This window comes from Amblyomma americanum, chromosome 2 (assembly GCF_052857255.1).
Source record: "Amblyomma americanum isolate KBUSLIRL-KWMA chromosome 2, ASM5285725v1, whole genome shotgun sequence".
NCBI classification, from domain to species: domain Eukaryota; kingdom Metazoa; phylum Arthropoda; class Arachnida; order Ixodida; family Ixodidae; genus Amblyomma; species Amblyomma americanum.
This window is the reverse complement of record NC_135498.1, coordinates 17,139,936-17,387,687: the sequence shown is the minus strand read 5'-3', so window position 1 is coordinate 17,387,687 and position 247,752 is coordinate 17,139,936. Positions and strand designations below refer to the sequence as shown.

The 247,752-nt window shown below is 47.2% G+C and overlaps 9 protein-coding genes across 14 annotated transcripts; 8 read left to right on the top strand and 1 right to left on the bottom strand.

Annotated features, from left to right (window-relative positions):
- Nucleotides 1–16,275: 16,275 nt before the first annotated feature.
- On the top strand, nucleotides 16,276–38,465 carry LOC144120696 (uncharacterized). Its single transcript, XM_077653344.1, has 3 exons — nucleotides 16,276–17,049; nucleotides 30,848–31,179; nucleotides 34,614–38,465. The coding sequence occupies exons 2-3, from the start codon at nucleotides 30,878–30,880 to the stop codon at nucleotides 36,238–36,240; spliced, it is 1,929 nt and encodes a 642-aa protein (XP_077509470.1). The 5' UTR covers nucleotides 16,276–17,049; nucleotides 30,848–30,877; the 3' UTR covers nucleotides 36,241–38,465.
- A 5,687-nt stretch (nucleotides 38,466–44,152) lies between these two features.
- On the top strand, nucleotides 44,153–45,019 carry LOC144119561 (uncharacterized). The gene is made up of 2 exons (XM_077652141.1): nucleotides 44,153–44,399; nucleotides 44,468–45,019. The coding sequence occupies exons 1-2, from the start codon at nucleotides 44,166–44,168 to the stop codon at nucleotides 45,002–45,004; spliced, it is 771 nt and encodes a 256-aa protein (XP_077508267.1). The 5' UTR covers nucleotides 44,153–44,165; the 3' UTR covers nucleotides 45,005–45,019.
- An 11,025-nt stretch (nucleotides 45,020–56,044) lies between these two features.
- On the top strand, nucleotides 56,045–62,686 carry LOC144118359 (uncharacterized). The gene is made up of 2 exons (XM_077651309.1): nucleotides 56,045–56,348; nucleotides 60,843–62,686. Exons 1-2 carry the CDS (start codon nucleotides 56,053–56,055, stop codon nucleotides 62,458–62,460), a joined length of 1,914 nt encoding a protein of 637 aa, XP_077507435.1. The 5' UTR covers nucleotides 56,045–56,052; the 3' UTR covers nucleotides 62,461–62,686.
- A 3,357-nt stretch (nucleotides 62,687–66,043) lies between these two features.
- On the top strand, nucleotides 66,044–72,745 carry LOC144118358 (uncharacterized). The gene is made up of 3 exons (XM_077651308.1): nucleotides 66,044–66,123; nucleotides 66,512–66,848; nucleotides 71,008–72,745. Exons 2-3 carry the CDS (start codon nucleotides 66,535–66,537, stop codon nucleotides 72,650–72,652), a joined length of 1,959 nt encoding a protein of 652 aa, XP_077507434.1. The 5' UTR covers nucleotides 66,044–66,123; nucleotides 66,512–66,534; the 3' UTR covers nucleotides 72,653–72,745.
- A 6,812-nt stretch (nucleotides 72,746–79,557) lies between these two features.
- On the top strand, nucleotides 79,558–88,418 carry LOC144118357 (uncharacterized). Its single transcript, XM_077651307.1, has 2 exons — nucleotides 79,558–79,883; nucleotides 86,608–88,418. Exons 1-2 carry the CDS (start codon nucleotides 79,591–79,593, stop codon nucleotides 88,241–88,243), a joined length of 1,929 nt encoding a protein of 642 aa, XP_077507433.1. The 5' UTR covers nucleotides 79,558–79,590; the 3' UTR covers nucleotides 88,244–88,418.
- A 3,852-nt stretch (nucleotides 88,419–92,270) lies between these two features.
- Nucleotides 92,271–98,137, top strand: LOC144120695 (uncharacterized). The gene is made up of 3 exons (XM_077653343.1): nucleotides 92,271–92,351; nucleotides 95,157–95,468; nucleotides 96,395–98,137. Coding segments are annotated over exons 1-3 (1,941 nt in total). The 5' UTR covers nucleotides 92,271–92,349; the 3' UTR covers nucleotides 98,022–98,137.
- A 1,444-nt stretch (nucleotides 98,138–99,581) lies between these two features.
- On the bottom strand, nucleotides 99,582–133,458 carry ksr (kinase suppressor of ras). The gene is made up of 19 exons (XM_077653342.1): nucleotides 133,129–133,458; nucleotides 131,550–131,690; nucleotides 128,839–128,983; nucleotides 127,024–127,381; nucleotides 124,126–124,274; nucleotides 122,725–122,779; nucleotides 122,265–122,345; nucleotides 121,359–121,456; nucleotides 118,358–118,609; nucleotides 117,237–117,367; nucleotides 113,648–113,749; nucleotides 112,468–112,553; nucleotides 112,243–112,330; nucleotides 112,064–112,152; nucleotides 111,576–111,672; nucleotides 108,786–108,919; nucleotides 107,874–108,011; nucleotides 106,401–106,530; nucleotides 99,582–105,258 (listed from the first exon to the last, which is right to left on the bottom strand). Exons 1-19 carry the CDS (start codon nucleotides 133,285–133,287, stop codon nucleotides 105,106–105,108), a joined length of 2,586 nt encoding a protein of 861 aa, XP_077509468.1. The 5' UTR covers nucleotides 133,288–133,458; the 3' UTR covers nucleotides 99,582–105,105.
- A 42,267-nt stretch (nucleotides 133,459–175,725) lies between these two features.
- Nucleotides 175,726–205,601, top strand: LOC144120692 (uncharacterized). 5 transcript variants are annotated; one of them, XM_077653334.1, is made up of 4 exons: nucleotides 175,726–176,012; nucleotides 197,130–197,272; nucleotides 198,698–198,841; nucleotides 200,167–205,601. In XM_077653334.1, exons 3-4 carry the CDS (start codon nucleotides 198,800–198,802, stop codon nucleotides 202,066–202,068), a joined length of 1,944 nt encoding a protein of 647 aa, XP_077509460.1. In that variant the 5' UTR covers nucleotides 175,726–176,012; nucleotides 197,130–197,272; nucleotides 198,698–198,799; the 3' UTR covers nucleotides 202,069–205,601. The 5 variants fall into 5 exon arrangements, with proteins under 5 accessions (XP_077509460.1, XP_077509462.1, XP_077509461.1 ...); XM_077653336.1 differs by lacking the exon at nucleotides 175,726–176,012 and adding an exon at nucleotides 193,383–193,454; XM_077653335.1 differs by lacking the exon at nucleotides 175,726–176,012 and adding an exon at nucleotides 196,804–196,948.
- Nucleotides 205,602–216,465: 10,864 nt separating this feature from the next.
- On the top strand, nucleotides 216,466–247,141 carry LOC144120693 (gastric triacylglycerol lipase-like). Of its 2 annotated transcripts, none has more exons than XM_077653341.1 (9): nucleotides 216,466–216,852; nucleotides 226,787–227,000; nucleotides 232,447–232,558; nucleotides 233,351–233,501; nucleotides 235,846–235,938; nucleotides 241,870–242,025; nucleotides 243,771–243,842; nucleotides 244,071–244,139; nucleotides 246,722–247,141. In XM_077653341.1, the coding sequence occupies exons 1-9, from the start codon at nucleotides 216,646–216,648 to the stop codon at nucleotides 247,028–247,030; spliced, it is 1,383 nt and encodes a 460-aa protein (XP_077509467.1). In that variant the 5' UTR covers nucleotides 216,466–216,645; the 3' UTR covers nucleotides 247,031–247,141. The 2 variants fall into 2 exon arrangements, with proteins under 2 accessions (XP_077509467.1, XP_077509466.1); XM_077653340.1 differs by having other exon boundaries at nucleotides 216,472–216,852; nucleotides 226,739–227,000.
- The last annotated feature ends 611 nt before the right edge of the window (nucleotides 247,142–247,752 follow it).

The following is a 247,752-nucleotide window of genomic DNA, read 5'->3' as shown; positions in this document are numbered from 1 at the left end:
TTTATCAGGTTCCACCTGAGCATTCGCAATGGTAGCGGCGCAGTCGGTGTTCGGTAAACTGGTATATGTCTAGGCTACTGCTTCTCCGGTAAGTTAAAAGTCTCTGATGAATTCTTACGTAACACCGGTTCGTGATTACCGAGAGGCAATGCACTGGCCAATGGCAAATGATAACGACGATAGAACAGGCAAGTTATCCACACTGGCAAGCAGAATGTGGTCTGACGTACTGGCCAATCAGAAGTCGATCGTACGAACTATTGTGTATGATCAGCATTGTGAATCTAGCCTAAGACATTTATTTCTCTGGTACGTCAGATTTTTGATTAGTAGGTTGCATAATATCACCTGTATGCGTGGTCTGTATTGTTAAACCAGATGACAAATTAAAATATTGAAAAATCTAGCCCCAGTCATATCTCTCGCTCATATAACCGATGCTGGATGTTCCCTTTTTATAATAAGGTGTCACTACAATCGGACAATGCGCGAAACGTTTTACAAAGAAGATCCATTTTTTTTCTACATGCGGTTCCCGTGCAGTTCTAAGCTAGGTTGGAAAACATGACGAGTTATGTCGTGTCTTTTGAACATAAACTAGCTAGTGATGAATGTTGATGTTGATGAAGATGTTGATGAAGGTATCACTGTAAAATTTTTTGCCGATGATTGTGTCATTTATTCCGTCATCAAAAATTTTTCCTGTCAGCAACTACTAAATACCAATTTATGTAAACTCGCGGACTGGTGTGAACAAAGAGCGATGAAAATCAATTTTTCTAAAACTGCGTCAATGACAATTACATCTAAGAAACATCCCCTACAATACGCTTACAAAATTAGAGATCAATGCATAAATTCAGTCACATCCATTAAATATCTAGGCCTGACAATTACTACCAATCTTAAATGGGATATGCATCTCAGTGATATATGCCCGAAATCATTCAGGAAATTGTGCTACCTACGCAAGAAATTAAAAGGGTCCGCATCGAGCGTAAAGCTTGTAGCATATCGCACTATGATTCGACCAGTCCTAGAGTACGCCTCTATTGTGTGGGATCCGTACCATGTAAAAAGCATCGAGCAGGTGGAGCGCATTCAACGTCATGCAGCCAGGTTCATCTCATCCGATTACCGGAAACGTTCTTCCGTTACTAATATGCTGAGGCAGCATAAGTTGGAGCCGCTCCAGATGCGCAGACAGATTGCCAGGTTAAAATTTTTGCACTTACTACATCATAACAAAACAGGATTTCCACGTGATTCGTATTCACTTTGTGCACCACAAAGATCATCCAGGCTGAACCACACAAAAGTGATAAGGCCATACAATGCCAGGACTAAGCAGTTCCAAAAATCTTTTTTCCCGTGCACAATCGAACAGTGGAATCGCCTGCCTGCTTCGGTTGTTGAATGTACCAACATTAATACCTTTGAGCGTTCTTTGCAAGCTTACTTTTTGTAACCCTCTCCTGCCTGGGCAGCACTGCTGCCTGCAGTATTTTGAAATAAATAAGTAAAATAAAAATGAAGCTGCGAAAATACGCCAATAGTCCCGTCGGAGACAAAATAAAAAATAGCTAAAAGTTGAAACGAAGCCCCAGAAATTGTTCGTCAGGCTTCAAGCAGACAAAATATAAAGTAAAAACCAATAAACAAAAAGGTTTTGAGAAAAAACTGGGAAACATTTATAGAAACAAATTTTGGGCCACCTCCAAGGTCAAGCCGGCCACTTTACGTTAGTTAAAGCAAAGATAAAGATTACCGAAGAATCCTGAAGTGGACTCTGCGCAGAAGGAAGGAAGGAAGGCCTCAGACGTTGCGCAGAAGGACAACTATGCCTGATGATCACTTCTTTTTTGTTCTCTCCCGGCTCCCGCATACGTGTCGCATGAGCTCAAGAGCAAATAACCCACCTGAGAAGACGAAGACAGCATGAGCAGTGACTGCCCGCATGCACACTGCACCACACTATCGCTGCATTCAACGGGGTCTTCTGCAGTGGACAAGCATAGATACCAAAAACGCACGCACTCACTCAGACAGTTGCCGTGCAGAGCAATATTAGACGCACGAAATGGGGGCGCAAGCAAGCGACGAAAGGCTTCAAAAACATACGATGTATTTATTTATTCATTCATTCGAAATACCTTGCAGGGCTCAAGAGGACATTTACTAAGTGGTACAGAAATGGATGTAAGTACAAGAGGAACAAAACACGCAATACAAAGTGAAATGCAAGGGAAAAAAAAAGGGAAAGGAAAAGCATTTCGAATAGTAAAGCTGCAGGCAGAAAATTATATACTGCAGGAGCAAGGTACAAAATGTTCTAAGAGAAAGTAAACAAAGGCTGTCGTCATGATGAATATGTGAATGGTTGTGAAGCGCACGAAAAACAAAACATAATGCAGTACGAAATAAAAAAAAAAGGACAGAATAGCAAAGATTTATCAAATAAGGATGTCATCTTTGAATGCTTGATGGTTGGGGGTGGATGCGATAATGTCGGGAATATCATTCCAAGGAACGATAGGTCGCTGAAGTACGTAAATATAGATGAATTGAAATCTTAGGTACTATATATATATATATATATATATATATATATATATATATATATATATATATATATATATATATATATATATATATATATATATATATATATATATATATATATATATATATATATATATATATATATATATACACACTTATGAAGGGAGCCAACAGTCACCGAAACCAAGGTGCATAGGGGAACGTTATCTTTTTTTATTATTTTTTTAATGTGTTGTGCTTATCAGTGGGATAATATTACTTATGGTGACTTCCAATCGCAGAGTTGGAGCACTTCAGAGCAACGTTTTCTGCTCCTTTCGGAGCAACTGTATTCCAAACGCAGATCTGAGGCACGGATCGCGTCTTCGAATCGTAGACAGGGAGCGGTTGCCGCGCCGAGATTGCTCCGTTTAGCAGTCGGGACTGCTCCGCCGAAATCGGTGGATCCGACCGGAAGTTTGCGTGACGTTCTTATTCAGCGGCGATAGCGGCGCCCTACATGCTCTGGCCTGCATGCTCTGGCCAGAGCAAGTGTACTCCAATCGCAATTTCATGTCGCGCGCTCTGCGCCTGATTCAGGCGCTCTGTCATAGAGCGTGCAGACCGCTCCGGGCCTGCGATTGGAATTCACCATTAGATTCATAAATCGCTTAAAGAAAGTTACTTATAAAACAGCAGAAAAAACAACCATGCCGCCGGTAGGATTCGAACCCACGACCTCCGAATATCGCGTCCGGTGCTCTTACCAACTGAGCTACGGTGACGGCTGTCCAATCTGCTGCTCTCGTGGGCATTTATGTTTATCGGGTGTACGCCGCGGTGGCTCAGTGGTTAGGGCGCTCGACTACTGATCCGTAGTTCCCGGGTTCGAACCCGACCGCGGCGGCTGCGTTTTTATGGAGGAAAAACGCTAAGGCGCCCGTGTGCTGTGCGATGTCAGTGCACGTTAAAGATCCCCAGGTGGTCGAAATTATTCCGGAGCCCTCCACTACGGCACCTCTTCTTCCTTTCTTCTTTCACTCCCTCCTTTATCCCTTCCCTTACGGCGCGGTTCAGGTGTCCAACGATATATGAGACAGATACTGCGCCATTTCCTTTCCCCAAAAAAACTAATTATTATTATGTACGCGAACCTTGAGAGTGTTCAGAAATGCATTTAGTAAGCGCGACAAAAAGCGATAAAGTAAAAGAGGAATAAAAAGAACGTATAACGCGAAAGGCAAGGAAGTTCAGTCTGATTTGCGACGCGGGCCACCATCGTTCGTAGTAGAAATCTTGGAGGCCATGCCTTCAGCCGCTCAGGGGCGCTTTTAGACACGTCGTAGCACAGGAGCGGTAACACGTGGCCTGACTGCTCCTTCTACAATTGAACTCACGCCAAGCATCGCTAGCACAGCCCACAGCGGAAACGAAGCCCACATGTCCTCGCACACACGATAGCGCGTACCCTCCGTATCCACTTACCTACTCTCAGAACGGCTCATCCGGCTGCCATGGCCGGTGCTGTGGGGCAAAGGCAGCGCACTCCTGCTCTGGTTTCACGAGGCTTAGAAAAATAGGCGCCAGTCATCGACAAAGAGCTCATTCCACCAGGGGCGCTATGAGGAAACCATGGACGACGAAATGCCAAAAAATGGAGGAGAAAAAAAAAAGCTTCGGATGGACTCTTCTGGGCAAGTCATTTTCTGACATCAAACATATCTGCCCCGTAAAAGAAGCGTTCACAAAACACTCTGAACAGAGACGAGTAAAAAAAAGGAGTAAGCTCTTTAATAAATCCTTCAATAAATCAGGTGCAAGTAGCGCCCGTGTCTGTCTTTCTTTTTTAAGCGATGTCTATTGCCTCAGCGAACTTTGTGTCTTTTCGTGGTTGCGCTAAAAAGATGAATAGTTTGTCAGAAAACCAATTAGGCCAGCATGACCCGTCGCGTTGGCTCAGTGGTTAGCGCGTTCCGCTACTGATCCGGAGTTCCCGGGTTCGAACCCGACCGCGGCGGCCGCGTTTCGATGGAGGCGAAAAGCAAAGGCACCTGTTTGCTGTGCGATGTCAGTGCACGTTAAAGATTCCCAGGCGGTCGAAATTATTCCGGAGCCCTCCACTACGACACCTCTTTCTTCCTTTCTTGTTTCACTCCCTCCTTTATTTCTTCCCTTGCGGCACGGTTCAGGTGGCCGCCGAGATGTGAGACAAATACTGCACGATTTCCTTTCCCCAACAACCAATTTTCAATTTCAATTTTTTCGGCATCTATCTCTTTTATAACTGAGAGGCAAATGAAAACTATATCGTGAAATCTGCCTGTGATAGGTGGATCCCAGCTCAAAATTTCAGACGAAAATAGCGTAAAACTATCTGTTGCGAAAACTTGCCTTCATGCTCATGAGCCACCCGCAGCGGTGGCTCAGTGGTTAGGGCACTCGACTACTGATCCGGAATTCCCGGTTTCGAACCCTGCCGCGGCGGCTGCGTTTTTATGGAAGCGAAACGCTAAGGCGCCCGTGTGCTGTGCGATGTCAGTGCACGTTAAAGATCGCCAGGTGGTCGAAATTATTCCCGAGCCCTCCACTACGGCACCTCTTTCTTCCTTTGTTCTTTCATTCCCTCCTTTATCCCTTTCCTTACGGCGCGGTTCAGGTGTCCAGCGATATATGAGACAGATACTGCGCCATTTTCTTCCCCAAAACCTGTTATTATTATCATTATCATTATTATCATTATCATTATCATTATTATTATTATTATTATTATTATTATTATTATTATTATTATTATTATTATTATTATTATTATTATTATTATTATTATTATTATTATTATTATTATTATGCTCATAATAATTATAATTGTTTTTTGGGGGAAAGGAAATGGCGCAGTATCTGTCTCATATATCGTTGGACACCTGAACCGCGCCGTAAGGGAAGGGATAAAGGAGGGAGTCAAAGAAGAAAGGAAGAGAGAGGTGCCGTAGTGGAGGGCTCCGGAATAATTTCGACCAACTGGGGATCTTTAACGTGCACTGACATCGCACAGCACACGGGCGCCTTAGCGTTTTGCCTCCATAAAAGCGCAGCCGCCGCGGTCGGGTTCGAACCCGGGAACCCCGGATCAGTAGTCGAGCGCCCTAACCACTGAGCCACCGCGGCGGGTCGTGCGCAGGTGCCTTTCTGTGCGCAAGCCGCCGTGCCAGACCAAACACCTGCCGCCAGCAGTTTAGCCGTGTAGCCTAAACAGTCGCTGAGCAGAACTCCATCCAGTTTTTGTTTTCAGTAAAAATGGATTCTCTGGTGCCTTCTGGGTATGTTGTATTTGTCCCGCAGCAAAATACGTCTTTGTTGCTGAGAAAGCCGCATTCACAAATTTTCCCACCGCCCGATTCAAACTCGTGACATCTACACAGAGAGGGACTCAGTGATCAGTGTATGGAGTGAATGATGTTGTAGCCTAGCCGCAGAGATCTAGGTGAAAAACGCTGTGTGCGCACGCAGCTTACATCAGAAATTGACTGGCGATGGCGACATCTAAAATTTCATTTTTTTGCTTGTTTTTTATTATTAAAGCCCCGTTCACATTGAAAGCAGTGCCTTTGTCAATAGAACTCAGTAGAGTATAGATACAGGCGAAGTTAAGTTTGTTTTCTGTTTCTCTTTAAGGCATTCTTTCGCGCAGGAAAAGCGGGCACAGTTGTTCTAAAGTGCAACGGCTTTTAAACCCAGGAGTCGAATTTCCAGTTTTTTGTTTAAGACTGCTTGTTTGGTTTCAGAATGGAACCAGCGTTGGCTACGCCTTCGTGGGTGCCACGATTGATAAGCTCCGGGAATTTCGAACTAAACTCAAGGACGGTCTAATCTTTATCCTTCCAACAAGAAAGGTGCCAAAACTTTTGTCAGGGCTAGCTCGTTAAACGCGGAAGTTCACAGAAAAAACAGTGTAAGTATGCGAGCACAAGTAAGGCACACAGAAAACAGGTTTGCGCCCTTCCTGTCTTGCGGGTGCCTTTGTTGTGATCATACAATTGCGCCGTACGTAATTTGCTCCAATTATGCGGAGTATACGTTTGAATTAAGCGGTGTGTTAATTAATAGACTTTATGGTGACGGAATCGATACGTAAGTTCGAATAAACCGGAAATTCGATATAAGCGAGTTCGAATTACCGATATTCCACAGTATTCAAGAGCTGGCTTGGAAGCTGAAGTCCCAAAGACGCATCCTTGGCATGGTTCCAGGAGGGCGATGCTCCATCCATCTGTTCAATCACCGCTCTGCTTCCGTCGTGGTCTAACCAAACACATACCCACGCAGAACCATGTGCGTCACAGGCAGGCGCCTGTGTATGCGCTGCCCCCTCTCCCGCCCCCCCCCCCCCCCCCAACTTTCCTCCCCCCCCTCCCCAGCTTCGCTTCCCTCTAGGCACCCAAAGTGCATGCCTTGAGCATCTAAAGTTCCTCTTCAAGGACGCGTGATGAGGGAAGAATTATGTCTGGGCGTCCCGAGAAATTTAAGCAAACTGAGAGTTTGACTGCTGCCTTTTAGAAAAAACATCCAAGAATAACTGCTGTGGTTTATTGCGCGAAGCACGCAGCCCTGCGCTCGAGCCACACAGCGGATCAGCGTCAGGCGGGCCTAAGTTGTCTGGCTTCGAGTGACGTCCAGGCTCCAGTGTCTACTTTATATAACTGAAACGTGGCAGCGTTGCTGAATCAGCACGCGGCCACAGCCGGTGGCAGCAAATTAGGGGCAGAGTTTCTGGAAGCTGTTTGTAAGTTAGAAGGGTCTGCGCTTGGCTGCTGCTTTTGCAATTGCGTCTGCCTAGCTCGCGCTTGCCAGCAGTGCGGCGCATAAGTGCGGCGCAGAAGAATGGCATAATAATAATAATAATAATAATAATAATAATAATAATAATAATAATAATAATAATAATAATAATAATAATAATAATAATAATAATAATAATAATAATAATAATTGGTTTTGGGGGAAGGAAATGGCACAGTATCTGTCTCACATATCTCGGTGGACGCCCAAACCGCGCCGTAAGGGAAGGGATAAGGGAGGGAGTGAAAGAATAAAGGAAGAATAGGTGCCGTAGTGGAGGGCTCCGGAATAATTTAGACCACCTGGGGATCTTTAACGTGCACTGACATCGCACAGCACACGGGCGCCTTAGCGTTTTTCCTCCATAAAAACGCAGCCGCCGCGGTCGGGTTCGAACCCGGGAACTCCGGATCAGTAGCCGAGCGCCCTAACCACTGAGCCACCGCGGCGGGGAGAATGGCAGCCAGTTGTGATTTTCGCAAGACCCAAGTTAGCGGAATTCACGCACAGAGCAGTGAATGCGTAGAGAAGGATACACCCAATACTTCCTCTTGAATGTGTTTAAGTCTCCTTAGCATCACTCAGAGGGAAACTTGTATCGATTAGTGATGTGCAAAATTAATACGCTCTATTTTATGTCACAGCTGCCCGTGCCTGGCGCTGCGCTCGCTGAAGGCGATAGCTGCTGCTGGTTGAGGCGGTTATGGTAAGGGCAAGTAACGAAGCATCAGAATGCAGATTGCTGCTACGGCGTCTATGGTGAGGCATGTCACCCGCTTAAAACCAGTGCCAAGACGCATATCCGTGCTCATGGGCGGCGAATGCATTGGAAGCTTATTTGAAGTAATTAAAAGCGTGGCCGCTGGTTGAGGCGGTTATGGTAAGGGCAAGTAACGAAGCATCAGAATGCAGATTGCTGCTACGGCGTCTATGGTGAGGCATGTCACCCGCTTCAAACCAGTGCCAAAATGCATATCCGTGCCCATTGCCGGCGAATGCATTGGAAGCTTATTTGAAGTAATTAAAAGCGTGGCAGAAAAGTATGCTGATTCGAGTGCACACTGACAAATAATCGCCACATGCGTGAAAGCGCAAGCGTTTCGTCCTATGGACAAAACAATTGCAGAGCTCCTTACTACCGCTTCTAATCCAACACATCCTTATATATAGAGGGGTGGTAAAAGCATGGTAAGAGCCTCAGCGCTGAAAAAAAAAAAATAAATTTTCAGTCTGTGGTTTTGTTCCCCCGTGTTTTAATTTTTGCTCACGTTTATCATTTTTTTTCTTTCCAAAGACTCTTTTAGCTGGGCTCTTAATATTTTAAGCACCCAGATTGAGGACACCTGCTGCAGGCTTTTAATGTCTGCCTTCCTTAAATGCCCCAAAATTTATGCCTTCACTCCTAAGGATGCAGGTGCAGTATTCAACGCGTGCAAGTAATAAAACACACCTAGACCTCTCATCCTCCTCGGGGACAAGAAAACGGGCAGTGATAGCTTTGTCCCAGCTGCTCCTACCTCTAGCAAGAGCGAGGACAAGTCACGAGGAGGCCAAAAACGTGGTCAGCTCCCTGCCTTGCTCCGTCGCCCAAGTCCAGCTTTCTCGGGCAAAAAATTTTGAAAATTGGAAAAACTGTGATACACTGTTACGAAAATATTGAGGGTAACGGCGTATTATTACGATATGTTACAAAATCTTTCTTTTAAAGTGTTTCCAGCGATCGCATATCGAACAGTTAAGACAGCCATAGAAAACCAATATATTGATTGTCATAGTGAAATCTTCCATTATATGAAAGAATTGCGCTCATAAACGGTTTGCCGCTCAAAAATGGTTTTGTCCAGAATTGCTAGGTATGATATACCAAGGACTGGGCAATATGGTAATTATATCCCGTTTCTGTTGAACTATTTCGTTTGTAGCCATTGCATGCCGCGAGGCCACGTCCTCCGCATCTGCGAGAGCTGACTAACCGGGTGCGACCAGACGATAAGTTTGAAATAGAATCGCCGCAGAAGAGTTCCGCTATACTACACCAGCGCAGCTATCGGAGAGTCAGCGGCGATTGCACGCCTTCGGCGCAACGCCGGACCCATCCCCGCAGGGGAGGCGCGTGGAGCTGAGCCGGGTGTCACTTTCCTCGGCAGCTGCCGCCGTCGCCCAGGCTTCTCGCATTGTTGCGCTGAGCCCAGCCCTTCGCACACGACGCCTCATCCCGGGAAGTGCACCCCCCCCCCCCCCCTCTCCTCGAGAGAGAGTGTCGTCTTCACACACGCCCGCTCCCTCGCTCCGGTACACGCATTCGCGTTAGCGGGAGTCCATGCGAGTGAGTCAACCGGTCGATTGACTAAACTGTCGTCGCACAGCAACGACGGCGACCGCACTGTGACGTGGCTTGGTCTAGCTAGATTAATCGCGCTGTCAGCAATGTAGTAAAAGTGATGATGAAGATGGATTTTTATGGCGCAAGGGCATCTCTGGCCAAAGAGCGCCATGGCAAAAGGTATTTTCTTCTATTCGAGGTGGGGTCAAAAAAAACCATTTCCAAGCATTTCACCCCAAATAAGCCCAGCACCAGACCAGGGGAAAGCTTGTACCGATTATATCACCGGTGGGCACAGGCGGGTATTACCGGTGGGTAATAGTGTAACGCAGTCGCATGAATTTTTTTTCTCGCAATTTTGTAAGTTTTTTAACCGCCGCTCCGCACCCATTTCAAGTGCAACTGACCGAAATGTTTTCAAAAATGCTTTAGATACTATTTTATAACGAGATAATCGAGCGTATGTGCAACAGATTGGTTGGAACTTTATGACAGTGTTTTATAACGTGTTTGCCTGGAGGGTTTCTAAAAGTTTCCTGCTGTTGTAAGCCAATAATTTCTCGCGGACATCTGTTTCTGGATGTTTTTGGAGGGTTTGAAATTCATAAATTTGTTGTTTGGACTTCCCCCTATGTTCTGTATGTTCCTTCATTTTTGCATTTCAATTTTTGCCCCTCGCCAATGAGGTATGATGTAATTCAGTTATATAAGGAAATATATGCAAATAAACCAAAGTTCTAGCTAAATCAAATTAAGGTTATGTAAGTCAATAATTGGGCAGCGCGTGCTCAGATAGGACATATGCCGGCATTGTGAAACGCTGGATGCTCCTAGAGCAGCGAAGTACACAAGAGAGCGAGCAGACTAGCTAACGCACGCACCGAACAGGTGGCCTCGGCGATGGCACAGACAATTGGCGTCTGCACCTCCTGGACTACATTCAGCTATACTTCGAAGTCGACAAACACGGTCCCAGCCCTCCGTTGTACGCAACAGGTGCCGGCATTCGGCGATTTTAGTTTCTTAGGAGCATAATTTAACATTGTGTGACTGAACGCCAAGCGATGCGGAGCTGTTTTTTTTTTTTTTTGAACATAACGAAACCAGTCTCCATATTGGAAACACAAGAAGAGGAACACAGACAGCGCTGGTACTGTGTAATTCTAAGATTCTTTTCATCAAGACAAACCTTGATGTCAGGGACTGCGATTTTATGTTTTAATCACACGACATTAAAATCATTGTCAACAATACAGATTACAACACAATACTAAAATCACTGTTTTGAAACTGTTTCTACGAAAAAATATCTCGAGTAGCAAAACTTTTAATTACCTCTGTTTCCAAAAAAAGAAGGGGGGGGGGAGGGGGGGGTAGAAAGGCGGGATGTACAATTCAAGGCCAAAACTCGCCTTGACAGTAGATGTGAAAATGCGAAATAAACAGAAGGGCGCAGCTTCACAAATGGCCCAGCAGGTGTTCACTCAGCTCGTCGTCTGCACGCGACGGCTTGTCTAACGGAACCCGCATCCGACATGCAAGGCTTATTCATTCAGCGACGCGACGCGACAGCTTTCGCGCAGCCATGAAGGCCGGGTATGCACTCTATTCACGCACAAATACTTCAGAATTTTCTCTCAGATCTCGCCGTCGTAAGTTATGCCTGAGTACATGTCGGACAGCGCCGCGAGAATTACGTTACTGCATCGATATTCGCTGCAGCAAAGAACCCAGCAGCCATCCGCCGAAACGCCGCGTGCAAAAGTATCGAACGGTATGCTTCCGTGAAGCGCGGCGAGGAAGCCGAACTCGGCAGCCAATGATCGCATCTGCCAGTCGCTTACTTAGTCAGGCGTCTTTTAAAGCTAGGGAAGCGCGACCGTGGAGATTTGGCCGCTTCAGAGCCTGTCTTGGCGACTGCGTCAGCCGGCGTCGAAATGCCAGCGAAGGTCATGCACTCTGGGCCTGGCTTGTGCAGCATGTTGCCATACACTTTCGAACGGTCCCGCGCGTCAAACGACGCAGTGTACTTCGAGCTCACTACCAAACAACAAGCGTAAGGACTTTCTTTGGAGCTTTCGCTGACGATGGCGTAACATAGCCGTCACTGTCCTTACAAAAATGGTCTATAGTCCGTCAATAGACTTCCTATAGAGTCTACCCTATCGAAAAACAACAAAACATTCTCTGATTTTCCTGTAGTATTTTACAACCAGACAACGGAAATTTTTGTAGTAACGACAGGATTTTGGGTAGTATTGGGCAGCGTCCTGTCGTAATGACAGAGCCAGTTCTGTCGCAACAGACTACTTCGCAGTAACTACAGAAAAATTGTCGTAACGAGAGGACGACAAAAATTATGTTGTATATTGGGACTGGCTCTGTCGTAATTTTCGACTGGGTATTGCCTTCCTATCGATATGTCTTTTTGTCTATTCATAGTCTGTAGACTTCCTATAGACAAAAGTCTACTAAAAGTGCATGGTCATAGATTTATAGATTGTCTATAGACTCTCTGTAGGATTTGTATTGCCTATAGACTGTTCTCTAAGGTTTGCCTATAGAGAGTCTACAGACTTTATAGACAGAAGCCTATGGACAATCTATAGACTGCCTAAAGAAATTTCTGTAAGGGTGAGCAGTGAATGTGAACCGAAACCATGGCCTGTCTAGGGAAGATGCTGTCTATATAGACACCGTACGATCTATGGTAATGTGATCCAGGAACCCTTGTGCCATGGGGACAATATAGGCTACGTGATTTGGCGGCAGAGTTATCGCTGTTCAGTCTCATAAGCCCAAGGGAAGGCAAGTTGTTTGACTTTTTTGCTTTCTCAATTACAGCGCTAGGTTTATTGAGCATATCTTGTTGTAGGCAGTTTCGTAGTGTCTTCGACACCGCGGCGCGTCGCCATAGGGGAAATGAGTGTTCGCAGCGGCCTGTCTTCTGCTCCAAAGCAATGTAATATTGACTGATTGATCGCGCCGCCCCTCGGAACACGGTGGTCGACTCGAAACGGCCAATAAATAGAGGCTTTTTGCCAGCCGGGTCGGCTTGCATTAACTTGCAGCTGTTGACGATCCGCTGCCCCGAGGGACCAGGTGTGGGCGCGCACGTGGCTCTGCGCATTAAGTGCGGCATGCGCAGGAGGTACCCGGCTGTCCCGGTGCACGTTCACGCTAGGACGACTCTGTAGTGGTTAATCCGCGTTAGGTTATGTTGAATTCCAATGGCGGATCGAGAGCGCTCCGCCGGATCACAAACGGAGCGCGTAGTTCAGGCGGAGGTCACTCCCTCCCATTTTGCCAATGGAATGCATGCGCTCCCGCGGAGGCACTTCAGCGCAAGAATAGCTCCAAGTTCAGGCAACATGGCGGCGCCCTTCAAAGCGCGGCCTCTCGCTTCACCAGCGATTCGTCCTTGCCGCCACACTGTCTCTCACGTTCACGGCAAACAAAAGGCGCACGAAGCTTTCGCTTTGTGTGATGATGCCCGCACCACGAAATTCCAGTGATGAAACGCGCCAAATTTTCAGATTGCTTCCTTATTTACAGACCTGCTAGGCTTAGAGAGTACGCGTCGTCTGACGTCAGAAAGCGCGGCAGGTTCAAACAAGTCAACGATTTTGGTCTAAAAAGCGGTCACAAAGAATTGACCGCGATGGAATTGACATCCGTTAAGAAAATTTTTTGTTTTAACTTGTGCGAACGCGAACAAAACGAAAAATAATTACATTTGAGAGAATTCAATTTAAAAAAAGTAAAAAATACTGCTTGTACGTTTCCCGGATCACCGCGTAGCGACGACAGGAAGTTCTCGTATGCGACAGGACGGATGCAGCCGGTCATCACCGGAAGCAGACGCAGGAAAGTAAAACGTCGCGCGAGGTTCCGGTCAAATCTGCCGATTTCGGCGGAGCAAATATCGCTGTTCCACGGAGCGATCCGGGATCGACGTCTGATCCCGATCTGCCATTGGAACAGACAACTCGCACTCCCATTTTGCCATTGGAATACGATTGCTCCCAACCGAGCAGAAAAACTTTATCCGGATCTGCCATTGGAATTCAACATTAGTCTCACTTCTACTTTTGAGGCTCGTTCGCTACGGGAGCGCTAATAGTGATGGTCAGTGTAGCTAAACAGGTGCTCTGCTCTCATTACCAATGCATGCTGGGTAAGGATCTGTAGCTCGCAATCAAGCTTGTCTGCGATGTCCTCAGCGTGGAATGAATAATTGGTTGGTTAACCCCCAATAAATATCTTACGTGGAAAAACTACTCTTTGGGCTATGAAACCTGCCGCAGTGAAGGGCTTAGGATCAACGTGAACCACCTCGGATAATATCATGTGGATCTCAATCACGTTAGGCTAACTTCTCGCGTTTCACCAGCATCGAAGTGCGGCCACAGTGGCCAGAATCCATGCTGCGAATTTGTGCGGCCAACCTTTGAAAATGTTCTATAGACAGTCTGTAGGCTTCAACTCTATAGCCTTTCTATATATATTTCTTTTTCTCTATTGATAGTCTATAGACAGTCTACAGACAAAAGTCAGCTAAAAGTCTATGGCCATGAATTTATAGGTTGTCTATAGACTGTCTGTGGGATTTGTATTGCCTATAAACTATAATCTAGGATTTGTCTATAGGCAGTCTAAAGAAATTTTTGTAAGGGAAACGTTGTAGCCGCTGCGTTCTCTCCGGTGGGGTCCTTTGCACAGCCAGGTTTTGTCTTTTTGTCTCTATATCAATGCCTGCGTACTCTCATTGTGGGCTGCCCAAAATATTTTTCCGGAAGCCTCCGACACGCCTCTCCGGATAGTACTCGTTAGTGATACCGCTGGGCGCCTTCGTTAGAATTTCCGTTGGAGGCATCCTGCTTGACTTATCTCTCTGAAACGCATTATCACAGTGATCCATGTTTCTCTGCCGCGCTTGCACAGCTCTTCTGAGCTTGCATTCTTGAGTAGTTTGGGTCAGCAGTAAGACAACGCCTGCGACTTCTGTGACTAAGTGTGCCGTGATCTGCGGTATTTATTGACTGCAAGGAAGTCGCAGAACCAGTAAAGACGCGTTAGATTCGCCTGTTGGGAAAAGGTGCTGAGGTGTGTACTTTCACGCAGTTAAGCCGACGCCCAAATTTCAGGAAATCGTGGGGGGGGGGGGGGGGGGGGAGGAGGTGAATTGGTAGTTTTGTCACGTCTGTCGTTGTGCTCTCGGCTGGCGTGTGACTCGGTTTTCTGTACTCCCTCAGAATATACTAGTCGCAGGAGCTATGAGGCCCGAATCGAAGAGATCGCTCAGACGGGCCCAAGTTAACAGCGCCCTGCTGTACTACCAGTCATATTTTGCGACGTTTCACACAGACGGGCTGGGTATAAAACTTGAAGAGGGATTTAGAAGAAAGAAAGTTTGCCAAACAGCGCTTCTGAAGTTATTCTGCTTTCATGACACAAAACAAATATTTTGTTTGTGTCCTGTCAAGGTCGTAGCAGAGACATCAGACGAATCTGGCCCGTGCTCCACTTTCAACCTGAAACAGAGACGATGCTTCACCGCAGACAACACTTAGCCAATTATTGACGAGGCTTCCCCTGTAATGTACAAAGCAACTTCAGTTGTCTTACCTGTGCCGAAACAGAAGGGGATATGAAAGAAATCGTATCTATTCCAGAAAGAGAGAGAAGACGTCTAATGAGTGGCCGCTACGTGGAGCTCCTGCGCAGAGTACTTCCGGCATACTAGTTTGGTTGTTAGTCAACTTAATTGGGTTGCAAATGACAGATGAGCAAAGTTATACACAAGCGTTTCAGTGCAGTGTGGCGAAATTAAAGAGCCGAAAGGCAAAATCTCGCTCTTTGGGGAGAAAGAAACATTGTTTTACAATATTGACTAGAACCTTCTGAAACATGGTCGACTTTTCGGCTATACGCTGTCCAAAAATTAATTTGTTGGAGTTAAGTGGAACTGCAGCTGCCGGAAGCCAATCAGGGGACAAACTCTCAAGGCTTCATGCTTTTAAGCGGTGCGTTCATCGCCAGCACTTTTTTTCCGACCAGTTCAATGCAATATGCCAATAATGTTTCCGAATCAGCTGAAGCGAGCTATAAGCGAACACATTTACGTCGGTTCAGGATTATCTGGCATTGCCAACGAAATGAGAGAGAGTATTTGACGTACTACCACCATACCGCATTGTTGTGTCATTAAGAGGCACTGGCGCTTTTCATCATTACTTGTCCTCAGCCTTCACAGTACAGCTAATGCAGCGTCAGAAGAGCGCAAGAAATAAAACAACCTACCACTGTAAGGCCGTTATGCAGCCGGCTCATAAAAGAGCGGAACACACGGCACTTGACATTTCCCGCCCCGTCTGCATTTCGCTTTCCACGCGACGCTGCTCCTGCTCCTCCTTGCCCGGGCATCCCTCGATCCGCGGTTCCCGCTCCCCTCTGCGGAGCCCGCAGCCCCGAAAAACACGCGGGATCCTGAGAGCTGCGCACGCGCAGTGGAGGCGGCGGTCTCTCACGCACGCACAGACAACGCCGCGGAAAGAGCGCGCACTGCCGCCGCCGCACCGTGCCGTCACCACCGCCAACGCAGATCCCGCCGCCGGCGCTCCGCCCGGCTCCCTCCGTGCCTTCGAGTCGTCGCGCGCGCGGGAAAATTCCCAGGGCGCAGCTACGCGCGCCCTTACAGACATAGCTAGTTCAGTGCCGAGTGTAAATCCAACTGGGACTCGTACGCTTTGCACAAAGCCGTCGGCGAGATCAGCGACGTCAAGTCTCGCGTACAGCGTTGACAAGTGGAGGAGGAGCAGCAGACGACGGGAGTGTCTCGTGGTAGAGGGAGCCCGGCTCACGGCGGCCGAGCTGCCAGGCCTAGTTCGGTGACTCGGGCCGGCGTCTAGGTCGACATCGGCGCGCGACCGTTCTTACCGTTCGCGCGAAGGAAACGAGCCGCCGCAGTTGTTCGTCAGTCACGCGCGTGCTGCCGCAGCCAGCAGCCACCCAGCCGGCGCTCGCAGCTGCCGCCGCTCTTTCTTGCGCTAACGAACCCCGGCGGCTGCGCAGTGCCAAGGCGAAGGCTCGCCGGGAGTGTTGCCGCAATCGAAGTTCGCTGCCCGCGGCAGCTCCGAGGCATCTGACAGCGCCTGCAAGCTTGGCTGGCCCAATCACCGGTTGGATCAACGCCCCTCCTGTGTCTAATCGGAATGTTTTGTGGTGGCGGCTGGAAGAGGCTGGGATTTTGAACCGGCCGGCCAAATGATGTGCTCGCGTCGCTGTCCAAGAGCCGTAGTGGTCGCCCCGCTTCGATGATTCCTGGTGCTGCAGTGGCGAGCTTCGCGGTAAGTGGCTCCCGAGTGTCCGTTACGTAATCGTGATGCTTTGACGGAAACCGCCTGTTCTTAGACCGATCGGACAGCTTGTATTAAACAAACGTTGTCCAAACAGGAGTATACCTTGGCGTTCATATATCCGCGTGTGTATTGGAGCTACGTGAACTGAGTGTAGCTTGTGTTGTGATGAGCTCGCGCTACATGCAGTGGAGTCCAGAGGGAGTTAACACTGTCGATGTGATCGCTGAGAACGACTTAAAAAATATGATTATGATTATCGGTTTTTTATGGCACAAGGGCATCTACGGCCAAAGAGCGCCATGGCACAAGGTATTCTACATTTCTCAAAAATAATAATCTTTGAAAGAAAGGTAGCTTCAAATACTGCTTACGATCGAACGATGTTCTCTTCTAATTCATACGTTGGATTCTTCGTTTCCAAGTGACCATAGGTGGCTCAATATGAGAGATATTGAAGTGGTTGAGCTACTTACTCTAAGATCGATTAAACAAGGCAACGCATGCTTTTCGTGGAAATCATAAGTTGTATCATTCCTAGGCAGGGTTAATATTTTTGCCGGTATATAACAGGGAGTAAAAAAAAATTGAATCATTGCGGTCGCTGCATGCCGCGTAATCCTTCTGAGTGTGTAATACATGCATAGGTAAGGATCTTTGGCATTTATTCTTCCTTAATTGTAACGGTAATTGACAGGCACCTTCATGCAGGGTTCTGTCCGTCAGTACCGCTAACCAGTTCTCAGCGCAGGGAGGGCATGGGCACAAAACCGGAAAGTCTAGGGGGGGGGGGGGGGGGGGGCGCACGGACTCGCTGCTGTATTGGGATCCTAAACTACGCTGGAACAACCGCAGTAAGCCCCTGACAACACGGGCCAGTGCTTCACAAGATGCGCGGCTGACGCAGATGTTGAAAAAGATTCCTGACTGCCACCTGTTTCGAGGAGACTGGGAAATTAAATAGCTATAGCACCGTGCTTTGCATAGACTCAGTTGCGTGTTTGGATCAAAGTGCTTCCAAGTCCAGGTTTCTTGGGCAAAAATTTTGAAAATTGAAAAATTGTAAGGCACTGTTATGGAAATGTTGAAGGTAATAACCCATAATTCTGATATGTGGCAAAATATTTCTTTTAAAGTGTTTCCATCGATCGCATCGAACAGTTAAGACTGCCATAGAAAACCAATGGGGAACGGTTTTGACGATAGGGAAAACGTTAATAGGAAAAAAAATACAACATTGCCGTCGGGTGATCTGCGGATATATTGACTGTTATAGTGAAATCTTACGCTATACGAAGAAGTTGCGTTCATAAACTGTTTCCCGCTCGAAAATACTTTTGTCCAGAATTTCTGGGTATGATGCGTTGTAAAATGGAACATTCAGTTATTGATTCGCGAGTAAGGCGTCACCTTACACTGACACTGACGATAAGGGGCTTTGTTCAAAAAGACAAAAATTGTAAGTACCTCTCGTTCTTTGTTTAGTTTTGTTCTTGACGCCTAATCATGACATTTCATTCATAAAGTCTGATGTGCGGCGGCGAAATGCACTAACGCCACTCTATAGAAGGTTTGCTCGTAGAAACGAAATGTTATTATGTGCAAAGTAAGGCAGTAGTGTGTGTAAGTCGAACTGCAAGTAGCGGACTTTGTTATTCGCTGAATAGCTTTGATGAATAATTGGTTGTTTAATTTCTAGTCAATTTAACACGGAGCATACGCACTGATCTGCTCGTTAGCAGCCCTAATGACACTTTATATTACCAGACGTAACTTCACAGTTCGTCTCCTGCTTTCTCTAAAAGCGCTTTTGTAAAAAAACAATAGTTAGTTCAGCACAAAAGTATGCAACATCTTTATAGGTTCCCGGTCAAGCGTCGTTAATTCATAAGCTAAAAAGTGGTTCAAAATTATGCAGCTTACTTCATTATGTCTAGTTGCGGAGTTGCGGTCCTGTTACCATTACAAAGTATGAACTAAAATGCGAACCTAGCCTCACGGGGAAGACTGACTTACTGCGCCATGTTCATAAAAATTTTCGCTGTCCTAACTTAACGCAAGAAGTGATCTCATGACCAGCTCACGTGTCATCTCACCAAGATCGCGACGATTAAATAGCCGTCCCGACATTCCAGACTACATTACTTTAATAGCGGTTTTGTTCCCGCAAAATTGCGCGGCCATAACCGCGTTGCCACACGTAATGGCGAGCACCGTTATTAATAAAACTCTAAATTTTCATTTTCTTACACATATTGAACCTGAGCACGTTATTATGGAGAAAGTGTTGGATTACTCGCCAGCAGTGCATGGATAATAGAGTTTAGATATCATAGCAACACTGTGGTACATATTATGCACGCCGTATTGGAAGCCACATCGGGTTCTTCAACGAGTACCGACATATCTTGGCGTGTTAGTGTTTATGCTTCACCGAGATGCGTCTCCGCGTCCAGGATTGAACTGGCGTCCTTAGACTCATCAGGAGAAACATGCTATCCTTGTATCTCTATACTGTTTTAACTTACTGCCTCTATGTCGCTTCGGCAACGAAGACGCATGTAAATGAATAAATATTTCAAAGTGCTGCCCCTCCTGTAATCATGACCGGGATGAAAGTCATCTTCTGGAGGTCGGCACAACTATTTCTCCCCTTTGGCTTTTAATGGAAAATTGGGAGCGATGGTTTCCTTAGGCAGCCGCGCTTTCAACATAGATGCCTTCTCCCCAGAAACTCCGACGTGGGAATAAAATGAGGCGCCTTCACATACCAGATAGAACTCCCTGTTACCCTTCTGCCATTAGAGCTGCCTGCCTTCTTCCCTGTAGCACACCGCTCATTTCACACTCATTCAGGAAGCCGCAGTATGTAAGTCGGAGATATTGCATCTAGTCACGCTGGGAAAGAATATGCAATACTTGGCGGTAGGGTGCCTCAGGACTGGAATTTCAGGCCAAAGCTCACAGATGCTTGAGTACCAGAAGCGTACAAATTGCAATTACCACCATTCGGGGACAACACCCGAGTATACTGGCGTAGGAAACAGCGTTACACCGCTATCTTGAGCGCCGGCTTGTCTTCGAACGAACATGGGTCACACGCCTGGTGTGAATTACGTGAGCGCTGGTACTGAAGCCAGAAGTTTCGAGGAATCCGAGCTGGAGCTCAACGAATTAATCTTATCTCTCTCTCTTTCTATCTCTCTCTCTCTCTCTTTCTCTCTCTCTCTGTAGATTACGTGAAGAAAGGCGAAGAAAGCTTACTCGCTGTTCTGTTCTGTTCTGTTGTTGTTGCCAGAAGAATGAAAAGGAAAGTGCACAGGCCTGCCCACTGGCTCAAGCTGAGCCACAATCGCTACCACGTGCTGAAAGTAGGAGAGTTTAAAGATAGGATAGAAAGATAGGATAGAAAAGACTCGCGCTGAGTTGTCACGCCATCATCCTTCATACTAGCGATCACGTGCGCCTGGCGCACTCCGGGAGTGTGCGCCTGGCACATTTACCGGTTTTAACTTCGATAATAACGGGACCTCGTATTGCTTACAGTCCTAGATGACTTACTCGTCCTGCACTAGCACGCGTATATTTGTAGATCGAAAAAAAATAACGTCAGTTAGCGCAAGAGTGGACGTTCTTTCATTACTTTAGCACGTTGATGTCTTTTCTTCCGAAGAGCGCTCACCCTTATACACCGTTCAGTTCAGTTCAGTGAAACTGTCCAATTCAGCTAGCACACTAGACGGTCTCGAGGGCTCGAAGTTGCAGCTAGCAACGAAAATTTATGTTGTACGAGGCAGCATCGAGGAGACGCTGTACAGGGAAGCACGACGAGAAGGGAGGTATATTGCCGCGAAGGCTCGTAATGGTTGTTCATTCGTGCGCAGGCCTTCGCTGCAGTAAATAAAAGGGAGGGGGGGGGGGGGGGGGGGCGTACCTCCCGAAGTGTCGTTTTTAAAATCTTCTCTTGCAAAATAGCGACTGCCGTCTGTGTACGTGCTGCAACTGGATGCGGTGCAATGCGAGCGCGTTAGTCAAGCTTCATCTACGTTTACAGCAGACACGGATTTCCGAACACTCTGGGTTGTTTTTTTTTTTTGAGGGAGGGGGGGGAGGGGCAGGAAACCTGAAGCCAAATGCAGTGTTCTACTTCACAGTAGTTTGGGAGCTAGAACAATTTACCTTTCACATCCTGTTTCCTGCGGTGTGGTTTGCTCACGGCTGGAACGCAACGTTCGCGTGAATACTATTCATTGGTTCGTAACGGCAGCCGTAACAGGAAGTGACTTATACCTTTTATTACATTTGCATAGACAACATATAAATGGGAATATGTTAGGCCCTCAGCCCCAAGGCTGGTGTTAGGTATAATGCAGAGCAGAGTATGCCACTCCAGCCGAAAACCAAACAGCAGGCAGAAGGCCTGTGGAACAAGCAACTCTCGTCCGCCTATATTACTCGAGTCTGCATAACAGAGGCCACTTAGGTCAGTTATAATAACATTTCATACTTTCTCGGCGTCACTAAAATAGCGCTCGGTTTTCGAGTGCTATTTTGCAAAATCGCATGGAAATATTGATTCAAAAATACACCTGTATGCATCCCATGGAAATTAATTGACTGTACGGCAAAGGTTGAAATGCGCCTTTCTTCTAAGTTTCCTTAAAAGATTTTAAAGTTATTCAATACTTTCTTGTCATTACAAATGTCGTTACAAACTTGGGCGCCATAAAATTCTGTCATTTTCAATCATAAGTGTTATGGCATAAAGGACGAATTAAGTCTGGTATGCTTCAGCGCACGTGCCTTAAGAAAGAAAAAAGTTTGAAAAGGTTTAATTTTCTTTACATTTCTAATCAGTTTGGGCCTATATAAACTGTATGTGCTTATCCAGCTATTTTGATATCTGAAGGAACTAAAAGGTAGCACGCCGACTAATTTGAATGAGGGCTAAGTTCACTAAATGCGTTTTCAGAAAGTAACTAATTTTTCGTTTTTGCATCCGAATGACCGGATCCAAACACGTTATACCCCCAGATTCAATACAGTAGCTAAGTTGACTGTGCACATTCAAACCCTCACGAATAAAAGGAGCACAGATGATAAGTAGATGAAGGCATTCCCGTGCCATCAGTAATACGTGACAGCCTTAGGAGAGATATGAACAGACACTTCGGGCTTGTGTTTCCCAGTGCGTATATAGCTGTCTGAATAAGCGTCTTAACTTGGTGCCGCACTGTGGCAGTATCGCGGAAGAGGAGCAATCGTTTCAGTCGAATATTAATTATTTAGGACTGCTTTTGAAGGTCATTGTCTTGTTGTCCTTTGACTTTCTTCCTGAAAAAAAAAATCGAACGAAACTATGGTTTACCTACAGAAAGTTTATCGCTCAGGGTGCCTCTCCATCCCATACCGGCTGTGTACGTTTTAGGCGCAAGCTGTAAAAACAGATGAAACTCTTAGTTTCGGGTTTAGATCAAGGCAGCTATATATAACCCCGTTTCTGCAGCTGCGGAAATCTCAGATGGGGGTATCTCATTCTGAGAACTGCGTCTGGCTACAGCACAACGAATGCGTGTGCGTATAGCCGTTTTTTAGCCTGTCTTGGCACGGCATCGCAAGAGACTGCGATGGCCGAATTTTCGTGGAGGCGGAATGGAAACAAAAAACAAACGTGCATTGTGATCTAGCAATTTTTTTTTGCTTTGCTATTTTGTGCTTCATTCCCTTTGGTAATAAATAGCGCAACATGAAGAATTTCACAAGTGAGAAAGATATGCTGCGGTAATTTTTACTCAGGAGAATCAACCACCAACTAGCCCAGCAAAAATTTTAACTCGAGTACCTTTCTCATACAGTAAGCCCTTTATTCGGCTCATCACTTAGATCACAGGCGTCTGTAGCGCGTTGCCCTGTCTTTCTTACTTGTGAACGTCTTTGTGTTGTGCTAATTTTCACCCAAGAAATTGTGATTTAGGCGCACATCGAACAACTCCAGCCGGTCTAAATGAATCCGTCTCCTTCACACTCAGCCGAGCAGCGCAAAATGCGTGCTGCTTCGGCGCATAAAAAATGTATTAAGTGCCACACGCGCACAAGAGGTCGTATGTGAGCCTGTACCTCACTCACAGGTGTCATCATGAGCTCTGTTTTCTTCTTCCCTTTATTTATTTGAGCTCTTAACCCTTGGCAACGGGCGTCTACAGGGCTGAGAGCCGGCAAGCACATTTTACTCGCCGGCTCTGTTATGAGTGACAAGGCTGACCAATGGCGAAAAGGCGAAATGGAGGAAAAGAAAAAGGGATGCCCAAAGTACGGCTCCTGGTTGCTTTACTTTAAGCGAATTCAGTGCTTACTCTCACTGGAGCTCCTCACTTGGGCTTTGAAGTAATGATGGCATTACACGCAGATTTCTCGTTGTCTACACATTCCCTTAGCGAAGTTTGCTTCTAGACAGGAACACCGCTCTGCGTCTGCTCGAGGTGTTCGGGAATGTCGGATGATCGACAGGTTGCGAATTGGAATTTTTAACTTTATCTGTGATAGGCATGTGTTGTGCGTGTGGAAGTGTATTCACTCATTTGCACATTCCAGTGGATCCCTTGCGGTTGGAAAACGGTATGAGCTTTCGTGCGCGAAGTTAATTGTTAAAAACTTTGGCGTGCTTTCGAATATGGAGCTCAACGAACAGTGGCGTGATCAGCCGACTTGCTGGAATAAGAGGTCGGTATCAGCGCCAGGAAACATAACCGCGTGTCACTGCAGATTAGCTGAGAGATAAGTAACTCCGAGGCGAGAGAAAAGGGGACGACGCGAGGTGGAGAGAACTCGTCAGAAACGTAGGCTGTGCGCACAAACGTGACATGCGTTAAGAAGCACCGATCATGGCGCTCACTCTGGCCATGGTGGCTCCGCGCAGCTCTGCTGGGGCTGAAAGTGTGAGGAAGAGCTTCCTTACCGCGCCACCAAAGCAGAATCCGAGGCGGTTGCTTTCCTCATCCGTGCTAAATCGGATCGGCATAACTGACCAACTACAGAGATAAACCTCTTTCAGACGGGAGGGGTCGTGGATTCTAAAAGACAAAAAATAAGAGCTGGAAAATAATAGTGGTGGTGGAATGGCACGGCGGCAAAAAGTGTTCTTTGTTCCGATTGGGCGAGCGGCCAGCTGTACATTGTTAGGGGGTAAATATAACCGCTCCACTTTTCCGACGAATCGAGGCGCAGTTTCAGGTATTCGGAAGGAGTAGGCTTGGCAAGTTTTTGTCGTCCACTTGTCATGCGCTTTGTGACACACTAACAGTAAGTCATACTTCTGTAAGTCTGTAAGTCTCTGCATCACGCGTTCGACAGCTCGATAATGATGTATCGTCGAGGACCCCTTCCCGAGTCATGCCTGCAACGCTCCTTTCAATCTATTAATGATTACATTTTTTTAATAATTTTACGCGAGTCTTTTTCGTTATCTTTTCTCCGGATCAATGTTGTTTTCGCATTCGTCAATGTTTCTGGTACAGCTGAAGTCATTAGACACTGTGTGTACCAGGGCGGCAAGCTTCCCTTGCGGAATAGCTTCACCGTCCTTCGTCAGGTCTGAAACTGTTTATCTTTATCTGGCGTATTTTCCTCTCTGCATTGCTTGTAAGAATTTCATTGCTTGCTCATCGGTATGATTTCACAGTTTGGTTGATATGCCTCCCTTATAGGTTGCTTTGTGGCAGGTTTTCGGCTATGCACATCTTTTCCCCCAGCTGCATTCTATGCATATAACCTCCTAAACAGTGGGGAGTTTCGTGTTTGAACCCATCAGTGCTGCAACACGATACTGTTTGTATTCTGGAAATGGATCGTATATTCATACTATGCTCGTGTAGCCGTGTACCGTCCCGCACAGCGTCGTAGCGGGATGTTGTTTCTAGATTCATGTTTATCAGAACAACGCTGGCTGAGACGACGTTATTCACCATCAGAGGTTATTAATTTTAAGGGGACGATGGGGACTAATCGATGTTGGCCTTTGTCGGTTGATCACCCCGTTCTAATGGAAAAGACACTGCTTTCAAGGGAGAACGAATCTTTTATCAGCTAGAAAAGATAACAAAACAGAATACAGGTATCGCCATCACCGGCCGTTTTCGGAAGCAAATTGCTGTCCGTCAAGGCAGGTTTTTGTGTGCCGATCCCTGAGGCCAAGCTACGTCACCATTGACTTCCAAACTGTGATCACGGATTCTTTTACGGTCTGTCGTCACGAGTTTTAATCTACCGGCGGGAGAATTTGTAAATGCAATTTTCTCAGCAATAAATACGTCTTTGGCCACCGGACAAATAGAATCTAGAACAAAAATTTTAAGGAATTTTTTTTCGGTGTGCCTTTTAGCGAGACGAATTTTTCGCGTATTGTCGCCTATTCACGAATATAGCGTGAATTGGCTCCAGAGGCAAGTTCGCCCGTTTCTCGTATGCGATCGTCGTTCATGCTCAACAGCTTCGCTTAGGCTGGCTGAAAGATATAAGAAGGACCTAAGACAAAATGTGAATTACTTGTGTGACGCGGCACACCTTTCGCTAAATGTGCAAGTTTACCCTAGCAGACACAGCGAACTATGGCATATTCCAACATGCCGCACAATATATGGTACATATAGCCTAGCAAACACGCTGCCCCGTCTTTTAAATAACTTTCATGCCGATAAAGTTGATATATCACGAGCATGCCGCAAAAATATACAGGATGTATGTGCTACTTTTTAGATTTCATCATGCTTTCACTACTTCCTTATCTCTTTCGTTGCATAAAGTGTTGACCTGATTTGAATAATCAATGACATGTTTTTCTGTGCAGTATATTTTTCTGTTGCTTTTTTGTTATCATTTTTTTGTGTACGCTTCATTTCCTCATTGTCTTTTCTGATGATTTTTGTGTATGTATGTTGCCTGCTGCCCTGCAATGTAGGGGCCGAGGGGCATGTCAAGCCACAAATTCTGGCTTTTTTCCCTCGACCCTCACCCCGTATACATGGGAAATAAATTGAAATTGAAAACGGCACAACGAACGAACTGTGCTGCGTAAACAACCAATCAGAAATGACCTTGTGCTCACGAGCGTAAGCCTCAATTCGCCTCGGAGTGACAAATTTCGAGTCGAGTCCCACCCGTGGCCCCTTCCTAGTGAACTGGCGGGTGGCGGGTCAGAGCACACCGTCCGGACAAGGGAAGGAGCACACAGGCGGCATTCCTTTCTCTACTGCGTGACGGCGTGACTTATCATCCCGAGATGGCCTGCTGCTTCGGCAGCGCTGGAAGCTGGCCAACGTGAGACAGCTCCCGGGGACACGCGTGATTGAAAGCCCCGGAGACCGAAGACCATATCGCGCCCGGTTCGCGCCCTACAGCTGAGCTTCCTCTTGCCGTAGTAGCGGAGACAGCGGTCAGCTCGTCTAGCGACACTTTCTCGGTGATCCAGCCGTTCGAGATGGCCTCGCGACCTCCAGCTGGTTAATCAGTGTACTGATGAAGCGAACGTCGGAGTTTTTTTGTTTTTTTTTCAGCTCGAGTTTCCTTTCCACGCTTGTTTCCACCCGTCCTTGGCACGTGTCTGTCGGCAACGCCCGCCGTATGTTTGCATAGGACACAGCGTCAGTGTAGGAAATCATCACATTTCTGTTTTCTTTGACCCTTAAGCTGCGATTTAAATAAAAAAAAGGCGACCTCCCTAAAAAATTGCTTTAGACAGTCTATAGACTGTCCATAGACTTCTGTCTATAAAGTCTACAGACTCTATATAGACAAACCTTACAGAACAGTCTATATATGCAATAAAAATCCTAGAGACAGTCTATAGACAACCTATAGATTTATGACCATACAGGTTTAGTAGACTCTTGTCTATAGACAGTCTATTGACAGTCTATAGACTATGAATAGACAAAAATAAATATCTATAGGAAGCCGATAGAGTCTATAAGAAGTCTATAGACTATCTATAGACCACTTTTGTAGGGGCTCGCTCGTCTTTTAGATTTACTTTGTGTGGTCGTCCACTTTGCGATGCGATGAGATGGCTAGCTATCAGAGCTACGATGGCTGAAGGAAGCTGGTAATCAGGAATAGAGTATTAAAACAAGGAAGCTCACTTGTCTGCCTGCGCAAAAAAAGAAAAAAAAACGTGCGATATTTTTTGAAGGCTAGAATTTAGTTTCGCATAATTTACTCCTGAGAACACGCCTCGTCGTAGCTTAAATTCGTTCTTTTAGGAAGTAAACGTGGTCTCAGTTCTAGCTGCAGAGCCTATTCGCGATGAACGCAAGACGACATTGGGCCATATCCCGCCGTACGAAGCCATTCAGCGTTGCATTCGCGCACTCTTTTTCGTGTGACTGCCTATCCGCGTCGTCAAGCGCAGCAATAAAACAAGACGCGCTCTTTGTTTTAACGTCGTCACATCTTTTAAAACTTGGCCTTGTTTTTTTTCCTTTGTGCAGGTGTTTGCGTACACCCCGTAGGAGGTATATTGCGTCTGCAACATCTTTAACAGTCGTCCTTGACTTCAAAGAGCGGCACGGTGCATTTCTTCTAGCTCCTTCTCTTGACGAAGCAAAATAAACGTAGAAATGTCAAACGTACATTAAGTTACACATGAGCCAGTAATTATAATTAACATGCACTGGAGCGCTGTCATACGACTACAGCAGCCTTTCTATGCAGCACTGTAGCGATGCTGGCGTGCATATTGTAGTGGTAATTCTTCCCTCGTTTGAACTGCACTTACTCGCGGGGATTTCCCACACACAGTTTGAATCGCTGCAGTAAAACACAGGAAACAGCCTGTGCATATAATTGATAAAGCTGAGTTCTCAAATATCGCCGGGAAATGGGCTCATAAATAAAATGATGTTTTGAGAGGTGTGCTTGCATAATGTTGTCTGGGAAGGGACATAATTGGGACGAAAAGCTCAGTACAAGGTCGCAAATTTGCTTTCTTGCGTGGAGTGTAATCAAGTAAATAAAATTTTCACAAAATTCCTCTGACCGAGACTACAAACTTTATTCAAAAACGTACTCTGGATAGCCCTAACAAAAACGTGGTTTCATCAGGCTCCCAAGTGCCGCTGCGATTTTAACGCATCCGCTCTGCGGAATATCACATGTTGATTATTTGTGGATTGTTTCTTTTTGTTTGCTTTCGTGCAAACTGTATTTAAGGTCTGTCCAACCGCAGCTGGCTCCGAGGTGAACTCCCGGCTCCAAAGGCGACAGGCTCACCTTTGAATGCGAGGGGGCTGCCAACAACGCGAATGAACTGTCTGCCACTCTCGCTTTTCCGTCTTAGGAAAACCGAAATTCCGCCATGTTTCACTAGAGTAAAACTTTCTAACCCCTCTCGCATTTGGAGAGACCACTTGGAGGAGTGGCTTCCCGCTGCGAAAAGAATTCCGCCAGTTAATGTCCCTATAAGTCGAAGTCTTTCGAGCGAGCATCGCAAGGTGCCGTTGCGCCTGTGTATTGTATTCTTCGTTGCGTGCAGACAGCACCTATTCGGCGGAAGAGGCATCGCGTCTCACAGGCGCCGGCCGCCATGGCTCTTTCTCCGCGTACTCCACATCACGCGGTGATATTGCGACAACAATAAGCGGCGCCCTAGTCTAGCGAAAAAGCCGCCAGAAAAGTGGCGCGAAACGGCAGGTTTGTGATGAACGGCGAGGTGCGGGGAGACATGTATCACCTCTTTACTTCGCGCACGAGAAATATATGAAGGAATGAACAGACGTTTATGTGACGCTCGTTTAAGAATCGCAAGCAATGCGTATACGCATTGCCTATAGGCCTAAAGGAATGGGCTTGGGCAGGGCATGCAATGCGAAGGCAAGATTACCGTTGGTCCTTAAGTTCAACGGATCGGATCCTAAGAGAAGGCAATCGTAGCAGGGGGCGGCAGAAAGTTAGGTGGATGGACGAGATTAGAAAATTTGCGGGGATACGGTGGCCGCAGCTGGCAAAGGACAGGGTTATTTGGAGAGACATGAAAGAGACCTTTGCCCTTCAGTGGGCGCAGCCAGGTTGATGATGATGATAGCACTTGCACGTCACGTGACGAAAAAATGTGTCCGCTATTTCGCCCCTGTCAACGCGCGGTGGTGGGGAAAAAAAGGCTAATAATGCTCTCCAGAGAGAGTAGCGCGCTCGCATGCCTTATAAAAATGGTCTATAGACTTCTTATAGACTCTGTTGCGTTCCTTTAGATATTTCCTTTTTTTCTGTTCATAGTCTATAGACTTTCCATACAAAAGTCAGGTAAAAGTGTATAGCCATACATTTTTAGCTTGTCTATACAAAGTCTAATGATTTGTACTGTCTGTAGACTGGTCTGCAGGATTTGTCAACAGAAACTCTATAGACTTAATTTACAAAGTTTATGGAAGGTCTACAGACTGTCTAAGGAAATTTTCGTGAGGGAGTAGACCAGCGCCGCGCGGCTTTGTCCGGATTACGATGCTCCTTATATGCGAAGCTCCCCAGATGCTAAGTGCAAAGGGAAGGCTGTTCATAATTTAACAAGTGGCAGAATCGTGACAGCGAAGTGCCTTTTCTGCCGCCTCGGCATTGAAGGCAGCGAGATGAATTTGCCGTTTCCTGTGACAATCACGGTCGATTTAGAATCTGTAGTAACGCCGGTACATGTTGCAAACAGGGGAGGATGACCTATCGCGCTGGCGGGTTGTCTCCGACACCGGCTCACACGCATACAATGTGCCAATGTAGTTGCAACATGTACAGTGATGGATAAAGTTTGATGGTTTGCACCCGCGTGAAAAACCAAAAAGTTGCTTCGTTGCCTGGCTGCCCAATTTCCTGATATTTGTTCCAGCGGAATGAACACTCGTATTCTTTCATGCTTCCAGACTTCTCAGTGGCCCAGTTTGCCTTACTGCGTTGAGGAAATTTATCTTCCTTTTTGCGTAAACCCGCGTCCTGTAAAATATTTTACCAGACTGCAAACTTCAAATTATCTGCGAGGCTGTCATACTTCGGAACGGAGGATGTGTGTGCGCGATATACTCGACAGACATGCGCTACTTCACAAGTGCACAACTGCGCAAAGCTGAACACCAAGTCGGTGCTTTCCTTGTCCCATCTCAGTCCTTTTCTTGTTCTCCTCTCCTTAGCACTGCAGACCCCGTCGAACACAATATTCTCAGAGTTAACAGGAGTCTGCTGCACTTGTTCTTCAAAAAGAAGTACCAGGAAATCCGGGTCGGGGCTGCCCTCACACCAGCCATCACTCGGAAGTGGCCTCAGTGCCGAGAATTGTTTCCTCGGCCAGGGTGTCCGGTATGTAAACACGAGGACATTGAGGCCGACATTCATCACTTACTGTGGGACTGCCCAGCTCTCAAGCCTACAAGGATCCGGCACCTGATGGTAGCGGGTCTTTCACCAAGCAACCCTTCTTCATACATTGCCTGGACGCAGGGACCGTACCATCGTTCTCTACCGGACTTCATCAAATCAGCTAACCTTTTTCCATTCATGTAGATCATTCATCACACCTTCACCAATCATTGATGCCCTGGGGCAATAAATTTCGCTTTCAAAAAAAAAGTACCAGGAAAAATCCGTTCAGGGGTCTTCTGAGGTGGACTGTTTATATCGGCAAGTAATGTGGTCCTGGGAAAGAGGATATTGCAAACTTTTATTGCAGTGTAATGTCCTTCATGTCTGCCACCTGAGAACGTCGCCGCCCGCATAACGAAACTTACTGAACAACCCTCGTACAAACGCTGTGACGCAGGATGAGATCACCTGAGCGGATGAGGTCACGATGAGCGTGCCATGGCTACCTCGGTTCCGACCCCTGTTCCTCCTGGTCACGGCGCTCAACGTGCTGCTGCTGTACAGCGCGGGCCACTACTTGTGGACTCCGAGATCCACGCCACCATGGTCGGAGAGCTCGGGGTCGGCCGGTGGCGCCTGGGACAGGGCCGCGCCCGTGGGCCACCGCATCCGGACGCCCGGGTGCACGCTACCCCAGTTCGACCCGTTCGACCCGTCCGTCAGGCCTTACTTCCGGCGCCGCTCCGACAGCAGCAGGTGCTATGGGAAGCCCAACTTCATCGCCATCAGGTGCGACTGTCCATGCGCTTTTTGTCTGACTCGAATTAAAGCTATCTGGCCCAGGTGTCAAAACTGATGCTTCCATTGGATCAAAAGCGGGAGGTTAGCAGACTGTCACGCCACCTACGTTCCCCGCAGATGCCTTTATTTTAATCTGTAACCTGGCTTCATATAAACATTAGGGACTGCGAAATTTTCCACTTATATAACCTATATCAATTCAACAGATGAGGTAGGGAGATGGGGCTATAGGACGGGCCGTGCTTATAGCTGTCAGCTCTGAACATAACGTCTGTGTCTCTAAACCTAATCCATCGCTGAATGATACTGGGCGCCTGCTAAGGTGTCCTAATGTGTCACCTACATTTTTTATTAAGATTCGCTCTAATAACTAGTTACCCAGTGGGCCCAATCTCTTGACTGTGTGATTTTATTAAAACATTGCGTTAATTTAGTGCTCTTCCTGCTGATCCTGTTGTACCAACCCCCTTCGTGAGCCAAGAGTTTATCCAGCTCTGTTCATTTTTTAACCTCACACAAATTGCCCCGCACCCTACTAGCATCACAGAAACAGCCGCTAATATATTTGATTTAGTACAGACATATCTAGAACTGTGTTAAGAAATAGCATACCTTCCAAAATTTAGTGACCACCTCGTATTAAACTTCTTATTTACGGTCCTTGCACAAAAAAACAATTAAGACTACTAAACCATTTATCACCGTGCGGATTTTCACTAAATTCACCGCGGACTAAAGTAAATTCTGACGGGATTTCTGGGTTAATCTGAGAATCGCTCAAATGAGTTAAATTGGACGCCATTTAGGAAGAACACTGCTGAGCTTAATAACCGTTTTATATTGTGCGTGCATTTTCTTGTAACCCACAAGCGCCCTGGAGCAGCGCGCACTCGAGATTGTTGTCAAATTGAAAACAAAAAACAAAAACAAAAGAGGGCTCGTACCAATCTGCGAAAATGTTACACAAACCGCACAGCTTATGTTATCGCTTAGCGGAAAGTGCGTATTATACGGCTCTTTTAACTGCTAAACAACCTTTTCCAACTCGAACACGTTAAATAACCCTACAAAAATTTCGGTAGTTAATCCAATGGGCATCTTACGAATTGTATAACACAAAGTCATGATACACCGAATGCAAATCGTGACAACGCGAGTGCCTTTAACAATTTTTTTCGAGTTGCTTTTCTAGTGTTTCACTTGATAACTGACCGTTATTTCGTAGCTCTAACTACTTACCGATCTTCCGTGTGACTACTAATCCTGAAAGAATCGCCAAAATTACTGACATTCTAAAGGCGTTTTCTGCTGCTGGCGTTCGCCATTTAGCACAAAGTTCCTATAACGCACTTAGCGGTATTCCTCAATAATTTTACCTATAACGTCTTTAGGAGACGGCGGCCTCCCGCCGGACGAAAAAAAAGGGAAAGTGGTCTGCCAGTGCATACATATGAAAATAAGCTTTCACCGCGTATTTACAGGTACGTATATTCGTCATCAGTATCCCGTAGAATATTTCAGAGCATCTTATTTTATCACACATCGTAAACTTTTTGGAATCCAATTCGTTTTCCCATCGAGCTCAACACGGTTTCCGTAGGTCATACTCATACGAGACAATTCTTTTTTTTTTTTCACCCACAAAGTACACATCATTCACAATCGTTATTTCATCGCAGATTGCAACATCTTAGATTTCCCCAAAGCGTCTGACAAAGTTTCACATTGACTTTTGTTACTAAACCTACGGAATATAGAACGTGATATCGAAATTCTAAGATGGACTGAATATTTTCAAGCACCCCGTCACAAATTTGGCACGTTACCTCCGCAATACGTCCCCTACTTTCGGGCGTTTCCCAAGGCACTGTCCACGGGTATCTGCTTGCTCCAATTTACATTAACGATTTACCTCATTCTGTTTCTTCTCAGACGCATCTTTCTTGCGGACGACTGATTTTTTTTTTCGGAGAATAATAACAATGAATGACACAAACACTGCAGTCCAACGTTAACATTTTTGCATCCTGGTGCGAAACCTGGAAAATGGAATTAAATTTTTAAAATGTGAATTATTTCGCATCTCCCACACGATGAACAGCTTAATGGCACACTATTGAGATGAAGAATTCACAGCCTCAGTTCTTTCATGTCAAGCACGTCGAGAAGCTGGAACCGCCTTCCCTCGCCTATATCGCCATGATTAATAGCTTTATGCTATTTCAAAGTACTGTATGCATTGCAATAGATTAGCACATGGTAATATCGTAATGCTTGCACCAAATTGCTTTTATTATTTCGTGCATACATAATTGTTTATAACCCTGCGTCTGCTGCACTCTGTTTATTACAATTTGTCTGCTGCAATACGCCGAATTCATTTTTGAAAACCCGCGGTTTAAACTGATAAAGGTCATTATCATTGATATGCACTGCGTATCTGGCTGGTTATCAGTGAAAGGAAAAAAATAAGTGTGAAAACCAGGGGGCCTGGTGATATAGTGCACCGTTAGATTAAGTAGCGAAGTTGTGCGTTTTTGGGGTGGTCCTCCGATACCTTACGCGCTTCTCCTGACTTAGAGGCTCTTCGCCTAACGTCGTATCCTAGCGTCACTGTCGTCACCCGCTTCGGACAGTTAATTGGGTAAGCAGGTTTCGCCACTGAATCGAAGGAAACTCGAAACCATGCATAAGTGTCATGAAAAAGTGCACTATTGTCGTTAGATAGACGCTTAAGCGGCAGTTGCATCGCTGTCATCGAAAGCAGACCACGTGATGGCCTACCCTCTCGCTGAACCTAATGCAGCAAACCAGCGGTAATATTGCAATCCATCTTTTTGAAATCGCCTTCCATTTGCGTTTTTGGCTAACATTTATTTCATTTACCTACCGTTAGGTTCTTTATTGGCTATAGTATTTTCCTCTGCAAATACTGCTGTAAGTGCTTTACCAGTAATGAATGATAATTTGTATTTTAAATGCTGGCAAATGAAATGCTTTAAAAAGCAAAGATAATATCCATGTGAATTTCCACCGCACAAGGATACCATTATATCTCCCCCTCCCCCCAAAAAAACGGTAATTTAGGAGATAATATTCGCCGAAAAAAAAAAGATAACTTCGCACATAAATTAGACACCGAAAAAAGTATTCCGAATTATTGAAAAATGAAAACCGAACAGTCCAACCCCCTACATAAGGCCCACGCTCCTTTACATGTGCCGTGCGCTTTCAGGGTACAAATAAACAAATAAAATAAAAACATTTAGCACAGATTGCTAGCATCATAACTCTTCGACAAGCCTAGTTCCGAATGTTCACACATCTACATGGCAGGTTTCATCAAAAAGTGTACACAATACAGAACCAATAAGACACCTGCGCTGCGCGTGACCTAACTTATGTATGATGTATTCTTGCAGGGATGGTCTCCCGGCCGTGATTCCTGAGAACCTGAAGGAACATGACGTGCTTCCTGAACACCTCGTCTGCTTCTACAAGGAAATCTACCAAAACGAATCTCTAGATAAGCCCGACGAAAAGTATTTCTATGGGCCCAGAGAGCCTCTGCTGTTTGACAAGCCGTTGACAAAGGAGTTCCTCTTCGTAGAATGCGCCACGAACCAGTACCCAGATCAACCCTTTCACGACCAATTTCTCCTGAACCCAATTATAAAGGACAAAGTTGAGGATCGCTGTAGGAAGACACCTGAGGGGACTCCCCACAACCTGAGCTTTCTGGTGCTCGGCCTGGACTCGGTCTCATATTTGAACTTGGACAGGCACCTGCCGAAAACGGCCAAGTTCGTGCGCGAGAATCTCGATGCATTCGAACTGCGTGGATACAACAAACTTGGTGACAACTCATACCCCAACCAAGTTCCACTCATAACTGGCGTCAAAGACTTCGAGGCTACCCGCACCGCACCGGATGGCTTCTTTGACAACCTGACTGACCAGTTCATCTGGCAGCAATATGGCAAGCGAGGCTACCGGACCATGTTCCTCGAAGAGTCTCCATTTTATGGCCTCTTCAATTACTTCAGCCAAGGTTTCCGACGCGCGCCGGCCGACTACTATCTAAGGCCTGTCATCATGGCCATGGACGACTCTCCCAAGAAGACGCAGGACTGGGAGCGGGTTCGATGCCTGGGACCCACAATGCCTTTCGAGGAGCTCCTCGATTACCTCACTCGGTTCACGGACGTGATGGCCGAGCGCCCTTTCTTCTCCTACACCTGGATTAGCGAGATCACTCACGACTCGCTCAACAGTGCGGGCTACGCGGATGAACCTTTCCGGAAAACCCTCGAGAAACTTCAGTACTCGGGGGTGCTTAACCACACGGTTCTCGTCTTCCTCAGTGACCACGGTTTGCGGTTCGGAGACGTGCGCGCCACGTACATCGGCAAGTTCGAGGACCGTCAGCCTTTCGCCTTCCTGGTTTTCCCGCCCTGGTTCCTGAAGCAGAATCCGGAAGCGGCGCACAACCTCCGCATTAACCAGCACCGCCTCACGACGCACTTTGACGTGCACGCCATGCTGGCCGAGCTTCTCGACTACCCTAACCTCGAGCGACCGAACACAACGTACGGACTAAGCTTGCTACACGAGGTCCCGGACACGAGGACTTGCGCCGACGCTTCCATCACGCATCACTGGTGCACGTGCAGCGCCCGGGCTGACGGCGACGTGTCGGCCGAGCTGGCCTGGTCGCTGGCGAACCACTTCGTATCGAAGATCAACGGCTGGGTTGCCCAGGCAGTACGAAAGTGTGCCGTGTACCAGCTTCTTCAAGTCATGGACGTGACGGCGCTTCAGGCGACGCCTGGTGAGCGCGCGGCCAACACGAGCCATTACTGGGTCACCGTCAAGCTGTCGCCCGGCGGGGCCGTGTTTGAAGGAACCGTGCGTGTGCGTGGGAGCAACTTCACGGTGCTGAAGGAGGTCAGTCGCTGCAACTGGTTCTCTGGCCAATCGTACTGCGTGCGTAACCATTGGTTGGAGAAGTTTTGCTATTGCCTCAGGACGGTGGGAGAACTGATTTGACGTCGAGGTTTCCCCACGTAGGCCGTTCGCTCAGTGGTGGTTGAAGACGTGACTGCCGGTGTGAACCGTCGAAAGCTGTAGCGCTTCCAGTAAGCGTAGCGAAATCTGATGCGTTTACGCTATCTCGCTGCTCACTAAGCGGCGAGCGTAGTCGAGAAGCGTTATTTCCGCGCGAGTTCATTACGCATGAAGACACTTTTGTAGAGTAGACACGGCACAAGGATTCAAGACGAGCTTAAACACAGCTGAAGTGAGCTAGCGCCTGTGTGTGCCGACTTGTTTTGGCGTCCTACGCTGTGTCTTCGCTACAAAAGTGTCATCGCCGAGAATTTGGAAGTGCTACGGCTTTTGCAAACCGGTCATCCTGCCGCCTGTGCCGTCGTTGTAAATATACGCGACTCTCTTCAAAATGTGATACTCCTCCTAGATGTAGTTGACAAGCTTCGGGAGGCCTCTCACTTCGCCTTCACAATCGAACCCACTTCGCCACTTGTATAATGACTGGAGTCCTCCAGTGCAAATGCACTCATTCCTGTGTGTTTCTGCCTTCTCCAGCAGCGAGATATGCAAGGCTATCACTTCGGAGCAAGAACGTGCAATATCTTCGGATTATTGCACGCCAGAAGGAAAGTCGACCTGCTTCAAGCGCACCCATACTGTTTTGCGAAACACGGTAAAGAGAAGTGTTTCGCAAGCTTTTTTTTGCCATTTTTCGTCTCATTCGTTAAGCCAGTGGGAACTAGTCATTTTCATTCTTGAGTTTACTATGACGCTTCTACTGAAATTATATTAGACGATTCTCCTGGCTACGGGATGATTCACCGCTGGATCGCGCATCTCTGCGCCCAGAAGACCCTGGAGCGTGTTTAGGCGCTGGCAGCCGACTCTACCCTTTACCGTGCGGTGTACGAATCTGGAAGCTTTTTGCTCTGTGGAGTACGGCGGCCTTTTCGCCGTCTTCTATTTGGTCTATTTGGTCTTGATTTTAGAACTTTATCATTGGCCATCAGAACACTTTTCCTTTGCATAGCGCGTAACCGAAGAAAACGTGCCAAAGCTGGTAGAGTGTTTCGTCGTACTGTTGCTTAGTTCTGTGTTTCGAAATATCTCCGTGGCCTCGTCATTCTACATACATTCGTCTTAAAACAAGCCTTTAAACGTTACAAGTGCGCGCGCATCTGCCGTGTCGCTGCCAAATGTACATTTCTTCGGCATGGTACGAATCTCTCGTTATTTACTACTAATCTCTCGTTCGTTAAGATTTCCCGCAATTTCAGGTTTTCAACCTCACTCGGCGTATGATGCGGTGATATCATCCTAATCTCGTGGGAGAAAAAAAAAACGACCTAAGGCCACAAGAACGGACAGCCGTTCATCTTCCTTGTCTTCCTGCCGTGGTCCTGACAGTCTTCCGCGGCGTGGACGCCCGCATAATTAAAGTGCATCCAGAATATATACCAGAATGCCGAGCTGATGCGTGTTCAGCTTCACCTAAAGTTTTCTTGTTGCCAACGACACTAACCAAGTGAGATCAGGGAGCCATGTTCTCCACTACGGCTTTAGATCTTCCTATTAAAGTACCATAATCTTTCAGCAAGGCTCACTTTACTCATTACAAATAGCTCGTAGTTCTAACAAATTTTCAGCCTTTGATCCATCCTTTGCGACCTATTCAGCCGCCAGAGAACAAAGGAAACAAAGTGTTCTTTTTCCTTCAATCTCACTGTATTCCATCCTGGAGATGGCTCTGGTTGTTTATTGGAAGGCCCCAAACGTGTGCCGCCTTCGGTCGTTGTTTCGGCTTAGAGAGCCCCTGTATTTCATTGTTCTTCCGGACAGAGGATTCACTGCGTTGCTCTTACCGGCGAGAAATGAGTACTCAGTACATCTATCTTGCACGAAATGAGTTTGATGTTACATGTCTGCTCCGCTGCGACAGTCAACGCCATAAACAGTGCCGAATTTATTGTCGTTGAACGAGGCAACTGCAAATCGACGGTGCAGTATAGTAAAAAAAAAAAGCAATTGAAGAGACGCCGCGTACACCTCGCGGATAACAGCGGTGATAGAGGCGCCACAAGGAAGTGTCTAGAATCTCTTCCGAGAGCAAGTTTCTTTGTGGGCTCTCTAACGTTAAGTCCAGGTTCGAAAGATTGAGTGCTCATTTCCTTCCATATCTTATCATCCACATTTTACACTTGTAAATAAATTTTCCTGATCCTTTACCACTGGCCTCGTCTCTTTTAATCGCCGTCAAGACATGATATTGACCCAGTTGTAAAATGCTGTCTGCGTCAAAATAGGACACAAATTTTCTGCCGTGCAGCTGTAACAGCAAAACTTTCTGTTGCACTGTGGAGTCGCCTGTAGTCGCGACAGGACTAGCTCTGGTGTGACAACGGTCTACTGCTGAATACTACAGAGGGCATTGCTATTACGACAAGAACTTCTCTTGTTGCTGCAAGGTCAGGTCCCAGAATACAAGAATATCTCTTGTGACGACAGAAACTTTTCTGTCGTGGTTTGCAATAGGGGATTGACTGAGACTGACGAAATTTAACGTGCAGCCACTCACTGCAATGGCTCTGCATAATCATGGATAGAGTATTGTAATGGTAGGTTGATGAACGAAGAAAGCTGGACGATTTGGCGCAGATTCATGTCGTAACAACAGCGTGGCGAACGAAAACAGACTTAGGAAAGGCGCAGGTGGCGCAAGCACAGTGGTGGTGTTCTGTGTTCGTCAACACGTGCAAGAGCGTGGAAGTCGAGCTTCTGGCTGACTGCCAAGCACGTTGGTGTCGGCAGGGACGCCCAGAAACAGTATGCGTGTGGCGCATTTAAAAGGTGTTTTATTTTTTAGTGCACTAGCACTAGAGTGTCCATTCAGTCGCTTAGCCGTTGTCTGCGCGGTTCCTCTGTATGGGCAGGTTGGGATGACGTCACAAGGTCACATGACCTATCTGGTTGTCATTCCACCTGTATTGCTTTATTGCTTCTCCGAGGATTTTAGTGCCCTAGCACTGATCCCCCTCTCCCCGAGTTCGCCGAAGGAAGACATAACGAGTACTGCACAACGGTAGGTACCACTTTTCAACCGCTGCCATGCTGCAAAAACTAAAATTGCTACTTTCTTTTGTCTATAGGTGCTAGTTATGCGAAACAAGGACCCAAGATATTTCTTTAGATATTAACGTATAAAACCTGACCTGATTGCCATCGCAGGGCAGTGGCGCATCGCTTAACCCCTGCACCACTGCGCCAGGAGTGGTATGAGCACTTCCAGCACTATATGAACGTAAAATAAAAAATGCCCAATGAGAGAATGAAAACCGAAGTGCTAGCATGCCTAATTCGCATCTGGCCCAACCGCGCTAAATCGTTCGACCTTTTTTTTTTTCAGAAATGAGCGCCCATATACGGAAACCAATTCCCAATAGAATACGCAAAACGCAGCTTCGATGAATGTGGTGAACCAACTCGCACGAAGAAGACCTGTGAGGAAGAAAAAAAAAAAGCCTCTTTCTGAGGCCTCTAACTCACAGCCATCAAAGCTGCGGCAAAACGAAACGGACTATCATTGGTACACTTCCTACGCTGACGTACACGTTATGCCACAAGTTCTTGGCTTTCGCTGTCTGAGGCCGTTATAGCCAGAAACACAAAAACATTATGACCTTTAACCCGCCGCGGTAACTTAGTGGCTTTAGCGTTAGGCTTTCTGAGCTTAAAGCTGCGGGATCGAATTTCGGCGGTGGGCGCCGTATTTCAATTAAGGCAGATGTAAAAGCGTCCATGTGCTGTGTGACGCTACATCACACGTTAAAGAACCCCAGGCGGTCGATGTTAATCTGGAACCCTCCACTGCGGCGCCTCTAGTAGCCCGCGTGCAGACCAGGGGCATTAAATAACGGCGAAGAAGGCGATCAAAAATTCGGGGGATACTTAGGCGATCTGAAGTGCGCGAGGCGAAAGCCTTTACCGCACCGTGGTGTTCGCCGAGTTGAATTAGACTGGACATCAATTTAGTGCAAATCGGCCAAGGTCAAATTTCGGGGGTGGGTGGGCCAATTTGGGGGTGACCCGGGCAAAATTTGGGGGGTCACCATGGTGTTCGTTGTAGTCGAATTAGGCTGGACATCGATTTTGGTGCAAATCGGCCAAGGTCAAATTTCGGGGGTGACCCGGGCCAAATTTTGGGGCCGCCATGGCTTTCGTCGTAGTCGAATTAGGCTGGACATCGATTTTGGTGCAAATCGGTCAAGGTAAAATTCGGGGGTGACCCGGGCTAAATTTTGGGGTCGCCATCGCGTTCGTCGTAGTCGAATTAGGCTGGACATCGATTTTGGTGCAAATCGGCCAAGGTCAAATTTCGGGGGTGACCCGGGCCAAATTTTGGGGTCGCCATGGCGTTCGTCGTAGTCGAATTAGGCTGGACATCGATTTTGGTGCAAATCGGCCAAGGTCAAATTTCGGGGGTTACCCGGGCCAAATTTTGGTGTCGCCATGGCGCTCGTCGTAGTCGAATTAGGCTGGACATCGATTTTGGTGCAAATCGGCCAAGGTCAAATTTCGGGTTGACCCGGGCCAAATTTCGGGGTCACCATGGTGTTCGTCGTAGTCGAATTAGGCTGGACATCGATTTTGGTGCAAATCGGCCAAGGTCAAATTTCGGGGGTGACCCGGGCCAAATTTTGGGGTCGCCATGGCGTTCGTCGTAGTCGAATTAGGCTGGACATCGATTTTGGTGCAAATCGGCTTAGGTAAAGGTGCGGGTATGACGTCACTTCCGTTGTCGTGACTTCCAGTTGGCGCTGTAAAGGCCGGACAGGATCTCGACCGGGAGTATGAGCCATTAAAGGCTTTCACCTTAAATACCTTGTCAATTCTAGTTTCCAGTGTGGGGTATACGCCCACTGCTGTGATAAAGGGCGCGCCTCAACAAGCAGAAGCGGATCGACTAATCACCTCGAGGGGAGCCGAAAAAGAAGGCATATACAACACGCCGGTCGCGTTCCAATTCAGCCGTCGCACCTGGCGCCACATTTGGCAGTGGAAGATCACACATGGCTCCATGCAAATCATAGACTGTTGATATATTGGCAGGCATAAAATGACAGCAGGGGCAATTGGAGACACCGCACTAGTTATTGATAGCCTAGCTAAAATCAAGATATACGTAATGTAAGGAACCGATAACGTTCTGTCCCTTAAGGAAACCGTGCATTGTAAAGGGCAGCAGGGGCTGGCGAAGGGTTAGTTGGGGAGATGAGAACGGAACATTGCAAGGATAGGGTGACCGCAGCTGAAGCATATAAGGCATTATTGGATATCCTCGGCCATTCTTCTTTATTGGAGGTAAGTGTGATGTTGCTGCTGATGATGATACTCGCGAAGCTCACATGCGGATGAATGCATCCAAGCCCTTTTGAAGTACAGGTAAGCGACGTACTTGAAGAATAGCGACTTGCGCCTAGCTAATGACACTGCAGACTGCCATAGCATTGAATCTTTAGAGTGAAAGCAAAATGGAAGTGTTGCTGCAGTCACAATGTTGGCGTGTCACCATGTACAGGTGGCTCAGAGACAGTCCGATATACACTGCTCAAGCCATAAACAATGGCAGTTCACTTCTTGGTTGGTATCTCGAGCACTAACTCTCTAAAATGTTGGGCGCTCACGTCTAGAGCTGCAATGCAGCTCGGAAATGCGGATCCGGGTGTGAAGGGCCGCTACTCATTACGCTATACCACCGGCACAAACTGTGATGCCTGTTGGGAAGCCACTCCAGTCCAATTCAATGTAACAGATGCACAGAGGACAAGAAAATACGACGAAGGGCGACAAAAAGTTTAGCAGTGGCTTAGCTCGGCCATGCCAGGATATACGTAGCGCGAGCAGCAACTTCGCTCTCCTTCTCCATGGCTATACCACACTGGCATACGCCCCGCTAAATGTACACCCCCACTGATACCTCTGCGCATGCGCACAAAATGACAGGCGCTATCAAGCGGCTCCGGCGCTGACACTTGGCTACTGCGCAACGGAAGCGCACAACTGGGCACGCGCCGGCGCCTGTGCGTCTGCCGCGGCTATGACGCACTCCTTGATGACCGGCGGCGAGGCCAGCGCGCGCGGAGGCGGCGGCTCCGGCGCGCCAGCTGTGTGCTGTGTGACGTCACTGCTCCACGCGCATGCGCAGCACGGCTTTCCAGGAGCCACGCGAAACTGCTCAACCTCGGCCAGTGTAGCTCACGCTACAAAAATGTAACACGTGGCTGTTTTCAGGTGAGAACAACTGCTTCCTAAGGACCGCGTCAGCGTCGCAAATCACATCCTGTGGCACATTGTTCTTGGAAACCAAGCCAGCTTTGATAGGCTCGACGTCATTTAAAGGAGTACATATGCTGTAATATATTTCATGGATGCACAATGTATTGTTTGTGACACTCGAAGTACTTCGAGACACGTATAAAATTTACACATCTATCTGCCCTCCTATATTTGTACGGAATGTATTATTACATACCAGGAATTTCAAAGAAGGCTTTCAATAATTCTCAAAAACAGTTTTTTAAAGCAAAAATACGGCCTTTTTAGCGTAGTTGATGGCAGACACCAGAAAATCGGTGAATCGTCTTAAGTAGCAAACTAGTTAAAAAGTTAATTATTCAAAAATTATTTAACTAGTAGGAGTTAGGAACCTAGTTGTAATTAGAAATTTGTAGCCGGTCGTTAGTAGTGGCCATATCAGTTTTTAGAATTTCGAAAACACGATTATCCTCAGCGCTGTGGCTCAACAAAGTTTGGTACATCGTGCCAAAATGCATGCGCTTTCGAAAAGCATGCAGGCAAAGCAACCTTTCCAGTGCACGTAACTAGCCAAAAAAAAATCCAAAAAGCCTACTCAACCTTCAAAACCGAGTCTCGAATTAAAACCGAACTGAAATCTGCAGTGCTGGCGCACCTAACCAGTTTTTCACCCAACCAAGCTAAACCTTTCGTCATATTTATTTTCCCTTCCTGCACGTTATGAGCGCTTTTTCCAGATTAGCATACATGGATGTGAAAAAAAATAGTCAACGGATACACCTGCAAAGTCGTTATTTGCCTGCACTGAGGCCCTCGTTCAGAATAAACCATGCATTGCGTCCTCTCTTCGCGCCACTGCAGGTCAAAGTGACTTGAGGTCGTCTAGGAGGACACCTATAGGCAGCGAAGTTGTTGCACCCATTCGTTTGGCGTCTAGCAATTTATAAATGTGACATTGAGCAACTGCTAGGCTCGCTGTGACTGGTATGCCATCGCAGCATTTTTTTTTTCAGGTGATATCTCCAACACTCCATCTCTAATCACTTGTGTGCTTGGAGACAAAAGGCAGCTCGAAGACTCAAAAGAAAGAAATGCAATATCCTCTAGTCATAACATGACACCACTCGAATAGAATGGGACTTTTTTTTGAAGGTTCAATATTCACGCAGCTGGCTTGTTAGCAAAACAAGAGATTAACTGAACGGCTAGAGAATCCTCTCCTAAGGAACTACGGCCATGTGTTACGAGATGTGTCACGCACATACTTTCGCGTAACAGGCTTTACTGATTAATTCACAGAGAAAGACAGAGACGCTGGCCTAAGCTGTTCTTCCCTGGTCTAACCATAAGCGGGGTAGTGCTCGGGGTACTTCTTGCGTTTACTCCTTAAAACCCGCTGCGATTGTTTAGTGACTGCAGCGCTTGGCTGCCGAGCCTAATTACGCGGTGTAGAATCCTGGTCGCGGGGGCCCCGTTTCGAAGGAGGCGAAATGCAAAAAAAAAAATGGCAGTGGCTTAGCTCGGCTATGCCAGGTTATACGTAGCGAGAGGTACATTTCCCTGGCTGAGCTTGTTGTGCTCACTGTGCGTTTAGCACTCGGTTCACGGACGTGATGGCCGAGCGCCCTTTCTTCTCCTACACCTGGATTAGCGAGATCACTCACGACTCGCTCAACAGTGCGGGCTACGCGGATGAACCTTTCCGGAAAACCCTCGAGAAACTTCAGTACTCGGGGGTGCTTAACCACACGGTTCTCGTCTTCCTCAGTGACCACGGTTTGCGGTTCGGAGACGTGCGCGCCACGTACATCGTCAAGTTCGAGGACCGGCACCAGTTCGCATTCCTGGCCTTCCCGCCCTGGTTCCTTAAGGAGAATCCATAAGCGGCACGCGCTCTTCGTATTAACCAGCACAGCCTCAGACGCACTTTGACATGCATGCCACGCTCGTCGAGCTACTCGACTACCCTGACCTCAAGCGACCGAGCACCACGTACGCGCTAAGCTTGCTACACGAAGTCCCGGACACGAGGACTTGCGCCGACGCGTCCATTAGTCACCAGTGGTGCACGTGCAACGTCCGAGACGACGCCACTGTGTCGAACACTCTAGCCGCTTCGCTGGCTGGCCACTTTGTCGCCGCGATGAACGACTGGGTGGCGAAGACAGCGCGAAAGTGCGCCGAGTACCAGCTGCTTCAAGTGATGGACGTAACTGCACTGCAGGCGACGCCTAGCGAGCGCGCGGCCAACACGAGTCATTATTGGATTACCGTCAAGCTGTCGCCCGGGGAAGCCGTGTTTGAAGGAACAGTGCGTGTGCGTGGAGACAACTCTACGGTGCTGGAAGAGTTCAGTCGCTGTAACTCGTACTCGCGGCTCGCGTACCGTGTGCGCAATGAGTGGCAACGCCTGTTCTGCTATTGCCGCCGCTCTGCCGTTGCATTAATCTGATTTTGCCAGGGCTTACGTAGGCTTAAAGTGAGAAGTTAGGCTAGATTTTACGTATTCATGGTTAACGAGCGCCAAAAAAGACGAAGGCGAAGAGAAGAAGACTGCAACATGACACAAACACTTGTGTCATGTTTTTTTTTCTGCGTCTTCGTATTTTTTGCGCTCGTTAACCATGAATACGTAGCCTGTTCGCTGAATGGTAACTCACAGGGTAATGTGCTACACAATGTGCTACAAGGACATGGCACGGAGCTGTTCGTGAGATTTCGGTACGTGATTTATGGGTTCCATTAACTTTAATGTTCCCAGTGAGCAGTTTTATGGCCTTGAGTAATTTCTGTATTCTACCTCATTACTGTAAACGTTCGCGGATGCCTTTAAATGTGATGCACCTGGCAGACATTATCGAGTGGACTTTACGTACGCCTTGGGTTGTCAGTTCGGAGTAGATGTCTGGCTATCTAGCTGGTAACGCACAAAAGTTTCTGTAACAGTGTGAAAGAGAACAATAACGGAGTAATTTATTTCACCCTCATTTGCCAGCGATTGAGGTGCAGATTGCAAGCAGCACGAAACTTAATCATGGCCATTTTTTTAAAAATCCACTGCAAGGAATAAACTATTACACTAGGTGGGATGCGCTTGCATTTATTCGGTCACTCTGCATCCAGCCGGCCGGGAAGGCGAGCTTCCGTGCCATCTACACGCAGGCTTTACTCGTGCGCGACAGGCTTCCACAGCCCATAGCGCAGAGTCGCAGCCACGGCAGGTTCGGACGAAATAGGCGATGACAGAGCACGCTAGGAAATAGTTTGTTGGCGTAACGGGAATTAGAGCACACTGCGGAAGAATGTTCTATCCGATAAAATAGAGGTTCGGTAGGCTCACCAATTCGTCGCTGCCGAGCGGCGTTGGGTCCGTGGGTGGGCGGGCTGCAAGGAGTCCCTCGGGGCAGGTCAGCAGAAGGCCAGCAGCAGGAGAGGTTTCCCGCCGCGAGCTCTTCTTTGAACCCCACGGGCATTGCTAACTATGAGCAACAGGTTACTCACGAGCATAGGAATACACTTGCCACGTAGACCTAAACAGACACGGACGCAGGGAGACAAACAGGACGGGCACTAACTTACAACTAAACTTTTATTGCGTGAAACCAGGCAATATAAGCGCTTTCTTATCAGTGAAGAAGAGAGATAAAACCATTCAAATATGGCAAGCACTCAAACAACGTTATCGTCAACAACATTTACGGATTAGCAGACATGAAATGTTTTACTTTGTCAGATAAAAACAATGAGGCAGCACTGACGCACCCATATTCTTTTTGCGACAGTATATTGAACGCCTTTATAATTTCCCTTGTAAGCTGCTCTTTGTGGCAATCAATGACAAGATGCCTTTTAATATCCGGACAACAACCAGGACACTTCTTTGTTTTTCCATCTTTTTCTTTTGCGTTGATGTGGCCTGCAAGATGCCATTTGACACCATTTCTGACATCATTGTTATGTTCCCGCAACCTGTCATTGGGGCATCTGCCTGTGTGCCATATGTACCGGTATTTCCGGCCGCATTTCAATGGAATAGAATAGATTACATTCTTTTCACGGGTGACATATCGGTCCTTATGCTTCCTTTTACATTTTGACTTTTTTTAGGACGAAGGTTCACGCGATTACTCAAGTTTGATAACTTGTGAGGAGCGGAGAACACCAACTGTACTTTCGCACGGCTCATCATCCTCTTTAGATCGTGAGAAAGTGTGTGGCAGTATAGAGTAAGTCACTTTTTCTTTGTTTTTCTGTTCATTCTTTGGAATAGGGTCACTAGGTTCGGCCTTTCCGAACTGGGATATTGTTTGGTTTATGGGGGTTTAACGTTCCAAAGCGACTCAGGCTGTGAGAGACGCCGTAGTGGAGGGCTCCGGGATTTTCGACCACCTGGTGATCTTTAACGTGCACTGACATCGCACAGTACACGGGCCTCTAGAATTTCGCCTCCATCGAAATTCGACCGCCGCGGCCGGAATCGAACCCGCGTCTTTCGGGCCAGCAGCCGAGCGCCATAACCACTCAGCCACCGCGGCGGTTGAACTGGGATATTGTATGCTTCAGCAATTTCTGAGCGACAGATACCGGAAGATAAGGCGGGTAACCTGCTCCCTTTAACCTGCTGCATGATTAAGAAAATTATACGCCGTACAATGTGTACAATAGTTTTTGGCCGCGTTGAAGAGGCAGAAGTTAGCGATGGCATGTTTCACTATTCTCGAATGAGCCGAGTGGTACGGAAGGGCCGGTTTTTGCACCGTGGTTCATAAGAACACCAAGTGTGACGTGCCTGGAGGTGCAGTTTTATGTCCAGAAATTGAATAGACAGTTCTTCTGGAATCGCAAAAGTTATGGTTAAGGGAGATAAGGCCGTGCTAAAGCATTTTAAGATTTGTTGTACAGTGGCGTGAAAGTTCTGTCTGCTTACACTCGTCAAAATAATAATAATAATAATAATAATAACGTCTAGGAGAGGTACGTACATCGTTAAGAGTTCAAGGAACCCTTGCACCGACACCCCTGAGGCGCTTTGGAAAGCTACGGAGCCATGACGGTCTATGCACTGTTCTACGTATAAAGGTAACTTGTCTTGGGTGATAGAATAATATAACTCTTTGGCGTCAATAGAAAACGCCAGTAACCCACCACTTCGAATTTTCAGAAGTTTAACTACGTCAAAGGAACTTTTTGTCTGATACGGGTCTTCTACTTCAAGCATCATCAATTGGTTCTTGAGAAAGTTTGATGGCGATTTTTGCCGTGAGTCCTTTCCGGGTATAATTACACGAAGGGGGCAGTCAACCTTACGAGTTTTTGCTGCAAAGAATATATTCAGAGTATCATTTTAACTTTTTCTACACTCTTTTGAAGACCACTAAGGTTCAACTTGGAGCATAATTGCATCGATTTCTTTTTCAGAGACGCTATAGAGACATTTGTTCTGTCAAAGACAGAGTTAATGGCCGAAGTGGCCTTGGAGTCAGTGGTGGCTTTAGGTAGGACGGCAAATCCTCCTTCTTTGTCAGACATCAAGCAAACAAATAGGAGACAGTGCTGCCAATAGGAATATCACATTTGGTCTGCTCATACCGCTCCGCAGCGTCCATTTCCCTCGGAAACGCATCTGTCTTTTTTCAAGTCAGCAGCAAAACGGGAGGCATGGTGAACCATTGCGACCAGTTCTCGGGCTGTTTTCTTCGGCGGAACGGTGAACTTTGGTCCTAGTTCAAGTACACAAGACACTTCACGAGGAAGGCAAATTCCGTCCGTGCAGTAGAGGTTGCTGACCGCTGTCTTCTTCGGGAGCAGAGACCTCAGAGCTGGCCGGACTTCTGCCAAATCAATTCCGTGGACCTTCCGGCGATGACGAGGTGTTCCCAGAAGGCCTGTTCACATTGAGAAGGGCCACATACTGCTTGCAGTCGGAGGTGTAGAGCGTTCTTGTGAAGGTGGGTTATATCCTGCCATTCTGACCTCATGATCTTGCATATCCTGACACCGAGTCATTGGGATGGCTCATAACCGTCGAACCACCAGCGCAGTTCAGGCGGTAGGATCTTGTGTCGAATGTAGAATCCGAGCACCCTCGATTTGCAGGCAGCCATGCAAATGACGGAGACTATAGTCCACGATTGCAAAGACACACATGGAAAAGGGCCTTTTGTGGAAGAGATAAAATTGGCCAGAATGGAAGCTTGGTCGAGTTGGTGACGGGTCACTTAACACATAGCGCTAAATAGACACGGACACAGGGAGACAAACAGGTCGACAAAATTGTTTGTCTCCATGTGTCCGTGTCTGTTTAGCGTTATGTGGCAAGTGAACCGTATCCAACTCGCCCAAGCTTCCATTCTGGCATAGGAATGCACCCTTTCCTAAGTGCCCAACGCGCTGTCATGACGTCACGTCATTGTTGGGAACGGGATGAGTAGCAGGGGTGCCTTCTCTCCACATTCTTGGTGGTGCGCGCGCGTGGGAGTCACGTTTGTCGCTGGCGCGGGGGACGAGGGAATACCAGTGTACCCCACACATTAGAATACGCGAATTTTATGATAGACCAAAAACGGCAAGGTTTTTCTTTGAAGAGACTTTTGTTTGCGGCAATGGAGGTGCAAAAAGGCGGAGGGGGGGAGATGTGGAAGTTGACACGTCACTAGATCTGAAGACTTTATTACTGTCTCGACATATCAGCCAGCGAACTTTATGAGAGACCGCGACGCCGGTATTTTGCCGTTTGGTGACTTCTGTATGAGGCGATGCAGGTACAATAAGAGGGGGGGGGGGGGTGCTGGAGAAGGCAGGTGGCACGTCTCGTGACCAGATAACGTCATAGTCTCGGCCAATCACCGATTTCAATCAAAAACCACATCGCCGTTTTTTTTTCTGATTTCCGTCATGAAGCTTCTGTTTGCGGCGATGTGGGTGTAAGAAGGGCAGCGGGAGTGCAGTGGTAGGTGTGGCAGGGGGCACGTCACATCGCCTGAAGATATAACTGTCTCAACCAGTCACCGCATTTTATAACGCGACAACGCTGCGTTTTTTTTTCCGAATTGTATGACAGACCACAGCGCCGGGTTTGTTTTTTTTGTGACGAGACTCTAATTCTGTTGCATTAATGTGAACTGACGGCTAGAGTCCTAGTTGCACACGCTTAGGGCAAGTTGATGCAAAGCTATGTGTAGACGAAGTGTGAATTGACAGCGCATATTGAAGACAAAAAGGCAGGAGAAGCATTTCATATTCATAATGAATAAGCGTGTCATTATAGGTATAGCCATGAGGGGCGGGCAACCGTAGAGGCACGCACGAGAACTCGATACGAAAGACAAGAGACACATGGGGATCAACGATTTTGTAGCGTAAGCTACACTGACCGAGGTTTAGCAGTTTCGCGTGGCTCCTGGAGAACCGTGCTGCGCATGCGCGATGATCAGTGACGTCACACGGCGCACAGCTGGCGCGCCGGAGCCGCCGCCGCCGCGCGCGCCTCGTCGGTCTGTGCATTCTCTGGAAACCGCACCGCACGACCAACCACGTGACTTGTCACGTGACCAACCGCATGACGAACCACGTGACCAGCCACGGCGCCGCGCCGCCGGCAGCTGCTCAACACCACGTGACCGACCACGTTGCCAATCTTTATATATTCGATGGTTCCAATCTTTAGCAAGCCAAACCAAACGTTCCTTTTTTTTTTCATCAATGTTACTGTCTATATGCCACGCACCAATCCTAACAAGTTTTGGAAAACCATTAACCCTACACGCCATAAACCTCTAACATTACACAATGATGACAACATTCTCATACCGGAACATGAAGTCTGTAGCACCCTTAACTCCTTTTTTTTTGCTCAGTTTTTGCTAAAGAACTCTAAGGCGAATTACCATACTTCCCTATCTTTGACCTGCTATGCTAGACATTCTGTTCGGTTATAGTGGAGTTATGAAACTAACCGAATCATTGAAAGCGTCATCTTTATCTGGTATTGATGGCTTAAACTCGAAAGTCCTAAAAAATACCGGGAACATTGTTAGTGTCATCTTATGCCATCTTTTCAACAGTCTTTACATCAGGTGTGCTCCCACAAGCCTGAAAAATAATCAAGATCCTCCCAGCCCCAAACAAAAGGTTCATCTTTTTCATGCAAAAACTACCGCCCTATTTCCCTCAAAAACATTTGTTCAGAACAAATAGAACACGTTATTTGTTCTCACGACATCGAACTTCTAGCCTCAGTCAACTTTTTTCACTCTAACCAACATGGTTTCTTATAAGAACTTTCCTGTGATTCCCAACTAGCCCTTTTATCAACGACCTTAGTTCGCATCATGACAAATATTCCTCTTGAGACGCTCTTCCTTGACTTTGAAAAAGCCTTCGATAAAGTACCGCACAAAGGATTACTACTAAAAGTGTCGCGTCTAAACCTTAGTTATTTAGTGATGAATTGGTTTCAAAATTTTTTGACTAACAAAGAGCTATTCGTCTGCGCTAACAAATCATCGTCCCCTCGTTCTGCGGTTACTTCAGGTGTCCCTCAAGGCACAGTGCTCGGACTCTTGCTTTTTCTCATTTGCATTAACGATCTTCCTTCCAACGTCACCTCTGACAACCAACTATTTGCCGATAATTGCGTAATTTACCGCCCGATTTCCACAAGCACTGACGTCGACACCCTTCAACAAGATCTAACCCGAGTTGAAACTTGGTGCAAGCATTGTTTAATGTCTCTTAATATTGCTAAACTAAAACATGCATGATTTTTTTTTCATCGCAGGCGATCCCACATTCCCTCTAAATATCTTCTTTTTGGTTCTGAAGTGTGTTTCATTCTTACCTGTAAGTATTTGGGCATTACTTTAACTCATACCCTAACATGGTCTTCACCCATAACGAACATCGCTAATGACGCTAACCGCACCCTTGGATTCCTACGTCGAAATCTTCGTTTTGCTACCCCTTCCATAAATTTATTAGCTTACCAAACTTTCTTCCGACCTAAATTGGAATTCGCTTCAGCAGTATGTGACCCTCGCCAGTCAAACCTGTCACTAACGTTTGAAAAAATACAAAACCGCGCTATCCGCTTTATTTACTGTGATTATTCATATTATACTAGTGTATCTTCCCTAAAATCTAGAGCCTCTTTGTCTAGTCTTGAAACAAGAAAAAAAATCTCGATTATGCTTGTTCCATAAGTTTTATCATTCATCTTTAGGAGCATCAATCATATCATATCAATCATATCAAACATCGTCTCTCCAGCCGCATTCACCACAGCAAGAAAGTGTACCCTCCCCATGCAAGAACTACATCTCATTTCCGATCTTTTTTTGCCAAATCATCTCGGGACTGGAACGATCTGCCGCCAGAAGCCATACGCCTTACCAACCCCATAAAATTCAAGAAAATGAGGCCATCATCTCGTAGTCAGTCACGCCCATCTCTCATGTAATGCCCCATATCCGGGGTCTTTGAGGTAATAAATAAATAAATAAATTTTCACATGCTATAGTCATAACAGCTGGAAACGTTTCAATAAGTTCAAAAGAAAACAGTAAATCCAGCGCGTAAAAACGCATAATTATGGCAAATGACATAAGCACGAACCATAAGTTCGAACGTCTTTCACACCGCTAGAAAAATAAAAATTAATTTAAAACCGCACAAGTTTGAGGACTGGATGGCAATTTGTTAAAGTAATACGGCACATAGTAACTGCGGCTACTTTGCCCGTATTGCGTGCAGCACCGTCGCATGAAGATACGAAAATCAGGGCTTAGGGTGAGATCTGGAATACACTAATTTTTGTAAGTTTCTGTCCATAAATGTCTAAAAATAGCCGTTTTCATTAGAAGGGAATCAAAATTCGACATTTGTAAGGTGATGAAGATATCGGTACCCTTAATGAGATGCAAGTCATATGCAATATTCTTAAGCAAGGAGCGTAAAATATAATTGAGTCTGTTTTTCCAACGAACTGCGCATAACGCATTAAAGGTAACTTTCTGACAGATAAAGGCATATAATAGCGAATATTACAAAGAAAACATGAAACGAAGTGTAATTTTTGCAAATATGAGTAAGGTGCGTGTTCAACACAAGACTGCTGTCAAAATGGAAGGCCAGATATTTCACGGAAGATGTATATTTGACCAGATTACATACGAAATTATAAAAAAACACAAAAATAATGTTCTTTTTTCCTGGTTCTCCATCTTTGAGTTCTTTGATCAAGTCTTCTGTGTTACCTGCATGTACACTATGCAATCCACCAACCCCCTTCCCTGATGTAAGGGCGAGCCGAACCCAGAATTAGACCAGAAATTCAGCACGGCGGAAGTACGGCAAGTCATGAGCCAACTAAAAACGACATCAGCCGCAGGACCCGACGGCGTCACCAACAAAATGTTGAGAAATCTAGACTTTACGTCAGTGACTGCCCTAACTTACCTAATAAACAAACTCTGGAAGGAGGGTGAAATCCCTCAACAATGGAAACACGCCAGAATCATCTTTATACCTAAACCAGGCAAGAAGCTAACAGCCGAAAACCTAAGACCCATATCCCTTACATCTTGTTTAGGGAAACTAATGGAACACGTGGTTCTAAACAGGCTCCAGAAATACGCGGAGGACAACGACTTCCTACCCCCCTCCATGCTAGTCTTTAGAGCCCAACTGTCCACGCAGGACGTCATGATTCAAGTTAGTGAAGACATAATCCCCAAAAGCAAGAACACGAGAGCTATCCTCGGATTAGACTTAAACAAGGCCTTTGACAACGTGTCACACGAGGCCATCCTCACTAAACTATCGAGGCTAAATCCAGGATTCAGAACCTTCAATTACATAAGATCGTTTCGGCACCAAAGGACGGCAGAGATATAGCTCGGTGGGGTGATCTCGGATCCTATACGCATGGGTTGTCGGGGAACCCCGCAGGGCTCGGTACTCTCTCCGTTCTTATTTAACCTGGCCCTCGTAGAACTACGTAAACACCTCGAGGCTATCCCTAATCTCAGATATACTTTCTATGCCAACGATATTACCCTCTGGATTACGAAATGATGGGTAGATAGCAGAGACCCTACAAAGGGCAGTCGATACCACAGAAGCCTACGTTAAAACGGTGGGACTAGAATGTTCTCTTCAGAAATCGGAGCTCCTAATTAAAAGAGACATTCCGAGAGGACAGAAATCCAGCCTCCCGCCAGCCAACATAAGCATACAAGTGCAAGGCAAAGTAATTAGACAAGTGAGTTCCATCCGAAGTTTTGGAATGATAACCCAAGAGAACCGCCAAAATACCGAAATAATCGAAAAATTAACCGCCATAGTTCACCAAACCATTAGACTGATCCGACGCGTAGCGAACGGGAGAACAGGAGTTAAGGAAAAAGATCTATGTCGGTTGGTGCAAGCCTTTGTCATCAGCAGGATGAATTACGCCCTCTCCTATCTACAGTCATACAACGCTGAGAAACTCAGAATTGAAGGACTCATCAGGCAGGCCTACAAGGCAGCCCTAGGTCTACCAGGCGACACCTCCACTGAGAAGTTACTGCAACTCGGCCTACACAACACGCTAGGCGAATTGACTGAGGCCCATCGTAGAATGCAAGAGCTCAGATTCACTAGAACCAATGCGGGTAGAGCAATCATAGAAAGGCTCGAAATAAACGCGGAACCGCTCAACGCGGATACTCGAAAATCCTGTCCAACCTCCGAAGGACAATCACGGTAAAACCATTACCGCAAAATATGCACCCCGTCCATCACGAACGAAGACGCAAGGCCAGAGCAAAAGCCCTAGTTAAGAAACTTGAGGGCCGACAGGACGTAGTCTACGCAGACGCGGCAGCTTACCCAACACCCGAGAAAGAATTCACGATAGCCGCGGTGACCGAGGAAGGCCAACTCATAACAAATGCGACAATACGCACCAACTCTTCAGAAATAGCCGAAGAAACGGCAATCGCCTTGGCGTTGACAAACCTGCGAGCAGAAATGATTGTCAGCGATTCAAAAGCAGCCATTGGCAATTTCGCCAGGGGCAGAATATCTCCTACCTCCTTGGGAATTCTCAGGAATTGCCCAAAAGACAGGACCGTCGTGGAACTGGTTTGGGTACCGGTCACTCGTCAAACCCTGGGAACGAGGCAGCCCACGATAAACCTCGAGGATCTATCGGCCGAGCTGTGGATGCTAACTCGGACGTCGAAATGACGAGAGCCGGACTTAGTACCTACCATTAGATTACTCAGCATTACAGGCTAGAAAGGCTAACCTTCCCTGCCCCGCACAAAAACATAACAGAGAACCGGAGGTACTGTGGAGACAACTTCAAACAAAAACTCTCCCTAATCAAGCTGTCCTAAGCCATGTGTACCCGGACAGATTTAAGCCGGAGTGCGGCAAATGCGGTGGAAAAGCCACCGCAGACCACCTCTTCTGGGACTGTCCGAGAGATCCCCCACCAATATTGCTCAAAAGGCTCGCGCTCCCGGGTTCGTTGGAGGCCTTGTTGCTCAGCTCCAACCTGGAAACCCAAGGACAGGTGGTGACGAGAGCCGAAGAGGTCGCCGTCAATCTCCACTGACGGCCACCTAACAAGATCAACAAACCCATTTATAACTCAAGCCGATAATAAACGTTTTCCAATCCAATCCAATCCGATCCTGGTTCATCAATCCGACCAATTGAAGCCAGTAGACTGGGAACAAAAACTGGACACGAAGAAGAATTCGATACCCCAGTGCGGGTATGTGCCATCTTTTGAAAGGCTAACAGCAACAGAAAAGAAGGCGCGCCTGTTTTTACCTATCCTTCCTTTATTTTCTTCTTTCTTTTAGGTATACAACTCTCCCCTGCCGTGAATGTGCATGCGACGTCTTTATGTCAAGACAAAAATGTTGTGGCCGCGTTCGCAGCACCGCCACTGTGAATTTCGACATTCAGCCTGACGACATCACCATCGTCATCATCATTACGTGCACAAACAGTTCCAGGGGCCTTCCTTCCTTCCTTCCAGTTCCAGGGTTGCTTCCTGCAAAGCCGGTACGTCGCCGTCGCGGACAACATCGGTACAGGGCTACGAAGCCGCGGTGAGCGAACATGTCCGCCTTCACTACTGTAAAGCGTCACAGTAGTGTGGCCTTTCAGGGACAGTACGCGCACATCGCCGCATGACAGCGTCCATATTACATGTACGCGCTTAATGTGTATTGACCACGAGTCACTTGTAATAGTACCCTCAGGAACCTCTGCGAGCGCCATCCTCAGAAACGAAACTGCGCATCTAAATCGTGGGCCATTGGCGATAGCACACGGATATTCACTGCATGTAAAAGCGCGCCGCACCATCTTCGGCAGCTTCTGTGGAATCCCCTGCGCTATACGGATTTAGGGAAGGGGTGTACGGACGCGTCGCTCACTTTCCATCATTCTGCTGCAGGGTGAGGCCACGCCAAAGAGATGAAGCTGAGAAATGCCGCAATGGCGGCGCGGTGGCTGTGTCGGACCTTCCGCCGATACCCTGGCATGCTTCTATTAGGGACGATACTCGGCATCGTCCTCGTCTGTGGCCATTACCGACGCACAACGCCGTTAGCGAAAAGGGCAGCGCCATCCGTCGGAAGGTGGCAGAGGGCCAAGCCGGTGGGTGATCGCATTCGGACCCCAGGCTGCACAGTGCACCAGTTCGACCCATTCGACCCGTCCGTCAGGCCCTACTTCCTACGCCGCTCGAACGGCAGCAGATGCCACGGCAAGCCCAACTTCCTCACATTCAGGTAAGCCAGCCACTCATCCCTTCGAAGCGACAGGTCTACGAGGCGCTTTCTTCCTCCAGCAGATGTATGCACTGAGCGCAGCTGGCGATGGCTAACCTCAGCAGCTTCACTGCATGCGTGACACAATGCTAGGGGGAACACCGTCAAAACGGCCGAAACGCCACAGGGTTTGCGATCCTATGAAGGCTCATCGCGGAGCTTCTCCCATCCGCAACGCATGCAGTTTCCAACGTAATTGTTTCCCGTCGAAACCTCGACACCTGCTTATTATTGCCAGAACGCCAGTGCGGTCCCGTTTCGATAAAGGCGCACGGTTCAAACTTCATGACATGCCATGCAATATATGTGGGAAGTGTAGGGTAGCTGACTTCGTGCTGAGAGTCGTGTGCTGTTCCCTATTTCGTGGAGAAGTTGATTATCTTTCGCCAAGGGCACGATGTGGATGGCGAGGAAGAGGGTTAGCGGCCGCCCTGTTTTGGTGTTCATCTTTGCAAAGAAGCTGATTATGAAGCCCAACTTAATTCAAATGAGTGCCTCTGAAGGCCAGATGCGTGCAGCGTGACCCAAGGTGGCGAGTTACGACGGACCTGTGTACATACCCTATCCCCTGAAGATTAGAACGTGGGTTACCACCTCCGTGCTCTAACGATCCAGCGTGTCCAAATGGTCTAGTTCATCCACTTTCGCCCACAGGTTCACTGGCGCCGTGGAATCTTGCGCAGTGCCAACCAGCTTCAGCCTTAGCCTTCCTTCCTCTCGTTTTTCAACCGCCTGGGTCACTATGCAGAGGTTCCCCTTAAGACATCGACCAGATATGTTATCGTACAGCAGTTCACGCACTGTTGTCCAAGACGATGATGATAATAATGATGTGGTTCTTTTTGTATCCTTATTGTATACTTGCGCGCCTAATGAGCTCACCATGCAGGCTACATGTGCCGCTCGTTGCAAAGCGCACACGTGTGGCCTCATTTGAAACCAGTCGAACCTAGAGACATTTTCACTTTTGCTCTACAGGCTTTGTCATTATGACAATAGTCAAGGCAGCTCGCAGAATCCTCCATTTCCGCTCGCCGGTATGACAGCATGGTAGGAATAACGTTCCTCCATGCATTCTCACCCGACCGTAGAACTCGACATGGAAACTGGGTTTTTGCTTCGCTCTTTCTCTATCCTGCCAAAAAACGCTTTCAGTTCGCGTTACTGGCTTGCGTTTGAAATTTCATCGGAGCTACTGGGACGCTTCAACTCGAGGGCGCGTTGCAGGTTCGAGTCGTGGAAGTAACTATGTGAACACCTTCGCGAAAATTCCGCATTGGGGGTGGAGATGTAGCACGTTTATTAAAACAGCCATGACGTTAGGCGTTTAGCAGCACCTGAACCTGCAACGCGCCCTCGTCACCTTCTCCCAGAACCTGTTAAATGCGTAACGTAAAGGCTCTTTTAATAAGCGTGCTACACCACCAATGCGGCCATTTTCCGAAGGTATTAACGCAATTACTTTGCGAGAACGGCCCATTAAGAAATGAGTGGGGTGGCGGATGACAATGCGGATGCCTGTCTACGCAGTAGGTCGTTATCATGTGCTACATTCAAGTGCAGTTCAGCGCGCGTGACAGTATACAGCGATAATTTAAATAGTGAAGTGCCTTTTCAGGTATTTGTACATTTCTTTAAGTTACAATGAATCCAGGAGACTCCAAATAGCATTCCGGTGCTTAAGAAAAAGTTAATGTGGATTTGCTCAGCTAATCCAGGATATACAAAGCGAAAGATGTCGGCGTTCACTGTGTTCATTGGCGTTGACAATGTACTAGAAGGTCATGGCTTCGAGGAAAGGAAGGGCGCATAACTGGCTCCTGGATATGGACGCCTCATTCGTGCTTTGATACAAGTGGCGGCGGTGAAAGAGAGATGTGGACTGTATGCATTAGCGCTGACAGCGTAGTGGCTGACATGCGGCACAGCAGCAATAGCGAGGCCGCAGCGTTAATTTGGTGGTGATCAATCTCTCGCGATCAACCATTAACTGCATGCCACCTCCCAGGTGGCAGGGAGGGCGCGCTGCCTATCCAGTGTGCGGAATGCAATCAAAGCAGAATTTTGCAGTTGGACAACAACGCCACTTACATGAAAGCGAGATTGAGGTCTCCACTGAGGTCTCCGCGCGCGCATTGGCTGCGTGTGGCCCGGGGAACGACGGGTGCGTCACGGAATCGCGACGAGTGATGTGTGTGACGGATGCGGTGCAGGGCAAACACTAGAACACCTGCTCCTTCACTGTGCCGCGTTCGCCGATGCTCGTCGCGATATGCTCGCGGCCTATAGGGCGCAGGGCATACTACCAGACTCCATCAAGAAGCTATTGTGGCCGCAGGGCAGTGCGCGCACTCGTGAGCGAACTTTGGTGAGCCTCTGTGCATTCCTAGAACACACGGGCTTGACATCCCGTCTGTTCTCCGTCAGGTAGTTACACGCAGTGACCGAACGCTCCGCGAGTTCTACCTTGAACGATTAATAACTGGACGCCCCACTCCAATTGTAGCGAACACAGTGCTGTGCGCGTGTGCGATTAAATTCCTCTAAAATGAACTAATCACGCGCACAACCTGAACACATTTCTTATTGTGTAAATAGTTTGTACATATTACTTCTCCCCCTATCCTCTCTTCCTGTCCCCTCACCTCTTTCAATTCGTTTCTTCATTCTGCCTGCTGTCCTTTATTTCCGCTGCCCCAGCTCAGGAGCTTCAGTATCGATGGCAGATGCCGGGGCTAGGAAAAATCTTATCCTTCCATTTTACTATTATTTTTTAATAAAACCACTACCACCACCGCCAGGTCTCCACTGACCCACGAAGCCGACTGTGCGCCTTTCCTTTCGTGAAAATCAACGGGCTTCGGAAAGTTGCCAACGCCAATTAACTCTATTAACGCCGTCGGCTCACTTGTTTTAAGTTGGTTTTTGAGGAAAGGAAATGGCACAGTAACCGTCTCGCATATCTCTGTGGGCACCCAAAACGAGCGGCAAAGAAATGGATAAAGTAGGGAGGGAATAATAATAATAATAATTGGTTTTGGGGGAAAGGAAATGGCGCAGTATCTGTCTCATATATCGTTGGACACCTGAACCGCGCCGAAGAATGAGAAAACTGAAAATTGAAAGCTGGGTTTTGAGCAAAGGCGCGGCGCTGCGTAGCGGCGGCACATCTCTGGCTCGGTGCTACTAGTGGCGCATGCGCACTAGTGACTAGAGAGAGAGAGAACGGAGTCGGCGGCGGCCATCTGCGCCGTGCGGGACGTCACTCGACTCCCACATACTCCGGCTCGCGCGAAGCGCGGTTTTTACTAGCGTAGTGATATCTTTTCGCTTCAAAAGATGACCGGGACCTCTTGATGGCGTTCTTTACTATATATAGGAACATTTCCTATACTTGGGCTTCTAGACGAGTATTGCGTTCGCGCAACAGGCTGTAACTGCCGTACTCACTCCCGCATTTTCAAACCAACTGTGCCACATTCGCCCTCTAAAACGAGCCTATGTGTGACTACTTCCGCGTCCTCTAACGACTATAAACTTCAGAATGGAGTGGTGGAAAATTATTTAAGTACATGCTTACTGGCCGAAAAAAAAAGGCGTGGAAGAATTCAGAAAAAAATGCTTAAGTGCACCAAGTATTCTCCTCCAGATTGAAAACCCGTTACCCCTTTTTTTACAGATATCGCGACAAATTCAATGTAAGAAGAAAGGCGCTCCGGATATCTAAATGTAGACGTGAAGCGCCGTGGTCCCTTACGCGATTCCCTTCTTGCCATCTGGCGCGGGTCTGCAACCAGCATTCAGAGTTCAATGACGCGTCCGCAATGAATGCTTCGTAAGGAGTTTAGTGTATTTGTCCAGTAGAGGGAGGAGAAAGAGGTTTTAAGTAAAGGAAAATCGCGGGAACTGCCTCTGAGTAACCATATGAACCCTACCGGGAGTGAAGAGAGCAAAATACCCAAGCAGTCTCGTGCATGTTTATACCACACGCGGCCTATAGGGCACGGATTGGTGAAATTAACTTAGTTGTGACATCCCGTCGTCCAGAGCAGTAATCCTCATTTCACTCAGGCATGAAATTAAGTCACAATTAATGCAAAAAAAGAATGCACTGCAGGGATGCCCACAGGTCCTTTCGTTAATACCGTCTCAAAGAGACACTTTATCGAAGTCGATGCTCTTTCGGCCTTGTTATGTGCTTGAATACCACAGTCAGATAATCGTCAACATAATAAATCAAGGTTGACCACTGTACGGTACATTGATGTCACAAATATGTTGCAGTAAAATAAACTGCACCGGGAAGAGAACATGCGGCGCGATGATCTCTCGCGAGTGAGGTGCACAGCTGCCTTTTCCCTAAGATAAATCAAAAGCTTTCCGCAAAATAACCCGAGCAAGTTTAACAGTACGGTATCAGAAATGTTACGCACTCATGAATCTGTATTCTCGCAGGCACGGTTGTCCCACCATACTACCTGAGAAGTTGAAGCACCATGGCGTGATGCCGAGGGACGTGGTGTGCTTCTACCAGGAAATCTATCGAAACGAATCTCTCAAAATTCCTGACGAGCATTACACCTACGGGCCAAGGGAGCCACTGCTCTTCGACAGGCCGTTGACTAAGGAGTTCCTCTTTGTCGAATGTGCCACGAGGCAGTCTCCGAAGCAACGATTTCACAACCAGTTTCTCCTGAACCCATTCATCAAGGAGAGCGTCGAAGAACGCTGCCGTAAGGCGCCTGGCAGCACTCCCCACAACCTCAGCGTCTTGTTTCTGCATCTAGACTCGGTCTCATACCTGAACTTTGAGAGGCACCTTCCCGACACCGCTCAGTTCTTGCGTGACAAGCTTGGTGCATTCCAACTCCGAGGATACAATAAAGTTGGCGACAACTCCTACCCAAACCAGATACCTTTCCTCACGGGCTTCAAGCACTCCGAGGCGACCAAGGCGGCGCCCGATGGATTCTTCGACAACATCACTGCGAACATCATCTGGAGCCAGTACGGTGAGCGAGGCTATAGGACACTGTTCATAGAAGATGCGCCGCCGTATGGCCTCTTCAATTTCAAACGCCACGGCTTTCGACACTCGCCGGCCGACTACTATCTGCGACACTTTGTAATGGCCACAGAAGGATCGCCATATAGGACGGAGGATTCGCTGCGGGTCCCTTGTCTGGGACCGACAATGCCTTGCGAAGAGCTGCTCGACTACCTGGCTCGGTTCACGGCCGTGATGGCCGAGCGGCCTTTCTTCTCTTGCGCTATCTTCATCGATATTACGCACAATAATCTGAACAGCGCGGGCTACGCGGACGAGCCCTTCCGACGCCTCCTGGAGACGCTTCATGTTTCCGGAGGGCTCAACCACACGGTTCTCGTCTTTCTCAGCGACCACGGCTTTCGGTATGGAGGCCTGCGTGCCACGTACATCGGGAGGTTCGAAGACCGACAGCCGTTCGCCTTCTTGGCCTTCCCGCCTTGGTTCCTGAAGCAGAATCCAGAAGCGGCGCGCAGTCTCCACATTAACCAGAACCGCCTTACAACACCCTTTGACGTTCACGCCACTCTCGTGGAGCTGCTGGACTACCCTGATCGCGAGCAACCAAACACGAAATACGGCCTCAGCTTATTGCACGAGGTCCCGGACACGAGAAATTGTGTTGATGCTTCGATCCCTCGCCAGTGGTGCTCTTGCAATATCCGTGGGGACATAGCTGTGCCAAGAGCCATAGCTTTATCCTTGGCGAATCACCTTGTGCGCGCCCTTAATGACATGCTGCGAAGGGCGACACGAAAGTGTGCCAAGTTCCACCTGCTCCAAGTCCTCGATGTTACGGCGCTCCAGGAAACGGAGAGTGATCGAGCAGCGAATGTGAGCCACTACTGGCTTAGCGTCGCACTTTCACCGGGCAGGGCATTGTTCGAAGGAACCGTGAGTGTTCACGGCGATACCAAAGCCACATCCTTGTCTAGAGAAATGAGCCGCCTCGACAGGCACGGGCCGGTTACGACATGTGCGCGCAATCTCTGGTTCGAGAAGTTTTGTCACTGTGCCGTACGCTGATCACAGAGCTGCTGGACAGTTACGTATGAGGAAGTTATTGAGCGAAAATATTATTTCGGGCTAGTACGGAGCAAAAAAAAATGTAGTGTTTTGATCCCTCCTTTGACTATCGGCACCACATCGAAGTAGAGCAAAAAAAACAAAACAGCACTGGGTGGGCTGGCGAAATAAATATACCGTTATTTCTTCTTTCGGTATGGTATTACTTTTAAATGGCGATGGCGGACCCAAGAGTCTCTTCTGCGTTCTCCGTTGCAGCTGAATCCTAGTTCCTGCTCCCTCCGTCTCTTGATCATTGTTGTGACGTGCTAGCTGTGGAAAGAGTCGGAATGCGTGCATTTGATGTCGCATGTGGGCGGTCTATAGACGCCACACTTGCCCCAGAAGAAGAGGGAAGGTACGAAAGAAAGGAAATAAATGCTCGCCGGTGAGCCGTGAAATCCGCTTCGTGAGCTGTGACTTTCTCCGCATGTGGGTATCCACGAACTCCCAATACGTTATGCTTGTCGGCTAAGAAGCTTAACGAGGATCTCGGTTCTGTCAGTCTTAGTGCCATAGGATGCATACGAGTTGTTTTTCGCACCTGACTCCCTCGCCGTTCGATCGCGTTCTACGCGACACTTGCGGTTTAACAAACCTTCCTACGTTCGCTGTTACGGTGAAAGTGGCGCTGGTGAACACTCTCAAGTTTAGGTTGCATGCGACGCAAATAGGCTGGCAGTAGAACCCGTCGTCGTAGCTCACTTGGTAATAATAAGATTATTAATTGGTTTTGGGGAAAGGAAATGACGCAGTATCTGTCTCATATATCGTCAGACACCTGAACCGCGCCGTAAAGGGAGGGACAAAGGAGGGAGGAAAGAAGAAAGGAAGAAAGAGGTGCCGTAGTTGAGGGCTCCGGAATAATTTCGACCACCTGGGGATCTTTAACGTCCACTGACATCGCACAGCACACGGGCACCTTAGCGTTTAGCCTCCATAAAAATGCAGCCGCCGTGGTCGGGTTCGAACTCGGAAACTCCGGATCAGTAGCTCCCGGGTTCGAACCCGACCATGGCGGCTGCGTTTTTATGGAGGCATAACGCTAAAGCGCCCGTGTGCTGTGCGATGTCAGCGCCAAATTGCAACTTTCAATTTTCAGTTTTCCCTTTCTTCTTTCGCTCCCTCCTTTATCCCTTCCTTTAAGGCGCGGTTCGGGTGTCCACCGAGATATGCGAGACGGTTACTATGCTTTGCGCGCTCGCCGCGCCATCTGGCATGACGTCACACCACGCGGCTCGCCGCCGCCGCCATTTGGTATGACGTCACACCGCGTCCCTTGTCATCGCGATCGTCTCCGCTCGCTTCGCCAACTGCGTCGCATGTCCGATAACGTGTCGGAGGATTGAAAGGGAGAGCTCGTGTGCGCCGCAAGCACAGTTGTGTCGTCTTTATTGGGACAACAACGCAGCTAGATAACCAGACTAACCTGAACTTGCAATCAAGATTAATCAAGGCTAACCATGCTATGCCTTACCTTTCGCTAAGTATATCCTGGAAAACCCGAGCTAAGCGACTAAGCCGCAGCGTTCAATGGGTGACCAACCTCTCGCGATCAACGATTAATTTAACCGCCACCTGCTAGGGTAGGCACGTTGCTTATGCAGTTTGCGAGCGCACTCAACGTTAGAGGCCAAGCCGCGTCTACGTACCCGATACACTGCAGCTTTTGCTCTCTAACTAGATTCAGCAGTAGTTGAACCGCAGGTAATTTCTCTTGCACCTGCTACAGTTGCATGCTCTTCACATGAGTGAAATTATGAATAGTGCAATTTTTTTTTGCAAATGTTGCAAACGTCTCAGAAATGAAAGATTCCCGGAGCTAAAATCTTTCCAACTAATAAATCACTGCTATTACTTTTTTTTTTGCTGCCGCGTACTGAGAGAAAGCTCATTTGTAGATAGCCAGCGTCACTCACTGTGCTATGCCCAACTATGTACGCACACTCCTCGCCGCGTTGAACGATATAAGAGAAGTTAAAAATAAAATGCCCTAAATCCAGAATCGTGGTGCATTACAGCGGCATTATAAATGGAACTTTGTAACACCCGACTAATGGCTCATTTGCACAAGTGCGTTCGCCTGCTAAAGTAGACAGCACAGCTGCCTTAGCTGTTTCAGCTATCAGAAGCACACGCCCTCAGATCTGTCAGGAGCTAGGCGTTCCGCATCAGCTCTGTTTCGTGTTACCGCTAACTACTAGACATTTGAAATCTCATTAGCAACGCTGGAGGAGGGCCTTCATTTGATCTATCGACAGGCAGCCGTGTGTTCCAAGATGTTCTTTGACTGTCTACCTTCGCTTCCAAAAAACGCATGTCTGCGCTACGAGCAACGCCATTGGAGAAGCGCATATTGGGTTTGGGCACTTCGGGTCTTCAAACAGGCACTAAGCAATAAACGCGTTTTTATTACTTTTTGTCTGCATAGAAACCCGGCCAGTGCAGCCAAACTTTAACCCTCGAAATCGCGCTTATATATATATATATATATATATATATATATATATATATATATATATATATATATATATTAGAAGGGAATCAAACTTCGACATTCGTGAGGTGATGAAGATATCAGTACCCTTAATGGAATGCAAGTCATACGCAATATTCTTAAGCAGGAAGCATAAAATAGAATTGAGTCTGTTTTTCCAACGAACTGCGTAATGGTCAATTACGGTTATTCCTTGCCGGAGTATACTGTAACAAAAAGCATTTACAAATAGCTTTCTGACAGATAAAAGCATATAATAACGAATATTACAAAGAAGACATGAAACCAAGCGTAATTTTTGCAAATATGAGTAAGGTACGTGTTCTACCCAAGACTGCTGCCAAATTGTAAGCTCAAATATTTCACGGGAAATGTATATTTGACCGGATTACATATGAAATTGTAAAAAAAAAAAGAACACTAAAATATTCTTTTTTTTTTTCCTAGCTTTCCAGCCCGACCAATTGAAGCCAGTAGACTGAGAATGAAAACTGAACACGAAGAAGAATTCGATCCCCCAGTGTGGGTATGTGCCATCTTTTGAAAGGCTAATAATAATAATAATAAGAATTATAAGTATCTGTCTCATATATCGTTGGACACCTGAACCGCGCCGTAAGGGAAGGGATGAGGGAGGGAGTGAAAGAAGAAAGAGAAATAGGTGCCGTAGTGGAGGGCTCCGCCATAATTTCGACCACCTGGGGTTCTTTAACGTGCACTGACATCGCACAGCACACGGGCGGCTTAGCGTTTTTCCTCCACAAAAACGCAGCCGCCGCGGTCGGGTTCGAACCCGGGAACTCCGGATCAGTAGTCGAGCGCCCTAACCACTGAGCCACCGCGGGCAGTCAACAACTGAAAAGGCGCGCCTGTTTTTACCTTTCCTTCCTTTATTTTCCAATTTATTTAAGGTTTAGAACTCTCTCCTGCCGTGTATGTGCATGCGACGTCTTTATGTCAAGACAAAAATGCTGTGGCCGAGTTCGCAGCGCCGCCACTGTGAATTTCGACATTCAGCCTGACGACATCATCATCATCATTACATGCAGAAACGGACCAGGGCTGCTGCCTGCACAGCCCGTACGTCGCCATCGAGGACAACATCGGCACAAGGCTACGAAGCCGCGGTGAGTGAACATGTCCGCGTTAGGTCCTCGTTTAGCGGAAGTTGCTGGGAAGTACCCTTCACTACTGTAAATCGTCAGAGTAGTGCGGCCTTTCAGGGACAGTACGCGCACATCGCCGCATGACAGCATCCATATTACATGTACGCGCTAAATGTGTATTAACCACGAGTCACTTATAATAGTACCCTCAGGAACCTCTGCGAGCGCCATCCTCAGAAACGAAACTGCGCATCTAAATCTTGGGCCATTGGCGATAGCACACGGATATTCACTGCATGTAAAAGCGCGTCGCACCATCTACGGCAGCTTCTGTGGAATCCCCTGCGCTATACGGATTTAGGGAAGGGGTGTACGGACGCGTCGCTCACTTTCCATCATTCTGCTGCAGGGTGAGGCCACGCCAAAGAGATAATGCTGAGAAATGCCGATATGGCGGCGCGGTGGCTGTGCCGGACCTTCCGCCGATACCCTGGCATGCTTCTATTAGGGACGATACTCGGCATCGTCCTCGCCTGTGGCCATTACCGACTCACAACGCCGTTAGCGAAAAGTGCAGCCCCATCCGTCGAAAGGTGGCAGAGGGCCAAGCCGGTGGGTGATCGCATTCGGACCCCAGGATGCACAATGCACCAGTTCGACCCATTCGACCCGTCCGTCAGGCCCTACTTCCTACGCCGCTCGAACGGCAGCAGATGCCACGGCAAGCCCAACTTCCTCACATTCAGGTAAGCCAGCCACTCATCCCTTCGAAGCGACAGGTCTACGAGGCGGTTTATTCCTCCAGCAGATGTATGCACTGAGCGGAGCTGGCGATGGCTAACCTCAGCAGCTTCACTGCATGCGTGACACAATGCTAGGGCGAACACCGTCAAAACGGCCGAAACGCCACAGGGTTTGCGATCCCATGAAGGCTCATCGCGGAGCTTCCCCATCCGCAACACATGCACAGTTTCCAACGTAATTGTTTCCCGTCGAAACCTCGACACCTGCTTATTATTGCCAGAACGCCAGTGCGGTCCCGTTTCGATAAAGGCGCACGGTTCAAACTTCATGACATGCCATGCAATACATGTTGGAAGTGTAGAGTAGCTGACTTCGTGCTGAGAGCCGTGTGCTGTTCCCTATTTCATGGAGAAGTTGATTATCTTTCGCCAAGGGCACGATGTGGTTGGCGAAGAAGAGGGTTAGCAGCCGCCCTGTTTTGGTGTTCATCTTTGCAAAGAAGCTGAGTATGAAGCCTAACCCAGATTCAAATGAGCGCCTCTGAAGGTCAGATACGTGCAGCGTGACCATAGGTGGCGAATTACGACGTTCCTGTCTACATACCCTATACCCTGAAGATCAGAACGTGGGTTACCACTTCCGTGCTCTAACGATCCAGCGTGTCCAAATGGTCTAGTTCATCAAGTTTCGCCCACAGATTCACTTGCGCCGTGGAATCTTGCGCAGTGCCAACCAGCTTCAGCCTTTGCCTTCCTCTAGTTTTTCAACCGCCTGGGTCACTATGCAGAGGTTCCCCTTAAGACATCGACCAGATATGTTATCGTACAGCAGTTCACGCACTGTTGTCGAAGACGATGATGATAATAATGATGTGGTTCTTTTTGTATCCTTATTGTATACTTGCGCGCCTAATGAGCTCACCATGCAGGCTACATGTGCCGCTCTTTGCAAAGCGCACACGTGTGGCCTCATTTGAAACCAGTCGAACCTAGAAACATTTCCAGCTTTGCTCTACAGGCTTTGCCATTATGACAATAGTCAAGGCAGCTCGCAGAATCCTCCATTTCCGCTCGCCGGTATGACAGCATGGTAGGAATAACGTTCCTCCATGCATTCTCACCCGACCGTAGAACTCGACATGGAAACTGCGTTTTGCTTCGCTCTTTCTCTATCCTGCCAAAAAACGCTTTCAGTTCGCGTTACTGGCTTGCGTTTCAAATTTCATCGGAGCTACTGGGACGCTTCAACTCGAGGGCGCGTTGCAGGTTCGAGTCGTGGAAGTAACTATGTGAACACCTTCGCGAAAATTCCGCATTGGGGGTGGAGATGTAGCACGTTTATTAAAACAGCCTTGACGTTAGGCGTTTAGCAGCACCTGAACCTGCAACGCGCTCTCGTCACCTTCTCCCAGAACCTGTTAAATGCGTAACGTAAAAGCTCTTTTAATAAGCGTGCTACACCACCAAAGCGGCCATTTTTCGAAGGTATTAACACAATTACTTTGCGAGAACGGCCCATTAAGAAATGAGTGGGGTGGCGGATGACAATGCGGATGCCTGTCTACGCAGTACGTCGTTATCATGTGCTACATTCAAGTGCAGTTCAGCGCGCGTGACAGTATACAGCGATAATTTAAATAGTGAAGTGCCTTTTCAGGTATTTGTACATTTCTTTAAGGTACAATGAATCCAGGAGACTCCAAATAGCATTCCGGTGCTTAAGAAAAAGTTAATGTGGATTTGCTCAGCTAATCCAGGATATACAAAGCGAAAGATGTCGGCGTTCACTGTGTTCATTGACGTTGACAATGTTCTAGAAGACCACGGCTTCGAGGAAGGGAAGGGCGCATAACTGGCTCCTGGATATGCGGACGCCTCATTCGTGCTTTGATACAAGTTGCGTCGGTGAGAGAGAGATGTGGACTGCATGCATTAGCGCTGACAGCGTAGTGGCTGACATGAGGCACTGCAGCAATAGCGAGGCCGCAGCGATAATTTGGTGATCAATTTCTCGCGATCAACCATTAACTCATGCAACCTCCCAGGTGGCAGGGAGGGCGCGCTGCCTATCCAGTGTGCGGAACGCAATCAAAGCAGAATTTTGCAGTTGGACAACAACGCCACGTACATGAAAGCGAGATTGAGGTCTCCACTGGCCCACGGAGCCGATTGTGCGCCTTTCCTTTCGTGAAAATGAACGGGCTTTTCAAAGTTGCCAACGCCATTTAACTCTGTGAACGCCGTCGGCTCACTTATTTTAAGTTGGCTTTTGAGGAAAGGAAATGGCACAGTAACCGTCTTACATATCTCGGTGGACACCAAAAACGAGCGGCAAAGAAAGGGATAAAGTAGGGAGGGAAAGAAGAATGAGAAAACTAAAAATTAATAATGGGTTTTTTTGGGGGAAAGGAAATGGCGCAGTATCTGTCTCATACATCGTTGGACACCTGAACCGTGCCGTAAGGGAAGGGATAAAGGAGGGAGTGAAAGAAGAAAGGAAGAACGAGGTGCCGTAGTGGAGGGCTCCGGAATAATTTCGACCACCTGGGAATCTTTAACGTGCACTGACATCGCACAGCACACGGGCGTCTTAGCGTTTTTCCTCCATAAAAACGCGGCCGCCGCGGTCGGGTTCGAACCCGGGAACTCCGGATCTGTAGTCGAGCGCCCTAACCACTGAGCCACCGCGACTGGTAAAAACTAAAAATTGAAAGCTGGATTTTGAGCAGAGGCGCGGCGCTGCGTAGCGGCGGCACATCTGTGCCTCGGTGCTACCAGTGGCGCATGCGCAGTAGTGACTAGAGAGAGAGAAAGAGAGAGAACGGAGTCGGCGGCGGCCACCTTCGCCGTGCGGGACGTCACTCGATCTCCCACATACGCCGGCTCGCGCGAAGCGCGGTTTTGACTAGCGTAGTGATGCTTTTCGCTTCAAAAGATGAGCGGGACCTCTTGATGGCGTTCTTTACTATATATAGGAACATTTCCTATACATGGGCTTCTAGACGAGTATTGCGTTCGCGCAACGGGCTGTAACTGCCGTTCTAGCTCCCGCATTTTCAAACAAAATGTGCCACATTCGCCCTCTAAAACGAGCCTATTTGTGACTACTTCCGCGTCCTCTAACGACTATAAACTTCAGAATGGAGTGGTGGAAAATGATTTAGTACATGTCACTCCCTCTCTTATCCCTTCCCTTAAGGCGCAGTTCAGGTGTCCAACGATATATGAGACAGATACTGCGCCATTTTCTTTCCCAAAAAAAAACCAATTATAAACCAATTATACATGCTTGCTGGCCAAAAAATAGGCTTGGAAGAATTCAGAAAAAAAGTCTTAAGTGCACCAAGTTCTCTCATCCAGATTGAAAACCCGTTACCTTTTTTTTACAGGTATCGCGACAAATTCAATGTAAGAAGAAAGGCGCTCCGGAGATCTAAATGTAGACGTGAAGCGCCGTGGTCCCTTACGCGATTCCCTTCTTACCATCTGGCGCGGGTCTGCAACCAGCATTCAGAGTTCAATGATGCGTCCGCAATGAATGCTTCGTAAGGAGTTTAGTGTAGTTGTCCAGTAGAAGGAGGAGATAGAGGTTTTGAGTAAAGGAAAATCGCGGGAACTGCCTCTGAGTAACCATATGAACCCTACCGGGAGTGGAGAGAAAAATACCCAAGCAGTCTCCTGCATGTTTATACCACACACGGCCTATAGGGCACGGATTGGTGAAATTAACGCAGTTGTGACATCCCGTCGTCCAGAGCAGTAATCCTCATTTCACTCAGGCATGAAATTAAGTCACAATTAATGCAAAAAAAGAATGCACTGCAGGGATGCCCACAGGTCCTTTCGTTAATACCGTCTCAAAGAGACACTTTATCGAAGTCGATGCTCTTTCGGCCTTGTTATGTGCTTCAATACCACTGTCACAAAATCGTCAACACAAAAAATCAAGGTTGCCATTGTACGGTACATAGATGTCACAAATATGTTGCAGGAAAATAAACTGCACCAGAAAGAGAACATGCGGCGCGATGATCTCTCGCGAGCGAGGTGCACAGCTGCCTTTTCCCTAAGATAAATCAAAAGCTTTCCGCAAAATAACCTGAGCAAGTTTAACTGTACGGTATCAGAAATATTACGCACTCATGGATCTGTATTCTTGCAGGCACGGTTGTCCCACCATACTACCTGAGAAGTTGAAGCACCATGGCGTGATGCCGAGGGACGTGGTGTGCTTCTACCAGGAAATCTATCGAAACGAATCTCTCAAAATTCCTGACGAGGATTACACCTACGGGCCAAGGGAGCCACTGCTCTTCGACAGGCCGTTGACTAAGGAGTTCCTCTTTGTCGAATGCGCCACGAGGCAGTCTCCGAAGCAACGATTTCACAACCAGTTTCTCCTGAACCCATTCATCAAGGAGAGCGTCGAAGAACGCTGCCGTAAGGCGCCTGGCAGCACTCCCCACAACCTCAGCGTCTTGTTTCTGCATCTAGACTCGGTCTCATACCTGAACTTTGAGAGGCACCTTCCCGACACCGCTCAGTTCTTGCGTGACAAGCTTGGTGGATTCCAACTCCAAGGATACAATAAAGTTGGCGACAACTCCTACCCAAACCAGATCCCTTTCCTCACGGGCTTCAAGCACTCCGAGGCGACCAAGGCGGCGCCCGATGGATTCTTCGACAACATCACTGCGAACATCATGTGGAGCCAGTACGGTGAGCGAGGCTATAGGACACTGTTCATGGAAGAGGCGCCGGCGTATGGCCTCTTCACCTACTTTGCCCACGGCTTTCGACACTCGCCGGCCGACTACTATCTGCGACACTTTGTAATGGCCACAGAAGGTTCGCCAAATTGGACGGAGGATTCGCTACGGGTCCCTTGTCTGGGACCGACAATGCCTTGCGAAGAGCTGCTCGACTACCTGGCTCGGTTCACGGTCGTGATGGCCGAGCGGCCTTTCTTCGCCTTCTCTAGCTTCATCGATATTACGCACAATAATCTGAACAGCGCGGGCTACGCGGACGAGCCCTTCCGACGCCTCCTGGAGACGCTTCATGTTTCTGGAGTGCTCAACCACACGGTTCTCGTCTTTCTCAGCGACCACGGCTTTCGGTATGGAGACCTGCGTGCCACGTACATCGGGAGGTTCGAAGACCGACAGCCGTTCGCCTTCTTGGCCTTCCCACCTTGGTTCCTGAAGCAGAATCCAGAAGCGGCGCGCAGTCTCCACATTAACCAGAACCGCCTTACAACACCCTTTGACGTTCACGCCACTCTCGTGGAGCTGCTGGACTACCCTTATCGCGAGAAACCAAACACGAAATACGGCCTCAGCTTATTGCACGAGGTCCCGGACACGAGAAATTGTGTTGATGCTTCGATCCCGCGCCAGTGGTGCTCTTGCAATATCCGTGGGGACATAGCTGTGCCAAGAGCCATAGCTTTATCCTTGGCGAATCACCTTGTGCGCGCCCTTAATGACATGCTGCGAAGGGCGACACGAAAGTGTGCCAAGTTCCACCTGCTCCAAGTCCTCGATGTTACGGCGCTCCAGGAAACGGCCAGTGATCGAGCAGCCAATGTGAGCCACTACTGGCTTAGTGTCGCACTTTCACCGGGCAGGGCATTGTTCGAAGTAATCATGAGTGTTCACGGTGATACCAATGCCACAACCTTGTCTAGAGAAATGAGCCGCCTCGACAGGTACGGGCCGGTTACGAAATGTGTGCGCGATACCTGGGTCGAGAAGTATTGTCACTGCCGTACGCTGATCACAGAGCTGCTGGCGAGTTACGTGTGAGGAAGTTATTGAGCGAAAACATTAGTTCGTGCTAGTACGGAGCAAAAAAAAAAAATGTAGTGTTTTGATCCCTCCTTTGACTATCAGCACCACATCGAAGTAGAGCAAAAAAAACAGCACTGGTTGGGCTGGCAAAATAAATATACCGTTACTTCTTTCGGTATGGTATTATCTTTAAATGGCGATGGCGGAAAGAGTCTCTTCTGTGTTCTCCGTTGCAGCTGAATCCTAGTTCCTGCTCCCTCCGGCTCTTGTTCATTGTCGTGACGTGCTAGGAGTGGAAAGAGACGGAATGCGTGCCTTTGATGTCGCACGTGGGTGGTCTATAGACGCCACACTTGCCCCCCCCCCCCCCCTCATCTCCTGTTCATTATTTTGGCGCGAGAAGGAAAGCGGTGAGGTAAATTTGATGCCACTTTTTACCGTCGCACGACCAAACGGGGACGCTCAGGACACAGCGCATTTGCTTCCAGTCCAGGTGCTATACCGAAGTGATTTACACATGATTTGATCGATGAACCTCACCGTACGTGCCCAGCTATTTGATCGATGAACCTCTCCGTACGTGCCCAGCCTGCCCATTAAACTCGCGCTCCATGCAAATTGTGCACCGGGAAAATCCTATACAGACGACTTCTGCAAACCCGTCAGAAGTTCGCCCTGCTGTCTTTTGAACGCCAAGCATGGTTTCCTTTACACCCTAATTATTGAACTCCCTGGTAGCCACACCTTGCTCGATTTTCGCACACACGTGCACTTCCTTGTAATGAATTGCATGACGCAGTCCAGCACAGCTTCTCAAACGACTCTTATGGTTCAGTGGCATAATCAAACGAGTCACCAAGACCACCATGAAATTCAGCAAGCTTGGTTGCGAGGTTTCGAGCTGGGCGCAAAGCTTACGACATAGCCTCAGCGGTGAAGGGTTATGACACGGTTACGGATGAAGTAGGCCGTAGTCTTCTTTTGGCGCGATTCGAAAGTTCGTGTATAGCAAACTCCAGTCGCGGTTCGCACAAAGTTAAAGCACGACTTTCTTATTATTCTTCCAGTCGCCAGAATTATGCAAATTATGCAGAATTAAGCAAATTATGCACCAGGAAAATCCGCTGTTATTATTATTATTATTATTTATTTATTTATTTATTATTTTAAATCGCAACTCTCATCCCTTTTCTGTTCATGAGGAACAATCCTCCGGTGTTGCGTTTCCGCGTGCTTTTCTTTTTTATTAACTGAGTACAGGTGAATAGCCACCCCGATTCTTGGCCGATCCCCCAGTGTGGGTATGTGCCATCTTTCGACAGGCTAACAACGTTCCTTGTCTTCTCCCCACTACAAAACGTGCTATAGAATCAACCTGACATTCGCCAGAGAAATTAGCACTTTGTCTTCGTTTTCGGAAGGCGGTTCGTCTGCTAGAGTTGACTGCAATACGCCTACCATCTCAGTGGTGGCTTCATTGCTGTGGTCTTTGGCCGCAAGAGCAACATTTCGTGCTTTATAGTTAACGGCTACGGGGACTATTTTTTATTGTCCCCGTGTACTGCGCTTTAAGTATAGGTTAAAAATCTGCATATCTCCGTGCGGCATGCCTCAAAGCACAGATAGATTATACGTGAAGTAAAAACAAATTACATTTTACTGCAATACGCTCCGAGTGTTACGCTTGAGTCACACCGTATCCTCCGTACGCAAATAGATCTTTCGGGAATCCTGGCCCTCAAGCCGGTACGGTATGTTGAGGTGGTATCGCGATAAAATATTACGGGACGCGTGTTCTCGGAAAACGTCTGTTGCTACCTGGTTACCCAGGCGCGCGGTATTGTTACCAACGAATATACCATGCACGTTCCCTCGTGCCCTACCGCATTTCAGGCGGCTCGGATTACGCGAATATGCGCGGATATAAATTTTTCTTCCGCATAATATCGTCCCGCAAACGTTTTAGCGCGGTAGTACGTGGGTTTAATGAAAGCGGCACTGTGCGGCTACGAGGGACGTCGTAAGAAAGCCCTTCAGATTAATTTCAGTCATCTCGACATCTTTACGTGCACTGACATCCCACAGCACACGGGCGCCTTTGTATTTGGCCTCCAACTAATTGCGATTGCGCGGCTGGGATTCGATACCGCGACCTTGTCCCAGCAGCCGAATGCTATAGCCTCTAAGATCATAGCGGTGGGTGGCAAATTTACGAGTCAAGCCGTATACCACCCCACGAGGAAACGGCGCAGCAGTGGGCCTAGCGTCGGAGTGCGCATTAAGTTCTTTTGGATGGACATACTTGGCTGGTCCGCTTTATTTATAAAGCTCAACTTTTTAATTTTTTATATGCTGCTCTTCTTTATGACCGAGAACAAGAGGGAAGGTGCGAAAGGAAAAGAAAGAAATGCTCGCCGGTGAGCCGTGAAATGCGCTTTGTGAGCCGTGACTTCCTTCACATGTGGGTACTCACGAGCCCCGCAATACTTTATGCTTGTCGGCTAATAGCTTAACAAGGATCTCGGTTTCTGTCAGTGCCATAGAAAGCATATGAGGGCTTTTTCACACCTGACTCCCTCGCTGTTCGATCGCGTTCTATCCGACCCCTTGCGGTTTAACAAACTCTTCCTACGTCCGCTGTTATGGTGGAGATGGCACTGGTGAACACTCTCAAGGTTAGGCTGCATGCAACGCAAATAGCCTGGAAGCAGGATATTGGACAGCCACCGTCGTAGCTCACTAGGTAATAATAATATTATTAATTGGTTTTGGGGGAAAGGAAATGTCGCAGAAACTGTTTCATATATCGTCAGACACCTGAACCGCGCCGTAAAGGAAGGGATAAAGGAGGAAGCGAAAGAAGAAAGGAAGAGGTGTCGTAGTGAAGGGCTCCGGAGGAATAATTTCGACCACCTGGGGACCTTTAACGTGCACTGACATCGCACAGCACACGGGCGCCTTAGCGTTTGCCTCCATAAAAAGGTAGCCGCCGCGATCGGGTTCGGACCCGGGAACTCCGGATCAGAAGCCGAGCGCCCCTAACCACTGAGCCACTTCGGCGGGTTACTTGGTAAAAAATATGAAATGTTTTTTCAGGAAAGTAAATGGCTCAGCAACTGTCTCACATATCTTGGTGGACACCCGAACGGCCGTAATGGAAAGGATAAAGGAGGGAATGAAAGAAGAAGAGAGAAAGAGGTGCCGTAGTAGAGGTCTCTGGTACGATTTCCACTACCTGACGTCGCGCAGCACACGGGTTTTTGATTTATTGAACAACTTGTGTTTCCATCAGGAACGCCGTTTCTCCCCGCCCCCGGCACGCAAGCCAGGGAGACGGGGAGTTGGGCGTCCGCGGTTAGAGGCTGGCTGGCAGTACGGATGCCTATTGCGCTTCGCCTCCATCTAAACGCGGCCACTGAGGTAGGGTTCGAACCCGGGTACTCTGGTTCAGTAGACGGAGTGCCCTAACCACGGAGCCACCGCGGCTGGCGAGAACCAGTGCACGTTCTCTCCCGCTTGCCATTCTTCTTCGTCAGGCCCCGCTGCGGTGGCTCAGTGGTTACAGCGTTCGGCTACTGATCCGCAGTTCCCGGGTTCGCACCCGACTGCGGCGGCCGCGTTTTTATGGAGGCAAAACGCTAAGGCACCCGTGTGCTGTGCGATTTCAGTGCACGTAAAGATCCCCGGGTGGTCGAAATTATTCCGGAGCCCTCCACTGCAGCACCTCTATCTTCAATCTTTCACTCCCTCCTTTATCCCTTCCCTTACGGCGCAGTTCAGGTGTCCAACGATATATAAAACAGATACTGCGCCATTTCCTTCACCCAAAAACCAATTATTATTGTTATATCCGCTTCTAGTGAGAGAGATTGTTCCGCAATGCTTGAACACTTTATGCGTTACAGGCAAACTATGGCGGTCTGCCTCGTTTTTCTGCTATATCGTTAGCAGAATCATTGCAGCAAGTGTAGGACATCTGCTTCGCGGCATACTGCCACTTCGGAGGGAAAAAAATGGACGTCGAGGAAAGGAAAGGGCGCAGTAACAGTCTCACATCTCGGTGGGGACCTCAACAGCACCGTAACGGAATGGATGAAGAGGTAGTAAAAGAAGAGAAAAAGGTGAGATGGAATTCACCCTTGCCTCCGGTTCCAGCGCCTCCACTAATTGAGCTATGAGCCTCTCCTTGCTCTAACGGATTTTCAAAACCTGGTATTTCCTTGGAGTGTGCGGATGTGCAGTTCAAGGAAATGTCAGGCGTCCATGTTCCTCCTGCGCTGCAGAATACCGCGACTAAATCTCTATTCATGTAGATCAGGGATATCTCTGACCATCCTCTGTGAGTCTTGTGGCAAAAGTGAGTCAATAGATCACTTTTTCCTCTTTTGTCGGTGGTTCGCTCATCTCCGTAGAACTTGGAGATCCCCTCACTCGACTGAGGCTACCTCTTTCTATTCCGATACTCCTCTCCTTCGGGGCTAGCGCCAAGGGATATGCCTTGAAATCAGAGTGCGATTTTATTCACGGGTATATAATTGCATCAAGCAGATTCCTATGCTAGGATGTGAATTCACAGCTTTTGGATTTCCGTTTTAATTCTCATCACCTTTTAATCCAAATTCGAATCTACGTCACAAAATTATCCAATTACTCCACTCCTTGCCCATGTGTGCGTTTGTATCAGCAGTGTACCCTGGCCACGGAGGAAGACTATAGGGAGTGGAAACTCCGCCGTCTGCGGCGACCAGAAAAGCTCACAAGCCCGCGGCGCCACCATCATGCTGGCGGCTCCTTGCGCCCTGGAAAGAAACTACTGCATTCCGGTTGCCAAGGCAGCCGGTTGATCGTGTTACTGTTGCTCCCGTTCGTACGCGCGCGCCTATGCTCACCTTCTCCCTGCAACACTTGTAACCGCTTTTGAAATTTCGAACAAAACACCTGCGTCCCATCTTAGTCAAGCAAATTGCGAAGGAAGCCGCACTGCGCGTAGCAGCGCTGTTAGTATTACGGCCCTCGAACAGACAACGACAAGATAGGTTGCTGTTTGACTTAAGGGCGCAGAAATACATCGTCTCGGCGTGCCCGCTGAAGGTAACACCCGTGTCGTCTGCTTGCCGTCTGCTTTGAGCACGCGCCGCCGGAGAGCGCGCCGAAGCCGCCTGCCCAGCCTGCCCGGCCGCTGCTTTTTTTTTTCGCTGCGGCTTCTACGAGGCGCCGCACTGCGCCGCCACTGCATACGGCCCCGACGGCGGATACAATTGTGACTTTATCTGGTCGCCTGCGCTCGCTCGCGCTCCTATATAGTCTTGCTCCGTGACCCTGGCCAATGCCCCGCCGTGGTTATGTGCCATTCAGCCTGAGGACATCATCATCATTCACCCTTGCCAATCCTGCGCCGTGGGTATGTGCCATTAAGCCTGGGGACATCATCATCATCATTATCGTACAGGCCACAGGTTCCTCAGACGCGTTTTTAACTTTTCACGACATCATAGCAGTGTGGCACTGATCTCAACTAGGGGGCTGTATGCCGCATCGGGCACCCGAAGGTGAAGCCACCGGAAGTTGGGCGGAATGTCCCGGAAGTCAGCCTTTGGCTGTGCACGAAATCGGACCTCAGCGCGATTTTTCAGTTTTAGTTTTCGTTTTCCACTTAGCATTTTGTCTTTTCGACGTTTTCGTCTTATTTCATGACAATGCCTACCTGTTGCGCCGTCAACTGCATGAGGATGGCAGCAAAGTCCTCGGGAAAGACGTTTCAAAAATAAGGGTCCATTGCATCGCTATGGGACGACACTAGAAGACGACAGAACGTCGCTGCGCGCAGTACGTACGGAGCCTCGTCTGCTCAACTGTGTTGTCCTGTTGCGCTAGCGTCGCCAACTCTGCCCTTTATTGTGAAGAATGTTGTCGCTCTCTAAGCCCAAGTTATACCACCAATGGGGGGGGGGGGGTAAATTTAAGGATGAATAGGCAGAAATCTTCACCAGGCAGCTGACTTTGCAGTGAACGTACATTTCACCGAATTATGTTTAGACCGAACTGGAGCGAGCTAGGGCGAGGCCACAATCTGGCGAGGTGCCGTCGGCGTTCTGCTGGATCACATTAGCGCGTCCAAAATGTATATGGTACTGCTTTTTCGACGGAGCGTATCAAGTACTGTTTCGTACTGTCGCAAATTATGCCTGAATGGGCTTTTATTTGTGATGCTTGGTGCAGTTGACTTCTAACAGCGCTTGTCACATGCGCTGCTGCATTCGTCTTTCTCGTCAGTCGTTCCTCTCGTGCTGTGTAGATGAAACGTGGCTGTGCTATAGAGTTAGATTAAAACCACGTCATGAAGGTTAATGGCACACTAAAGCGATAACCATCAACCGCAATCGATGAGAAGAAACATCGTCCGCCGCCAATTCGAAACTGAAACTACGGTAGCTGTATAACGAGTGGGTATTCGAATGCCAGGATTTCCGCGCCATCATTCGCGTGATCCTTGCTACACGAAAATTTGTTTTTAAGATGACGTCAACTTATTGCAATTCCACTACTTGTCCTAATTATGCTCGGAAGACAATAACCAGATAAGAACACGGTGTTTAATACAAATACCCCTTTGACGCGGAAGCGTGAGACCTGCATGCCTGTTTTCTTCGGTTTCTCTGAAATTACAGTGTTCCCGAAACAATGTACACATTTGTCGTTTTGAGCTTGCTTATATCTTTGATATTACAGTCGACTTTACACGAAAAGAATGCGAAAAAGTGAGGACCGAAGGGCGAAAGACGCGACTTTTTGCATTGAAATACACAGCAGACTCCAAACTTCCGGGACATGTCACTCAACTTCCGGTGGCTTCACTTGCGCCGACTTTGGAAAGCGGGAATGCAGCACCAGCCACCTAGTGGAGATCAGTGCAGTGTGAGGTCACGTCGCGGTTCTGCGGCCGACAAAAGACCATGGTGACACGGCGATGGCTGCGCCGCTTCCGTATCCGGTTTCTGCTGCTGACAGTGTTCGGCGTTCTCTCCTTCTGCGGAAGCTACTTTGCTTCCTCGCGGACTTCTGCGGTGGAAAATTGGGGCTTGTCTGTCGGAGGGTGGCAGAGGGTCAGCCCAGTGGGCGACCGGATAAGGACCCCTGGCTGCGTGATCCCCAAGTTCGACCCGTTCGACCCGTCTGTGAGGCCTTACTTCCTACGCCGCTCCAATGGCAGCAGGTGCCGTGGAAAGCCCAACTTCCTGACCGTCAAGTAAGCGAGCCATTCACGTGAAGCTTTACAGCAAGTGTTCTGGAAGGAACTTTGGCACTGATTGTTTTGTGCATGGGGCATCCCTTTGGGTAGCGGCGCCCTGCGCCGTATTATGTAGTAGCAGAAAGTTTTCTTCACTTGGTGGCCAGCAAGAAAATTCCGAAACGCTCATCCAAACAATGCTGGAAATGTCATCAGCGTTCTCTGTCTTGAACGCTCCCATTACCCTTGATTGGAAATTGAAAATTGGTTTTTGAGGAAAGGGAGTGACGCAGCAACTGTCCCACTTATCTCGGTGTACAACCGAACCGTGCCGTGAGGGAAGGGATAAATGAAGGAGTGAAAGAGGAAAGAGGTGCCGTAGTTGAGGTCTCGGGAATAATTTCGACCACCTGGGGATCTTTAACGTGCACTGACATCGCACAGCGCAGGGGCGTCTTTCGCGTTTCGCCTTCGCGGTCGAGTTCGAAGCCGGGTATTCCGGTTCAGCAGACGAGCACCGTAACCATTGAGCCACCGCGGCCGTTAATCCTGAGCTCGCGTGTCTCAATTACGCGAACGCGAGATGCTGCACGGCGCGTTTCTCTTCTGTGAGTGCGGAAGGTTTACCTATGCTGCTGACCTGACACATGGCTGGCACTGATGAAAAAAAAAATGGCAGTGGCTTAACTCCGCTATGCCAGGATATACGTAGCGGGGGTTACGTTTCCCTGGCTGAGCTTGTTGTTCAGGTAAGATTGGATTACTCACTGGTGTCAAATCCTTTTCGTGCCACAGTCTGTCGCCCACACTACACATGTGTCCAAACGGATTGTTCACAAAGTCTGCTTCAAATTTCCGGGTCGCAGATGCACTTTCGGAAACTCTAATGGTGTGATCAATCACATGACGGGCCTTCACATCCTCTTCGGTTGGTTCCCATTGACTGACGCCTTCCATAGGCTTAATCTCGACGGCATGCGGCGTCTATTACGCCCGGCAGTCTGGCGTCTCCGTTTGAAAAGGTGTTCCTCTCTCTGTTCGGGCATCTCCGCTGCTCTCTTCGCCTTCTGACGCTCATTTTCTCTTTGTTGAGTAGCCAACTGCCAGGCGACAAAGAGTTAATCTTCTCTTGTCTATACCACCGTTTAGCAGCGGCTAGACTCTCCTTCTGTGCATCCATTTCAAGCGTTGCGATACAGCCGCGGATTACATCTCCGCCTTTTATACGCAATGCTGCGCATGCGACGACGCGCGGTTCGGGTGATAGAGCGGCGTGCGGCGAGGTGGTGGTGACGAACGCGGCGCAGCTGTGGGTCTCTCTGGTTACGATAGTATCGGCGCATGCGCACAACTGCTCATCCGCGTGACGTCACATTCAGCTTCGACGGTGGAGCGGGCGCGCGGCCGCGGCGACGAAGCGCGGCGCACCCACTGCTCCTCTCCGGTTGCCATGGCAACGGCGCATGCGCACAACTTTCCTCTCCCATGTACCGCGAAATGCTCGACTGGTAGCCTATACTCCGTCTCACAAGATGTTTGCAGCACTACGAAAGGTACAGCTCTCTCGTCCAATCAGGATGGCGCGCACTACATTAGTGTGTTCCTACGCGCCTGTGGCTCGATCCACCTGATGTCCAGGTGGCTTCTTTCGACCTCTATTTATAGTAGCACCGAGCCACAGGTGTTCCACCGCGCAGCGCCGCGCCTTTCCTCAAAATCCAACTTTCAATTTTCAGTTTTCTCTCGCTTCTTCCCCTCCTTTATCTCTTCCTTTACGATGCGGTTCGGGTGTCCACCGAGATATTGTCTTTCTTCTTTCCCTCCCTCCTTTATCCCTTCCTTTACTGCGCGGTTCGGGTGTCCACCGATATATGTGAGACAACCAGGGTACTGTTCTCATCAGTTCCTCTGTTGTCGCGTCGCAGTAAATTTCAGTAATCGTGTCATGTGCATATAAATTTATTTACTCCAGCGTGCCGAGGCAGCCGAGTGTCGATGGTGGCGAAATGCAAAACAAGCCCATGTGCTGCGCGAGAGGCAACGCACGTTAAACGGGTTCGATCATCTCATCGTCCTCATAACAACTGAATTCAGCACTGCTGGTTGTGTCGTCCTCCAGGTTGACAACAATGGCCGGTCCCTGGTCAACAACATCGTCGATGATGTGGTCCAGTTTTCTCATCACATCTTCCTCACTGATAATATGCTGCACGTAATTCTTCCATTTCTCAACAGTCACTTGCGTGATGCCTTGCCAAATCAGAGGCTCGACGTCTTGGAGCTTAAACGTCTTGTTTTGGCTGGCCACGAAACCCTTGACGTCGCTCCAGACAAGCTCTATCGGGTTCAGTTGGCAGTGGTACGGTGGCAGGCGCACAACGAGATGGCCAGCAGCTTTAGCAATGCAGTCGACACGGTATTGCTCCCCACCTGTGTTCACATTGCTGACAAGCTGCATGAGCTCGGCCTTCACCATGCCGCTGCTCCACGCGACACCTTTTCCGGACAGCCAAGCGTCCTTTTTGAGGCTACTCATCCGCGGCACTTTATCCTGCTTCACAGAATAATATGGCGCGTTGTCCATCACTATAACGCTGCCGGGTGGTAGTAGTGGGAGAAGTCTCCTGGAGAACCAGTTTTCGTAGTGTTCCCCGTTCATTTCCTCGTGGTAATCGCCCGAGTTTTTCTTCGCTCGGAAAACTTCCGCTGCGCTTTCGACAAAACCTTGCTCACTACCGCAATGCGTCACAATAAGCCTGCCACCTTTGCCACTGGGGTTTTTTAGACCAGTCGACAGTCCGGATCGATGCGCTTGGTGTGCAGATTGGATGGTGCAGTCAGTCCACACTCGACTTCGCGTGTGGCCGGCGTTAACCCACGTTTCGTCGGTGAAGAAAATAGGCCTACCCTGGCGTCGCAGCTCCGCTATCTGGCGCAGGTACCGGCGGCGACACTGCACAATGTGCGTCGCTTCGATTAACATCGCATTCCGAGAGCGCTTCTTATATCGGAAGCCAAGTTTCTTCAACATCCTCTGCATTGTCGCTGCGGACACGGTCGGTAGCGTTTCGTCCTCTTCGAAATGCGCAACCACCTTCGCGATAGTTGGAATTTCCCCTCTCTGGAAAAAGGTGTGTACCACCCTTCACAACACGCTCAGGTCAAAATCGTCCAGCTTCTTCGTCCGCTCGCGGCCTCTTCCGCCAGCACGCTTCTTCGGTGACAACACTCGGCCCGCGTTCAACGTCTCCGTTGTCCACTTGTAAAGCGTTCGCTCGCTCACCTGCGTGAGTTTTGCCGTCCTCTTGATGAGCGCATTTGTACTCCAACTGCCCCCGCACTCGACGCGAAGCGCTTCAAGAACATTTAAAGCCACCTGCTTCGCCTGCTTGGGGAAACAGCGCACTGCCGGTGTAGAGCACACAGGAGACACAACAGACTCGTCCGACGCCATGTTGGAAAGTGGCGACGCATCACTACCTCGCAGCAGGCCTCCGCAGAGCTGTGTCCGTACGGGCTTTGTCTGGTAATTTCACCAGTGATTAAAACACTCCCTACCATTTAAATATACCTGTCCAAATCATGTTTTTAGTTGCAATGCTTATTGTTTTGATTAATAGTCATACACTCCTCAAATATTCGAGGGACTATTTTCTACGTTTCTGCAGCCCTGATTGGACGAGAGAGCTCTACCTTCCGTAGTGCTGCAAACATCTTGTGAGACGAAGTATAGTGTAGTTCCCGCTACAAAAAAAAAGCGAAATGGTGCAGTAACTGTCTCACTTCTAAGTGGACATCTCAACCACGCCGTGACGGAAGGGGAGGACTTTATAGACTCTACTGCCGTACGGTCGTAGTTAACGTAGATAGCGTATTTACCTAACGGCCATCTAAAATATATGTTAACTCGGAGCCCTCAACTACGGCGTTGCCCGCCCTCTACGTAAAGTCTTCCGACGTTAACCTCACAAACCTCTACCACGCGTTTTGACGCGCTTCGATGTATAGCACGTACCGTTTTTGTACGGCCGGAACGTGTTCTACAAAGCCCATGCTATATATGTAGTCTGAAGAACACTGCTTCTGCATGCGCACGGCACAAGGCCAGTTTATATGTGGAATGACGTCTGCCACCGCCGCCTTCGCAGTTGTACGCGTTGCCAATTTACACGGCGTCGGCGCACTCTCCTGCTAATGCCTGTGACGGATCATTCCTATTATTTTCTAATCATTGCAGCAGCGTAATGCGTTACTTCACTGATAGTTTAGCTGCATTAAAAGATTTCTGCCGCCTACGTACATACATCTGTAAGCGAATGCGTCATTCGAGGGAAGCCCACCAGATAAGCAAGACACTTCCCCGCCTTTAGGCAGCTGCGGTGCCCCTTCAGTCATCGCTAGAATTGAAGGGGGCCCTTAAGCTACGCCTAAAGGGTATAACGCGACAGTGTAATGGGTTAATTGCCATATATGCAGAAGGTCATTCTCTTCTTTACATTCATAGATCCTTGGGAGGCCTCATATACCCCTCCTGGCGCAGTGTAGTAGTTGAACGACGCGTCATTGCCCTGTGATAGCAGGTGCTCACAGCGGTAGCCCTGTGCGACTGACAGGTTCATCTGCCCGAGAGACCAATCACTAATTTAACTGCTACCTGTCACGTTGGGCAGGTTGTGACGACGCTTAAGGTCCCGTGACCTAGACGGTCCATCTGCCTCCTAGGTTACTATTTGGGCACCACCAGTAATATGCTCGTAATTTTTCACAACGCCGACGATGCCGACGCCGGATTTTCTGGTCAACTGTGGCTTTAACGCTTAAGAATTAAAACTGCCCACCGACGAACATAAGCGCTCGCTGCAGCCGTCAGTCGTTGCACCCGCCGCGACCGCGAGGTGGCGGGCGCAACGGGCGCGAGCATCTGCAGAAACAATAGAACACCTCATCATAAAATGTGATGGTATCCATCCCGATGTCGATGCAGGCACAGTCACTCTTTCTGAAGCCTTAGGGTTTAGGGATAACAATACTCATGCAAATAAATCTCCGGTGGAAATTAGCAAAAACCGATTGGAAGATTGGTGGCACAAAAGCAGAGAGGAGACATAAGTTTAAAGTGTAGGAAGACGTACTTGAAAGAAAATAGCGAATGTTATTAAAAACTTACAACAGAGTTAAACAAAAATAAAGGAAAAAAAACTGAGTATAGTGGCAACTACCACTGCCCCGTTTCAAAGGGGACGCTCCTACCTTCCTACCTTCCTTCCTTCCTTCCTTCCATCCATCCATCCATCCATCCATCCATCCATCCATCCATCCATCCGTCCGTCCGTCCGTCCGTCCGTCCGTCCGTCCGTCCGTCCATCCATCCATCCATCCATCCATCCATCCATCCATCCATCCATCATCACGCGGAGAGCGACCAGTGTCAGTCAGAACGCCGCGGCTCCATACCTCAATGTCGCTTCAGTGTAGGTGGGGAGTGCCCGATCAATGCCTCAGAATTGCTCCGCTAGGGCATTAGCGCAGCGTTGCCATCGCGCAGCCAAACTTCAGCCCGAGTTCCCTATTCGTCGCGCTTCCACGCCTTCCGTATAATCGCCGCCACGGAAAACGGGGATCAAGCGCGCATTCTAAAGAATTGAATTCTCAGCTCTGAACATGATACTCCTCGGCCGGACCTGAAAATACAGGCACAGCTCTAGAATCATCTTTGCGAGGGAATTAGGCATAACTCTATAGAAATACAAGCGTGATAACGTGAGTTACGAGGGTCTCTCAGGACCGTACTCTTCTCATTAAAGTTTGTTTTAAATCATGTCTTCTCTTTGTATTTTCAATAAGCGGTGATCGCTTAATTCTTTGGTGACATTTCATATGGTAGAAGACACTTAACGGACTGTCAAACATCTTTTTTTAGCAACGTCGTTCGAGAAGAGCCGCGTTGTTTAACCGTCATCTTCCTGCGTTGCTGTGTTTTGCAAAAGCATAGCCAGAAATTCGTGGTCCAGAAAACCATAGAAATTTTTCTTTAATGCGTCATATATAACGCACGACAATATGAACAATAAGGTACACTGTAAGCTAACAAGGTATCCTTGGGAATTTCTAGCTGAGTAGAATTTAAGTCAATGCTAGAGAGCTTACATCTCTGTGCGTGAATGCCTTTATTGTTTTGTTATTTGATTTTACCGTTTGCTGCAAACAAACTTATTTTTGTTTTTGTTTTGTTTTTGTGAGTGAGTGCTTTAATAGCGCTGTTATTTACTTTTGCTGTATGTACAGCAAACAAGCTTATTTCTTGTTCTTCTGTCCTTGTTTATTCATATCTGTTATGGATATTGTATTGTGTACTGTTCTCTTGAGATTCAAGGCGTTTTTGTTCGCCCATTAATGTTACTTTTCCTGACGTTTGTACTTTATTTTATGTTTTGTACTTTTCGTGTTTGTGTTACGTTATATTGAACTGTACATCGTCGGTTCAAGTGGTTGCTATGAAACAGTGAAAAGGAGAAGCCGGAGCTGCCATGCAGCATCAATCTCTCCTTTACTGTTCTTGTAAATAAAGAAAGGCATGTACCGCGGTAATCTATCGCATATGCAACAATGTTCATGAGCGTATTTTCTGTTTGTGAGATAGACCTGAAAGTCTCAGCAAAGCACGCTGAGAACATGCAATATTGCGATCATAAAGGGTATACGGACTAACTGCACCGTGCTCTCGCGTTCTACATTCTTGCAGGAATGGTTTTCCGGTCGTCCTTGAAGAGAAGCTCAAGGAGCATGACCTGCATCCTCAAGACCTAGTCTGCTTCTATAAGGAAATTCGACGAAATGAGTCTCTCTCGATTCCCGACGAAGGTTATGCATTTGGGCCAGAGCAACCACTGTTTTTCAACCGGTCGCTTTCCCAGGAGTTCATCTACGTCGAATGTGGCACGAGGCAGTATCCAGGACGGCGCTTTCACGACCAATTTCTCCTCAACCCAATCATCAAGGAGAAAGTCGAAGATCGCTGCCGTCGAGCGCCTAGCAGAACTGCCCACAACCTCAGCGTCTTGTTCCTCGTTCTGGACTCTGTCTCATACCTGAACTTTGAGAGACACCTGCCCGACACCGCTCAGTTCTTGCTTGATAAGCTTGGTGCATTCCAACTCCGGGGATACAATAAAGTTGGCGACAACTCCTACCCAAACCAGATGGCTTTCATCGCAGGCCTCCAATACTCCGAGGCGACCAGGGGGGCGCCCGATGGATTCTTCGACAACGTCACTTCCAACATCATCTGGAGCCAGTACGGTGAGCGAGGCTATAGAACAATGTTCCTGGAAGAGGCGCCGGCGTATGGCCTCTTCACCTACTTTTCCCACGGCTTTCGACACTCGCCAGCCGATTACTATCTGCGACACTTTGTAATGGCCACAGAAGGTTCGCCATATAGGACGGAGGATTCGCTGCGGGTCCCTTGTCTGGGACCGACAATGCCTTGCGAAGAGCTGCTCGACTACCTGGCTCGGTTCACGGCCGTGATGGCCGAGCGGCCTTTCTTCTCTTGCGCTATCTTCATCGATATTACGCACAATAATCTGAACAGCGCGGGCTACGCGGACGAGCCCTTCCGACGCCTCCTGGAGACTCTTCATGTTTCTGGAGTGCTTAACCACACGGTTCTCATCTTTCTCAGCGACCACGGCTTGCGGTTTGGAGATCTGCGTGCCACGCACATCGGGAAGTTCGAAGACCGACAGCCGTTCGCCTTCTTGGCCTTCCCGCCTTGGTTCCTGAAGCAGAATCCAGAAGCTGCGCTCAGTCTCCACATTAACCAGAACCGCCTTACAACACCCTTTGACGTTCACGCCGCTCTCGTGGAGCTGCTGGACTACCCTGACCTCGAGCAACCAAACACCAAATACGGTCTCAGCTTATTGCACGAGGTCCCGGACACGAGGACTTGCGCTGATGCGTCCATTAACCAGCAGTGGTGCACGTGCAACATCCAGGCCGATGCCCAAGTGTCGAGCGCGCTGGCCTCGTCTCTCGCTAATCATCTCGTGTCCACAATAAATGTCGCGGCAGTGCGGTTGTCACGAAAGTGCGTCGCATTCCAGCTGCTCCGAATCCTGGACGTAACGGTGCTCCAACAGTCTGCCGAAGAGCGCGCAGCGAACATCAGCCACTACTGGGTCAATGTGCTAGTGTCTCCAGGTGGAGGTCTGTTTGAAGGAACCGTGCGCGTTCACGGAGGCGCCATGACTGTGTTGAACGAGACAAGTCGAATGGACGTGTACTGGCCGGTGTCGCATTGCGCTAGAAATCATTGGATTGAGAGGTATTGTTACTGCCGCAGAATGACTGAAGAGCTGCTCACCTCTTTGTAGCCAGTTCGCTCATCGCTACCTGAAGACGGTGTTCGATTTATGCAGCATTTTTATAGATGAACTATAAAAACTGCGCTGATGAGTGAAAACAGGAACACCGGACGCGGAGCTGTAGACAGGTTTTTGCAGTGCTCGAATTTCATCCTGACAGTTTCAGCATGAAAGCATTTGCTGTACACCAACTACGTCAATAAGCTGGCATAATAATAAATGTGCCCATGTTATTATGAAATTGCCTATATTTTTTTGAGCCAGCAAATGCAGCTCCCGAATGCCTTCTACATGCCTTTACTTTCGAATTATTCTTGCTCGTACTTTCGCGCTCACGTTTGTGCCGCGCTATCCGAGTAAAAGAATGTGTTCAGTTAATATGCACATTCAAATTCGTGTATTTTTAATGCCATAGCGTTAAAGCTCCTCTAGTGCAGAAAATCCAGAGTCGTCGCCGGCGTTAATTGTGAGTGATGAATAGGGCGGCATAGAAAGCTGTATAGCTTTCCTTTGTAACCGTATGGCTGCGCTTGGGTGGATGCCAATGAGTAATTACTCGCTTCTTAATTACAAATCTACTCCACCTTGGAAGATTCCCCTAAATTTAACCAACATATTCGTACACCGTGGTCTGCAGCACCCCCCCCCCCCTGCACCCCATTCCACAAGTACGAGAGGAATCGATAAAAAAGCCACTTTTCGACTGCCTAGATAACTTCGATTAGCGACCAAGACAAGCAACGGTCACTCGGTCCGTGGCTATCACGGAGCAAGATAATATTAATAATAATTGGCTTTTGGGGAAAGGAAATGGCGCAATATTTGTCTCATATATCGTTGGACACCTGAACCGCGCCGTAAGGGAAGGGAAAAAAGGAGGGAGTGAAAGAAGAAAGGAAGAAAGAGGTGCCGTAGTTGAGGGCTCCGGAATAATTTCGACCACCTGGGGATCTTTAACGTGCACTGACATCGCACAAGATAGGAGCAAGATAGATAAAAGCAGGCGTTCGGAGGATTCCCGTTAGGCCACGACACCTAAAAAAATGAGGCCGTAACGAGTCTTGCAGGTTAGTTACCTTGATAATTGTGTTTGCCTAGCAAGCAGCCGACGCTGCCAGTGCTGCCAACGGTGTGGTTTGTGAGTAGAGCACTGCACTGACTCGAGCCTGCCCGAAAGCCCCGGCCGGGAAATGTGCTGTTTCGCGGGGCCTAGGCCGGGCTTGAAGTCGCTGGCCTGGTGGTGGTGGAAAACATTTATTGCCAAGCAATACAGAGGGGGGCAAACCCCCTAACATGGCACGAGGCAACCATTAGGGGGCTGCCCTTACAGGGCAAAGGACAGCCCTTGGAGGGCTATCCGCTTCAGGGCGTCGGTAATTATCCGGCACTGATCAGAAGCAGCGGAGCTGGCCAGGAGAGTATCCCAGTATGACTACGCCGTGGTTGGGGATGGAGGGTGGGGGGAGGTAGGGCATGTGAGGAGGACATGAAGAAAGTCTCCCGGTTTCCCGCAGAGCTTACAGGAAGAGAGGAATTGATCGGGGTAGCGGGCATGAAGGAGATAGGGTAGGGAGCAGTTCGGGTCTGGGGTCGGCGCCAATGGGAGTCCTCGGTTAAGGCTAGGGAGGGAGCCGGTGGTGCGTAAACGCGCCGGGTATCTCGGCAGTAGGTAAGAATATCTCTGAATGTATAAGCAGACGCTTGGGATGGCGGAGGAGGTCCAACTCCGGCCCGGAGAGAGACCTCGGGCGAGGGAGTGGACCTCCTGGTTACCCGGGAGGCCTGCGTGTGCGGAGGTCCAGATAAGGCTCACGGGGTGGGTTTGGGCCGGGCTGGAGCCTGTACATAAAAAGCTGTGTACGGCTTTTCATTCATAACTGGAAATGAAAACTGGTTTTTCAGGAACGGAAATGACGCAGTATCTGTCTCATATATCATCAGACACCTGAACCGCGTCGTAAAGGAAGGGACAAAGGAGGGAGTGAAAGAAGAAAGGAAGAAAGAGGTGCCGTAGTTGAGGGCTCCGGAATAATTTCGGCCACCCGGGGTTCTTCAGCGTGCACACACATCGCACAGCACACGGACGCCTTTTGCGTTTCGCCTTCATCGAAACGCGGCCGCCGCGGTCGCGTTCGATTCGAACCCATTTCGGGTGTTCTAGCAGCGACACGGGTGGTGTTTGTTGAGAAAAAAATATTCAGGGCTTACTTATTTTTGGCACCTGCTATAGTTGCATGTTCCTCACATGAGAAAAATTACTAATAGTGCTAATTTTTTCCCGACTGTTGCAAACCCCTCGGAAATGAAAGAGTCCCGGAGCTAAAATCTTTCCAACTAATAAATCACTGCTGTTACTTTTTTGCTGCCGCGAAATGAAAGTATTTCCAGTGTTATTGCGATTTGACCGCCTTTGCTGGCCACTTCTTGCGTAACAGGATATACTACTTGCACTCAGTGAACAATTTACCTCTTGACCTGCTGCGGGCCTCGCTTCACCTCGATATTGGCGAGCCGGCACCGGGATCAGTAAAATGATCGATTAGGGATCCCGGGCCAAGCCCGGGTTTGAAGCCTCGGGTCCGGGCCGCGCTAGGGCCTCACAGTGCAGCGCTCTACTTGCGAGACCTAAGTTGCTCTTCCCAAACAACATCTCGGGAACAATCAATAATTTAATTGCGACCTGCCACGGTGCGCAAGTCCTTCTCTGGGGATTTTTGATGGATTTTTCGTCTTTTGCTGCCCAACAAATGTCAGCATAGCCAGAAAGAGTCACAGAATCAATATTTACTGAGAACGATAATTAGATGAAGTTGGCTTCAGTGTTTCTTTACAGATGGCCTAGCTAGGACATCATACCCACAGAAATAGTTTGTTACTTTGCTTCAGGCTGGGATACACCCGAAGAAAGCTGAGTTGGTAGGGGATAAAACGCGGGTTAATGATGTCCTAGTTGGAATCAAAAATGCGGATATGTGCTCTAGCAAGACGTTAATTGTCGGTAGCTACGACCTACTAGGTGGTACCAGGCTACCACCTAATTACCACCCCAACTTCTTCCGTCTCGCCGCAGCAGTGGCTCAGTGGCTACGACGCTCGGCTGCTGACCCGAAGGACGCGGTTTTGATCCCGGCCGCTTCGGTCAAATTCCGATGGTGGCGAAATTCTAGAGGCCCGTGTACTGTGCGATGTCAGTGCATGTTAAAGAACGCCGGGTGGCCGAAATTTTCGGAGCCCTTCACTACGGCGTCCCTGAGTCGCTTTGAGGCGTTAAGCCCCCGAAACCAAACCAAACCCTCTTCCGTATCAATTTTTATTTATGAGCCGCTTGAGATAAGCCTGGATGAATTTTTCTCCTGTTTGAATCTGCATCGAACCCTGGCCAATCTCCCACCGTGGGCATGTGCCATCGCTTCTGAGGCAACAACATCTTTCGAGTCACGTTGTCCTCCTAGCCGCTGATGCTCATTCCGCCTAGCTCGGTTCGCTTACGGGCGTTGCCGCCTAATCAGAGCCCCAGGTTCTCGCTTGGTTAGCACCGGCTACACCTTAGCAAATTAGCCACCCGGTGGGCACGTGAGCCATGGCACAAGGAAGGTGCTATGGCAGGTGCTGCCATCGGTGGGACTTAGGTTGCTTGCGTTGGGTTGCTCTTCCCGGGCAGCATCTCACGATTAAATGGATATGGACATGGGCAGGCCATGTAATGCGACGGGAGGGTAGTGTAACGGATTGGTTTCCAACAGAAAAACGTAACAGGGGGCGGCAGAGATACAGCTGGGCGGGTGAGATCAAGAAGCTTGCGGCGATAAGGTGGCCGCAGCTGACGCTCTAGAGGGTTACCTGGAGGTCAGTGGGACAAGCATTTGTCCTGTAGTTGATGTAGCTCGGGTGATTATGATGATGATGACAAGCGAAGAAAAATTATTGCAGGCTGGACACATCGCAGTAGAATACAAATCCGCAGACGTAGAAGAAGAAAGGAAGCACACGGGTGGGGAAGAAAGCGCCACTGCAACAACAACAAGCGCCACTGGGCGTCCCTGGAACCACCAACATCGCTGACTTCTGGTGCTCGGGACCGAAGCAGACAACGCGATTTTCGGACGACGGACAAGATGTATGTATTCCCCTTCCTCACCTTCAACAGAAGCCTTGTCACGCACTGCGCTCCACGAAGCTGTAAAACTAAGCAGCCCTGCTTTGATAACGCGCCCGCTAGTCTCCACTTTGGTGCAAGGAACTAAGCACCGTGTGAACCGACAGAGCGCTCCTTATACCGACTAGAATATTTAATGACTCTGCGGCCTAGGCCTCGTCGTACCATCGACGCCTTCCGTAACAAGGAAGTAACTATCTATTGGCGTCAACCAAAGCGCAGGCTTGCAGCTACGAGGAAAAGCTCTACAGCTTTCTCGGAAGCTTCGTAGTTGAGGAAAAATTCCTCCTGATAAGGAGTCCGAGTCCGGGACCACCGTCAGTCCTGGGCAGTCGCTCTGCTAAGCTAACCAGGACGACTAGCAGACGGTAAAGTGAGAGCGAAATGATCAACTCGAAGTGGGGATGGTTTTGGTGCAATTTTTAGAGAAATTCCGCAAGACGGAGTAGATTTGTAGAAAGTAATTACTAATTAGCACCAACCCAAGCGTACCCATCTCCTATTAAGCTACTCAGCTTTCACAAAAGGTTCCTAGTCAGAGAAATTCGCCCTTGTCGGAGTTGGAACCCAGGACCACCGTCTGTTGGGCCAGTCTCTCTACTAACTGAGCCAACAGAACGTACGGCTAGCAGATGGTAGGGTGAAAGCAAATTGGTCAATAATTCGAAGTGGGAACTGTGTTGGTCCACACTTATAATAATGCTGAGTTAATCAGGTGATAGAGAAATGCGCAGAATATAACCAACCTCTATATATAGCTTTCATTGATTACGAGAAAGCATTCGACTCAGTGGAAACCTCAGCAGTCATACAGGCATTGCGTAATCAGGGGGTAGAAGAGCCTTATGTCAAAATACTGGAAGATATATATAGCAACTGCACAGCTACTATAGTCCTCCATAAAGTCAGCAATAAAATTCCAATAAGGAAGGGCGTCAGGCAAGGAGACACGATATCGCCAATGCTGTTCACCGCATGTTTGCAGGAGGTATTTCGAGGCCTGAATTGGGAACAGTTGGGAATAAGAATAAATGGAGAATACCTAAATAATCTGAGATTTGCTGATGACATTGCCTTGCTGAGTCACTCAGGAGGTGAACTGCAAATCATGATCAACGAGTTAGACAGGCAGAGCAGATCGATGGGTCTAAAAATTAACACGCAGAAAACCAAGGTAATGTTCAACAGTCTAGCACGGGAACAACAGTTCACAATTGGCAGCGAGAGCCTGGAAATTGTGCCGGAATACGTCTACTTAGGGCAGGTAGTGACAGCTGATCCGGATCATGAGAGGGAGATAACTAGAAGGATAAGAATGGGGTGGAGCGCATATGGCAAATTCTCGCAGATCATGAGTGGCAGTTTACCAATTTCCCTCAAGAGGAAAGTGTACAACAGCATAATCTTACCGGTACTCACCTACGGGGCAGAAACGTGGAGGCTAACGAAAAGAGTTCAGCTTAAGTTAAGGACAACGCAGCGAGCCATGGAAAGAAAAATGATAGGTGTAACGTTAAGAGATCGGAAGCGGGCAGAGTGGGTGAGGGAACAAACACGGGTTAATGACATCCTAGTCGAAATCAAGAGAAAGAAATGGGCTTGGGCAGGGCATGTGATGCGAAGGCAAGATAACCGCTGGTCTTTAAGGGTAACGGAGTGGGTTCCGAGAGAAAGTAAGCGTAGCAGGGGGCGGCAGAAGGTTAGATGGGCGGATGAGAATAAGAAGTTTGCAGGCAAAGGGTGGATGCTGCTGGCAAAGGATAGGGTTAATTGGAGAGACATGGGAGAGGCCTTTGCCCTGCAGTGGGTGTAGTAAGGCTGATGATGATGATGACTGCTGACCAGTAATTGCTTTATCTTGGACGATCTCCTTAAACCTCGCGCCATACTCCTTATATGATGCAGTTGTGTCGTTCGACATCTCCGTGTATTGTTCACTTTGGAGCATTGAACAGATCAGCAATGGCATTATGGAAAATAACAATAAAACCCTTTGTCTATTCATGACAATAGACTGCCAATTAGCCTATCGCGGCCTGCCGCACTCCTTCTATGTGGGAACGCGGCAGGTGGCATCTGGACTTTACTACGAACTTTGTCGCAGGACGTTACCGGGTAAAAGAAATGTTGAGTAACTGCTCGGTACTTCTACGTGCGTTGTAACGTGTTATTGCTGCGTGCCTGTGGACGCCTATATTGACCGAGACAACCATTCAAGACGGTACTCATTTCTCTCAGTAAGATTAATGCGACTGTGCGCTTTGCGGCGGGATGTTTCAACGCATTAAGCTGCCGTATAGTAGAAAACACGTAAATTGGCGGCTTTTTGCTACCAGCCGCGATTGCTCAGTGGACTCTGCTCGGCTGCTCAGCATGAGGCCACGGGATCGAATTTCGGCCGCATTTTGATAGACGCAAATGTATCGACACCCGAACGCTGTGTGATGGCTGAGCACGCTAAAAAAACCCAAGTGGTCGAAATTATTCCCGAGTCCTTCACTGCGGCGACTCTCTGGACAGTTCAGGCACAACGCGGTCTGCGTTTCGCTACCGTAATCCGCGTCCGCTGGGATCCAACTGCGCATGCGCAGATCGCTTAGATGGGCGCACACTTGCCATTGAGCAAGCGATCCCCGCGTAAGCAGATCACGGTAGCGAAACGCCATTTTTCTTTCCCTGCCTCCTGGTGTCCACCATGAGTGAGAGTTAATGCGCATTTCCCTTCCTCGTAACTGCCACACCCTCCACCCTAAGATGCTAACGCAGGGTCTCACCAAGACAGCTGCCATCAATGTGGAGGGCCTCTTTGCGGCTTCGTTCACCCTTCTCGGCGACCACGCTAGGCAGTTTTTTCGTGTGCCTCTACTACCTTTGGAAACCGTGGACCAAAGAGCGGCTGTTCACCCAGGATCGCTCAGCTATCGGCGACTGGCAGAGAGTCAGGCCGGTTGGCCACCGCATTCTGACCCCCGGCTGCACAATCCCAGAGTTCGACCCTTTCGACCCGACAGCCAGATCCTACTTCCGAAAAAAAAGTGGTCCCAGATGCCACGGCAAGCCTAACTTCATTACCGTCAGGTGAGCCTTTATGTAAAGCCACGTAGAACACTTTGTACACATTGTCCGTCAGAAACGTAATTAAAGGTAACTGAGTGCATAAAAAAGATGCACCGCAGGCCTACCAGCATAGCGCAACTACGTTTCACGAAATAGTCTGCGCTGTGACATCGTAGAATGGTGGTAGATTTTGTTCAGTGCTTGAAAATTTACCCGACTATTACTGTGATCGCGCCTGGAGTATTCTAGGTTGCGTGCACTTCCGTTAAAGATTCATACAACAGTCCAACAGTGCAAACCAGGATAAGTTGTGCATGGGGGATGGTCGTTCGTGAACAGCGAGCTCTAGGTTACGTGCTCATCTGCAATGTTGCCTATTACTCACTTCAGTTAAGTTTCCTGCACCTCACCGTGTTCTTCTCATATTTTCAAAGGCAACACAAAGACCGCCTCACTAGAAGCGAGATAGTTCGTCTTAAGGAGCTAATTAACGGTCTACATCATGGTGAGAGCGACAGGAAGCAGAGACGCATTGATTTGTAAGAAGGCTAGAATGCACCATCTGTGGTCAGGTGAGCCGGATGCGCTTCTGTGTTTGTCACAGGAGTTCTGATCGGCTGTCAGAGGACAGCGTATCATTGCTGTCACTAAGTCTGAAAATTAACTGCTGTCACTGCTAGAACAAAAAGCTCTCAGCGATCCTCAGTGGATCGTTTGAATGCTTTAGCATATCCAAGGATGACAACTCACTACAGTATATCCAAGGTAACATGAAAGTTCGTTATATCCAAAATGGCATACTTAGGTTCGTTGTATACTTGGATGGCATACAAAGGTTCGTTATGTCATGCGTCCCGCGTAATGGCTCTCGCCATTTCCACTTGCATGCCAACTCATTAACAGCGAAAACTGCCCTAGATCGAACTATTGACGTCGTACTTTTGCAGGAATGGCTTTCCAGCGATACTTCCCGAGAGACTCAAGGAGCACGATGTTGTTCCTGAGGATCTCGTGTGCTTTTACAAGGAGATCTACCGAAATGAATCCTTGGATTTTCCAGATGAAAAATATATGTTTGGCCCAAGAGCGCCATTGCTCTTCGGCAAGTTGCTGACCAAGGAGTTCCTCTTTGTCGAATGTGCCACAAGACAGTATCCGGAGCATCCCTTTCACGACCAGTTTGTCCTCAATCCAATTGTCAAGGAAAGCGTTGAGGAGCGCCGTCACGGTGCCCCCATCGGCACTCCTCACAATCTGAATGTCCTGCTTCTCGGCCTGGACTCCGTCTCGTACCTGAATTTTGAAAGGCAGCTTCCGAAGACAGCTCACTTCGTACGAGAGAAGCTCGGTGCGTTCGAGCTCTATGGGTACAACAAAGTAGGCGACAACTCCTACCCAAACCAGGTTCCTCTTATTGCGGGCATCAAGGCCACTGAGGCAGATCGGGCGGCACCCGATGGAATTTTTGACAACATGACTGCCCGACTCATCTGGAACATGTACAGCGAACGAGGCTACCGGAGCATGTTCCTCGAGGAGTGTACATTCTATGGCATTTTCAATTACCTCGCCCACGGCTTTCGACGAGCGCCTGCTGACTATTACCCTCGGCCCGTCATTATGGCCATGGACGATTCGCCAAAGAAAACGCAGCACTGGAGATATTTCCGCTGTTTGGGTCCTACGATGGGTTTCGAGGAACTGCTTGACTATTTTGCCCGTTTCACAGAAGTGATGGCCGAGACGCCTTTTTTCGCCTACGTGTTTCTCATCGAGATTACTCACGACGAGCTGAACAGTGCGGGCTACGCGGACGAGCCCTTCAGACGCCTCCTGGACACGCTGTATGCTTCTGGGGTGCTCAACCAAACGGTTCTCGTCTTCCTCAGCGACCACGGCTTGCGGTTCGGAGACATGCGTGCAACGTATATCGGTACGTTTGAGGACCGAGAGCCGTTCGCCTTCTTGGCATTTCCACCTTGGTTCTTGAAGAAGAACCCGGAAGCGGCACGCAGCCTACGCATCAATCAGCGCCGCCTCACGACACCTTTTGACGTACATGCTACGCTTGTCGAGCTGCTCGGCTACCCTGACCTCAAGCAACTGAACACTACGTATGGCCTTAGCTTGCTGCATGAAGTACCCAACACAAGGACCTGCGCTGATGCGTCCATCAGCCGCCACTGGTGCACGTGCAACGCACATGTAAACGCCCATGTATCGAGTGCACTGGCCTGGTCACTGTGCAGTCACTTTGTGTCCGCGATCAACAGCTGGGTGGTGCTGGCAGCACGAAAGTGTGCCACGTACCGTCTTGTACGAATCATACACGTAATACCATTGCAGGCGTCACCAACCGAGCGAGCATCCAATATCAGTCACTACTTGCTTGCGGTCGAGTTATCGCCGGGCGGGGCAAAGTTCGAAGCCACATTGCGAGTTAACAGCAACACTGTTACTGTGCTCAACGAGATCAGCCGCTTGGACGCTTACTCACGAATGTCTGACTGCGTGAAAAAGCAGTGGCTTGAAAAGTTCTGCTACTGCATTCGGACGATCGACCAGAGTTTTTGACTCTCAGGACCCTCACAGTGCCCATTATGTAAAGCAAATGAAGGGGAGCGATAACAAACATACGAATAGCTGGCACATTGCAGAAGCAAATGAGTGAATTAAGAACTTTGACGAGATTTCTCTGTCTGCGGCTTTGCTTTCTACGAGCTATGTGAATGGCACTAATGTTGTTCAAAGGAAGACTGTTAATCGCTCATGGGTAAATGCTGCTCTTCGCCTTTTTTTTGGCACTGTGCGACGATGCTGCGAAATCATTTCACTCTGGACATACGTATTGTTGACTGCGAGGCCAGTGTGGCATACATGCTGGCACGGAAGCCTGTAATAATAGCATTTTACTAACATGCCAGTACAATGCTCCTTTTAAGTAGGAAATCTATTCAGCGGTGTCTTGTGTTTCAAGACTTTTTATTTTTTATTTGTGGGCCTAACTGGTCCGTGCAGGTCTATATTCTGCAATAGGACAAGTAGGACAACAACAACAACATTGTTTTAGGACATGACAAGTGCCTTGGGGGGGGGGAAAAAGCATTTGCTCTTCTGGGGCTCCTTTGAGGTCCGCCAAGTCCGACTAATAGTAGCCAATGATTTGAGGAGGAAGCTTGTATGCAGAATAAGGAGAGATCATGGCTGCGTCACATGGACACACAAGGTGTTCTCTTCTGGTCAGTTGTGGCAGTGTAGAAGTTTGGCACCATCCTAAGTTTCAGAAATTCTGGGAGGGGAGAATGCGTATCTATACATAGCACAGAATGTCTGCTTGCTTTGAGTCGAGTGGTGGATGTGGTTGAGGAGGAGGGACTCTATTCCGCTATCAGTGACACATTAGTTTGTACTACATTTCGGAGCAGGAAATAAAATCAAGCTGCGTCCAAACATATCTTCTGTTTCAGGTAAGCATCAAAGACGGGTACAGTATACCTTAGGCTGCGCTGACAGGCCCCAATCCCAGGGCACACTAGCTAGCGTTCCTCAGGGCACAACTCATCCCACAACGTATACACGTCACATTTATGGGCAGCCAGAGCTTTTTCAAAGTCTGGAGCAGGAGCTGTCTGTTCCTGGCTCGCTGCCTTTCAGGACGAGGGGTAGCGACGACAGCCCTACTGAGGAAGCGGCTGTGCACGAGTTTTCTTCTCCGCACAGCAGCTGTTTTTGAAATGTTTAGCTTGATCCTAAGACACTTTCCTTCAACTCTTATCTGCTAGTTCCATATCGCCTGCTCCCCACCCCCCATTTCCATGACAAACCTCATCACAAGTTCTGCCTAAATTTATTCCGAACAAAAAAGCAAAGCTAGGTTGTCATCGTTCCTAAAAGCGCAATGCTTCACGTTGAAGACTAGTTAAACTTATGCTCCTCCAGAGCACAACTGCATGCAGAGTAAAGAATTAGTGTCGCTTACGAAGGCACAGTTTCTGTCTCTGACTTGTAAGACGAATTCTAGACAACAGGAAAGTCAAGGACAGGTAAGATGTTTGCTTTGGTTTGGTTTATGGGGGTTTAACATCCCAAAGCGACTCAGGCTATGACGGACATCGCAGCGAAGGGCTCCGGAAATTTCGGCTACCTGGGGTTCTTTATTGTGCCCGGACGCCGCACAGTACACGGGCCCCTAGAATTTCACCTCCATCGAAATTCGACCATCGCGGCCGGAACTGAACCCGTGCGGCTCAACTCAGCAGCCGAGCGCCATAACCACTGAGCCACCGCGGCGACTGTTTGCTTTGGAAATACCTAAGCTTTCAAGCAGTCATTCCGCGACCCATGGCAAAAACCATCCGTGTATGGTTCTAACAGCACTAAGTCACAAAGTATCCCTCGCCAGGGTATTCGTTACACAGTGTGAACACTTTTGTCGGCCCCCTGACCACCCACTGCCAACAAAAGAAGAAACATTCTGACACCATGCATATTAGTGAATGTAGCACATATTTTGAGCATCTTTTTACATCCAACTTTTAGGAGCTTAACATTCAGGCACCACAGTATGATCATGATTGGTGGGCCTGCAATTGACACAGCCGACAAACATACCCAACGTCATCGGAGCTACCATCAGCTGTGCTGGTGCTCCTGCGCTGTCTATGCACACCTTTTCCTCATGCTCCTTCCAATCGTGTTCATCAGAAGAAAAGCCAAGTACATCACAGTGAAGCATTCCTTACAGCCATAAATGATGCAACATCCACGTTTCAGTAAACAGCTCTAAGTCACTGTCTCTACCACAGAGGATTCTATGAAGAAACTATGTTTCGAAGGTGACAGCAGCGTAACTCTCTAGCAAATAAACCATGACAAAGGTGGACACAATCGCATCTTGTCAACCTAACTCACCTAACAGCAGTACAAGCCACATGCTTTTCTGAAAAACAAATCTCTGGCAAGTGAGGTAACACGCAAGACCGAATAACACAAAGAGCACCATCAAAAATATTACAAACAAGATTACAAAATGTGTCTCTATAGAAAAAAGTGGGCAAAGTTGTTTACACAGGCAAGAAGTTGAGCACGAAAAAAGTTTTCTGTCAACAACTAGAAACACATACGTTTTCCATGTGACACATTGTAGTCTATCAATATTTACAATAAAGTGCTTTCTTATCTCACATTTGGTACAACATAGTAGAGCTCTAGTACTTATGTACAGCAATCCAGTTCAGTACTGTATTAACAACACGTGACCTCCAAGATGCTGGAGCATCAAAAGGGCCTATCTTCAAAGCACAAAGTTGTGCCAACAGTCACTTGTTTCAATAGGCCCTGGCTCTTCTGCCTCTTATGGAAGTTTAATTCATTAGGAGAGAAATTCTAGACAACAGGAACACTACCAGAGAGAAGGAAGGGTTTTCACGGAGTGCTTCTAGCATGAGTCTAACCACTGGACTGAGCACCAAGCATGTAACGCACCAGCAAAGACAAGACACCCCCCTATTTAGGGTGCTTACGTTCTGAAACATATTAATGCTAGCTATAAGCTCCTGAAAAAGGACATACGATAAATTAGAGCCATAAAAAAAGGTTACACTAAAACAATCATTAAGCTTCAGTGATGCTGACAAACATGCTGATGGAATGCACATGTTCCCATCACACTATACTGATGAGATTCCACTAAACAAAATGCTTGTTAGTTACTAATCAAATTAAACTGCCTACAGCATGCATGCAATATTCTTGTAACCATCAGTACAAGAGTGGTTGCACATTATATTACAGCCATTCACTGTTCTTTTCATGGTTTGCATATTAAAAAAAACATTGTGGTTTCCAGCCAGGAGATGTAGAACACACCAGAACAACTGTAGCCACACAGCATCTGGCTAAAAAGCTTGTTACACTATTACTCATACCATTCTGTGACACTAAAATGATCAGCCATGCAACAATAACTACAGCAAACATAATTAGTTGAATGCATCATACACTGACACAGTTTTGCTACCATATACTTTACAGCTCTGCTCAGCAGCTTCACGTCACATGGGCAAAACTACCAGGCCATCAAGGTGCACATAATGAGTCAAATTATTGCACACTTAGCCAATTCTTTCTTCTCCATTGTGGCAGACTTCAGCAGTAATTGTTCAAACCTAACCGAAGGTCGTTCCGTACTTTGGCGCAGGTATGAGCGGCAACAAAAGTGCAACAGAAAGGTGTAAAGTTAAAAACACCTACACTATCATTCTGCTCGTACACAATACCACCATGGCAGCAAGGGAAAAAACAGCAAAGGAAGCACGGTTATAACCTAAATCACTACACCAGAGAAGAGACTAAAACTCAGTGTGAAGAAGGCTTGACAAAATACAGCCAACATGGCTTGCATGGAGACCCTGTGCTCATGTCACATCTTGCATGTATCTTAGATGATGAATTTCAATTTTTTTTTTTGTCAGGTAGTGAGCTGAAGCAACTAAGACTAGCACAGTGGTTTTGACACTGACATGCAAAACAGCGATTAAACAAAGTAAGTAACAGCAATAAACAACACAGACAGGAATCAGAAATGCACAACACAAGAGCAGGTATTTTTTGAAGTTTTTTCCAGTCTCATCATGCTGCTGGACACTGACATGCAAAACAGTGATTGAACAAAAGAGCTAATAGCATGACACAAATGAGGTTGCAACTGGCAACATACTACAAGTAAACAGCTGGTATTTCTCCAGTTTTTTTTTTTTTTCAGCTTTCCTTGTGCTACCCCTTCTCTAGGCAGGTTGGTTCTTGTTGGAAAAAATGGCATTCCCATGCAGCCAAGCGTATCCACCAGAAAACAACTTAATTACAACTCTTGATATCAGCAGATGCCACTTCTTGATTGGACAAGTACTAGTGGATGAAATGGCATTGAATTCAAGTTATGATAATAACGAGTCTGCTGTCCTATTTACGCTCACAAAACACCTGCATAACTGTTTCACATGTGTGATACACTGAGTGAAACTTGATATCGGATTTACAACAAGCTTTTTCAAAAAGCCCTGCAAATTATAAATGACCAGTGGCCACTTTCAACTTCTTACGCCCAAATTTTACTTCCTCTGAGCAATAATTAGAATTTAACAGCTGCACACTATTAACTAAGAGACAGATTTACAGCAGGCATGCAACACAACAACAGGTTCAAGAAACAGCAGCGGCAAGCTCTCTGCCTACAAAAGGTGGGCTCCTAGTCATGAAACTTGATCTAGGAATTATAAATTCACGTCAGTGGACATCCCGGCTACATTAGCAAGCTAACAACAAAAAATCGAGGAGGAGGCAAGGGGATGGAGACAAGCATGAACTCTTTAGGAATGGCTGTACTGTGCCCCAATCTGGGGCCTCCGTTTCACCAAGAGTCACCAAGCCAAGAATTTTCCTTGGCATGGCTCACACGAGGTCTGCACTCTGAGAGAAGCAAACACTCCAGAGTTCCTCTCTACTCAATGTGGAGTTTGTGTAAACCACGTAATGGTCAACTGCCACTTCCTTAGTGAAGTTCAGTCCCCCTTTTGAAACACTACTGCCAGTTAGTGACAGGGACTTGCATGAGGCCAATCTGAGGAACTATGAGGTTACTACCGTTACCCCAAAGAGATCAAGACATCCTACTTGGAGGAATGAGGCAGTTTGTTCTCATGCAAACACAAAGTTGGCACTCTCAAACCCTCATTTCTACTAGGGTAGAAACGACACCAGAAAATGCAATGTTACAGTGAGCCCATAATTTGAGGTTGTCGTGCCTTTTGCAGTCACAGCAGGCCGTAATGTGGTCCTGGAGCTTGGCAAATTACTGAGCTGACAAGGGTACTCGGAATCAAATTAGCCTTATGCCAAGGGGGCCAAACAGCTTTATAAAGCTCTGAACACGGAAGCTCAGCGTATACTTTGACGCAAAGGTGTGTTGATCCCAAAACCTGACACACAACGCACTGCAGCAGTAGAACATGTTCTATGGAGATCAAGGGAAACAGAGTCAGAAATAGTGCGTTTTTCCACCACCAGAGGGCTCATTTTCACGGCTCAGCTTTGACAGGTCCAGGGATTTCAAGCTCGTTCAACCTCGAGAGTAGTGTACATGTGAAGTTGCAGTGCTTGCCCATTTGAAAAAAAAAATCAAAATTGCTGAATTAGCGATGCACAGGCTGCCTTATCAGCTTTTTTTAGAGTGTGGGCTTCGAGTTTAAAGAATAAACGCTGAGTAGGATCATCGTGCTCTCTATCAGCTGCATATACCAAAGCTCATACAGGAGAGAGAATAACAGGCAAGGTGACAGCAGTATCTAACACTCGATTACATGAAAGGCTGTAATCTCATGCATGTCTCGCTGGTACGATAATTTCCCATGACCTCCACTCATTTCTACCACTGGCCTGTGCTTTGGTACATAATTAGTTTTTAGTAGCAGGAAAACAACAAAAAAGCAGCTTGATGGAAAAACGCAATGTAAAGTTCCATGGAAACTGAGAAGACTGCATTAAGGCCGTGATTTGATCGAGCTAGTAATGATTTGTGGCTGCACAAAACACAGAGACACACAGAACAAGCCGAAGGAAGACGGGACAAGTGTCGAGTCCCAACTGCCTCTTTGCTGAGCACGTGTGCTATCTGTCCTTTTTGTCTGTGGTGTGTGTGTCTGTATTCTATTAAACTATGAAGTGATAAGAGCAAGATTTGGGTCTGGGGACATCATTATGGTGAAACAGCCATAACTCCGTGCAGCACCAAATAGCGATATTGAACTGAGAGCCATGCTAGACACTCAGGCAGAAGAATGTAGAAACATGAAACAGCACGTGCTGCCGCTTATGTTAAGTGTCTGTATTTCGCTCTAGTCCTACAGTAACAAGCCTCATTCGAACTAAAATCCCATGGCCAACGAAGCCCACACTGTCTGAGCACCAGAATACAACTATGGTCCTCAGAAGCAAAGGACAGAAGTTGCATTTTTCTACTCTCGCAGCAATGCTGCTCCGCAACGAGGAGGTTATTAATGCCAACAGTTCTGCCCAAGTTAAAACCTGAAGGCCTGAAATAACACACACACAAAAGGGGGCAAACCCCTCCGACCCCGAGTTAAGAAATACGCTGCTGCATGGAGCTTATTACCGCTTCAATTTGCAGGGGAGACAAAAACTAAAAGACAAATTATACTTCTCTAGCAAGTAATATTCCCTCAAATCTGCGTCTCTGCTTCCTCAAACTAGCAAGCAAGCAGCAATAGGCTCATCTTGCCACAGCAGCCTATGGAACATGATGTGGCCTGGGAGTGCAGCCACGAATGGACGCGCTCCAAAACAGCCATGCACACAAACGCAGGTGCACCTTTACATTACTGGATGTTCACATTCTCTCCAAGGCAATACACCTTTTACACTACACTCACGCTGTGAAAACTTTCGTGGTCACCTGCTGCAGAGTGAATTTCTCCCCCACTTTTAAGCAGCAAAAAGAACCGCACGAAAGCCTGGAAAGCCAAAACGAAAGCAAAGAACAAGAAGCATGGAGAAGCCATGAAACAGGCTGCAACAGACAAGATGGTAAAGTTGCCGACAATCGGGAAGATAAGAGGTGAAGAGCAGCCCGAGGAAGGAGCGCCTAGAATGCTGACTCGGCCGAGCGGGAAAGGTGGGTTGGGTGTGATGGGCTGCGAGCGAGCCGTTTCTTGGGCAGCCTCTGCAGCTGCAGCTGGAGCTTGGCAAACGCTGGCCGGTTCTGTGGCTTGTACGACCAGCACACCATCAGCAAGTCCTAGGCCACAAAGAGAGAAAGAACAAAGAATGCGGCATACAAGGCAGATGCAACACGCTGGTGCAAAATCATCAGTACAGTAGAACCCCACTGCTATACCCCCGTGTGTTGCGCTTTCCTGGCTGCTACATTTTCATGAGCCAGTCCTGTACAAGCTCTCATAGGAACCCGTGCAATACGAACTCAGCTGTTACGTCACAAATTTGGCAGCTTCTTGCATGCTACATCGTGAATGTGACTTCACAATATAGTGGTTTAACATGTGCTGGCATTGTGATTGCCTACATTTCACGCGCACAGAACTGCGATGGCACTCTGGCCAAAGCAGAACTCTAGACTCCGTTGGCATTTGGCCACCACCATGCTTAGAGACTTTCAGTGAGTTGCACTCACGCTGACGTTGAGCACACTTACAGCTGGCATGACTCAAGTAGCAGCTGTTCGTGCAGTTCCATCGCTACCCCGGTGCAAACGCAAATAACTGAAGGCGCCAAAATGAAACTACCGTATTTACTCTCGTAATTTGTGTACTTTTCTTCCTAAAATAAAGGCTTAAAAATGGGGGGTGCACAAATTACGCGGAGATTTCACAGGGTCATATATACGTCAAACCCGCAACTTGCGCCCCTCGCTGGCCAAATGGCCAAAAGAAGGACAACTCCAAATATAAAAAACTGCGGTTAACACATGGATCCCTCCATGTAGTGTTCTTGGGTCCTTCCCAAAACTGGCAAGACATCAGTTTTGCTTGGACTAAGGGACCATCCTCATAACGTTGCTCTTAGGATGCTCAATGTACAGACTTCGTCAAAAATTCACAACTCAATGAGTTCACTTCTGGGCCATGCTATGTGGCTCATTATGCATTGCTAGCATTTCTAAATCCCTTGGAAAACTTTTGTCCCTTGGAAAAGTTAGGATTTCCACATATGCTACAAGAGCCCTACTTTAGAAGCAAACCCCTTGGACTCTGTACTTCTGACAAAGGTTGTACCACAAAAACACACAGAAATCAGCTATACTAAAATTCCACTGTAATTCCAGTGGTGTCCTTAGGAATAAACAAAAATGAATGCCATATTTTTTTTACGCTAGTATTACATACAAGACAACTCGTGGTCTGCATTCGGCAAGTGACTCACCTTGATGTCCTGCGAGGCTTGAATGTTGGCCAGTGACTGCTTGATGCCCTTAGCCACCTGCCAGATGATGGACTCCGAGGGCTGACCTCGAAAGGGCCACTCCCCACAGAGAAGCTCGTACCACACAGTCCTGCGGTCAGAGGAGACAAAACATCAGGCAGGTCCAGGAGGGGTGATAGCAGAGCAGCGAGCTCTTCAATGATAGCGCCTGCCTATGGCCACACTACGTTATTTCAACTATGAGTGAGATGCTTTCAGCACAAATGCCTATGCCCACTTTAAAAAAACTCTACCATAAAACCCCTGAATATGCCTTTGTGATCACTGACCATCTTCACAAAGAGGAATCATAAAACAAAACCCTAACGCTAAGTTGTGTAACAAATCTTTCAGCTCCAAATCTCAACTTATTCCTATTCATTTATCAACCGAAAAATTTGATATTTGCACACCTTACTTTTCTACTGCATATTTAATACCTTACGTGGATGCATACTGATGTCTACCTGCTGCTGTCTCCATTCACTACAATCCCATAACCACTTCCCTTTATAGCCTTGGTCGAAAGGATGCTACAGTAAAACCTTGTTAATTCGACCCCCATTTACTCGGGAATTCGGATAATTCGGATTGTCGCTGGACTCCCACCAAACGCCTAAGTAAGTATATGACGTCAGAAGCTTGTTTATTCGGACACACTGGGGCTGGCATCGGTTGATTCAGCCAGGCCCTCAAGGGGCCGCCATATTGAGGCTTGACCTGCTCGGCAAGTCATTGTCCAGAAATTCGTCCTCAAGCTTTAACTGTACATTATAGTTTCCCGCAACCCTTTGATGATGTGCACGCAACGGGAGGTGCGTTGGGGTGTTAGCCTCTATTGATGTGAGCAGCTGCACAGTTTTCGTCTTTGGAGCTTCACCGCCAGTCCACAGCGACGGCGGCAGCTCAGATGGCAACGCGCTTCCCTTGCTTCTATCTGTGTGGCATTTCCATTCTTCCCACATGACGAAGCTCTGCGCTCGTCACGTGCTGCTCGCTGTTTGTGCAGTGAAGCCTCCTCATGTGCTACATCACAAGTGAAGATGCTCCAGCTCTACTACATCGCACACCAAAAGCCTTTGCCATTATTGAGAAGTCCTACTTCTGACACTCCCGATGGTGTGCATGAATTAAAGCGCTGGACAGAACTGCGAAAAATCGTCATTATCGTGGAGTTTTTGTTTTAAGAGAAAATGACCATTGCCTGGGCTTTCATCAAATAAATTCTACTGTCAAGCAAACAATTGCTGTCACCGTTGGGGGAGCCAATGAATAATTTGTCATTTGGATGACTGGGATGTTTTTTTCACTCCCTTAAGTCCAAATTAATGAGGTTTTACTGTACTGCACTTGCTCACCCTTTCATTAAACTATCTAGCTATCTAACTAGGTGGTGAACATGAAGACAAGACAAATAAATGGGCCCACACTTACCCAAACGCATAGATGTCCGAAGCGGTGGCAAAAGGAAGGTCGTCCGCATCGTGCTGGTTGCCAGCCCTCAGGCAGCGCACCACTTCTGGTGCCAGGTAGCATAGCCAGCCCTGAGGGATTGTCAGCCAGTCCCCCTTCCTGAAAGGTCATCACAGCTCATGCATTTAAAATGCACTACACAAAAAAAGAACAAAACCTTACTATCACAACTGACGTGATGCATGTTCGCATGATCAGAAATCTGCTACAGAGGAACTGTGACAACTTCCCTACACCAGAATTAGGGGCACATCTATTCCTATTACCAGTTTCCGCCACAAATAAAAATTAAAAATCTTCAAATGAGTGCCTTGACTCGTAGGCCAAAAGTGCTATGTTTTGTACTTTTTCGAAGTGCGTATTCCCCTAATCATGCACTATCACAAAAGAAGTCCTGTGCACTTGCATGAACGGGTGCTGTTTGCAAAACCATTCCAAACAGTCAACTTGGACCTGTCTAGTAGGGAATAGCAGACGCATGTGCTGTTAGACCTAAAAGTAGGGCGACAAGATAAAGCTAGGTTGTATGTTTCATGCTGAAGAGGTCGTCTTAACTTGAAACCCTTTCCGCAGCCCTGTCCACTGCCCACCAAGCACGCACTATTTCAGGACCAATTTCATGAAGTTGCACTAAAGATGCACCGAAGACAACCAAATTAACATGCATGTGCCAACACAAGATTGACAGCCTACTGCATAAGCTGCTCCCTGCCCAACTTCTCAATGTGTATTCTGACGGTAAAGGCATGACGAGTCAAGCATGGCGCGTTACACATCACTGCGTCCTTTGACGATGTCTCTAGACCTGATCAGCTGCTATTAGCTTACTCCTGACATAATGAAACTGCTACCACTTAATGATGGATTGCTTACCGATTCCCATGGCAAAGCTTGGTCACCGAGAAGAGACCAAAGTCAGTAATCACCACTTTTCCATTCTCATAGAAGATATTTTTTGTCTTGAGGTCCTTGTGAACAATGCCGCGAGCGTGTAGGTAGCCCATACCCTGCAAAACAACATGCAATCGCAAGACCATCAACATGTCTGAAGCATCTCAAAGAGAAGTAGTAAGGGTTTTTAAGAATTCAACCAAATTCGGGGATTCGAATGTATGAAGTTTGTAAGTTTGTGGGTGCTGTATAACAAATTTTTTTTTTTGCAGTTGCATTTAAAATGCTGATGTAATTGCCGATTAAAGCCACAAGGATGCGCAGCCTTCTCAAAACGTCAGAGACGTGCAAGAAGCTTCGCAATAACGTCGTCTATGGTGAGATTCCAAATTTCCGCTGCCTTCGCCCACATTCCTTCATGTGTCGTTGGATGCTGCCAAACACTCAATGAACTTCGCCTTTGGCGGCGTGCATTTCCTTTCTTCAAGGAAGTGTTTCTGCTTTGATAATGTACCGCATCTGAAGATGACATCATCGCCACACCTGCTACTTGGCGGTGTGCACTGCGTAGAAGCCTGAGCGTCACCACGGGTGGCTTTAATTGGCCATTACACTGTCATTTCAAATGACAGCACAAAAGGGTTTCGTAGGCCCTACTTGCAGGTTTCACATGTTCAATGCCTTCAAGCTTGTCAAATTTTAGTGCCACTTCAGTTGCCCTTTAGGTTGAGAGGATCTCTACTGCAGAACAAAAATAGAAAAAAAATGCTAGCCAAAGCTTGGTCATTGTTACATCTCCTTTAGAAACTTTACATGCCTGTGTGTGGTCCTTTTCTTCATAGAATATTTATAACCAGAGTAGTCACAAACCTTCAGCAGTAGAGAAATGAGCCTCGTTTTAATTCAAGCCTTAAAATAAATCAAACTGAATAAATTTCACGATTGCTTCAAACAAGAGTGGTGCTGTCACCGCTTGCTGTAAGATCTTTCTGGGAAACCAAGTTTGGCATTTTATTTTCCTCCACAGCATCATGCGCTCGCAACAGAATGTGAAAAAGCGGACAAGGTATTGATAGAACCAGGCCAAAAGGCCTCGCCCCATTGCTTGTAGGGCTACACCACGACAGCACATTAGCGTTTTCCATTCTTAGGCTCAGAGAAAGCTGGACCTCATGTATGAAAGCAATCCTTAAAACAACATCGGAATGTTTGTTTTGTTTCACAGTTGAAACAAAAATAGTGAGCGACTGCATTATTAACGATTACTTTTGACAATAATTTCTAATCAGTCTGTCTCAAGCACATGGACCCCACTTTGAGAAGCACCACTGCATTCCTCTGATCTCCAGAACTACTTGCTCCTTCACTTAGCATGTTGAAAAAAAAAAAAAAGTCCATCTCAGAAGGCCTCTGCAACCCATAACTGCACTGTGATCCATGAAGGCATCAATGCATAACATGGCTGCTGTCACTTGCAGCACATGACCATGTCAGTGCAAAGTGGTCATTACACACCAAACAACGCTGAGCATTGGCCCATTATACAATCAGTCCCTGTTTTCAGCTAGAGCCACAATTTCCACAGCCAAATTTTGGCCTGTTTAGAGTAATATGCACCCCATATTATAATGACTTTCTGTGACGAAAACATCATTGTTAAATATAATGACTCTGCAATAGACAGGGTTTCTAGTTTTAAATTTTTGGGCATTTACATTGAAGAGCACTTGAGCTAGACGCCTAAAGTAGACAAGATACACGCGAGTGCATGCAGACCTGTTGGAATGCTGTGCGAAATTAGGTACCTGCTTCCTGCCTGGCTAAAGTGCCGGTTATACTACGCCCATGTTAAATCACATTTCAATTACTGCTTACTAATCTGAGGCTCTAACCTTGACAAATTGATCATTCTTCAAAAACGAGCTATGCGATGCATCGAAAACCTTGAGCAGCTGGAACACACGGCCCCTTTATTCCTAAGACATAATGTGCTAAAAATAAACCAGATATATGAGCTGAAACTCGCTACTCATATTAGGAACGAAATCATGCGAAATCCCGCCAGTGTTAACTTGCGCCAGCCCTGTACTACACGGTATAACTTTTGAAAGAACTTCTTTAGACTACCTGCCATAAGAACGAGCTATGGTACACAAACACTGTCTATTTAATCCCCAATTGTCTAAGTACACACCCATTTTTCTTGGCATATCACAGCAATGTAGAGCATTTAAAAGGTTCAAAAATACCTCCAGAACGTACATACTGTCCAATTCAAAGCATAAAGCATACATGTTTTGAAAACCAATTAAACTCTGTATTGGATGTTTTTTTTTTGTTATTGCATTAGCACTTGTATAAAGTTGTAATCCTTTGTACATGTCTGGGCACTGTATGGGTGACAGGGCCCTCGTCAGGCAGAGAGCATCTGCCTTTTGCCCTGTCATCCTAGACCCTTTGTCTCTGAAAGAATGTTAAAAATAAATAAATAAAAGAAAACGGGATCCTTGCTAAGCATAGCAGACTTCTACAATGTTAATTCTGTTACAACTTGCTTTTGTTAACATTACCAGAAACACCAACACAAGCATTTCAGATCATTAGCAGCTGAGAAACAAATATCCAGTAATAGGACGACCTGAATAATCAGTCACTATAACAGCTAGCCGTAGTCCTCGCAATAGCGTAACTATTACAGGTAGCTAGCATTAGAAAACTCGAAGCTAACTGAGCTTTGAACTGGTTCATGATTCAAAGGAAAAACATACTTACTTGGCATATCTGCAGACCTATGCCACTAATCCTGTTGAGGTTGAATTTATCCTTTCGCAAGTGAATATGTCTGTACAATGTCATGCCTTTACATAAACTGAAAAATGAATTTTTACAAATATGTCAGAAACACCACTCCAACAACGGAATCAACTGTCATACATACAGATATCAATTAGGCCATCCCATGTTGTTCATAAAAATAAACTTGATTGAAAAAGAGGCTATGAAAATGCAGCCAAAGGTCTTGTAAAACCAATTACTGGACTAGTTATTACAGTTCCCCAGCATATCGGTCACATGTGCACGCCAAATGTTTCGCACCGCAATACAGAGTTGGAATCTACTGAACACAGTCAAATGACTATAAAATATTTTTGAAACATATCTGAAATTAAAGTGGTCTGCCATTCTTGGTTGTCAAGTTGACTGGTAAAGGAAGTGTGAAATGAAGCACGAAAAAACAAATAAAGAGAGAATACACACACCTCGTGATGATAGCAAGCTTTGGTGGCTTCATGCAGGCACCCATAAAGAGGACTAAGTTTTCGTGCCTCGTCTTCCGGAAGGTTGCGACCTAGTGTGCAGGGGAAGAATTTTAAAAGTCAAAAGAGTTTCTTTTCACATTCTTCATGAAGAAGGGCATTAAATGAAAAGCGACCCCCACCTCCTGCTTGAATGTCTCCAGGGTCTTTCGGTCATCTATGTGATCCATATTGAGCATTTTCACAGCAACACTTCCGTGCCAACTTCCCCTGGTGTGAAAGAGAAAGAAATTCAAAGAAGGTGAGCTACTGCAAAACACTTGTCAGGTCATCACGGCATTCCACACACTAGAAGAGACGAACAACTTCAATCCACACAAACAAAAAGTTGTGCTGGTCTGCCTTACTTGTACACGCTCCCAAATCGGCCTTCACCAATCTTTTCCTTGATCTGGACATCATCAAATGGAATGTCCCATTCTCTCAGAGAAAGCTGCAAGAGCAGAGAATTAGGTCAAACGTTAGGCAGATTAATTGAGCCCCTGAAGATTTTTGGAGAATTTAGATAGTCTCGGCTCTAGTCATCCTGTACTCTCATCGACTGTGACGGAGGTGGTGAAAGTGACGATAGCTTTCATTCTGGCACCCCATTTTTCCCACGATACTGCTGTAATGCGGGGAAACCACCTTAGCTGGCAACTGACCTGCCGCCGCCGTGTGCTGGCAGTGCTGTGCTGGAAAGCCTACCTAACTGGCATTCGGCACACAATCAGTTTTTTGCGGCTTCTGCAATCGTCGAGAGTGGCTTCGAAACGGCGCTAAAACTCCAGAAGAGCTCTCTCCCAGTTGTCATCCTTCCAGTGACTAAATTGCCCTTCCCCCGCATAAGTTTATGCGAAATTTATAGTAAGAATTTGGACTATATTGAACCATTTTACAATTTTTACCTGTTCGCTGTAACGAGGGTTTTCTGTACTCTATTTACAGCCAACTGTGTTCAGCCAAATTTTCTGGTAGGTTGAATAGTACAAGAACTTTCGTTTAGTTTCCCACTGTCACAGCTCAAAATAAAAATCTGGCTAACAAAAGCTACTGACTTGCACACAGTGGCTAACACCAACTCTTGCTGTGCCACACCAACCAGCTTTTTGGAGCTCAAAGCAACCAAATGGTTTGTGTGGCAGAGCTGTGTTGTATAAGAAGAGAAAATGCAATGAATAGGTAAACAATGTTAAAAGCCAAAAGCATGTAATAGCAAAGGTTTGGGTTTGCGTGTGCAGACATCCTTAAAACATGACCACGTTATGAGTTGCAGGTGGCTTTCCATGTGACGTATGCCTAGGTGCACTCAACAGTTCAAAAATAACAGAACATAATAGCATTTTTTTTTCAAAACCATAAGGGTTGTGAGTAGTGCTTATCAAGCAGGAAGACGTACCCCTTGAGACAAAAGAGCAACTGTCGCAGAGGACACTGAAGCCTAAGCGTAGGTGGAGTAGGCGGCAAGTGCAGTGTGGGATTTTTTAAAATTATTTCAATCAGAGTGGACACAAAGGTAAAAAAGGCAAAGAAGGAGCAAACACCCACACTGTTCTGCCGCGGCCAGAGCCTGTCAGTCGGATCCAGATCCGAGACTTGGCTGTCCTGCGAGTCCACTCTTGTCGAGGCTAGCGTCTTCTCAGAATCCGTCTGAAGGAGCAGCAGCAGAGAAGGCAAAAAAAAATTCTGACTATTTCTTGTAAAGATAACATTAGCTCACGCCAAGAGTGACTCAGATGCTAGAAAAATCACTGAAACTTAATCAAAAATAAAATTTGAATGAAAATAAAATCCAAAAAGGAAGTTATCCCGCCATATGTCGAAGCGACAGTACAGCCTTTCCAAACAATAAAATGCACAGCTAATTTGAATTAGCTCCAGGTGGTGGCAGCGTTAAGGCATACGTCCTTACATTGATAATGTTGGCAACTGCTCCGCTTGTGTCTCTTAGTCCGAAATAAATGAACCTCCTCCGACTGCCCTATAAGAGACAGTGTTCGCTAAGATTTAGAAAATAGCGTTTACAGCATGTGCCTTTCAGTTTGTGGACCTTTTTGCACGAGAGGTTTGCTGTTATGTTACCAGCGACTCCAATATGACAGAGGAGCCATTAGAAGCCCACCCTAAATATTCTATACACGAGGTTCTTTTAGCCCTGCTCATACACAAGGCTGTCGTGGTGAGAAAACATACGAGGAAGAAAAATCTTCTACCAGGTTGATTCTGGGTTCACACGCCACCACCTTCCGTATCGCCACAAGAACGTTGAGGTTAGCAATGAAAATTTAACGACTTGGTGATGCTCAAAACAAATTACTGCGCTAGTCGGTGCTTTATGCTTTTCATACAGCAGAACGAACTAACATGGACAACAGGGAGGCACCCCAAAGTGCTGCTAGTAAAGAATTTGCTGTGTGCCGCAAATGTGGTGACCGGGAGCAGCCACTGCAATGGTTTATATCACTTCATCCTTGCATAACACGTATGATACAGATCATAATAGTGTTTTTTAATTTGTTGTTCTTGCATTTATAGTTCTCAACATGCACTACATTGAAAGCAGAGCATTAGTAAAGCACAACCAGCCACAGATACACCAAAATGACTACCCCTTGCGGTGTCTTAGTGGCGACGGCATTCTGCTGATGCACTCAAAGAGGCAGGATCAAATCCTGGCCATGCCAACCACATTTCGACGCAGGCGAAATGAAAAAACGCTCAAGTGCTTCGCGATTTCAGTGCATGTTAGTGCATGTAATAGAACTCCAGGTGGTCGAAATTAGCCTAGAGCCCTACCCTACGGCACTGTTCCCCTTCCCCTCTTCCTCCTTTCACTGGCTCCTCCATCCCTTCCCTTGTGGTGCAGTTAGGAGGTGTCCACTGAAATTGAGACAGCTACTGTGCCTTTCCTTTAGTCATAACCAATCAATGCGGTACTTACACCACCTATTTTTCAAAATTTGAAAATCCAAATTGGGGGGGTCGACTTAAAATCTAAACCAAAGCATCGCACCATAAATAAAGGCGAGACAAACGAAATATCAGGCATGTTACAGAAAGGTTGAGTTTTTTGCTGCATGGCCATCGCCCTTGGTGCTGGCCTTGAGCAGCTGCTATGTCAACGCGCAGAAATGGCATCCCCACCCCGCGCAAGGCGGCCGATGGAGGCTGTCGCTAAGCAGCAAGCCGGCACCAGCCCACTCCCCACACACGGCCGCAGATTGCATCTGCTGTTCAGAGGCAGCCGGTCGTCAATTTTTTTTTTTTTACTTTCAATCGTGCACTCGGCGCTCAAGGAAGCGTCGATAGTTGATGAAAGCGCCACTGTTCCAATCGCGGCGCCGCCGCCACTCGGAACCGCAGCAGCGCCGCTCACGCGTAGTTTCTCTTTGGCTCTGCCGCATTTAACTAGTGCCGGCCGCGTTTCACAAGTATTTAATGTAGTGCTTTGTCATTCGTCGTTTGTGCTCCATGTCCAGTAAGTGACTGGCGCTCGTTCACGGCTACATTCAAGATGGCTGTCATCCTTTACGCCATAGAAACGAACTGAGCGCCGGGCCGCAAGTTAGACGTTCGCAACGGGTGATACAGGTGTAGCAGCTGCAGCGAGGCAAAAGTTTCAGCTGTTCCATGCGATGTCGTGATGTGGCTGTTTGCGAAGTGCGGGATTTCGCTGCACGACGATGTTAGAACGACGAGCTGTGGGACCGCAGCGGCGATCACGACGGCAGCACTAGTGAGGACGATGGCGCAAGGGGAATGTATTAGTCAAGTGACTAATACATTTTCGTTTTGGAATATGCCCACGGGCACTGCCGCAAGCGGCAGCCGATAGCGGCTGGCGATAAGCACAGGCCGCAGGATAGTGCTACCATGTTCTATTATTAAAGGCCAAGAGTAAACAACCTCGAAGTTTTTTTTTTTTTTTCAGAAATGTGATGTGGGATGGGGGGGGGGGGGGGGGTCGACTTACATTCGAGTCCACTTATAATCGTGATTTTTGTTGCATCCCTTCTAAATCTAAACTTGACATTCTAAAAAACAGCACCTCTCCCTTGCACAAAGTACAAACCAATGGCTGTAATGGAGAATTCTGTTCAGAAGCTACACTTCAAATCTCGTGTCATCTAACCACTTTGACATCACAATACAGTGGAGGCCACTTATGTGACCATTTATAATGCAGGATCGGATATAATGCTGCTGTTGCTGGCTGCCTGTTCGCCTCCCACAGGGCTGAATATGCAGTCGCGTGAAATGAAATATCGGTTATAGTGCGGTTTTGAAATCCGCTCGGTGACCACGCAGAAAAACAAGTGCGCTTCCCTGTGCAGTACTGGGGGCTTCTGAGGCGCGGTGTTGCTAACTCCACAAAACAAACACAACAAAAAATTATGCGGCAAACGATGGTCGACCCGACGGAAATGTGAGAGCATGAATTGTTTCCACGATTGTGAAAGTGCGCTGCTTAAGATACGCTTTTCGATTTCCATTTTCAATTCACACACAGACTGTTTTCACCGCTCGAAGGCACTTCTTCAAGCGTGCTGTCTTCCAGAACTACTCAACTGGTTGCACTGCCACTTCTTGAAGAAACAACAGTCACCACATTGTCGACAAAACGTGTCTGTCTACCCCTTACCCCTCACCCCACTCCGTGCTGAAATCGCTTCTAATGCACTCCTCTGCAGTCACGCTGCATGCGTTATGCTAAAACTAATCTTAGTGTGCAGTGGACTTAGTAGATTGTTTTTTGTTCCATGATAAATAAAGCGTTTCTGAAAGAGAAGCTATGCATCTGGTGCGTGTTCTGATCTGTATTCTGTTTTTTTTTTTGTTATAGTGCAAATTTTCGCGGCCCCCGTGGCATACGTTATAAACGGTCTACGCTGTACTACATTGCAATAACAAGCAGCATTCATTGGAAGCGGCCCTGTTAAGGCTCCGTCTAAAGTCTGCTTAGCCCCACCTTTCATTTAGGTATTGATGTCATTAGCCCTGCTGCCATGGTAGCATTACACGTGGGATGCATTATAGCTACTATTATCACAGACGGGTACGGCCACAGATGAGCACAGTTAGAGATGCCTATGACCAAAGATGGCCACCACTGTGAAAAGACAGCGCAAGGACTCACACTTATGCTTCCAGACCCCGAGGTGCCCGACACTGTTCGGTCGCTGTCAGTGGACTTGACTGTTTCCACCACCTCGGACTGAGCGAGCGACGACACCGGAGCTGGTATTTCCTTTTCCGAAGACAAGATCTCTGCAATGACGTAAAGGTGTTGTCGGTCGAACAAAAATAGTGTTGTGACACTTCGTCACAGTGCTCACGTCTCATATGATCTGGGTCGTGCTCAGAAGTGCAATGGAAAAATTCAACTGCCTTCCCCCACATCTTCCAAGGTCAACAGTGACATAAGAGTAACGAACAACGCCTGCCTCTATAGATACACATGAAAGAAGCCAACAGCCACTGATCAATGGGAGATTAGCCACAGCCAGCTACCCATCAATCAACACCATTAATTGAAAAATTATATAAAGTAAAATAGAAACATTCCTCTATGCATTCAACTATAAAATTTGAGAAAAATAATAACATTCCCCTATGCCTTCCTCGGTTTCAGTTACTGTTGGCTTTCTTCATGCAGGTTGTCATAAGCCCCTGAATTTCATATCTTTGTCTGCTAATGTACTGTGTTATTTGAGGCAACACAGAAAGTGCAAGGTCTGCAAACAAATTTCTTCAAGAAGCCAAAGACGTCAGACACGGCTCAATACAAGAGAGGCAGGTGGCAGGCAACATGGCTGAGGAGCAGTGCAAATAGAAATAAAGCACGGAGACTGGGATGGACACACTCAAGGAGAAAATTTCACTTTAAAATCTAGTCAAGTCTTTGTTCAGCCTAGAATATGCCAGAATTTCACTTCATTGTGCTTTAACTAAAGCCATCACATTACAGAGCGGGCATTCTCTGCCTATCAAACTCATCGATGCAGCACGTGGCAGCAGTACGCGTCATAAGCATGCTTGCTCAAAACCTACTAAGGAAAGAAAATGGGCCGTGATTCAAGAGCAAGTCAAACTTCAGCAAAACTGTTGGCCAGCAACACTGATACCGCAAGAAGCCTGCACAAAAACACACTAAGCATATCGCTGAAGAGAGACTCGTGCTCCATCCATTTATTTCAAGATACGGCGAGAGAGTGCTGCGGGTCAGCCGTGTTCACTGGGAGGGGGGTTTCTTCTTACCAGGGAAGTGAAACTGCTGCAGGCGCGAGGCCGAGGAAGGCGTATTCTGCCGCGAAGCTGCCATCAGGAAGGCCGGAGATGAGGGCGTTGACGAGTTGCATGAGGAAGACGACGAATCGGGGCAGCCCCCGCCCTGGAATGGGGGCAGGCAGATGGCGGGTCGGCCTCCACGGCCCCCTTCCAAGCGACCACTGCTCCCATGCAGTGGACTGCTGCCCAGGTGAGCGGCCGCGTGGTTGGGGGACTGCATGCCTGCGACCAAGGAAAGGGGGCCAAGGGGAGCTGTCACGCTAACCTCACGACGTGATAAACCCCGCAAGCTTATTAAGAATGGGCAAACTCGTGCCCTGGTAGACAGCGAATTTCCGACAGTCCGGTGGTAGCACCTTTGTTCTCTTTCAGCCTCGAGGCTTTTTAACAATCATCATCATCTTCTCTGTCATGCGCACAATATTGCCAAACAACCCAATCTTCAGAGGTCCTGCAACTTCTGTCATCTATCTAGTGCATTTCTTCTGGTGTCTTGCTATTCTCTGCGACTTCTGTAGCATCAGGACTGAATTCCATGTGTCAATGAAGATGAAGCAACAATACAGGTTGGTTTCCTCTATATGAAATGAAGACTGCAGCATCAGTAGAAATAATGCCGACAAAGATGGCAGAAGCAATTTGCGAGTTTGTCTGAACCTCACTCTTCGAGAACACTCACTGCAGGCTGCCCCAAGCGTTTTAATAAATGACAGCGTTTTACTCTGAGCCCTACTGCGACAGAACTGGCAGAGGGGTTGGTGAGACGGGCATGGAGCGTTTCTCGAAGCAAAAGTACCTGCACAGCAAGTCACATTACAATGCCCACAAGACGCTTGCAGTGCTATCAACTAGATGGTTATAGTGGTGCAAAAAAGCAGCCCTTCAGACAGTAGGTTAGGCAACATCTATGACAAGAAGAACCTGCTGAAAATCACACCACAGGCCCAAATTGGGTGCGGGAGCATGCTCTCTGCATGCTGTTGCATTGTTGGCAGCTAGATTCGGGGCCATAGGGGATGGTGCTTATCTCCACCCAAGTGTTGACAAAAAAAAAGAAAGGAAGGAAGCTCGGTGAGTGTGCAAGCACATTTGAAGAGAGAAAAAAGGTGGGCAGGAGACATCCATGACAGAGTCAGCAAATGCAAAGAGCTTGTCCGAAGAGCCTGAAGAAGGCAAACGCTGAATAAGCCTGCGGAGCAAGGCCTGGTTGAAAGTGGTGACCTTGTCTCCAAGGAGCTGTTTGGAGTCCCCTAGTTACTAGGAAGAAATTAACTGCTGCAGTCAATGGCATTCTGGCACCCCTGTTCTCTCAGTCAGCGCAGCCGTTGAAAACATCAAAGGGGCAGTGCTATGGTGAGTCTGAAAACCTGCGTGGCGAACTCTGGTGGCAGGAATGCAGAGATGTGATTCAATGTCTGCACTCATATTCTGGCAATAATGAATTGGCTCATCCCTTGAACATGCCACAGATATGGATCTGACCGGCAACTTCTCACTTGAAACAACCAACCTTTATTGCAACCACTTTAATGTCAGGACGCAGTACATGGCACCACCACCTCACTCGCCTTTCCCCATTTGACTGGCAAAATCGCCATCGCTCATCGTTGCTGTCAAGTTTCCTTGTCACTTTCCATGGTCCAAAACATTAGTTCTTGGTGCTGTCCGTGACAATTGAAATTCTGCACTCCTTGAAGGCCTTGTTGACTATGGCAGGTGGGATCATGCCCCATGCCTTTTTCACCCATCCTGCAAACTACTGCAGTGAGGCACGCTCCTTCCTGATGCTTGGTGTTCCTGGAAACAAGCCATACTTCAGCCCATTAAAACCCTTCAGAGTCAAACTGCTGGAGAAAATCTGGTCTCTTCGCTTTCACCAGTCACGCACATGTTTCAGGAACACCAAACACACGCACGGAGGCCCAACTACCACCAGCCTCTGCATACCGGTGCCGCAGTGACCTCAGCGCACCTTTGCAATCAAGGAGCCTTGATGACAGGACACTTCAGATGCACTCAAGGCCTATCGGTATCCATGAGTGCAGTAGGTGACATCAGCCACGGTGTATCAACGCACAAGAAATACCAAGCCACCATTTTGTGACGACAATGATAATAGGGTGTTGCTGACAATAGTTTCAGTTTCATACTAGATTCCAACTTGCATGTCATTTTGGAGCACAGCTCTTAGGTGCCCGTTCCTGCATCTTCGTCATAGTCGGCGCAATGCACCATCTGACAGGTAGTAGCAGAGCCAAAACACCACCTGCCACAGTGTGAGTGGAGGAATGGGCAACCAGAACACTGAAGGTGGCAGCACATATAGAAACATGTCACTCTGAAATTCTTCGCCTCGGCATAGCACAAAATTAAAATATGTGAAGAGATCAAATTTCGCATCACCGACTATCGTAATCGTCTGTCAGTACAGTAATTGCGCTGTCAAGTGTGTGTAGCAGTGACATCTGGGGGTCATTGTTCATATGCGAACAAATCATCATTCTTTTTTATTAAGCATGTAAAATGCGGGCCAGTACCAAATGTGCCCAAGGAGTGCCACTAACAGGTACCAAACAGACAAAGCATAAAGACCTCTTGACTTGCATGATTCCATGTGCAACACTGCAACATAGTGGAAGATTCAACAGTGCCTTTCTTTTTTCTGCTTTCTTGAGGCACAAATGTGTCACAATAGACCTTTCACTACAAGTGACCTTCTTCTGGTCAATGCTAAGCGTGGTGAAAAGGAGGAACCAAACAGAATGCAGTGAAGCAAGCCACTCACACAAACTCACAATGCTGACGATACTGCGATGGTCAGATCAGCCAAAACTAGTATGCTATTTAGAATCATATCTGTCACATAGGCATGACTTCTTCATATCAAGAAACCACAAAAAGCCACAGCCAAAGCCACAGCCAACGCAACAGCCAAGGCCAAAGGCAACTACTACAGAGCTGTTTAACTTACCTCCTTTCTGAATGTGCTCTGCAAAGACATCCACCAGTTCGTTTGGCAATCCGCACGAGGGAGGCACTTTCTCCATGCAGTCACGATGGCATCGGAATCTGAACACATCAAAAAGGGCTCATCACGGTAAGCAATCCTCCTGTAGCACAAAGGCTGATGAGCACAAAATAACTTTTTTGCCGAGTTTAATCGCACAAAACCAGACTGGGTAACATTACCAGAGGTCCGTGTATGAACACGGACTAGCATAAAACTCTGCACGGATATGGGGGCAGAGGCAGGCATGTACCAATAGCCAAATACTATTACATAACGCTACAATCACTCGGGATTCAATGGTTCTCAAACTTGGTTCTGTGGTGTCCTTCGGTTCCTTGGAGTGCGCTTTTTGGTTCCACGAGCATCTAAATCCATGCATGTCTCAATCCCTACCAGCAATCACTACCTAGCATCCATGTGCCGTATTTCCTAACAGTCAACAGCCAACTAGCAAACTGACTTAGAGGACCATAATGTGCTCCATTTACTTCTGTTCTCACCTGTACCATCAGGGGCAAAAGTAACCGACCCGTGCTACTCTGCATAGGGGCGCCACCTGACAAAGCACTTCTGGTGCTGAAGCGGGACACACTGCACGGGTATCGACGCTAGAAGTGTTTTGTCAGGTGGCACCCACGAGCCAAAACTTGGAGGAGGGGTCTGTTACTTTTGCCCCCGATGGTACATCACGATCCACACAAGATGAGTGTGAAAATATCGGTGCTGCTGCAAAAGCAACTGGTGCAGCTCTCATATTCTGGTGACCACACAATTCGCAAGAGAAAAATCCTGCCTCAACCTGCCTATAGGTTGATGGACATCGCCTGTTCCCACCCGAAGCATTGCAACAGCTCTCAATTCACTTACTTGCACTCCTTGCACTTGTAGCCAATAATCATGCCCTTGTAGCACTGCTGGCAGGTGGTGACTTTGACACTAGATGTAAACCTGCAAAGGCAATATAGAGCAGGTTGTAAGGCAACCGTTTCTATGCAACGCACTGCAGCACATATCAGGGCAGGCACGGGCATATCGAAATACTGGAAGAATTGGCAATTATATTTTGAGTAGTACAGCCCTAAAATCAAATTGCTTTATTCCGTTTTTTTTTTTTTACCCTCCGATCCCTTTCAAGGCCAGAAAAATCAGTCAACAACCGAAGTTAGGAAAGGAAAAAAGAAAAAAGGCACTTCTAGGGGGGCAGATGCTCTTGGGTCACAAGTGAGCGTTGCCTGCAATCTCCATCCACTGTATTTCTGTACTTTGCTGCGTGCAGGCACAACGCAGCAAAAGCAATGACAGGAGATACAATGTTGATGGTACGCACCTGTGATGAATAGCGTGAGCCATTCCATGCATTCTTGGAGACCTGGGAACAACAGCTGGAAACAGAGACACGGCTATCAACTGCCAAATGCTACGCATTCAAAAAGGAACATCTACTCTCAAAGGTGCACCAGAGACTTACAGAAAGTGCTCTCAGTGACAACTACTGATTATATTTAATCAAGTATAACAAGAATTCGTTTATTGATAAAAGAGTTGACACTTCACCTTTCGTATCATTAACTGAATCAACACTATCGAATAATTGATTGAAATACTTGAACTGACTGAATTACCTCAGAAAATGACTGAAATTAAGTGAAATCAACATGACGTATAACCAAACGAAAATGATTCACTGAGATATAGTACTTCTTACACATCTGTACATTTAGCCCCACTTCACTGGCCAGTAGACAATGCAGTACTCTCAAATGTCTTTGATAAATGACTAGTTGGCCATGGACACACTGTCAAATTAATGACAAATATATGTTTAGGCCGACAATGTAGTCCCAAGTCATAACAGTTGGCTGAAAAGTCTCAAAATGAACAGCTAAACGCTATCAATAACACCTACAGAATGTACAGAAAACAGGGGAAAAAATAAAAAAAAATAAAAGGACAGCAGATGAGGGAAGACTTGATGCAGTGCTCGCAAACTAAGAAACAAACTAGCTCATCTTTCACATCTGTACACCATTTTGCCACTCTAGCTTTTGGTTTAAAAGGGATGTGCCAAAAGACTAAAAATGAAAATAGCACGTCAGATACATGTGTGGGTTGTTAGTGCATCCTAAAGCCCAAACAACAAAAGCCACACGAGATCTAACACCTGCTCTACACGGGCACGAAAAATAGGGATTGTTCACAATGAAATTTGCTCTAAGTGAACAAGGGACACTGAGGACAAATCAGAGTTTGTATTAATAGATTACAGTGTTCTAATCACCAAAGGCTATTTTCACTGAAAATGAAGCTGCTGCAAACTAGTGAAGATCAAAAACTGAAATACAGGTATCATAGCTGCTGGCCCTTTTCACAAGCCAATTTCAATGGCATCAATAATCTTTCTTAGTTATGGAGTTCTGAGGCAAGGCCGTACCGCCATTCATTTCCGAGTCACGATCAAGGAGTCTTTTTTGTAACTGACATCACAAGGAGCTTGTAGCGAGTGGCAGAAAAATAACGTTCCATTTTTAAATCCACTTTTCTCAGCAATAAATGAGCCTTTTGCAGCTGAGAAAACAACATGGCCATAAAGAGCTAAACAATCAACGATTTTTAGCTAAGGCAAGCAGCAGCTAAGTGGATAGAGTTGCCCTGAGCGTCCTTTCAAGTTCCCTGCAAAACTTTTAATGTGGTTGCTAGCAGCAACAGGAAAGCAGGGGCTGCGACTTACGCTGGGTGGCCGGTTCGTCCACAAAGCAGCCATCCCCCTGTTGGTCAGGAGAAATAACAGGCGGGGACCGGCTAGGCGAAAGTGGCGAACAGTTGGCCAGCTCCAGGCCAGGCTCCGTGGCAAGGCGTCTCCGCAACCCGCCATCATTTCTGCAGTAAAGGACATTGGACCACAGTGTGTTTTGGGGTCGGCTCACCTTCACAATCCACCACTCACGCTGCACAAAAGACAACCTGCCGTGTTCTATCTAACAGATGCTTCAGCTTTACTTCAAACATTGTCAACTCTCAGCAATTCAAACTCAGAGGGGATTGAAAGCTTGTCTGAATTATGTGGAAGTTGAAGTTTATGGTTTATGGAGGTTTAATGTGCCAAAGTGACCCAGGCTATGAGGAATGCCATAGTAAAGGGCTCCGGAAATTTCGACCACCTGAGGCTCTTTAATGTGCACTGACGTCGCACAGTACACGGGCCTCTAGAATTTCGCCTCCATTGAAATTTGACCGCTGTGGCCAGGATCGAACCCATGTCTTTCGGTTTGGCAGCCAAGCGCCATAACCACTGAGCCACCACAGCAGTTTAAGGGGAGTCCATAATTTTTAATACATCTGACCAGAGCATTAGTTCAAATAAACCTGATGTTCCTAATTAAGCGACCGCATATTCAAAAGAGCCCAATTTATTGTAGCCGAGCATCAGCTCAGCTGAAAAAGTTGAAGATTGCCGTTACAGTTGCATTGCTACCAGCAAACATCTGCAAAATCCAGCAAGTGGCACTAAACTCCAAGCTTGGATACCTGCGCCAGCTGACATATTGCTGGTTTTTGTCTTTTTTTTCATGAACATTATTAATTTAACATCTAGTCTAAAACACATGATCACGATTTGCAAAGTCTGTTCCACAAAATGTTTTAAGTGCTCGAAGACATGTTAGTGCGAAAGCCCTCATACGCTCACCAACATCGACCAAGAATCTTGTCATCTTTGGATCTTGTACCGTTGCCCAGCAACAGCGTTGACATGTTAGGTTAAAAAAGAAGTCAATATCCACGACTGGGAGTTAAACCAGCGGCGGCACAAATAGATAAGCTACGCAGGATGCTGCACGAGAGCACTAGGATGTCACCGCAGCCAAACATGCCTCGTGTAAAATGCAACAAACTCTCACGCTGTGCATTGCACAGAGCCTTCTTAGTCCACTAAAACTGCCCGTGCTTTCGCACTATAATCGCTTTAACCAAGATAAAGCCAGAACATTTTTCCACTTTCCACCTCTGTCAGTGCCGAGTCCAGATCTTACTGTAGCATACCTCCGTTCCATGAAGTAATAAGTACTGATTTAAAATACCGGTACAGCTAACCACACGTAATTTTGTTCACAGCTGAAGACCTTTCATGACAAGTTAAGAGACAAAACAAAAACCACCCTAAGAAACTGGTACCAAGCAACCAGCATTGATGGTAAGTTCTGACTGCTATGTGCATATGCTACATTTGAATGCTGCTGACTTCTATTTCATTCACGTACATGCAACTACATAAAACGAAAGAGTTCATTCCAAGGCAAAAAAGTGATGTAATTCAAATAAATGCAATTTAACTGACGCACGCAGGTCCATCATTATGAATAGTGTACAATATCTCAGATTTGCACCTTTCGCGGGTGGCCACAGACACTCATACACCAAGGGGAAAAAAAAAAAACCTTTTTTACATCATAGCCCACAACAATAAAGCAAATATGTGTAGGTTAACAAAGGCACGTGCAATTTAGCTTAATGATATTGCATCCTCGGACTGAAGGTATGTTTCACCCAACTGTAGCCCAGGGAATGTATGCATAATCTTGATGAATGCGCATCAGCTGGTGGCACATTTCTCTCGCAAAAGAGTGTGTGCCTTTAATACCAGTTTAGCTGCTTATTGCATCTGTATGCTACAGCTTCACCATTGAGAATGAGCACTTGAGCGAAAGGCACTAAAATCCTGCCTTGCGTGCATGATGATCCACGCCAGGAAACTCTTTAGTGAGCCAAAATGAGAGGTGATGGTGCATGCATGCGGTACATTTAACAATATTGTTATTCAGCATACATCTCAAAAGCACATTCGCCTTTTCACTGCACAGAAAACATGGAAGGCCACGCGACCACAGCATGCTTCACACACTGACAACGTTCATCCATGCGAGTCTGCATGAGCGCATACAAAAAAAAAAAGAACTTTGCAATTTCATTAATGATCACAGCTTGCCCAAAGTAGCCAATATGGCAGTTGAAGTGAAAATGAAACCGTTTCACTGGCTACCTAGAAGGGACAACAGAGCGTAAACGTCATTTACAGCGTAGCGTTCTGAACTTGCATACAATGGCCAAATACAGCCTGAGAATACAGAATACGAGGCAGAGGATTCAGCGCTCGTGTATGCCTCTAGCCTTTCTCTCTGTCGTTTGTTTTGCACTGTTTTAATTGTGAGGCTCTTCGCATTCTTGGCTAAGTTTGCCACCCTATTTTTCTCATACCTTAAAGGTAATTGCCCACTGATGCCAAAATAGCATTCTTGATGTACAAGTATGTCACCTTCTGCAGTTGTATGAACCCGCAAGTGGTGGTGCCACATGAACTTTGCTTTTACACAATTTTCTTGCTGATTAAAGCTTAGTTTTCGGTAAAAACGACATATCGACTGTCATGTGAAGCTAACCTATCTCTCTAGCATGACTAAGTATTCCACTTTAGGGCAAGCTTCTTAGAGTGACACTAAAGAATCAGCAGTTATTTGTTTTCTACTTGTGCTGCCTGTGTTCATTTCTTCTTGATTTCTGGGACATCATTAACTAGCATTTTCTCCCTGCAATGATATGCAGGTTACCAAACGTAAAATGGGGGGGCACTTACGGTAACGTTGGGGGCTGCTGCAATGCTGCACTGTTGTTATCCGTTCCCAGGTCGAGCCTGTTCTCCAGGTGCGCCTCATGCGAGCGGCTCTTGGTCAGGGGCGGCAAGGCATCTGGCAGAGCTGCCAAGCTCCCACTGGGGCTGCCCCCCGCCCTTTTCCGGGATGCAGGGGGCGTCGTCGGAGGTCGCAGGGCACCCCCAGAGGGAGCCAGATGTGTGCCGCCATGGGAAGAGCAGAGCTCCTCGGAGGGCACAGACGTGTGCGGGCGCCGAGGCAGCTGAGATGCGCCGGCCCGGTCCCACGAGTCCCAGTGCAGGTCAGCATCAGCGTTGGGCACCACACCCTGAAGCTGCCGCTCTGCAAGACAAGAGGAAGTCGTTCGCCATGCAAGCATATATTGTTACGGGAATAAACGCCCAGGGCACGGCATAAGCCAACCAAGTGCCCTGGGCGGAAGAAGAGGAGGCGCGGGGAGCGCGCAGAGGAGCGAGCGCACGCAGAGATGAAGATAAAGATCGGAGCCCGCCGGGCGGTGTTCCTGGAGCTCTCTCCAACCAGGCGTGGTTTTCTTTGGGCGGGAGCGTCGTCCCATTTCATTTTTGGTGGCAGCGGTGGGATAGCGGCCACTCGCGCTCGGAAACAGGCTGCGGCCGAGGACGTCGAGCGACCTTCGGCTCACGCGGCACGCGGCGCGGCGGACTGCACCGCTGATGTCGGGCATTACGACGGCCTACCCCTTCCCCTGGCATTTGTTCCCATAGCAATATATAAGTCGACGTAAGCGACAGCACTACAGCAAGAGTTCTCAAACTGTTTTCAAGGGAACCTAATGGCTTTTAGAGTGCTTTTTGTGTTCCTTTTGCACTGAAATCCATGCATGCCTCACTTCCACCTTTCCTTTACAAATTTTACTTTTGAACTGAAGATTCTACAGTTCCTTAAAGCTGACTGTTCCACTATACAGCCAGACATTAGTAACATCTCAGAATTTTCAGCCAGGCAATGCATTTGCACAGTTTCTTAAGGTTCCCCAAGAATAAAAACACAGAGGAGCGTTCCACTACAGCAAGAGATGGGATGCACTTGGAAACAAACTGTCTGCTGGGTGAACTTATGGCTGCAAGCCAACAAAGCATGTTGGTAACGTTGGTAGTGATGCACATGGCAACTGCTGCTGGCAAATTGCTGTACAAAGTGGATGCAATGGCTCGAGAAAGTTGCACAGGCACTGTTCTTTACGGTCAGTCTGCAAACGCTACACCTTGCACACATACAAGACCACACTGTGGCCAGCAAACAGTAAAAACTAGACATTTGATGAGATTTGTCACAAGTGGACAACTACAACACGAAGCAGAAGTGCAACTCCACATGTAAACTTTGCTAAAAAAAGGAAAGGCAATAAACAATAAAAATGCACCACTAGCACTTCAGATCAATTAAAATAGAGGGCTTTCCATTTCATTGATCAGAAAATTTCTCAAGAGCCCCAAAAGGGTCCAAAATACCCATTCGGCAGCCACTTGACCAATGCACTAAGTTTCTATCTTACATGATGCTGGTTCAGCATGTCCCTTAGTCTGGTCTCTCAGCATTTCGCCAAGTTAAACATGTCCTCTTTACGTACCGTTATCACAGTTTTGACAGCCCCTCAGAAGAAGCAGTTGCTGAAATCACTTTCATCTGTTCTCCCAGGCTCACCGAACTTACCATAGCATTATTTCTCTAATGAAACCCTGTCTAACTGTGCCTGTCTCTTGATGTGTTGTGAGCGGTAACCTCGTATCAGTGTGAACAAGGGAGGTGCTGCTCACCAGTGTAGGTCTTGAGATTGCGCATGGCAATAAGGAAGCGCCTCTTCTCTTCTTCTCGGGCATTGACAGCACTAAGGTAGGCTTTGATCTCTTGCTCAGGCTTCTCAAGCATGTCATCAAATGTTGTGAACTTGTTGGACAGCCCCTACACGATGTGAGAAAAAAAGGAAGATACCCTGAAGATACACTCTAACACAATCATGCAAGTCAGCCTAGATGTTGCAACATTTTTTGGCAATGGAGCAAGAACTACAGAGCCAGAACACCTCTTCCTACACAGCAACGATAGACCCCTGTTGCAGTTAATATTTTTCTCTTAAAACATAGTATGTTGGTAATACTAGTTAGTTAAGTATAGTTTGAACACAGCTGCCAATTTTAAGTGTCTGATGGTCATAGAATAAATAGTACCTTTGATTACAACACATTTTCTCATTCAAGCCCTGTTACAAGAAGCTTTTGTAGATGATGCCAGCTACACCAGCAGTGAGCGAAGTAACTGGGCAGCAAGTAACAAGCCAGATAGCCAGGCACACCGCCCTACAGCCCAACTATATGGCGGAATGACACAGTTCAGCATCCTCCGCCCCTCTAACTTTCGCTTTATTTCCAGGAAGAGTAGTTGCACAGTATAGCGGCATCTTTCAAAACCAGAATCATTTACGAATGCAGCATGTGGCATGAAGTAGCAGACTTGCTGTGGGTTACACAACAGTCTGCGGGAGACATATTGATGAAGCAAAGCTGTTTGTCTGGCAGGCCAGGAATTGAACTTGAAAAATTTCGCACCTCCTAAAGTTAAAAAAGGAAAATAGCCGTGACACTGTGCTACACAGCACCAGTTTCCTTCCCTTCCTTTCTCAACCTTGCACGGTTCCATATGCTGCAGGCTTAGAAGCAAAATCTAGAAGACAATGAGCAAAGTTATGCCACACACTGTGTTCTCATGTATAAATTATGACACAGCTGGTTGCTATTTGCAAAGATTAAATAAAAGTACCTGCTCTGATCGCTTTTACCCCCTATCGGACACATTTTTTTTTTTCTACAATGGTATCAAAATGGTCATTTAGTACCTGTGCTGCCATCTGCTGGCAAACCAAAAAATGCTTGATACGAGCCCTACTAGCCTTAAACCATACAAAGAGTGCCAGCAAAATTTGGGGGACACTTAAAGGTGCACTAAAGAGGAATCTGAACTCAACTTTTTACAGCGGGAACTCTATCTACACGTTACGGGCATTCTTAGAAACTTCTAATTATTATCCTCTGTGGCCGATTGCCCTAATTACATTGGATTAAACGTCCCGGCTCCCACCCTTTTTTTTAAACTGAATGCGGTACATAGGCGGAGTCAACCAACACGTCAGCCAGTGCCGCGGTGGCTTGCCGCTCTGCCATCGGCGAAGCGATACGTAAATCAAAGAGTCCACGTAAATTTTTATTTCCGCGGACCTAATTTGCGGCTATTATTGTCTGTGACTGAAACTGTTTTTTCACAGAAACCTAAAAAACAGAATAAAAGTGAAAGCAAAGCTGCCACTGGACTGGCTGAAAGGCACTCCGCCACTCCGCCACTCCACTCCGCCCACCTACCGCGTTCAGTTCAAAAAAAGGCGGGAGCCGGGATGTTTAATCCAAGTCAATTAGGGCAATCAGCCGCACAGGATAATAATTCGTAGTTTCTAAGAATGTCTGGAACGTGTATATAGAGTTCCTGCTGTAAAAAGACGAGTTCAGATTCCTCTTTAGTGCACCTTTAAGCTCTACCTTTAAAGATAAGACATGATAGTGTTGACGAGTCTCATCAGAAGTTCCTCTTGCCCACGCAATCATGAACACTGTTTCCTCTTTCCCAATCATAATCATGTGAAAGAATACACAACAAGCTGTCACATGCATATAGAGCCCTGCTTTAACCAAGCCGTATGAATGTGCCTGCATGCCCTAGCGGTAGCATGTTTGACACTCAACTCAAGGGTCAGGGGCTCGATTCCCGCCTAATTGCCTTAATTTTCCTTTCAGTGCAATTACTTTATATATTTACATGTCTTAATGATGTTTGAGTCATTCTGTGACCCTTTAATCATCAGTTTTCTAATGTTTTAATCACTTCTCAAATCTGCCACTCCATGTGTGATGTAGCCAACCACCTTTTTGACCAATCTGGAGTTTTTGCTCACGCTGCCATTGAAGACAGCATATTTGCTGCACAATCCAAGTCTTGCACTGTCACCTAAAACACGCGACAAGCTGGATTCATCATGAGCCAGAAATGACAGTCAGCATATGACGAGCCTAGCTCGTTGAAGTCTACTAGGGGATTAAAGACAACAAATGTGAAAAGTAGAATCCTGAACACAAAAGCATTTTCACCTCCAAATATTGTCAATTAATGATTACGAGTATTACCATTAGCAGAGTTGAGTCATAGGACAGATGGCAGAAGTTACCCAATATTTTAGTTTTGATGCAAATGACTGAACCAAAACACAAAGGCAGCACTTATCAAATGGCAAAACACCAATGCATGTGAAGCACCTTATTTCAACGCACATGAAATGCGAGTTGGCTGGGAAAGACTGCCAGACCATTTTGATGACAGCTACATTCGGAGTAGTTGCCTACCCTAAACTGATAACTACATTCAACTGTACGTAAGAGCACAGTATCAAATGATGCAATGACCTGAGCATTCAAAACATACATACGTCAATGGAATTTGGTGTAAGTCCAACAACCTTGAGCCACAGGACCAGTTTCGGGTAGTTCTTGAGTTCGGATGCATTTTCACATTCGCCACACTTCCGTTTTGCCAGCACTTGACGGCTGAATAGCTTGATAAGTTTTGTCTGGGCAAAGAGGAGTAACGGGAATCAGTTGTGAAAAAACCACACAGTGCCCTGATGCAAAGTCCTGCATGAGGGCACTTGAATTGCACCTTCCACATAGCAATAGCATTTGCATGCTGAAATATGTGTTGAAAGCGCATTTTTCTCCTGAACATACAGCTAGCATTGGTTCAACCAAGCCTAGCTATGAACTTCCCAGACACACAAACAGTAACGTCTCATCACAGTAACAGCAGAGGGGCGTGAGAGTTACTTATTGCAACCATGGTTTACAACGGTGCCTGTAGTAGCTCACAGTCTTGATGAAAAAAATTCATCACTTCATTACGTTTCATTTTATCACAGAAAGACCTTACTCTTCAGTTAATCTTTAAAGAAGCCTGGGAGGGAACAAGCACAAAGAACTCGCAAGATGCACTGCATCTAGAGTAATGAAGAAACCTTGTTTCTAATAAGAGAGTAGTAACTAGCTGCATGTTTTCCATAAGATGACCAGAAACCCTTGAGCAGTGCTATTGCTGTATCTGTCCAACACATGCACAATACTATGTAGAAACATGCCTCGAGGTTCTGCACCAGCTGAAAAACAACGGTTTCCCTGGCGGCTTTCCCAGGAGCTCACATCTCGCCGAATCAAAGGCGCACCCTCAAATCTGAATCAAATGCACTGATGCATACCTAGAAGGGAATGACCTCTACAGATGTAAACGTGACTAAGCTATCAAACTACTATTACAAACGCAACAGCACGCCAAGCGGCTAGCCACAACCAGCTTCGCCTCGCTCAGAGAAAAGTGTTTTAGGAGCATTACAAGACATGTCAGTTTCCACAATAATGCATTCCTCGATGCACGCACTTACAACTTTAGCCCCACAGAAATATCACATCTGCAAGGAACCTCCAGTACGTCAGCGCTGACAACAAGCTGCTTAGGCTGAACAAACAAATGACGTTTGTGCCGATTCTCCCAGAGATGACTTCTCAGAACGGCAAGATTTCACGAGACTGCCGAGAGCTAAATCAAAAACTGTACAAACAGCAGCATGTCTGGCGTGACAGATAGTACTGGACGGGATTCCCATTGCGAAGAATTAGCATGAACCCAAAATACACAGAAGCAGAGCGAAAACACGCCCGGCATACTGCTCACAACAACAAAAAAGCAACGAAGTGAGTGACACACTTATCCCAGAGCGAGAAAACAATGCGTCCTAGATTCCTGAAAGTTAAAAAGTAACTACTCTCAAGCGAAGATTAACCGGCATGAGGAACTTCAGCGATCTTCGGCGCTCAAAGAAATTAAACTAGCGATTTTTCCGGCTTTTTGCTGGCCGACTTGAAGTCAATGGAAACTTGGGTGTCCTCAGATAGCCGGCTCGCGATACCTTTCTGGACAACGCCTGAGACACAGTAAAAAAACACCAGAGTTGTACTCACTTCGAGAGCTCGTATTTCATGCTGCGTTAATTCTACGCTGGGCGCACACAGCGTTCGAAGACCATTGAGATGCTCGGCATTAATATCAATCATATCTTGTGCTGTGGCGCAGACTTCAATGGCACTTTTTACTTTGTTCTCGGCCTCAGCGTCTGCCATGGCGACCTGGTTGCTACTTGTAAATGGTGTCCGCTAGTGGATGACCACGCATCATGACAGCATGTTGAGCCCGGTGGAACGACAGCTTTGCAACCATCACTTAGTTCTCCCATCGTCACCCACTCCGCTATACCATGCCCGCCATTACCAAAGCACTTGCAGCGAGAATGCACGAGATGCGGCGTTGCTGAGGTTTGGCCAATGACGTCATCGAAACCGAAACTTACTCTGCGCTCGGTAATCCGCTGTTTGTAACGGATTCTTGACACGTACAGAACTACTGAGTATCGTACGGATACTCCGGCGAATTCATTTAGTTATGTGCTGCATAACAACCATCACTAAGAGCCGCGCATGTATAATCTTATGGCTATTTATTTCGACTGATTTCGCAGCTCCGTATTTTATATAATTGTGTCGAATGAAACGAGATATCACTTGCGGATCCTGTAATTGTAATGCTTCAAATGTCCTTGCATATGATTTTTCTATTGTCATTCCAACTGTGCACTCTCTTGACCACTGAAAATGCTTGCATACAAGAAGTGGCTGACCACAATGTTTTGGAGATGTATTCAGCGTTGCGTGCCTCAGAGGAAATCGAAAATTCCCCAGGCCAAATAACTGGCTTGTTCACCCTCAAATTTCGTACAGAGCTAGGTGGCACTTGGCGGAAATTTTTGCTTTATGCTACGTTTGGGTTGAGTGACTGCTGAATCGATAAGAATTAATCAGAATTCCCGATCGTATGCGGCGATGCCAGACCAAAAGAAGTTATACGGCGATTACACATTACACATCCGTGACAATGCGGATCAGCACTACAAAAAAAAAAAAAAAACTTCGCAACCAACCTAACTTTGCAGTGAACCTCCGCCCAAATTCAGGGCCGCCGAATAGGATTCCTCCGTGACAACGAGTACACCGTTATAAAGGCTTTTCCGCTCAGAATTCGCGGCGTGTCGGGACCATCAGAAGCCCGCGCTATTCGCTCAATTTTCGACGACCACACCTAAGAAAAACGACATTTTCTAAATTTGCGCTGCATATTTCGCTATAATTTTTCGTTACGGGAATGATGAAGACCCGAAGGTAGCGAAAAAAAATTGAGGAATAAAAAATTTTGACCCGATTGGCCATTTTATATGCCGAATTGGCAACGACGATGGCGGATGACCTGCGGCTTCCTGTAATAATTACTCCGCTGACAAATCACAACCGTGAACAGTAGCAGTAGTACAAGACATTTATGCGGCCAAAATTTACAAGCCGAGCATATGGACCGCCTGGGCGATCAGTCGAAGATATATACTGACAATTTTAGCGTAGCCGGACAGCCGTACAGCAAGTACGGCAACGCGTTACCGTTGCTACATTTGCCAGGCTTGCCTAGCTACATTTAGCAGTTGCGCATTTAGCAGTTTAGTGCGCATTTAGCATCACCAGTTGCCGTAGTTACCGCGTTTACCGTCACCATCATCACCCTGCATGACTACGCCCACTGCAGGGCAAATACCTCTACTATGTCTTTCCAATTAACCCTGCCCTTTGCCAGCTTACCGTACTGTGGGGCTAAAACTCTCATTCTTCGTTCCCTTTCAGCGTCAAGCCAGTCGAGCCAGGTGGTGATGGAACGGGAAGGGAAGTGATAGGAACCCGACTGCTGAGCAGCCGGGCAGTAGAAGAGACAGTAAAGAAAATAATTTTACTATATGAAACAAACGACAGACATGAAAATTCTTAGGCTTATAATTTCGTCTCGTGGTTGCCTTCTTTTTTTTAGGGAACAAGAAAAAAATTACAATGGACCCTATTTTCGTCTGTGTGGCGGTCCTCGATTGGCAGCTTCACTGCAGAGCGCAGAAACGTGCGGGGAGCGGCCGGCTTCCCTCCCAAGTGCGCTTGGCAAACGTACCACCAGCGGCCCATCCTCATCTTATCTTATGCACAGAACTTGAACAAAGTTTTCACATTGCTTTGCATTTCCCGGTGCATATTACATAGTTACGCGTGTGGTCACCTAGGAGGAGTCATTGAGTTTTATAATTAGCTACCCTTGGTATCCTCATCTTATCTTATGCACAGAACTTGAACAAAGTTTTCACATTGCTTTGCATTTCCCGGTGCATATTACATAGTTACGCGTGTGGTCACCTAGGAGGAGTCATTGAGTTTTATAATTGGCTACCCTTGGTACGAATATTAAAGGCCTGTCGCGCGGATGAAACTGAATCGTCTCGACGAAGGCCCTTTAATGAAAGATGATTCGGCAGTGTAATTAATGTGTGAATAACGTGAACCCCTAGAACACATGCATCTCATTCCCCACATAATTTCCTTAGCTCTCACAACGTGTTTCTTAAAAGGGCCCCTAAACACCGTCTGAGGAGAGTACATAAACTCGCTCAATCACTACATTGTGTTGTCATGAACACCTGAGCCAAATAATTCACTCCTACACGCAGCAGAGAACCTACAGTCATGCGGCCAGAATTTGGCGAGCCCTGTTCTGTGATGAATAAGTACCACAACCGCCATGCGCGTCGGCGGCTGCTCGTGGGGGCAAGCTGTAAGTCGTGCGTTGGACTGATTTGTAGTAAAGATCGCGTATTTCCTCTTTCCGTGTCAGCTGTTACGCGTTTTTCCAATTCAAGAGTGACAAGTGACTGTTTAAGCAGAATCGGCTATATCAGCCGCTTCAAGTATATAATTGGCCTCTGGTTTATCGGCTTAACAAACACCACGGAGGCATATAAGCACTGGATTCCAACTTCGGTCACGTTCTTTTCCGCACCTGGATGCAGACTTATCGTCCGCATGTGCCGCAGTGGTTAAGAGCGCTGCTGCCTGACATCCTCGTGAGGGGTGCCTCGATGGACCAGGAGGAGCGATCCTCGAGGCACCCTATCCCTAAGGCTGGGTTATGCACCTGCACGCTTGAGTATTGAAGCGAGAAGCTTCACTGCGCCAGGTAAAGCAGTCGTCGCGGAGGCCGGAGAATGACCTTGAACGACCTTCAGCACAACCACGTTAGCCGTGTATGGCCATGTGTTGTACAGTTACGGTGTCAAACCCTTGACTCCTGACCTTGAATTATGACATTTAGTTGACCTTTGACCTTGAGTTTACCTTTGATATTGGGTGACCTTTGTGTTGACCTTTGCCCTTAGGAACATGCGATGGGGTAATGTGAAGCCACGCGATGAAATCCGATGGGGGTGTCAAAAACCATGTGATACCACGTCATAGCCACGTGGTCGTGTGGATATATATATATATATATATATATATATATATATATATATATATATATATATATATATATATATATATATATATATATTGTTACGGTGTGGGATGCCACGGGGTGGCCACGGGCCCGCCCAGAGAAATATAGCAGCAGTACGGAGGAGAGCCGGCGAAGCACGACCGGCGGCGGCCAAGCGTTCTCGTTCTATCTCCCTCGTGCTAGAGCCGCGCGCTCGCCGCTCGCGCTCGCTCTCCGCCTCTTTTATTCCCGTATCACCTTTCCACTGGGGGGGGGGGGGGGGGGGGCGGAGAAGTCAGGCCGTGCTTTGATGCAGGGTTTCCTGGGGCGATGCAATGTGGGCTCGCAGATAGGAAACGGTCACACTCTTCGTTGAATTCGAAGTGTGTGAGCTGGGCGAAGGTGTCTGCAGTCGCCGAAGAAGGTCCCACACCGGTTAGGCTAACTTCAGGGAGTTTTATGCATATTGAGCGGCGATCCGTTTATGGGACTGCATTGCGTGGGGAAGGCATGGAGCCAGCAGGCGACGACGGCACTGATGAGTACCCGGTAGCTAAGTCGGAGTCACCGCAGGCGCCGTAGACATATCGCTTCATGTTTGAAACATGCTCTGGGAAAATGTGGTGCACACCGCATGGTCGATGCTCTGGCAGGTCTTCGAGGCGGTATGTCACGGGGACGAGTCGGGCAACGACACGGTAAGGGCCGCGGTATCGGGGCAAGAGCTTTGCGGCACGGCCAGTCGCACGGATGGTGCGGCGAACGAGGACCAAGTCACCGGGCCGGAAGGGGGGATGTGGTGGTGCTGCCGCGTTGGCCGCTTGCACACGCGCGTGAGCCGTGAGGAGGTTGCGCTGGGCGTCGAGGCGGGCGGAATGAAGTCGTTGAGCAGATTCAGTTGGTGACGCAGTAGGATGGGGAAGGCCCAACTGCGCGTCGAGAGGGATGGAGGGCGTTCTGCCATAGACGACTGAGAACGGCGTCACATGCGTTGTTTCTTGCGCTGCAGTGTTGACTGCAAAAGCTGCAGCAGAAACAAAACGATCCCAGTTTGTGTGGGACGGAGCGACGTAGGATGCGAGTATATCCGTGAGGGTACGGTTAACACGCTCCACGAGGCCATTGCACTGCGGATGATTGACGGATGTAGTGGAATGCGCAATGCCGAAGGAGCGGAGGGCTCGCTCGAATTCATGGGACATAAAGCAGCTCCCACGGTCCGTGATGAGGCGCCGGGGAACACCGTGCCGAAGAACGAGATGCTGTTCCACAAACGCGACGGCATGAGCGGACGACGTGTCTGGAACGGGCAGTGCTTCGACCCACTTGGAGAAGTAGTCGATCGCAACCAGAACATACCGGTTGCCGGCACGCGTCTTCGGAAACGGGCCCAAATGATCCAGTCCAACCAGCTCGAAAGGTGAACTTGGTGGCGAAAAAGCCTGCGGGGGTGGCTTGGTTACACCTGTGGACGGTTTTCTGTACTGGCATGTCTGGCAGGACGCCACGTGTTCCTTGACATCTCTGGACATATTAGGCCACCAAAACCGCTCCGACACTCGTGCGTAGGTCTTGCCGCGACCAAGGTGACCAGCCGTGGGAGCGTCGTGTAAGCCGCGCAAGATTTGCGACCGCAGTGTTGCCGGCACAACTGGCAACCAGACGGGTGGTCGACCACGGAGCCGCTTCACATGACACAAGAGGTCGTCCTTCATTCGATAGACCCGGCGTAGTTGGCGGAGGCCTGCGCCGGCGGCGGTGCCAAGGGAGTGGATTATGGCAGCAATGGCGGGATCTTGCGTTTGTGCAGTCCTCAGGTCCGTCAAAGCCGTCACGGAACAAGGGTGGCGAGAAAGGAAATCGGCATCTTGATGGGCAGAGCCGCGCCGATGCACTATTGTGAAATTGTACTCTTGAAGTTGCAGGGACCAGCGTGCAATCTTGGCATTCAAATGTTTGGCGGACTGCAGCCAAGTGAGAGCGCTATTGTCCGTGACTATGGTGAAGTGACGGCCGTACAGGTAGGGACGGAACTTCTCGACGGCCCAGACAACGGCGAGGCACTCGAGTTCTGAAGAGTGGCGGCGGCGCTCAACGTCGGAAAGCTGGCGGCTGGCATAAGCTAGGACTTTGTGGTCACCAGACTCGTCTTCTTGCAGGAGGACAGCGCCGAGCCCATCTTGGCTGGCATCCGTGTGGAGGACGATGGGGGCCGATTCGTCGTAATGGGCCAATGTAGGAGGCTCGAGGAGGGCGTGCTTGACGTCAAGAAACGCGAGCTGTTGGGCCTGCGTCCAACTCCACGGTGCATTCTTCTTCAGCAGGGTGGTCAATGGACTCTTCGGGGGCGTGGGTTCGGATCCCACCGCTGCCACCAAAATGTTACGGTGTGGGATGCCACGGGGTGGCCACGGGCCCGCCCAGAGAAATATAGCAGCAGTACGGAGGAGAGCCGGCGAAGCACGACCGGCGGCGGCCAAGCTTTTTCGTTCTATCTCCCTCGTGCTAGAGCCGCGCGCTCGCCGCTCGCGCTCGCTCTCCGCCTCTTCTTTTATTCCCGTATCAATATATATATATATATATATATATATATATATATATATATATATATATATATATATATATATATATATATATATAACGGCTGTCGCGAGCGTGTAGCGGAGCTGCCATGGACGAGCCTCAGACGCTTAGCAAGCGTCCTTGAATTCCGGGGTTAGCCAAGTTAAGCCACTGCCAATTTTTATATACTTGCAAAGGTGTCAAGAAAAACGGTTGTGACGGCCGCGTACCGCCAGACTGAATATGTTGAGCACAACCCGCATATGAAAGTTCACAGTTTGCGCTCTCTCCGGTGGCCCACGCTCTTTTTATTTTATCTTTTTATCGATTAAAACACAGAAACTGCCTTGCGCATTGCTTCGGTTCACTGAACTCTTGTCCTTTTGGTTTGCTCAAATAATGAAGAATTTAGCTGTGTCCACAGTCTCTGTTAGTTGGTGGCTGTGTCAAGAAATGCAATGGTGTGGACAGAAGAGATTGTAGCCCTCTTTTCTGAGCTATATGCATTCACGCCTGTCTCAGAAGAAATCAATAAACACTATATGTGCCCAAGCGCAACCGCACCATTGACACGTACTCGCATGTTCTACAAAACAGTACCCAATTTACAGGATACATAAAGGAGTACGTTACCGTCCACCGTTTACTTCTGTCCGTGACTGTACGAAAAATGGAACAAAAGACCGGAAAGCTTTGCAAAGCCGACAACAAATACGAAGGACACACTTCTGTTTTCTTCTTAAATGTAGTCGCCCCGCCGCGGTGGCTCAGTGGTTAGGGCGCTCGACTACTGATCCGGAGTTCCCGGGTTCGAACCCGACCGCGGCGGCTGCGTTTTTATGGAGGAAAAACGCTAAGGCGCCCGTGTGCTGTGCGATGTCAGTGCACGTTAAAGATCCCCAGGTGGTCGAAATTATTCCGGAGCCCTCCACTACGGCACCTCTCTCTTCCTTTCTTCTTTCACTCCCTCCTTTACCCTTCCCTTACGGCGCGGTTCAGGTGTCCAACGATACATGAGGCAGATACTGCGCCATTTCCTTTCCCCCAAAAAACCAATTATTATATTAAATGTAGTCGTCTTTGTAACGCTTTTCTGTACTGTTACGTATGCAGTCACTGGATATATATAAAATTCGAAGCGGACCGTGAAACAGTTCGATATATCGATAAATAACAAATCGCAATAAACGTACTTACATGTAACCGAGAATCAAGAACACATTGCACCTGCTGACTTCAGCGACTTCCTATCCCTATTGCTGCGAAACTTTGTTCTGCTTTTTTTTTTCATTCCTCAAAGCAGTCGGTATGCGGCTTTATCGCTTTGTGTGTGAGGCAAAACGCGAACACATTTATCTCAATCGATCGCATACAGGCGGAGGCGATTCTACGTTTTTCCAGAATGTTGCAGCAATTTTGCGCGCCCTATCTCAAAAGTTCGCTATCAGCTTTAAACTGAGCGTGGCAGAGAGTGGCGAGCATACTGTTCGACGACCACCGCGCACACTTGCTCTTCATTAAAAATATGTTCATTAAAACAAAGGGAAAAAAATTAGCTACCACATCACCATACATTCATTATAGTTTTGCCTTTTTTCGCCGCTTTATAACACCACTATGCTGGTACGTCCGCCTCGTGCTGCGGTGTTCCGGCACAATAAGCGAATTTCCGAGTACGAAGAAGGAACAGGAGACCAAAGAGAGGTTATTTGGAAGGATATAAAAGTGAAATTATATTTGCATCTGCTTGCATTACGGAACGGGAATGTACAGAAGTAGTGTGAGATTCGAAAGGGGAAGACACCGATCAAAAGCTCCTACGGTCTTATACAGGTTTTTCTGGCTTCGTTCTCCTTTCATCGAATCAGCATGTGTCCTTGTTAGGAACTACCTGAATCACATTCTCTCGCCTGTGACGACTGCTCCAGTTTCCGTTAAGTCACCGTGTAATGTACAGCAGCTGGGATCCCTTTACTCGACTGCAAGGCAAGAGCCGTGACGTCAACGCCGGCAACGAGCATGAACACGAAGCAGTCTTGCTTGGGGCCATTCGCGCTGCGATGAATTTATTGCGTGCTTGTTGGACTGAACTAGTTTGTTTGCGGCATAACGGCGCAGCACCAAAAGCTAAGAGCGGGCTGCGGCATCCGGTTGTCTAGACAGACACCAAGCTTCATTGCATGATGAACACTTTGGTGGTGCGCTCCAACTCCGCTTCGGAAGCGGCACTTGCCGGATTTAAAGTTGGCACACATGTCCGGCGAGCGCTCCGAATCCGGTCCGGCTCGTCGCGTCCGGCGGCGCCGTTCCGGCCAGCCGGCGAGCGCCGGATGCATTAAGCCGGGTAGATTTTGGAAGTTGAGAAATATAAATATCTAGGTGTAACACTTGACAATAAGTTAAAATGGTCGGCACACATTACTAATATTTCTACAGCTGCATTGCGAAGGCTATGGGTTTTACGAAAAAAGCTAAAAACTGCCCCAGCACGTATAAAATAATTGGCTTACGAAACTTGTGTGTGGTCTTTAGTTGAATATACTTCAGTAGTGTGGGACACATACACGAAAAAAGACAATGATCCTTGAAAAAGTCAATAGGAAAGAGTTTAGGTTTATATACGGAAAATACAAAAGGGAAGACTCTCCCTCGCAGTTAATGATTTCAAATAACATTCATACACTAGAAACCCGCAGAAAGATTAATAGATTGATATTCTTGTTTAACAGTTTGACAGGAAAAAAATTAAATCGAGCTTCCAGAGTGCATTAGGCGTCCTCTAGTGAGAATGACTCGGGGCGTTCATGAGCATTCCCTTGCTCCCCTTTTCGCCAAAACTAACAGTTTTAAATACAATTTTCCCCCTAGAACAGTACAAGATTGGAATTCGTTACCGGCATCTGTTTTTTCCTCACAAATTTTTTTCTGATGCGTTACATTGTCTACTTACCTGCTAATATTGCTTATATGTATGCATTGTATCCATGTGCTACTAATATTGTATAATTTCATTCTTTTCGTATCCGTGGTTTGCTAATATTGTATAATTTTATTCTTTTGGTTATGTAACAATGTAAATTCATTCCTGCTTGGGCCAAGCAGTGGCCTGCAGTATTCTGAAATAAATAAATAAATAAATAAATATTTCCGGCGCACCGCGTCCGGCGATGGTCCGGCGCGCCGCTCCGGCTGGCAGCGGTAGCCAATGCGAGCGCGGAGAGCGCCAACGTCATGATGACGTATGGGTGCTCTTCTCGCGGCCGGCCGGCCTGCCAGCCTGGATGCCGGCCGCCGGCGTCCGGAAAATGCGCTATTATTGTTTGTTCACGTTCTGTGGGGTTGACCTGGGGAGATATGTACTTTCTCCCCACTCAATCGCGGCTGACACGGTTCAAAGCCGCCCGGACCCCACCCCGTGATCGCGTACGCTACCGAGCGCTCGCCGACCACGGCGGGCCTTGCTCTGGGGGAACAAAGGAACGACACATTGGCTGACACAAACAGGCATTTATTGCTACAGAAACAATAACGCCAGCTAGCAACAAGGTACGCTAATGAATCAAGGACGTCCGACTCACCAGCAAGGTTCCGAGCGAATGTTCGCCCGCGCTAGGGCAAGGGATATAAACTCCGCAGGCCGGACGGGACGAGTACGGGAGCCTGTCTCCCCGTCGCTTCTTCGCCCCGTCGGCGAAGAGCGGAGACCCGAGCGACGCGTCCGCTCCGGGTGATTATCCCGGCCCAAGAGACCCCATCTCCCGCGGGCAGGCTTCAGCAGTCTCCCGCGCAGCGACGCTGGCGCCCTCTCTTGCCAGTTAATGTAACTGACAAGGGAATCCGCTCAGCCTCGAGGTGAGACCGCCGCTGCACGGTGCCTCGCGGGAAAGCAAACTCAGGGGGCTGCAGGGCAGGTCCCCACAGTTCATAACACGCCCTGGGATAGAGGAATGTCAAAAATAAGTAATTTTTGACGATTGTTGGCTAATACCGAGGCTGGTGGAAGTGATAACGGCGATACAAGCAGATTTCTTCCTCTAGCCGCTTTGCTGTTGCTGCTCGCCTGGTGTCTTGCTAGCTCCTCGGCTGAAGGCGGCGCGGAAATCGAGCATAGCTTTATTTTATTATGTGACTTGGTTCACAATAAAGCGGTGACGATAGTAATACCTTTAAATACGGCGCTGGCCATTTCCGAAACGTCCTCAGCTGCGGCATCGATGCGAAACTGGCTAGGCTTAGCGACGACCAGGGCAGCCAGGCAGCAGACAAGTTTGTCACCCGCGGGTGGCGCCGTTGCCGAATGCTCGTCTCTTAGGCAGGGCATGCTGACGGTGCTAGAACATAGCTGGCAGTCTTTGTGATTTCCTTTTTTCCTTCCTCCATGACTGCGATACAAGAAAATTTCGTGCCACAACAGCTTCGCAGCGGCCGCTGCCCGCGTGGCGGTGCGGCTTGCCTAGCCTTAGCTAGCTCCGCCGCTGAAACCGAACATATTTTAATTTTATTATGAGTTAATGCTGTGAACAGCTAAAGCGATGTCAAGAGTAAGAGTTATTATAGCACCGCCGGCTCCCGAAGCGCCGTCCGGTGCGGCTTCGATGCGAAACAGGCTATAGGCGTAGCGACGACCAGGGCAACGAGGCCGCGGCGCCGTTCTTTGCCCGACGGCCCCGCGGGCGGCGCCTTTGCCGAAACCTCGCTACTTGCGCAGGCATGCTTTGTCGCTGCTCGAATATAGCAGTCTTTCTGATAGCAGGGTTGTTTTGTACTTTCTGGGTGGACGTGAAGTGTATACACCGAGAAACATCACCTCCCGACTGCTGCTGTGTTGTCGGAGCTTAACGCTGTCACCAGATATTTTGTGGCTCGATACGGTAAAGGGAAAAAGCGGATATTGGCGGGGGATTACTGCGGGCCATTTCCTGTGTCCTTCGCCCGAACCCGCATCCGCCTTTTCGCTGTGAATTAAACAGCCCGGACAAACAGAAAACTAAAGCGCATGCAACCTTGACATCTAAGGAGGCAAAAGGTCCTCCCAGCTGCTCCTCGTCGGCGTGTGGACGGCGTGTACATGCACAAGTCTCACGCGCAGGTCACGTGAGGGGGGGCTATTTTCGGGTGTTACAACCTCGCCCAATCTGTGCCTGACCACGTAAAATTCAGCACCCGTCCCAGCGTGCGCGACACGGCGCATTTTCGCCGAAAGAGGCCGCGGTCACATAATAACTGGCGTGTATTCCTCGCAACGCTGCGCCTCCGCCAGAACATGCACGGAGGCGTGACGTGACGCCCCGTCGGGCGAGACGAAGCAGCTGCGGCACCACTCGCACAACACAGCGAAATAAACAAAACAAGCGGAGCTCGCAATCCGCTGCACGCAACTATTCGTGTACGCGCCCCACCGATGGTTGCCAGGGGAGCAACTTTTCTGATCGATAAAGCGAGCCGTGCGTGAAAAAGAGCTGGGTTAACTATCAGGCGCATTTGGTTATGGCGTCCTTGAGCTCAGAGGGGTACTGAAAACAAGGCGGTGATTGTTCCCCGACCGGACTACAACATAATTTTAGTTCGTTTAGTACTGAAGCTGGACGCTGTATGTACTTACCAAAAGAGCTGGGACCAGTGGTCGCGTACACAAAATTTATCCTTAACAGCAAGAGCATGTTGTGACTTCCAGGCGCCTCCCAGGTAGCGTCTAATATTAAAATAGTGTTATGAAAGTGTTGTGTAAGTTAGTGAAACTCTGTATGTTGCATTGGAACGTTAATTTAAAAGTTAACAAAAACATTACGTGTTGCATCAAAAACGTTATTCGTATGCTGACCTTTAAATGTTATTATAAATGCTGAAAATGAACAAATTGCGCTGTATGTTGTTTAATAAAAATGTTTTGACGTTGTGTATAAACATTGTTTAAATGCAGTATTCTAAATGTTGTTTGACATTTGAATAGTAACTTTGAAACAACAACATTACAAATACATTTCAATCACTGAGTCCCAGAACTTTTCCCGCTGTTCTTACAGTAAAGATGTATTGAACTAGCCAGCAGTAATTTGCAACTAAATATCTTCTAACTAAACTATGTACAAGATATAAATATCTTGTAGCTTTCTTGTAACTGAATATCTTGTAACTTGCGCACGTAAATAAATGCGTGACAGCAGTTTAAGCACTAACAATTCATCATTAGATTATGAAAGAAAGTCAAAGCGAAAATAAATCCTAGGATGGTTATGAGTTTGTAACGCTATTAATCCAGCTTTAGCTGTAAACGAGAAGAAATCGAGACATTTTATAGAGCTGATGTTTAATTTCAAGGCAGCGATGACTCCTTTCGGATCCTTAAAATGCGTTGTTATTGCTGTCTGTTTAGATTCAGTCTATCAGCCGTTGTGACAGCTACTGTAACAGGTGGTCTGTGCTGCGGACTCCGTCACCAATGACGACGAGGTAAGATACAACCTCCGAAACGGTGGCGTTGGGCTTGATGCGGGCGGAGGAACTGCATAGTTGGCCACCACAGCGCTGGCCTATAAGCGTTAGAGCATCGGTCCCGTATGTGACAATTAAAGCGCTGGGAGATGCGCGATGTGCTGGGTGAGAGATGGGTTTCGTTTCTTCCTTTCTTCTTTCACTCCCTCCTTTATCCCTTCCCTTACGGCGCGGTTCAGGTGTCCAATGATATATGAGACAGATACTGCACCATTTCCTTTCCCCAAAACCCAGTTATATATATTATACCGATGGGCATCCGGTGGTGGGCTTGCGGATCACGATGCCAACGCAACAAAACTGAGGAAAGAGCTAAGAACCGCTAAAACAACACAGCTTCGCTTCTGACTCAGAATATAACGCTACAGAGCAGAGATCAACATTACAGCCGAACATTGCAGAGCTTTCTATTCCTTCACTGAACTTGGGCCCTCCGTGATACTGCTTCGTTTACCCTATATATAGATGCTGTTCGTGCAGAGGACTGAGCGACACTCAAATACGAACACGCATATGGGAGTAAATGGGGGGTAAGCTGTCCCGTAGCACACTGCCTTTTATAAGAGGGAGTGCGATATAGGACAACTACTCACTTTCTACTTCTCTCTGTTTAGAGTGCAGCTACGCCCGCAAGTGGTGAGAAGTCGGGCTGATCTAGTTTTTACCTTAAATAAAATCGTCTCTCTCTCTCTCTCTCTGTTTACCCTAAATTCGGATTTTGAAATAGTTTTCCACCCGCCGCGGTGGCTCAGATGTTAGGGCGCTCGGCTACTGATCCTGAGTTCCCGGGTTCGAACCTGACTGCGGCGGCTGCGTTTATATGGAGGAAAAACGCTAACTGTCCCTCCTCCGGACAAGGAGCTCGGGAACCGAGAGGCCGTAACCTGGAGAAGGCTACAGGCCGGAAATTTCATAAACCCGGTATGGGCGTCACACGTCCTGCAAGACGCGGACATAGGAGATAAATGTAAAAAATGTGGAGAGAGGAGGACCCTCGACCATATAATTTGGCAGTGTGTACACTCCCCAGGGGTGAGGGAAGGAATAGATAGTAGAGAAGCCTGAGAAACCCTTCTGCAAAGCGCGGACCCCGCGACCCAGAAGAAAGCCATCCATCTGGCGGCAGAGGCTGCGAAGAGCCAACAACTCTTTGCCTGCATCTAGTCGCGGAGGCCCCGGCCCCTGCCCCTAGGCCTGCGCGCCAGGGGTAGGGAGTAGAGGGCCTCCATTTCTGATGGAAATAAAAGTTTTTGGAACTGGAACTGGAAGGCGCCTGTGTGTTGTGCGATGTCAGTGCACGTTAAAGATCCCCAGGTGGTCGAAATTAATCCGGAGCCCTCCACTACGGCACCTCTTTCTTCCTTTCCTTCTCTCAGTCCCTCCTTTATCCCTTCCCTTAAGGCGCGGTTCAGATGTCCGCCGATATATGAGACAGATACTGCGCCATTTCATTTCACCAAAAAACAAATATTAATATTAAAATAGCTTTCCTAAGGTGTTATGAGTGCGCTGAGAAAAAAACGAAAGGATAAAGGAAAAACAAAGATGCGCGAAAGCGCTTCCTGCTATAGTTACGGTGTTGCTGTAAAATTGAAAAATTGTATTAATGAAAGTAAAGGCGCAGTAACAGTTTCACTTATCGCTGGACACCCCAATCGCGCCGTAAGGGAAGGGAGGAAGGAGGGATTGAAAGAAGAAAGGGAGAAATAGGTGCCTTAGTGGAGGACTCCGGAGTAATTTCTACCACCCGGGGAACTTCAACGTGCACTGACATCGCACAGCACAAGGGCGGCTCTTGCGTCTCGCCCGCTTAGAAACGCGGCCGCCGCCGCGACCGGGGTTCAACCCGGGTCCTCGTTCTCAGTAGTCGAGCGCTCTAACCACTGAGCCACCGCAGCGGGTCAGCCACGCCTGAGGGGCATGGAGGAAGGAGGGCACAAAAGAAGGAACCGAGAAAGAGACGACGTAGTTCAGGGCGCCGTGTCAATTTCGACCACTTGGGTTCTTTCTGGTACCCGCCGCAGTGGCTCAGTGGTTAGGGCGCTCGGCTACTGATCCGGAGTTCCCGGGTTCGAACCCGACCGCGGTGGCTTCGTTTTTATCGAGGCAAAACACTAGGACGCCCGTGTGCTGTGCGATGTCAGTGCACGTTAAAGATCCCCAGGTGGTCGAAATTATTCCGGAGCCCTCCACTACGGCACCTATTCTTCCTTTCTTCTTTCACTCCCTCCTTTATCCCTTCCCTTACGGCGCGGTTCAGGTGTCCAACGATATATGAGACAGATACTACGCCATTTCCTTTCCCCAAAAACCAATTATTAGTATTATATTCTCTCTGGCCTCGCACACAACTCGGGCGTGCATCGCATTCCGCCTCAGGAGTTGTTCGAAGCCAGAAACGTGGACAGTAATGGTACTATCGGTAGAAAAAGCTAAAGGGGAGCGGGTCTGCGAGAAAAAAAATTCATTTCGGCACAGTCACACAAGCCAATCAGAGTCACCGGAAATGCTCTCAGATATGAGGGGTCATGCATTCTGCATTCGCCAACACAACTACCAGCTAATTAGGTCGCGAAGCAGCACTGCATTAAATTTGTTCCCGAGCAAAGGCATGCCGTAAACTTTCGCTGCGACTGACCGTACCTGTATGGTAGAACAGAATTCGTATTTAATAACCTTTTTTCCAAACTCTCATTCTTCTTGATCACTAGTGGTCGTCGCCTGCGGTGTCACAGCTGATAGCAGTAGCGAGCACATTTAATGGTCGGCTGTGGTATTAGAGGTGATGCTGCTTAGTGCAGAGAAAAAAAAAATCGGGAATAGAACTGCATCCCCAAAAATATGGTTTTGTAGCAAAAGCTACACTGGCCACGAACTTGCAATTTCGCCGTGCTCGCATTCCCACCGTGCTCGCACCGCACCACGTGACCAACCACGTGACTGGCCACGTGACCAACCAAGTGATGAACCACGTGACAACAACTAGCCAAACAACCAGACTAACCTAGACTTGCATTCAAGACTAACCAAGGCTAACCAAGCTATGGCTTAGCTTTCGCTACGTTTATCCTGGCATAGCCGAGCTAAGCCACTGCCAATTTTACACATATGTGCTCGCATTTAAATGTTCCAACGATGTATGAGACAGATACTGCGCCATTTCCTTTCCCCAAAAAACCAATTATATTATATTATATTATATTATATTATATTATATAGCTTATGTTCCTCGATACTGTGCTGTATAAATCTTTTTATATATAGAAAAATGCAGTGACGTGCGCTAATTAAGCAGTAAGTGCACATAACAAAATAGAACGCTGAAAAGAGCAAATCTATGCTGCCGATACCGAAAACGTGGAACCGGTGTTACTTGCTTTTTAATAGTGTTCCTGCATGCATTAAGCATGAAAATCTACCATTCCATTACTTGAACTATCAATCAACTTCTTTCTGTTTACGTTGTGTCACTTTTAGTAATGGGCCGCCGCGGTGGTTCAGTGGATACGGTGCTCGGCTATTTATCCGAAAGATGCAGACTTGATCCCGGCCGCGGCGGTCGCATTTTGATATAGGCAGAATGGCGGAGACCTGTGTACTGTGTGATGTCAGTGCAGGTTAATGAACCCCAGGTGGTCAAAATTATCCTCGCCCTCTACTACGCCGTCCCTCGTAGCTTGAGTCGCTTTGAGACATTAAACACCCATAAAACTATAAACCATCTTTGTAATGCCATTCCTGTTTCCTTTAACTTTGACAGCACAAGTGCTTCGGAGGTGAGACAGTGCTGCAGTGATAGGACTCTCTACAGAAGTAGCCACAAAGAAACAAAAGGAAAGAGCCCTACTTAGATACCGTGCCTGGGTCAGAACAGGTACTTATAAGAAGATACATGCGGAAAAGTACGAATTCTGCTGCTTGTCGCACTGCCGAGCGTACGCGCCGAGATGAAGGCATGCGAACTGTGTCTGTTCTTAAATGGCGCACTAGTCCTTATCCATAGCGTGGCGCTCCTAGTATGAAACGTCTGTAAATGATGGTCACATGGTGTATGTTCATAAGCACAAGTCATAAACTGACAGTACTTCCTATCTACGCAGGAAATCTTCACATGGTAATTAGTTTATTGACTAGGTAACCTGCATGCTGGGCAGTTGATCTTTCCGAACGCATATTTCAAAACAAATTCCCAAGGATGCACTCATGAGAATGAATATGTTGGCCCGCTCTTTATTGGCTTTGCAACACATCGTTGCTATAACACTGTCAAATGTAAGCGAAACGACATTAATGGTCCGAATCCGGTATAATGAAATTGAGCACTTCTTGGTTGAATTCATGTCCGACTATTTTTCCACTTTATTAAACCGAGCGCCGAAATAAACTCTAACGGAGTAATCAGAATAGATTCGAACCTCTGCTCTCTCCACTTCTGTACGGTTGTTTTCATTTGCTATACGGACGGTTTATTGATCGCCAAGGACACGACGGCGAAAGAAAATAAATAGGACGGGAAAGCAGATAAATCTGGCCTACCTATTATTTTCTTTCTATCTCGCCTCGGGGCCCGCACTACCGCAAAGAGGCCACGGAAACAATAGAGCGTCAGCTGCCACACCAGGAATGGGATTTCATTAAGTGGATGGTCCCGGACCCACGCGGGGAAAAGGGAGAAGACAAACAGCCTCGCAATGAAGCTAACGTAATTTTGACCGATCGTACAAACAAAAAGGACGCAGTGGTCTTCACAGAGACGTCAGTGTCGTCCATAGTGGATTGGATTTGTGTGTACCCTACACAGCCTTCGCTGTATGCGGCACGATTATTTAACTGTTGTCTCTTCCGCCGCCTTCTCAGAATCACATCAATGCACAGCATCTGGCTTGAGGCAAAGATTCCTCCCTTTTCTCCCCCCTTCATTCTCCTCTATCTCTCTAGCAGCGCGTCTGTCGTATATATCTTCTCCGTCTCGCCCCCTGGCGGAGTTCGTTCCCGTGTCGGTGGGGATGAGTCGAATTTAAAGCCCGCACAGTTAGATGCGAATCTTACGCCCCCTGATATCGGTTTCTACCGCCTGCCTTTCTTGCGTCTCAAGGAGATGAGTCGGTTTCTGCGCAGCTGGCCTCCTCTTTCTTCTTCCTTCTTATTATTCCCGCGTCTTTCTCCCTGATTTAATGAAGCCTGTCAGCGCGGTGGCGCTCGTCCAATCCAATTACACGAGCCGCGCGTGCCTTAGAATGAGCTAATTCGTTCACTTCCTTCATTCGAGCTGCCAGGCAGTGGCGAGGCGAGGCTGGTCCGCTAATCAGAGAAAAGCTTTCGTGGTTTTTCTTCTTTTTGCTTTGTTTTTTTTTTGTACGGAATTGTAATAGCTGCGTTCTTTACGGTCGGCTCGAGCGCTTTGAAGCATTTGGAATGATTGCTGGAAGCTCTGGGCAGTCAAACTCACCCGTGTTCGTCAGTGAGACCGCTAGGGTGCCTCGCGACGAACAGAGCTGTGAGTTTTCGGCCGAGGCACGTCAAGCCAGCTTAACCACAGAGGAGCTTTGAGCAGAGCATGTAGCAACGCACAGAGCTATGCAGCTGTGACTGCAGCTTGAAACTATAGTGCGGAGAGCCTGGAGAGTGTGGCAAACCTTATTTAAGATTTTCTGCGTCTGGAATACACAGTCGTCAGATTTTGTGCGAGGAACTAACTTCTTTTATTTCAATGTTAGTTAGCCTGATATTCTGTTCCATCTCTTCTCTCTTTTTTTATAGCTGTTCAATCCTTTTAACTGCATTGTTTTTGAATGCTACAGCTTTTGGGTTATTTTCTGTTTCTTCATTATCTTCATTAAGCGTGATGAGTCTCCGCGGCACTTGAGTTATTTTGTTGAGAAGCTTTCCGACTTGAAGGATTAAGTTCCGATTTAACCAGTACGGGAAAAGGGGCCGACCTTGGCTTAGGCCACAGCTGTGCTCTGGCTGACGATGAGAGCGCCCCCTCTAGCCCTTCTAGCCGGTGCAGCAAGAACACTGCAGCGCCCGAGGCACTACTAAATAATTTGCAAAACGAAAAGACGTGTGCACACGTGAGCTGCGGGTTTACTGCGCATTGGAATGTCGAACATCTGGAACTGGTGGTTGATGCATTCTCAAAGAAGTAATAGCAAACAAATCTTCGCTGATAAGTGTCCAATCCCACGTAACGCGTTACATTTCGTCTGCCGGAATGACGCAGAGCGAGTTAGTTTCATTACATTCTCTAATTCACTTCCATTTCACTGAAACTCATGTCCATGTCGATGGACCTGGTGAAATGGAGTCGAAACGCCAGCGCAGTAGTTAATGCCACGGAGGAAGACTATATAGGAGTGGAAACTCCCCCGTCTGCGGCGACCACAAGCCCGCGGCGCCACAATCCTGCTGGAGGCGCCTGGCGGCCTGGAAAGAAACTACTTAAATACAACGTCACGGCGTGCCCGCTGAAGCAAACACCCGTGTCGTCTGCTTGTCGTCTGCTTTAAGCGCGCGCCGAAGCCACCTGCCTGGGCGCTGCATTTTTAAAATTTTTTTTCTCTGCTGCTTCTACGAGGCGGCGCATGGCGCCGCCACTGCATGCGACCCCGTCGGCGCATACAATTGTGACTTTATCAGGTCGCCTGCGCTCGCTCGCGCTGACGGGAGTTTCACCTCCTACATAGTTCAGCTCCGTGGTTAATGCACGCTTCCCGTCTTGGCACATAAATGATGAAGGTAGGGGGAAGAATGCACGTCTCCAAAGCCGCGCTCCTGACTTGTTAGCTTCGTCGAGATCAATAAAGCACGGTCCCTGCAGGACGCCTCGCGTGCGCAGGGTACCGCGTTCGAGCGAGTCGATAACAATCAGGCGGGCTGGTGTTTGCGACGATCAATGGAGGCGACGCTGCTCGTGGTATCGGTCTGTAGCGATCGCCACGCGGGCATGGATGACTGGAGGGCTTTTAGGGAAGCACGATCTGCCAGAAAAGAATAAATACAAAGTTTTTTGGGCGCTCGTAATGTCCAGAACGATGAAGAATGCTTTGTTGTGAGCTCCACAGCCACCAGTGCATCACGAAATAAGCACGGGCGTCTGCATGGCTAAGGAAGGGGGCAAGGTGAGAGTGGGGCCGAGTTTTCGTCTGCAGTCATTTATTGAACAGCCGTCCAGAATTTCTGCACGAAAGCGTTGGGGACAAATCGTCATGAGACTAGGTGCCGCAACTTTTATGAACCCTCCCTCTCAAATGAAAGAATGGGATTCTACAAAAAAGTTTCCTTTACATACCCAGGAATTCTGCGCACAAAAGAATTTGTGAGCCAGAAACCGTTTATGAGGGCAATTTTTCCATATAATGTAAGATTTCACTGTAACAATCAATATATCCGCTGATCACCCGACGGAAGTATTGTATTTTTTTTTCTATTCACGTTTTTGCTATCCACAAAAGCGTTCTCCATTGGTTTTCTATGGCAGTCTTAACTGTTCGATGCGATCGCTGGAAACACTTTAAAAGAAAGATTTTGCTACATAACAAAATAATGGACCATTAGCTTCAATATTTCCACAACAGTGTCTTACAATTTTCCCCTTTTCAAAGTTTTTGCCCGAGAAAGCTGCAGAGTTGACACTGGATGCTCTTTTTCATTATACCTGGACCAGCAAGGCGAAAAGCTGGATGCGATCGAGATTATGCCACTGGGCCGGGATTAAGAAAGAAGGATGGGAATGCAGGACACAGAGTTTTATAAAAGAGTGTGGCCTGGCTTCTTCGAGACACACGAAGAGAATTCCAGTATGCTATTACCAAGATGAGGTGGGCAGTTTCAAAGATGGCCGGTCATTTTGAGGACGCATGTCTGCACTGAAGCCGTCGTTGTGCACGTCCGCAACAGGTTGCACATAATGAAAAAGCCAGCTGAAGTGACATTAAAGTCCGCCAGAGCACTGCAATGTGGACTTTTCTCAGTAGTCGGCAGCTGCTTATCACGCCACGTATGTCGGACAGAAGAGGCCATAGCTCCAATCCAGATAACGGATACCTCATTTTTCATCACCATCATCTATTTATTGCCCTTAAAGGCCCTTGGCTTAGGGCATTACATTAGGGGGGAGAAGTCGTTACATAATACAATGGTCGGTAGCATCAATAAGGAATACAAGGTGCGGGGTTCATGTTCAACATTAACATTATCAACATTATCAACACTAGGAAAGACACAGCAGCTCAAGAACAACTTGGAGAAGATAAGAAAACACACATGCACACACTCAAAAACAACTCAGTTTTTGAAATGTGCTGTTGTGGAGTTCGCTGACCATTCCGCGAACTCGTTGGTCTTGTGTTCGCAAGGAAGGCCGCTCCAGTGGGGTCGGAAGTCCCCAACAAAGGGGCCCGTCCCGTCCCGGCCTCCCCTTCGTGCGGAGGACGTCCTCGTTTACGCCGCGCCGTCACGGGGATGACCCGCCGGGAAAAACGCTAACGATGTACAGCTGTCGACATGTGGTTGTTAAGGGGTTGACGAGGTTTCGGGGGCGCACGAGATACGGCTGAGTATTAGCCGAGTGACCGGAAACCCACTATTCCCGTAACGACTGTGTTCGTCTCGTGCGGTGTATTCTGTAAACACTTTAGGGATCGTTTGTCGCGTGTGCGAAAGAGATAGGAAAGTGGTAACGGCTGGGCCGTGGGTGCCGTGGGAGAGGGTTGTCGCGTTTGTGCTGTTTGTCTATTTGATTGCAACCTCTCCTTTCCCAAATGTTTAATCAGCACTCTTTCCCCCATCTGTGATTAGTTGGCGGAAATCCTTATTTTCCTTTCCCTAACCACTGATTGGCGAGATGGGTCGTTTGTTATCTTATTGGTTGCTGTCCCCGCTAAGGGCGGAGACAGAGCGTTTAAAACGAAGCGCTCTGGGTTGAGCGGGGGCTGAATTCGTCTGATCCACGATTTAGTCATGTAAATAGTTTTCTCCTTGCTTTGTTTCTTCTCGTTTTTTTAACCTATGTTGTAAATAAATAGTTAACCTTCTCCTTTCCTTGAGTAATGTGAATGTTTGCGAGTAGAACCACCGGGTCATCAAGAAACCCCGATTTCATCATCAAGTAGTTTCCTCTCATCGCCACCGGAAGGGGAAATTCAACTGCTGTTAATAACTGTCTGAATTTATTAGGTTCTATTTTGAGTAACATTGAAATCGGGTAGGTCATTCCACATTGTAATGGAGCTTCCCAAGTAATGTAATGGAGCTTCCCATTGCGGGGAAGGAGGAAGACGTTATTCAATTGCCACCTTTAATTCTTTTGACCTTTATCTTAATTTAGATGGTCACCTCCACCCTTCACACGGGTTATAAGCAAAATATAAATGCCGTGTTCTCCTCGATGTAAATTGGTGGCATAGTTTCAGCACTCGCCCTGTTGGCTGTTTCTCTATTCGCCGTCGTCTGTTCGCACTGCTTAACTCCGCTACGTATGACCAACAGACACATTACAAAATTATAATTTGCGGAAGAACTCAGTGCAAGACGTATACACCGGCAGTACACATGGAACAGGAACGGATCTGGGGCAAGTGGGGAGAATATTAGACTTCAGGGTACGTTCCTTCCTTCGATGCGTCTCTTCCGTAGATGCAATATGAAAGATAACTGTCAGTACGAGCGCAAGGTGTAATTCCGAATTGTTTTTGCACCGATGTTGAGAACCTTGTCTGAGTGTTAGTTGTCCGTATGGGAACTAAACAGGACAAAGAAAAAAGTGGGCTCTTCCTTTATATTTATTCAGTATTGCTTAATGAAATGCTGACAATGTGTTACATTTCATATCAGGGCAACGAGTACACATGCAGATGGCGTCGCCGTGGGCGTAAAACGCCGTAAAACGGAGCTGTTACGCGCAAACGTGCTGTCCAATAATATTATTGTCTGTTAAATATTTATGCATATCTCAAACCACATACTTTCAAATATGTCTAATTCAAAGTACTTTATTTTATTAACGAGTATTTTATCAACGAATCACCCATAAGGGCAATAAACGCGTGACTCAGAGAGAGAGAAGGCGGCGCGACGCCACCGGCCGGCATGTTTGCAGTGCACGTATAACCGGCGAGATGTTGCTCCATACCAGTCATGCAAACGTTACAGAAAACAAGTAACTGATTACAAATACAATTACTTGATCTGAAATGTAACTGACTTCAGTTATCAATTACAGCCCATGAAAAGTAATTGAACAATCACAAAAAGTTACCCATCACTACTATGTTATTTTTGATTCCGACCGCGGAGGCTGCGTTTTTATGGAGGAAAAACGCCAAGCGCCCGTGTGCTGTGCGATGTCAGTGCACGTTAAAGATGCCCAGGTGGTCGAAATTATTCCGGAGCCCTCCACTACGGCACCTCTCTCTTGCTTTCTTCTTTCACTCCCTCCTTTATCCCTTCCCTTACGGCGCGGTTCAGGTGTCCAACGATATATGAGACAGATACTGCGCCATTTCCTTTCCCCAAAAAACCAATTATTACTATTATTATTCCATTAGCACAGCACTAATACACACGGACTAGAAAGGGGCTAATGTGGCTTGCTTTATCTATATTCGGTCCCAGTATAGATACGCTGGTAATTTGGCCTGCAGTTGTTTTCCCGAAATTTCTTCGGCATTTTTTTTTCCAGTTTCCTTGTGAACACATCAGTAGCGACACTGAGCAGTGTCTCGCTGTACAAGGGGGAGGAAAGTGCGTTGTTTTAAAATGCGAAAAATTTTGCGCATCACCTCGAAGCAACGCAAACTGCCGCGCTTCGCTGTTGTTCGAGTCGGTCGAGAAACGAGAACAAAGACGAAAACTACCAATTGGTTGGGTTCCTCTCATTCCAGAACAGATGCCCGGAGGGATGCTCAGAGGGATGCTCAGAGGGCGGTCGGTGACAGCGACGCTTCCGTCGAACTGGAGAGCCGCACAGTTTAAGTGCATTCGCACCGTAGGGATTCGCACAGGCGCTACACCGCGCTACGACGCGACAGCGCATACCAACCATTACAAACATGCACGTATACGTACACACACGTAGACACACACGGTCGGTCCCTAGCGCTTTTAGCGCCATGCTTTAGCCAATAAAGCAAAACGATGTCGACATTTATGACAGCAGGCTCGGAACTGACATTTACAAGAGTGACCTCATGAGCTAGTGATACCACATGGTCACAACACGGCGTAAAAAAAAAACGAAAAATAAAATATAAAAAACAGAGTTGCCTTTGTCCCCCTATTTTTACGTCCGTGTCCTTTGCACCCATTCTTTTTTTTATTGAACTGACACGTATTTATTTATTCTAGTTGCTCGAAAGGCAGGATCTCCAACGGTGCGACGTATGGAAAAAGATTTACCCGCGATCGAATACGCAAACTGCGGCTGCATTCAAAGACATATATATTTGGCTCCGTACTTTTCTTTTTTCGCGAAAGAGAAATGTCCCAAGCGCACTCATAGTTTTTCCTGCATTCAGTCCCCAGCACGGTTTTATCTCTCCTGCCGAGAGCGGTCACGTTGCCAAGATCTCTCTTCGCGCGATGTGACTGCGGGCACAAAACAGGTCCTCTGTGTGGGAGGTGGTGCTTCGGGCCGATACGAATGGCCAGCACGCGTGTCCGCTCATTTTTCTTTCTTTTTAGCCTGGGTGCAAAGAGCTCTAGGAAGTGAACCGATTCAACCTCTTTCGCTCAGAGAATTCGCCTCGGTCGATCCACACTCGAGGCGCTATAGTTCGTAGCCGAAATCTGAAGCCAGGTAGACTTGAGCATGAATAGGCTGAAAGGGCATGATCTCTGATGAAGACTGACTGCTTGCTAATGCCGTCGCTGCATACTTTATCACTGATGGATGTTTGTATTTATTTTGTTTACATTACTCACAAACGACCACTTCGTGACGGTGCTGTGGGCGAGGGAGTGGGGAAGGAATTCTCGTTCCCACCGAAGGGAGAATTTTCTTTGGGACACCTGCATTGATCTCCATTCTTTCGGAGATGAAAGTTTGAGGAATGCTTTTTGCGGCCTGTAGATGAGTTGGATAGCTGTAGCGCAGCAAAAGAATTAAGGGACGGAGCCCGATGTGGGCATACCCAGCGCTAATTTCCAACAACTGTACTGGGAAAACACCAGCTATTTTATATATGCTCCACTGCCGCGACGCCAAATGGCATGCTTATAAAATAGCGCTAGTTCCCGCTAGTTTCTAGAGGTAATGAAAGCTTCAGGGGGGGGGGGGGGGTGATGAAACGCCAGCAGGCTAGCAACCATCAGACACGTTACCCGCTTAGACGACAAATCTCAACAATCGCTAGTACAAAGCCCGGTTAAAGAAGCAGGAAAAGGAGAACTACATGATAAAACACCAAACACTGAAGAGCAAAAGCAGATGATCAGAGAGAAATACTGCAAATTGCTTGTTGATGAAATAGTAAATGATTGCAGGAACAAAAAGAAGCGCATCAGGAACAAAATGGAATGGGCAAATGACAGGTGCATAGGCGAAAGTGAAACAAGGTAAGACCCATGACCGCGACGAACGAAGGGAAAAAGATCAGGACGTCAAAACAAAAAAAAAAAATTAAAAAATCCATGAGCTAAATTTGAACCAAAAACACAACATCATAAGTGAGAGTGAACGAGGCAGAAAACCATGAGTGTGAGCTTTGAAAATAACAAAAAGGAAGAAAGGCAAAGGTGAAAAGCTGAAGCCATCAAGGACGAAAGCAGCTCCTGGAAACAGAGAAAAGAAAACGGCTAAAAGCGACGATGAAATGAGGTTAAGGCAGGCCATTTTCGCGACACAGTCTGCCGCGCCTTGGTGTCTTTTGCCTCCACGTGCCACTTGCTTCCTTCACCCAATCATAAAACTTTCATTTGTTTGGCAGGGCGCACTCATCAAACCACTGCGTCAATCTGCTGCTGTTATACTGCCTGCTATGTGGACGCGTGCCCAAACATTGCGAAAGAAAGAAGGAAAGAAAGAAAGAAAGAAAGAAAGAAAGAAAGAAGGAAGGAAGGAAGGAAGGAAGGAAGGAAGGAAGAAGGAAAGAAAGAAAGAAAGAAGGAAAGAAAGAAAGGAGGGAAGGAAAGAAGGAAAGAAAGAGAGGAGGGAAGGAAAGAAGGAAAGAAAGAAAGGAGGGAAGGAAGGAAGACAGGAAGGAAGGAAAGGAAGAAGGAAAGAAAGAAAGAAGGAAGGAAGGAAAGGAGGGAAGGAAGGAAGACAGGAAGGAAGAAAGAAAGGAAGGAAGGAAGGAAAGAAAGAAGGAAAGAAAGAAAGAAAGAAAGAAAGGAAAGAAAGAAAGAAAGGAAGGAAGAAGGAAGGAAGGAAGACAGGAAGGAAGGCAGGAAGGAAGGAAAGGAAGAAGGAAGGAAGAAAGAAGGAAGGAAGGAAAGAAAGAAAGAAAGAAAGAAAGAAAGAAAGAAAGAAATAAAGAAAGAAAGGAAGAAGGAAAGAAAGAAAGGAGATCTAAAACCAGTGTTTTTCTCTGACATTCAAGGTAGACACGCAATTAGCCGGGATTTCGTTTCTTTATTTTGTTTTTAATGAAACACTGAGGAACCTATAGAGAAAGAAGCCGACGATTTAAATCATTCTTTCGGAAAACGCGGTGGAGGCATGCCCAACTTGCGGCAAAAAGAGAGAAAAGTGTCATAAAGAAAAGGGGGGAGGGGGTCGTGAAGGCAACTGTCGGGGGCAGGATCCTATAGCAACAACATCGATCGCGCGTCGGCACGCGTGGGGCGCCCGGTCGGCGCCTGGGGTCCCGACGCGGAGGCATTTCCAGTCGCGCTCTCCCCTCACAACAGACTCCTGCTGCTTGCGTTGCTGCAAGTAAGAAGGGAAGAAAGACGGCGGCGGAGACCGGAAGCGCCGACACTGCGCACCGCCAAAGGCGCCAAGGGGCAGAATCTCCGGTAGTAAAAGAAAAAAAATGTTGGAAGAGGAAAGCTCGAAACTTTTGGAGGGTGCAATGACGCATCGCCATGTCGGCAACTTTGCAGCTATATGTCCAAGGCTGGACGGAAGCTATAAAGCTGGTGTCGGGTGCTTCTTGTATACTGTAAAGCGTCGAGCCTCTGCTTCTCTCTGAGGCTGGCTTCCCACTGAGACGCGCATGGTGTGAACGCAGCTTATGAGAAATGTGCCTGAGAGGGGATAAAAAAAGGGGGGGGGGGGGGCATTGGGGCGAAAACAAAACCAAAGTGCATCCGAAGAGACGAGTTTCTTTTACTTCTTGTTTATTTCAGCCAGTTGTGCTGCCGTGAGTATCAACGCTGGCGTGGTCAGTAAGAATTAAAAAAACAAAGAGAAAACCCTGTAGCTTCCTCACACTTAGATGCCACCGAGTCTGTCACACGACAAACAACCGGAGTTATCGGAGTGCCTATGCGGTTACAGACGCACGCGCGGACGAGTTCCCAAACGGTATTCAAACGTTAGAATGTGCTCATTTTTACGCGCTGTTAAATTACGATCAGCAATTAAGATTATATATGCGGACTAAGGACGATGTATCTGAAGCGGTTAAGCGCATTGACAGTGTTCTATAAATGAACTATTTTAAGTGATTCGCATGCTTCACAGCTCTGTGAGCGGTCTTCATTTTGAGAACCGTTAAAATGGGATCAAAGTTACTGTTGTGCTTTTTATTAGACGAAAACTGACATTGAAAGAAGTTCTTAACTCATGTTCTTTGCTTGTTTGTTGTCGTTTTTAACTTGCAATTACTACAACAACAATAAAAAAACTGGCTGCCGAAATTGGCGGGAGAACGGAAAAACGGGCGACAAAGTGAAATCGATGTAAACCGAACTTGAATAGGCTGACAATTCGTGTCGTTACCATCCGACGATGAATAGTCTCATTCGTTCGGACTTCAGCGCCAATTTTGAGTTAAAGGAGTTGCGAAATCAAAAGTGAGATATAGTAATGCAGCTTCTTTCATTTGCGCATTGTGTGCAAGTACCTCAAAATTGATCGATCAGTGCCATTAATGATAATGGTGATGAATGTTTATGGCGCAATGCCATCTGCGGCCAGAGTGCCATGGCACAATGTAGTTTCGTCTACTCAAGGGGGCGTCAAAGATATATTTCTCAAGCATTTCACCCTAAATAAGCCGAGAACCATGACAGGCGAAAGCTAATGCCCATTCTTTCGCCGGTGGGTACCGGGCGACAATGGGGATCGAACGTTACACCTCCTGCATGCAAGGCGGATGGCCAAATGACTATGCCATCGGTGCGGTCTAGTGCCATGAATAATGTGAATATATAGAGACAACTTATATGTCGAGACGGGCGCTTCATCTATCCCAAATCTGTGATCAACAGGGGTAAATTACTTTCTCCTGCACTTATAGAAAAATACTAGACCCAGGCGCCACTCCGCCTATAACGCTGTGTAATAACAGGCTTGTAGCGATTACGCTGCTTGCAAGTGATTGAACTGCTTACAAAAATGCTCCCCAAACGCCATCGTCTAACCACCGTAACCAGCTGTTAGGATGGTTAGGGGACAGCTGTTGATGCAGCAGAATTACGTCTACCTTCCTAAGCAAAGCTGACGCAGTCACATGGTTTTCTTTTGGGAAGACATTAACAGCGATTCGCATCGCTCTTCGCAGGCGTGCAGGGAGGAGGCGAAAGTGATGATTGATGAGCATTGTTATCACCAATGATATTCAATCACGAAGATATGACGAGAAGAAGCATGACCAAGAATCATTACGGTCGTAAAGACGTCGCGAAGTATACCTGTCTGCTTCAGAACTTAAAATTGGTGCCCGCACTTCGATCATTAAGCTCGGCACTTTGTTGAATTGAGTATCACGCGGCTCTGTGTACTAGTAAAGAACGGGCGTCATATATCGCACGGTAGTTTAAATACGCATACTTGCACCCTTAATTAAGCCGCTACGCTTTTCTAGCCCCTACACGCGTACATTGAAAAGGGCGTAGAAATAAGCAGAGCAAAGAAATTTGGGAGTGCAGGGCACTTCAAGGAGGGCATGACTTGCATCTGAAACGCTTTACTCCGAGTGATCACGGAAACCTTTCTGGTATCTCCTCGAGATCACCGCTCTCCCAAAGACCTTCGTTTCCGCTCTAGAACCTTCCGTCTTCAGACGGGACGGTACACAGACGCCGTCTGAGACAGTGGTAATTGAGTTTTCGATACCGTCTTTCCGCCCAGGGCGGGTGGTTGGAAGGGTCATACAACTAGCGCCCGAGAGACGCTTTCGGGATACGCGGTATACGTAGTGGGATCAATGTGGCAGTCGACTTATTGTTATCGGCTGCAGAGGCGGCATTCGTGCGTCACAGTCCCGCGGGGCGCATTCGATCGGAAAATTGAACGCCGCCAGCCGAAAGGTCCTCGCAACCATCCTGTAGGAGATTTAACTGCGATCGCAGAGGGGCTCGCGAGTTCGACGGAGTTTGGGGTGATTGCGCTCTCAAAAACTAAGCGCACATTTCTGGAAGAACGTTCCTGCAGACTTTGCTTTCACTGGCAAGAAACGGAATAGAGTACAAGCGACAGCTATAGACTCGCATTTAGGAGTCTCTCTAAGCCCTGCTTTCTAAAGAGGAGATATATGGTGAAGTGCCAATGCGCATGCGAGGAGGGAAGCGGATATGTTGCCGCTCGTCGATACGTATTTGTTTTTAGAGTAAAACAACACCGGCACGATTTAGAATTTTGCGCACAACACGCAAAGATGACCAGCAACAGAACAAGCAGTAATTTAGCTGTTGCCAATGAAAAGACCAGCGCTCAGCTCCAGAAGCCTTAAGGATTTTAACGGTTGCTGCATATCTGTGTCAGAGCGTACACCTTAGTTTGTGGAACGCATAAGCGAAGGAAAGGTCGCACTCCACAATTTGCACACAGTTGTCTCATCTCGCATACTTTATAGTCGCTCGTCGTTGAGCACACGAAAGGTGCATCCTTAATTGCATCAAGTTGTTGACCGATATTTTGCCACTCCAGTGCGCCCTGAGAAAAAGTTGGCAGAGCGTCGGCCACACGGGGTTCGCGTGATTAAAAATACATCCTCTTTTCCAGCCGCCCGGTGTCAACAGGCAACCTAGCGAAGCTTGCGAAATGCTATAGGGTTTACAGAAATGCCTCTTTCAAATGTTCCAACTTCCCATGAAGGAAAAGACGCACGGCACCACGTCCAAGATGAAACGCTGCAGAAGACAAGCTTCCGTGTGCATACGCATGTCCCTTTATCAAACACACACGCGAACGGTGACGGCTGGGCACGGGCGAAGGCCAGACGTAAGGTCGATGCTCAGACCCACTACACGGAGTAAGTATACAGTATACCTGCGATTGGAGCTCGCGTCTGGGAAAGTGAGTTCCGCCGATGCAGCTGCTTAAGTGCGTAGATCGAGCCTGGGGGCGGAGCTTACCTAAGCCGCTTCAGCGCTCGTGGAAGGCTTAGCTCGAGCGCAGGGTTCGTTCTGCGAAGATCGGAGCACGCATACCTTGCAAAGTAGACGCAGCGTTAGCATCCCACTTTGCCGAACTTTCCCGGAAGAGCTTCCGGGTCTGGGCGTAGGATGGAGTGTTTGAGCGAGTGATGCTGCGTGGTTGCTCTGAGCAGAGGCTCGGCAGTGAGACCGTCTAATGAAGACGCACATATAGACTGCTTTCTTTTGTTTATTTGTCCATTTCTGAGGAGTCGGAGAGTCAGTCGAGGATGCAGGACGGAAAAATAATCATAAAAAGAATAAATAAAAATAATTTCTTCATCTAAACGTGCTGATATGACGAAGATATAAGAAAAATCACCCAGTTGTTACTTATCCTTGCAGCGTTTAATTATTCCATCACTGTGTAGGCAGAGATGGAAAACCGCAGCCACAAATGACGGGTGTGCGACCTCTCGGCTACCACTGCCGCAATCTACTGTAAGACGGACGGATTGCCACCTCCTCTTTGAAGAAACTCTCTTAGGCGCTAGAACGGAACTCACAGATGGCTGGTGCGCGACTGAGGTCGTTCTCAAGTTTTTAACGTGAGACAGACATGTAAATACCCGTCTCTAACACTTTGTAAGCACTACGCATAGTCTACACGACCTACACTGTGGACCACATATGTGCAACAGAGCATCAGCCAGGCATCTGTTCGACTTACAGAATGTGAAGTGACATATGTGGACAACACATGAAATTATTAATGTCTGTGTCATTTGACATACTAGCTATTCGCGCAGGTGCCTTTGTTTTTGTGGTCTTTGTTTCTGTGTGTATATATTCCCTGTGCTCTTTGCAATAAAAGTAGTTGCGAGTCTGCGCTTGTCCTGTTCCTTGCGTGTTCAGTCTTTGCCTTTGTTGTAAGCGCAGTAACGGTTTATTCAGTCATCACAGATGTGCACACACACGCGGGTATGTGCCTGCTTGCGGGCGTACGTGTGTAACCGGGAAAGAAATAGCCGAGGGGTGCACTAACTACGGGATGATTTAGCAGACGGGATGGCTCAACAGACTCAGTTTCGCACATGCCAGCAAGCTATGGTTAAGGGCATCGTGTCTATCCTCGCTTCATGACACCGGACCTGACACTCTATTTACGACGTTTCTTCCCCCGCTCTTTATACCCGTTTCTCGCGTTCGATTACGACGTGTGCGATGTTTTACTGCTGTGTTTTTCGAAGAAATTTAAGATGAGATTCATTGAGGAGAGTGCCTAGATGAACTGTGACATATCCAAAACTTTGAACGGAAGAATGGGCATCGGCAAGATGCGTTTGCTGCTACACAGGTACTCGCGTCGAAGTTCGATGATTGATATTAATGTAAAAAGAGGTTTTCGAATTTCCAGCACTGCTCTTATCTGCGCGATAAACCTCAGTCTAAATTTTCTGAGTAAAAGAATATTCAGGACAAATCATTACTGGGCTCCCTGCAGCGCACACGATTGGGGTAGTCCGTAAGGGTTTTTTTTTTTTTTCACTCCACCAGTGAAATCCTAGCGTCGCAATTACTTAAGCCTACGTCATCGCTCAGGGAATCTTGGGATTGTTGAGGAGCGCCTCACCTGACGCAAATAAAAGTAAATCCCTGCGCAGCAGACGCTGTACCCTTACCCTCCTTCCGGTAAGAGTTTGCTGGAGACCCGCCCATGAGCGTGATTGCGTGCTCTCAATCCTCGACACCGAGAGAGTTGGGAAGGGGGGGGGGGGGCTTTTTCGTAGGAATGGAGGCGATGCTATCGTCGCCCCTGAATAGCATGCGCGCTCCGCCGCCGCACCCAACGACTACAGTGTCAAGTATTCATGCCACGGCATCCTGGGTCTCGAGCAAGTCTCCAAGCGTGCTTCTCAACTGTATACCGCTGCCTCCTTGTAAAATGAGCGTTGCACGAAAAGAAAACCAGGACCATTGTCTTTTGCTTCTTTCTTCGACTTCCTCAAGCCGTGGCACGATATCAAGGCAGAAGTTGTGGACTCGTTTTTGCCTGATGTGCAACCCTACTTTCGTTTAATTTGTGCGGAGGGATTACCGTCAAAGCTCTTGCGCTCAGTTGTTAATTACCCCTTTATGTTGGCATCAGCGCTCACTTTCCTTAAGCCGGAACAGGATAGAGCTTATTACCGAATATCACGGGTAAAGAGCAGTGGAGTAACTCGAGCTTTTACAGTAGAGTGGAGTGCCTTTTTATAAAGAATGTTAACACTAGCCATCACGAGTTAAAAAAAAATCGTGGCGCTATGCCGCATGCTACGAGTGCACGGTATAGAAGAGCGGCGAAATTTGCTGGGTTGGTGCGGTGTTGAATAATTGTGTCTGTGATTACGACAATGTTCGATATACATAATTACATGAAAAATAAAAGCCTTCTAGATATGTTCGGAATCTTTATATGAGCATGCAGCGTGTACTGCATATAACATTTAAACACTATATATTCCATTGGTGGACGGGCACTTTCGGTGTCCATTCATGGTCCAGGAACCTCTCCTGCTCAGAGATGGAGGGGAAATAAAATGAGGTAAATAGTGGCGCAATGTGAATGAAGGTTGCCCCTATAGCAAATAGTAATAGTAAAAAAGAACTATTACGTCATCGGGAGCGGTATCTGAAGAGGCCAGCCTAAATCACCAAAGTGGGTGATGTGTATTCTACGCGGCGTGCATGGCCCAGGTCCACGTATCAGGGATTTCAATACTCACTGGTAAGCATTTCTTAGCTGACGGAACGCAGACGAAAATCAAAATTATTGGCCATTCGTGACAACTGGGGGCTTTTCAGATAGTGAGTAGTACTTCAGTGTACAACTGCCTCAAATTCTCAACAACTTATTACGCTTTAAACCTCGGAAGGAATTTACTGTATATAAGTCGGTGTAAATCGATTTAAATTTTGAGGTTAACATGTAATTAACTAAGGCTGCATTATTTTGCCCTGCACTGAGTAAAATAAAAAGGAACAATTGTTACCTTGTCTTGATCGTTATCTCTCAAAAATTACGAAAAACATATACAAAGGTTCTCTTACTCTTAAGGAAGACATTTAAGGCAAGAACGTGTAGTCTGCAACACAAACACAACAAACACAACACAACACAGCGCAACACAACACAACAGAACAAAACACAACACAATGACTAAGACACATGTAATACAATACGATACGGAACAACGCAAAGCAGGAACAGCCGAATAGAAAGCTAGGCTAGTTGGAAGCTGTTCATGAAGAAATTTGTAGGCGCCAACTTTTCAAGCACAGAGGACACAGGGCACGCATCGTTCCAGCTGATTTTGGTTTTATTTCCTTTTAGAACTTTAATTGATTATTTATACTTTTGCTGTGTTGTTATTTCATGCTTAAGCAACGGGGTCCTTTCCAATAAACCAGTTCTAAGAACGGCGCGTGTCCTGAGTCCCCTTTTTCGCGGCCCTTGTGAAGTCCACGCCTAGAAATTTAATCACAAGAAATAGCTAAGCCCGCGGATGCGTCGAGCGTTTGTGGTCGACTACTACGCTCTGAAGGTCTTTCAGGCCTCCCCAAGGACGGGAAGCATAACTTTATTGGTTTTGATGCTCCGCTACTTCGAAGATCGCGAGTAAAGAGGCTGCTCGTGGACGCTTGTTTACGGCGTCGTAAGTCGCCAGTTAGGAGATTGCAGATAGTAGTCACGTCTCGACCTGAAACACTTCGTCGCCCGGCTTGTGTCATTGTCTCTCCTCTGTTTCCTTGTGATGCCTTGCGCAGCTAGGCCTTACCACTACGAGCCACCCAAGCAATATATAACAAGATCGTTCTTCACTGCGAAGTGGCTCTTGTAGTAACTGCCCAAACTGTGGCCACAATGCACTCGGTCGCGTACATCAATTCTCGCCTTCCGTACCGGTACTACGAGGTAACTGTCTGTGGGAGCACTCACGGATGAAATACATTTAAACAGTGTTGTGATTTTGGCTGCAGCATTACTGTGCTGCACAGTTTAATGGTGATCAGCTTAGCTTCCATGCTCAGGCCTTTTTTGACGCCTCCTTCAAGCACCCTTGCAAAAATGGTCAATAGACAATCTATAGACTTCTTATAGACTATTGTCTTCCTATAGATATTTATTTTTGACCATTCATAGTCTACAGACAGTCTGTATACAAAACTCTACTAAAAGTGTATGATCATAAATCTATAGATTGTCTCTAGACTCTTTATATGATTTTTATTGCCTATAGACTGTTCACTAGGATTTGTCTATATAGAGAGAGTCCACAGAGTTTATAGACAGAACTTTATGAACAGTCCGTAGACTGTCTAAAGAATTTTTTTTTTAAATGGCACACTATTGGTAAACCTAGGTTATGTCTGCATATCGTGGAATAACCTTAATAAAACGGTTTCATACCATTATGACGTGTTGCGTAGCTTCCTTTACTATACTATAAAGCGCTGAAATAGAACCAGCGCCTAGCCATCTCATCGGTACCGTGTAGTTAATTTCTCGCACTCGCGAATGTGCCTCTTGGTAAAACGGTCGGCACGTGGGCGAAGCAGTGCATGATGTAGCCCCTTCTTCGCTCTTGCTGAAAATGTGTCCGCCAGAATGCACCAAATGCGTGATCCAGTTGTTTCTATCGCACGTGGTGCCGATGTCCAAGTTTCGGAATGCGTCCCCGTAGGAACATTCGCTGATTGCCCTGTACACCATCGTGTAGTAGAAGCGTCGAAGTGACAAGCACCCAGGGAAATAGAGCGCCTCTGCGAAATTGGTGCTAGAAAACAAGAGAGGAGGAAAGGCAGGGTAGGGAAGGGAGGGCACGTCCCTCGGGAGTAGAAGGGAATCTCATTAGCCACATCGGCGTGTCGGCCGGTCGCGACACCCGGCGTGGCAAGCGTGCTATGGCCCTCCGAACCAAGCACGTCATTTCGAGGCGACGCAATCCGTGCTCTCCCGCTACATGCCTTCATTTTCATTTATGCTTCTTTCCCTCTGTCATATTCTCCGCGGCCGTAATGTACACAAAAAAATGGCTACGACACAAACAAAACGAAAAAATAAAACACTTGTGATGAATGTCTTTGCAAGTTCTCTTCTGCTGGTGAAGGTCTGGTTTGCGTCACACTGTCTTTTTTTTTTTTCTCTCTCTCTCTCTCAGCCTGCTGCCCTAACGCTTCCCTCTCTCTACGACTGTGTTCCTTGTCGCGTTCCTTGTCGCGTTTCACATTCGATCGGCTCTAATTTCATGCAGGCCTCCGGCGACTAATTGAAGTTTAATTAGTTGGAGCCGTGCAAATAATGAAAAAAAAGAATCACCTGTCCCCGTTCAGCGAATTATTATAAGTTTATCGCGGTTCCCTGGAAGTAGTATGGTGTGCGGCGCCTGCTCGTTGCTTCGGACGAAAGCGCTTTTGATCCGCTTGTTGTTACTCGCGACTCTGCGATTGCATTTTTACTTCTTTCGCTTTAAATTTGAGAAGCACTCGAAAAGGACTGCTCGATACACGAATGGCTGCAGTTTTATTCGTGACTGTATACTCATTTCGTAAGTAATAAGGCGGTGCTTTCGTAAGTAATAACGGGAAGCATATGGGTACCTGTAAGCGTAGGCCGGAGATCGGAAAAAATCAACAGCAAAGGAGAGAAGAGAAACAAAAACGAACAAAGAAATAAAAGAGGACGTAAATAAATAAATAAATAAATAAATAAATAAATAAATAAATAAATAAATAAATAAATAAGCAGTTTCACATTGGAGTGTTAGCGGCTTTCATTTCTAAGCAGTCGTGCGGTGGCGTTCAGGCAAAAATGCTACCGAATAAGCATGCAGTTGATTTTGATTTCAGCGGATAAGCAGCGGCCTGATATGTATGAGGGACGTCGGCGACACAGTGCCTTTTCCATTAGGAGGCTTGCCGCTGGCTAGCTATATCATTTTATTTTAATAATAATAATTGGTTTCTGGGGAAAGGAAATGGCGCAGTATCTGTCTCATATATCGTTGGACACCTGAACCGCGCCCTAAGGGAAGGGACAAGGGAGGGAGTGAAAGAAGAAGGGAAGAAGGAGGTGCCGTTGTGGAGGGCTCCGGAATAATAGAGTGTTTTAGTTTCACGTACGTAGAGGGTTCACGTACGCAAACGTGAGAAGTCTACGTAGCCTGCACGTAGGTCGTTTGAAACCCTTATATTTACACGTACGCGAAGCACGCTGCGCGTTACGCCTAGCGCCATCTACTAAGAAACACAGACACTGGTTGCAGCCTAAATCATCCAAGACAAGTCTGAAAGCCAAGCCATTCATAGCGAGACCGTTGCTATGATGACGACCAACGCTACTTCGTCAGGCTTAACAGCTGAAAAATCCCCCTTCTGCCTGAAAAACAAAAGCTATTTGTCGCTTGAAACCTTATGCGAGGGTAAGAATGGGCAAATCGAAGGCGAATGCAACAGTTTGGAGCACGAGATCACGTCGAAGGATTAGAGACGAAGCTGTTATCGCTGTGAAGCGGCGGGTAGGGCGCCGCCATGTTTGTCAACGCTACGTACGCAAGCGACGCTAAGACCGCAACGTAAAACTCCGAATCTCACGTACGTATGTGAGGCTCGCGCATACCCTTTGCATTCTGCGCATGCGCACTGGTCACCCGTAAGAGCTCTACGTACGTGAAACTAAAGCTCTCTAATTTCGACCACCTGGGGATCTTTAACGTGCACTGACATCGCACAGCACACGGGCGCCTTAGCGTTTTGACTCCATAAAAACGCAGCCGCCGCGGTCGGGTTCGAACCGCGGCGGCTGCGTTTTCATGGAGGAAAAACGCTAAGGCGCCCGTGTGCTGTGCGATGTCAGTGCGCGTTAAATTTGTTTTTCTTTCTAAGACACACCGCCATGGTGCTCTTTCGAAAACATTTATGTTGGTTACAAATGCTCATTTATTCCGGTACGCTTCGTAATTAGGCGAAATGGCAAGGCGTATAGCCACGAAATTCACTGGACCAAACAATGAGAGCAAGAGAGATTATACAGCTGAGTTTCCTTACAGGTCACTGGGCGAATGTTTGTAATGAATTAGTAACGTTGTGAGTAAAGGAGCATCTGCGCTGTTCACTGAAGGATGACAAAGAGAGAATATTATTTTGATCTAAATAGCCGAGTAATGAAAATAAGCAAGCGCACGCGTGTAAACATGCAAGCGAGTAAGCAGAAAAAATAAAAAAAAATAACTGCAAGGAAAGCACGTGGGTATATGCACAGTTTAGCCTCGTTATAACGAAGTTGAAGGGGCCCAGCGATTACTTCGTTATAGCCCGTGTTAACCTAATCTCCAACGGGAATCGTCATCCCTTCGTTATATTCGTTATTTCATTATAACGAGGTTCGACTCTATCTGAGTGAATAATAATCAAAGTTAGCAAAACGAGAAACTGAGTCAGCAAGTAAGTATAAGCAAAGGAGCGATCACAAAACGTCGCAGCGACCTCGCGAGAAACGCTGCGACAGAATGAACACAAAAAAGCGAAAGTAATCGCAACAGATTCCGCCGGTAGTCCGACTGTTTCCTTCCCGTCAATAGCTGACGCATAAACCCCAGGGCGCATTGTTTAGTTTTGTCCTCGCTTGCCTAAGAGCGAAGCGGTCGCGCCCTTCGTGCGACGGATCTGTCAGCTCGATCGGACGATAAGCGACAAACCCGACTGCAAAGACCGCAATAAACGTGTCACCACCACGATGCCCCAGTTTTTTTTTTTACCTCAAACACCCCGTCAGCCTTGAGGCAGTCGCTCGACGCCAACGCATTACGACAGTGCAGCTTAGAGCCAGCGGAAGTAGAACGAAAGTTGTGGCGGCTTCCGGAGACTGTACTATGCACCACCTCACAGTCTACCGCCCCTTTCTTGCGTCAACAGCACTGCACTCCAGCATTGCACTCCAGCATTGCGAAGTAGTGCGTTTGAGGAACGGAGGCGTTTCTGCCCAAACCCTTTGCGGCTCCATTAAAAGGTGCGTACTGCTGCGTTTCGTTTTCAGCGCCACACAGCGACTGGACACTAAAAATAGACGCCGAAGTAAACACCGTCTAAGCGGAAATACGTGTAATAACGATCAAGATTAATATTAACGCAGATTAAAGAATAAGCTTCAAAAGTTATAAAAGCATTGTTGCAAAAGGGTATTAGTATGGGCTAGTCGGTATATTTCGCAGCGCCTGCGTCTGTCCGCTCCTTTAGTCCCGTCTTTTTGCGCGCTACCTTTTCGTGCGAAAGCATTGTTGGTTGGTTGGTTGGTTTACGGCGGTTTAACGTCCCAAAGCGGCTCAGGCTATGAGAGACGCCGTAGTGAAGGGATCCGGAAATTTGGACCCCCTGGGGTTCTTTAACGTGCACTGACATCGCACAGTACGCGGGCCTCTAGAATTTCGCCTCCATCGAAAGTCGACCGCCGCGGCCGGGATCGAACCCGCATCTTTCGGGCCAGCAGCCGAGCGCAGTAACCACTCAGCCACCGCGGCGGCTAGAAAGCATTGTAGTTACAGAAACTATACATTGTGCAACGCAGAACAGGTTTCAGCGAAAAGGGGGCCAAATTAGAAATTCATTTGCAAGGTAAAACGCACTGCGAATAAACCAAGATGCCAGCTAATCAAGAAAGAATATCGTGTTTTAAGCCCCCGAATCACTGATGATACGCAGCTCCATCTTATACACGAGCATTGGTATTATTGCGGGCGCTTAGCAGGGGACGGAGATATCAGGTTACTTGAAGTGAACCATACAATTTGTGAATAAACAATTGACGTTTTATAATTCGGCCAGTTTGTTACTAAACCCAGGCACACTAAATCGCGAAAAGAGACATGTCGCAACTGTGCTGTCTCTATCTTTTTGCGCTAGTTATTATGGTTGAACAAACATATCTTTGTTTACAGCGAGACGGCTTCATGGTCTCGTTTGATAAACTGGGCCTCAGAGATGCGGCCTTGAAGTTTGTAGTATATAGGCTTGGAGTGGAGCGTTCGAATGCCTGTTTAGCTGTTTTCATTATGTTTTCATCATGCGTGCATTTACTCAAAACTAACTGTAACCACCTCCTTATGGTATGCCCTCGGGCCTTTAAGGATGAATTAAATGAAATTAAATGAAATGAATGAATGAATGCATGTGTTCAGCTATTGACATGAGTGGTAGAGGGAATAACATAACGAAGAAAATTATACCACGATGTATAAATGCATAAAAAAAGCGAACGTAAAAGAACGTGAAATAAGAAAGTGAGTTTTGGTATTCATTATGCAAACACATTACGAGAAAAAAAAAACTTATTGCAGGCGATGAAGCTCAATACCACCAACTTCTTGAATAAAGCTTAAAGAAATAACCGAACATTTTTCGAGCTTTTGTGCGGGAGCAAAGTAATGGTAAGGTTAATTAATGCTGCTGTGCTGAAGCTGCGTGGAAGTATCTGTTACAAATCGCAAGACGTTTTCCAGGCTCTCGCCGGGTACTTTTGCACACCCGCGTTTATAATCCCCAATGGCAGCACAGACCACTCAGCGTATGAGTGTGTGTCGCGGAGTACATGTATCGGTGATTGAGAAGCTTAAGACAAAACTTTCAACAGGAGCCGATGAAATTTCCAGCCTCATAATTAAAGAATGTACTGACATTTTAGTTTGTTTTAAATTATTTGTTCAACTTATCTTCGCGTGCTGGTGTTTTTCCTTGGGGTTGGAAGTTGTCAATAGTTCCTGTATTTAAGTCTAGCGATGCTCGCGATGTGAATAATTTTCGACCAGTGTCACTTATTTGTTGTTTTAGAGAAGTTTTGAAATCGAAATACATGAATGCGTGATCAGTTATTTCAAACAAAGGATATTTCTGTAATATGGATTTCTGAAAGTTCGATCAGTGAATCGAATTTACGCAACTTTCTCGGGTACAGTAGGCCTGATGCGTTAAGTCGCGGTCAGGTTTATGCAATATATTTTGACACGACTAAAGCTTTCTACAAGGTTTTCCATATGATACTTGTAGTGAAGCTCGGAAATAAACTTTTCCCCATGTGTTCTAGACGGCTTAAAGGAGAAGGTAAGGTTTTTCGGCTGTGTGTCTGATGAGTTCGCATAGACATTAGGAGTGCCTCAAGGCTTCAACTTAAAATGTCTTGTGTTTTTTGTAGTGATTATTAGCAGACACGAGATGAAAGCAAGGGCCTTGTTTTTTGATGATGGTTTGAGATTATTCCGCAGGATTGAGAACTTGGAAGACTCTCGTCGTTTGCAAGCTAACATTATTCAACTTCGATTCAACTCGGTTCAACTCAACATTAAAAAAACTTCGGTGTTGTCCCTCACCAGAAAACGCAACACAGCAAAGTTTAACGATACTCTTCTTGGCGGACAAATACCAGGTACCACGTACCTGGCTCGGTGCTATTATTAACCCAAGACTCGTGTTCCGGTTACGTATTTCTTCCATTGCTTCAAGCCCATTGATGAGACACGTAGCTGTTATTTCTCGGCCAACAAGAAAATATGATCAATGAGAACGCATGCGCTCATGAGGCTACGTCATGAGGCTCCGCTTTCATGAGGCTGCGTCTAGAGTTCGCATCGGTAGCCTGGACTAGTGTCCCTGCTAGCTATATAAATCTAATCAAAATGTGCAGCACAGGTTTATACGTATCATTTACGTTAGAAATATTGGTCGCCGCCGTTTCTGTGACTATGATACTCTCCTAGCAGAGCTCAGTATGTCTGCTCTTTATGAAAGGCGACTCGAGCGTGACATGCAGTTTCTAAAGATATAAACTTCGTTTCTAAACATTTTATCGCGATAAACATGTCATTTGTAAAATTACAGGTCTTCAAATTACTTACAATTGAATGTCCTATAGTACCCACATATTTGTCTAAATTGCTGTTTTTAAGGTGCTTGTTTTCAAATTCTGTTCGCGATTTTTTTTTTTTTCAGTAGTATTGCTGCATGTCATTTCATGGTGTTTGTATATAAGATGGCGTGCGCTCGTTTTGACCACCCGGTTGTTGATTGGGTCTCATTAAAAAAATAAAATAAAATTAAACACGGCTACGACTCACGCAGCGGGGAGGAGATGTCAACGAGTTGACAACGTCTCGTAACAAGGTTGGACGTTTTCCAGCGCACAGTGCAATATAGAAGCTCAAATATCCCTTTAATATACGACACTGGTTAGTGTCTACATTTCTGGATCTGGCAGCAAAACGGGCGCAAAGATCGTCGACCTGTTTCCCAAGGGGAAACTAAAGCGAATTTTGGTTATGGCTGACGCTGTCGGGCGTTAGGCTCCGTGAGGTCATCTGGCATCGCTCCAGGTTTAATTTGTTTTCAGAACTCGCAGACGGGGATAACACTCGGTGGCATCGTAGGCACTGGCATTAATTACTACATTGCACCTTTGGGGGTACAAAAGAACTCACGTGCCATTTTTGTTACACGTAAATTGGCTTAAACACGTTGGCTAAAACAGTGCATCGTGCCGTTAGCTCCGCAAACGTGACTAGAGAAAGCCATAAGCTCTCGGCTTTTACGACAACGGAAATGAAACGTCGCAACCCATCAGGGTTTGTACAGTATAATAACTTCAAGGACGCGCTCGATCACCAGCTGTCATGACACTGTTGGAAATTGTAACGACATGGCTGACCTCCTTTTACCTCGAAAAAAGAATTTTATATAGGCCCACATAAATCACAACGGATGATGCATAGAGGCTGTGAACTACAGTTATTGGGCATAAGGTATACGAATGTGTAATACCGCGTTTACTGCCGGAGAAACTTTACGAGGCTGGGTCAAACTTTTTACTCAAAGCAAAAAAAAAAAAACAACACGGCGTTTGCTTTGCCCACAAAACACTACTGTCCGTCCGTGTCTGGACTGCGTTTTGAATTTGCGCATGCGGAATGAGCAACCCGCCTGCTATCAACCCCCCCCCCCCCCCCCCCAAACAAACAAACAAACAATTTTCTAGACAGATGAAACTTCTACACTTGCTGCAGGATAGGTATCCCACAAATTCGCAAGTGTTCAGAATACGTGCATCTGAAGCAGAGGCACCAACGGTAGCGGCAATGACCAGCGGTAACATGAACTGACCAACAACCAACCCGCTGTTTACTGTAACCCCGCTGGTGGTCGCCCGTCCGTTCGGCGTACACGGGACGGGATACTGGCCACGCTTGGCTTGGGTCCTTGGCGCGCGCGCGCGCCGATCGCGCTCGCGGGACGCTACGCTGGCAGCTCTTTTGTTCTTCTTTGAGAGCCACCCCTCCCTCCACCGCACCCTTTTCTCTCTGTACCACCTCGCGTGCTACAGCCAGAGGCGGTCTCTCTTTCTCTCTCCCTCTCGCCTTTTCTCTCCTCCTCCTCATCGTACGGGCTCTGGGAGAGATCGATCCTACCACGTAGTCGACGCCGGCCGGCCGCCTGTCCGGCCGTTTGGGGGTGGGGGAAAGAACAGAATTGAGGCGCTCTCCCCCCCTTTCGCCCTCGTCGTTATTCTAGCGCGGCCGCCCTACTCTGGCGGCGCCGTAGACGGCGCAACGCTGAGAGCGATCGCGCGCGTCACACGCACCGCGAGACGCCGTCGTCGACGCTGCCAGCGAGCCGCGCGTGGTCGCGGCGCGCGCGCGTGGTTCTTCGGGGCGGCGCCTGTTCTCGTGTTTCGGAGGCACCCGTCGGATATCTGTGCCGCGCGATGATGACGTTGCGCGGCCGGAGTGTGTGTGCGACTTGATCAGCCCACCCTCGCTTACAGACTGGTCGAGATGGAGATTGATTCGGACTTTCCGGCTCCGGGATCACTTCTTCGGTTCTTTATTTTTTCTCCTCTTTTCGGCTGTAGCCGCATGAGGTGAGTTTCGAAAGCAACTCCGTGCTTCGTCAGTTGCGCGAGTAGGCAGTGCGGTCGGGCAGAGAATGACTGAGTGAGCCGGTGACTGTTTCAACGTTCTTGCGTGCATGCGTGTATATGCGCGCGGTCTGCACGCGCATGAGGAAGCGAGCGAGTGAGTGATCAGGCGAGTGCGCTTTCTTTCATTTTTGAGAAAATGAGTAAATGCACTGATTAATCAACACTATCATAGCAGCTGAGGCTCACAGCTTTCTAAACGTTGTCTGAAAAATGTAATGTTTCAAATCGCTTCCACTGTTGCGTGCATGTGTGTTTGCCTTACTCTGAGCTGTCCTCAACCGTATGGGGTTTGTTTTCAAGTGAAAACACCATGGATGAATGCTCGTGCGTTTATTTGGTTTTTCGTGTACTTTAGCGTTTAAGCTTGGCCATTTTGTTTTATAACCTAGATCACTCTCAGCCCCACAACGCAATTGGTGACCTGTTGCGCACTGATCGAATTTTAAAAGGTCGCTCAGGGCCGGCGGGAGTAAATCGAACAGATCAGACGCTGGAAGCTTATTGGTTTTTAAAGGGGCTTCGCCACAAAACAGACAGACAAGCTTCTAAGAGGTTTATTGAAGTTTATACTTAGCTTAGAGGCTGGGAGACAAATCATTTAGGGTGGGCTTTACCTTTCCTGTTGGACTGACCGCTCACGAACTCTTTGTAGACGAAGCAGAATTTCAAGGAGGCTTAAAAATAATCTAGTTTGGCTACTAACAGCCACACAGAGTTGTGGTTAATGCTGCTTATAGCGCATTCAGTGATAATGCAAAAGCAAGCACTGTTTTCGAAATGAAATCATTCGAAATTCGGCGCCATGTGGCTTGTGCTGTGGGTGGGGTTGTCCAATTTTTCTCGTGCGTGGAATTTCAACTTAATGTTGAGAATCTGATTTTTTTTCTCTACTTGTACCAAGGAAAAAAAAAGTTTCTCTACCTTTCCAAGCTCTAAACTTACATTAGTCAAGCTCACAAGATCCTGCATTATAATTACCGTGAATAATCTAGCGGCGTCACAGGAAAAGGCCCTTTGTGAGTTTTAGTCAACCATTTCACTAACGAATTCGTGCTTAGAATACACCGGCCTCCGTCAGCGCTACTAATTATGGCGAACACGAAGCCAGCGTTCTCTGGTACCGATCATGCTATCTTAACGTAAGTGACTATCCCGTTCGCCGTATGCATTATATGGCAAATGAGCGCTTGCTAGACGAAATTGAGCAAATTATTGTAGACCCTTGGAGAGCCAACCCGGACTAGGACGAACTTCTATGGAAACTATGGAACTTCTATGGAGTTTCCATGGAAACACTGTAGCTTTACTTTGTAGCCATACGACTTTTCTTGGGTGGATGCTAATGAGTGATTACTGTCTTATTACAAATCTACTCCACCTTGGGGGATTCTTCTAAACATCGAACCAGCACCGTTCCCACTTCGAGTAGTTGATCATTTCGCTCTCGCCCTGCCATTTGTTAGCCGTTACGGGTTAGCTCAAATCATAGAGCGACTACCCCTGTGAAGCGCGGGTCCCGGGTTCGAACCCCGGGCCAGGACGAATTTTTTTCAGCTAAGAAGTTTTTGTGGAAGCTGTACAACCGGATGGTTGCGCTTGGGTGAATGCTACTGAGCATTTACTCCTTTATTACAAATCGCGCCCACCTTGGGGGATTCCCCTAAATATTGTACCAGGCAGAAAAAAAAAAACGTGCACTGCCAACTGCACAGCCTGCACGTTTATATTCCGCTCTTCCTTATACCGGGTGGATGCAGACAAACGCAACAAGTATACATAGCCACATGATCAAAATTTATAAAAACTTAGATGTAACCAACAGCCATCATGACACAGTCATCTTGCCACGCAGGCACAGCCTAAATCAAAAGTAAATTAGGTAACTAATAAATAACTAAATTAAATAATACGCTTATGCTGCGTGCTCAATCCTATTATAATGTTCAAAGCCTAACAGCAAGAAAACATTACAGGTGTATTTTAGCCACAGCTCTTTACAAGCTGCTGCCACTGTTTGTACATTATATTATTGTTGAACTATTATAAATTAAGGCTTAAAACAATAGGGTTGTGCCTGCCATAGATTGCTTGTAGTGCACCGAGATTACACCAGAAAGCTTTGCTTATTGCCCATTAATCACAATCACTTTCGTGCATTTTGTATGGCTCTCAATACCAGCACGCGCCCGTTGTATCTCTAATAAGGTAAGCATATCAGTTGTGAATTGCATACATTAACCATGTGTGGTACTGTAGTGTTCTAGTGCCGCTGTCATTGCTCCTTCCAGAGTGTGATTGTATCTGTGTGCTCGCTGGTCCCATTTAGCGTTTCGATGAAAGTCGCAAATATGTGGTCTTAATTAAGGTAAGGGAGAGGTCACGCCGTTAGAGTGTTATTTTTAATATTTCAGAAGCTCTAGAGAAAAAAAGGGGTATTAAGAAAAATGTATGAATGTTCGACCAAAAAAAAGGCAAAAATAACATTGTTGCAGAATTTTTACGCTGCCTGGGAAAGTGCGTGACACAGAAAAGATAGCACAGAACGAATATTAAGCTCGAGACCTTGACTGGACACCAGTTGTTTCGTCCACACGTGGGCACAGTATACGAAGCGAAAAGTTGTTGAGGAATTTTATACTGCTCATAGCAGTGCAACTTGCAGCCGCGTGCGGTGAGCAAGTGGCACCCTTGGAAGGATGTTGTTGTTGTTGTTGCGACCGCAGGAAGAATGGAAAGGAAAGTGCACGGGCCGACCCACTGGCTCAAGCTGAGCAACAATCGCTCCCACGGCAGACAGTAGGACAGTAGAATGAGATAGGAGAGGAAATAATATGGGAGATCTAAGGCCCCGTCGGCGAAAGCTCTGTAGGACTTTTGAATAAAGTTGTTACCAACTAAATAATTGGTTTTGGGGGAAAGGAAATGGCGCAGTATCTGTCTCATATATCGTTGGACACCTGAACAGCGCCGTAAGGGAAGGTATAAAGGAGGGAGTGAAAGAAAGGAAGAAAGAGGTGCCGTAGTGGAGGGCTCCGGAATAATTTCGACCACCTGGGTATCTTTAACGTGCACTGACATCGCACAGCACACGGGCGCCTGAGCGTTTTGCCTCCATAAAAACGCAGCCGCCGCGGTCGGGTTCGAACCCGGGAACTCCGGATCAGTAGCCGAGCGCCCTAACCACTGAGCCACCGCGGCGGGAGGAGAGGAAAGATTGAAAGAAAAGACGCACGCCGCAACAACCGGGTCATCTGAAGCGACGAGGACGGTTTAGCAACAGATACCCCTCGGTGACAAGAAACCCTCTCCACATGTGTGAGAGCCCTAAGATTCCAGCCCCGTAAGGCCAGGAAGCCAACCCTCCCTTGGAAGGATCATGTGCTGGATACTTTTGATTGCAAATTTGTTTTGCGTTGTTTCATTTTTTTTTTCATTTTTTTCCTTTTGTACACATAACTGCAAGTTTTAAAGAAAAGTTCTTGCTAGCAAAGGAGGCGCCTTCGCCTGTGTGTTTCTTCGTTATGTTGCATTTTCGTTTTGCTGCTATGCACAATTTCAAAACTTCTTTCTATGCACTGGCGTCTTTTCAATCCTCAACTCTAACGAACACGCCTCGTTTTCCCGTATTCTTCACTCGACGTGAGCATGCAATCACGCCTAGGCATTCTCTTCAGGCACGCCGCTTCTTACGAACGAACCGGCGTCTGGCCTGACCTGGAGTGTTGCTTCACGTTCGCGCCCTCGCCAATGCTTTCACTCGAAGGCGCGAGTCGAAATTGCGAGCGGTGCGCGGTTTCTGACAGCCAGCCTCTCGCACCCTGCGTATTGTTAGAGCGCAAACCGGCGATCGTGATTTCGACTCACCCCGTCAGACACAAAGCAATTTTTTTCGCGCAAACGTGACTCGCGCAGGACTTCCAGACAAGCCGCCAAATTGTTTCCTTCATCGGAGAGTCGCAGCAGTGGACGCCGAATCTTCATATTTTTGAGGAAAAAAAATGAGGCTGCACAGTAAATCTTCTCTTTCGCACGAAACTAAGTAAGTCTGCTTGGTCATCTGAAACTAAAACTGAAAGCAAGATGCGCTACGCTTCATCGCGATGTAGCTAGCTGCTTGAAAAGCCTCTCAAACATATGAACAAACACATCCGTTTCTTTCGTTGAACGCGGCAAGCTGTGTAAGACCTCAAGAGCAAACCATGCAGTTTTAGACAGAAATAAATTTGATCTCATTACTCTTATTTTTTCTTGAAGGCGGGTTTCTGATGATGATATTTAATTTTATTTATGCAAGGGCAGCTTTCGCCAAAAAGCACCAAGGTACAAGGTATTCTCTTTCCAGAAGGCGTGGTCAAAGACACATTTTTGAAGCATTTCCCCGATAAAAGCCGAGCACCAGGGCAGGGTAAAGCTTGTACCCATTGTGTCACTGGTGGGCACCAGGCGGCACTGGGGGTCGAACACCACACCTCCCGATGCGAGGCGGATGCTCAAACCACCAGGCCACCGCCGGTTAAAAAGACTACTTTCTGTAGAAGCGCACGTAAGGACTGCCATCGCGCTTTTCGAAGGGTGTACCAGCTCATTTCCCCTTGTACAATCTGAATCGCTGTTACTGGGAACACGGGGGCACGTGGCCTCGTTTACCATCAAGGCGTTGTTACGGGACGCGAGGAATTAGCATACGTGCTTGTCTGAAACATACAAGCGCTTTCCCCACTACTCCATGAACAGCTGAACAGTTGGTGCGCTTTCGTGTCCCATATGCCAGTCACGACACAATATTTTGCGCGCCTAAGAGAATGTACATACACTTGCGCTACAACATCACGCATCTCTTAGTTGCGCTGAAGTTTCTGAAGCTCATAAACCCCAAACCATATTAGCATAAAATATTCAGTCTTGAAATAATTTATGGCTTTGGCGGATTGGTTTGACGTGATTCGTGATGGACAAATGCATGCGCACTAATCCGATCAACACTGACAAAAAAAAAAAAACTGGAATTTGGCTGTGGTGGTGGTGGCCGCCCCCTGTTATTGATGAGGATGAAGATGATGGACTGAGGATAATGGGACTAATGATTAGGGATTGAACTGCAATCTGGGCCTGGTGGTATAGATGGATGCTGGAAAAGCGGAACAAAATGGAGGAAAACTCAGAGGAGGTAAACGATCACATAAGACGAGCGCTGTCCGAACAATGGCGCGATGATTGAGCGCTAAGTAAACGAGAGCTCGTCCTGTCTACTTTTTTTTTCCTCCGTGCATGAGAATAAATGGTTCTACAAACGGAAAAAAGCTTCGTTTTTTCTTAAAACAGCGTGCTTGTGCCATGTATAGTGTAAAGATAAAGACAACGGCATCAAAATACATGTATAATATCTTACAATATCTTCTTAAGACAGTCTGTAGACTGTCCATAGACTTCTGTCTATAAAGCCTATAGACTCTCCATAGAAGAACCCCAGTGAACAGTCTATAGGCAATACAAGTCCTATAGACAGTCTATAGACTTTCTATAGATTTATGACCATACATTTCTAGCAGACTTTTGTCTATAGACTGTCTATAGACTATGAGAAGACAAGAGAAATATCTATACGAGGGCAATAGAGTCTATAAGAAGTCTACAGACTGCCTATAGACCATTTCATAAGGGATCTCCGCTTCGACGCGGGAGTGTTCACAGCCGCTAATAGGTAACGAATGAGCTGCTTTTAGCGTATGCATGGCCTGATTAAGCGTTCCGCGTCACACAAGCCACAAGTCCTGCGATCGGTACAGCGTCTCCGTAAATAGCCGAAGAGCTCCAACTTTCGCCGGCGCGTTATCTCGTTCCTCGACAAGATCGTACTCGCACGTGACCACGGAATAACGGAGGGACGGAGCGGAGAGAAGACGTGGGCGTGGTCCCTATTCGCAGGGCTGGAAGTCTTATCGACGAGACACAACGGCTCGCGCACGCTACAGCGCGCGGCACCCTGCAGGCTATATTGTATACTGGGTCGGCGATCCACTTTCTTCCGAGGCGGGGCGGAGATGAGACGGCGGCGGTGGCCAAGTGGGTTGGCGGCATGCCGACGGCCCGGCTAGCCGCCGTGTAGGAAAACTATTCGCCCCTCATTTTTCCTTCTTTGCTTTTCTTTTCACCGCCGGCCGGCGTATTCTTGACGCGCCCCAACATCTACTCTGTATAGCGAGTAACACGAAGGGGATATTCAGAGTGTGCATGCAATACGGGAAAACGTTGCCCGAGATGCGGACGTGAGTGAAGTTTCAAGTCGAAAACAGGTTTGTTAGCGAGACGTGCTTCTGCGCTGGCGTATACCTATAAAGGGGGGAATCTTCAAGTACACTGCGGCTGCGCTTGAAGCTCTCAGCTTATACTAGGGCTTTCCTTTTCCTCTGGCAATGCACGGGGCAAGGCCAGACTGTGCGACGCTCGGACGATGTTACGTCACCATACTTGGCTTTCCTTTTTTTTTGTCCTTCGTTTTGTCAGATGCACCCGTACATGTGCTCCCCCCCCCCCCCCCCCCCCCCCCGAAGTAAAAGGAAAATTGGCCCGTGCCGGTTTGCTTTAATGAGCGACGCAACAGATGACTTGAAAAATGGTGCAGGATTCGAGGAAACTCGAGACAGGGCTGGCAATGGGGTCTTTTTTTTTTGTTTCAAGACTCGTTAAGCATAAAGGTTTTAGTTGGCACTTCATTTTATCCGCTTAAAGAGATCCGGTTCATTTACGGGTAAAAATAGGCTAAAAGCACCCGAGCATAAAAGACGCTTGAAATCGGGCGCTACTATGCTTAAAGGCCTAATTGGATCAATCTTCCCCAATCTGCGCAGCAAGTTTGAATGATTTCTTCAGAAGTTAACTTTGCGATTGCTTTTTGTACCTTTTAATTGCTTTTTCTCGAGCGTAGGTGGGGGATACTGTTAGTAATGCATGATTTCCTTTCTGCGTTCCTATGCGCGTAGAATTGTTTTCAGCGACTGCAACCACATATAATTGTTACCAATATATTTTCTGTAGATCTGTCTGCCCTCTTCCTCAATTTGTATCATTCTGTTATATCTCTGCCCATGTGCGGGACAGGAAACCTTCCATTACCGGTGTTAACGACATTTCCCTTCATTCCTTCACTATCTCTCTTATCTAGAGAATGACGTGCAAGTAATCACAAAAGACCGAATGTCTATGCCGTGACGTCAACTGAGTAGAGCTTACAGATCGGTCACTTCTCCCGGTCTCCCGGAAAATGTCGGCACTGCGCAAACTCCAGTGTGTGCCCTACATAATGTGAGAAACCGCGCTTGGTTTGCTTGTTAAACTTGCTTACCTTGCGTTCGTAAGAATACACGTTGTGGGACTAGAGCCAAGTGACTCTGTGCTGCATTTAGACGTCCTATTTCAAGATGCCACAGGGAGGCACAGTTTAGTGAACGTTCGGTAAGTCCGCCTGGTGGCTGGGCAGTGTTGCCACGACACATAAAAAAATAGTAGTAGATTTTTTCGCGAAAAATCAGTAGAAATCAGTAGATTTTTAATTTAAATTTTTGTACTCAGTTTATGAGCCCACGAATTCAGCGCTTATATTAGTACTCTGCTGTTGTATTGTAGCTTCTAAGAAATAGTACAAAAATTGGCCACGAGATTCTTGGCAATACTTTTGAAAAACCCGGGGATCCAGAGAGCCATTGTCAAGCACGAAGAGAAAAACAGTGAAGCCCTCAGATGGCATATTCAAAGGCGTTAGATGGTAGTTAGTACCTGAAATCTTTAGAGTATAGTATCTTCCAGACAGGGGTGATTGGGAGATCGCTGGGCGAGGCCTCCGTGCTGCAGTGGACATAAATATAGGTTGATCACGATGACGACGATCCAGAAATAAGAAAACATGAGTCCCTTATAGCTTACGCAAATAAACTTTATTGCGCGTGAACAGGCAACTTCAAAACGGCCATGTATATGACTAGATATGCTGTGAAATTCCACAAGTGGCTGTGCCAGCAAAGCCGCATTAAATACTCTCATGCTTAACCTTGTGCCAGTCGTCCATTCTCCTTATCAGTGGCCTGTCAATGTTGAAGCTGTGACATGCTGAAGACGTCATCAGGCGTTTCGTGTGCAGAAGGCCACAGATAGTATCCGTGCAAAGCTTGTTCCAGAGTTTTGTCTTCAGGTTGTTTACAGCAGAAAATACCCGCTCAACTGCTGCACTGGAATGCGGTAAGCACAGTATAGCCGTCACAAACTCGGTCAATGCAGGAAAAGCGGCGCTTCCATCACAATGTTTTTGAGAAAACACGACTCCCCAGAACTCGTGCAACGAGGTATCTTCGCTTGTAGGGATATCAGCGTTTCTTAAGTATCGCCATTCGGTATCCAAAGATTGCAAGCCTTTGCCGGAGACTAAATTCGGAAAGGCTTGCGCCAGTGGTGCAATTGACGCTGCCTTCCCCGTCACGGACACAGTAGGATCTAGGAGTTCGAGATGTTTTAAAACCGGATCTTGAAAAGGGATACGCTTCAGAATTTGGTCGACACTCTCAATGTAAAAATCAAGGCACCTTAAGCGGAAGAATTGACGTTGCTCAGTGGTAACTGAACATTCTCCGGATGACAAGAATGCAGTTGCTTGACCGCCGACGTACATGTCTTCCAAAGACACAAAACATTTGGGGTTCTTGAATTCAACTTTTGCCACCTCAACTCCCTGTGTGCAGGATCGCTTGAGATAACAATCCATAATTGTCCTCACGCAGGCTTCTGCACTTCTCAAGAGCTTGTGCAACTGTGGAGCATCACTTTGCATTTGTTTGTTCAAATTGTTAAAGAGAGGCAGAACGAAGCTGAGGAACATCAAAAACAACTTGTTCAGAGGATCCTGTAGCCTCCGGTAGATTGTTTCCGTTGCCAAAAGCCTGTCTGTGGAAACCGCAGATGCAAAGTATGCCTCTAGGGCATCATACTGCTCTAGAAAGCGGTCGACTGCAGCAAGCAATGAGAGCCACCTTGTTTGACTTGGATGAAGAAGTTTGTGCGGCTTTAGTTCAAGAAGAGCCTGAAATTTCTTCAACGTGCCCTCTCTTTTCGGACTTGAGTTGAAGTAACTGTAGACGTCCCGCACGAGATCTTCAACAACGCGTGGAAGTTTCGAACAAGCGTACGATGCGCACAAGTGAAAAGAATGACACGTGCACTTAAGAATGAACAAGCCGGGAATCTCCTTCTTCAGCAGTACCATCACAGAATGTTTACTACCCATCATGACACTTGCGCCGTCTGCAGCAAAGCCGACTAAATTTTCTTTATAAGGAATACCCGCTCTCTGAAAAGTACTTGTAAGGGCACTATAAAGGCCATTAGCACTCACATCCGTCACAGGGATGAGATCAAAGAAGGCATCAGTCACACTATCTTTTTCGAAAACCCTTGTAACAACACACAAGTGCTTGGTGCAGCTGACGTCCGTTGACTCGTCAACCATGACTGAAAATTTCTTCTCTCGAAGTAGCCTACACAGCCGCGATTTGCTCTCCTCGCCTGTCACAACCTTTGTTATCACTGATGTTTTTGTTCTGCTGCAGGCAATCTGCTTTGCAATATCGGAGTCCGGGCAAATTTTTTTCACCAGCTTTGGCAGATGGTCCATGACTGTAAATGGCACGTTATGCTCGGCGACAAACAAAGCCAATCTTACTTCAGCTTCTTTTACCTGTGAAGAGATAGCAATGCTAGGCATTGCTTGCATCAGCGTTGGCTGGGACATAAGCTTTCTTGTATTTTCTTCATGTTTCGCAGATTTCATGTGCCGTTCCAACAGTTTCTTGCCGGCAATTAGGTTCATGTCGCATGTTTTGCAGTACGCATAACGGTTGCTCTTCTTGCTTGGTTGCAGCCAACTTTGAAACGCTTTCTCATGCTCCCAAGCTTGCTTGTACTTTTGCTGGTATTTTCTTTTTTTCGGTTTTGGACTGCTCTTCTTCCGGTCTGAAGACTCTGAACTAGTGTCACTTCCACTTGTCATTATGCTGAAGCTTCCAAAACACCTGTAATGCAAGTACCAATGCACTTAATGAGGGGCAGATAAATGACATAAGTATGACTGGCTACTGCCACAAGCAATGTCACAACGCGCTGTCGCCTATCTGTGATGGTATGAAGGCATGCAGTCAGACAGGTTGACGAACTTGAACAATAAACTGTAACCAATTTAACCTGTGCTAGGTGTAAAAAGTGAAGAGAGCTCGGCGGCACAGCAAGCGCGATCGCCGAATTCATTCACCGGCTGCACCATTCCACTATGTCTACTGGCATCACCTCACTTCATAGAAGCTAAAACAATGTCGGCCGAGTAAGCAACAATTTCTTATTCTTACATACATATGCTTTCTTTACGGTTGAAGCGTGATAATTGAAAGCGCAGCATGTCAGTCATCAGCAATACGCAAGCAATACCAGTCCTATGCAGCTTGTCGACGCTTAATTATAATGCGCGCCGCCTTGTTTTCAGCGTCGGCCCAAAATCTGGCGCCGAGACAACCGGGAATAAAGCACTACAGTAACAATTCTGAAGTTTTGCATGTCAAAACCACGATATGATCATGAGGAATTCCGTAGTGGGGGACTGCGGGTTAATTTCGACCACCTGCGGTTCTTTAACGTGCACCAAATGCACAGTACACAAGCGCCTTTGCATTTCGCCCCCATCGAAATGCGGCCGCCGCGGCCGGGATATGGTTTCGAAATCACGCACTTTAAAGCTCAACGCCAAATCCAATAACTAACCTCGACGGGTGAATCACTAAATTATTAGTACTAACATATCGAGAACTCAAGACATACAGGTATTACTTACCTGGTGAGCTCGTAATGAAGCGCGCACGCTGAACTTGATGCGTGACCTGCCACACGCGGTATGTAGGTACTGCGGTACACAAGCAGCAACCGACAACTTGACTGGACTATTCAGAACTGTAAGTGAGTGGGGTCCTATTCTCCTGTAGAACGGAGTAGGCGCTCGAAGCGCCATTGGTTCTGGTCCGATAGTTTTGGTTTCATAGTTGTGGATTACGGTAGTGCACCCACTTTCACAAATTCACCGCCTCACCTTTTCCCCACTTTGCTCAAAGACAGAGGCAGCGCCACGTTTGAGAGTCTGGAAACGCAAGAATGTATGTTAACCTCTGAGCCAACCGCATTTTTTTTTTCGCTCGCTAGGTGGCATCACATTAATACAAGTTCTGTACTGAAGAAGTAGCAGCTTTTGCTTTCGTTTCAGTAGAAAAGCAAGAAAATCAGTAGATTGAAGCGCTTTATCACTGAATCAGCAGAAAATTTTAAAAATCAGTAGATCTACTGATAAATCAGTAGCCGTGGCATCACTGTGGCTGGGCCGTTAAAGCGGTCGCTTAGCAACCGCGCGCTGTTGGATAAATAGCGAAAACTATTAACAGATGGCACCACATGTAAATTTGGAGCACCCTGAAGCGCTGCGCGGTAAATCTGAATTTCCAAAGCGGGAATATAGTCGCTGAAATGGCGGGCCACTAGCAACAGTTATAAAATATGCATAGTTATTAGAACACGAAAGCGTAATAGTGACCGGGCTCGATATAAGAACATATGCTAGAGCTTAAAAGGAAAAGTTACTGATATCGTGCGGTCAAGAAGCCGTGTCAGGGGTGGCACGTCGTTTGAGCTTGATGTCACACTTTGCTCCTTCTTGAAGCCCCTGAGATCATGTATGGAAACTGCCTCTGTGAATCCCTCGAACACACGGTCTTGACGTCCCGTCTGTTCTCCGCCAGGTAGTTACACGCAGTGACCGAACGCTTCGCGAGTTCTACCTTGAACGATTAATAACTGGACGCTCCACTCCAGTTGTAGTCAACACAGTGCTGTGCGCGTGTGTTTTTATTCCTCCAACATGAACTAATCACGCGCACAACCTGGACACATTTCTTATTGTGTAAATAGTTTGTACATATTACTTCTCCCCCTATCCTCTCTTCCTGTCCACTCACCTCTTTCATTTCATTTCTCCATTCTGCCTGCTATCCTTTATTTCCGCTGCCCCAGCTCGGGTACTTCAGTATCGATGGCAGATGCCGGGGATAGCAAAAATCTTTTCTTTCTTTTTGCCATTATTTTAATAAAAAAACCACTACCACCACTAACTGTTTAGGAACAAAATTACATATCGTGCTCCGAAGTTTTTCTTCTCTCTTCAAAGATAACAGAGACACGACGCCAAGACGTCGAAAGCAGTGAAAGGCGACGGATGAGGTCGAAAGTGAGCGTTTCCGCTAGGAGGTTCCAGTTGAGCATAAAAAGCGCAAAATTTGATGTCACATTTTAGTTGCAATGTGTTCTCCAAAAAGGCGCATTTTTTGTTTTCTCTACTTGGATCGAGACTACGGTCTATTCCATTTCATTGAACTGAACCGACGCAAGAATCAGCACCTGAATCGCCACGGCTGTTTTTACCGCATTAAATTCCCACTCGAAAAATTTTGTCTTCTCCTGAGCCTTTTGCAGTCTGTGCTGTATGTCATGCAAGTTTACGAATAACATAACTGAGTACGGTTCGCAGGCACTTGGCAGGTAATTGCAGGCTCGAGAGAAACTAGAAACAAACGCTAGAATGTCGATTGCACTAGTACTTTGCACGTGCTGCGTGCTTCCAAGGCCACGGACAGATTATACCTCTTTTCTCCTATAGCTTCAATGGTCACCGATCGCCCCAACAATCGTCGATGGCTTTGTGACGACCAGGGAACCGCCACTAGAGAGGTCAATTTAATGGGCGCGTACATGCACGCAAGACATGGATATAATAGAGCGCTTGTGTCAGTCGTCGTAAGCAGATACGCGGCCTCGGCGTTTCCTGCAGCGACCGCGGGGTCTTACGTGAACAGGTTTCATGACGGTAATTACCAGCGTTTATTTACAACGTTTGTTCTCCATTTCGCTCAAACTTTTTTTGGAGGCAGTGTAAGTAGTCTGCACGCTGGAATTCTGGGTGCTCTTCATACATGCTGCAAGCGCCATTTAAGCCGATTGTTTAAAGGCTATTTAGCATTGCGAAGCATTACTAAACTCTGCATTGTTTTCTGAGTGCAGCATGCCCTCGCTTCTCGTGTGAATGGACAATTTTAAGTTTGGCATTGTCCACGAAAGAGCTTAGAAAGAAAGGAACTCTCTCTGAAGAGTGTTCTTATTACGTAGATATCTGAAAACTGGTAAATCTTGCAGCCGCCGCTGCATGCTTGTCCGCTGATTTTGTTATTTGTTCTCTTTGTCTAGTCCACTTTAGGCAACTCGACGACACTATTCACGAAGAGTCGCTAAGGAGGCACCAAGGCGGATCGGTTTCGAACAAGACAAAACGTTACTTAAAGTTGTCCCACGAGCGCGAAGGAACGCCGACGGTCACAATTTATTAGCACGATAATACGAAGACGTATATAAAAACAGGTGTAAAAACGAACGGTGTCGAAAGAAAAAAAAAACTATTCAGTTAGAGAATAGAAACTAGAAACAAATCCTGCTCCAGACAAGTTTTGCTGCCAGAGCTTTCTTTTAGTCATCTTACTTAATGACTACTATGTTAGTTACGAAACGCCTTCAGCGATGAAGAAAAGTGGCGGCTTAACGGGGGCCGCACACTCGGCTTGCTCGTTTCACAGGACAAGCGGAACGGCACCATCCAGGCTGGGCGGCTGGTTTTAACTGACATTTACAGCCGCGCTTCCTGATGATGCTGACAAACAGCACAACGCTTTAAAGCAGCTCTACGGCAGCAAACACACGCCACAACTACTAAAATGCGCCCACTTGCGCCCTCTCGTGAGCGGACGCAGAAGGCTTTCGTTTTCTTTTTAATGTGTGTAGACATATGGGGAGTGGTTGGAGTTTGATAATGGCTGTGGCTGATATTTTTTTTTTTGTTCATAGCTGGGCAAGAGCGCGCAAGGAGCGACAGGTTAACAGGCAATACGGCACAGTTACAACACCCAACGACTTATACAATTCACAACCCTCCAGTATTGTTAACAAAGAAAGTTAAGCGAAGAACCGCAAAAAGCACCTTTTGGTCACAGTAATCCACTGCAACAGCTATTGTGTCTTCGTGTTCATAATTACGAAATCTCTTCATAACAATCTTTTAAACTGAAAAGCTTAAATCGGTCATCACTTATCACTCATCCATAATGATATGTATGAAAAAAACGCAAAAAAAGCTTAAACGAGTTTAAGAGAGAGCTTTCAGCTAAGTTATTAAGAATGTAAATCTCCTTAAATTGAGGAGCACTTTTGAAAATGTTGATCGGACTAATATGCTTAACGAAGCAAACTCGAACGAAGCCTTTCTTTAATGGATCTTTAAAAAGTACGTATAATGAACTTTTTCTCACAAAAACAGCAAAGCGCAATCTTCGTGCCTGAAGAACGTGGATTATACTAGTGGCCCTGTGAATACAATGGCTAAGAATCATAACTATGTGTGAGAAGCTTATCAAAAAAAGTAAAGCAGATCAGTGATTTGCACACTTTCCAAACATACCGTGGTCATCTGAACAAAGAACTTCAGCTAGGAAAAAAAAACGGTATTTCGCTAATCGACTTGGTTCGGCTGGAGGTGTGACGGACATAATGAAAAAAAGTAAAATCTGTTTTTTCATACTTGTAATGAAATTAATGCTATAAGCCAGGGTGAGGTTGAAATAAACAGTCAGGAAATAAATTCAACGCTTTCATTAACATTTCCAGCGCCCTATGTGTGAATAACGACGTTAGTAATAGTCCACGCAGTTATCATTGAAGCCGTGTTTCTCAACCCCGTTGGATCAAATGAATAATTAGGTGTATTTCAGGAGCTGGATAGCGCTACCTCCTGCTGCTCCGGCGTGGCATTGTGTATTACCGGGACTTCAGGGTTGTTTTGGCTTCCTCATGTGGCGTGGTATATAGTGTGGCTGTCTCTCCACACCATGGGAATGCGGGCCTATATTAGTGGGGTGTGTCTTGATTAGAATAAACAAGATATACCCTATGTAGTTAATAAGAACAGAAAGCTGGGATAGTTGGTGTGGATTCATACATAGCAGCGCAAAAAAAAAAACGCGAACAAAAGCAACCGAGGAGACAACACAAGCGCTGACTATCAGCTGAATTTTTATTCGCAGAAAGGAAGCTTTATAGGCGTAAGAAAAACACGCACAAAAAAACAACAACCGATTTCCACGCGTGCAAAGGAAATCAATGACATTACATTCCTGCGGGATATAAGAACACAACAGCAACAGGAAAACAAAAGCAATCGCATCAGGCCAGCCCCCCGTACTGTCTACTCCCACTCAAGAAACAGCGCACACAAAACAGCACAGCGACAAAACAGCACAGGGGAAAAAACGGCACAGCGACAGAACGGCACAGGGAAAGAACAGGATGGCGACAGAACAGCACAGCGAAAAAACAGCATGCGTCAAAATAACACACCGGACAAAACGGCACAGCGCCAAAACAGCGCAGCGAAAAAAATAGCACAACGGCAGAAGTGCACGGGGAAAAAACAGTACGACTACAAAACAGCACGTCGGAGTACGGTGCAACGCTACTGCAGAGGTGAACTATCATAGCCCTAACCGGAAACGGTAAATCACAACACATGCGGCAGCGGCCTCCGGGGTTAACGAGTGTTCGATTCACAGAATCGATAAGGAACAGGGTAGGGTAATAATCGCGATCTCAAATACTGGCTTTTTTTCTGGCGTGTAATGGAATAAATAACGCTGAAGAAGTTGTTCTGGAAGCATTGATTCTGCGGGTTGACCATCTTGGTGCCGAATTATCGCAAATACGCCCGAAACAGGGCTCTGGGTGTACCAGAAGTTTTCATTGTTCAAAATTTTCGCTGTCGTCAATTGAATCCTGCAACTTTGTTCGGAGGGAGCTACTGGGCCTTCGTACACTCAAAATATCCAGCATGCGATGCTTATTCAAAAAAAAAAAAACAGGATTGCTCGAGCCGACATTTTCAGGTTTTTTGGTGTTTAACGAGTACGCTGCCCATTGGTTGTATGAGGCTGACCGGCGGTTACATTACTACACGAAATGGGCTACACTGCTGACCAGAAAATTCATGCATCAGCGCGTATTTGTTGAGCATAATTTTATCTTGATGCCAGACCATTTTTTTTCACTTCGAAGAGAATTATCTCGAAACATAATTTTCGCCATATTTGACCAAAGCTACTTTTCGCGTTTCGAAGCCGATCTTATTAGGACATCAATTTTCTCTAAATTTCGCTCTTTTGCACAGGAACCACAAGAAACACCTAACACACGCCTAACCTAACAAACACAGGTGGGAGTCTACTGAAGCAGAGTTGTAGAATTAAATCAGGGAATTTCGTTTCACAGGATGTTTATTGCCAAATCGGGATTGCAGATTGGGAGCGTCCAGCAGAAAAAATAACAAGAATAACGAATTAGTAATATGCTATGGTTTGCTTCATTATAAACAGCAAGGAAAGCTGGTCATAATTATATCGATGGGATGGCTCCAGCTCTGATTAGCAGCAGCAGTAGCAGTCGTAGTAGTAGTAGTAGTAGTAGTAGTAGTAGTAGTAGTAGTAGTAGTAGTAGTAGTAGTAGTAGTAGTAGTAGTAGTCGTAGTAGTCGTAGTAGTAGTAATCAGTTTCCCAGATTCGTCTTACATATAATACAGAAAGAAACTAGATCGTTGAAGCCAAGCAAGCAAGGACTACTTAACCACTACTTCTGCCAAATGCACCGTTCAAGCAACGCTGTTACCCATTAGTGCCCAAAGTTGCCGCATGTGGAAACTTTAGCGTCACAAATAAATGAATAAGCAACGCTGTTACTCAATGAACAAGCCTGCCCTGTTTCTTAATGAACCAGCGAAACGAGCACTCGCCAACTCCAAAGGTTGCTGCCGCATGTGTTGCGATTTACCGTTTGCGGTTATAGCTAGCTAGTTCACACCTCCAGCAGCTGCACCGCACTCAGATGTGCTGTTTGATCGTCGTGCTGTATTTCTTCGCGCTCTTCTGTCGTCATGCTGTTTTTCCGTTTGCTGTTTTGTCGCTGTGCCGTTTTGTCTGGTGTGCTGTTCTGCCGCGTGCTGTCTTTTCCCTGTGTTTTGTCGCCATGCTGTTTTTTTGTGCTGTTTTGTCGCTGTGTCGTTTTTTCCCTGTGCTCTTTTGTGCTGTGCTGCTTATTGTCGCTACTTTCAGGCATGCTGTTTTGACGTGTGCTGTTCTTTCGTGTCCATAGAAAAGGAATCTCCTTATCCTGCAGGTTGACCGATGGTGATGCGGCACACGCGTCTGCTTCTTTCTTAATCAAGTAATCTTCTGTCAGCTCCCGGCATACCTTACCACTGTGCCTGAACAAAATACTTGTCCTATCTAGGTGAGGAAAGCAAACTTTGCAACCCCTGTAGTGAAATGCGAGGTTGGATGGCACAGCACATTTCAATGATCTGCGGTGTTTCGCTATAGACGCTCATTGATACATCGACCAGTCTGGCCAATCTAATTCTTACCACATGAAAGCGGAACGCGATTCACAACACCTGTGTCACAAATAGTGAGTCTATTTCCGTGAGCTTTCGTACAATTACTCCTTGCGTGGCCACCACCATATTCAAGCTTTTTGCGCACAGAACCGCACACACCACCTAGCTTATTCTTCGTGGTGAAAATAACGTTCACCCCGTACCTCGCCCCCACTTTCTTTAGACGATGTGAAATCCCGTGACGTAGGGAATTCCTACCATTCGTTTTTCCGCGGCGTTCTCTTTCACGATGACCGCTGGCCTACCTGACCTGGCCAAGATCCTTTTAGTGAAGTCTCCTCGCTCGCTTTTGTCCTCATTTTTTTGCGCTGCTAAGTATTAATACCTCACAAGATAAACAAGATGTCAAGATAAGGAAGATAGGCCTATAGCTGCTTTCGCATATGCCATTCTTACGCAGCTGTTGACACTCGTCTGCCACGCGAAGAGGTCGGTCGAATTGAATGGTCGGCATTTAAGGGGAGTGCTGGGTTTATTAATCATAATCATCAGCCCAGTTGCGTCTACTACGGGAAAAATTCTTGCCCATTCACCTCTAATTGAGCCTACGCACGTTTGTGTGCGCAAAAAGAACGCATTTTGTGGGAAGTTGCGCTCTACGTCACATCCACACTCTTAATTCAACGCATGGTTCAGCGCATGCAAGCAGAAACGCAACAATAAGGGTCACTATGAAAGTGCGGGTAAGGCCTTTATATCTAGCGGGCGTAAATTTGCGCACTAGCCGTGAGACGATGAAAGGAGAGTAATGCATGAGATGAAAAGAAAATACAAATGTACAACTTATGTTTCTTCGCTTAGGTCTCAGCAGAGTATCTAAGGTAAAATTTCCCCACAAGGATATTTCACAATAGATCATATTCAGACTATCAATCAGGTGATAGTGAAATTCGCAGAATATAAACAACCCCTGTATATAGCCTTCATTGATTACGACAAAGCATTCGACTCAGTGGAAACCGCAGCAGTCATACAGGCATTGCGGAATCAGGGTGTAGAAGAGCCTTATGCCAAAATACTGGAAGATATATATAGCAACTGCACAGCTACCATAGTCCTCCATAAAGTCAGCAATAAAATTCTAAAAAGAAAGGGTCTCAGGCAAGGAGATACGATCGCGCCAATGCTATTCACCGCCTGTTTACAGGAAGTATACCGAGGCCTGAATTCGGAACAGTTGTGAATAAGAGTTAATGGAGAATACCTAAATAATGTACGACTCGCTGATGACATTGCCTTGCTGAGTCACTCAGGAGATGAACTGCAAATCGTGATCAATGAGTTAGACACCTAGAGCAGAACGGTGGGTCTAAAAATTAACATGCACAAAAACAAAGTCATGTTCAACAGTCCAGCAAGGGAATCGCAGTTCAATATTGGCGGCGAGGTGCTGGAAGTGGTAAATGAATACGTCTACTTAGGGCAGGTAGTGACATATGATCCGGATCATGAGAGGGAAATAACTAGAAAGATAAGAATGGAGTGGAGCGCATATGGCAGGTTCTCTCAGATCATGAATAGCAGGTTACCAATATCCCTCAAGAGGAAAGTGTACAACAGCTGTATCTTACCGGTACTCACCTACGGAGAAGCAACCAGAAACGTGGAGGCTTACGAAAAGGGTTCAGCTTAAGTTAAGGACAACGCAGCGACCTATGAAAATAAAAATGATAGGTGTAACATTAAGAGATCGGAAGTGGGCAGAGTGGGTGAGGGAACAAACGCAGGTTAGTGACATCCTAGTCGAAATCAAGAGAAGTGGCCTTGGGCAGGGCATGTAATGCGAATGCAAGATAACCGCTGGTCCTTAAGGATAACGGAGTGGATTCTAACAGAAGGCAAGCGTAGCAGGGGGCGGCAGAAGGTTAGGTGGACGGATGAGATTAGGAAGTTTGCAGGCATAGGGTGGGCGCAGCTGGCAAAATACAGGGTTAATTAGAGAGACACGGGAGAGCCCTTTGACCTGCAGTGGGTGTAGTCAGGCTGATGATGATGATGATGGCTTAGGGTGATACATTTGCACTCCCTCTCCCCTCAGCAGAGAAATAATACAGCACTGTAAAACTTGAAAATGAGGAAACTGATGAAACTTGAAAATGATGATGATGCTGCTGATGATGAAGGTTTGTCAGTAAAGACGAGGAAAGGTAGTAAGCGACAAAGTCTTTCTGACGCGCGCTTCCTCCCCGGGCGAAATGAATGGAGTGTTAGTCTTGAGGCCGGCTCTTCTCCGATATGATCTCTTATCTCCTGTTCCATGTTGCTTTGTCGCGTCAGTTCCATGGCTGGTGCGAATGGTTTTGTCCTGAAGAGGCTTTGTGGCCATAACCACAAAGCCACCCGCACTTCCTGGTTCTGTCGCGAACCTGCGGGAGGACGGAAGAGAGAAAGAAAGAAAGAGAGAAGGAAGGAAAAGAAGAAAGGAAGGAAGGAAGAAAGAGAGACGAAAGAAAAAAATAAGGAGAGGAGAAAGAGAGAGAAAGAAAGAAGGAAAGGAAGAAAGAAAGAGAGAGAAAGAAGGAAGAAAGGAAGAAAGAAAGAAAGAAAGAAAGAAGGAAGGAAGGAAAGAAAGAAAGAAAGAAAGAGAGAAAGAAAGAGAGAGAACGAAAGAAATAGAGGAAGAAAGAACGAGAAAGAAAGAGAAAGAAAGAAAGGGTAGACTGGTGAGCCGTTGCATCAGTCAGACACTCGTACTTCGCCGCGGCTTCCTGGATGACAAAACTACTTACTCGCCGACTACTCTAACGGCCGACCTGTATAGCCGTCGGCGGGGCGGGCGTGACAGCCGGTGACGGACGGCGAACGCGACGCAGGCGGCCAGTCAGGAAAGGCAAGGGATTCGAAAGGCGCGACGTCGTAGGCGCGTAGGCGAAGGCGGCGGTCTTCTAATTAGGAGTCACGAAAACAAAAGGCGCCGCACGTTTGCTGCACGCCGTTCCGAGCCACCGCCGCTCGCGTGCCCCTACATGCGCCTCAGGCTCACGCAAGGCGACGCGTCAGAGCCGCACACCGCACACACAGGCCTGCGTGCTATACGTGCCCGTGCGTGCAACTCCATTGGGCCCGCCGCCGAGGCCGCGCGGGACGCTCGTTAGAACCTCGACGCTGCCTGCTCGCGTGCACTACGCAGCAGTCTGGCTGGCTAGCGGGCCGTCTGGGAGCGCGGTCTTTGTCGGAACTCGCGCCGCACGCCTTCTTGTGTCTTTGCTTTGACGCGGGAGCCGCGGGGGAGCTGTAGTAACAGCTGTCCGGCTCCTCGAGGGTACTTGCTCGCTGTTTGCGCAGGGTGACAATTTGATTGTCTCCCCCCCCCCCCCCCCCCCCCCCCCCATCTTTTCTTTTCCCGCGCGAGCAGCCCCGGGCGGCTCGAGCAATTGTGCCACTCTCCCGGACCTGTAAGGGGGCGGGTCTCCATCACCTCGTGGCGTTTTGTCACTGCACAGGTCGCTGTCTTTCGTCCCAGTTCTCCATGGCTGCTGTACGGACGACGAGTGCTTGGACCTGTCAGGCGTCGAGATACGGGATGGCCGGTTGGGTGCGGCTCATACTACCACTGTACAAGAATGCTGGGTGAAATATACGAATGGTGAGGCTGTCTCTCTTTTTTTAAGGGGCTCTGAAAGGGGCTCTATTCAAGTTGCGGTATGGCTGAGATGTTAAAGCACGCCTCTTCACGAATATTGTCCAACAGGAAATTTGCTAATGCGCTTTGTAGAAGCTGAGTTATCTGCAGTCATATTTTGAATTTCAGCGTGTTCGCGCTTTTCCCTCTCCTCTCGTCACTTTTTGCACGCTGGAAGGTCGGCGCTCCTCCGCCGGCCCCACCTCCAGGGGAGAACTTCCTGGCCCGCCGGAGCTACGCGCATTATTGGCCGCGGTCTTGGTAGCTTCTACGATGTGCCGTAGATAGCAGATTATCTTAGAAAACGTGATTCGTAATATCCTCGGGAATTCTCGCCGAGAGTATCCCCAGTGAAAGAAGGCAACATGGGCTGAGCACCTCAAGGTGTGTTGCAATAAATTGATTTCTCACCACAATCTACTCGTGCCGAGTGTAACTTGCCCACATTATCTTTATCTCGTGTCGTTTCGCGCATTGAAGGAGTATAAGTACTTACATTCTCAGCGACTTAACGAATGAATACACGGAGATAATCGCTGTAAAGGTCATATTTTGTGAGCTGAAAGAAAACCTCCACCTTTGATGCCAATGTGAACTACTCGCCGAAATTCCTCAGAATTGTAATAAAAGAGTTCTTGGTTTAGTTAGACACGCAGATTTTACATTGCTTTTCTTATTGGCACGTGCAACAGCATAAAGAGCCCGCCTCATTCTGCAAGAATATCAAAGCAGTCCGTTTCGAAATTCGTGCGGCTGATAGTCCGACTTCTATGAACAGTGTCCACTGCACGCTCAACTGCGCCCTCCGTCATGCAGGCTTCCTCTCTTGTAAAATTCGATCATGGCCGGCCATGAGTGTTGGCTTGCATGTAGTATTTGAGACGGGTAATGTTCTTCAATAACCACAACCTCGGAGGCGTTAAAAACCGGGACTTACTGCTTCAAGTAGGTCTCCCGAGCAATAGCGGCGACGTGTCATCCAATACGCGGGGTTGTCGGTTCCGCACCGGACGCGCATCAGCAGCTTCCTTGTTTTTTCTTACTGCTTGTTTGCAAAGGAAATGACGCCAACTGGTGGCGTAGATTTTTGAACGGTTGACCCGTTTCCTTCCGCGCAATAACAGGGCTACGCTACATACCGTTACCGCCGAGCAGAGAGTTATAAGGAAGTCCCCAGCATGTGAGCCTCAGGATCCTGCATGAAAGCTTGTTCTAGCAAGGGTTATATTTTTACGAGTGAACCCAACAGTCCCTGAGACCTCGTTGTCAAGTTCTGTTGACTGCTGTCGTAAAGGTACTCTGACGAGCCCTTCAACTTCTCCATTCCTATCTGCTCACAGAGTGTGTTACTATAGTGCTTACACTCTGCCGTTGTTTTATCTGTTTCAGCACAACCAGTTGTCATGACTTGAGTATGTCGGGACAGGGCGCAGTGTTCACCTCGGCTTCCTGTAGGTTGCAGTCAAGAAGAATTGACGGAGACGAGTGACTATGGCTCCGGCATCGTCTCAAAAGACGCCTCGACCGTCAGTGGTGAGTTGGGGGCGTTTTTTCACGCTCGCCTACTTGTATCCTAATATGCCGGCTACTAAACGAACTTTTGCTCGATGTAAGTGTGTTGTTTGAGTAAGATACTCGTTATTACGAACTTCACGTTAAAGCGAATTCGGAAGTTACGTTGCTTGTCATCGGGTGAAGGAAATGAACATAGATCTGTCTTTTCTGGCGCTAACTTGCAGACCTTGTTACTTTGGAGGTTCATTCCTAAAATGAGTTCCGATCCCTTTCACCGGGCGTAGCACCAAGTTTTCCAAACGTCATCCTTGAAAGCAACTGTCTTTCACACGGTGACAATCATGTGTTTGATCGGAAAATACGAGGAAAATTAAATGTGCTTCGCGGAAATGAAGCTATTGTAATCAATTAATCGTCTGGGTCATCGGCATCGTTAACTTGTAAACACACCTATCCCGAAAATTTGTGTGATTCATAACCAGAGAAGGGTCCCATTGAGACGTGAAGAGGCTGCCACCAAGGAACACTACAGATTGCACAAAACTTGCCGAAAGGCTACCCTTAATATTAAGGGGCAAAAAAGCTACGGGGCGCTTGAATCACCTTAAGAGAATGCGATGATAGTATATTTCACATTCGTAGCAGCTTCAGTTGCGGCTTCTGTGTGTGTTTGCGTCAATTTCTTTGCAATTGTCGGTCCATCAGTGGCCATATTGAGACTGCTAGCTGTAGTAGCATGTATCCGCTATGCGGTGGCAGTGCCGATATTTGCATATATTACATTTTTTTTCTGATTTTTGATTTCAATTCTATGCCTAGTTTGCTGCCAATAAACTTGATTTCTCGCAATCCGGTGGGCAGGTGGTGGTGACGTCTCCAGCTCATGTGACGTCACTCGACCAATCATTAATTTAATTGCCACCTCCCACTGTGAGCATGTTATGATGTCGCAAGGTCACACGACCTCTCTCGACCCACAAACGAATTTCGTCTTGGACATCGGCGGGGTTTTGGTGTGACGACAGCTCTAATGCTGCCACGCTAAAAAATGTAATTGAAGTAGGTCAGATTTAAATCAGTTTAAATTAGGTCAGCTATGTCTCTTTTCATATGCGACAATATCGTTGACAAGCCATTAACGGAAATTAAAAATATACTCTACCTTTGATTTGAAAGTATGAGCTCAGTTAGCTTGACCGGCATGGCAACTAAACTTGCTGACGCTCATAATTAAGAATTATTTTTAACCGTTGCGCCTGTCCTAATTACCGCCTATTCGCGAATTTCTGCTCGCATGCTCAGTTTGCCCAACCACGTGCGCAACTTTAATTCAACTCTTCCAGGTGTCCGCAAAGTCCGTGCGCAAGAAGAACACGGTGCTTGCGGTCATCGGGACGGTCGGCGTGGCGTCCATTTTTTTCTTCTACTCACGCCAGGACGATTCCTTCTGGCTCAAGCCTGTGATCGTCGCGAAGGAGCTGGCACGTCTAGGACAACCCGGTTACGTCGTTTACACGAACGGCTGCAAGATCCCCGCCTTCGACCCGTTCCACTGGACCGTGGCAAGTCTGTACCGCAAGCAGACCACGTACGTGTGTCCCGGAAAGCCTAGTTTCATACGCCTCGCGGCCAACGTGCCTTTCGTAGATTCCGATGTCCTCTGGGAGCACTACAAACGCAAGCCTCATGACGTGCTGTGCACTTACCAGAAAATAACGCGCGATGAGAACCGGACAGAACCGGATTCGGCGGTGGTGTACCATCCTAGTTCTAAGCTTGTATTCGGCGCACCGCTGTCTACGGATTTTGTGTTTGTGACGTGCTCCGCCTACGGTGTCAAGATTCACGAGGAATTCCTCATGGTGCCTGTGCTGAAAGAGCAGGTGGAACGGCGCTGCAAGCTGGCGGAAGACTCGGCGAGGCCGGAGTTAAACAGCACGAAGGAGCGTTTGAACATAGTGATCGTCGGCTTGGACTCAGTCTCGCGGCTTAACTCCCTCCGTCACCTGAAGAAGACTCGCGAGTTCTTGTTGGATCAAATGGAAGCCATTGAATTTTACGGATACAACAAGGTTGGAGACAACTCGTTTCCGAACCAAGTGCCCTTACTGACCGGGAAGTCGGCCGAGGAAGCCATGGCACAGTGTCCGGAAAAATTCTTCGATAATCTAGATTTCCTGTGGGACAGATACGCCGGCCTGGGCTACCGAACTTTTTTTCTGGAGGAAAGCCCGAAGTACGGACTCTTCAATTACCTTCTCAAGGGATTTAAAGACATTCCGACCGACTACTACTGCCGTCCCATGATTTTTGCCATCGACAACTCAAGATTCAAGAAGTTTATCGGTGGAGGCAAAGGCTGCGTAGGCTCGAAAGTTCAGACAGAAATGTACCTCGACTACTTCAGCTCTCTGGTCGCCTTTCTCGGAAACCGCAGCTACTTTACGTACACATGGATCTCCGATGTGACGCACGACAATTTCAATTCCGCTGGATTCGCGGACGGGCCTTTCCTTCGGACTTTCCTAAGGTTGAATGCCAGCGGCGTCGCGAACAAGTCTGTGATCGTGTTCCTCAGTGACCACGGCATGCGCTACGGCCCCATCCGCCAGACGCTGATTGGCAAGTACGAAGACCGTATGCCCTTTATGTTCTTAGTTCTGCCCCGCGAGTTCCGTCGCAAGTACCCGGATGTCGTCAGGAATCTCAGGATCAACCAGCACCGCCTCATCACGCACTACGACCTGCACGCCACTCTTCTGGAACTTGCCGATTTCCCCAACGATCTCCCACCTGTCAGAACTGACCACGGTATGAGCCTGTTTAGAGAGGTGCCTGAGAATCGGACTTGCAGAGATGCCTTTATCGCGCCGCATTGGTGCTGCTGCCACGACAGCGGCCAGTTCCCGGTCAATGACCCGCTCTCGAAAAAGATGGCCAACTTCGTCCTTCGCACCGTCAATGGCTGGCTTCAGGATGGTGCGCCGGGCAAGTGCATGCGCCTGCAGCTTCGCAGTGTGGTGGACGTGTACGAGGTCACGGTCGATGCGAACAGTGAAGTCCGTTACTTCTGGGTCACCCTCAAGTGTTTCCCGGGAGAGGGTATGCTGGAAGCCACTGTGGCCGTGAACGGAACAGACGTGTTTGCAGCGGAACGCGTAAGCCGCCTCAACTGGCACGGTGCCCAGTCGTCTTGCGTCAAAGACCACCTACTCGAACTTTACTGCTTTTGTAAGCACCAATAATGCACTGGTCTTTAGGGCTCCGATGCCTTGAGCCCTCAGGGCAAGCTTTATGCACGCTTCCCCTGTAAGCTCTCGGGCGGCAGGCGAGTCTCGCAACGCGCTGTTTCCAGTGTTAGTCCTTTGTACAGTTTTTTTATTCATAGGTTCCCGTCGCAGTTCTATTTTTTACCTTCGTCAGGTTATATACGAGGAAGGCACACTGAGGAACGAATACGCCAAGCGGCTATTGTTACCATTTCATACTAGTCAAACTGAACTCCGTGAAAATGCTCTTTACGATGTTAACCGACACGGGGTTCTTGAAAACTCAGAAACGAAGCACATCTATGCCCGAATTTAAGCAAGCAGATTAAAAAAATTGACTATAAGTTTTTAGGTATAGTGTACTCATATACTTGCCGGTGTTCGAAGTGTGGCCACTGGCCGCATATTACGATGTTTTTAAGTGGTTAATAATTTCTCGTATCGCAGTATATTCTTAGTTTGTGCAAAAAGCGGAATAATATTTTTGGACAAATGTCTTCACCGCCGAATAATACTGACAGCGGGAGTTATGTTTGTTCCAATTCAATCGCTTCTATCTGACGCAGCGCCAGACTTCTGGAGCGATAGCTTTCATTGACACAGTCGGTCTTCTGTAACCTTGGATTTCAAGGATATAGTTGAAGATCAAGGGATGCACAGCAAACCTATGTTACTCAACATATCTCGTGACATTGTCGCAGTGTTAAATTACGCAAGAGCCGATTATCCTGCATCTTTCGGGCAGCGTCACCTTTAGAATCCAACGAACCGGTTCTGTGTTGTGAAACGAGAGGGGGCGGGTATTTATGTGTATTGCGTACTATCCAACGCTTTTTGGAGTGCCGAGTAACCCACCTTTCTACATCGCTGTACTATAGCGAACTTACAAAAATGTGATCGTATACTCCGCTTAGCTGTTGTTTGCAAAAGTGAACCTTCTATGTTATTTTTCGCAATTTTAGTAGAACTATATGTTAGCTTGCGCCCAAAGCCGGTTGAGAGTGAGACTAGAACAGTGCTGCAAAAGGGCTTTACAGCATGGTGATTCTATATGCTGAAATCTATGCCGATTCCTTGTGCTGTACATTACAAAAACATTGTGGAGTTTTTGGCACCATCCAACGACTTAGAAACGCTGTTATACTTGCGGATTTTGCGAGTACTTAGATACGAGAATGGCACTGGTCACATTTCTTGCTTGAATTTTTGTGTTCTGGAAAATATGTCGGTGATACCGTACCGCTAGAGTGCAGGATGGCGGGTGACTTTCTTTTTTCCCCTGGTAACTTGTACCTTAATAACAGCGTTCCGCCTCCTCCTGGTGTAACTCCGAGTGCTTTGCTGTTTAAAATGAATTAACTCCCTCATGAGTTATTTGATGGTGCTGCGTTGTCGGGGACATTTACAGTGAGTACTTAAGGTCTTGCTCTATTGTTCAAACGTGATGCATAAGCACTGCAAGCATTCAGACTTTCGAGCTGTGTCTGCTTCACACTACCTTTACATATTCTATTTCGTTGTCATCCACACGTATAACGTTACATAGCCAGCCTCCATTGCCGTCTAATTCAATTTCAACGATGCTGTCGCGTTTTAAAAAGCACACAGAAAGAATGTTAACTGCAGTAGTTTTGCTGAACACAAAGGCAGCTGCGGTTGGGTGTGTGAGTTCTTTTTTTACTCGTCAAAGCCGACCAGTTTGTTTCGCTTGCGCTGCAGCGTTACTGGCGGCGTTATCTGCGAAAGCTATGCCCATTTTGGAGACAATCTATAGACTGTGTCCTCGTCGGTGCTTAAAGCTGCATCCTTGCGCGTATGCAGCCTGCCTGTTAGCTTTTGGCTATCGCCTATACCGTTCTTCACAACGATCACGCTAAGCCCGAAGCCTTCGTCGTTAGCACTAACTCCATGGACAGACGATCTGCAGTATTCGTAAGCACAGCGTGGCTGCACGTACGCGATTTTCAATTTCTCGGAACGTGTTTTTTGTGTGATATAAGCGAGTTTTTGTCTCGTTCCTGCCTTACGCATTGTGCTGGCAGTTCACGGCTTATAAAACCCGGCAGAATATTTTGCTGTTATTTCTTTTTTTTTTACAATTTACATAAGTTATACGCAGATATATTATTTATAGGAACATTTTACACTCTTTTTGTGATGTACTCGTAAAGATGAACGCACCTAACTTTACAGAAAAATGTGTGCAATAAACTGTGCGCAATGCAGAGCACAGGTCATGCTTCTGCACAACGCGCTATTGGTCCGGTTTAGTGTGTCGCGACATCTGTCGGCGGCTTTTGGAGTCAGCGTATATGCGTACTGTCAGTGAACACTCTTTAGTTTATATCGAACTTGGTGTATGACGTCGCTCCTTCGTGCAGCCAACCGTCGCCTGCTGGATGCAAAAAGCATCAATGACTGCGCAGGAAAAAATAGTGCGCTTTGTTTAATAGTTTGGTTTTATGGGTTTCAACGTCCCAAAGCGATTCAGGCTATGAAGGACGTCTTGATAGAGGGCTCCGAATAAGTTCGGCCATCTGGGGTCGTTTAACGTGCACTGACGTCGCACAGCACACGGCCTCTAGAATTTCGCCTCCATCGAAATGCGACAGCCGCAGCCGAAAGACACGCGTCTTTCGTGTCAGCATCCGAGCATCATAACCACTGAGCCACCGCGGCGGTTTTTTCAATAAGTGTCCACACATATAGCGCACTTTTCAATAGTAAACTTTCATATATGCTGATTTTCAGTCCAAATGTCTAAGAATACGGAGTGCAGAAACTTAGGTTCAGTTTTTACGACAACGCGGGAAACGCTGGTTGGGCACTTTCTTGTTAAAAAGAACGCGTAAAAAAAATGCTTGGAGCAGCAGAGGAATGACGTCAGGCCCTCGGAATTTTGGTAAGTAACACAACAAAACAAATGTCATCTTGACTGACAAGCTGCACCTTCAGAAGACACTTGCTGAGCTTCGTTATAAATATGCCTAAGAAGTGTGCTGTATACCGGCTGAAGAAAGGGAGAGAACATCCTGGCTGCTTTCGATAAATACTGGGCGCATATTTTTCAACTCAGTGCTCTCTCTACGCAGTTGTTAGAGGGTACATGCATGGACTCATGCTTCTCTCACTATGCACATTTCTAGTGCGTTATAAAGCCAAGGAGTAAATATACTGACTCCTATAAGCCGGACAGCACTCTTTGCAACCCCTTGTCGAAGATTGCCACTGAAATTCAATGATAGATAATAAAGCTGAAAACATGTTACATCTCCGCACGAACATGCATTCGCATTGGGCCGGTGCCGTAGCTATTGTTTGTTTATCTCTCAGGCGAAATGACACGTCGTCGTTTCGTACCAAGACGCTTGAGAACAAGTTTGCTAATAAGGTGCCACGTTTTGCTGTCTGTATACAGGGTGAACGTGTTTTTTTTTTCAGACATTCTGCTCGGGTTGTGATTTGAAATCAACGTGTGAGAATTAAAAAAAAAGAAGAAAATTTGTGGCTTGTTGGTTTTTGTGTTATTTATTCACTGCTTCGCAGAAAAGGACTGCAATACTGTAGTTTTTCTTCTCGGCTATTTATGGCCGCTCTTTAGATGAGAAGCTGTAGTAACAAAATTAGCTGCGGTTTAACTACTGCTGAGCCTGGTTAGAGAGCGAAAGCTGTGGTGTATCGGGCAACTAGACGCGGCTTGGCGTCTGTATACGTTGATTGCGTTCCGCACACTGGATAGGCAGCGCGCCCACCCTGCCACCCTGGCAGGTGGCAGTTAAATTAATGGTTGATCGCGAGAGGTTGCTCACCCTATGAACGCTGCGGTAGGGTGCCTCAATGCCAGCGCCGGAGTGGAGACAACTTAAGCGACGCCGCCATATTGAATCACAACTGGCCTCTACCATGTACCGCGAAATGCTCGACTGGTAGCCCAGTGTGGCTCTCGCTGCAAAAGGCCGTTCAAGTTAAAGCACATTTAAGCGCGCCGAGAGCATGAACGGCGCCGTTTCAAACGCTAGCGCCGCTTATCCCGTGTGATTCAATATGGCGGCGCCGCTGAAGTTGTCTCCACCCCGGCGCTGGAATTGAGGCACCCTACGCTGCGGTCTATTCTACCGCCCTCCACCGGAGAATCGAAAGGTCAGACGTCGAAGGTCAAGTGGTGCGACATGCGGTGGACCACATATGGTAAGGCCTACAGCCACACTTGACATCTGGCTCACTTGAAGGTCAACCGGCAATGCACGGCGAAATAGGTTTTAACTAGCGTAGTGAAGCTTTCGCTTCAAAAAGAAAAGGGTAAGTAAAACATTGCTTTTTCAACATTTCGGTGCACTTGTGTAATGTCAGAGCCTAAAGTTTTCGTTTTAGAACGTCAGTCCTTATTAGCTCATTTCTCAGCTTCGCGCCGTCGTCGCCGTCCGCAGCGCCACCTGCCTCGTTTAGCAATGGGCGAAGTGAAAAAGAGGAAATCACTCACTCCACTTTTAGGAGGGAGCCGGCACCTCCTTCTTCCTTTCTTCTTTCACTCACTCCTTTCCCCTTCCCTTACGGCGTGTTTCAGGTGTCCAGCGCTATGTGAGACAGATACTGCGCCATTTCCTGTCCCCAAAAATGAATTATTGTTATTATTCACTTTTAGGAGACAGGGTGGAAGTTAACAAGCTTTACAGCGCCAAAGCATGGGCGCCGCCATATTTGGTCACGTGACCACACCGCCACTGCTGGCCTTCGGGCCTTTTTATTTCGACGGCTGCAAGACGCTTTTCTGGTTCTCGCTCTGGATAACGAGCTGTCGGACGGCACAAAGACTTGCACAAAGAGTGCACAAAACTTGCACAAGACTTGCACAAAAAGACGGCACAAAGAGTGCGCATAATATGTGTTGGTGCTGGAAAAGGTTTTGTTCAACCACCTCAAATTTACTCATCTCCTTCCGACATCGGTTCAAATGTGTCAACAAACCGCCTAAGGTTCATCGCCTAACGTTCATTGTGGCCGCATAATTCGTTGTCAAAGCGGAGCATTGGCTTAAAGTTTACCTTCAGGGCTCGATATTTTTGCCGAACGGAGGAATATGTGTTCATAGCCATTAAGAGTGTTCACCACTCAGGACTGTGCACGGGATTCACAGCCGAACGTGCGTTCGTGTGATCGCTGAACGATTGCCCAGATATTACTTTATCCCCCGTTAACGTTCCGGCTTACAAATGTATGGACGTTGTTCAAAGGCCGCTTCACGAGCTCAGCAACGTTCGAATGTGCTCTCTTGGTAAGTAAGTCTGAAAACTGCTCCAGAGTTCAACGCCCACAGATGTAGCTATTGCTGGAATAAGCTGAATAACAAATTCCTGTCATGATAAATTTCACCACAGTCCAGTGCATTAGTGTACTTCTGTAGACCTTTGCACGGCGCGAAGCAATTGTCGAAACGTCCCCGCTGAGAACAGTCGCAAACCAGCTCCGCTGCCGTTTCCTTCGTGCTAGCACTTGTTGCAATGGTCTAAAAAGCATCGACTATTCGGTGTATTGGATCAGTGTTTTTCGAAAGTGAGAAAGGCATGCACAGATCGACTTTCCTCCTTCACACGATAAATTATGAATGTGGGCGCACTAGTAGCGACAAGAAGATGCTCTTTAATACACAACGAAAATGGCGCTGTGACATTTCAGTGGCGCAACATATTACTGCTCTGAAGAGGTCATCAGCTCATTCTGGAGTTTCAGCAGCTACTGCCGGCGCCGAAATAAACAGGCGCGTGGGGTTTGCGATGTTTATTTGTTTCGCAGAACAACACATTACGTTCTGTTCTCGCAGAAAGCAGCATGCACTCACGGGGCAGCTCCGCGAAAAACGACAGCTTGTGCTCCGAAGTGCCCCGTATGTAATAACCGGGTCTATTCGTTATTCGACCACCGGAGCATTGTCTCTACATATTAATTCAATGATACGCATGAAATCCGTATCACAGCCTGGTTTAAGAGCCACTTGACCCTTCTACACAAGCTGAGCAGCATCAGTTCGCATTGCGCACCGCTGCTGTTAACGACGGCTCCGAAGGCCAGAAATGGCAGCCTAGTGTTCCTGTATGGCAGCCGTCCTAATGGCGCCATCTGTTGTGGACAGAGCGAACTGCTCTCCGGAAACTGTCCGTCTCGGCTTCGAAACCAAGCGTCCTCTCGCCCGGCGCCCGGCTTCCTTAGGGGTGTGCCCTGTTTACATGAACACGAAAGCGGTGTGTCGAGTTAGGGGGCAGGGGCCGGGATGAGCAACGTCACCCCAACTGGACGACTGCGTGTTTACATGAACTCGATTTTAGCGAGTCAAGACCGGCTCGGGTGCCTTGGTGTGCTGCGCGCCCCCCTCCGCCGCTCTGTGGAGGGTGGGGACATCCTTCGAAAGGGTCAGTGCCGCCTCGGCGAGGGCGCGCCATATTTGTGCCCACTCCCTGTTCCGCCTGCGTCAGTTGCACGTACGGCGGCCTATTTCCCGCCGATTGCAATTTTTCTTGGCCGCAAAACGGCAAATACATGCCGGGTTGTTGCGTGCCTGCGTGCACAAATCACTCCCGAAATGGCTGGAGATTGCCCCCCCCCCCCCCCCCCCCCCCCCCCTATTAATCTGACTCTTCGAATTGACACAGCTTACAAGCACCTCGCGGGCAGGGTCGAGCTGAGTAAACCTACCCTTGCGGCGGAGTTGACTTTGCAGTGCCCAAGGGACGCACTTGTCTTTCTTAAAGCTCGCCTGTTGCAAACAACTGCTGCAAATCAAGCCCAAGTGTCTCACAAGCGTGCATGCGCGTCATTTGTTATCTGAGTGCCGCTGTACATGAATTTACCGCCCCTCTTCCCGACGCCCTTTGACCGAACTTTTCTCCGGTGATGCGCCGAGCGTCTCGCATCATTTTGGCAGCCGCTGCAGCGACGGAAGGACGTGCGCTAATCTACTGAATTTCTGCAACTTTGCAGGTTGACCTAATTTTTTTTTTCCTTTTATTACCCTGCATCACGCAACTGTCGCTGCCTCGCTGCTGCCGCTGCTTTTTGTAGTGTTGTGAAGTTCTTGATACCCTGCATGAAAAAATGCCGCCAAATAATGAAAAATGTTTGGCTTCCCATGGCGCTCTGCCGGCCGCTGGTTTCTTGAGTTGTACCGAATGTGAGAACGACTATCATGCAGGGAAATGCTCAGGAGTCAGGAGTGGCTTCGGCCTCCTTCAAATCGAAGGAAGAATCGCTTGAGGCAACGTGCAAATGTCCGACATGCTCAGCCGCAAGGCTGAGACGAGGTAGTGGCAAAAAAAATTGAGCACCGACTCTGACATCTTAGTGGCTCTCGCGAGCATCAATTCAAAGCTCGAAGCCTTGGGCCCACTGTCTGAAAAGGTTGATGGAATTGAATCCTCTATTCATATGATGCCTTCAAAGTATGATGAAGTCCTGGAGGCACTGAAGCGGCAAGATGAAATAAAAAAAAATTGAATAAGCGGGTTGACATGCTAGAAGAAAAAGACCATAAGCGAAGAGGCTTCAAAGCTCCGAGAGGAATTAAACGAGCTAGAGGGGAGAAATAAGCACCTCAACCTTGAGATTCATGGACCTCCCGAGAAAGATAACGAAGACCTGCTCAGTGCTGTAAATGAAATTGCCGGGCAGATAAAGGTCGCTGAGCTTACCGCAGTATCAGCTGGGGCACTGCACCGGCTACCCGCCAGAGAAGGCGTAACACCTGGAGTAATCGGTTGTTTCCTCCGGCAGAAAGACCGAGACTTTTGGCTGTCAGAGTGAAGCAGCGAAAAAAGAAAAAATATTCTGTGTATATCCAATAAAATCTCACAATGAAGAACAGAAAACTGGTGTTCAAGACGAAACAATGGGCTAAAGTGTACAATTATAAGTTCGTCTGGCATCGGAATGGCAAAATTTTACTTCGCAAAGCAGAAGGTCTTTCCGCACGTTCGTACGGAGCGCCAGCGATCTTGCCGAGCTAAAGTGGGGCCTTTCCTGCGTTCACAAAATGTGCTTATAGGACCTTTTATGCGTTATGTGCGAGCAAACTTTTAAACCGAGTGACTTATGTTCGTCGATGAAAGGAAGATCTGCGTCAACCCTTTCTTTCTTGCACCTGAATATGCAGTCAGCTAGAAATAAGGCTAATGAATTTTGTACCTTCCTAGAGCAATTGCAGAAATTGATTGCACACTCATCATGATTGTACAGTGACAGCAGAGATGTTATGCATCTTTATGGTTATAACCCAGTAATTATGAACCGTGAATGTAAACGTGGCGGGGGTGGTTGTTTATACCTAAAGTGTGGCAATAGCTACGAAATTATGGATGAGTTATCACTGTCCACCGATAACTATGAAGCTGTTTGCATAAATAGTGGTAACTTTGTGTTCTCTGTCATGTATAGGTCACCTGACGGTGATCTAAATCAGTTCTTTGATTCCTTAGATGTGGAGTGTTCCTCTGTAAATCAATGCAACTCCACAATGGTTCTTGGTGGCGACCTTAACGTCGACATTTTCTCTTGTACTGCGAAACAAAAGATGATGGCGTCTCAGTTAGGTTGACCCTGGATATGCATAGCGAAAGCTACATGTAGCTTGTTCCGCTAGCGAGAGCAACGCGCTCCGCTACGCAGCACAGCTGTAACGCGCGGCGAGGAGGCTGATGACGTCACGAGCCGGCGCAGCTGGTGGAGGATGACAGCGGAACCTAGGAGCAACTAGTTGCCATGGTTACAGCGCGTGCGCAGTAGTGACTAGCGAAGCGGCGGCGACCACGCGCGGCAGAGCGACAGAACACCTGTGGCTCGGAACAACTAGTTCCCATGGTTACGGCGCATGCGCAGTGGTGACTATTGACTCTTACCCGAAATGCGCCGCTGACTAGCTTAGTGTAGCTTTCGCTACAAAAGAATTCCTACTGATACTTGAATCGCATTCTCTTTACAACGTTGTAAAAACCCCCGCACGCATTACTGCAAATAGTTCAGCAGCGATTGACTTATTTATTGCTAATCTTCCTGGTGATAATTTAGGAAGTGGTACTGTAGCAGCAGCAATTAGTGACCATTTATACCAATATTTCTAGTTGCCGATTCAAAAATTATGCCCGCAAAAAATTGCATGCCGAGTTTTATTATTCAGAATATTACAGAAAATACACTCCAGCTCTTTCGAAATGATATAGCTATCACACACTGGGATGACTTGCTACGTTACTCTTCACCGAATGAGGCATATGACCCCTTTAGTTCACTGTTTTCTTCAATATACAAAAAAAATCATACAAAGTGGTAAAGAAACCGAAACGTGCACGAAAGCCCTGGATGAAAAATGAGTTACTAAAATGACGAAGGCGAAGGCAAAGCTGTATCACCAGTTTCTTGAGAGTCAAGTCAAGTTTATTTTTGTTTTTGTCGAAAAGAAAGGAGCCAGGTCTAAAAGCTGTGAAAGAGAGCTTGACAAGACCCTGGCCCCCTACAAAAATTGGCTGAGCAACAGCAGGGAGCAAGATCATTTTAGAAAAACGTGCACAGTTTTATACATCAAAGAGTTTCATATAATTACTTTTGTCCGGATGAAAATAAGATCCACAGTAAAGCGCAAAAACAGAAAATAAACACGTCCTAAAACTCAGTCTTAAAATGAGAATACATCAAGTTAACATTCTAAATACAGAGCAACACTAGGTCCACAACAATTGTTCACGGCAAAAAAAAAAAAAGTCGTGACCCTGAAGTTCTAAAGAATTTTAGGAAATATCGGAACTTGTTAAATAAATATTTGAAGCATGCAAAGCGCGATTATTATGCACATCTATTCGACGGAATTACGGATTCCAAACAAGGCTGGAAGAAGCTTAATTCAGTTCTGCCTTCCAGGTATCAGACAAGAATTTTAAAAATAGAAATAGGTGGCCAACAGTACACGGGAAAACCTCTTGCAGAAAAATTCAATGATTATTTCCCGTAATTAGTTGAGAGCCCTTATAACTCCAACGCCATTGCTGTAGTCTCTACCTGCCCCCTTAGAACATTCCCTATATTTAAGTCCTACTGATGAATGCGAAGTCCTCAATTTCTTCACTGCTTTGAAGAGGAGTAAATGGGAAGGCACAGACGGAATAAAAATGCAGCCGGCTAGCATTGCGGTGGATCTTTTTTCTCCATACCTAATATTTACAACCTAGTTTGGTACACTGGTCTATTTCCTGAGCAACAAAAGAACGCTAAAGTGACAATATTGTACAAAAGTGGCGAAAAAGACAGCTTGGGAAACTATATATGCCGTCCTTAATATTGCGAATTTTTTGAACACCTTTTGAGAAAATAATATTTGTAAGACTTACTAGTTTCTTTGATGCTAATTCGGTTATTGTTTCGCAATATGACTTCCGGACAGGTCGATCTACTGAGACAGATCTACTTCATCAAAAAGAACTAATTTTAGATAATATTGAAAGAAGACAACTGACACTAGGACTCTGGATTTTTTTGAGGCATTTGATAAAATTAATCACAATATTTCACTCGAGAAATTATCTTGCTACGGCATTCGTGGTATTTATTTTAATCTGGCTAAAAGATCCTTCAGAAATCGACATTAAGCAATGTGTATTGAAAATGAAATGTCCTCACTACAGAAAAACAGACATGGCGTGCCTCAGGGGAGCATTCTGGGCCCGTTTTTCAATGCTTACATTAATGTCCTTGTATCTCTAGATACCACCATAAATTATGTACGCCGACGACACTAGTACCTTCTTAACAGGAAGCATTGGAAATGGCCTTGTCAAAACCGCCAACCTATTTTTGGATAAACCATGTAAATGTTGAAACGCAAATAGTTTAAAAATAATCTTTTCCAAATCAAAAGCGGTTCTCTTTCAAGTTAAACAAATAAATGTTCACGTTAATCTACCAAGGTGCAATAAAACTTGCTATAAAACTGAAATAGAATTTTATTCGTCGGTAAAAACTCTGGGTGTCGTTTTTCATGAAAATATGTTATGGTATTTTCACGCAGACAACATGCAAACTAAACTTTGTAAAGCGTTAGGTATATTAAGAGAAGTGAAGCACTTTTTACCTGTCCTTCAAAAGCTAATGCTCTGTAAGACACTTTTTGTATCTCACCTAAAGTATTGTCATTTTGTTTGGGGTAATGGCACCAAGAAATCAGTCAATAGATTGGTTATTTTACAGAAGAACGCAATTCGCGCAACTGCAAAATCTCCATACAATGCCCACACTTCTGATCTATTCCGTAAATACAGGACTGCAAAACTTTCCCCCCTCTATGAGCAACAGCTGTTGGCTTCTCTGAAATCCGAAATCCAAGAAAATAGAACAACACTTCGGGTCGTTGCCAACTTCCAGATCAACATCTCATCTCTTCGCACCCGTCATCACGAACAATGGCACGTTCCACGACCACGTACGAATTACGGTCTTCAGATGCTTCGAAACAGCCTGTCAAGTACGCTAAACAAATATAAGCTAACGGAAGAGCAGCTGCACGTTTTAACGAAAAAAAATCAATTTGACAATATTAACTGAATTTTATTCAATTATCTCACTGTAATTCAACAAATTCGCTGTTTACTTTTTTTTCTTGCGCTTGTCATAGTATGAATATTTTTGCTAAGGTGAAATGATTGCTCCTTGTTGTTGATCTCACTCTATGTGTACAGTCCTTCCAAAACTGTTGTGTGGGGAGACGGGGCCAGTCAAGCTGCCCTTGATGCAGCTTTTATCCCGTCGAACTCGCCAAACCTCGTACATGCCCTGTACTTGTTGTGGGAATTGAAATGAATATGAAACAACTCAACTCAAGCCAGCCCTGTCGAGTTCAAGTGAACACCGCTCGTGTTCACAAGGGATTAAAGTTCGTACGCGCTAACCAACATGTCTAAACGGACGTACAGGTTAACAACCACTGCTGTGAGCGGTCTTTCAAAGCAAGTTCACTTCAGAGTATCACTGCAGTCCTGGGAAGTCAGGGTTCTCCTCCCGCTGCCTGACAACACAAAAACAACAAAATTTGCCTGCGAAAAATTCTTTGCTGTTACACCACAGCTAACGCCCAAACATTCGCGGTACACACTCGTAACCGTCCTGGGATTTTTTTTCTCCGCGTATCTAAACCTTATGGCATGCCTGAAACGGCAGAGTGTGCGATATCTATCGCGTATGTAGTCGATTTTCGAAGAGCATCGGAATGCATCGGAGCACGAATTAATTTAGAAAGTCGAAGGAGGAAACACACGAAAGTAAATTCGCAACGGTGAAACTGACGTGCTAATTACAGATAGAAATCACAGGCAACGGGAAAGCAACAGAAGGACCAGGATAAAGGCGATTTCATTCCAACTCTCAATTATTCTCTTAATTCTTCGTCATTGCTTGGGCTACAGTTTATGCTGGCTGCATTCCAGTGCCCAATATGGCGACGCCCGTGGACATCCAGCGCAAGTATCCTCAAACAGCGCCCCCCCCCCTCCCCCCCGCTTACTCTTCCGAAACTTGCGTAATAGTAAGTGATTTTATTAAAATAATAATAAAAAGGAAGGAAAAGATTTTTGCTAGCCCCGGCATCTGCCATCGATACTGATGCACCTGAGCTGGGGCAGCGGAAATAAAGGATAGCAGGCAGAACGGAGAAATGAAATGAAAGAGGTGAAGGGACAGGAAGAGAGGATATGGGGAGAGGTAATATACACAAACTATTTACACAATAAGAAATGTGTCCAGGTTGTGCGCGTGATTAGTTAAGACTTTTCCTGTCGGCTAGACGGGCTTCTTGGGAACATGAGAAAGTAAGGTCGTTGACGCTTAAAAAAGGGAGGACATAAGGACGTCCAAGCAATGAGCCTACCCCTGGTGAAGCTTGGGGGGGGGGGGGGGGGGGGGGGCGGAACAAAGCGAATCGACGAGGTTGGAGCCTATCCACGTGACGAATGCTTGACATGACGAGAATGGCAGGCTTCAGCAGTCGGCGCTGGGTGCACGTGTCCATTTTCTTTCTCTCGACTTCAGGCGGACTCTCCCCTAACACATATTTCGCGTTGCTATCCTTCCAGTCTACCCCCCCCCCCCCCCCCCCCCCCCCGCGACTTGCGGCAACACTGCAGGTGCAGGACAACGTCCGGCATGCTGGCCAGTGAAGATTCAGCGCACTGCCTTGCCTTCGTCCTCATGCGTTTGCGCTGAATTCAAACTATGAAGCCGCTCAAACTCTTTTGAACTACTCGCGGTTTGTCAGGGAGGGACTAATTACGACTCTCGCTTACAACGAACTAATAATACACGTGACACAATGGTTGTATAGCTTTTTGAGATAGAAAATCGATTGAAGCGACACACCAACGCTTACCAGCTCTTATATCTCAGTGCTTTTTAGTTGGTTCTTTGCATTTTTTTTCACAGGGGATGGCGGACGGCCCTGCGACACGCTTCACGGATACAGCTCCGCAACGGGAGGAAGACGCAGCCAGAAAATCGCAGAAAAGGGGCAGTGGAAGAAAAATGCAGTCGTCGGGGCCCACGGTGGCCTAGCACAACAGAACGCCAATCCCCCCCCCCCCCCCCCCCCGCGCATGCTTGTGTCGCTCTTTCATAGACTGCTCGGCCAGGGCGTGTTGCTTGACCTCCCTTCATCCCTTCACTTTCCCTTTACCGCCACTCGACTTCCCCCCTTTTCCCCGAGATCTTGAAAGGGGTGTCGTCGCGCGATCAGTTAGGAAACATATGACCTCGCGAAAACTACAGCCCACAGAAGGCAAGAGATGGCACGCCAACTGCACTGACTGTGACCTCTCTAGATTTGGTGTTTCTGTTTGTCCAAACGCGACTCCCCGGACACGCCATTGATGACTTCAAACTGAGGAGCTCGGAGCAGTTCCTCGCTGGTCCTTGAACACAAGGAGGGACGCGACGCGAGTGGCCGTGGTTGAATCTCCCAAGGGAAGGCCTCATGGCAACGGTAAGAGCACAATCTTCAAGCCGCGCGTTGTCCGGCTGTGGGCGGCGATAGCGACGATATCTTGGAGTACGTAACAGCCGAGAAGAAACAGCGAAGAAAAATTCCTAACGGGAACGTCCGTCCGACAACGCTTTTCCCGCTGCTCGTGCTGGATGAGAGTGCAATGCACTCTGCAGCTGTTACACGCCAAAGAGCCACGACAGGGTCAGGTTCTGCCGATGCCAGCGCTCCTATATCTAATCGCCCTCCGCATCTCAGCAGACCCCTCCGGCATAGCGTCACTTTCACTTCTCGCCGCCTCGGTTATCGCCCCGTGCAATTTTCATCTTCTCGCTCACTCTATGAACGAGGAAAACCACCGTGGTGCCAACTGCGTAGTCGTCCGGCCCTCACCGCCCTTGAGCCACGGGGACCGCTCGATGGGCGGTATATCTTCGTCCCCGTGGTAGCCGGTACACGGCCGCGGATGCGGTGTTTGCAAGTCCGCGGTTGAGTTGTACCTGACTAGTGTTGAGGATAACGGAGGAAATCCGAGACGGCGTTAACGACCGCGCATGTTTCAGCTGGAGGCGGCGCGCGGGCGGCCTTCGTCGCCGGTCGAGTCGCTGAGAGCGCGGGTGGCGCGCGTGTTCAGCAGTGTGATGGGGCTGGTCGGGACCAAGCGGGCGCTGGCCGTGTTCGTCGCGTGCTTCGTGACCCACGTCTGGATCCAGGGGTCGTCGGCCGTAGTCAGCGTCGACCCGGACATCTCCAGAAATGTGGTAAGCCCCTCCTTGTAGTACGAAGACTGCTTTTCTTCACAGAAAAATTTTGGAGCATGCTAGTATTCTTTATATTGTATGCGACCTATCCGCGCAGTGCGATACCAGCAGTTTGCTTTAGTGACAGTGCAACTCACAGCAAAGTTTTCCAATAAAAGGAAGAGATGAACGAAGGCAGGAAAGGCGGGAAAGTTTAAAATTTCTCACCAAGCTAGAATTTTTGCGAGGAAAAAGCGCATGGACCAATATGTTTTTGGCCAATCGAATTTCAAAAAGCGTATTGTGCAGATTAGCTTTTTGTTCATTAACAGGACGTTCTTTGTGTTTTCTCAAATGGAGAAGCTCTATTTATGGACAGTAAATGAAAAAGTTGATCGAAGCTTTGTTAAAAAAAAAGTGTAATCTAGATTACACTTTTTTTTTATTTGTGCGTGTAGGTTCTTCAGGTTTTTCATTCGTTCAAATACGATGCATAAAGCTGTTCTAATGGGCTCCTGTGAACCACGTTCACTCACCAAGGACCGCGTTGGAACAAAACTGCATCGGCTAAATTTAAGACCTGCTGCGTACATTGTAAATTTCTTGCTACGTGAAAAGTGCTCAGTTTGAATTTTTTACTTGCTTGTAATAAAGGTTTCATTCATTCATTCATTCATTCATTCATTCATTCATTCATTCATTCATTCATTCATTCATTCATTCATTCATTCCATGAAATATAGTCGAGCGTGGTACACAAGACTCAATACAGCGTAGCGGCCACCATACTCCGTAATTTATTCCACTCATTTTCACTCGCATTGATCCACGGTATTTAGTACCGCACATTTTTAACCGCCGGCAACACCAATTATTACAGGCTTCCCGTGTAGATGAATGCTCACTGCATTTCATACGATAGCCGAAATTACGGTTTTGTTTTTGTTCTCTCTTTAATTTGACCGACATGGTTTCGGGCTGCTATAGGAAACTGTATGTTACAGGCGCTCTGAAACACACCCTTACTAGAGCTCACGGTTTTCTTTCCTTGTTACACATTTTATTCTTTGCGCCTTCTCTGAGCAGTGGCAGTTTGGTGGAAGCTATAAAACATTGCGTTCAGCGTAGCACGGGTTACGTACAATATGAAGCGAAAAAAAAAAGGGGGGGGGGGGGAGCATAGAGATGGAGACCAGAGCCTGAAGCTACCGCTTCGCGGTGAAACACTTTTCACCGCGTTAGGAGCTGGTTTAACCATTTCTCTTATTCCATCAAGTATATGACCCATACTGTTCTAGTTAGCCCTTAACTTTCGGAGCCTTTATTGAGGATGCGGTAACGAAAACGCTCTCCTTCACTGTCATGTAAGGAAGCCGGCCAACAGGGACACTTTCTCCGCAGTTGCGCTGGTACCTGTGCCACCGTGATACAATATAGTCGACGAAACATTGCGAGCAAGGGTTGAACGAGATACGGTTATAGACAAAGAAGGAAGGGGTGTAGATTGCAGAAAATAAAAAAAAATATTGAGGGAAAGGGGGTAGGTTTTCAGTGCTCATTTAAAGCAAGTGAGGCTGCTGGCTGGACCGCGCCTTCCCCGCTGGTTATCATGATTGGCCAACGTTTGTGCGCAGTCCAGTCACGTTGCGCTCTTACTTCACAGACCCGCCGCGGTGGCTCAGTGGTTAGGGCGCTCGACTACTGATCCGGAGTTCCCGGGTTCGAACCCGACCGCGGCGGCTGCGTTCTTATGGAGGCAAAACGCTAAGGCGCCCGTGTGCTGTGCGATGTCAGTGCACGTTAAAGATCCCCAGATGGTCGAAATTATTCCGGAGCCCCTCCACTACGGCATCTCTCTATTCCTTTCTTCTTTCACTCCCTCCTTTATCCCTTCCCTTACGGCGCGGTTCAGGTGTCCAACGATATATGACACAGATACTGCGCCATTTCCTTTCCCTAAAGACCAATTATTATTATTATTATTATTCACAGAGTTGTCTAGAATACGGCTCCAGAATACGGGAACACAGAACACGAAGTTAGCGGAGGTGCACGTCGTAAGTCTTAATTGTTGCACAAAAAAATAAAAAAGAGAAGAAAATGTGGTGAAGTAATGAGTCAGCGCGGAATGAACATCACATATGTAGTTCAACAAACACAAACCCCCACTCACGTGGTCACCGACCTCGCGTCGTCGCCTGCGACGCATCATACCATGCTTGCGCCTTGGTCAGGCCACTAACGTGGTGTGAGGCAACAAACATGTTAGCCTGTATCAGCGCTTCTGTATTCGGCTGTGGTCGCCTCGAGGTTATCGTCGCACTCGTCGGGGCGGTCGCGTGACGCCGCCCGTGTCGCGCGACACATCTCTCTGGAAGCCTGCCTTCAAGAACGACCATCAGTGCTCGGGCTTCAGACGCCGACCGAGGGTCCTCACAACAAATTGCACGTAACTCTATGAAACAGCCCGAAACATCACCAGTGTCGTACTCCACGCTGGTCACTAAATCCGTGCAGCGGCGTGGAAACGATATTCACTGGCATTCATGCAGAGGCGAGATTTCGCACAGGAGTCCGTACGCACTGTCAGAGAAGTCACCGCCGTCACCATCATAATCATCATCATCGTCAGCATCATCCTAACTATGCCCACTGTAGGACCCAAAGGTCTGTCCCATCTCTCTCCAATTAACCCTATCCTGTGCCACATGCGCACACCTTATTCTTGAGAACTTCCTAATCGGATGCGCACCATCAGGAGCGGGCGCCCGATGATGGTGAAAAGCGATGCGCCTAGCTGACTGTTGAAAAAATGAAGACTTTTTTGGCGCAGTGCCGTAGTGGAGGGCTCCGGAGTAATTTCGACCACCTGGGCATCTTTAACGTGTACTAACACCGCACAGCACACGGGCGCCTTTGCGTTTGACCTCCATCGAAACGGTGCCGCTGCGGTCGGGTTCGAACACGGGTACTCCGGATCAGTATCCGAGCGCCCTAACCACTGAGCCACCGGGACAGTTGCAAGGTTAGGTCTTTTTTCAGTGTGCATCAAGGGGCGTTAAATTTTTCTAGACAAGCGTCATACCGAGCCCTCAGTGCAGTCACGGAGATGCATGCAGTGGCGCTGGCATCAGCAGTGACTTTCGTAGCGTAGGCAAAGGGCGGGACCATCCGCATTTGGTGCGTCAAGTTTCCGTGTTATTGGAGACAATTCGTGGCTAGCCGATAAATTGCGTTGTGGTTGGCTGGGCCGCAAGGCGGAAGCAGCATAAGTTTCCACCAGTTTACTGCAGGGGCGAAAGCGATGGGCAGCGGCTGAGGAGCGGGAGAAGTTCGGTGATGGTTCGGCTTTGCATTTCGGCATCGAAATATGATCAGTTAGTATGAGCCTCTTAACCGCATGGTTGCTATTCGGTCGCGTGGCGAACAGTGCAAGGATCAATTAACGCCTGTAACTCGTTCGCATTCTGTCGTGCTCCCAGCATAAGAAATTAATAATAATAATAATTGGTTTTTGGGGAAAGGAAATGGCGCAGTATCTGTCTCACATGTCGGCGGACACCTTAACCGCGCTGTAAGGGAAGGGATAAAGGAGGGAGTGAAAGAAGAAAGAGGTGCCGTAGTAAAGAGCTCCGGAATAATTTCGACCAGCTGGGGATCTTTAACGTGCACTGACGTCGCACAGCACACGGGCGCCTTAGCGTTTTTCCTCCATATAAACGCAGCCGCCGCGGTCGGGTTCGAACCCGGGAACTCCGGATCAGTAGCCGAGCGCCCTAACCAATGAGCCACCGCGGCGGGTCGTAGTTTTGTGCCTATTTTAGTTTTCGCGAGCTTCATCAAGTATGTCATTTCAACCCTGGTCCTAAAGAGCGATTCAACGGCGCTAGGATCTCAGCAATATCACGCAATATTATTTCAGAGATACCGGAATTTCCCCGTTACAGGTCGATCAGAGCCTGGCGAAAACAGAAGGCGCGCACTTGAATGCAAATTCTAAAATAAAAAGCAAAGTGACTTATTTATAGCTCAGCATAGTGAAGGTAAATTTCGTTTAGAGCTGGGGGAAAAGATGTGTGCATGTATGTGCTTGTGCAGCTATCAGATCGCATTTCCCTTATTCAAAAGTAGATATATCAGTTGTGTAAAGTAATTTCCAAGATCTCCGGAATTAACTGGCCAGAAAAAAACAGGACGCACATCACAAGGCTCGTCATGTGAAAAAGCTGCTTCGCGTCGTCCTGTATATCTTGCACTGGTATGCTGTATGGGCCAGAAGTTGAGAACTGTGAACGATTAGGTTCTCCCCATACCTCGCGCTTTCGCCCGCCGTAGCCGCGCTGTCACTAGCTGTCAACTAGGAGCCAAAGTCGTCTGCCTCGTGTCGACAGAAACCCACGGAATGCGAATTCGAAGTTTGCAGAGAAACCTAGGAGAGGGTTCGAACCCGACAGCGGCGGCTGCGTTTCGATAGAGGCGAAACGCTAAGGCGCCCGTGTGCTGTGCGATATCAGTGCACGTTAAAGATCCCCAGGTGGTCGAAATTATTCCGGAGCCCTCCACTACGGCACCTCTCTTTCCCTTTCTTCTTTCACTCCCTCCTTTATCCCTTCCCTTAGGCGCGGTTCAGGTGTCCAACGATATATGAGACAGACACTGTGCCATTTCCTCCCCCCCCCCCCGCCCCCCAGAAAAATCCAATTATTATGTACACTCTCGAGAAACTCCTTCGGAGAGGGATTCGATGCAGAGCTCCAACTGGCAATTCCGCACGGCAAACAGGTGTAAAAAGTGCAGAACAATGTACTCTTCGGGCATCAGCGAAAATGTTTCTATCCAAAAGCGACGCGCATGCTCTGAAATATTCGTATACGCGAGTTGGCTTCGAAGGCAGCGTCGCTTGGCGCAGTGTCGGCTATGCCGACCGCAGCGCCACCTTTGTTCACAAACACGACGCTTGCGAGGTCGCAGCCGGGGCGTTGCGCGTCATAATGAGCGCGAATGTAGGCCCGTATTAGTCTACATGGGCGATTCTTTGAGCATCGTACCGCTGACTGCACCGTCATTCGCCAGCCAGAGCAGGCCGGCCTCTGGACAGCTGCAAACTATTATTCCCTATGATTAAATTTGTGACCAAATCATGATGATATGGCTCTTCCTTCGGAACTGGCGCCAAACTGACCAGCTGGCGCCATATTTACAGTTTCTGCCGCACTGCACGGTTTTTGTACGAAGGATCGTAACATCGCTCCATGTGCATGGTTTGGCGATGACGCGCTCTTCCCGAGAGAATTGCGCTTACTTTAGGAACATCCGAGAATGCACAGGGCGGGAAAATTTAAATTTTAAATTTTCAGGAGCGGGATGACTTTATTCTTTTTTGTTTCACTGTGCACGTACTTTTGGTTCCTTCTTTGTGCTCCTTTTTGTAACGGGCAAGGGCTTTGGGAGCTGAGTGCCGAAAAAAATTAAAAGAAAAGAACGATATGACGTTATCAGCACGATGAGAGAAAGCAGAGGGGTGTGATCTCGCAAGACGAGGTGAAATAGGGTCGTAATTGAATAATAGAACAAAAAGTAAAGGTACTATGTTGGAATCTACATAATGTAAATGAATATAATGTCGGAATAGGAAGTAATAAAATAAAATAAAAAGCAAAGGCGTGAAAGGAAGTCAGCTTTGTCGTGCAAATGCCTTGATGGGCAAGAGGAGCGCATAGAGCACGTATAAGCTCACGGCTACATCCAATCTTCAAGGAGGGAACTAAATCGCTTTACTCCATACAGGTTCCTTCAGTTTTCCTCGGCTCTTCGAAATGTAAGGAATAAAATAAATTACAACGCGAGCAGCCTTCGCTTGCTGAAGAGATAAAAAGAAAACTGTTCTGGCTAGATTAAAACGCGTCAGCGCTGCATTCTTTTTGAATAGACGTCCTTCATCCTGAAGAACTTTTAGGGGTGCCGTTGTTTGTTCTCAGCACTTTTTCTTCCGAAATCTTCCAGTAGCGTTGAAAGGAGCGAATGAGAATGGAACCAGTGACCCCTCAGTGCGGGGATGAGGGGGAACACTCACGAATACATGAGAGATAGAAAAAAAGTAAATGAAAGCCAGGAAGGGGAATAATGTTACGTCTTTGCGAGACAGGCTGTAACGTATGCTATACATTGCCTTTTTTATATAGCGCTCTTGAGTTCCTTTGTATACTTACAGCGAACTGGTACGGGCGCCGTCCTCGCAATGTAGCGATCCAAAGGTGAATCTATTTCACGTGTTTTCTTTGCTAACTTCCTCTTTACGTGGAAGACATGTTAGTGCGTGCAAGATCCAGAGAGGGAGATGAGAGCGTAAATGTGTACTGGGCGCCAGCTTCGTAGTCTCACGGGAAATCGTCCTCATTTGCATGATCACCACCACCACCACCATTGTCATCATCATCATCCTGACTACGCCCACTGCAGGCCAAGGGCATCTTCCATGTCTCTCCAATTAACCCTGTCCTTTGCTAGCTGCGCCCACCGTATATTTGCAAACTACTTAACCCCATCCGCCCACCTAACTTACTGCCGACCCCTGCTACGCTTGCCTTCTCTTGGAATCCACTCCGTCACCCGTAAGGACCAGCGGTTTTCTTGCCTTCGCATTACATGTGCAGTTTACAGATCTGCAATTTGTGCCAGTTTAGGAGTCAACACGATTTCTCGGGTGTGTCTCGTAGAAGTGATCTGAGGTGCAAAGAGGAGGGAAGACAAGGTTTGCAACTTGCAAGCTCTGTAAGACGATGAAGGTAAGCTCCCTTCGAGAGATGGAACATGCGCGATACAGGCATATTGCGCAAAGGTAGGGACTAAGCCTAAAGGAAGCAGAGCCTGTTTCGCCATATTAGCGGATGCTGGTAAAAACGGCAGTGAAATTAAGAGATATAAGATGAGGTACTAAAAGGGAAGCGACGTGCGCGCAAGCAAGGCAAAAGAGAGTGCATGATTAACGAACAGTTTCTGGTGTTAGCGCAATAGCATCACGTCAGAAGTACATCAGCGTTTTCGTGCTCAGCTTTCTTGGACAGAAGCGGCTAGCGCCATCTGTTGGCCGCCTGTAGAGAACACCGCGCAACTCATTGGGGATGTCTTAAATTGGCAATTTTGAGAAAACTCTGCAGTTCTGAGAGATTCTAAGCCTCGTCGCTGTAAAATTTGACCTATAAAATGCTGACTGCGCTCACACCAGGTATTTTTGACGCTCATAGAAACGATGAGATGTACCGAACATTTGAATTTCCCGCTGTGATTTTGAGAGAGTGCAGCGCCGCGCACCTTGTGGTGGCAGCCGTCATGTACAACATTCTTGGAGAAAAATTTTCAATACTGAAAACTGTAAGGTACTCTTATAGAAATATTGACGGTAATTGTCCATTCTGGTCCATGTGTAGCAAATTCTTGCTCTTGAAGTTTTTCTATCGTTCCCATCGAGCAGTTAAGACTGCCATAGAAAAGTGATGGGTAATGCTTTTGACGATATCAAAAACGTTGACAGCAACAAAAAAAAAAATGCCTGCCTGCCGACGGGAGATCTGCGGATTTTTTTATTGTTAAAGTGAAATCTTGCAATGTTTGAAAACATTGCATTCATAAACTCTTAAAAAAGGAGATATTCGTACGCTGCAACAACGACAGTTCTGACACATCATAATTGGGCATAACTTCATGAAATGACGCATATAGTGTTGGTCATGTTGTGAAAAAAAAAGAAAACTCCGAAGAGAGCGTGACGTCACGCGGCCGGCTTAATCAAGCCACGTGCTTGTGAAGCCGTTCCCTCCCCTTGTTTTTCGCCCTCTGAGTCAGTCCCTAATGTTATCTAATATTATTGTGTTGGTATGTTTTAGTGCGCTTGGCGCGGACGCCTACAGCAAAGAGTTTGGTCTACAGTGAGTTTGACGCGACGATCCACGTGTGCACGCACAGCAGTGCTAGTTATCACCACACGCTGTCACGTGGTGTGATCAGATGGGAGACCAACTCTCTTCCTTTTACTTTTTATGACTAGGCTTCAAGGTTATCGATGGATGCTATTTCCTGAGTTTTTTTTTTCCTCCGTGGTGCCAAGTACAGCTTAGTGTGAATGCATAGCACGGTAACGGCAATAAGGGCACGTCAGGTTGACCCTTCCTGTAGCGTGCTGCACTCTAGCAGAGCAAGAGGGGACATAAAGGTCCAGTCTCCAGAGAAACCAAATCTTTTTCGCAGCACGTTTCCTTTTTCTTTAGAATGGTATGTAAAGCTTCACTCTACGTGAAACTTGACTTCGAATTTGCGCATGCCAAGTAAGTAATTCACAACTGAATTTTTTTTTCTTTCAGGTTGCTTTCAGGGGACATTATCAGGGTAATTCCCTCACAGAAATAGACAAACATCCTAAAGAAACCAGGGTAGTCGGGCTCACTAGTCCGTTACTAACGCATAGGCGGGCGCCCCACGTGTGCGCAGGAGCTGCTGCTGCTGCTGTTTTCTGGAAGAATGAAAAAGAAAGTGCATGGGCCTGCCCACTGGCTCAAGCTGAGCCACAATCGCTGCCACGCGCTGAAAGTAGGAGAGCTAAGATAAGAAATGACGCGCGCTGTTATGTCCACGGCCGATCCCGGAGGCAGGGCAATACCGGGCCAAGCCGTGCCGGAGGGCTTCAAGCACTCCGCTATATTTCCAAAAGTAACTTTAATATCTGTGTGTGAGCAGGAGCTACTGTTGCTGCTGCTGCTGTTGTTGTTGTCAGGAAGAATGAAAACAAAAGTGCACGGGCCTGCTCACTGGCTCAAGGTGAGCCACAATCGCTGCCACGTGTTGAAAGTAGGAGAGTTGAAAGATAGCAGAGCAAAGATAGAAAGAAAAGACGCGGGCTATTATGTCCCGGGCCGAGCAGGAGCGCACCAATGGCGGACGTTCAGGTGGCGGCAGTTTTTCCCGACTTTCGTATCAAAATTTTGACGCAACCGTTCGTTGTACATCGCTGCTAGTGCTGTCATACGATTTCTCACTGCACACGTCTCTTAGTCAGGTTAAATTTGGTGACATTAAATTTGCTAGTGTGACAGGTGTATTCGAACCGTCGTAATATATACCTCGAATTGTACGCATTTCACCGACTTTCGTTCTGGGTGGTGTCATACGAGTAGCAGCCGCATTTACTACCTCCGCTTTCGGTGAGGTGGTAATGAGGTAGTACAGAGGTAGTAACAGTCAAAAAACATAGTAACAGCCGTAAGTACTACCTTTTTACTACCTCCTTTTTAATGTAGGCAGTAACGAGGTCGTAAGAAGATAGTACAAAGGTAGTAACTGTTAAAAAAGCTAGTAACAGCAGCCGTTACTACCTTTTACTACCTTTTTTTCCAATGCAGTTTGTGCAGGTGCCAGTGATACACCGGAACCTAGCGCCTACAGCGCATGCGCGCAGCCTTGTCGCACATGCATGTAATTATTTACAGGAGGCGGTACAAGTGTTACCGGCTGTGCCCTCGTACGTCATTATAGATTTTTATCACCACCTTACGGCAGAGACGGTAACTACGGCAACTGCTACTGTACGGCAAATGTGGTCAGGCAAATCTGGCAACGGTAGCAACTGTAACGCGTACCGTATTTGCCGCACGGCTAACCAGCTGCGCTAAATCGGTCTAATGTTAACACGCTGGAGAGTTGCACAGAGCTCTTCTTTGTTGTCTACCGCGAATATTTCTGCTTTTTTTAAAGGAAGCAGCACACAAACGAGAACACAGCACAGAAACACCAAGGACATAACACAGAAGCCGTTGCACGCTCAGCTTTTTTATTATTTTTCTCCTTGCTCTGGTTTCTGTGAAGTATGAACGAATCCAGTGTAGCTATTGCAACCCTAGCTGCTTAATGTTTACAGTCGGGACATTACGGGGTCATCCATGTTGGACCTCCTGTCGGTGTGCAGTCGCAGATCATCGTCGACAAGGGCTACCCCGTGGAGGAGTACGATGTGGAGACGAGCGACGGGTTCGTGCTGTCGGTGCAGCGCCTGCCTTCCGGTCGCAAGGGCCCCCCCAAGAAGGCCCCCCACGGCCGAGACAAGAAGACCGTCTTCCTGCTGCACTACCTCCTCGGGTCCTCCGCCGACTGGGTCATGAACTATCCCGACCAGAGTCTGCGTACGCTAACTTTGCCGTTTTGTTTTTTTGTGCGCAAAGAAATTACGTTTTCTTGAAGAACTACCTGCTAAGCTTATTTCAACTCATCGCTTCGGCACTGCACAGTACTAAAGACTAAATTCAACCTGAAAAGGCGGTTCGCTTCTAACGCTCGCCCTGTATTGCATAGCGCTCGCCCTTGCCTGTCAATGTCCGGGTTAAATTGTAGATGCTCTGAAGTGATGCATATGCACCAACAAGGCCGAACCACCACCATTGTGGACTTATTGCAGACACACAAAGAGAAGTCTTTTTATTTAAAAGCAGTGATTTTAGTTGGCATGAAGAATTAGCTGACATGCTACTCTGCGTGGGGTAGGGATAGAGAGACGAAAGGCGAGAGGCGCATAAAATTCTTAAGAAGTTTAATAAACAGTTATTTTGTATAACAGATATTTTATAATGGACTCAAGTGGACTTATAGTGGACTCAAGTTTTCTTTGATGAATCCCCCCCTATGTAATGCCCGCATTGGGCCTTTAGGGTATTGAAATAAAATAAAATAAATAAGTTATTTTGAGTCGACGTTTCGGATACAGCCTGTCCTTTCTCAGGACCCTTGAGAAAGGACAGGCTCTGTCCGAAAAGTCGACTCAAAATAAATCTGTCGAAGTGAAACGTTGCTCAACTTTGCGTATATATTTATATATAGCGAAGCATACGCTTCGCTATATATAAATACCTCCACAAGAATGGCTATGCTTCGGACACAGCCTGTCCTTTCTCAACACTCTTGAGAAAGGACACGCTCTCTCCGAAATGTCGACTCCAAATAAATCTGTCTAAATGAAGCGTTTCTCAACTTTGCATATATATTTATATATAGCGAAGCATAGGCTTCGCTATAGGAAACATTTTTATTTGACTCCACGTTTCGATCGGAGGACCGATCTTCCTCAAGAGTGATTCCTTCCGATTCAGGTTTACAACCACCGCTCACATGCACAATCGCTCCCCGACCTCCGTCTTTCAAAACACCTCCGCGAGAAAGGCCATGAGTTTGATAAAGTTAAAGTAACAATATTACAGAGTGACTTCAAAAACACTCGTGAGCACGAGCAAAGAGAATCGCATTTTATTTTTTTAAATGTAACACTGTAACGGGGCATTAACGAAAGCCACGGCACCCTCGCCTCTCTTCCGAGGTCAGAGACCTACGAAAATACATAAAGCACCACTGACTGCGTCGGCTGAAGTCATACCCCTTTTTGCATGCGACATTCGTGTAGTTACTTGCCCTCCCTTTGTCTCATCTTCTAGTGTCATAAGACCAGATAGCTTTTGCCGCCGCGGTGGCTCAGTGATTAGGGCGCTCGACTACTGATCCGGAGTACCCGGGTTCGAACCCGACCATGACGGCTGCGTTTTTATAGAGGAAAAACGCCAAGGCGCCCGTGTACTGTGCGATGTCAGTGCACGTTAAAGATCCCCAGGTGGTCGAAATTATTCCGGAGCCCTCCACTACGGCACCTTCTTCCTTTCTTCTTTCACTCCCTCCCTTATCCCTTCCCTTACGGCGCGGTTCACGTGTCCAAAGATATATGAGACAGATACTGCGCCGTTTCCTTTCCACACAAAAAACAATTATTTCTGGCTACTCTGGGAACATTCCTTCCGGTACCTGCCCTCCATTCTTTTTCTTCTTTTTTGTTTCTTTTTTGTGTTCGCATAGTCGAGCCTCAGCCGCTAAACCAGCGATAAACCAGCGACGGATGCAACATTGCAGAATGCAAGAAAAAAAAAACCACTACTACAGGTTTTCTTTCTTTTTTTGCTGCTTCTTCTGTTGTTGAGTCAAAATTCTTTTCCCCCCTGCACTCGCGGCCGGGAGGAGGGATAAGTTCCCCCTTTTTTCCACGAAGGTAGCTGGACGGTCACGCACGCTGGCTGTCGCCCATCTCAGCTCAGCGACATGCCTGTCAATAAGCAGGCATGCTGTGCCTGTCAAAGCAGGTGTCCCCATCTGGATATTGTATTTCCCTGCTCCTTACACATTCTGCAGACACTCCACTTTTTTTTGTGTGTGGGCCCCCTTTTTCCTGTTTATGCTTATTTCTTTATTTTTACTTGCATACTTTTTTCACTTGTATCTACTTATTTCTGTACTCTCTATCAGTTTCTCGCTCACCACTTCTGAGTCCAACTCGTATAAAAGGGGAAATATCAGCGAAGACAAATCACTCTCGAAAAAGATCGGTCCTCCGTCGAGTCAAATAAAAATGTTTTGTTTAACGAAGCGTATACTTCGCTATGTACTTTTTTAAGCAGCCAAACACGTCATGCTCTCGCGAACTATTTACTTATTTATTTACCCACAGCGCCACAGTGGCATTACAGTGTGTGTGTTGGGGGGGGGGGGGTAGGTTGTACAAATCAACAAGAATTATTAGAAGGGCAGTCACAATGACAATGCAAACACTTCATTGTCAGTAATATTAACAAGAAATGAAGACAAAGCATTCCATTCTCAATCAGTGCGAGAAAAAGCGACATCTTGAACAAATCGGTTCTTGATCTGAATTCGCGCACTTTACGGTTATGATCAACCCACTCGGATCTGTAGTGTTGATGAAAAATGTGCTTATCCCTAGGAATAGCAATCCTGTTGTAATATATATTATGAAAAAAATTAAGCCTTAGCTTTCTCCTTCTTACTTCAAGGGGTCCTTCAATGATGTTGATCAATGGAGATATATTAGTGAATACTTTGTTTCTTCAAGCTAATTGATCAATCAAGCAAATCCTACGGAAACGTAGGGACTGATTGTAAGCGATGGAGGTTTTACAAAGTCGAGGTGACTGCTCTGGGAGCGTAAGTACTGGTGTCGGTCTGTGGGCTTTCTGTAAACTGTTGCTTCAAGTTAGTTTTCCATCTCGTGTGGGTTTGTGGGTTTTCTGTAAACTGTTGTCTCAAGTTTGTTTTCCATCAAGGAAAATAAACTTGAGGCAACAGTTGAGGCAGTCACACTAGACATTGTAAAACTACACACGCACGCACGCACGCACGCACACACACACAGACACACACACACACACACACACACACACTATATATATATATATATATATATATATATATATATATATATATATATATATATATATATATATATATATATATATATATATATATATATATATATATATATATATAATGTAGAGCTGGCGTCCTGGAAAGACGTGCGCTTTGTATGTCTGTCCACCAACCTTTCAATCAGTGCGACAGGGTGAAGGAGGTATTTATTATGAACCAAGTGAATAAACATCGGCAACAGGGGCAGCTTGAAAGCACTTCTGTGCCTCTTTGCAATGACAATGAAAGCGTTAGGAGTGAACCATATTTTCTCCTAGCAGGCTATACCAATTTGTTGGTTTTAGCAGTGCAGTACTTCGTTTATCATCTACAATAATTATTACACTAACTCCAATTGTTTCAGTTTTTGCCGGAAAAATATTAATTCTCACAGTATCGCACACGCCTCATTTCCAAGCTAATTTATCAAAGCAATGTCACCTTCCATAGATTCATTAGGCATGCTGTAAAATAATTGACGGGAAAAGTAATGCGCCCCGGTGAAAAGACGTAAAATCTCAACAGGTGCCGTGTTTCACCAGCAGGTTACGGAATGGTACTGAAGTGTGCTGCTGGTGTCGCATGTGTGCCGGAGCAAATATCTGCTAATTTTAATCGCTTGAGAACGCTGAAGGTAAATTAATTTGCTAGTTATTAACAGTTGGGTAACATTATCTTTCGGAATAATCAAACACATGCCTTTTTACATTTCTGCAACTTAGGTGTCAATGCCGCAATCCGGAACATTCAGAACTTCTATTCCAAATTTTCACTGCTTGGGCAATAATAGAAAAAGCTAGCGAATAACCGGGTCTTTAAACTGTGCGCCCTGTCGCTGAGCTGCATCAACCTTGAAAAACGTAACCTTCGCGTAACGGGCTCATTCCAGCAGTAGCGAACAAGCGCGCAAAGCGCAGCATAACTAACCGAAACTCCTGAAGCTCAGAGCCGGAGCTTGTCTCCGTATTCCGTCCGGCAACCGAGCCCGGGGAAGGCACAGCTTCAGCGCTACAGCGTCATGCTCATCTGCAATTCCGAGCCCGCAGAATTGTCGATGCGGCTATTACCGAGCGCACAATTGCCCGGGAGCCGGGTACGTGTTCAAGATTCGTGCGTGGAAGGGGCGGCTGCGAAATCGTGACTCCCTCTCCCGTAGCCTCTCCCGTAGCTATACGGGACAGCTTGGAGCGTTCCGTGACGGAAGTGGGACGCTATGTAGCGTGATCAATCGTGTGCGCCTGCTCATTTGGACAGTGTCACGCGGTGAGGGAAAAATGAACTTAAGGTGAAACACGGCGGCTGTTTATTAAGGGGGAACTCCTGCCCGAAGTCATATGCGGCGGGAAGTACACAGGCATACTTTGACCCAACGCATAAGTCCCGCTCTCTGTGCACATATTGAGAGAGGTTCGTACGCGCTGCTGTCGGGATGAGTGGCTGATTTATTGAGCGGACCGCGTACCCACCGAGCAATATCTCGCAACTGTGCGGAAACGTACGCCTTGTAAAGCACGCATGCTTCTATAGGTACAGCCTTTGCCAAAAGTAACTAGGCTGTATGGTCTGCTTCAAATTGGAATAGTAGAGACCTTACGGTTTCTCTAAATATAAAAAAAAAAACTTCTCGGAAGGTGAGGACAAGGGTTCTCCTTATCATACAGAGATTTAGAGCTTGAGGTCTGGCATAATAGCTTCAACATACGACTTAGAAGCAAGCCACGGAGCCTGGTTACTTTTGGCAAAGACTGTATATTCACAAGAGAAGAAGGGGCGAAGGCAACCTAACACCAGGAGAGGAACTTTAGCCTTGCTGCCTTCTTAGAATTGCTCGAGACCACCAGCACGAAATAGACGACTGCTTGTACGTGTGTTACTGAACATAACCGTGGTGTCATCTCGTAGGAGGGCTCCGCAGACCTGTTTTTGGACCTTTAGGCCTACAGACTTTTATGATTTCAACTCTTTCTTATGAAGAAAGCATCGCGTAGAATAAATTTAGAATATGGTCACTTGGAGCGCATTGCGGGAGGATATTTGTAAGACACTAACAAAGCACACGTTCTCGTAACAGCGAGCCGTGGCGTGGACAAAGCAGCCACCGGAGAGTTGTGCCTCCCAAGTGATAACTACGGCACTTGAATCCGTGTGGCCTGAGACGAATGTAAGTTTGAGTATCAAAACATCTGCGAGCCTATGTGTTCACATATTTTACCAGTGAAAAGAGACCTAACCGCGCTGTATAGTAATCGGCCTCGAGTGTTCACACTGAGTCTTGACGGGTATTTTTGGAATGCAGTGAATAAGTCTGATGCTTATCTCGTATTCCTCTTTCAGCTTACATACTGGCTGACGCTGGGTACGACGTCTGGCTCGGGAATGTGAGAGGCAACACGTATTCCCGCCATGTACGCTACAGGAGAGACCAGAAGGAGTTCTGGGAGTTTTGGTGAGGCGAACGTCACGACACGCTAGAATTAATTCGCTATTGAGAGCGCGATTGCCTTATTTGTTAATCAACCATAATGTCGTCGTCTCTAATATGGACGTTCAAAGGACGCTAAGGGTCAGTATAGAATGCATTCACTCTCATTATGTGACATCGAACGATAAGCTGTGAGGAGCTCTTGAGAAAGAGAATTTGGACGTTAAGCTCCGAGGATATTCCTCGCGCAGAGTTGCTTGCGACACTTCTGCTTAACCAAAGGCAGTTATGCAAATGACACTGCAACGGTATGCTTAACTAAAGACGTGACAGTAACCACTAGCGTGCGATAGCTGAACGCAGTCACGTGCACGTCAATGAGACCACGCGGCTTATATTAGGAGCATAAGACGATCTTCGTCAGCTTTGACTTCGCGGTACATGCAGGTCGAATGCTGAAGAGTGGGAGGTCAAGAAGGAATATTTCCCGGTAAGCAGCTAACTGCCTGCTCTTAAATGGCTTGGTTAGGACAAATCAGTGCTATAAGTACTGCAAAGTACCTGCAGAAAACTGATCATTGCGTGTTAATGAGCCGATAAATTGTGCATCCTTTTAGCGCCTTTACATGCAATGGAAGGGTAAAACGTATTTTTTTTGTCGTATTCCTCGAACGAAGAAAAGCGTTACGCCTAAAGGTGACTTAGAAACCGTGCAGGAGCACTCTTTGCATGCAAGTTGAAAGCGTCTCACAGTGCTTCTTGAGCAGCGAAAGACACGTCTGACTGCCGCTATGTTCGCTCCCGTACCGAGAGAAGTTTCGACGAGATGATCTCATACGACCTGCCGGCCATGCTGGACTTCGTGCTCAACAAGACGGGGCAGGAGAAACTCTTCTTCGTGGGCACCTCTCAGGGAGCGATGATACTCTTCGGATTGCTGGCGGATAAGCCGGAGTACAACGAAAAGGTAAAGTGGTCAGGTGTGAACGTCTTTAGTTCTCGTGCAACTTATCTAGCCTCTGAATCTTCTTGCGTGGTTTGATGCCGAGCGCGGCAAGGCACCCACCGGTGATACAAAGGGTACAAGCTTTCCCCTGGCCTTGTTACCGGCTTCTGCGGGCTGAAATGCTTGAAAATGTGTCTTCGACCCATTTTTGTGTATGAAAATACCTTGTGTAAGAGCGCTTATTGGCCAAACCTGCCCTAATCATAATCAGCATAATAGATCTTCCTGTTTCGTTATTATCGAGGGGCTTGTTATTGTTCTTACTGAAGAATCAATCCCGCCGTTTGCATACGCTCGTCCATCGAACTATGATCCTTTCGACAGTGAATGCACACATTTTTTTTCCATCCAGCCATTCACGTGCTCAATGAACTCGGCGACTAATCTTAATAATGAACAAGCCAGGCATTTCATTTTGATGCAGATTCGCAGAGTTACCACAATTTTCTTCTGGAGATTAAGGCTTCCCCTTTTCATTACACTTAGCTTTTCTTAAAGTAGACGTTTCTTTTATATCGGCAAAAATTTAGTAATGTGAGCCCGCGAGTTCGCGAATGTGCTTCGGTTTATTTTGTAACTGCACTCTCCAAACATATATTCATAGTAGCTGAAACTTCTTCCATTTGTCTGTAGGCGTCATGCAGGTGGCTATGTAGTGGCACGTGTCTTTGACTCATGTCAGTAGTCGAATGGAGTTGAAATACGAGCTGCGCGCTATATAGAATTATATAGAAAAACAAAAAAACCCACAAAACTCGGAGAGGTTGTCATGAGCTCTTCCTATTTTTCTGCACGCTGGGGACCGCACATCAAAAAAATAATGAAATACCTCAAGCCGAACTAGAAAACCCGTCCTCGCATCTCTACAGTCGCTCTACGTTTTCAGACTTCATGTACCCAGACTGCGTATATATGCTTCTTATGGGCCCCAGATGAGCAATGCCTTGTCTTTTGGTAACTTAGTTCATTTTCATTTGTTACGCAATGTATATCCGCACGGTTCTTCGTGTCATACTTTACATATCAAGCCCAGGAAATCTGCACAAACACGTCTAGTTTTCACGGCTGCCACGACATGCCACGCGGCACTGAAGACTCAGAGTAATCGCGGGAGTTTTGAATTTCCCGTACAGTCAATGATTTGTTTATGGCCGTCGGAATTAGCTCGTGTACGTGAGTGCAAGAAGTATTTTATAGGCCCGGTTTTGCAGCCAGGAGGAATAGGCAACATGTTCGCCCAGAATCTCTCGGGACTCTAAGAGTTGCCTTAGAATTCAAAGTTCAAAATATCTCTATTTAGCTACGCGGTGTTTGCTGCTCGCGGCAACAGATGGCGCTAGTTGCTGATTGTCCAAGAAAGCCGGACATGTTCGGGCACTTTAGCAGAATGCTTTGCGGTGACGTCATGCTATACAGGGTGATTTTTTTAAAACCTTTGCAGGCTTTTATTTTAAAAACTGTGAGAGATACGTCGGTGCTGTCTTTGCGCTGGATTGTACGGTAAAGCGGACGCTATGTGCTTTATATGGATCATTCCTAAGACGAATAATTAACGTAAATTAACTAACTTTTTATTTTTGTGGAAGAGGTTGTATTGCGAAATTGATGGCCGTCAACATCAAAGGTGGGCCCTGTTTTAAAGTTTCTAAATCGGCAATTTGGTTCGAAATACCGCAAATCAAAAATGCGCATTTGAAAGCTCATTGAGTTGGCTTCTTGACCTTGCCCCCTAAAATCAAAAATCAAAAGTTATTAGTTAATTTAGTTTAATTGGTCGTCTGATGATTCATCCATTAAAGTACATAATGTTCGCCTTGCTGTACAATCCATCTATACAGACCGCACCGATATATCTCAGAGTTTTCAACACAAAATTTTGTAAAGTTATAAAAATCACCCTGTATAAGGCGTCTTGAAAATGGATAAAGCAGAGACAGTAATCCTGCCGAGCGCTTCTCTCTAAGATGGCCTCTAAGGTGAGGATGAACAAGCATTATACAGCTTCTAGCAACACAAGGTAATTGCACGAACGCACGCATCTGCAGATTCCTCGAAGTAGCTGGTGTCCCCTTTTGGGTGGAGAAATCTTTTTGAGAGCTGCACTCATGTCCTCATACCCGACAACTTCAAGGCTTTATCCAGTTTCTCTTGAGGCTCCGTAAAGTGGTCTAAACTGACACGGACTATGCCGTTATTGTTAGATGCTTGCACACGCTTTATTTCAATGACATTCATTTTAGACTGACGTTTAGCGTTACCTGGTGAGCGCATAATGAAATCAAAGTGACCGATTTCTTCGGCGCAGATCGAACTGTTTACTGCCATGGGACCGGTTACCACAGTGACGCACATGAGGTCGCCCATACGCTACTTGGCCCCATTTGTGGAGAACGCCGGGGTGAGTATGAGTATAGACCTCCTGCATGTTTGTAAACAAACGAGGTGGCGCTGCAGTCGCTAGCGGGCTCGTGGTAGGCAAAAGGCCAGGGAGTGTCGTTGCGGAGAGGCGTTGAGCGCGGGTTTTCAAGGCATGTAGGCGCGTTTTCAGTTTCTGCGAATCACAGCAATGTTTGATGTTTACAGCTTAGTAATTTCTTGAAGTACACCAGCTCGCGTTGGCCACGTGCGGCGTATTCAGGGAAATAGTTCGCCACTGTGTATTGTATATATGGTTAGTAGTAAACAGAAAGCGTTTCTGGCGTTCATTTCTACGCTAGGCATTGAATAAAATTGGAAGTTTTTGACACTCTGCTCTAGCCAGAATAATCTTACTTCGGGACAGTAGTGAGAGGATGTGCTGGCGTTCTTTCGGCGGAGCAGACGTGCGCTCACCGTCTGCTGACATACGTAGGTGTCGTGCTGTGCGAAAAGTGGGGACAGCGTCGTGTCCCCATTCTCCTCTAGCTGTCCCGCGTAAGCGCTGTATTTATCCGCAGGATCACGCGCCTGCCAGGCCGACTTCTCCCTTTGTTAAACTGGTCGAATTGGTGAAAATTCTTGATTTCAGGAAATATATTTTCTTTCTTAGCCCTTGGGTGTTCTGTTTCGCGACGAAAAATTATAGCTTAATATTCAGTAGAAATTTATAAAGTACGCTTTCGAGATGCTGGTCGTCAAAAATTGTGAGGTAATTTCTTTGAGGTTTTCTTTGAGTTCAGGGCCGCATTTCTTTGACCAAAGCGCAAGCGAAGAGGCCAAAAACGTGGAAGTAAACGTTAAGGTTCGTTTTCTGGCCTTTAACATTTTCTGCGATTGGCATCACTCACACCTTCGTAATTTCGTAACGCATGAAAATAGAATGATTCTATTTGCCGCAAACGATTCCTGAGACGTTGAGGAGTGTAATTTATCTCTCGATTTTTTTTCCTACACGTGGAGTATTATGTTCGTTATTTTTGTAAGAAAAGTTTTCACGTAACTATGCATGCATAAGTACATGATCATCTAAAAAAAGAAGTAATAGCGTCATATGCAGAACAGGGCTTTGTGAACATGCTGGCATAAAAAATTTGCGCACTTTCTACTCAATTATTTAAGACCTTGAGGTGACTTGACGAGGGTATTAATTATAATTACCCAAGAACTGCACCAGGTATAGATAAAAATAAAAGGCATTATTGGAACTAGCGTCGCAATTTCATATTTACACCAAATTTAGTTTCATATCGCGTGCATAAATAACGAAAACACTTTTCATTGCCGCGCCCCCTCCCAATCTCGACACGTCTGTTAGTAGCACGCCTGCGGCTGCTTCTTTCCAAACAAGCTTCGCGGTCACGGACTGCATCATGAAACATGACACATGCATGATGCAACGAAAAAGCATGTGGCTTTTAGCACACTTAAGGTACGCTATTCTAAGCACACCAACCTGACCGCGCATGAACTTGCCAGATTTCTTTCTACTCGAATCAAATAATTACGTCTGTCATATTAAGAAACACTTTCAAGTAAATATCAAATGCCATAAAACGTGCCATTAAAACATGCTGTGCTATTAACAAAAGAACGCATTCCTTGGGGGCGAGTAAACCTGCCGGCGGGGGCCCCGTGAACACCGGCTCAAAGTGATAAATGCGTGCGCAGCTACATACGTGCTTTTTTTCCTTGCGCAGTTATAAGCGTACTATGCTGATGTTCAGGTGAATGAACGCTGTAACTTACATGCTATTAAGTACATTGAGTGGCAGTGCCGATCGAATCCCAGACTTCGCGCTTTAGTACCTCGGCCCATTCACTGTTAGCCAGTTTACTAATGCGGTATTTATCGCGAGAAGCCCATCGGGGCTAATTTAAATTTCTTTTTATGCTACTACGTGGATCGAACAGTGACGCAGCTGATCAATACATGCTGCTTCTGCAGTGCGCAGGCATGATGCAGCTGCCGGTAGCTGCAGCAGCTGCGGTAGGCACCGGCTGGCGGTAGCTGTTTTGCCTACCATGCGAAAGTCGCTGCTGACATCAGCGCCACCGCATCTTCGTGACGTCGCGGCGTGAAGGAGGTCCATATAGGTCCAAAACACGACACGTGGAAAGCGGTTTCGGCTTTTTCTTTTCTGCTACAGCCTTCGAACTTGTTCGCCTGTACACCTCGAGGCAGTTAAATGAAGTCTTTTTATTTCGCAAGCTAATGAATAAGGTCGAGGTTGTTATTTGGCATGCACTCTCATTCAGAGCTAGGCACAGACAGGGAACTGGAGTGGACAGACTAGATGGTACAGGGGAGAGGCTGGACAGCGGAAATAGCACTGGTAAGGGAAGTATTTGTCTCTTTCGATGCTGGCTGCTCCTAACAGCCTGCTCTTGTTCTTTCATGATCGGAACCATAATCTCACTGTTTCCGCTCACGTTACGATGGACAGGTTGCAGTGATATGAAAGGAAACACGGGGGAGCCTCCGCACGTCGCGAAACACTGCCGCCGAGAGCCGGCGAGAATGGACGGTACAAGGCGCATGCGCGGAAAGAGCAGCCGCCCATGCTTGCTGCGCATACGCCTCAGCTGCTGATTCTCGCCGGGTCTCGGCCGGAGCGCTTGAAGAAGCTTGGATGCCACGCGCTCCTATGTTCCGTTTCATATTGCCGCTACCTGTACTTAGCGGTACAAGGCAGCTAGTCTGTTGGTATTTGCTATATTTGGAGCCCTATTCGGAACCAAGCTCGTAGCGTTACCGAGGACTTGGTAGAGAAACCAATGAAAAAGATAGTTTAGTTTATGGTGGTCTAACGTCCCAAAGCGACTCAGGCTATGAGGAACGCCGTAGTGATGTGCGGCACTTGTTGTGGACGTGCCCAGCGACGGCTGCTATCAGAAAACGGCTCCTCAGGGAGGTGGGCCTGCGGTGGAACCGCGAAAGTGACTTCGTGAAGTGAACAATGGACAACCGTTTCATTAACAACCTCTGCGACTACCTCAGCGCAACGGTTCTTCACTCCTTCTTTTAACTTCCAATCCCGTGCATTCCTTCCCCCCCTTTCCTTTTTCAACTTATGCCTCATGGCACACTTCTCGAATAAAAAAAAAGAAAGAAAGCTGTAGTGAAGGGCTCCGGAAGTTTCTACCACCTGGGGTTCTTTAACGTACGCTGACCTCGCACAGTACACGGGCCTCTTGAGTTTCGCCTCCATCGAAATTCGACCTCCGCGGTCGGGATCGAACCCACGTCTTTCGTGTCAGCAGCCGAGCGCCATAACCACTGAGCCACAGCGGCGGCCAATGAAAAAGAAAGGAAAAATCAAGTAATATTCTGGCCGTCGCACAGACACCTTTGGAAATACATGAACACTGTCAGTTTTTTTTTTTTGATGCACGAGTTTCACTTGCTTGACTTGCGATTATAGCTGATAGCTGCCCATTTGGCTACTTTTCGCCGCATTCGTTTGCCTGACTGGCGGTCACTGAACATGACAAAACATTTTGAGGCCGGAGCATAAAATCAGACAGAATGGAAATGGAATGCGGAAAACGGCAGGAAAAAAAATAATAATAATTGGTTTTTGGAGAAAGGAAATGGCGCAGTATCTGTCTCATATATCGTTGGACACCTGAACCGCGCCGTAAGGGAAGGGATAAGAGAGGGAGTGAAAGAAGAAAGGAAGAAAGAGGTGCCGTAGTGGAGGGCTCCGGAATAATTTCGACCACCTGGGGATCTTTAACGTGCACTGACATCGCACAGCACACAGGCACCTTAGCGTTTTTTCTTCATAAAAACGCAGCCTGATTCAAGAAATGCTGTACTGGGGTGAATTCGATTATTTCCATATTTTGTATGTACATAGTGCATATTACCCCCTACCCCTATCCTCTCTTACTATCGCCCCACCCCCCTTCTTTCCCTCTCCCTGTCCTTTTATTACCGATAGTCGCAGCTCAAGTGCTTCAGGTTTGGATGGCAGACGCCGCGGGTAGCAACATCTTTGTCTTCCTATGTTATTTTATTAATAATTGGCCACTAACAACAACAACAAGCAACGATTCACTGTCTTTTGAAAGCAGGGAAAAAATGTACTCTTTGGTAATTTCTTTAAAACAGCTATTAGTTCCAGCAAAATGACCTTGTGTCAGCTTAGCGAGTGCCTTTGGCCCTTGACTGTTGGAGCATTTAGTACTACATGTCACTTGTTCACTGATACAGTCTAACGTAGCTTGTTCCGCTTGTAAGTACAAAGTGTTAATAGACCTGCAAAAAGATTACTTTATGACAAAAAAGAGTTAACAACGACTTCGTCTTTCTACCTTCATCGCCCTGTTGCAAACCAGTCTTCTGAAGATAGGCAAGTCTATAGTATTATTCTAATTTAGTTTGTAGTACATTTACTGATTTTACCGTCGCGATGCAGCGCCTAGGCTTTACACATGTTATAAAAGAGGTCTTTGGATTCATTCTGAACCCCTGGCATTCTGCGACTGTCACGGACTTCTCGCATTAGAGCGAGACCGCATTTAACATTTAGCGTCTACAGGAATGCTACAGCCGCTGCCGAGTACCGATTCACTGATTGTCACCAGTTGTCAGCGACGGCAGCCTTCTGGCCACAACAACGCGGCGACAGCTGATGGAAGCCAGCTGTCTGCTTGAGACAGGAAATCAGTCGCTGATTCTCAAATCTGTTCACGTGTAAGAATGGTGTGCGGCTGGCGTGTTACCACGACTCCTGAAGTGACGGCCGCGAGCCATTCACGAGCTGTTCTTAATTACGAGTGAGATGCTTTTATAATTCGACTCGGATTGCTTGGCGTGAACTACTTCAAAGAGAACGCAAGCGTAGCAAGGGGCAGCACAAAGTTAACTTGGCGGATGATATTAAGAAGCCTGAGGGGATAGGGAGGCCGCAGCTGGCAAAAGACAGGGACAGGGCGTCGTCAAAACTAGGCCTCTTTTTAATTCCTTCCGAACAACCCCAATACCTGAACAATTCAGTACCATGCACTCTAGTAAAGCGGTGTAAAAAAAAAGCAATATCCATCAAAATTTCCTTAAGAAGTTGGCTCAGCTGAAACTTAGAGATACGCACTCATGCCACACGAAATCCCGAAGAATGGTTCATTCCACAGATACGGACTAATTACGGACGTCAAATGCTGAGCTATGTTTTGCCCTCATTACTGAACTCCTTGCGTTAATCTCATCAACTTTTTATGTCTCAATTTATTGCGTCGATGTTTATGTGCATATTTCATTTTCTTTTTCTGTAAACAGTGTCTCGATCATTATCTCCTCAAGTGAAATTACCTTTTTATGTTACTGTCAGTGTAAAGGCTAAGGACCAAAGCTTGAACCCTTGTACGGGGGCGCAGGCGCGCAGTAAATAATAATAATAATTGGTTTTTTTGGGGGAAAGGAAATGGCGCAGTATCTGTCTCATGTATCTTTGGACACCTGAACCGCGCCGTAAGGGAAGGGATAAAGGAGGGAGTGAAAGAAGAAAGGAATAATAGGTGCCGTAGTGGAGGGCTCCGGCATAATTTCGACCACCAGGGGATCATTAACGTGCACTGACATCGCACCGCACACGGGCGCCTGAGCGTTTTTCCTCCATAAAAACGCAGCCGCCGCGGTCGGGTTCGAGCCCGGGAACTCCGGATCAGTAGTCGAGCGCCCTAACCACTGAGCCACCGCGGCGGGGCGCGCAGTAAAGCTCCAATGTGAGCTTTTTGTCTGCGCCCATAACATCTGGATAATGTAAATAAAGATGTGATTTCATTTGAATTAATTGAAGGAATATGAGAGAGGCGTTTGCCCACAAGTGGGCTTAGTCAGGCTGATGATTATGATAACTATACATGTAAAAACGGACCGCCTGCTGGACTAGCTCACTCGTGCACGCAGGCCGTCTTCGCCTTGTTCGGCGAGTACGACTTCCTGCCGAGCAACGCGCTGATGAAACTCATCGCTGGGACCCTGTGCTCGTTCGAGGAGTCTCGCGGCCTGTGCGAGAACGTCATGTTCTTCATTTGTGGACCGGAAGGACCTCAGCTGAACAAGGCGAGCTGTACTGATTGATCAATCGATCGGTCGCTTGGTCGGTCGACTGAATGATGGATCGATCTACTTACTTATTGATCCCATACTTTCAAGTCCGTATACTGGCAGAGCACATACGCCTGTACCACAGCAAAGAACTGCAGGCAGAAAATGCTCTACCAAATCAAAGAGAACAGAATAGATGAAGAGGGGCAATAAAATAAACCTTTAGAGAGGAGGAGTAGATTGGACCGGACACATTTTTCGTTGGCAGCAGCCCCTGAGATAGGTTAGTAGTAAAGTATTAAAGACACAGAATGGGAGGTGGGAATTTTTAGCGAGAAGCGGGATCAAAAAGCGCATGACTGTCGAAGAAGCCATATTGAGGCGGCAGCGTAAGTTGATAGCCGTAAGACAAAGCTCAAATATGAACAAAAGCATCATTGAAAAAAGCCTTCTATAGATACTTGTTCACAGTGATGCTAGTTCGCCATTTTAGGCTTAGAAGGGCGTTCGCAAGTAAGGCCATAGCTAAAGTTCCTCCATGACGTTTTCTTCCGACAGCGGCGCCAATAGAAGGGCTTTAGCCACAACATGAGCCAGAATCGAATGCGTAGCACTATGATGATAGCCGACAAATGAGTAAGTTGGAATACACCGCGAAAAAGTGGAAGGTCGGAAAAACGTGTACTAAGGCGGAGGCCGAACTACGAAGTGTACGTGTGCCCGTGTCGCCGTCCGTGTTGTTTGTGAGTCCCCCCCCTTTTTTTTTCTTCTCAACCATGTGTGGTTTACCTGGAAGTCAAATGACGGCCATGTGGCGAGCAATGGAATGCTGGTTTCGGTGTAGTCCAGGTGCAAAGTGACGGTGTTTGCGACACCTTGCACACTCGTACACTTTGCGGCTTCAAATATGCCACGTAACGTTGTGACGTCATGACACAGTGACGTCATTGCATGTTTTGCTACGCTCGTCACTGAACCCGTCCAACGCGAAAACTTCCTCGGCAGCAATTTTGCTTGAAAAAGGAGAATAAAAGAAATTAAACAAGGAAAAGTACATCCTTTATCATAACTCCTAAGAAAGAATATTCTCAAAGGTTGCCGCTTAAAAAGCGAAAGCAGAGCTTCAGAACTGAAAAAAAAGAGAGGAAAAGACAGGATGCATTGAAAGACATTGTAGAGCCCAGCCAGGTTATTTGCGATCTGACTTGCTACTATGCACAGAGAAAACGTTGTAAAAGTTGCAGATGTATGAATCAATGCAGAAATCAATGCTAAATAAACCTGTAACCACCTGGAGGCGGCGGAGGTCTCGTGATGCTGTTAGAGAAGAGCTAAAAGCACTCCGAGTGGCGCATCAAATGTTTCGTGCACAGTGCGCACATCCGTGAGCACATGCTGCGCACACAAATGGCTTCCGTCTTTAATAATAACTATTGGTTTTTGGGGAAAGGAAATGACGCAGTATCTGTCTCGTATATCGTTGGACACCTGAACCGCGCCGCACAGTAAGGGATAAAGGAGGGAGTGAAAGAAGAAAGGAAGAGATAGGTGCCGTAGTGGAGGGCTTCGGAATAATTTCGACCACCTGGGGATCTTTAACGTGCGCTGACATCGCACAGCACACGGGCGCCTTAGCGTTTTGCCTCCATAAAAACGCAGCCGCCGCGGTCGGGTTCGAGCCCCGGAACTCCGGATCAGTAGCCGAGCGTCCTAACCGCTGCCGTCTTTTAAAACTGTGATTGTGCTCCGGTGTTGTGCAGACTCGGCTACCTGTTCTCGTCAGCCACACGCCAGCAGGCACTTCGGTCAGAAACATGGCACACTACGCGCAGGTAAGAAGCCGACTATGTCTTGTCCGCGTGGGTTCGCACATGTGCCGAGTTGTGCGCAATAAAAAGGCTTCAAAACTAGCGCATCAAAAGGAAGCGCGGCACAGCTATCACCGTTCTTAATCACCGTCGCTACTAGAATGGCGAAAAGACAAAGTTCCTGATGTTTATTTTTGTTTTGTGACAATATTTGTCGTCTTGGTACCGATTCTCGTGTCGCTTCTGATGCAGTTGGTGCTGAGCGAGCGGTTCCAGAAATTTGATTTCGGCACGACCAGGAATCAAGTCCTCTATGGACAGGTGAGATAATTCTCGCGTTTTCTATCAGTACTGTCTATAAGATCACTTCCGTGACTCCCTAATCTCACGGAGCAGTTGGACAGACCTACAGGACAAGAATTTGGGAGACACTTAAGCTCCGCCTTAAAGGTATGAAGTAATAGCGTTAATGGGGCCATTCAGTGGCCTGGGCTACTCTCTGCATATCACCTCACAGACACGGACAATGTTCTTTATTTTATGTTCTTTATTTTATTTTTTATTTACCACCAGACACACAAGGCCTCCTTTCAACCAAGTCGAACGAACGCGCCTCGGTGGTCGAGGGGCATCACGCGCGGCTCACAACCAGGGGCAGCGGTTCGAACCCGGCTCAACCATTCGGCTTAAAGTCTTTGTGGGGCGTTTAAATTATTCGCGCGAGGGCACGGGGTTGTGACGTCACGATCCCCTTGACCAAACCCGATTTTCTCGACACGACAACTGCAACGCCGAGTTCTCCGCTGAACGGGACCTTAACGATGTGATGCTGACCTAAAGAGCAAAGACGTTTGCTGCTTAGGCCATCATCACCATCATCCATGATCGCCGTCGTCGAAGTTGTGCCAGCGGCAGGACGACAGCCAAATTCAGTTTTTTTTCCTTCATGATTAAGGGATATCGCATTGACAAGGTGCTCTATAAAACGCGTTGCCCTGAATCAGTGTGTTTGGCCACAGTGCTACTGTACACTGCTACCGAATACCGCTACCACCAGCTGCTAGCGCGCACGTGCTGTTGAATATAGAGGCACATGAAAGTGGTGTACGCCATGCTATAACCGTCCATCTACACAGATAATGAGGCAACCCTCTTATTGCGTAGTCTCCAGGGGTGTCAGGGAAGCTGCCTCCTTGGTATAGCACTATATCCACGGTTCGGACTAAAATTCGCCATGTTTAGAAACCCAATTTTCGCGTACCTTCACCACCCAAGGAACTCAATATATGCTTCCTTCTTTGGATGCAGATCATGTCTAAACGAAAACAAAAAGTTCTTTCCTCCACAGCAAGCTCCGAACGAAAACGCCTCTCACCAGCTTACTGCAACAACGTCTTGCTATAGAGAGGTGATCAGAGTCCGGCAAGTTCGTCAACAGCTTCTCATCATCAGAAGCAAAAACTAAATTACAGGACTTCAAATGAGTCTCATATCAAAACATAACGAAAGACATTAATTATGTAAGTTCCTTTGAATCAACGCATATATTCTTCAGCTACGGGTCAACCGTAAAATGCAGTGGCCAGCACCGATAACCTGATCCGCTTATTAGTAACCGAATATACTAGTGATTTAACTTTGGTAATTTTGGACATTCTGGTATGAAATTTTAATGAACACCCACTTTTGAAGGAGCTTTGGATTTGACTTGTACCCCAGCCGAAGACATCTGCATGTCTAAAGAACTATGCACCGATTTGAGACAATCACGTACGGACATGTTGCTTTCAGCTGTTGGGTGCACTTTTGGTGCTACCGCATTGCATGTTTGCATGCTCACACGCATTCGATCAGTGACTGCTGCAGACTGGGACTCACACTAGACAGGATTACAACTTTTCTTGAGATTTGAGAACATATGGCTTCGGGATAAGGCGATTACTGCGTCGTTACGGATGGTCCTTCGACAGGCGTCCTCTCGCGAGCTGGCGCATTCAGTTGATACGGATGATATCATTTGACCTGAATTATCTTTTGGAAATCAATTTCCGTCGACGTTGCTGTTTCACATCGCCCAACTGCCCTTCAGTCCCACTGCCGGTCAACCGAACTGCCGCAGAATTCCCGCGTATCAGGCAGATACGTGATAATCGATGAGCACAGTGGCCATCTATTGAGTGCGCACTGAAGCAACAACAGATGGCGCCACTTTCCTTTGGCACTCGCTCATTAACACTATCGCGTCATACACTTACGGTGGAGCTTAAGTGTCCCCTCCAGTTTTAGTGCTCTAGCACTAAGACGCCCACTCGCCGATTTCACTAAGTACAACTATGCACTATATACGCACCTATGTCGCATTTGGCCTAACCGAGCTGAATCTCCTTCATTTTTATTCTTTTACACTCTACCGTTAACCTCCCTCAATACGTAAAAAGGACTATAGTCGGATACAATTCAACAACGCAGCAGCTTTTCCCCCGTCACAGGACCCCCTTCCAGCCAATGGCGTCGGCCGATTCTCATGACCCTGCTTGCATGACAATGCATGTAGAGAGCGGCGCCACAATGGTGTGAGGGGTCTATACCCGGCCATGGAGGGAGCGGACTTTCCCCTTTCATCTATACCACTCCCTGGTTTGTCATACCGGCGTGTGCATGCAGTGTCATGAGAATCGGCCGACGCCATTGGCTGGAAGGGGGTCCTTTGACGGGGAATAACCGCTGCGCTCTTGAGTTGCATCCGACTGTAGTTACAGACTAGACTACAAGTCACCGTAAGGTTTGCAGATTTGGCGATCAGTGCTGCCATCTGTGAGGCAAAATACGCGAATCTGAATTCCCTCGGCACTGGTAGGAATAACGAACGCACTCGAGTGGGCCCGGCGACTCCCCATTCGCAGGACACGCCCCCGGAGTACAACCTGTCTAGGGTGTCGGCGCCCGTAGCCCTGTACTGGAGCCGCAGCGACTGGCTGGCGGACCCGCAGGACGTGTCGCAACTGCGCAACCGGCTACCGCGGCTGGTGCTAGACTTCCAGGTGCAGGAGCCCAGCTTTACGCACCTCGACTTCACCGTGGGCGTGGGCGCGCGCAGACTCGTCTACGAGCCCGTCATGAAGGCCATGGCCAGCGTCCGAACCCTCGTGCACCACTTCTACCGGGCACCTCGTGATTCCTGCTCGCTCTGCAGCAGCGGCAGCACAGCCTAAGATGCGGCCTTGCTTGCTGTGAGCATGCTGACGCGAACGGAGAGAGTACGTTTCAGAAGATTCCAAAGTTGCGAGCTTGTTTTGCATTCAATAAACACTTTATTTGTTAAATTGTTCCTAGCCTCTTTACCCTTCGCCGTGGTTCAGTGGCTATGGTGTTCGGCTGATGAGCCCAAGGACGCGGGATCGAATCCCGACGACTGAGGCTCTCCAGTACGGTGTTCCACATAGCGCATGTGAAGCTGTGGGGCGGTAAACATTGCACACCTTACTATTATTACTAGCCGTATAGCACTGATTTCAAAACGTGCGGCGCGCACGTTGAAGGTACGTTGGAAACGATTTCACAGATCGTCCGCTTGCCTAACTGGCAGCCCCAGACACTTCACACAACACTATACAGCAGTGCGTGTTCTCTCGCATACCGCATTCGATAACAGCGATTTCAGTTCCGTTTGTTTTGAAGCGAAAAGCTTCACTACGCTAGATAAAGCAGTCGTCGCGTAGGCCGGAGAATGACCTTGAACGACCTTCAGCTCAACCACGTTAGCCGTGTATGACCATTTGTGGTACAGTTATGATGTCGAACCCCTAACCTTGACTTATGACTTTCAGTTGACCTTTGACACTGTGTGACCTTTGGTTGACCTTTGACCTTAAGAACATCCGATGTGGTGACGTGAAGCCACGTGATGACATCCGATGAGGGTGTGTTTTAAGAC

Excerpts from the sequence above, each read along its gene's own strand:
- LOC144120696 (XM_077653344.1), top strand. The coding sequence starts at position 30,878 with ATGAGCGTGCCATGGCTACCTCGGTTCCGACCCCTGTTCCTCCTGGTC. Across the intron at positions 31,180-34,613 it reads CCCAACTTCATCGCCATCAG|GGATGGTCTCCCGGCCGTGA; the intron begins GTGCGACTGTCC and ends GTATTCTTGCAG.
- LOC144119561 (XM_077652141.1), top strand. The coding sequence starts at position 44,166 with ATGGCCGAGCGCCCTTTCTTCTCCTACACCTGGATTAGCGAGATCACT. Across the intron at positions 44,400-44,467 it reads GGCACCAGTTCGCATTCCTG|CCTCAGACGCACTTTGACAT; the intron begins GCCTTCCCGCCC and ends TAACCAGCACAG.
- LOC144118359 (XM_077651309.1), top strand. The coding sequence starts at position 56,053 with ATGGCGGCGCGGTGGCTGTGTCGGACCTTCCGCCGATACCCTGGCATG. Across the intron at positions 56,349-60,842 it reads CCCAACTTCCTCACATTCAG|GCACGGTTGTCCCACCATAC; the intron begins GTAAGCCAGCCA and ends GTATTCTCGCAG.
- LOC144118358 (XM_077651308.1), top strand. The coding sequence starts at position 66,535 with ATGCTGAGAAATGCCGATATGGCGGCGCGGTGGCTGTGCCGGACCTTC. Across the intron at positions 66,849-71,007 it reads CCCAACTTCCTCACATTCAG|GCACGGTTGTCCCACCATAC; the intron begins GTAAGCCAGCCA and ends GTATTCTTGCAG.
- LOC144118357 (XM_077651307.1), top strand. The coding sequence starts at position 79,591 with ATGGTGACACGGCGATGGCTGCGCCGCTTCCGTATCCGGTTTCTGCTG. Across the intron at positions 79,884-86,607 it reads CCCAACTTCCTGACCGTCAA|GAATGGTTTTCCGGTCGTCC; the intron begins GTAAGCGAGCCA and ends ACATTCTTGCAG.
- LOC144120695 (XM_077653343.1), top strand. Across the intron at positions 95,469-96,394 it reads CCTAACTTCATTACCGTCAG|GAATGGCTTTCCAGCGATAC; the intron begins GTGAGCCTTTAT and ends GTACTTTTGCAG.
- ksr (XM_077653342.1), bottom strand. The coding sequence starts at position 133,287 with ATGGCAGACGCTGAGGCCGAGAACAAAGTAAAAAGTGCCATTGAAGTC. Across the intron at positions 118,610-121,358 it reads AGAGCACATTCAGAAAGGAG|GCATGCAGTCCCCCAACCAC; the intron begins GTAAGTTAAACA and ends CCTTGGTCGCAG. Across the intron at positions 106,531-107,873 it reads TCGGACATCTATGCGTTTGG|GACTGTGTGGTACGAGCTTC; the intron begins GTAAGTGTGGGC and ends CTCTGACCGCAG.
- LOC144120692 (XM_077653334.1), top strand. The coding sequence starts at position 198,800 with ATGGCTCCGGCATCGTCTCAAAAGACGCCTCGACCGTCAGTG. Across the intron at positions 198,842-200,166 it reads AGACGCCTCGACCGTCAGTG|GTGTCCGCAAAGTCCGTGCG; the intron begins GTGAGTTGGGGG and ends CAACTCTTCCAG.
- LOC144120693 (XM_077653340.1), top strand. The coding sequence starts at position 216,646 with ATGTTTCAGCTGGAGGCGGCGCGCGGGCGGCCTTCGTCGCCGGTCGAG. Across the intron at positions 232,559-233,350 it reads AAGGAGTTCTGGGAGTTTTG|TTTCGACGAGATGATCTCAT; the intron begins GTGAGGCGAACG and ends TACCGAGAGAAG. Across the intron at positions 242,026-243,770 it reads AAGGACCTCAGCTGAACAAG|ACTCGGCTACCTGTTCTCGT; the intron begins GCGAGCTGTACT and ends GGTGTTGTGCAG.